Raw genomic sequence first — 226,438 nt, forward strand, 5'->3', positions numbered from 1 at the left:
AGAAAAAACAAAAAGCATAGGCCCTAAAAAATTGATAAATGAACTTAATAAAAATTAAAAATTTCTGTTTACCAAGAAACATACCAAGAAAATAAGTAAGCTAGCCGAAGACTGGGAGGAAATATTCATAACAGATACATCTGACAAAGGACTTGTATCTGCAATAAAGGACTCCTGCACCTAAACAATAGTAATAACCAAAATAAGGAGCAAAAGATGTGAACACGTATCTCCCAAAAGAAGATAAGCCTATGAGAAACCGCCCATCCAATATCGTTTGTCATCAGGAAAATGCACGTGACAGCCACAAGCAGGTATCACCGCGCACCTGCCCTGTGATCCAGCAATTCCACTCCTAGGTATTTATCCAGGAGAAATAAAGCCATCTGTCCACAACACCTGTACGAGAATAGTCAATGCATCTTTATTCATAATTGCCCAAACAGAAAACAATCCAGATGTTCATCAACAAGTGAATGGATAAGTAAATGTGGTATGTCTGTACACTGCTACGTTCACTCATCAGCAGAAAGAAACAAACTACTATGAAAGATTGTTCCTCTCGTGCAACCGCATGGATGACTGTCAGGTGCATTACACTGATGAGAGGCAGACACGAAAAATACAGACTGGCCCCAGCTGGTGTGGCTCAGTGGATTGAGTGCGGGCCTGCGAACCAAAGGGTCACCAGTTCAATTCCCAGTTGGGGCACATGCCTGGGTTGCAGGCCAGGTCCCGAGTAGGGGGCATGCAAGCGGCAACCACACATTGAATGATGCCTGGGGTGTGTGACCTTGATGCTGTCACTGCACTCACAGACTTGACTCGGCTGGTCCAGAGACGCAATTTAGTATTCTTACACAAATTATTGCAAGTACTCCAGAAGAGACTGACATGAACAGGCTGATCTCAACAGAGTTGTCAAAGAAACACCAGATAGTTCTGCAGGAGAATTCTACCGAATTAAAAGAACAGTTATCTTTCACTCTCCCAGAACAGCAATTTTCAACCAGTGTGCCACAGGAACTTTTCATACATGCGACACTTGACTAGTCAGGGACACTGACCTCTTTTCCCTTAGACTGTCAAATTTCAAAAAATGACAGCAGCCAGTACACTAGTCGTCGGGTATAAATGAATCAAAATTATGCCTGTTTATTTTGGGGGTGGGGCAGATGTGTAAAAAATATTTTTTTGGTGTGCAACAGAATTTTAGTAATTAGTTTACGTGTGCCATGAGATGAAAAAGGTTGAAAATCACCATTCTAGAAATATATGTCTTCAAAATTCTTTTTATAAAGTAAACAGCACTGACACTAAAACCTATCAAAGAAAGCAAAAAACCAATCCTACAAACCAGTGTCACTTAGGAAGAAAAATCCTAAAAATGATTTTAGCTGACAATTTCACCAGAATACCAAAAGAATGGTGTAAACACCATGGTTAAATAGAGTATATTCTAAAAATGGCTTAATAGTTGGAAAATAAATGGTTTAATACTTGGAAATCTATTGCTATAACTCTACATAAGGTGATCTATTATAGGATGAAAAGTAAAAAGTTAATATGATCTCCATAGATGCTTGAAAAGGCATCCATGCATGATTTTTTAAATGTCTTTCAAAAATGAAGGTAAATAAAAGATTAAACATAAAGGTACCATAGAATGTAGCAACTCCACCCCTAAATATATACACAAGAGAAATGAAAAAAGAAACTTTGTACAAAAATATTCAAGTGGTGCACAATTTGTAATGACCAAAAGGTTGGACAAAACTCAAATGTCCATCAACTGATTAGTAGATAAATAAAATAGTGTATAACCATTTAATGACATATTATTTAGCAATAAAAAATGAAGTACTAATACATGACTCAACACAGAAGAACCTCAAGATATTATGCAATGTGAAAAAAATCAGTCGCAAAAGACCACGCATTGTATGATTTCATTAACGTGAAAAACCCAGAATAAGCAAATCTTCAGAGACAGAAGGACCAGTGGTTGCCTAGCCTTGGGGAGCAGAGGCTTCTTTCCAAGGTGATGAACATGTTCTGAGATTAGATTATGGTGACAGTTTTACAACTCTGTGAATATACTAAGAGCCATTGAATTGCGCACTTGGAATGGATGACTTTTATGATGAGTAAGTTGTATCTCAATAAAGTTGTTGTCATAAATAGTAAATGGTCTAAATCCTCCAAATAAAAGACAGAGATTGTCAGGTTGATTCTTTTTTTAAAAAAAGCATAACTTCACTGTGTGCTAGCTACCAGAAATTCACTTTAAGCATGAAGATATAGAGATATGAAAAGAAAAAGAATTTTTAAAAATGTACCATGGAAATACCAATGAACAAAGCTGAAGTGACTACATTAATATAGCACAAAATAGACTTCAAAAGAAGAATTACTGCCAGGGATAAGGGGAGATATTTCATAAAGAAAAAGAATCGGTTGATCAGGAAGACATTTCAAGCTTAAACGTGCATGGATGCAGTAATTAAACCGCGAGGGGCCTCCCCTCACCAGAACCATTTGTCATCGCTCTGGGGGTGTTGTCTGCTGCCAGATGAGAAGAAGTAACAGGCAGAGATACTAGAAGGAGTCAGGTCAGGTGACACATGCTATACCTGGAAATTCAAAAGGATTGACTAAAAACCCAGATGGAAATGATGAGAAAAATTAAATAAGATGGCAGAGTACGCTGATCTAAAAATCCAATGCCTTTCTTATGGACAAAAATAATTCTAAAGTATAATGAAAAAAAATCCAGCCCTGGCTAGTGTAGCTCAGTGGATTGAGCACAGGCTGCGAACCAAAGTGTCGCAGGTTCGATTCCCAGTCAGGCCATATACCTGGGTTGCAGGCCACGGCCCCCAGCAACCGCACATTGATGTTTCTCTCTCTCTCTCTCTCTCTCTTTCTCCCTTTCTTCCCTCTCTAAAAATAAATAAATAAAATCTTTAAAAAAAGTCCAAACTAAAATAGCAACCAAAGAATTAAATGCCAAGTTATAAATTTATAGAAAAAGTGAAGGATCTATTGAAATATTGGGGGAGGAGGAACTTTTAAAATGCTCCCAAAGGACATACACAACAAACTAACTCAGAAAAAAGGGCGGTTCAATACTGTTAATACGTCAATTCATTCTAAAAAAAAAAAACTTCAAACACGATTCAACCCCAATCAAAATATAAAAAGGGTTTTCGAGGGAACTTATTAAGTGCTACTAAAATTCATCAGAAGAATATAAGCATTAACGAATAGCAGGAAAACTCTGAAAAAGATGACCAGGTGGGATGGGGTGAGCTGTAGGAGATATGAAACATGTTTTTATATGAAAACAAGTATTTAAAGGTTGGTGCTGAAGAAACCACCAACAACTAGACAGAACAAGGAAGAAAGTGCAGAAATGGTCTCCCTGTATATGGTAATTAAACTTTTTATAAAGATGACTATAAATATACACATCGTATTTTTCATAGTGTGTGGCTGGATACTTTCTGGACAGGTTGTATACACATATATACATGTAACTGTTGGGGGCAGGATTTACTAAAAAAAAAAATAATGCAGGGACAAGTAGCTATTCTTTATGCAAAAAGGGAAGTACAGGATCCCTATCTCACTCCTCACACCAAAATACTTTCCCAGTGGATTTGAGAAGGCCTTTCTAAGCAAAACCTACACCCAGCTCTATAAAGACACAGAGTGATGTGTGTGACTAAATAAAATGTAGACACTTTTCTTGACAAAAATATCATTAACATGATATGTTAATGATATTTTAACATGATATGCTAGCATATGCAATATGATAAACAATTCAATTCCTTGATTTAATAGTTCACACATGCTTTAAACAAAAGATAAAAAAAAAATAGAAAAATGGTCAGGCCCTGGCTGGTGAAGCTCAGTGGATTGAGTGCAGGCTGTGAACCGAAAGGCTGCCAGTTTGATTCCCAGTCAGGGCACAGGCCTGGGTTGTGGGCCAAGCTCCCTCCCAGTAGGGGGCGTGTGAGAGGCAACCACACACTGATGTTTCGCTCCCTCTCTTTTTCCCTCCCTTCCCCTCTCTCTAAAATATATATATGTATAATAAAATTAAAAATTAAAACGAAACTAAATTAAAATTTAATAAAAATTTTAATTAAAAATTTGATGACCTTTCACTCTCCTGAAATGCAGTCATAAGTAATATGCCTTCTCACACTTACTTTTTAAAAATCACAATATAATGCCTGAGCTGTTGGGGGGGGGGGATAAACTGAAAGGAAAACAACTCATCACCAAATAACACACATTCCCAAGTGTCACGGCGGAGGCCCTATGACACTAGAAAACATGAAAGGGTCCGATGCTTCCCCCTGCTTATAACACAAGTAAGTTAGAATTTAAGATACCTAGGAAGATCAGAAATTACTCTGTGTAAGGACAAGACAGAAATGAAAGAACAGAGATAGACTATCAAGCACTAGAATAAATCGCCTTTTAATCTGTGCTTTTTAAAACCGCAAAAACAGATTGTTTTTCACAGCGGAGACGTGTCATGGGAGTGGGGTCCTGGGGGGGCACCGTCCTTACAGGGGTGTCGCCGTGTGAGCCTCCGTCCCTGCCCCGCAGAGCCCCCAGGCCCTGAAATTACACCTGTCTCCCACACCAGCTGATCACTCACACACTCACACACTCACACACACGCACACACACACGCACACACTCCTCTCCGAGAACCACGGGGCTGTTGCTTCAAATATTAGCCCGCCAAGTGGATATAGTTCCAGCTGTACATACACCAAAATGCAAACAGTGGTTTCCTGAGGAAGAACAATCACAGGAAATGTTCCCATTCTTCTGCTCCCCCTTCCCCTTCCCCTACCCCTTCCCCCCTCCGCCTGCTTCTAGCATTTCTGTACTGCACAAAATTGTGTTTACGACCTGTATGAATTTTGCAATCAAATATATATATACATTTATAAGTGTGTAATAGAGGAATAAATGTGCTCCTTAATGAACACCTTAAATAAGCAGCTCTAGCGGAAAGTCTAATAACTAAAGATTCCTAAGCATCAAGGAGCACACACGATCTTTTGAGCTATCGCTGACAACGTGACGTGCTAATGTCTGTGATTTTTGTGGGTGACAAAGTCACAGGTGCAGCTAACACTCATAATAGAAGGAGTGATAAGACTTAAAGGTTAGGGCAAGTCGGTAGAAATTTCCGCCACCACACCCCCTCCCCAATCCACGGGGTCCCTGACTGGTAGACACAGACCCCCCACCTCGGGTGTCTGCCTGTGGCCAAGGTTAAGACCTCCTGGAGGGAGCATGGGCTGGGGAGAAGTGCTCGCGTGGGGTTTTCAGGCGGGGAGAGGTAAGGAAAGGGAATGGCAGGGGCGTCACCCTGGGCTGGGAGGGCTGGGAGGCCTGGGCGGTCTAGGGATGACCCACAGGGCCCCTCCTCTGCCTTCCTGGTTTTGATCTCCTTCATCTGGAGGAAGCGAAAGCCCCCAGAGGCGCTCCATTCCCGGTGCGTGCGTGCTCCTGCGCGTCCGGCGCCCACCATGAGGCCCCTCGTCCTGCTGTGGGGCTGCCTCGTGCTCCCAGGTGAGAGGGGCGGAGGGAGGAGTGGAGGAATGTGGGGCTCGGGCCCAAGCTCGCTCGTGGGGCTGCAGGAAGAAGGTCTCTCCAGCCTACGAGCCTGCGTTTCCTTTCCTGCCTGCAGCAGCAGGGTAGCCCTGCCTGATCTCCCAGGCTCCGCCCGCCCACCCTCGGTCGTTCTGAGCCTCCTCAGCCCCCGGAGAGGCCGGCACTTGCTGCTTGGGAGCGCAGGGCAGGTGGTGTCCCAGACCTAGGGGTTCCAGCGTCTTCAGGGCAGGGCGGCTTTGAGGGAAGCTTTGCCTCTCTCCTTATGTCCCTGCTCTGCACGGAGCCTGGAGGCAGACAGCGCGTCCCCTGTGCGGTGCCACCCTAGACGCAGCAAATATTTTTTTGACCTTCTGCTATATCACTCACAGCAACCCCGGGAGGTAAAGAATCATTCTGTTTTATCGATTCACAGACTTGCTTTTTTTTTTTAACCTTTTACCATCAAAAATCAGGATGCATCTTATAAATGATTTCCATTCAACTGGCAGTTTTTCAGCAGTATATAAAATTATCGTGTGTCTTACAGAGGATAGCACCTTAAACCCAATGAGAGTGAAATCGTAGCATTTACAACGGCCCGGATGGACCTAGAGGGAGTTACGCTAAGTGAGGTGAGCCAGGCAGAGAGAGACAAACACCGTAGGAGTTCACGTATCGGTGGGATCTGAGGAGCAAAACAAACACGGCCTGTGGGAAAGGTGGAGGGACTGAGAGCTGCACGTTGGTGGCTGCAACGCCGTCCCAGGGCGGTGCAGCACGGCACGGGGAACGCGGTCAATAACGCTGTCAGGACCGCGTGTGGTGTGAGGACTACGCGTGGTGTCGGGTGGGGACTGCCAGCGGCCGAGGCGACACCTCGTAAAGCATATCACTGTCTCGCCATCACGCACCACGCGTGAGCACCTGTGCAAAATCGTGCTGAACATAAGCTGTAATTGAAAAATTTTTTTTAAATAGTGTTTTTTTATTATTTTGAGCAAATGACAAAGTGCTTCTTGCAGAGAAGAAAATGTGTCCCCGACAGAGAGAACCAGTGTTAATAGGTTGGCTGTGGGTGAATAGTAAAGGATTTTTTCTTAAAAACAACAACAAAACAGATAACTCAGTATATATACGCATGTATCCTGCCTCTTCATTTGGTGGTATTTTGGAGGCCCGCATTTAAATCCGAATCTCCAGCTGCTACCACGCCACCAGGTCCCACCTGTTAGACACCAGGACGACTCCGAAAGTCCGAACCAGGGAGGAAGCCACCACGCCGCCCCATCCCATTTTAGTGGGGGTCCGTTACCCCCGAAACGCAGCCGCCCATGACCAGGTTCTCCCTCTGTGCTGCCCTGCGTGCTGGGTGGGGGGCACTTTCCACAGGCGGCATAGCCCCCCGGGTCTCGGCCGCAGCAGTGCCTCTCCCGACTCCAGCTGGAGCAGCAGCTCGTTGTAACAGGCCGGCAGGCTGAGGGTTTCCACAGACTCCACAAACAGAAGGGGTTTGGGTTTTTTAAGATTTTATTTATTTACTTTTAGAGAGAGGGGAAGGGAGGGAGAAAGAGAGGGAGAGAAACACCGATGTGAGGGAGGAGCATCGATCAGTTGCCTCTCGCACATGCCCCCTCCTGGGGACCAATGCCACAACCCAGGCCTGTGCCCTGGCCGGGAATTGAACTGGTGACCCTTTGCTTTGGGGTACGACCCCCAACCAACTGAACCACACCGGTCAGGGAAGACAGGGGATTTTGTGGATAAGCAAATGTGCACTTCTAAGTTATTATGTCTATCACTAAAAATAATTCTTTTCAACGAAAAGCAATGCAATAAGATGTCATCACCCATAGATGAGAAAACTCAGAGGCCCAGAGAAGTCAAGCAACTTCCCCAAGGTCACACAGCTACTAAGTGGCAGTGCTGGGATTCCAACTCCAGGCTGTGTGAAGCTAGAGCTTCCCCGCCCACAGCCTTTAACGTGCCAGGGTTAGGGAAACAATTACTAGAATTATATTCGTATTCGCAGCCCTGTCCCAACGTCGCCTAGTGGGAGTGGGGCGTACCAGCTCTGACAGGGTTGCCCCCGCAAAGAGGGGAGCTGAGAAAAACCCGCTGGCCTTGACCCTGGTGCTTGAAGCCAGGGAAGTCCAACCTGCACTTCTGCTGTGGTCTCAGGCTATGGAGCCCTGACGGGCCCGAAGAAGATCAGAGGGTTCGAAGGCGGCACCGTGTCCCTGCTGTGCGCCTACAAGGAGCAGCTGAGGGGCCACCAGAAGTACTGGTGCAGGAACGTCGGGTTCCTCATCGACCGCTGCTCCGCCACTGTCTACACAAGAGCAGATGGCCGGGAGAGCACAGAGGGCAGGGTGTCCATCCGGGACAAACCGTGGGAGCTCAGGTTCAACGTGACCCTGAGGGCGCTCACCCTGGAGGACTCGGGAGACTACTTGTGCGGCGTGAAGAGACTGGGCTTTGATGTGACGTTCGGGGTCTCTCTGGTCGTCCTTCCAGGTAACAAATGTCCCTCTTTCCTGGAGGGCGGGAGGGGCAGGGGGCAAGAGGGAGGGGTGGGTAGGCAGACAGCGGTGGGCCCAGTTTTCCCAACGCAAAGGGCAGAATGCCTCAGGGAGGAGGAGCGGCTCTAGGACCCAGTGAGGTCACATGGGTCAAACACGCAGCAGCAACAGCAGCAGCGTTTGGGGCACAAGCCTCAGCTGCTCTTTCACTCTCTTGCTGCCCGAGATCACACACCACGAGTAGGTGGCAGAACAGCAGGAAACCCAGACCTGTCCAACACCGGTCTCCGTGCCTTTCCTGTCTGCCCAGGTGTGGGAGAGAGATTGCCAGAGAGCTGGGGACAAAAGGGACCTCCCACAGAATAAAAAAGATGCCCCCCCTCCCGGGAGTGAGAGAGATTCCGGAGGGTTCCACAGGTTGGGCCTTGAATCACTGCATCCCAGGTCCTCCCCACAGTCCTGTGGACAGGCGTGGGTAGTTCCTGGGAACCAGCCGCAGAGGGGCTTGTTCAGCTGGGGGGCAGTAGGGGGCTGGGGATGGAGCACCTCTCCGGGTGCCCCGAGCCCCACCTGGACCTGCTGAGTTTGGAGAAAGAGGCCAGAAGGGTCTCAGGGGAGTGGGCAGCCCCAGTCTGAGGGTCAGCAAGGGTGAGGGAGGCCTTTGTACCCCATTTCACAGATGGGGCGGCTGAGGTTCTGAGAGATGAAGTGACTTGCCCAGGGTGTCACGGCAGGAAGTGGCGGGGCCGGGTTTCAAAAGCAGGTCCCTTCTGGCTTAGCATCTGCTCTTTCCCCTCCTGGCCCCAGCGCTGAGAACCGCCCCGTCCCCAGCCCATCCCCACTGCCAGGTCCCCGGCATCCACGGGACTTCGTTTTAATTCAGAAAAAGCAAAGACACTCTCAGCAAATGACAACAGCAGCATCAAACCCACATCAAGCCTCTTCTCCATTATGTATAAGATTCTCTCACGTCTTCCAGTTCTCAGTATTCAGACCTTGTTTTCACCCGGCGTGACCAGTTTTTCCCCTGTACGTGAGGCTCTCCTGATTTTCGTTTTACCCTCCTTTACATGTATTTGCGTGCAACACAGGCATCGTTATGTTACCCTCCTGTATCAGTGCCTCCGGGCCTCTCTCCGATGACAGGTGAGATTGAAAATAACGAGGGCTTCTGCCAGCAGCGTGCTGGCGGCTGTTTAACGACCGGCTAGCCAATCCCCGGCTGGTAGTGTTTGTTCTTTTCTGTCACGTAAATGCCCCTGCCATGGCCAATTTCTGGCCACCAACAGTGGAACAACTGGCTCACAAACTCCCAAAAGGCTGAAATTAGCTCTCGCGAGCCCGTGGGAGTGTGTCCGCAGCCCACGGCGTACGGGGACGCGTTGGAAGAATTTGTAGGAGGGTCAGAGCAGGACGTGCGTGGCCGCTGGCATCGCCGGCATTCATGACCTGGGGGCGCTAGGCCCTCCAATAGGACACGATGAAGGAGTATAAATACTGGGAAGGAAAAGAAGGAAAAAAAACTCTTCATCTGCAGAAGAGTTCATCATTGACTGAGAAAAACTGGAGACCCGGATTAGCATTTAAAAATGACGGGGAAGGCAGAAAGGAGGCGACTGCGGGGAACTGGGGAGCCCCGAGGGTCCCGGGGCTTTGGCCACACAAGGTGTCCGCCCACGGCGCTGGGCGCCTGGGCGTTTCACCCTGGAGAAGCCTTTGCCTAGTGGGGAGGCCCTGTAAACAGGTTATTGCCACAAACCGTGTGTTAGCGTCACTGGTGACACGCACAGGGTGCTGCGGGCACGCAAAGGACAAAGGACTCGCTCCTTCCAGGGAAGGTGTGGTGGGGGAGCTGACTTCTGAGCCGGCGCTCGCAGGACAGAGAGAAGCGCGCCGGGCAGCGATGGACAGGCAGGGCGCACGGAGGAGCAGCCCGCCAAAGGCGTGGGGGAGGCGGGAGCCTCGCTCCGGTGGGACTGCAGGGCGCCCCCGTAGGGCGGTAGCACTCTGGCGTTGGAACTTCAGAAGTTCCAAGTTTGAACTTCAGCTTAGGGGCAGTGGGGAGTCATCGACTGTTCTTCAGGAAGGGATGGGATCCAGTGTATACTTTAGAGACCAAACTGGCATTGGGCTGAAGCGGAGCATGGAAAGGGGCCAGCGGGCGGGAGGGGCGAGGGAAGCTGACGGTCCTGGCTAAGGGGGAGGCCAAGGGGCCTGCAGGAGGGAAAGGCCAGCGGTCTGCTGGAACCTACCAGCCACGGCTCCCGAGTGGCCGAGGGGAGAAGACAGGATGTTCCGAGAGGAAAGAGGGGTGCAGGGAGAGGGGGGCGCTGCTGGCTGCCCCCAAGACAGGAAATCTGGTTCAGAGCAGTGACCCCTGCCTCCCTGAGACCCGCCTTCCCTTTCCTCTAGGTCCCTGCTGTGCTCCCTCCCCCGCCCCTTTCCTCCAGCCTCTTGCTACCAGCTTCCAGCCCAAGGCCAGAGCTTGGCAAACTCAGCCCCCAGCACGGAGTGAGTGAATGGTTTTCCTGCCCCCCTCCTGCCCCTTTGTAGAGAAACAACCAGCGAGCCCCTGCCCCGTGCAGACACGGTGCTTGATGGACCCCCCCACCCCGCCTGGGCGCTGGGTTGCCCGCTGAGGACTGAGAGGCTCAGCGGCACTAGGTCGCTCGCTCAAGGTCACATAGGAGGCAGCAGAGCCAGGAGGCAGACCCAGCCTGCCGGCAAAGCGTGTGTGCTCAGCCTGGGGTCTGAGGGACGAGCAGAAGAGGCTGGGCCTTTTGCCCTGACCTCTGGGTCTGTGACCCTGCCCTGTCGACCCTGCGGCTAAGGAGGGAGGTTGAGGTCTACTGAGGCGCGCACGGGCGGTAGGAGTGGGCATGCAATGTTGCCATGAGGACTTCCAGGTGAGGCCAGGACTGTGGGGGACGGCAGGAGGCCATCTACCCAGTGGCCCCTGGAATGGGTCTTGGAGGTGGGAGCTGGGCGTGCCCCTCCACCCAGAGAACAGGCTGCAGGCGGGAAAAGGGGCTGAACACTGTGCACAGGTCGCGGGCATGCGTGAGATAGGGCTCGCTCACTCAAAAGGGCTTTATCTGGGCCTCTGTCGGTTTCTTAGGGTGTCCTTTACCTGGGGGTGTTCTGAAAAGCTGGTCCCAGGGAGGGGAGGGTTCAGGGGTCAAGGCTCGGAGGTCTGGGGGAGCTGGGATTCAAGGGTCGGGGAAGGCACTGAGGCATTGCTTTTGGACTTGTAGCTTTTCCTGGTGTCCACCCGAGAGTCACCACGGCCAAGCGGGGGAAGACAAAGGCCGAGGCCTCTCTGCTCACAGGCACATCCCCGTCCGAGCACACAGGAGCGACTCTGTACTCAGGAACCTCTCCGCACACAGGGACCCCTCCGCGTGCAGGGACCCCTCCGTATGAAGAGACCTCTCCGTATAAAGAGACCTCTCCGTATGAAGAGACGTCTCCTCACAAAGCAACCTCTCCTCATGCAGGGACTGCAGGCCCGTCCACTCACCCGGACTTCATCTCGGCAAATGACGCCAGTCTGCACCGTAGCAGCAGCAGCAGCAGCAGCAGCGCCAAGTCCAGGTGAGGCCCGGGTGACCAAGGTCACCTTTCAGGCCATCACACAACCATAAGGGGCCTTGGAGCAAATAAGAACCTAACACTCCTCTCTCCGGGAGAACACAGCTCCTCCTCGTCTTGGCTGTAGCTTGAGGCCCCAGGGCAGATTCAGCCTTGGGCCCCCCCCCCCACCCCCGCCCTCTGCAGAGCCCTTGGGCCAGCAGCCCTGTTGCCCTGGAAACGCAGGCCCACCCAAGGAGAAGAGTCCACCTCTCTCCCTGCCCCAGCTTCAGGGCCAGCCACCCCAGGTCAGGAGCTCTGGCCTGTACACTTTGCTCTGGGCCCTGTGCCAAGCACGAAAACACGCAACAATTTTTTCCTACCCAACTGGAGTCCTCTCCCGAAGGGTGGGTTTCTGGGGGTTCCCACACACCCGCTCTCGGTCACCGGCGCCCAGGTGACTGCCAGCAAGTGCAGACCCGGCTGAAAGCATTGCCTGGGGTCGGCAGTGGGGACTGGGGTCCTGTCCTTTGGGACTGGCTGGATGTTTGGTCCCTGGTGCCCTCTGATGTCCTTGGGAGAGACAAGGGACATGGCTGGGACTCAGAACAAGAATGGCGTGGTGCACGGCGCGCCGCTGGTGTCTAGTGACAGCCACTGGGTGCCTTCCGCAGGGTGTGCCCCGTGACGGTCCGCATGTTGGCGCCGGTCCTGGTGCTGCTGGCCCTTCTGCTGATTTCAGGGCTGTGTGCCCTCGGCAGGTGCATCTTCCAGTGGAGGAAGAAAGGTGAGCAAAGGTTGATGGGAGTGGGTTGCAGACCCTCGGCCGGCCGGGGACCTCGCTGAGACCTGCGGTCCTCCTCCACCACCACCCAGCAGAAGCCGCGTGGCTCGGCGTGTCTGCTCCTCCCTTCTGCGGGAGCCAAAGGGAGAGCGGGGGGCTCTTGGCTGCCCCCCTCCATCTGGGCGCCTCAGTCACTTCTCGCCCTGTGGACTCCAGAGAATCCAGGTTCGGTCTCTGCAAGTCCAGCTCCTCGTGTGAGGACTGACTGTAGGGGGGAAGGCAGGCCTGAGGACTTGAACTTGAGCATGATGTACATCGTGGCCTCGGGGCCTCCAGGCGTGCTCAGCTTCTTTTGCGCCTGGGCTTCAGACTCCAGGTCTACCTAGCTTTGTCACCTGCGCAGCCTCAGGGAAGTCCTCCGACCTCCCTGAGCCCTGGCTCCTCCAGGTTGCAGATACGCGCCAACAGAAATAGAATATAAGCTACATGTGTCACTTAGCATTCTCTAACAGGCACATGGAGAAAAGTCAAAAGAAACCAGTGAAGTTCATTTTTTTTTATAACTTGATGGATGCCTTTTTAAAGGAATTTTTTAAAAGATTTTATTTATTTTTAGAGAGGGAAGGGAGGGAGATAGAGAGAGAGAAACATCAATGTTGCTGGGGGTCATGGCCTGCAACCCAGGCATGTGCCCTGACTGGGAATCGAACCTGTGATGCTTTGATTCGTAGCCTGTGCTCAATCCACTGAGCTACGCCAGCCAGTCTATTTTAATCATAGACTTTAACACGGCATAACCAAAACACGATCGTTTCAACATGGAGACAATATAAAATCGTAATGATATCACATTCTACACTCCTTTTTTTCACACTGAGTCTTGGAAATCGGGGCAATTGGGAACAGTCACATCCCCAGGGCTCACTGACCCAGTGTGGCTCCTGGCCGCTGTGCCCAGCAGCGCCACTGATAAACTAACGGGAGCCACCAAGGGCCGGGCACCCTTGTGTGGCTTATATTGCCTTTTTTTTTTCAAGGTAAGTACACATGATTTATTTTCTTAATAGTGCATTTTCATTGTAGTTTTTCCGTTGTCATTTATCCCCTTATGCCCTCCTCCACCTCCGCCCCTGTATTGCTGTTAGCTCCTCTGACCTCCTCGCTGCGGTGCAGTCAGGAGCTACTTGTGACAAGCACCTCCGTTACCCCAGGGGAGAAACTGAGGCACAGAGGGGTAAGCGGCACGCCCTGTGCGGGAAGCCGCGGAGCCAGGAAGTTGTGTGGGGAAGCACTTTGCAAACTGGCAGTGTTGTCCCTACGCAGGCGGCCTTGGGAACATCCCGGGCCGGCCTCCCGCTCTGGCCCACCCCCACCTCCACCCCCGCCCGACTCAGTGGCTCCAGGAAAAACGTCAGCTTTGTCCAGGTCCCCAAATCCCCACAGGGCAGTCGGGAACATTCCTGGTCTCAGCCTCAGACCCTCTGAGCCTCTGCCTCTCCCATGGTGTCCCCAGCTGGCGGCAGCGACACCCCCTGTTAGCCTGTTAGTGAAGCAGACTCACAGCCCAAGGCCGGCCTGACGCATCGGAGCCTGTACCTCAGTAGCGTTCCCCGGGGCCCCGCACGCACATGGAGGTGTAAGGAGCCACGACGTCAGCACGCAGAGCTTCTCTTGCCCGGTCGGCTTCTGGCCCGCACGAAGGGATTTCCGTGTACTGATCTCAAAAGGCCGGGTCATTGCCAAGGGGCTGGTCTAGCAGGGGCTTTGCTGCCCAAATCGGTCTGCTAACTCCCCTGAGGGAGCCCCTGCTCGAAACTGCAGGGGGGGGCCAGTCCTTCCCTGTGGGAGCAGCTGCAGGCTACTCCCAGCTGCTCCTGGCCTCAAGGTGCTCCTTCTGGTCTCTTTCAGTTCAACTGGCCAAGGAGACTCAGAAGAATGAGAAGGTCCACCACTCACACTCGGTAAGACGGGAGGCGGGCCAAAGCCCAAGCTCGGACCCTCAGACCCCAAAGGCTTGGAAGTTGGGACTCCTGGGCTCCGCCCCTGTGTCTCCCTACCTGGTCCTCCGGGGCTGATCTCAAGGGACCGGGGATTGCTTCCCTTCTCCAGGGAATCCACGAGCCCCGGGACCAGCCCTTCAGGCTGTGAGCTGACAGCCTGCCCCCTGGCTTCCCATCAGGGTCCAGGCAGGGTCCTTCCCCTGGCCCTGCGCCTGCCTCCCATCCGCTTTTATAACCAGAGGAGATCAGAACTGGACCCCGAGTGGGCTTTTGAGATCACCCAGCGCCACCTTCCTCTAAGTTCGGCGTGCAGGCCCTTCCAGAACGCCAGGGGTTGGTGGACAGGGGGTGGTAGAGATACACTCTCCCAAGCAAGCCTCTAGGGATGGGGCCCAGGGACCTGAGCTTTAAACACTGCCCCCTGGGGACCCTGATGGCACACCAGGACAGGACAGCTCCGGGCTCTAGTCTGCTTTTGCAGAAGAGGAAACTGAGGTCCAGAGAGGGTCAGAATCTTGCCCAAGGTCACACAGCACATGATAGCCCAACAGGGGATAGGACCCAGATTTCTCACCTCCCACCTCTTCTCCTCTTTCCAGAACATTCTAATGTGTTCTCTGAGCTTGTCTTGGCTCTGAGGCACAGGCGGAAGGTGGCGCTCTGGGAACCAGGGGACAGGAGGAGTGGGGGACCCTCGCCCATCTTCCTAGGGGAGGAGAACCTGCCCGGAGGCGACCCACTGCCGGGCCCTTCCATGGCCCCTGCAGAGAGAGGCCCTCCCTCCCTTCCCACGTGAGGGGAGGGCTGCAGAATCGTGAGGCCAGGAAACCGAGGCCCCACCTGTCCCCCAGCTCCCCCTCCCTGAGCAGTTTACTGAGATGCCTCCGCTCCAATTCCCTCACACGTGGCGGGAGGAAAGGGACTACTGTTGCCTTCTTTCCCGGCACCAGCGCCAGCGAGGACAAAAGTCACAGGCCTGGTCCCTCCTGGGAGAGGTGGAGGTGGGAACAGTGTCCTGGGCTTGGCGAAGGCAGCCACTATTGTTGTCTCAGGAAGCTCTACAAGGCCAAAGGTGGCTGACAGGAGGGAGGGAAAGGTCAAAGACATGGACAGGGGGCTGTCACTGGCCACTGTAAGAGCTCAGCCCCCTGGCGATTCATGCTGGGACTCACTCGCCCCCAACGCCAGAAGAGGGGCTGGAGTAGGAGGGAGACCCCCCACGCTGCTGTGGGGAGGCCTCAGGGAGGCCGTGAGGGCCAGCACCAGCCACGTCCCCTGCTCTGCTGCCATCCAGCACACACACTGGACGGGCTGCCTGGGTCGCTTGTCCTGCCCCTCCCCTGTGGGAGGGGCACAGGGCCAGAGGGCAGAGGATCTGGGGGAGGGGGCAGCCCCTTGTCAGGAGAAGGATGGAACAGGGTCTGCTGAGGGGGTCACAGGCACGACCCTGTGACCATGACCAGTTCAGAACTTGGGCTTTTCCTCAGCTTCTTGCAGATGTTAGCAGGGCCGGAAGGTGGGATTGAGAGGACAGGGGGGTTTCTTGGCCCACGTTCCGGTCAGAGGGAGGAGTACACTCCACTAACTGTGCCAGCGAGCCCCAGGCTCTGTAAACACTCGGAGGAGAATGTCAGGGGTCAGACCAGCCTTTCCCTTCCCAGGAGAGCTTGCGTCAGGAGTTCTCCTCCCTTCCCTGTTTTTTCCGGCGTACCTACTGTGTGCCGGGGCTTTGTGTCTGTCCCCGAATCTCTGTAACTTACGCACAGCGAGGTGTCCTTTCCCCCTTTCTTACAGAACAAGAAATAGAGGCTCAGAGAGGGTAAGGAACCTGCCCGCAGTGACCCAGCCTGAAAGAGGCGGAACTGGGGCAACTCACTGCAGCCCGGGGGGGCCTGCGGCAACACCCCACGCGCCTCCACCTCCCACAGGGGAGCACGAGGGGCTGAGGGACGGAGTCAGCTCCTCGGCCCACGGCTCTTCCCCCAGACTCAGGAGAAAGAGCCGTCCTTGGTCCATGAACACAGGATGTCCTTGGCCTCCGGCTCCTGGAATACCCCAGCTGGGAGCGCTGGGGCCAGATCGGGACTTGACCGCCACACCTCCAGGCTTCCCTGCGTCTGTGCTCCTGTTTTTCTAGTGCCCAGAGCAGGGGCTCCCATATATATATGTATCTTGTGAATTCAACAACCCAGAGAATGCCCCACGCTTGCTAGAACAGGCCAGTTGTCCACAAGGTGGGTGGCGGGATGGATGATAGACTGAAACCCACGCTGGACGTGGCGTAGGCTCCAGGCCACTGCCTGCACGTGCAGCTTGGTCTCTGCCCCATGAGGTTCTTTCCTGGAATTCAGTCGCCCTTGAGTGGGTGACGCGTCTGTGGCTGCTGGCGGTCAGTGGTCAGCAGTGGCTGGGTGTGAACCAATCACAAAGCCGTAAACAGGGGGTTACAGGGAGATGGACCTCAGTCCCGCTCAGGAGTCCTCTGGTCAGCCGTGTCCTCGCCACAGGCAGAGCTGGAGGGAGGAGGACCCTGAGTGATGGCGTTTGTAAAAGCCCTTCCCCCTTCTGCCTCCCCCCACACTTTGTCCCCTCAAACCTAACCCCGGGGCCAGGGTACTGATGGGAGCCAGAGGCCCGGTGAGTAGGCAAGGGCGCAGAGACCAGAGGGTGCGCTCCGTGCCCTGCCGGAGTGGGGTAAGGAAAAGAGCTCAGGCCTGGGGTCAAAGCATGGCCGGTGGGTACAAGTCCCAGCTTAGCCACTCGCCACTGTGACACCCGCAAGTTACATAACCTCTCTGAGCCTCAGTTTCCCCACCTGACAGGTAAGTGTGAGAGGAGACACCCCGGGTGGAGGTAGGGCTGAAAGCAGTAGCTCCTTTCTTTGGCTTCAGGGCCCATGAAGCCGGGAGACCCAGGGCCGGGGCGCCGCGGGGCAGTGGTGCCCAGGGCCTCAGCCAGCTGCAGCCAGTGCTCTGCCCAGCTGCTAGGACGAGGGGGCAGGAAGAGGAGGGGGCTGGCACCCCAACCTCAGCACCCCCGGGGGCAGGAGGGTCTGAGCGGGGAGATGGGCTTCCCCTCTCCCTCTGGACCACCCACCTCTCTTCCCTGGGCCTCAGTCTCCCCATCGGATCAAGGAGGGGTTGGTCACTCAAACCGACGCTCTCTGAAGAGTCCCTCCCTGTGCTGTTTGTTATTCGGCGAACCTTTGCGGCGTCCGACATAACCATAATGAGAACAGATGCATCATCCCAGGAGCCCCTAGTTGTTGAGTGATAAAACATTTTCATGAATAAGCATTATGACCTTGAGGAAAAAAATTCTTAGCCCCATTTTACAGCTCAGGAAACTGAGCCCGGGGGAGGCTGAGTGGCTTGCCCAAGGTCACAGAGTCTTAGGAAACTGAATCTAAGGACTCTGAGGCTACAGCCCCTGTTCTTCCACTGGCCCCTGCCCCCCACACTTCCCTTCTTGGCCCCGGCTGCCAAGAATGGGCTGTTCTGACTCGAGTCTCTGTCTCAGCCTCTGGGCAAGGGCCAGGTCCCGGAGTACGCCATGGTCAACGCCGTCCAAGCACCCACTGGGCCTGCCGCCAGCCCCCTCATGGAGAGCCGGTGCCTAGACCAGGTGCGGACAGGGGGTCTGGAGCCCCGGGGGTCTGGAGCCACCGAGTCTGGCTCCTCTCTGGCAGCGTGGGATGTTCGGGGGGGGGGGGGTTCTTTCCTCAGCACCCACTCCCCAGACTCTGCTCCCCACATGCACCCTCCTACCCCGTCATAACCACAGGCCTCCACCGACCGGTTGGCTCGGGAGCCAGAGCTTGTGACCTTACATCCTCTTTTTCCTCATCCAGAAAGTTCTTCAATAACTTGTTGGGAATCACAGCTGGAAGGGCTCTGGGCTGGCAGGGTTCCAACAGCTAAAGCCAGAACCTGACCTGAGGTTCCTCCAGGGGATGGATGGCTTGGGGTGGGGCCGAGTCAAAGCCCGGGGAATGGTGGGGAGACGTCATTAGTTCCTGGGTCCCCTCCAGTGGACAGAGGCCTGGAGCTGTGGGAAAGGCTGGGGGTGGACCCAGCCGCTGCTTGGAGACACCCCCGCCCCCCACAACTGGGCTCTGCTTTCAACCCCACCGTTGTCTTTGCAGACCTCAGAGCAAGAGGAAGCTCCGTCCCAGCACCCGGAGGGTGAGGTACGCCCAGGGCCTCCCCTTCACATGTCTGAGGAGCTCAAGCGCTCCGTGTTCGTCTCAGTCTAGCCGCAGGACGCCCTCCAGGCCAGGCCTGCCGTGAATCTGCGTGGCTGGATTTCGGCTCTCTGGAACAAGCTTTCTGCCGTGGCTTCAGAGTCCACCTGCCAGACCCCAAGGCTCTCCCCGCACTCCCCAGGCTCTTCCCCTGCACACCCCAGCCTGACCTGGAAGCCTTTGTCCGCCTGCCCTGGTGGCCTCCCAGCTCCAGCAGAGACTGGGGCCTCGCCTAAATGGTCACATGCCCGGGCAGGCCAGGCAGCCGCTGGGCCCTCACCAGGGCCGGGCAGGGCTCAGGAGACCTGGGCTGAGCTGTGATTGCTGCAGGCAACCCCCTGGGCCTGGGTGCCCAGCAATAAGCTCCCCACCCCTGCCCTCCGGGCCCCAGGTCTCCTCCCCTTCTTCCCTGCTCAGACTCGGGAGGAGGGAGCATGCCAAAGTTAGATTGGAAACCATGCCTGGGGCCAGGCCCAGGACTCTGCATTTCTAACCCATGCCTAGTGATTTGTTTTGAGGTGGGGAACCCCGAGGCCTGATGAACAGGCAGGCCCCTCCAGCTTGGAGTCCGAGTTTGCAGTGTGGAGTCTTGCCCCTGTCCCTACAGGGGCTGCTTTGCCTGAGAAACCATGGCCCAGCTGGAGGAGGTTTTCCTGGGCTGCCTGGGCTCAGACACACTGAAAGGCAGGGAGGACTTGCCCTGCCCATCCGCCCACCCAGCCAGGCGGTCATTCCGGGCTTTGAAAGAGGGGCAGAGAGAAAAGCGTGGCTCCTTCTTTGTCAAGAAAGGGTTCATTGCCCATGGAGCAGCTGGTGCGGCGGGTGAGGGGTAGAAAACCACGGGGGTGGGTGGGTGTCTGTGATGGAGGAGGGCCTGGCTGGTGTGGCGCAGTGGATTGAGCCTTGGCCTGAGAACCGAAAGGGCACTGGTTCGATTCCCAGTCAGGGCACGTGCCTGGGTTGTGGGCCAGGTCCCTGGCTGGGGCCGTGCATGAAACAGCCTATCAATGTTTCTCTGCCTCTCTTTCGCCCTCCATTTCCCTCTCTCTAAAAATAAATACAAATAGCATATCAGCACTTCCGCATGTTTTTACAAACCTTTTTTATTGTATCCGTTCACTTCCACGTGATTGTTCTCCCACACTGGGTCATTATTTCCTATTGCTTTATAAATAGCAGCTGGTGGCGAGTCTTTGCACAAGGCTTTATTTGCATTTGGAGATTAATTTTTTTATTTTTTAAAAGGTTTTATTTATTTACTTTTAGAGAGGGGAAGAGAGGTAGAAAGAGAGGGAGAGAAACAATGATATGTGAGAGATACATCGATGGGTTGCCTCTCACACACCCCCAACTGGGGACCTGGCCCGCAACCCAGGCATGTGCCCTGACTGGGAATCAAACCAGAGACCTTTATGTTCGCCCACTGGCACTCAGTCCATTGAGCCACGCCAGCCAGGGCCACATTTGGAGATTTCTTTCTTTATTTTAATATATCTTATTGATTATGCTATTACAGTTGTCCCATTACCCTCCCTTCATTCCCCTCCACCCTGCACACCCTCTCCCACTCACATTCCCCCCTTTAGTTCATGTGTCATAAGTCCTTTAGCTTCTACATTTCCTACACTATTCTTGCCCTCCCCCTGTCTATTTTCAACCTACAATCTATGCTACTTATTCTCCATACCTTTTCCCCCTCTTTCCTCCTCCCACTCCCCTGTTGCTAACCCTCCATGTGATCTATATTTCTGTGGTTCTGTTCCTGTTCTAGTTGTTTGCTTAGTTTGTTTTTGTTTTTGTTTTAGGTGTGGTTGCTAATCATTGTGAGTTTGCTGTCATTGTACTATACATGTATTTATCATCTTTTCCTTAGATAAGTCCCTTTAACATTTCATATAATAAGGGCTTGGTGATGATGAACTCCTTTAACTTGACCTTACCTGAGAAGCACTTTCTCTGCTCTTCCATTCTAAATGATAGCTTTGCTGGACAGAGCAATCTGGGATGTAGGTCTTTGCCTTTCATGACTTGGAATACTTCTTTCCAGCCCCTTCTTGCCTGCAAGGTCTCTTTTGAGAAATCAGCTGACAGTCTGATGGGAACTCCTTTGTAGGTAACTGTCTCCTTATCTCTTGCTGCTTCTAGGATTCTCTCCTTCATTTTTACCGTGGCTAATGTAATTATGATGTGCCTGGGTGTGTTCTCCTTGGGTCCAACTTCTTTGGGACTCTCTTAGCTTCCTGGACTTCCTAGAAGTCCAAGTCTCTGTGCTTCTTGGACTTTCCTTTGCCAGATTGGGGAAGTTCTCCTTTATTATTTGTTCAAATAAGTTTTCCACTTGTTACTCTTCCTCTTCTCCTCCTCAACTCCTATAATTCAGATGTTGGAATGTTTAAAGATGTCCTAGAGGTTCCTAAGCCTCTCATTTTTTTGAATTCTTGTTTCTTCATTCTTTTCATATTGTATGTTTTTTTCTTCCTTCCGGTCCACTGCATTGATGTGAGACCCAGCTTTCCTTCCACCACTATTGGTTCCCTGTGCACTTTTCTTCATTCCACTTAGTGTAGCCTTCATTTTTTCATCTAATTTGTGACCAAAATCAACCAACTCTGTGAGTATCCTGATCACCAGTGCTTTGAACTGTGCATCTGATAGCTTGGCTATTTCTCAGTGCTTAAAAGTACTGATTGTGGGGCTTTATCTGTTCTTCTGTTTGAGCCATCTTTTTTTTTCCTTTGGTCTGGTTGCACCTGTTACATAGGAGGGGCAGAGCCTTAGGTATTCACCAGGGCAGGGCAGCCCAGTCACTGGGCTGTGACACTGTATGTGGGGGCAGGGTCCGAGAGGGAACAATGGCGCTTGCTCTGCTCTCTGCTGATTTCAGTCCCCTCTGCCACTTCCCCTGAGCAAACTGGACCTTTCTGGTGCCAGTTCCCATGTGGGTGGGCTTGTGTACCCCATGGGTCTTTCCAACGACCTCTCCTGTGAGGCTGGGAGTCTCTCCCTGCTCCTCAACCCCCACAGGTGTTTTCAATCAATGTCCCAAGGCTCTATTTCCCAGCGCTGGGATCCTGGGTTGGGTGCAGTGCCTCGCTTCACAATCGCCACCCCTTGGCCGGGGCCTGCCAGCTGCCACTTGTGCGCTCAGGGTCCGCCTGCTGCGGTCTTGAGCACCCGGGATGCCTTACGTGCCCGGTCCCAACACTCTCTGCTCTCTGTGCTGCGACCCGCACCCGGCTGCCCGGCCCCGCCCCTCCTACCGGTCTGGATGAACGTGTCTATTTTAACTCCCTGGTTGTCTGACTTCTACACAGTTCCATTTTCTGTCAGTTCTGGTTGTTATTCTGCTTCTGAATTGTTGTTGTCCCTATCTTGGTTGTGCGAGGAGGCACAGTGTGTCTACCCATGCCTCCACCTTGGCCGGAAGCTCTGGGGATTTCTCTAAGAAGGATTTGCGTATGTAAAAGTGCCAGGTCATAGGGTGTGAATGTTTTTGAAGTTGCTGATACCCATTGCTAAACGGCTGACAAAAGAACAATTCTGAGATGTTCTAAATTATAGTGGGCTGCAGAGAGAGCAAGAGTGACAGGAATAATTAACCAATTATTACACTGGTTAACTAATTAACCAGTTCATCACCGTGGGCCAGCTGACAAGAGACCGCTGACACTCCTGGACGCCTGTTGGAGCTGTGCGTCCACCTGCGGGCATCCACCAGCCTACTAGGCCTCACCCGTGACACGGGCAGGAGCCTGCAGGCCTGGGGCCTGCGGCCCATCGAAAGGAGCAAATGACTCTTCCTTCCCCAGAATGTGCTCTGGTCACAGACCTGCCCCTGCTTCACCTTATCTGAGCCCCTTTATCTGTAGCCCCTGTAAATTCTTTCCAAACAAATTACATTTCCTCCCTGAGACGTAATATACAAGCGTGCCGTCAACTCCAGGATGGTGTATGCGCTGCCTTCTCCACCCAGCCTCGCTGCTGGAGGTTCAGACTTCACGCTTCAGGACCCAGTCCCTCTCTGGCTAGAAATATGGCCCAAACAAATCCTTTCTTTCTTCCTTCCTTCCCTCCTTCCTTCCTTCCTTTTTCTTTCTTTCTTTCTCTGTCTCTCTTTCTTTCTTCCTTTCTTTCATTTTTTTTAAAGGTATTCAGCTGTGGAAGTTAGGTTTTCTTTGTTGTTGTTTAGCACAGCTGTCTGAAATGCAGAATCAATGTCATTACCAACCAAGGCCTCACCGCCAGCATTTCTGGAAGTTGTCCCCAGCCCTCTGAGACCCATCCCTGGGCGTGTGGCAGGAGAAACTGTAACCTAACCTAACCTACAATATATGTAGCCTAGCAGGTAGGCTAGCATAGATTAACCTTTTTTTTTTTAAACGCTCACCCGAGGACACATGTATTGATTTCAGAGAGAGAGGAAGGGAGACAGACATCTCTCCCTCCTGTTGCCTCCCATACAGGCCCCCACCAGGGATCGAACCCAGGAACTTTTGGTGTGCAGCATGAGGCTCCAACCAGCTGAGCCACCCAGCCAGGGCTAGATGAACCTTTGCTGTAGAGTTTGTAACTTTGCCTTGATGTAATCCTAGAATCTCCCTAGAATGTATAAAGTTTGTATAATGTGTATCTTATAATTTGCTAAAAGTCTCCGCAGAAAGACGAAGAAAGATGTAATTAGCTACAATCCCTTCCATAACAACCGCAGCCGCTGACGCTGAGGATTGCCAGATCGGCTTTTCAGGACCAGGACCCAGATGTGCAGGGCCAGGGGGCGACAGGCTGCAGTAGCTTGAAGGACCCTCCAGGCACCCCCTCATGGACTCTCCTCATTACGCCCTCATCATATAATACTAAAATCTCCACCCACGGGGGAGATTTTCTGCCATTTTTGAACAGGCGATGTAGATACAGCTGTTTACTGACTGCGCATGCGCTGAAACATCCCCCCATACACCTGCAGTGAGGAGACCCACCTTGACGTTTATGCGTGATTCCCCCCAATAAAGATGCATCAAAGCTTTGTTCAGGGGCCCGCATTCCGAGAGCAATCAGTCCCTGGCCTCTCCCTCGCTTGCTGGCTTCCAATTAAAGATCCTTCTCATACAATCGACTCGGACTTGTCTTTTGGCTGGTCACTGAGCATTCGGGCTCAGTGTGGACCAGTAACAAAACCACGCAGGAACGCCCCTGCAGGGAGATCTGAGAGGGCTGGGCCGGGGGGCCGGGTGTGGGGGAGCCGGTCCCGTGAAGCAAGGGGAACGCATCAGAAGGTGCCAGCCAGTGCCTGAGGCCCCAGGGGAAGGCGAGCACCACTCATCTTCTCCAGGTGAACAGGGAGTCCCCTGCCCAGGTACAGGAGTGTCCACATATTGTGGGGAGGTAGGAAGCAGCAGGTTTCCCATGGTCTCAGGGAGACCCCCCAAAATTCACCCAGAGCAGACTTCCCTCTTGAGAAATCCCCAAGCAGGAGGCCAATGAAAACTGGGGTCGGCCAGAAGGGACAGAGCCCTCCTCTCCTCTCCTCCTCCCCTGTCACCTAGGGCAGCCAGGTCATCCCATCCCCACCCCTTGCCCACTCTGAGACCATGTGCCCACTGAACAGATTGTCTGCTGTGGCTGAGCTCTCTCCAAGGAAACCACGGGATTCCAAGTCTCTGTGGATTTACCACTCAAGTTTCCTACGCGCCAACACACGCCCCGAGCTCCCAGCACCGCCACGCAGCTCCCTAGCCCCGCCCTCCCGGCAGGGAAGCAAGACCACGCCCCTACCGGTTGCTCCTCTGCAACCCCCCATGTTCCCACACCTCGGTTTTACTCTGTGCACCGGGATGCTCAGCTCCGCAATCCTTGTAGACATGTAAGCCCGTTCGCTCCCCTTGGGCAAAGTCCCTGCTCACGCGTCCCGAGAGCCAGGGTTTCCGGCCTGGGGACTCGCAGAGAGGTAAAAAACATCAGAAAAACGTGAGGGAAACATCAAAGAGCTGCTAATGGTTAGTTTTGCAAAATTGGGACTTTAACAAAATAATCATCTGTTTCTTAAAACAAAGGATTTTAATACCAAAAGAGAAAAAAGGAATGACCTAAGCTCTCCCTTCCCTACCCTATGCACCGCCCATTGGATTTGATGCCCCTGACCCTCTGAGGGGCACTGAGGAGAGGTTTCCTGGGGTCCTCGGGGGGGGGGGGGGGGCTCTGGCTCAGAGGGGAGGAGAAGACAGAAGCAGAGAAAGTGGAAAGCCCCTAAGAGTTCGAGGGGACGGGGCGTGCTTTGGGGCACCTCCCAAGTATAAGGGAAGGGCTCTTCACCCGCAGCACTTGGAGAATCCGGCAGGCGCCCCCCACTGGCAGCCAGGAGCAGTGCCACCGAGCTCTGAGAGCGCGGCCGGAGTCTGTGCAGAAGCAGCAGGTCTGCACATCTTCACGGGACCACATGGGTTTTCCGATTTATACCAAAAAAAAAAAAAAAGCTCCCCAAGGCCCAGAGAAGCAGAGGCACCTGCTGAAGACCACACAGCAAGTTCCAGGTGAAGCTGAGTGGGTCAGCCATGGAGTCCCCGAGTCTCCCATCCCCACGAATGCTCCCAGACTACTACTGGATACAATCACTGAGGAAAAGCACCCTCTGGGGGTGGACATTTCAGAAGACCCCACAGAACACAAGACGCGTCACTCAGAGCCTGTTCCGGGACCAGCCACGCTGTGCCCCCTGCTCGCACCCTCTGCAGCGTCACCCACTCCACCCCAGCCGAAGACAGACAGCCCAGGAGCCTTTGCTTTCACATTTAATCAAAGGAAAAGGAAGAAAACCAGTCAGAGAGAAAGTTCAGGAACCGGATGGCTGAGGGAGTGGGGAAGGGAAGGGCCACGGGGCTCAGACTGCGTGTGGACAGTGCGGGGCAGGGCCTCATTGTCCTGAGGCCCCTCAAATAGAAGCGTCCACAGTGGGAGGAGGAAGGACAGGGTCAGAGCTCACCTGGTGGGCACACGTGTCTGTTCCCGGAGTGGGGTTCATGCAGGGGGGGTAGCCCGCTGCTCAGAGAGGGGTGGACACAGGAGAGGGGCCCAGGCCTGCCCTCGGGCATCACTAGAGGTGACCGTGACAACAGCATGGACAGTGGAGATTTACCCTAAAGGGCCACATGCCAACTCCCCTGCAAGGTACCCAGGTCCCCTGACCCCCGTCTGTTGGTCAGAGGGCTTTAGAGGTTAACCAAGGTGGGGGGCAGGAGGCTGCAATACCATCCCCTTTGCTACCTCCCCTCCAAAGTCCCCCAAATGAGGTGGGATCTGGCAAAGGCATCCTGACCGCAGGCCCGAGGAACGCCCCATTTTCCTCCGGCTCCCAGAGCCCTCAGGTGAGGGTGAGGGTGAGGTAAGAGCTGAACCAAAGGTGAAAAGAAGGCGGACTAAAGGGAAAAGACGGACATGAAGATGGCTGCCTAGTGGAGGCAGAGCTATGCAAATGAGACCGGAGCAGTCTCGACTTTGACGTCTCATTTGCATATCCCATGCAAACGCAAGGAGATCCCTAATATAATAAATATATTTCTAACTTTGTAATAAATATTCTGTCTCTTCTCCCTCCCTTTCCCTAGGAAGTGGGCACACAGTGGTTCGGGGGCCAGCGTGGGCTGACTCTGCAGCGGACACTGAAGACATTCGGCAGGACGGGGATGCACGGGGGGTGGGGGGCGGCCCCCTGCAAGGAAGGGCTCACCCCAGGAAGGACCACAAGGACGAGAGATGCGATGCCCGGGGAAGCTGAGGACAGCATTCCTTTCTTAAAAGGGATTCCCCTAAAGAGAGTGCCCCTTAGGGTCAGGGGACAATACAACAGCTGGAAGAAGACATGTGGGAGGGCCAGGGCTCTAGAATCTGCAAAGAGGGTCTCATAAGACATGGGGACAGATGGGGAACCCTGAAAAGGGGGCCCCAAAGCTTCTCTCCGAAAGCCAAGGCTGCACACACACGCACCCGTGGCCCAATCCCAGGCAAGGCGTGTCCAGTGTGGGCCATAAACTGCACGGAAACGGTACAGATGGCACCCCCAGGAATCGGGCAACGAGGGGCCTGCCAGAGCACCACACCCCACACCCCGTGCTCACAAGCTCCCCTCCTCACCCTTCCTCAGCCCCCCCCCGCCAGCCCTGATGCTAGTGAACCACACAGACCCAGCCAGCACAAAGACCGAAACGGACAATGGTCATGGACAGGGAGCCCAGACGTGTCCTTGCCCTGGGCCATGGAGAGTCTGGGGCTCTTCGGTCAGTAGCAGCAGGCCCCTGCTTGCGGGGCTCAGCCACCACACACCCTGACCGGGCTGGCCCACTCACCCCGCCGGCCTCGCCCTGCAGAGAGCAGAGCTGCCCTGTCAGGGGCGTGTCGGAGAAGTCTTCGGCAGTGAAAAGCTGTGGATGAGGGACACACAGGGCAGCGTCCACGCGTGGGACCCCACCTCATTCCACGGGGGGCAGAGAGCCATGCTCTTCCCAGGCGGGGATGACTAGCTCGTGCTCTGGCTCCCGCAGCCTTCGGGATGGCACCAGGCTGGCCCCACTGCCCAGGCCTTGTGCTCCCCTGGCCACATAGGAAAAGCCCAAGTCCTGCTCCCAGAACACAGAGGTGAGAGGGGGGAGGGGTCAGGAATGGGGTGGGTGTGGCCAGAGGAGAAGAGGTGACTGGGGAGAGGTGGCAGGGGCAGTGTAACTACTGATCACATCATCCCAAAGCAGCTCTTCTCTGGGCTGAGCCTTTTGGAGGTGACTCTGACACACTCGTGGGCACAGCTTGGCCCTCAGAGAGGAGTATCTGGTGGCCAGTGGGCATCAGGAGGGGGCAGCACCTGGGCACAGAGGTACCCCATGAACACCCACCTCCCTGGCAGTGCTCGCCTCTGTGCCGAAGCCAGACGTGGGGCCGGCTGGGGGCTGCTACCCAGGGCGCCAGAGTGCCAGGAGCTGGAGCTAAGGATCACGGCTGAGGGTCATGGTTGGGGAAGGGGTGGATTCAGTTTCCTGGGTCACAGCCCGGAGGGCACAAGGTCCGGTCGGGCGGGCTCAGTACACCCAGCTGACGGGCACCCACTGGGGCTCCGTCCGCAGCTTCTCCATGGCAGACTGGAGCTCACGGAAGGTCCTCTCCAGGTTGCTGTTGACCAGGCTGAGGTCGAAGTAGTGCCCATAGCCTCTCTGGATGCGGCTGCTCTCCTCCACCGTCCGCCTCAGGTCCGCCTCCTGCCGACACAAGGGGACCTCCCGCCGGTCAGTGTCCCCCGCTGCCCCCCATCTTCGGGGGGGGGGTCTGCAGCCGGCCCCACCTCGCCTCCTCCCCAAAGCCCAGCCATGGTGGGTGCAGGCTCCCTGGCCACATGGCCCAAGGTGGCTCTCCGGCACCCATGGACAGGCAGGCAGGTGAAAGGAAGGAAGGGAATAGCCTGCAGTAAGTGCCAAACAGGGCACTAACCTCCTGACAACCCAGGTAGGCTCCATGAAGCTCTGCAAGGCAGGACTAACTATCCCCATTTAACTGAGGCACAACGGGTCTACACAGCTGGCCAGAGTCTACACAGAGTCTGCCTGACTCCAAAGCCAGTGCTCCCTCCAGTCTGACGAGGCACCCGTACCCAAGCAGCCTGAGAGGCATGTGTCACACCAGGGCAACCCACAAGTGCCCGAGGCAACCCCCGCCCCAGACCCAGCCCAAGCTGGTCAGGCAGGGGTGGGAAGGGGACTTGAACACTGACTTAAATAAGCCCAGGCAGGAGCTCGGGCTGGCCAAGCTGTGTCACAGCAGCACCAGGTGGAGGGGACATGCAGCAGAGGGGAGCCCAGTGCAAACAGCCTCTGCAAGGCCTGAGCAATGCTGCCATCTGGGCCCTGAGAGCTGCAGTACCAGGTATGACCAGCAGAGGGACACCTGAACTCAGAGCTCTGCAAACCTTAAACCGCTTGGGGAAGGCTGCTCCAAGGGGTTCCTAGGAGGAGGGGCAGGGGGGTTCCCTGAAGTCTTGCAACGCCTGACTCGAAGCCTCTCCTCCCAGCGATGCCACCTCCCTAAAGCTAACTCATCCCTCTAGCAGCCCGCCAGCCTCTGTCTTCCTCTCTCCCTTCAGCCTTTCCCCCAGCTGTAAACAGCCCTGACCGCACCTAGCCTGCCTCTGCCCCCGGGTCTCCCACTGGCCCTTTGGGCTTCCTTCGGTCAGCGCTCTGTCCCAGCAGAGTGGACAGGGCAGTGGGCCTGACAGAAGCTCCTGTACCTCTGGCCTGTTGCGTCCCTGACTCTGTGAGAATCTGAGCCCTTTGCTTCCTTGCTCAGACTGCCATTTCAATAGCCATACGGTGAAAACCTCAATACACTGATACCTAGGGTGGGTGCCTCTCCCCTTCCCCGACATCCTCTTCATCAGCTCTGGCCTGGCCCCTCCCACCCCAGGTAGCCCCCAGACCCCTCCCACCACACCCGTTGGTGGGGCACCTCGGAGCCCCTCACCGTGAGCTGCTTGGTGGACACCCCACTCTCCAGTGCAGCCCGGTTCATGGCCCGGAGGGTCTCGAAGTCGGGGGCTTCAATGAACACCACGTAAGGGACAAACTCGGCTGTCCTCAGCACCTTCACCGCCTGCAGACGGAGGGAAGGGTCAAGGAGTATATCCCCACTTACATCTGGGGTGATGGGATGGGGACAGGTACCCGGGGTTCTGGGACTTCAGTCCTGGAGACAAATATTAGAGGAGCAGCTGGCAAGTGTGTGGGGATGGGGTGACTGGGGGAGACTAGAGGCGGAGGGGGTCTGGGAGGCTGAAAAAGAGGGTCCGGAGGGGCTTGGTCCCTAGCAGTAGCTGAGGGGCTACATGGGGGTGCTTGGGAGCCACGTGCCTGGAAACACAGGGAGGAGCACTGAGGGGGTCGGAGCACCCCGAGGGGACACCGGGCAGGCTGGGGAAGAGCGGGCCGGGCGGTACCTGGGGGTTGACATCCAGCACGCACACCTTGCCGGCAGCCACCACACCCCGGATGGAATCGATACGTGTGCCATAGAGGTTGCCCTCGTATTCACCATGTTCCAGGTAGCGCCCCGCTCGGATGTCGGCCTCCATCTCCGCTCGGGACACAAAGCTGTAACCCTGGCCTTCCCGCTCCGAATCCTTGGGCCGCCGGGATGTGTCTGTGGGGAGGGAGGGGCCGAGTGAGCACAGGCAGGCCACTGTGCCTCAGACACACCTGTCTACATGTCACACAGGCCTGGGGGTGCAGCCTGCCCTCGCCCTCACCCCCCACATACCGTGCCCTCGCCCTCACCGCTGGCGCACACACGAGACTTTAGACATCAATATCAGAAGACACTGCAGAGGCCACTGCTCCAACCCAGGGCTCACAGATGGGGTGGCCACGCAGCAAGGCCCAGCTGACCTGGGGTCAGCATTCAGCCTCCTGACTCCAGGAAGCAGGAGCTTCCACCACCCCAACGGGTGCTGTCCCAAGAAGCCCTGTCTTTCCCAGGCCACACACAGCTCATTGACCTGTTTCACACGGATGCCCAGCTGGGCGTGTAGTAAGTAAAACACGAGAGAAGGAAAGGCAGGGCCAGCTTAGCCTGCTGGGCCACAGGCTGAAGGGACAGCTCCCCCAGCCTGCAATTCCCCCACCAACCTTCAGAGGGCGCCTGTCCCACACCTCACACCCAAAAGCGCCACTCGAGGTGGTGCCCCTGCCTACGCCCGTTCAGTGGACCAGAGCTGGCCCCAGGGCATCCCAGATTCCTGCCCCCCCCCCCCCAGCAGGGCCCAGCGCCCACTCACAGGGCACCGTGGTGCCATAGCGGTCTGGATCCCACATGATGAGCTTGTTCTTCAGGCTGCGCCGACCCACACCCTGAGCGCCGATCAGCACCAAGGTTTTCCGGCGGAATGGGGGCATGCGTGCCACCTCCTCATAGATGAGCAGCTCGTGGCGGTCAAACTCTGGACACAGGGAGATGGCACTGATCATCGGGCCGCTCATCAGGTGAAAGGGGTGGGGTGGGGTTCTCACGGGCCAGGGGCAGCAGGAAGGAACTGGGCGGGGCCTAGGGACAAGACCGGCAGCACCAGAACAAGGAGAGCTTACTTACGCCCAGGTGAGGGCAGAGAGGGGATGTGTCATGTTAGGGGGGAGGGGCAGGGGGCCTCCAACGCCCACCTGCATTCTTGGTGGTCAAATACATCATCCGCTTCTTTTTCTTTCCTGAAAGGCTGCCACACAGGGTCCCTGGCCATAGAGAGATGGGTGAGTAAGGCCAGGCTGGGACGCAGTCAGATTCCAGATTGGCGGGGGTGGGGCAGCTTATACCTGAGGTGGGTGTCAGCTCCAGGTCCCGCTTGACAAAGGCTTTCCGCTTCTCCTCCAGAAGCTGGCTGGGGATGAGCCCGGCACTGCCTCCTCCCACGTGGCACGCCTCGAATGGACACGGGCAGAGCTCTGTCTCAGCGAGAGGACCTCTCCCCCTCCCACCACTCCCGGAGAGACTGCGTGGGCACCCAGGGCTCACCTGCCACCAGTTGGCATCATCCTGGTTTACAATCTGGAGCAAGTCCCCGGCGTTGAAGCGCAGGCCCGCCTCCTTGCAGGGGATGAGGCTGTCGCGGACCGGGTCATAGTCAAAGTGGCATTTCACAAATACCTGGCCCGGACATCAGGGAAGGGTCAAGGGAAGGAGCAGGGCAAGGCTAGAGTGGGTGTACCCTCTCCCATCCCCCACCCCACAGCCCCCAGCCACCGTGGGGGGCAGTATCCTACAGTCCACCCTCTGTCCCTTCCCTCACAAAGGTGAGAGAGGCCCAGGCACTGTCCCTTTAAAGGCGTGATGCCCACGGGCCTGCCTGCCCTGCCTCCCCATACCAGCCTCTCTTTGCATCTAGAACGGAAGGACTCAATCAGAGGAACGGGAATCTGCTCAGGCCTGGGGCCCTGGCCCCACCCACCGAGGAGGCGGGATCACTGGGTAAAGTAGGAAACCCTGACAGCTGATGTGGAATCCCTCCATCCACCCACCCTCATCCCTTGGAGGAAGGGGCCCTGGAGAGCCAATAGGAGAAGTGGGCAAAGCAGCCAGACCTCCAAAATCTGACAACCAGGAGGCAGCTGCACAGGACACCCGACAATCTGACCCTGTGCACCCGCAGACACGCAGGCACGCAGACAGCTACACATAATGTACCCAGGTGCCACAGGCCTTGAATGCACACACATCCCTTGCACATGCGCAGGAGCGCCCAAGCCCAGGGCAAATGCGCACGTGCACAACAGCTGAAGCCGTGGGTGGGCTGGGTCACCTGCCACCCCACCCCCAGCTGCAGGCCCCGCCCCCATCTTGCTTTTCAGTGCTGGTAGAAGAAATAGCTCCCAGCCCGAGACCTGTGACCCTGACAGCCGCGAGGCTCAGCTACCCCTTGGGCCTTGTGCTGGATGGGGACCTTGGAGGGGGGACTCACCTGGCGGGGCAGATGGGGCTCCTGGTAGCTGGGCAGGATCTTGAGGATGACGCTGCCGCTGGCACTGCGCAGCAGCTCCTGCAGCGCGCGGGGGTCGCTGCCCACGGGCTGCCCATTCACCTCTTTGATGATGTCACCCACATGCAACAGGCCTTGCTGAGCCACCATGCCCCCGTGCAGAATGCGCGCGATCACCAGTTCGCCACCCTCCACGCGGAAGGTCACTCCCTGGGGGGCGGAGGGGGCGGAAGAGGAGGCCCCAAACGCTCTACGTCAGAATCTTTGAATGGGATCTCCAGCACCCTCCTTTCCACACTACGCTCCCAGCCCGCCCTCACAGACTCCTCCTCTTCCATCTCTGCCCTATTATTCACTTACAGGAGCGCTAAAGGAGGTAAAGCGGGCGGAATGAAGAGGGTTCTGGTACATGCGCGTACGCAGCTCATTTGCATGGCGCCTGCAGACTCCAGGGTCTGCACGGGCTGATCCCTGAGCAAAGCTGAACCCACCTTCGTCTTCAGCCCTCTCCAGACCGGGTTTGACCCCTGCTGGGTACTCTCCCTCCCTCCCCCCACCCCATACCCTACCTCTGGCTCTGCCCGGCGCCCTCACCAGGTGTTCTCCAGCGGTCTTGCGGATGCCCACCATGCGCACGGCGTCCGGAGGCACCGGCTGGTTGCTGAACGTGGGGTCCAAGCCAGGGCTGGGGGGTGGTGTCTCATAGGTCTTTGAGGCCACGGAGTCGTGCGTCTCCAGGAGAGACTAGGGAGGTGGAGGGAAGAGGAGGGACCGTGGAGGAGTGCCCTGCGGCGGGGCCTTCCCATCCCACCTCCAACTTCCTGCCGGCCCCTCGCCCAGGGTCCTGCCCCGGGTGCCACCCCAGCCGGGAGGAGACCTGAAAGTGGGGCTCCTGGAGGATGCGGGCCAGCTCGGCCGCCGTGCTGCTCTGCTCCGCCAGCTGCGCCAGGTCCCGCAGGATCTCCTGCACCAGCTCCAGGTTGTTGTCCCGCACGGCCTCCAGCTTCGTCTCCTCCAGCCGCTCATGGGCCTGGGGCGGGGACGGGAACGACCAGATGCTTCCACAGGGCCGGGGTGCCAAACAGGGCCCCCCTGCCCGGCCATCCCCCAGGCATCCCAGCACCCCCAAATCCTAATGTGAGACCCTTACATAAAAGGTGGAATACTATATGCACTCTTCCATACCTTGGGGACTGTGTGTGTTTAATTGGTTTAATGTATGACTGGGTTTTTAACTCATACCCTGGAAATCACTCTACGCTACCGCGTGGAGATGCTCCTCTGTTATTCCTGTTATTTTTTATTCTAACGACTGCATTTGACTCATTGTACGTCCGGAGTGCCGTCCTTGACTCAGTCAGTCCCGCCAGGCGGACAGGTTGTCCTAACGTCCTAACAGCGTCTCACGGTTGTGAGCAAAGCTGCCGTGAAGGCCACGGGCACAGCTGTCCCGAGCCTGCGGAGAAGGGAGGCTTCTCAGGTAAACACCCAGAATCCTTGCTGGGTCGAGCAGTAAATACGTCCGCGGTTTTGGCAAACGCCCCTCCGCGGAGCTGGGGCTGCTTTGCCCTCCCACGAGCACTGGGGGCGAGAGAGACTTTCCGGAAGCCTTGCCACCCGAGGTGCGACCAGACCCCGAAACGTCTGCGGATCCCATGGGCGAGCAGTGATCTCTCCGCGGGGCTCACTCTGCGTTTTGCTGACTGAGAGGAGCGGAGCATCACTTCATATGTGTAAGGGCCACGTGTGTGTGGTCTCCTGTGAACTGTCTGTTCGTGTCTTCTGCCAGTGTTTCTATCGGGTCTTGGTAAGCTCTCCTTTCCCATTTTTCAAACGCGCTCTGTGCAAAGAAGACGTGCCCTTTCTCTGCGATATCGCTTGCAGATACCGCCCCTAGTGGTCATTTGTCGGTTGACTCTGCTTATGGTTTTTTGTCAATGCAAAAAATATATATATTTTAATACAGTTAAATTTATTAATATAGTTTTAAAGATTTTATATATTTATTCTTAGAGAGAGGAGAAGGGAGGGAGAAAGAGAGAGAGAAACATCGATGTGTGGTTGCCTCTCACGTGTCCCCCACCAGGGATCTGGCCCACAACCCAGGCCTGTGCCCTGACTGGGAATCAAACTGGTGACCCTTTGGTTCGCAATCCACTCTCAATTCACTGAGCTGCACCAGCCAGGGCCGTTTATTAATATTTTATGCATCTGAATTTTGAGGCATAGTTTTTGAAAAAGGCTTTCCCCCACCACCACAGATCCATGTTTTCTTCTAGGACATTAGGGTTTATTGTTTCACGTTCAGATCTCTGATCTGCTTGGAGTTCATTCTGGTACACGGTGGGAGCTATGCATCCACTCCCATGTCTTTCTGGACGACTCTCCAGGTGTCCCACACCATTTGTCAAAAATCCCTAAGGGGGCCCTGGCTGGCATAGCTCAGTGGATTGAGCACAGCGGGCTGCAAACCAAAGTGTCGCAGGTTCGATTCCCAGTAAGGGCACATGCCTGGGTTGCAGGCCATGACCCCCAGCAACCACACATTGATGTTTCTCTCTCTCTTTCTCCCTCCCTTCCCTCTCTAAAAATAAATAAATAAAATCATTTAAAAAAATCCCTAAGGTGGGTTGCAGGGCTGGGTGACAAAGGTAAAGGGATTAAAAAGTACGAATTGGCCTTTACAAAATCGTCATGGGGATGTGAGGTACAGCATAGGGAAGACAATACTAGAGGTACAACTGTATGATGCCAGGGGGGTACTTGAAATATCGGGGGGATCACGCTGTAAAGTACATGATGGTCTAACCACTATGCTGTACACCTGACACTAATACAAAATAATATTGAATGCAAACTGCAATTGCAAATAAAATTTTTTTAAAAGCTTATGAAGCCCTGGCCAGTGCAGCTCAGTTGGTTGGAGCGTCATCCCATAGACCGAAGGGTCACGAGTTCGATTCCCAGTCAGGACACGTGCCTGGGTGGTGGGTTCAGTCCCAGGTTGGGGTGTGGACAAGAGGCAGCCAACTGGTGTTTCTCTCTCACATTGATATTTCTCTCCCTCTCTCTCTCCCTCTCTTCCCCTCACTCTGAAATCAATAAGCATGTCCTCAGGTGAAGATTTAAAAAATGCTTATGAACAAAAAAATCCATAAGAAAATTATTATTTGATTTTCTATGTGTACTCATGGTAGTGTGATTACTTTGTAAGGAATCTTTATGTTTTAGCTATACACACTGACATACAAATAGAATTATATCTGAAATTTGCCTCAGAACAATTCAGGAGAGAGGGAAGTCAGAGGAGATTCAGAGAAAACAAGTTGTTAAATGTCGAAGGGGGACAATGGATGATGGAGGTTCAGGAAACATTTTTTTAAATTTCCATAACGGGCCCTGGCTGGTGTGGCTCAGTACATTGAGCATCGGTCTGTGAACCAAAGGGTCACCAGTTCAATTCCCAGTCAGGACACACGCCTAGGTTGCGGGCCAGGTCCCCAGTAGGGGGCGCACAAGAGGCAACCACACATCGATGTTTCTCTTCCTCTCTTTCTCCTTCCTTTCCCCTCTCTCTAAAAATAAATAAATAAAATCTTTTTAAAAAATTAAAATAAATAAATGTCCCTACTTTTCAAGCCCAAGAGATGGGGAGATTTTAATGACACCTCGTGAGGATACTCGGGATTTGGAGAGAGGGACACAGCGCCCTGCACACAGCAGGTGCTCAGTAAAGGCTAGCTCCTCTCTGTCTTCTCTTCCCCAAACAGGCCAGGGCGCCAGCATCCCACATGGGGAGGCCCATCGGCCCCACGGGCACCCGCACCAGCTCCTCCCAGGCAGGCAGCACTCTGGACTGACCCCCACGGCCTGGCTGTGCAGAGCGCTCCTGCAGGAAAACAGACAGCCGAAGGGGGAAGAAGCAGCCCTCCAAGGCCGCTGTGCCTTGGTGCTCCTCAGAAGGCAGAGGGCGGGGACGTGCCCAGGAAGCTTCCTCCAGACCCGATGGGATCCTCAGTCATCTAGCTCAGCCCAGCCCACAGAGCTTCCAGGTCCACGCTGGGGTCCAGAGCCCCGGAAACTGTGCTTCCAGAGCAAGTACAGGCACACAGGCATGCAACCCTGTCGCCACAGTGGCCTGGGCTGGGCTCTTGCAGGATAAAGGAGCTGACACTGGCCCAGGTGATGGGATGTGAGCACACAGGTCACCGGTTTTAGCTTCGGCATCTTCTGCTCCATTGGTCGGGAGGACACGTTTCCCCAGGAGCCCTCACCTGGCCACACAGGAAGCCCAGGCATCTCCCAAGCCACTTACCTCCCATCTTTGATTTAAGGACCCCTCCCCCAGGCCGATCCATTCCTCCTCCGGAGGCTGCCCATGGGCATCTTACACACAGATACAAACCCTTAGCTCTCCGAGCTCAACCTTCCTGGCCCAGAGGAAACTTTAAACATTTAATCACCCGAATACAAAAGAAACGCTATAGCAGGTTGATGGAAACAGCTGATTGACCAGTGCTGAGAACACCCAATCCGTATCACAATTCGCAACATACTTTTCTGGGACTTTGGAAACTCAGAGTTGGATTCATCATATCCTTGGTTCAAGATATGTTCTCATCATTGGTTCGCACATGACTTCCTTTTAGTTAGTTGGTATTAAATTAGATATTTTTGTAACACTGTAACAAGGACCTAAGAACCCGCCACTCAAGCCATGAATGAGGATCTTGACACTATCCTACACCTAACCACGTGCCCTTCCCCCCCAACCCCCCAGGGAAACCACCGCTTTGGGTCCCGGTGTTCCCCGTGCTCCGGCTTCCCATCTTCCCTGGTCTTAGTGCACCTACGTGTTTCCTACATATTCCTAAAGAGACTACTGCTTGTGGCTATTTTTACCCTTAAAAAGGGGGGATTATGCTATAGATCATCTCTGGGGGTCAGATTTTCTTCACCCAACATTATTTAATAAAATTTCACTTAAGATTAATTTTTTTCACTTCATATATTTTTTCGGTTAATATTAAAATATTTCACTTACTATTTTTCGCCCCCTATTACTTTGCTAAAATGTACTCTTTTTCATATAAAGAGACAACACACAGGGTTGGCAAAAGGAGGCTGGCAGGAATCCACGAGAGTGTGCCTGAGTGTCAGCAAGTAGACTACAAGAAGGTGTGCATAAGGGAGGCTGGGCCCTGGCTGGTGTGGCTCAATGGATTGAACACCAGCCTGCAAACCGAAAGGTCGCCAGTTTGATTCCTTGTCAGGGCACAGGTCCGGTTTCAGGCAGTAGTCGGGCTCCCCGACTGCTGCTGTTGGGGGCTGGGGAAAGGCAACAGATTGATATTCTCTGCCCCACCCCCACCCCACATCAATGTTCCCCTCCCTCTCTTTCTCCCTCCCTTCCCCTCTCTCTGAAAATAAATAATATCTCAAAAACTAAGAATGAAGACCAGCAATTTGAGCACTTACAGGATTGTACCTAAGGGCAGTGTGTCATTGTGACACTCCTCTGAGTTAATGAAGCTACCGTCACCATCGTGACCTGCACGTCTCTCTCCACACAAACCTCGGCACACCTGCCTGTGCCCACCCGTGCACTTCACTCAGTAGTATTTTCACGTGACATCCGTGTGCTGTGATTCCTTCCTTTCTCCCACGTCACATTAGTCCATTCATCGTCACTGGCGTGTCACGCTCCGCTGTGTGGCTACACCACATCCCACGCAGCTCCTCACTCTGGGGGAGGCCTCTGGGTCGTCTCAGGTCTTGCCCTGTGCACGGTGCTGCTACAAACATTCTCGCCTGTGTCTCCTGGTGCGCACGTGAGAGTGTCTTCCAGGAACAGAACCGCTGGGTCATGGGGTGTACACAAGTCTGATGATGAAGCATTGCATTTGCGAAATATGATCCCGTTTAAAAGTCACAGCAACCTTATGAGATTAGTAACACTTAAGGTCATTTTCCCAATGAAGTATCTGGACCTTGGCTGGGTACAATACATTCCTTAACTGCATACAACTCGGCATGGGCACCAGGGACCCCAAAGTCCCCTGACTCTCTGAGCTGCCCCCCAGCCGTGGTGTCGCTCCTGGGCACCTATTTTTAGATGGCATGTTCGTGGTACAGCACATCCTGAGGTGTTAGAGGCACCAGGCTCCACAACCAGCCACGTAGCTTTGAATTTCCATGGTAACCATTTGTTGAATTCTGCTCTGAAAATCATCTTCAGCACAACAGGGGCTCAAGCTCCCTCCAGACCAGAAGCGCAGCCAGGTTCACAGCTAGTTAATGGCAGAGCCTGTACTTGAACTCCGATCTGCCAGCCAGTGACCTAGCACCGTACGTAAGCCAACTGCAAACACAGAAACGCCACACTGCCAGTTCTTTGAAGGCTTTCCCCTCTGCCCTCCCGCTTCGACCTCTCCGATCTTGGCAGAAGATGGGGAGTTCTCACTGAAGCCCAGGCTCGTAATTAAATCGTTCGAAGACAAGGAAGTGCCCGAGACCAGTGTGCCAGGAGGTAACGCCACTCACCCTTCGATCTGTATCTGGCCTTATGACTTGCGCTGGCCAGCGGGACATCGCCCCACGTGACGCCAGCGGAGGCTCGGAGAGTGCTTGGGACTTGAGCGTGTGCTCCTTTGCTGCTGACCCTGCCACGAGAAGAAACCAGGGCCACCCCCCTCCTAAAGGGTGAGAGGCCTCCCCATCCGGGACACTGCAGCCTCCCAGCTGAGACCGCAGACCTGCGAGTGAGGCCGTGCTGGAGCTCCCAGCCCCGACTCAGCAAGCCCAAACCCGAAACCGCCCCCCAACCAACCCACAGAATCGTGAGAAATAAATCATGATGGTGCATTGGGGTGGTTTGTCACACAGCAAAGGCTGAGTGATACCCCGGGGGGTCCCCACCACCGCGGCCTCTGCTTGTCAGTCCACTGTCGGAGCCTCACTGTGACCCACCCCGGGTTCTCCTTCTCCTAAGGCCCTGGCACACTTCGCCACCTCTCGCACCCTGGCCTCCCCACAGGGGCGGCGTCCTCCCTGCGAGCTGCAGTCCAATGGCTGAGACCACGTGGTGACGGCTCTTTGTGGTTTCAAAAGCACCCCCACACCCGTGAGCTCCCCACCGCTCCCCACCTGACTCCGAGCACCTGGCATCATTCCCCCCGCCTCTCAGAAACAGCCGCAGCCCGGAGCTGTCAGGCACACCGCAGTCTCGCAGCCAGCCAGCCAGCGAACCTCCGACTCTCAGCCCCGAGTTCTTGCTTCCTAATCGCTTCACGTGGATGAGTTCATAGGCCTCCCAGCTGGCAGCTGTCCCTGCTGGGAACAGTTCGCCTGATTTCCTCAAGGCCACCTGCCTTGGATTCCTCACCTTGGCCTTGCCTGTTGCTGGAACACCTGCTGCTGGACCTGTGGCAGCAATCCCCAAGGCCAGTCACCTGCCAGCCACCTGCCGTCAACAGCCAAACCCCTGGGTTTACCATCTCTCTGGCAGACCTGTCTTCCCTCCCGAGCCTTCTCGGTTCTCTGGGTCTGTCCCTCTGGCCCCGCCCCTCCCTGGCCCCAGGGCTAACCAGCCTGGGCCCTCCCACACTGCGCTGCATCCCCGGAGAGGAGAGGACAGGCAAGCCCACCTCCCGAAGGGTCAGGGGAGAAGGTTAATGGCTGCCACACGCGGTTCTGCCTCGGCTCTGCCCCTGCAGGTTTCTGGCCCAGGAGAACCACGTTCTCGCAGCTGAATCATGGACTACAGTGCTTTGTCTCTTGGCTTAGACATACACGGCTGTAGACATAACCATTAACACTGGTGACGAGGAGTAAGAAGTAGGTCCCACCATCCAAAGCAAGCCGCGTGGCCAAGCCCAGACTGAAGAGTGGAGATTGCCTTGTGGTGCAAGAAGTGGCGAAGTTACGTTGCAAGGGTCGCGCCTGCGGGGACGGGGACCTGACTGAGCTCAGGCAGGAGGAGGGCGTTTACTCACAGTCTGACACGGCGCCGTGGCGGCCTCTCCATTGGGTGTGCTGCGAGGGGCCGGGGCCAGGACACTGCGGGGCTCAGGGAGGGGAGGACAGGCTTGGGCGTCGTCAGGAGGAGAATGAACTGTCCCGCGGTCCAGCGCGGCAGCCCTAGCTCTGTGCCTGGTGCTCGGCGAGCGCACAGTGGACATTTATTGACCAGAAGACGGATGACAGAGCGACTGAACGCCGGAGTGGATGCAGGGCAATCCACGAAGTGACCCCACGCCTGGGCAGCTGTCACCTAGATCCCACAAAGCCACGGGAGACGGAGGCTACGGAGGGGACCATGCTTTGGAGAGGGCTGGCTACGGGACCTTTGAACCCTGAGATCCCGTCATCTGAGTGACTCGCCTTATTTCATTAGCTCTCTCACTGTCGAAGCAAAAGCTAAAGTGACCCAGAGATGATGTGGTCGGATAAATCCAACTCTGAAATCAGCTCTGGAGGGTTACGGATGTTGAGGTTCAAAATACACATATTCAATTCCATTGCCGAGGGTCCGCCCTGGAGAAACTCTCGCGCGTGCAGAAGCAGGTAGACGTGAGGACGTTCACACCCTCACGCGGCACTGTCCCTAATAGAGGCAAACCAGCAACAACGTACCTGCCCTTGAGTGTGGGAGCCGATAGATAAACACGCCGGGCCCCATCCTCAGAGTGGAGCGCCACGCGGTGATGGAAATGAACCGCTCTGGACCTGGACCTATGCCAACAACGACGCTACTCTCGTGAACTAGAAATCTCAAAAACCCAAGCAGCTGACACTCTCAATCTATTATGTAAAGTTTAAAAACATATAGCAGGGGCATACCATTTACATCTAAACACATATATAGGCAAGATGTGCAATTCAGGGATATATCATCCACTAACATCATCAACTTCTAGTCAGTGGGGGTTACCTGTGGGGAGGGAAAGCAGAGGGAAGAAGGAAGAGGGGAGAGGTGTTACCTGTGTTATACTTTTTATTTCTTTTTTTAATACGCTTTTTAAGATTTTGTTTATTTATTTTTAGAGAGGGAAGGGAGGGAGAAAGAGAGAGAGAGAAACATCAGTGTGTGGTTGCTGGGGGCCGTGGCCTGCAACCCAGGCATGTGCCCTGACTGGGAATCGAACCTGCGATGCTTTGGTTCACAGCCCGTGCTCAATCCACTGAGCTACGCCAGCCAGGGCTACTTTTTATTTCTTAGAAAGAGCAGTAGCTAAAGCAAATGTGGCAGATGGGCACTCAGGGATCTGCTACCTTATTTCCCACACTTTTCTGTATCCAGTCCCTTGACAAAGGTTCAGTGAGCACCTACTACATGCCAGGCACTGTTCCCGGCTCTCGGGGCATAGTAGAGACCCAAAGAGACATCCCTGTCCTGGTGGAGCTCACATTCTCGTTGGAAACACGCATAATTCCATGTTTTCACTTCGAATGCATGAATACAGCCCCTGACGACTAAGTAAAAAGCAACCTGCCTTTCTTCAGCCCCATCCAACCTGCTCCGTGTGCCCTTCCTGGGCCCTCCCACTGCCAACCCTGTCTCTCGCGCCTTTCACGTTCCCCGTGAACAACCTCCCCGAGTCTTCGCCGTTCCACAGATCCTAACGTGTCACCAGGCTATGACCCAGGGACCCAGCCTCCCATGGAGAAGTTCTCCCCTCGAGCGGGGCCCGGTCCCCTTCCACACCCCATGCCCAGGTCTGCCACCCTCCCACCCCACCCCACCCCACCCCACCCCCGTCATGTCACCGTCTCTGTCCCCGCCATTGCCGACTTCCTGGTCACCCTGACCACCATTCACTGAAGACCCTGGGACCACTCCGTCATCTCCTCTCTCTCCACTGTGCCTGCCGGAACCCTAGATTCCAATGCCTGTGCAGACCACCCACTGTCCGCAGCACCCACACCCAGACTTCCAGGGTGTCCCCCAGAACTGGCCTCGTTGGAAATTTCTCACCTGCCCCTCCCTCTCTCTGCCCTGGCCTTCTTCTCTCCCAAGGACCTACTGCCTCTGCCCCTACCCAATTGTTCTGTAACTTTCTCTCTCTCTTTTTAAAAGATTTTATTTATTTTTAGAGAGGGGAAGGGAAGGAGAAAGGGAGAGACACATCAGTGTGTGGTTGCCTCTCATGTACCCCCTACTGGGGACCTGGCCCACAACCCAGGCATGTGGCCCGGACTGGGAATCAAACCAGCGACCCTTTGGTCCACAGGCTGGTGCTCAATCCACTGAGCCACACCAGCCAGGGCTGTTCTCTTTTAATGAGTCTTTTACCCACCTGATGCCTGGCCCCTGAACTTGTAGATACATCTGCACAAAATGCCCAACGACAGAATGATAGGCAGGATGAACTCCGGAGATTCAACACACAGGCATGCTCACTGCCCTGACAGTCACCAAAAGGCATCCACAGAGGCATGTCCCCACGGCCACCAGCCATGCTTGGGACCGTCCCCTCGCCTAGCGTCACTCAGATTCACCATGTGGTCATGGATGTGCATGCATACCCCCCTCCAGGGGTCTCCTGTGCCACCTGCCCCATTCCCAGGGCCCTGTGTGGCTAGCACCCCATCCCCCAGTGAGCCTCCCCAGACACCCTTGTACCCGCCTCCCGAGAGCACCATACCTTGGCCAGGGATCTTACTATGGGACTTTCCATAATGCCCCGAAGGAAGATCAGGTCCAGTTCTGCGGCCCCTGTGGCGTTGGGGAGGGATCCCAAGTTGTCCAAGACTTGCTGCATGGCTGGGGGGAAGGGACAGGCAGTGAGACACACACAGGTGCCAGCTGGGCACAAGAGACCCACACATACCACAAGAGCTCCCCCCCTCCCACCCCAAATCCCACAGAAGACAGCCCGTGCCCAGCAGCGCTTCCCCCCACTGCCAGGCATGGGAATGCCTGGGGCAGAGGCCTTAGCAGGGGACTCCCTTGGCCTGTCCATAGGCCCTAGGTAATGCCAGCCTGGGCAGGGGGCAGGCTCCAGGCAGCAGGAGGCAGACTCTGATGAGCAAGGGAGGCAGGCATCAGGTTCCAGGTTCCTCCCTGAACCCGAGAACCACAGGCTCCTCACGCAACCTCTGGATGGGGCTGAAGTCCCGGGACTCAGCCACCTGCACCTGCCGTGCTCAGGAAGGAGAGAGACAGTGCTGGAGCGAGCCCCTGAGAGCAGGCCTAGAGGCAGGCAGACAGCCAGGTAGGAAGCCAGAGCTCGTACAGCCTCCAGTACAAGCTGTGCCACTAACTCAAGTCACTGTCCCTAACTGGCCTTACCCTTTCCGTCCTGTACAATGGGTGGGTTGGATCAGATGGCATCTACAGGCCCTTCAGTTTTGACAATGATCTCTAATCATCAGGAAACTAATACGGATCATAGGAAACCAAAGCTGATCCCAGGGACCAGCCTGGAGCCTGGGATGGCTGTGGGCGCCCGGCGGCAGAAGTCAGACCGAGTCAGCCTGGGACAGGACATAAGCAAGGACATGAGAACACCTGATGCTTGGGCCCGGGGAAGTGGCTGCCGAGAGAGACCGAGACCCCAGGCGGGTGTTGTAATCACCCCCCAGCAGAGCGGTGAGCTCCAGCGGCGGCAGGTTCTGGGGGAGGAAAGGAGAAGCAGAGTGTGCCCGGCTGGGGGCAGAGATGGGCAGGGGGTATCATTAATCTGCCACACTGCCACCTACTCCAACATCTGCTTAACAGCTCCCAAGCCGTGGAGGAGGAGGGGTGGGTACAGTCGCTGGCACCTCTTAGGGCTCTTGTCAGCGCCCCCCTCCAGGGAGGAATGGGGACGGGGAGGAGGGGGCGCTGAAACTAGAGCTGGCAGACGCGGTTCAAGGGCTCTGGACCCCCCCTCCCCCTCTCCCCCACTCCTTCACCCACTTCTTTTCCAGAAACAACACCCTAGCCTGTCCCCCAGACCCTTCCTGCCCAGGCCTGGGCTTGGCATTGGCCAGAGACCTGCGAGGCCCTTAGAGGGCTCAGAAAGAGGCCAGAGCATGAACCCTTCCCACTCTGCAGGGCATCCGGGGTCCAGCTTCCCCAGCTACCCTCACACACTGACTCCCCAGCCTGCCAGCCGGGAGGAAGGACGGAGCCAGGGGAGTTGGAGCCCTCTGCCTGGGACAGCTCCCCGGACGGGCCATGCTGCCAGGCCCATAGGCTACCCGAAGCCCGTGCCTAGGGCACACTCTCCAGATGCCCCCGAACCCTGCAGGGCCGGCTTTCCCCTCAGCCCCCAGCCCCGCCTTTCCCTACCTTTCCTCCGGAGGTCCGCTTCCTCAGAGGAGACCAGGGATACACCCTCCAAGGAAGCCCCGCTACCTGGGCTGCACGCCATGGCTGCCCCTCATCCCCGGCCGGCGGCTCGAGGAGTAAGAAAGCAACCTTCAATCCGGCTTTGCACCGCCTTCCCAGCCCTGGCGGCGCTGGAGGAGGCGGGACTCGGGCAGCGCCCTCTGCAGGATTAGCCAATAGCAAGGCTCAGCCGCCCTGGCCGCCATCCTGATTGGCCAAAGGCGGGGGCGGTGGGAAAGGGAGAGTCCGAGTCCTACCGCTGGCCGGATCCACTCTCCACCCCTCTGAGTTTAGTACCAGCCAGTGGGAGTGGGGAAGGGGAGGCCGAGAGAGACGCGGGGGTGGTTACGCGTGCAGCCCCTTCAGATCTGGGGCGATGCTCAGAGACCATCCCCTCGCAGTCCAGCAGCAGGAAACCCAAGGGGGTGGGGACTTGGCCCCACCTTGTCCCCGCCCTCTATTCTGAAAGTCAGTCCTCTAATACACGCCCACGCCACCCCCCCACCCCGAGCCCTCCGACCTTTAGTCTACGTCCCATCTCCAGTCCCAGTGTCATTTGCAATGACCCCTTCAGGATAGAAGGGAGCCCCCGAGAACGACTCTCAGTCCTTCACCTGGAACAGTGGCCGGAAAGGGTACCTCAAGCCCTCGGGACCCCGCATCTCAGCTGCAGCTTCTCCCCCTCCCCCATCTCCCATTTTGGCTCCTCCCTTTGGGTGAGAGGTGACCGCGGGGTAGGCAAGTCAGGCATCTCAGAATCAGGGAAGGGAACAGGTAAGGGAGCGTTCTAGCAGCCGGGGCAAACAAGGGGAGGCGGGAGGGAGAGGCGGCGCAGTTACGCCAGCCCAGTGCCTCCATTACTCTCAAACCTTGTACCCTTGAGACCACACCAGGCACCGCTCCTGCCACCAAACAGCAATTCCCTGAGGAGTGGCACCAGGTTGCCATGGCAACAGGAGGGATTACACACCAGGACATTAACCCTGGGATGCAGGAGAGATTTAAAGGGACAGCTCCACCTGAAAGCAACCTACATCCCCCTGGATTCAAAGAAAGGAGCGAGTCAGGTACCTGCAAGAGAGGGCAAGGCTGCACACCTGGAGACGCCGGGGGCAAGTTCTCTCAGCTCTCAGCCCGTGCCATCACCCACATGTCTCCCAGCCCAACCCCAGCCCTCAGGGAAAGGGCCCCTGCACCTTACTAGAAGTACAGTTGGGGTGCCTCTGCAAGAAGAATACACCCATACCACCCCCCAGCCCACCCCCAATGACAAGGATCCTGTTGACTCATGGGCAAGGCTGGGGGAAGGACCATGTAGAGCCCAAGGTTGGGATCCCCCCGGAAGGAAGAGGCAAGAGAGAGGGTGAATCCGGCCTCAGAGGCAGGGGTGAAGAGGTCCCAGGCCTGTAGGAAGTGTAATGGCCCCCAAATGAGAAGGGACAGAACCACCCTGAGATCTTTGAAGCCGGGAGCCAACCCAGCCCCGGGCGAACCCAGAGGGCTGCCTGGAGGAAGGGCTGAGACTCACAGCCTTTCCATATCTCACATCGCCTTTGCACAGAAGAGGAGACGCAAGCTCCAAGAGGTTAAAACACTTGCTCCTGTTCTTCCTTTACTTTTGAGGAGGCAGAAGCAGCCCAGGGAAGCAGGAGCCCCGAGAGTCCTCAGAGGCATTAGGTCCCAGAGCCACACCCCTGGGCTCTACTCCCTGCCCTGTCCCCCACCTCAGCCCCACCTAGGCCCCCATTCAGTGGCCTGCAGCGAGGAAGCCAAATTGCTGGGCCTTTTTCTCTCTCTACACCCCTGCCAGGCACTATTAATGGGTTTACTGGGCAGTCCCAGATTGAGAGGCCTTTAATCACAGGCTCAGGGTTGGGCTTAATTAACCCCTAAGCAGCTTACAGTGGGGCTCAGGCAGGCAGCAGCAGGGGGGCCCCGGGGACCCAGCAGGCTGGACAGGGCTGAGCCCTCCAAGGCTGCAGAAGCTAGGGGACATCAGCACAGTCCCCCCACTGCAGAAAGAAGAGGCATTTCCTGGGGGACGGTGGTGTCACCGTCTAAGCACTGGCCCACTCCCAGCAGCCTTTGCTCTTCTGGTTTAGCTCCCCAGAGAGGAGGAACAGTGAGTTGAACCAAATGTGGAGGCCCCGGGACGTCTTGCGGAAGCAGCAGCAGGGCCTGGGGCAAGGGGCTGCACGGGATGGAGGGAGCTAGGCCGTGGGAAAGGCGGGCAAATCACAGCAAAATCTGGGAGGTTTCCAGTTGGTAGGGCCTCTAGTCTCTAGCACAGGGAACTTCGCCTGCCGGATCCCTAAATGCACTTCAAGGGTCCAGGAACCCCAGAGTAGAATACAGGCTTTGTGCAGAGAAGTGTTGGTCTATGAGGAGCACCCCAGGCCCAACAACGGTCAGGACACCTATCTTGTCCCCTCACCTCGTCTTACAGATGGGGACACCTAGGCCCCAAAAGGGAAGCGATCGGCCCAAGGTCACAGGTTAAGGAGGTAATAACTCAGACCACAGTGTAACAGTTGTGATGGTCCCTACTGGTAACACTCACTGGTCTCCCATCAGCCTCTTTGCAGAAGCGGAGAGAAGGCTCTGGGAGGTCAAGCAGCTTGCTCCTGAGGCTTCCTAGTTGCCTCTGGGTGGCCACTCCCCTGCCATACCCTCTCCTACGCAACCAAGTTGAGGCTTCCTGGCTGGTCTGGCATTCTCCACGCACAGCTTCCTGTGCCCCAGCGCACACCCCCATCTCCAGCATGTGCTGGTCTACTCCACCCGTCTGGTGGGCACCGCATCATGGATTTTTCATCCCCGGGGTGGGCTGCTGTTGCTCCTGCACTCTAGCCACCCTCTGAAGCCCAGCTCGTAGGGGCCACTCTCTCACCAGCCCAGCCAGGCCCCCTGCCACAGTCCTCCAGCAATAATGAGTGTGCATCGTCTCTGGAGCAGGCGTACCCCTGCCTTGCACGGAGGTGAGCTGTGCTGTGTCTCCAGCCCCACCCTACAGCAGGTGCAGCAGGGCCATAGAGGCTTCCTGAACGAATAGCTGAGTGGCTGGGGGCAGTAGCTGTGTGTTTAGCTGGGCGGGAGTGCCGGACTGCTGCTCCCCTTCCTGCCTGTTGCCCTCTGAACCACTGACACCAACGGACAGCCTCTCCCCCTTCTTACCAGTCTCGGAGTTGGTGGCAGCAACCGGCATGGTGAGGCTGGCAAGGACTCTGAAATGTCTCTCCTGGAGGAGGGGAAAAGGAGGATGAGAAGGTGAAAGGGCAAAGCAATGGGAAAGGAACAAGGAAAGGCCCCTCCCTTGGGACCAGCCTGCAAGGCAGGAAAGAAGACATCGCCCGGAAACCAGTGATCCCACAGTGCGGGGGGGGGGGGGGGGGGGGGGGGGGGCAGGAGCAGCAGATATTTCATGCCCGTTTCTTCAAGGAGGAGGAGACAGAGGGTCCGAGAGAGTCACTGATTTGCCCAAGGTCACAAAGCTAATAAACAGAGCTGCTACGAAAATTCAGTTTTATGACTCTTAACAAAAAATTAAGTGCTTCTGCCTGCCACCTGTCCTTTTTTTTTTCTTTTTTAGAGGGGCAGGATAAGAATACAGGATTTGAGTCAAAAGCAAGAAAGACTGGTGTCCCCAGACTGTAAGCCCCGTGAAGTCAAGGACCACCTCTGCTCCACTGGCCGGTGGGCCCAAGGCCCAGCACACGCAGGCAGACGCCCCACAGGTGTTTGTCCGTCTGCCTGACAGAAGTGATGTCATAACTCCCCAAGGCTCCTCTGGGCTCTCTTCCCCCCTTTTCCCTTCTTAACCCAGAGCTGGGATGAGGAGAGCAGGGGGTCTGGGCAGAACCAGGTACGAAGGTTATAGCCCCAGTTCCCACCCCAGGACCCCCCAAGCCAGTGCTGGCTCTCCCACTCATGGGGAAAGGGGGTGGGAGGGGTGGGGGCCACCCCCCCACACATCCTCCCTTTGCCTTCCTGGGCAAATGCTGCAGAAGAAAACCCTAATTCCCAGTTGCCATGACAACAGGAGGCAGTGGCTCGCAGCAGGGGTGGGGGAGTGGAGGGCCACAGCCGCCAGTGTCCACTTTGGGACTGAATGCGTGCTGCACCCCCGCCCCCCGGGCGTAGGGAAGCCGCCACTTCACCTCCCTCCCCCAAAAGGGATTCTGCCCAGAGGGGCTGCTACCTGATTTTAACGAAATCCTCTCCACTCCCATTCCCCCTGCCCCTCCCGGGCCTGAGCCGCTCACCTGAGCTCAGATGACAGAAATGACAAAGATGGCAGGATGACTCCCCTTGCCCCTGAAGGTGTGAAGGAAAGCAGTTCTCAGAAAGAGGAACGGAACGCCTCGGGTGAGGCTGGCACCCAGGCTGGGAGACAGGCCAGCCAGCGGCCCCGGTGCCAACCCCTGCTGTCCCTGTTTCTAGAGAGCAGTGAGGAGGGATCCCTGCCTTCCCCATCCCAGATCCGAACAGCTTGCAACCTGGAGGCCTCTCTCTGGCAACGTTCTCCCTGATGGAGGTACTGACCGAGAGGACTCCAGATGTCCACCTGCCCTAGAGGGTGGAGGGTGGGGAGAGGCAGGGGAACCCTGTCCCCAGAAGTCTTTGCTCCCCGAGGAGTCGGTTCCCAAGGCAGCAGCTGGCTCTGCCCCACCCCCACCCAAGCCTCTGAGAGGGCGGGGTCCGGCGGTGCCCACAGGAGCACAGCAGTGCCAGGCAAGCCCGGCTGGCTCCGGGCCAGGGGCCGGGACCCAGGCATCTGGAAACTCGCGCCGAGGCTTCCAAAGCCTTGGACCCCTCTCGCCCCTACGTCCAGGTTGTCCACATGACTCAGGGTCGGCGGCGATGGGGACCAGGGATGAAAAGGAGAGGTTTTCTCCGACCTCCCATCCACCCCTCCATCAATGCAGATACAAAGAGATGTGGAAGGGAAAGGTCTGACAAAGGCGCTTGGCAAACCGACTGGTCTCAGGGAGGGGAGACAGACTAGGGATGGGGTTCTAGAGGCCGGGTGGGTTGCGCGCAGCGACACTCCGAGCGCCCGGGCCCCAAGAGCCCAGCCCTAACACGCTGGGCGCTAGGACCTGGGGGCAGGGGGGCGTGTTGAGAGCCATCAAAGAAGGCTCTTTGCTCGCGCGCCCGCGGGAGACCGAGGGATGAGGTCACTGACTGGCTGTACCCCTCCCCGGTCTTCACTCTGCCCCCCTTAGTTGACCTAACTTTCTGACCCTGGATCCTTGTTCCTGACAGCGATCCCCTCCCGTGTCTCCAGGCCCTAACCCTGGCCCCTGACCCCGAACCAACCCACCACGGCCTGGGAGGAGGGAGAAGGAACGCGCCCCAGGACCCACTCCCAGGGAAGACGGAGGCGTTAGCCTCCCAAGAGGATCGGGGAGCCATAGGGTCCCATGCAACCTCTGTTTCGCGCCCCCACCCGCCGGAAGTACTAACAGCGCATTTCTTACGTAATGCCGGGCCCCGAAGTACCCCGAATCTGCACAGCCCCCCGACCCCGCACAGCTCACCAGCTCGGCGCCCGCTGTCACTTGGCGCCCTTACCGCAGGGCCGGGGGCCAGCGTCACCGGCAGTGGGCTCCGGTCCTCCCTGGGAGCACCGAGAAGGGTGGGGGCAGGAGGTGCAAGAGGAGGAGGACCTGGGGAAAGGGGCCCGGGGAGATTGGACCCAAAGAATAGGACCCCCAAGTGCCGCGCCTGGACGTAGAGGACACAGGGACCCTGCGGTGGGTGCCGGCCCGGGGGCCCGGGTCGCCTACCTGCGTGCAGGGGAGCCCCAGGCTCCCGCGGCTCCAGCGCAGCCGGCGCTCGGCGTTTACTGCTTGTCAATCGCGTTGGCCGGCTCTTAAAGCGGCGAGGCCTCCTCTGCGCGAGGGGGCGGAGACCTGGGGGGGAGGGGAGGAGGATTTGGGCGCCGCGGGACGAGCCCACCAACAGCAGTCTTAGTGGAGAGGCGGGGAGGTGGCGGTTTGAGAGACAGCTCCCCTGCCCGCTGCCCACTCGGGAAAGCACAAATCGGGACCTGTACCCACTAGTGTCCCTCGTCGCCCAGCGATCCCTTAAAAGGGCGATGGTGAAAGATTACTCCTCCTCTTTCCCTCCTCTTGGACCCGCGTACCAGTACTAGGTGTCCCTCGCTTTTCCTCGTTATCCTGCTTCCCAACGGGGAGAGGGAACCGACGGGGTTTAGGGAGGGCTCCGGAAGAGCAAAGGACCCACCCCACCCCCAACAGGGCTTCGGGCTCAGGGGCAGCGTTTAAGGACTCACAGGGCGCATACCTGGATCCCCGACTCTCTGGGAGAATTTGCAAACGAGTAGGGGTGGGGGAATGTCTTTTCAGAGGGATTCAAGCTTTTATTTTAATCCTGGACCAGGGAGCTAGGAATACGGAAATAAGTCATTTGATATCTTTCTTCAGAAAGATATCAAGAAGGAAACAAAGGGTTAAACCCAGTTGCCCGCCTACGCCCAGCCTCTGGCTCCACCCCAGACCTGCCAGCAAAAGATACTGTAAGGCTTAGAAATACTAGAGGCTCCTGGTTGACCCCCCCATTTGCTCAGTGCTTCAAGCCTTGGGGGCCAACCACGGTACTTAGGATGCTGGCCTGGGTGTCTCCCCACGCCCTTCACGGGTCCCCCAGAATGTGCAAGAATTGTCCCTCTTCCTTGCTTCGTGGGCTCCTAGGGGACTTATTCTGAAAACTTGCTTGGAAGTCTCAGAAATGAGTTTCATTTGGGAATCCATCTCCGGAGCAGGAGACTGGTCCCCGGGTCCCTGGAAACTAGGCTTGCCCTTGAGCTCCGGAAGGCATAGATCTGTAGATAGGTAAAGGCAAAAGCCATAGAACCTGGCCACGCTCTACTAAAAGCTGTCTCTGCCTTGAATGAGCAGAGAGGAGAGAGTTAGTGACCCCAGAGGGCAGGGACTGGATTGCAAGCTTTGGTCTCCCACCCAAGAGGCTTCCTGGAGCACACTGCCTCCCACTCTCCCCTCTGCTTTCAAACCAGAAGATCCCCCTAATCCAACTCAGGAAGAGGTCCCCTTCCCACTATGATGGCCACCGTCCACTCTCCACCTGCTGGTCTCTGGTCAAGGAATCCCTCGGCTGTGTGCATGTGGCTGGGAAGTGGAAGGGTCTTGAATTCCTCCAAAACATGAATTACTTCTCAACCCAATAACTATTACCCCCACAGCAACCCACGGCTTCAGTTCCATTCAGGATCTCCAAGCCAAGGTGGGATCCCGGAACCTGGCCCACTAGGGAGGTGGAGCCCAACTCAATATTCTTACCAGCCGCCGCCTCGTGTCAGGAGGCATTCAACCGCATCTCTCTGCGAAGGGCCTCAAAGCAGGCTAGCCGCTCCCGTCTGGCCAGGACCTTGTAAATTGTTGCTTCTCACGACAGCCCCTGTGAGGTCACCGAGCAGGAGAGACATTTCTGAATGCAGAGTAAGATGCTCCTGTTCTGTCCCAGTCAAGGCGCCGGCTGCCGTGATGCTGAGTCAGGTAGCAGCTTCGGCGACAGTTTCACTGACTCCCGATTCCTTGGAGCTCACAGCCGGGGGTGGATGGAGGTCCGGAGCGGGGTGTCAGACACGGAAAGCACTTTCTAGTTGGCATAATTGAACGTCTTAACAGAGGTGCAGTAAGAACCAGAAGGTTCTAAGCTGGGCCCAAAGGAATGAGGGTGCTGTTGGTGGGAAATAGGGTTATCTGGGAAGTGAAGCCGGTTTGAGGGGTCCGCCATGCAGGGCAGTCAGGGGCTGCCCGTCCTGGGGGGGTGCGGTAGGGTGGGGGTAGGGAAGTGAGGTCATGAGTATGCCCCCTCTGGGGTCTGTAGTTAGCTCTGTCTTCCTTCCGTCCTCCCCCTAGAGGTCACAAATATGAAGGCAGTGTCTCTGCATCCCCTAAAATCAAGATTTTCCTCTGGTGGGTGTTCATCCCAGAGCCTTAGGGTCGGGGGTCAGGGCACAGGGAGAAATAAAACAAGAGTGTGTGTTTCCAGCAGATCCGGTGCTGCATTGAGTAATGTTGCACTTCCAGTAATGGCCAGCAGGGGCCGTCAGCGGCTATCCCGAGTCTATCTTTTCTACCCCCACCCGCTCTGATTCCTCTCCCCAACCCCTGCAACGCCCGGGAGTCCTGTTCTGAAAACGTGCTCAGCTTCATCTTAGCCTCTTAGAAGCGGCGAAAACTTTTTCTATTGGCTGTACCTCTCAGTAAAAAAAAAGTCTGGAACCTTCAATGTATGTATGTTTATTTTATTTATTATTATACCTGTGCTGTTGAACTAATATGTATGCTGAAAAAACATTCACACACAACGTGATAATTTTAAATTGGTTACTTTAAAACTACAAATAGAAGTTCCAATATTTTATTACTTCACCCTAAAGGATTATCTAGGTGCTTCCCCACTTTGGAAATCATTTTTCTAAAGGGAAAGCTGCACCTCCCCCCTGAATCTCAGCCTCAACTCGGTACAGGTAGCTCTGCCTCCCCTCCAGGACCAAGCCGAACCCCCCCACCAGAGGAGCAGGTGTCCTAACCCCTTGCTCCCCTCACAACCCCATGACAGCCTGAAACCCCCTTCACCACCACCGCCACCTCCCGCCAGCCACGCACCAGCCCGCCTTGTCCCCACACTAGATTGCGGACCTAGAGGGTGAAGACTCAACACCTCTCCCAAAAGCAGCCTCCTTGCCCCCCGCCACCCCAACCCTAGCCTCCTTGCTCTACTCCACCACAAAACCATGGGGTGGGAAGTTCTAGAACTAGACAATTTTGTGTCGAGATCCTGGTTTGGCTGCATTGTGTGTGTGCCCTAGGCCAGCTACATAACCTACCCCAGCCTCAATTTCTTTTTTTAAAGATTTCATTTATTTATTTGTAGACAGAGGAGAAGGGAGGAAGAAAGAGAGGGACAGAAACATCAAAGTGTGGTTGCCTCTCACATGCCCCCCACTGGGGACCTGGCCCACAACCCAGGCATGTGCCCTGACTGGGAATCGAACCAGCGACCCTTTGGTACACAGGCCCGCACTCAATCCACCAAGCTACACCAGCTAGTGCCAATTATTCTTTAATTTACAAAAATATAACACAAAAATGGCTGAACTGAAATAGCATTTAAATGTGACTTCATTTAAGAGTATGCATGTAATCATCAGCGTTAAAATATAAACTCCTAGAAACTACTTGTAATCTCACTAATCCTCAGCTGTTACCCAACACAGCTTAATTAATCTCGAATTTATCTAGACTTGATTAAAATGGTTTTACTAATGCACCCTAAATCTTTTATTAACTTGGCATCAGACGCTGAACTGGAGGACAGCCCAGCAGCTGCCGTGAGCCGCTGGCAGGGACGCCTTCACGCAAGAGCCTCTGGCCTTCAGAGACCGCCTGCCTCCTCCAGTGCCGACAACATGGCCATTCGGCCTCGGTTTTCTCATCTGTAAAATGGGAGGTTGGGGCATAGGGACTCGTCTTCTAAATTCCCTTCCACCAATCCATGTACCTAAGGAGACAACTTCCCACTCGGTTCATAAAGATCCCTTCTTTCCAACAGAGATTTACAAGAGGTGGTCTCTTGGTAGTTTTTATTTTTTCTTCTCTAATACTCACCCAAGGATATGTTTTCATTTATTTTAGAGAGAGAGGAAGGGGGCAGCAGAGAGAGAAAGAAACAGCCCTGTCAGAGGAAAACATCGACCATTTGCCTTCCCATACGCGCCCTGGCCCGGGGTTAAACACACAACCCCAGGAATGTGTCCTGACCAAGGATCGAACCCGCAGCCTTTTGGTGTATGGGATGACACGCCAACCAACTGAGCCACCCGGCCAAGGCTTGGTAGATATTTCTTAAAATACTGTTCATTCCACTCAATAAGTACCCACTCCCACTGACGTGAACTTCTGAGCGGACAGTGACCACAGCTCACTGCCACTGTAACTCTGGCACCTGGCGCAGCGCCCACCACCCAGTGAATGCTTGGTCCACACCTGGAGCCAGCTCTGGGGGCAGGGCTGCATAACAGTAGCTTGGGAAGCTTCCAGGTGACGCCAGTGTACAGCCAAAGCGGGAAAAAGGTGCGTGGACGGGATCGTCAGCAGGAGATGTGGCCCGTGGCCCGTGGCCCGTGGCCCATGGGTGTTAGACTGCGTGCACTGCTGAGAGTGCCCGAGGCAGCTGTGGACCTAGAAGGCACTCGGGGCAGCAGAAGGAGCCGAGGGAACCGGAGCAGAGGGAGATGGGTGGGCCCTCGGACCCAGGGAATGGGAAGAGGCCTCCAAGCGCCCTGATGGCCCCATCCATGCCCCTCCGTGCCTGCTCTGAGAAGGGGGCTTCTGTTTAGTGCCCACGGACAGACGTGGAAGCCCTGACCACACCCAGCAGGGGGCTCCAAGGTCTCGCAGTCCCTGGCACAGCATCTGGGAGCAGGGACAGAGCTGATGCCGTCAACGGGAGTTAGCTCTGTCCCCCGACTCTGGGGAGGCTGTGCTGTCCTTGAAAAGGGCCGTATAAGAACAGGTGATCAACATGTGCGTAACAAAAGATGCTTCTTTTCATGAATTTGAAATAGCACAGCCTTGGTCTGTCCTGGAAGCAACGTTAGTGAGGATTCGAACTGAATGGGGCTACAACCAGTTCTGCCCAAGGACACGGATTTGGCAGTCGAGCCAGCCCAGATGATGTGGTCTGTGCACAGCTGTTTTTCCCTAGAGAGCAGTTTCCTAGCAGCGCGAGTAGTTTGGAGCTGGCTTTCCAAACCGCTGCTATTTATGCCTTTGACGATGTCCTCAGCAGCCCCATTCGTGGTACCCTGGTGGCTGCGGTTCGTGTGCAGGGGAGAAGCAGCGGCGTCAGGAAACGGGCTTCTGTTTCTCCTTCCCAGCACCTGGTCACCCTTCTTGGCTTCCCTCAGCTCCCCATCAGCCTCTGTGCGGCAATGCCTCACGTCTATACTCTTTCCCCTCCTTCTTAAACCTGTTAAGGCGGGCAGCTGGGGAATTGGCGTTCTCACTGGTGGGCGTGGTTATGAGAAAACGGGAGGAAGCTGCACAGCGGGCCCAGGCTTCCCGAGGAGACGGCGCTGGGTGCACAGGCTACAGTTAGGAGTCAGCCCGAAGACGGTGTCAAGGCCATGCTCAATTCCGACACCAGTTGCCAGTTCAAGGATTCCTAAGGCTCTGACTGGAGTTGATCATTTTCTAGAAGGACTCACACGACATAGTGCAAGCTGTTATACTAATGGTTATTGTTGATTACAGGTAAAGGGTATAGCTTAAAGTTAAGAAAAGACAGAAGGAAGGAAAGAAGGAAGGAAGGAAGGAAGGAAGGAAGGAAGGAAGGAAGGAAGGAAGGAAGGAAAAGGAAGAAAGAAGAAAGGAAAAAGAAAAAAGAAAAGAAAAGAAGAAAGGGAGGGAGGAAGATAAAAAGGCATAAATGGCAGAATACAGGAAAGCTGTCATCATGAGCCTCCAGTTGTCCCGTCCCTGGAGTTATGGACCGCACTGCCTTCCCGGCAATAATAGGTGACAATACGCATGAACGTGGCCAAGCAGGGAAGCTCACGGGGCAGTGGTGTCCAGAGTTTTTCCTGGGGCTCCATCATGGCTGACTGGGCGGTCACATGGGGCTGGCTGTCTCCATCCAGCCCCTCCAGAGGTTGAGGTGATACCATGTGATCCTCCCCCCATCCCAAGTCTCACTGGTAGACTCCTGGGGTGACCCAAGGTCCCTGGGCAAACAAAACCACTCCTATCAGGTGCGACATTCCACACACTTAGAGATGCTCAGAAGACAAGGGACAAAAGCCAGACCTCTCTCTGGGCAAGGCTAAGTTCTTCACTAAACACATTGCTTTTCAGCTGAATAATGTCCCGGTGTACGGGTAGACCGAGTTTTATGTATTCCTTCAACCGTTGGCAGACATGTGGGTCCTTTCTGCTGTCATGGCTGACGCTGCTGTGACCACCTGTGTACAAGGTATTGTGTGGACACACGTGTTCATTCCCTAGGAGCAGGACTGCTGGGTCTACGAAAACTCTCTGCTGAGGACCTGCCGAAGGAATGGACAGTGTCAAACACTGCAGCTGGCCACGGGGACCAGATCCCGCAAGCTGTGAACCTCGGATTAGTCCCCTCCCTCGCTGGCACTCTCTCCAAGGCGGACTTTAAAACACAGAAGGAAGCCGTGCAGGCTGTGAGCTGCTCTGCTGGAGGTGGAGGAGTTGGAGGAAATGTGGGCCTCGTCCCTTGAGGCATGATAGAACCACCGACGAGCCTCTTCACCAGAATCATTCCGGCGACTCTGGGCGCCATCTCGAACACCTCTCGGGCCGCTGAGAAACCCGGCATGCGCGTTGAACGATGCGGAGGCTTGACAAAACTGAGGTTCTACGAAACCATGAAAACAAGCCTGTGTAGCTCCACTGAACCTGACTGAGAAGCGTTTCTCCGTAGAGGAAGATGAAGATGTTGTGCCAGAAACTGCCTGAGAAGGCCGTGTGCCCCAAGTTCAGGACGGCGCTCCCGGCACCCTTGGCTTTTAGACTGTGCAGCTAAGGCATAACGCTGTTTGTCATGTGCTCTGTTTGGTATTTGCTGTTTCTCTGCTAAGAACTCTTTTTTTTTTTTAAGACTTTATTTATTTATTTATTTTTTAAAGATGGTAAGGGAGGGAGGGAGAAAGAGAGGAAGAGAAACATCAACGTGTGGTTGCCTCTCTCACGCTTCAGACATGTGGCCTAGACTGGGAATCGAACCAGTGACCCTTTGATTCTCAGGCCGGCGCTCAACCACTGCGCTACACCCACCAGGGCTAAGAACTCTGTTTAAATGTGGTTTGTGCGACAGCAGGGATGGACCCGGAGGGTGTTATGCTAAGTGAAATAAGCCACTCAGAGAAGGACAAATACCATATGGGTTCGCTTATAGGTGGAATCTCATGAACAAAATTAACTAACAAACAAAATAGAAACAGGCTCAAAGATACGGAGAACAGACGGACAGCTGTCAGAGGGGGGGAGGTTGGGGCGCTGGGTAAAAAAGGTGAGGGGTTAAGCAAAGGGAAAAAAACCTCACATGCACAGACAACAGTGTGGTGGTTACCAGACAGAAGGGGAGTTGGGGCAGGTAGCAGGGGGTAAAGGAGGGTCCGTGGTGATGGAAGGAGACCTGACCTGGGGTGGTGAGCACACACAAGACAATGTACAGATGATGGACTATAGAATTGTATACCTAAAACTTATATGATTGTATTAACCAATGTCACCCCAGTTAATTCAATTTTAAAAAGATTTTAAAACTTAAATAAATAAATGTGGTTTGTTATTGTATCAATTTTTACAACAAAACTATGTTTAATCGGTTCCCAACTGTACATATTGTATGAAGTTTCTCCTCTCAATGGGTTTCTTATCTCTATGTGGAATTTCGTATCCGGCCATGTCCTGTAAATAAAGATTAAATTCCACTCTTTACATTACTTAAACAAAAAAAGAAGTGAGGATGGGCTTCCGAACTGTCCCTCTAACTTCACAGAATAACATGCTACAACATGCATGAACCTTGCAAGCACGGTAAGCAGAAGAGGCCAGTCACAAGAGACCCCGCGTCCCGTGGCTGCACACACGCGGAATGTCCGGAACAGACAAGTCTACTCGGACACGGCGCTGCCGGTTGGCCAGGGCTGGGGGATGGGAGTCGACCACCAAAGAGTGTGCGACCTGTGTATTTAAATGGTTTTTGTTTGTTTGTTTGTTTGTTTGTTTTAGAGAGGGAAGGGAGGGAGACAGAGAGAGAGAGAGAGAGAGAGAGAGAAACATCAGTGTGCGGTTGCTGGGGGTCATGGCCTGCAACCCAGGAATGTACCCTGGCTGGGAATCGAACCTGGGACACTTTGGTTCCCAGCCTGAGCTCAATCCACTGAGCTACGCCAGCCAGGACTAACTTAAATGTTTTTTAAAGACATTCAGAATGTTCTAAAAGTGATGGTGGCGATGGACGCATGGTCCTGTGTACATCCCAGAAACCACTGAATGGTACACTAAGTGGGTGAATTGTACAGATGTGCATTAGTCTCCAAAAAAATGCTTTTGAAGCTACCACAAGAGGGACTTCATTGCACCCACTGGTGTGTCCCCAGCGCCTGCAATTCCCCTGGGGGGAGGGGCGGGGGGACAGGTGCTCTGTAAACACTGTGTGCCACAAAGATGTCAAGTGACCCCGGGAACTGAAGCAGGCCCCCGAGGACTGCCAGTCCAGAATTTCCCAGGCTACTGCCCTTTGCAAAGACAAGAGCTCTTCCTAGAGTCCCTGCACCCTCCCTCTGCTCCTAGAGGTGAGAGGACAGAGGGCGATGGGCGAGGCCACCAAGAAGATTATTAACACACTGGGTCCCAGGCCTCGGAACAGCCCCTCCGGCTTCCCAAGGGTCCCCCCAAATCATGCAAGGGACCCCTTGAGATTCTCAGACTCAAGGGCAGTGAGGAGGGACCCAGGGCTGTTTCCCTCAGGAGAGTCTGAGTCCTGGGGCACAGGGTACTGGACCGGCTCACCCAGCCCAGGAAGGAAGACCCAGGCCCAAGCGCTGACTTTGTTCTTTCTCTCCGAGGCCCCCTCATTCCTCCCCAGGTGCCTTCGGGCCCAGCTGGGGGAGGGGGGGGTTTGCCCCGCCCTCCCTTAGCCCCCTTCGGAATGAGCAATGAAGTGAAATCCACTCTCCGATTTTACATATTCTGTTTCTCAGGCAAGGTAGGTCCCCTGTGTTCACTCAGCTGACCCCGGGCACCTCTTCCACTCCAGGCGCTGGGCAGTGTCTGCGGGCCCCGGTTCCCCCTGCTCACCGGGGGTTCAGTCTGGCATGGGAGCCAGACGTGGGCGTGGCCTGGCAGGAGACACTGGAAAGGCCATCGCAGCCACCTGAGCAGAACAAGAGCCCCACCCGCCCAGGGCGAGGGGGGGAGGGGCCCGGGGAGGCCTCACGGAAGGGGGATTGCCAGAAATGGGTCCCCAGTGGGATCTCGCCGGGCAAAGGAGTAAACGCAGCTCATCCGACGCACAAGAAATAGCACGAGCCGAGGCTGGCGGTACTCAGGCGTGGGGCTGCTCAGACCCCCGGACCTCACGGCGGAGGGTCGGTGGGACAGGCAGTGAGGCTGGAACAGGGGTGGGAGACGCGGCTCAAGGGAGTGGGGGGACGCCCACTTCCCGAACGGGGGGACGACACACAGACTGTGGTCTGTCCTCCCTAGGGAACGAGAACAAACCGCCCATGCGCCGAGGAGCGCGGAGAAATGTCCGGAACATCGTGGCGCGAGAAGGAAGTCAGGCGGAGAAGGAACACACTGTTCGATGCCATTTAGACAAAGTTCGAAAGCTGGCAAAACTGATGCGCGGCGATCAGACCAGCAGCGGCCGGGGGCCGGGGGGCCGGAGAGGGGCAGGAGGAGGGAGCTCGCTGGGCTGATGGAAATGTCCTGTCCCCACTGTGGGGCGGGTGCCTGTTTGCCCAAACCTACCCAACTGTGTACTTAAAATGGGCAAATTTTATTGTGTGGAAATTATGAAGTTGATTTGAAAGGTTTGCTTTTAAGGCTGAGGTCAAATTGTTAAGGACTTGAAACGCCAAGCTGAGAACTTCGGGTTCTCACAGCCGAAGCTGCAAGAGGGATACATTACTGGAACTCTTTCAGGAATGGGGGCGTCAGCATTGAACTTGGGCCTCAGTGGAATAAACGATAGCCTGTTTGTTGGGATTTGGGGCACTCCGGTCCCTAGATCTCTAATTCTATAGACCTTGTGCTATGGAATAAAAAAAATTTTTTTTTTACTTTTTTGTGAAAACATCAATATGTGGTTGCCTCTCACGTACCCCTACTGGGGACCTGGCCTGCAACCCAGGCATGTGCCCTGACTGGGAATCGAACCAGCGACCCTTTGGTTTGCAGGATGTCACTCAGTCCACTGAGCCACACCAGCCAGGGCTGTCCTGTGGGATTTTATCCTAGAAATCTCATTTCTTTTTGTGGAGGCTCCTGGCTCCAGGGAAATGCAGCCCTGGTCTCCCCTGGCTACCGAGCCACCCTCTTCGCTTCAGCAGCACGGACACGGAGTCCCTCACTCCTTTCCCTGAGACAGAAGTGGGAACGGGGGGTGGGGGGGGAGCGCGCCCAGGAGTGGAAGCGCTCACAGGTGTTAACCACCTGCCCTGTGCCAGGAGCTGGCCAAGGACTTCTGCTGCGTCATCATGCTCATTCCTCACGACCGTCCGAGCTGCAGGTGCAATCAGCTCCGTTTCACAGACGAGAACACAGAGGCTCAGGGGACATAATGTGCCCTCATCAAGGTCACGCAGCCAGGAAGTGGTCAAGTCAGAATTCCTGCCCAGAAGCTCCTGCTCTTCCTCCTGTGCCCCTTCTGGGGGTGGAATGGGCACGAAAAAGCCTCGGCCCACCTTTCATAGCCTTGCCCCAGGAAAGCAGCAATGTCGAGCAGGTAGAGGGGCCCTGACAGGCCACACAGCCAAAGCTCCGGGACCTGAAGCAGCCCAGAGCCCGAGTTGGTCGTCCAGGCAGCCGAGACCCACCACCCCTCAGAAGGCTCTGCAGTCACCCACCCCGCAGGGGCTCCACAGCGGCTGGGTGGACCAAGAAGATCTCCAGGCTGCCCAGTACAGCCTGCACCTGAAGGCGGGAACCTCCACCTCACCCCGCACCCCCCCGCCCCGTGCTGGCAAGCCTAAAGGCCAGGACTAAGGGTACCCAGGCCTCGCAGGTGCTCAGCAGGGAAGGGAGGCACCCTGGACCCTGCAGGATGGGAAGGCCTGGGCTCTCAGCGTAGCCCCCTCCCACCTCTGGGAGCAGCCCCCGGGAAAGCACAGCCCCCTCCCAACACTGGTGGCGGTTCCTCCTCAGGATCTGCAGACTTGAAGGAAAGTTATCCGGCTCCCCAGCGCCTCCCCGCTCCGCCACCCACGCCTCCGGGCCCCTGGCGGGACAGCTGGAAGTCCCTGTGCCTCCACCCCCACCGTCTCCCTGTTCCCAGCTCCCAGGTTATAACACAGGGGCAGGGGCAGGGTGAGGAGGCCAAGCTGGGGGCGGGCCTGCAAGGGGAAGGGGCATAGATCCGAGGGAATATAAAGGCCTTGGAGGTCCCAGCCACAGGCCCTGCCGCTGCACTGCTCTGCACCTGCCCAGCGCCATGGTAATGTCTGGTGGCCCCAGCCAGCTGTCCTCTCCAGGCCCTCGGGGGTGGAGGCTGGCACCAGATGCCCCTCCCCAGGGTGTTAAGGGCATGTAGGATTGAGGTCAGGGCACCCCCCTCTGCCAGTCAGATGGCCAGGACAGCTGCCGGGTTTTCCACTCCCTGCCTTGGGTGGACGGGACGAGGGGGATTTCTGGTCAAGGGCAAGTTGAGTGCCTCAGGGGCTCAGGGGGGGGCGGGGGGGGCGGTCATATCATAGTTACCGGCATCGTGAGATTTGAATTGCTCTGTGTGCCTGGGTGTGCTGGTGCACAGTTCTCCGTGCATGGCTGGGGCTGTGAATGTCGGTGTGTGTCTCTGTGTGAGCAGTCCTTCATCTCACACATGTGTTATTTAGCACCTACTGAGTGCCAGGCACTGTCCTGGGTTCTTGGGACACATCAGTGAACCAGACAGGCACAGAGCCGGCAGTAATGGTGCTCACGTGGGCGGGGCCCTTTAAGAGAGACTAAGGCAACTTAAAGAAGCTTAGGATGTAGGAAGTTAGAAGACGCAATGGGCCGAGGGGGAGGAGCAGAGCAAGATGAAGGAATAGGTTTCGATTTTATCGTATTTGTTTTTAAGGTTTTATTTACTTATTTTTAGAGAGAGGGGAAAGGAGGGAAAAAGAGAGAAGGAGAAACATGGTGAGTGAGAGGCGGATGGGTTGTGATTTTAAGTAGGGGTGTCAGAGTAGGGCCCTCTGGAAGGTGAGCCGGCGCCTGGGGGAGGCGAGGAAGCTGGTTGTGAAGATGAAGCATCTTCAATCAGAAAACAGCATTTTTTGAGGAGCAGCTGGGGGCAGGAGAGGCTGGAGTGGGGCGAGCAGGGTTATGGAAGAGGTCAGTGAGGTTAGGGGCTGACCGACGGCTGTACGCCGCCCCCACGGGCCTCGGGGTCCATCCCAGTCCCGGTTTGCCTGGTGCTTTGTGCGCGTCACTGCGCAAGTCCGGGGATGCACCACTGGGCCGGGGCACCTGGATGTCCCTCACGGCGCTCGTGCACCTGTGCACACCCCAGAGGCAGATACCTCCCTGGGTCTGAGCGGCCAGGGCCCCCAGCTCGCCCACCCTCCGAGCATCCGAGGGGCGGGCCTCACTTGACTGCCCGCGGCTCGCTCTGCTCGGTCCCCTCCAGACGCCGGCTCTGCGCTGCGCGTGCGCACTGGCCCTGCTGTGCCTGGTGATGCTGCTGCAGGGGCCCGAGGGGGCCCTGGGGGAGGAGACGCAACTGCAGCAGCCAGGTGGGCTCCGGGCGGCCTATTGGCTGAGCACCTTCGGCCAGTTCAACAAGTACTTTGGGAAGCTCTTCCACGGCAGGTAGGCGGGCGGGGAGCCGGAGGGAGGGAGAAGGCGGGGCGCGGGGAGGGACGGACGCCACCTGCCCCCTACACCCCGCCGCTGCGCACGCGGCGCCGCCGCACGACCTCTGCTAAGACCTGTTCTCCAGCTCCAAGTCTAAGGACACCAAGAAATCTCAAGACGTTAAAAACCCCAAGAAAACCGCGAACAGCACAAAAATCCCATCGGCGAACGCCACGAACCCCCCTCCATCGAGCCCCGCGAGATTCCCCCCGCGGAATTCCACGACCCCCCCACCGCGGAACACCACGGAACCCGGGCCGCCGATTTCCTCCTAGGGCCCCAGGCCGCACCGGTCAGGGGTCAGGGGCCTTGGGACCGGGGGGGGGGGGGGGGGGGCCGGGGGAGGGGCGGGGAGCAGAGCGGGCGGGAATGAGAGGAAGCCCGGTGCGGGGGAGGGGGGCGAGGAGATACCACAGCCACAGGGTCTTCCTTCTGGCTGGGCTTTGCCTCCAGATGTCCCGCTCAAGTCTCCCCGCCCACCCACCCCCTTTATATTATGAGAGGGGCCCTAACTCCCCCCCCTCCGAGAGAACAATAAAGAGAAATAGAATGGCTATTGCTTTCGTGACTCATGTGGGCCCTGCACAGGAAGGGCCCCACTCATCTGCCCTTCAAGGGAGAGAGGACCCTGGAGCTCCTGCTGAGAAAAAGACCTCAGCTGCGGGGGGGCTTGTGCCTCCTCCCTGCGGCCGGTGCACCCCCCCACACACACACACCACTACTAGGGGCTCCAAGGGAGAGGGAGTACAGGGTGAGAGAATCAGGTTCCAGCCACCTCAAAGGAAGGGGCTTCAGCCAGACGCCCACCCCAAGTTCCTACACGGAGAGGGTGGCTTCTGAGACAGCCTGGGACGTCAGTGCTGGGACAGGAACCAGCGGCGGCAGCACCTTCGCCCGCCCCTGACATGCAGATCCTAAGGGGCTGCCTTTGCCTCCTGGGCCCTCTCAGCCCCACTGGAGGTGAGCAGAGCAGGGGAAGAAGGGGTGGGAGCCCTGCCAGGCCTGTCTCTGCGAAGCTGGATGAGGGGGTGGCGTTCAACTGGGAGCTGGCAGGTGGCCCTGGCGGAAGCAGGTCCAATTCGCACGCAGGTGTGCCCTGAGCGGGGCCCTAATTCCTGACCCTGGGACGTGCCCACACCTCTCCCTACCCAGTACCCATCCCTGGAGCTGCCAGAGGAGATTCTGGGGTGGGACTGCAGGCTCCACCATCCAGACCCAGACTCTGGTCTCCTGCTGCAGCCGGCCCTGCTCCCAGGCAGCCCTTGGACGTAGGAACCAGCCCGGGCCTTGCATTGGCCTGGCGTCTGCGTCCTCTCCGGTGCTGTGCCTGGTAGGGCCTGGGCCCACCTCCAGGTCATTGGCTCGCACCGGACACAGCCAGGACTGGAGGGGAAACACGACGAAGTGGTGTCACTGCCAGGGGGTCAGTGTGAGACGCTGAGCCCAGGAAAGCGGACCCCTCATCCACCAAACCCACAAGCCCCATCTCTGTAGGCGGAGCAAGTGGGGCAGGCAGGCGGGGCCGCTCCAGGAACCAGAGAAGTTCTCATTCTCTCACTTCTTCCTCCCACCCCTTCCCCCGGGGCCATTCCTTACCCACAGGTGCTCCTCCCCAGTCTTACACACACACACACACACACACACACACGCACACACCACCCCCACCTATGCAGGTGCCTGAGGACGGCACGGCTGGCGAAGGCCCCTGGGATCCACGGGGACTCCTCAGTGCAGGCTCCCTGGGGCGGGACCTCTCCGAGCCGGCCCAGCGCTGGAGTGTGGAATCCCCTGATCGGCCTCCCCGCTGGAACCCGAATCCCGGCAAAGCCCCGCCCCCCACAGCCCGCTGTTTGAATAGCTGCTTTGCCCAGGAGTTCACACCCTTTTGGGACAAGTTATTTCCAAGTTCCTGGCTCTTCAGAGGTATGTCCTGTAGTCACCTAAGTTAGCTGCCTTCCAGAGCCCCTCCCCTGGGCCTGTCCCCTGCCCCCCCCCCCCCCACCCCGCACTCCGTGCTTAAAGACAGAGCATGTTCTCTCTCTGCTCGTCTTTCCAGTGTAGTCGAGTAAACCACTGGCTGGCCGGTGGCTGCATCACAAGTCTGCCCCTCGGAAGCTCCCATTCACGGCGCGTTTACCTGGGTCAAGGGCCATGCCAAAATGTCACGTGCATTATATCATGCCGTGCTCACTACAACCCGTTTCACAGACGCGGAATCCGGGGCTCAGAGAGGCCATATCCCTGCCCAAGAGCGCACAGGCGGGGAGTGGCGGGTCCCTGTTTGGGCCTGGGCCCATCTGACCCTCACACCGACGCGGGGGCCCTCTGTCGGACTGCCCTCTGTGACAGGGCCGCGGACAAACTGCTGGGTCTCTGTGAGCCTTGGCTGCATCCTCTAGAGTGAGGGTACCAGTTAGCACCCTCACAGGGCTGCCGACAGGGCTACACCCCCTGGCACACAGTAGGCTCCTTTTCCCAACAGTCTGCACATGGTATCATCTCGAGACCCCTCGCCTGCACTGCCTCCCCTCCCCCTTTCCCTCCTGAACCTTTGGCTATTCCTGCCCCCGCCAGAGGTCCACAGAGAGAGAGGCTGCATCTTTGATTTGCTTTATTTAGCCCGTGTGGGCGCAAGGTGCAGGCTTTGGCCAGAGCCTAGGGTGCGGGGGCAGAGTTGGGCCGGCGCGGCCCTGGGAGAGAGGGAGAGAGAGGAGGCAGGCGGTGGCATCACACGTCCATCTGGGTGAGCTCCCTGTGGGGAGAGGGCAGGACATGGCAACCTGAGCGGTGGTCCTCACGGCCCAGGAGACCTCGGGCCAGCCCTGGGTCCTTGTTCTCCTCCCCCAACCGCTCATGTCACTCACCCCCGCGCCCATGTCAGCCCCAAGGAGCCAGCACATAGGACAGAGAGGATTAAACCCACCTGGGGGCAGCTCTGTGGGGGGACCCCCACTCCGACAAGTTCAGGGTGTCTTCTTTGTCTCTTTTCCCGTACCTAGGAGGGCAGAGGCAGCTGGGGCAACCAAGAAGCACTGCGCCAGGCGCCAGACCACCTGACCCGTTCCTGCCCTCGGGCACCATCCTGCCGGGGGCACGGGGCCGGTGCCTGGTCAGCGGAGAGGTTCTGGTCCCCCAAGAACACGGAAGGGGCTGGGGCCTCCCTCTCGCTCTCTCTCTCTCTCGTACACACCTGGGCCTGGTCAGCATGTTGATGTACCTGCGGAGCTCAGCCGCATACTGGGCCATCTGCTCCGGTGTGGCATTGTCCCCTGGGTACACTGGCTCCAGTGGGGCCCCACAGGCACCCAGTGGCGGCTGCAGCAGCAAAGCCACGCAGGTGGACAGGAGCAGCAGGGAGAGGCAGCGGCGGGCAGAGGCCATCTGAGGAGCAAGGAGTGGAAGGGGGGGTGGAGGTGGGACAGAGCCCACCCGCCCAGCCCTCAACCCATCGGGCATTTCTCTCAGCCCGGGGGACAAGAGGGCAGAGCAAAGAGCCACTGGACCCGGCCACCCACCCCAAGACCCTGCCCCAGAAAGCGCAGACTGCCCCCCGCACGGGCAGCGCAGCAGCCGGAGCTCCTCAGGGCCGCAGCAGAGCAGAAACGTGCAGCAGAGGAAGTGAGGACTCGGGGCAGGAGACGCAGGACGCACAACGCCCAAGGCCTGATGGCTCTGAGGAGGCAGGGGTGGCAGATGGGTCGGGGGAGGGTTGGTGGGAGCAAGGGCACTCCTCACCCTCGGGGCAGGGCCCACAGACGGACCTCGTGGCCTGAAGGACAGAAATCAGCGGCCTGTGGGTCTGCCCCCGACCCCCCCGGGATGCCGTGCGGATACAGTCCCAGGCACACCCCTGGACCCCGATCACTCTCGAGGCTGAAGTCACCCACACCGCTGGCCACACAAATGCGCAGTCTTCTAGTCGACTGCTCTTCCAGGTGACGGATGTGACAGGTATAGAGCCAGACCCACGCAGGAGCTCAGGCCTCCGGGAGCCCCCACTCAGCAAAGCACCAACCCTTCCCCCACCCCCGTCCCAGGCCCCAGCCCCAGGGACTCGGTCCCCCAGAGTCCTCCAGACCTTGGGACGGGCTGTGAGCCCGCTTACCCTGAATCCCGAGCAAGTGGGCCCTGGACCGAGCAGGTGCCTGCCTCAGGTGGGGTGGGTCCCCCGCTCTCAGCCTGGCCCCTTTATAGTCCTCAGCCCCCCAGAGTCCCCGCCTTCTGTCAGCCTCTCCCGCTCCCCAGCCCGCTCGCCCCTCCTCCCACGGTCTCCCTGGTACCTGCAACGACACCAGCCAGCTCCCTGGGGCCAGGGACAGGAGAGGGACAGGTTGTGAGTGCCAGATGCAGCCGTGTGACGGGTAGAAGTGAACTACAGTGAGTCCCCTGTGGGCCCCCCTCTGCCTTTGGGCACCAGCGCAGGCTTGGTCCGAGGGGGTCAGGGCTCTGGGATCTCAGGACAAACAAGAGGTTCTGGCTGCAAGCCCCGGAACAGCCCCCCTCCCGCAAGGACTGACCCAAAGCATCAAAGGGATTTCCTCAGGGCAGAAGATTGATTCCCTGAGACCCCGGCCCTGAGACCCCAGCTCCGAGACCAGGGGTGAGGGGTGGAGACTCGAGGCCTCCTTTCCAGCCTGTGGTTAGAACCAGGAGGAAACGGGGCAGATGCCTCAGGTGACTGGGCAATGCAGCAAGGGGCAGGGGTCCAGGCAAGGAGAAACCCGCTCTCCGGCTGGTGGGTGGGAGGCAAAATGAGAATTGAGGTGCCTGGGTTCAGGGAAAATAGGGGTGCCAATTTCTGGTAGCCACTGCAGAGCCCCCATTCCGGGGGAGCGATACAAGCCGGCATCACCTGTAAAGCCTTGAATTTTCCAGAGGGCCCCCAGGGCCATCACCTCGCCAAGTCCTGACAACAACCCATTGTACAGACTCAGAAACGAAGGCCCGGAGACATAACTAGTCTGACATAGCTAGTCGGTGGCAGATGCAGGGTTTGAAGTAAAGTCTAACTTCAGAATCGGGACTCTGTTTTGCTAAGTGGGGCTGTCAAAGTTTTGCTATAATTCCCCACTTTTTGTCTGAGAAGCATGAGGCTCACAGCAGGGAAGACACTCACAGCTGTCCCGGACTCGAGTTCTGGCCTAGCATCCAGACCCCACTGATCCCGGCAGCCCCCCACCCCCACCCAGGAGCCTCCACACGCCCCCTGCTCTGTGTCCCTGTCCCGCCCGGTTGACACACAGAAGCCTGAGAGGGAGCAAAGGACCCCTGACCCCCGAGGTCCCGTTGCCCCAGATCAAGGCGCCACGAGCGAGCATGTGTTAGGAGAGGAGTCTGGGGAAGGGGTGCGGACCGCACGCAACGCCCCGATAGTGAGGAAACACCCGTGTCCTGCCTATCGCTCTCAGTTCTGACTTCTGCAACACGAACAATAAGTCGCTTCAACCGGCGACTTCTTTTCCACCGAGCAAGTATGCAGGTGATCTGTCTCCGTAAGCCCCTGCATGTGGCCCTGGGTTCCGACTTGGCAAGTCAAGGGAGGTGAATTGGTGATGGGTCCCAGGTGGGGCCTCTAGCGAGGCAGGCCGAGGCTGCAGCGCGCCACCACCAGGGGGCGCGAGGCTCCAACCCCAGTTGGAAGGGTCTGCGTTCCCACTGGACTACGGCCTCGTGGGGACCCGCTCTGGCCGCTGTCCTCATCAGGACAGATGGTGGACCTGGGGACTGACTCAAGTGCTGAGGCCATTTACAGTTTTGTAAACAGCTTTGTCACCGCCTAAGAAATGACAGGTACTTCACAGTGTCAACTGCACCTGTAGCTTTCATTTTTCTTCTTTGCAAACAACAGATTCCCCTTCTGGGTCCTCACACCAGATGTTGTGGCAATCAGGGGGGAGATGTGGGTGCGCTTTCTGAACAGTACGACCACGTCCGGAACAGCAGGGGTTGCCCCTCAAACACGCACCTTCGCTGAGTACTTACTTGCAGATGGACTAGTGAAAATGACAGTGGTCCCCCTCCCCGCCCACTCCCATCTCCTCCAGGACAGGGCGGAGGGCCATTGGACAGTGCTGAGGGTGGAGAGAGGGCTGTGAGGACACTAGGAAAGGAACACCCCAGAAAACCCTGGGGTCGTAAGGTCAAGGTGAATGTACGGCCACCAGGGGAATGGGGCTCCCACATAGGAGACTGAAGGAGTTGGGCCGGCATCGCGTCCTCCATATCCCCTGTCACTAGAGTGTCTCCAAAGCTACCATGTGGGTCCCAGGAACATGGTGCTGCAGAGCCCACACGTAGGTGCTGCCCCAACGACCCCAGCTGAGCTCCCGGCCAGGGGCCAGCAGCACCCGCCAGGGTCGTGAGTGAGCCCTCCCCGACGTCAGCCCAGGGGAGCCTTCAGGCCGCGGCTGCCCGCCCAGCCTCCGCCTGCCACTGCGGGAGAGGCGCCAAGCGGCACCTGCCTGTCAGTCCCTTCCAGGCCTGACCTACAAAGTCATGAGTAAGATTTAGGGTTGCGTTAAGCTAAGTTTTAGGGTGACTTGTTATGCGGTGCAGTGCCCAGCACACCCGCCCTTTCCCCGCTCCTCCCTCGCCTGGGGAGGGAACGCCGGGCGTGGCGCGGGCGGGCCCTCTGCAGTCCGCACGCTTTCCGAGAGCTGCGCACGCGCCCGCCCGCAGCAGAAACCCGAGGAACGCCCCCTGGGGGCTGCTTGCAGACCGGGGGACAGTTCCTGTTGTGCTCGTTTGTTGGCTTTGTTCTTTCGAGTCCTCATAAAAGTGAAATATTATGGAATCTGTGTTGCTCTGACTTACTTGCCTTAACATAACGTGCCCTCGGTCCATCCACGCTGTCCCAAATGGCAAGGTTTCGCTCCTCTTATGGCTGAGTCACAGTCCACTGTGCACACGCACCACTTCCTCTCCGCCCACTCGTCTGCGGGCCGGCCCCTCCTGGGGTCACTTCCATGTCTTGGCTGTTGGGAGCAACGCTGCCGTGAACATGGGGTGCACCTGTCTTTTCAAATCAGTGTTTTGGATTTCTTCAGGTATATACCCAGAAGGGCCTGCCATGCTGTTTTCCACGGTGGCCGCACCAATTTCCAGACCCACCAACAGCGCGCGAGGGTTCCCTTCTCCCCGCACCCTCGCCGACACTTGTCTGATAGGTGCGAGGTGATATCTCATCGTGGCTTTAATTTGCACCTCTCTGAAGACTAGTGACATCGAGCATCTTTCTGTATGTCTTATACTGGCCCTCGGTACCAGACGGGAGGCGTTTGGGAGATGGGGGGAAAGGGGGAAGAGATTAAGAAGTACAAATTGGTAGTTACGGGGCATCATGGGGACTAAAGTCCAGCATAGGGAGCATCGCACACACGAATGTGCCAACACCCACGGGCTCATTCACTCTCACGCCCCCCACGCGCCCACTCCACACTCTCCCACTCCTCACCCCACACCGTCGCCTGCCCACCGTCCTGGGGGTCCTCTGCCACCGGGGAGGTGGGTGGGAAGGCCAGGCCTGAGTCCAGAAGCAGGCGGCTGGTGTTTGCGCAGCTAAGTACTGTGTGCTGAGTGGCTCAGCGGCCCGGCCAGGGCTTATCTCTGTAAACAGGGCGCCCAGGAGCCCGCCCGCAGCATCCATTAGCCTCAGTCGCCGGAACCCTGTCCCACCGCACTTATCTGGCCATCACTGATAAGGACCGGAGGGAGCTGGGGGCCTGCCACTCCCCGGCCTCCTACCCTGCCTGATCGCCCTGCAGATCCGGAGAAATGATGGGGTTAGGGGCCCCCATCCAGGGGAGGCCGGAAGCCTTTGCAGCGCCTTGCCTCTGCTGTTTATGCTGCTCAGCGGGCCCTCTCCCTGCTGCTCCCTGCCGCCCCCTGCTGCCCCCAGGGCGGTACTGCGCCCCCCCAGGTGGCTGCACACCTGTTTGTCCCGGCCTCCCCCTATGCACCCTCGTCTTAACCTGGACTCCCAGCGGGTGGGAGCAGGAGGCTCCTCAGGAATCTGCGAACACTACTACTACCACCCCTTCTACTAATTATAATAATAATATCTACCTTGAATGAGGCTTAGCTGCGGCTCAGGGCTGCCCGAGAAGCATTACTATCATCTGATTTCCCGTGCCCACCAGCTAGTCCCCAACAACTCGTCGAGGCGGGCCCTGGTTCCCGTCGCACAGAGCTGTAAACCTTAGCGCACGGATTTCACCCGGTGCTGTCTGAACCCAGAGCCCCACTGGCCTCCTCCTAGGACACCAGCCGGTTGGCCCAGCCTGCCCGGTTTACTGGGGAGGAAACTGAGGCAGAGCTGGTAGGCAGCAGGGAGCCAGGCCTCTGTGAAGCCACCTCCTTGCCCTGCCCACTGCATCCGGGTGTCCAGGCACCGGCGCACTCCGAGGTTACAGCAGCGGATGGTCTGAAGCGTAGACCAGCGCCCCGTGGGGTCCTTAAACGTCGATTTGCCCCCTCATTAAACCCAGCCTGGCTCCGTGAGGCGGTGGTGCCCAGCAGGACATTTCTGGTTCCTCTTCCAAACTTGCAGAAAAATGGTTACATGACTTTTATCATGAAAAAGAAAAGACCCTTCTAAATGCAAAAACAAATGGAAGAAATATAAAGGATATTTTTATAAATTGAACTACATTGAAATGTAACACTTCTCTAGGCAATGAAAAACTAAGTTAAAAAGCAGGCCTCGAGATTAAGAAAACATATTCACAACATAGACAGCGAAAAAAGCACTAAGGTCTGGGATACAGGCGGAGCACCTGCAAATCCATAAGAAATGACAGGGATCCCCACTTCAAAAAGCAAGTATAAGACACAAATGACTAATAAATGTGTAAAACATTTATTCAATCTTGCTATTAATCAAAAAGTACAAATTAAACAAAGACCTACTTTTTTTTAAAGATTTTGTTTATTGTTAGAAAGAGGGGAAGGGAGGGAGAAAGAGAGGGAGAGAAACATCAATGTGTGGTTGCCTCTCATGCACCCCCTACTGGGGACCTGACCAGAAACCCAGGCATGTGACTTGACTGGGAATCAAACCGGCGACCCGCTGGTTCCCAGGCCAGCACTCAATCCACTGAGCCACACCAGCCAGAGCAAAGACCTACTTTTTCAAATAAAATGTTTGGCAAAGAGTTTTGTGAATGATAGTGCCATTTATCACCCCCATTTGCCGGGGCCATGGCGAGCCCCTTCTAAAACACTGGCAATGAGACTGTGAGAGGCCTTTCGGGGGGGGGGGAGTTTAGAGCAACGCGTGTGCCCTCTTTTCCTGGGGCCCCCATTCCTGGGAGGGAAGCCAGCGGGCACATCCAGAGATAAGCAACAGGACGCCCATCTCAGCAGCGAGCGACAATCACACACACACACACACACACACACACGGAGGGACACAACACAAATCTTCAAAATGCCAACAACAGAGAAACCACAGTATCTATGAAAGATGCCACTGTTTTTGTGGAGTCATTAAAAATCATGTTTTAGAAAAATGTTAAATGGCATGAAATATTTATGACATATGCTTTCAGGGGGGGGAAAGCATAGTATAAAAAAATAGCACATACAGAATGATTCCAAATCTATAAATATATGCAGAAATCCTGTAGGGCCCTGGCTGGATAGCTCAGTTGGTTAGAGCATCATCCTGATACGCCAGGGTTGCGGGTTTGATCCTGGGTCAGAGCACATACAGAAAGCAACCAATGAATGCACCGGTAAGTGGAATAACACAAGAAATCAATGTTTCTCTCTCTCTCTCCCCATCTTCCTCTCTCACTCTAAAAACTCAATAAATAAAAACTTACCCTGGCTGGCGTAGCTCAGTGGATTGAGCACGGGCTGCGAACCAAAGTGTCGCAGGTTTGATTCCCAGCCAGGGCACATGCCTGGGTTGCAGGCCACGGCCCCCAGCAACCACACATTGATGTTTCTCTCTCTCTCTCTTTCTCCCCCCCTTCCCTCTCTAAAAAGAAAAAAAAATTTAAAAAGAAATCCAGTAGGGATATCTTATACACAAAAATATTAAGAGTAGTTATCTCTTGGGACGACATTACAAATTATTTTTTCTTTATATTTCTCTGTAAGTTTAATACTTTACAGTGAAGATTACTTTTATAATCACAAAAGTTTTAATTGAGGAAGTGAAAAATGGACAAGAAAGGAGCCCTGGCTGGTGCGACTCCGTTGGCAGGAGAGCCGACCTCTGACCGAAGGGGTCAGTTGGGTTCCCGGTCCCGGCACACGCCGAGGTGGCCGGTCCCATCCCCGGTCGGTGCACGTGCGGTCCCCAGCCCACTGGGCGCCTACAGGGACAGCCAATCAACGTTTCTCTCTCACATCACTGTTTCCCTCTCTCTTCCTTTCTCTCTAAAAGCAATGGAAAAATAAGTCCTTGGGTGAAAACAAAAATTAAAAAAAAAATGAGAAATTAGTACAAAAAATATGTATAATCTGTAAAGCGTTGTTTTGTCTGTCTTTTGGGCAATCTGGGCCAGGGACCCCTGTTTTTGAAGTTTGCTTGGGGAGAGGAGACCTCACTTGCTCCTCTGCGGGGCCCCCAGGCTCCCCACAAGCTGCCCCCGCGCTGGCCCAGACACAGGAACCTCCGCCGTGGCGTGGGCGTCTCGCCCGAGCTCCACCTGCCGCCGCGGCCTTCTTTCCCGCCTTCGCTCCGCGAGGCCGGGCTCCGTTCTCCTGGGAGGAACAGGTTCCAGATTCTCCAGGACTAGGCAACAGAGTGGGAACACCCCCGCAGCCCACAGAGAGAGGGGAGTGTCCAGGTCTCTCTCCTCTGAAGACAGGCCCCGAACATATGTTCGGGGTGGATGGCATCCGGGGTGTCTGAGGAGGGGCTGGCTGCCCATCGCTCCCGGTGGTTCGCCCGAGGACTGGCTCATGTAGTTTCTGTGCCAGGTGCACCCCCAGTTTCTACGGTCTTGCGGCCTAAAGGAAAGGCTCATTTGGGGACTGTGACATGAGAAAGGCCTGCAACTGGAACCCACTGACTTCCAACAAGCCACTTTGCTCTGAGCCTCGGTTTCCTCATCGGTACATGGGAATAAGAATGACACCTTGCAAGGTCACGGGAAGGACCACAGATAATGGGGAACAGACCCAGAGTAGCTGCCCACTAAACTGTACCCAGGCTGCTGCACCCGCTCCAGGGCTGAGCGCCACGGCTATTCCCAGGGGAGCCCACCTGTTCCTGCCCCCTGCCCAGTTGCCCGCTCGGGAGACTCATGCCCAGCCGCACAGACCGCTTTTTGATTCCCAGCTCTGTATGAACCATGGGGAGGGATCGGTGTGGCCAGTCACACTAAGGATTTCACCTTTAACCTCCACAGCAACCCTATGAGGTCCACGTTACTAGCCCCTTTCTGCTGATAAGCAAACCGAGGCTCAGACAGCAACCTGGCTCCTGGTCCCCCGGTGCCATAGCAGGTAAATGGCAATACCGGGGCCCAAGCTCAGACACGTCTGGCTCTGGCCTGAGCCCCCATATCCCAGGCTGCCTCGTGGGGCCAGATGCCAGCACATTCCTCCCGCCCCTAGGTCCACGCCTCCTCTGAGGTCAGCACAGGTGTGGGTGGCCGTGGCCCGGAAGCTGTGATTCCCGGCATTCCCAGCCTGGGCAGAGCTCTCCCCTCCCCTGCCCTTATTAATTGCACCAGAAGCCTCCTGAGAAAATCAGCCTTCCCTCTCCTCCCGCCCCTCCCGCTCTCTGGCTTAATTACTCCTCCTCCTGGCTGTAATGAACGCCTCTGAGCCCCTGAGGCAGAAACTTCAGCGGGAGGGGAGGAGCGGCACCTCCGTGACTCAGCCCCTTTCCCCAGGCCCTGTCCTTTGAACCTCCTCCGGAGCAGCCTCAGCCTCAGCTGCAGAGGGCATGTGTGGGCGAGAGACTCCCAGCCTTTCAACCTTCTGGCCCCAGATGGAAGGCAGACACAAAGGATCTGCTCTAGATTGGGGGTCCAGCCCCTCAGCCCCTCATCCACCAATCTGCCCACAGGCATCGGAATGCCTCCCAGTTTCTCAGCACCCACAGGGCTGGCATGAGGCTGCTACTCTTTTTTTGTTTTTAAGGATTTTATTTATTTATTTTTAGAGAGAAGGGAAGGGAGGGAGAAAGAGAGGCAGAGAAATAGCAATGTGGTTGCCTCTCACAGGCCCCCTACTGGGGATCTGGCCTGAAACCCAAGCATGCGCCCTGACTGGGAATCAAACCCACGACACTTTGGTTCCTAGGCCAGCACTCAATCTACTGAGCCACACCAGCCAGGGCAGAGGCCAAGCCTTCTTTTTCATTCATTCAATCCAATACTCCCTGAGCACATGCTCTGTGGCAGTCCCTGGGAATGTGACAGGGAGGAAGACAGACAAGGCATGTGCACTCTAGGAGCTTATGATCTAGTGAGAACACAGGCCGAAACAAGTGAATGAAAAGATTAAGCCCTGGCTGGAGTAACTCAGTGGATTGAGCGCGGCCTGCGAACCAAGCATCGCAGGTTCGACTCCCAGTCAGGGCACATGCCTGGGTTGCAGGCCACAGCCCCCAGCAACTGCACATTGATGTTTCTCTCTCTCTCTGTCTCTCTCTCCCTCCCTTCCCTCTCTAAAAGTAAATTTTTAAAAATCTTAAAAAAAAAAAAAAAAAGAAGAGGAGACAAACACAGGGAGGGGAGAGCTATGTGACCCTGGGACCAGAGACTGGAGTGCTCCATCTGCAGGCTAGCTATGCCCAGGACTGCCAGCGAACACCGAAAGCTGGAAGAGACAAGGAAGGATTCTCTCCTATGGATTTCAGAGGTAGGGTGGCCCTGATGACACCTTGATCTTGGACTTCTAGCCTCCAGAACTGTGAGACAATACATTTCTGTTGTTTTAAGCCACCCAGTTTGTGGTAGGGCTGGAGTAATATAAAATGTTTATCCTACCCTGGCCTGGTGGCTCAGCTGGTTGGAGCATCATCCTGTACACCAAAAGGCTGTGGGTTCGATTCCCAGTCAGGGCACACACCTAGGTTGCAGGTTTGATCCCCAGTCAGGGCACATACAGGAGGCAACCGATCTACGTTTCTCTCTCATATGGATGCTTCTCTTTCACCATCTCTCTCTCTCTCTCTCTCTCTCTCCCCCCCCCCTCCCCTCCTCTTCCTCTCTCCCAAATCAGTAAACATGGCCTTGGGTGAGGATTGGTTTCCCCCAGCGTCTATCTTCCTCTTTCCATCCTGGGGCCCGTGGAGGCTGCTGGGACAGGACTTCTAACATGACAGATACATCTGGAAGGCTGTGGTACGCGGCCATTTTTTCAACGTCCCTACAGCCAGAGGGAGCACACAGCTTCTTAAAATAGAAGGTGTTTATGCTTGATTTGAAGCTGAACTCTACCTGGGCAAAAGATGTGCTTATGTGTACAAGGCAAAGAGCAGCACAGCGACTCCTGGTGGCAAAGGAGCAAAGCCAGAGCTGTCTCAGGAAGGCGGCTGGTGCCAAGTTCCGAAGTCACCATCCTGGTGAGGCTGTGGGACACAGAACCCGTGTGATGCTGCAGCCCTCGAACATTTCAACTTATTGAAAAGTAAACAAACAAAATGGATGTGTTCTCTTTAAAAATGTTTATGACATTCTGATAAGTGAAAAATCAGGAAAATTAATTGTATGTACATAATAACACAGCTGTGTTGTTTTAATGTATAAAAAAGAGCTTGGACATAGACCAAATGCAAATAGCTGCAGTATTATTAGTTTAGGTGGGTTTCGTTTCTCTAGTTTCAGTAATTTTCCCAAATTACTTTTATAGTGAAAAAAATTTTACTTATTTTTGTTGGATTTTTAAATTACCATTAAATTCAATAAATCGGTTAATAAAATGTATATGTTTTGCCTAGGCTGGTGTGGCTCAGTGGATTGAGCGCCAGCCTGGGAACCAAAGAGTAGCCAGTTCAATTCCCAGTCAGGGCACATGCCTGGGTTGCGGGCCGGGTCCCCAGTGGTTGGTGCTCAAGAGGCAGCCACACATTGATGTTTCTCTCCCTCTCTTTCTCCCTCCCTTCCCCGCCTCTAAAAATAAGTAAATATTTTTAAAATAGTATGTAAGTTTCGAGTGTGCAGTATTAGAACACACCATCTGTGTATTGCTTTGTGTGCTCATCACCCAAAGTTTAGTCTCTTTCCATCGCTATGTATGTGACCCCCTTTGCCCTCTTCCACCCCTCCCCCTGGTTTTGTGTATTTATTTATTTAAATGCTATCCTAACTGTAACCACCTGGTCCACTTTCCCTTCTCGCTGTCAGGCCCCTGGTCTCTTGACAGAAAGAACATTTTGCAAAAAATGTTTCTGACTCCTGACCTAATGTATTAATACTATCCATTGAGGTTAAATCTGGTCTTTGAGAAGTTCAATGTAAACCACAGCAAAGACATGCCTGGAGGGATAACAGAATTACATATGCAAATGAAATCCACCCTCCCCACCACCACCACTCCCACCTCACCTTCAGTCCATTCCTTATCTTCCAAGAGTCCAGCTAGGATCCGGCCACGCTCCTCAAAGTCCTGCAGTGGCTCCCCAGGTCTCCCTAACGGTCACCCAGGCCCCCACCTACCCTCTGCTTTGCCATACCCCTGCCCTTCCCCCGCCCCACCACACTAAGCGAGGGATCCGACCTTTCTCCCCACTAAGGAGCCGAAACAGGAGGACCACCACAGTGGGAGTGCAAGTCCTCCTCACAGGCAGCCCAGGGCCAGTCTGTGAATGAGGCTTGGACTGGAACCTGCACATTCTGACCCCAGATCAAGGTCAGGGCCACGCCCTACCTAGGGGTACACTCACCCAACACCCTTCCTGCACAGTGTATGCTCCACCAGGTGCCCCGACGGAGGATGCCTGAGGCCCCTCTTCCCGCCTTTGCCCCAAATAAAACCTCCCACTCCCAACACCTTTGCCCTGATTCCCCCCTTAGGCGGCGTCCTCACTCTGCCCCCGCCCCCGGGCTGGATGTTCAAGGCAGAGGGCTGGGGTATCCCGATCCAAGAGAGGTGCGCGAAGGTGGGGTAGCTCTGGGAGGGCGTTGGTTGGGGTGGCCAGAACCCGGGGGAAGGGGTGGTAAGCCGGGGCATGAGGGGACCAGGAGTTGACCCCCACACCAGTCACCCAGAGCACGATCCCACTAGTCCCCCGGGATGAATCTCAGCATTGCCCGCAGACCCCATTCTGCCAGTGGGGATTCACCCGGGCCTGGTACCGTGTGGCCGGATCGACGTCGCCCCCTTGTGGCCATAGTGTGCAACTACAACTTTGCCGGCACCCAGTGGTATCTGTCCTCTACACACTGGGGACGGAACGAATGGGCAGTTTGGGACCTGGACCTGTGCCCTAAGTTCCCCAATTCCAAGAGGCTGATTATTGATCAAACTACGACAGTTTCCTGAGCCCCGATACCCCACCATCCCCTGCCTACACACGACCTCACCTTGGGATGTGCACTAATAACGATTATCCATATGAAATGTCCATGAGTTGACTGTTAACATGTAAACACACAAAAAAACATACAACACACACACATGAACTCTGCCCCACACCTCATACACACGGACGACCAACACCTCCACACACTCCTCTCCGGGAGCCTCCCGCCACGGGGCAGGATTCTACCACCAGCACTAACGACACCCCCTTAACCGCAAGTCCCCCGGAGCACCCCAACCCCGCACGGCCCTGACGTTCACGCACACCACGCCCAGCCCAGCTCCACGGCAGCGTCTTCCGCTCCCCTTTCCACCTCCTCCTCGGCCTCAAGTTCACCGGGACATCCTCATAGGGAACACCACCACCTCTAGGGACCCGCCCACGTCTCTGCTCGCCTATTTTTTGGACTTTATCACACACAGAATCCCCAGGGATCTAGGGAAAATGCAGGTTCTCACTCCGCAGGCCCAGACGGGGCTCCAGACCCCACTTTCTAGCCAGGGCCCAGGTGGTGCCACGGACCGACCACACTCGAGTAACCGGCCTCCGCCTCTTTCTCTGACCACAGTCTCCGGGGGAGTTCCATCCGAGAACTCAGCCGCATCCAAGGCCCCGCCGCCCCCCGCCCCCCCCCCCTCCAGCCGGCTTCCCCAGCCTAGCTCCCCACCACTCCACCGACTCAGAAGGGTCAGTGATGGGGGAAGCCGATGGCCTTTACTCGGGCTTTGAAGTGGCGACATCGTGGGCTGCCCCCTCCTTCCTGAAACATTTCCACCCGTGGATTCCGGGGGATTCCTGGTGGGCCCCCTGCCTCCAAAATCCACCGTGGGCTCCGTGGCGGCTCCTATGCACACGCAGGGCTGCTGGGAAGTGCCACCCGTGTCCGGAAAGCACCGTTATCTTCACTCGTGGGAAACCAGCCTCCTAGGATTTCTGTAATCGTGGCCACACCCACTTCCCGGCATTCCCGCGAGAATTAAATAAGTCGATACAGGTCGCATGCTCGGGACAGTACCTGAGGAAGAGTTTGCTATGACTATCTTTAAGATAGTAGCCTTCGCTGAGTACCCCCAACCCCCAGAGATTGTCACCTGGAAGGAAGGCCCTTCCTGCCTTCGGGTTGTGGACACATTCTTTAACCACCCACCTACCTACCTGTCTCTTTTCTCTTAATCATCTCTGAGGGAAGGTCTCTATTCAGATGCTCACCTGTCTGCAATCTCTCTCTTACACTTCTAATCTCTTCCTTTGAACAACCCCTGGCCCTGGCGCCGCCGCTGCCACCACCAGGGCAAGTAGCCAGAGAGAAGCAGAGAGTAGGGGGCCCTCTGCTGGACAGGAAGCTCATAGCACACTCGGAACTGACTTGAAATCGCAGGGCTCCCTCCGCGACCTCGTGCAGCTAGCGCTCTGTGTGTGTGTGCAGTATCTAGGAATATTGCACAGACTTACACCTTGTAAGAAAACTATGCCTGGAAGAAGCAAACTAACTTTTATTGAGTATTTACCTTATGTCAGACTGAGAACTTGCACATACGGCAATTCTTTGGATTTTTATTTTTTATTTTTATTTTTTAACTGAATTTAATTTTTAAATTTTTACTTACTTATTTTTAGACAGAGGGAAGGGAGGGAGAAAGAGAGGGCGAGAAACACCAATGTGTGGTTGCCTCTTCAGCACCCCCTACTGGGGACCTGGCCAGAAACACAGGCATGTGCCCTGACTGGGAATCAAACTGGCAAACTTTCTGTTCACAGGCCGGTGCTCAATCCACTGAGCCACACTAGCCAGGGCTGGACTGTTTTCATTTTGAAGATGTCCAAACATATGTAAAAGTGAAGGGGCAGTACAATGAATCCCCATAACCCATCCCCCAGCGGGGGGAGAGGCCCTGCTGACACAGTGATCCAGGGTCACCTGCTGGGCCTGGAGTTAATCATCTACTGGGAATACCCCGGTGCCCCATTGGCTGCGAGGACCACAGCCCTCTGGGCTAAAGCCCAAGAGTGGGAAACACCTCCCCAGCCAGGATCTGCCCCCACCCCTTCTGGGGAAATGGGGCTGATACAGAAATGAGTGGGCTCTTGGGGAGCCCCCAGTCCGAGGAGGGAGACACCAGCCCTGCCCTCAAAGAGCCCTAGCGTGGAGGGAGAGACCATGCTTGGCCTCACAGGGGCCCAGAGTTGGGAGGAGGCAGGAGGCAGCCGCAGCTGGAGGGAAGGCCTCGGAAGGGGCGCGCCCTTGGGCGGGAAGGAGTAGAGAAAGACCAGCGCAGGGGCAGGGACCCAGAGAAGCACAGGGGAACCCTGAGTGCAGAGGCACAGGGGGGACACCGGGGTCAGGGGCTGCTACAGTGCGGGGGGGGGGGGGGGCATGCACTGAGGCTGGGGGCTCTGAGGGCGGGGCGGGGCCTAGAACCACCTCTTCTGGTGGATTCTGGGAAGTGTGTGTGTGTGTGTGTGTGTGTGTGTTGGGCGGGGCGGGGGAGGAGCAGCAGTAAGGCGGGAAAGGCCCCCGAGGTGGCCCCACAGGGGAGGGGCCCTAGAGGCCCCTGGGCCATTGCCTCACTGCCTGTTGGGACCCAGGCTTTCTAAGTAGGAAGATTTAAAAAAAGTTAGTGGAGGAGGTCACAAAGGCCAGCTCCCCCCGACCCAGCCAAAAGTCTCCTGTGCACGCATGCGTGCATGTGTGTGTGTTGGTGAGGGGTCCCCAGAAGGGGTCCGTGCAGTCACCCAGCATCCTCTGGGACACTCGGGAAAGAAACAGCCAGGCCCTTGATCTCCACTCTGGCACAGCCCCAGGATGCCTGTCTCCGAGGGGGGCGGGGGGCACAGACCTGCACTTAAGGAAGGCATGAGCAGGGGTGGGTGAGAACGTAGGTCACCGAGGGTCTGGCTGTGACACTAAAGCTGTGCGACCTTGGCCATGACACCGCCCCTCAACAGTGGTTGTGCCCTCCTCCGCAACCACAGCGGGTGGGACTCCATCGGGCAGAGCGTGCCCAGTGTGGGCCATGGACGACTGATGGCCGATGAATCACATCCTGTGACAGTTTGCAAACCCCTTTAAATTCTTGCCTCAGAGCATGGACCTGGAGCAGAACGGCTTTGCTTCCAAGACCAACTCCACTGCTTCTGGGCAGAGTGACCCAGGCCCTCACATGCTTCTGGGCCTCGGGTTCCTCATCCGTAAAATGGGGATACTCATACCCACCCTGTGTTACCAACAGAGCAGGTAACCCTGTCCAGCTGGAATTTAATACTATTGTTTTGTGCTTTATCCCGAAGGCTTTTTTCTGTTTGTGGTCGGTGACCCCGCCCTTCTAGTTGCAGTCCTGATATGGATAAAGTCTAAAGAAAATGTTTAATGTAGCCTCAGCTGATGTAACTCCGTGGATTGAGCATGGGCTGCAAACCAAAGGGTCACGGGTCTGATTCCCAGTGAGGGCACAGGCCTGGGTTGCAGGCCAGGTCCCCAGTGAGGGCCACGTGAGAGGCAACCACACACTGATGTTTCTCTCCCTCTCTTTCTCCCTCCCTTCCCCCCTTCTCTACAAATAAAGTGTTTAACCCCTAATAAGGGGTAATTTAAGGATATGACACCCTTCTTCAGGGTGGTACTCAGGAGCTGGAGCGTTTGAGTCAACCTTGTTTGAGCTTGGACCCCTGGGCAGAGGTGCTCGGCCCTCCTGCAGAGCTGCCATCTTCCCCCCTCCTCCCACTCTCCCCCCTCCCCCCTCCTTTCAGTCCCCTCCCTCAGTCCGCGGTGGGGGTGGGGGTAAATGCCACCTGCTCTCTCCTCTTGCTTCAGTCAGAATCCCCTTTAATTTCCCAAAGTCACCCCTGGGTCCGCGGAGCCCTTCCTGCAGCCCGCCTTGGCAGCAGATTAAAGAAGCTGTCATCCTTTATCTCGGCCATGTGACCCTCGCTAAAGGGAGAGTTCCCTACTCCCCCACCGGGGGCGGGGGATCCTGTGGGCCCCGCCTCCTGAACCACGGTCTGAACCTCTTCAAACGCACCCAGAGCCAACTGGGGAGCCCCCCGCCACAAGCCAGCCCGGTCCTGGGGCAGGTTAAGAGGCCCCCAGAGCTCTGGACAGACGGTCACTCGTGGTGGGGAGAGCTGGTTTGGTTGTCATGGCGATGATGCAGTTGGCCTGGGCCCTCCGGGCCACTCCCGCGGTCGACAGGCTGTGGAGTTCCGGAGGCACCGCGGGCACTCGGAGAAGGCTGAGCGGCAGCGTGCGGCGGTGGGCGGCGAGGGGTGCCAGCCCGGGGCGCCGGCTCAGCACCGCTTGGGCGTCCGCCCAGCCAGAGCTAGAAGAGGCCGTGGGTGTTGAGGACGATGCCCACTCACCTGCAGACAACAAGCCATTGTGGGCGACACCCCCCGCGCCCCCGGTGCCCCCCGAACCTCCCGGGCCCGCGGGCGGCCGCTCGCTGGTGCAGAGGGACATCCAAGCCTTCCTGAACCAGTGCGGCGCCAGCCCCGGGGAGGCGCGCCACTGGCTCATGCAGTTCCAGACCTCGCACCACCCTGCGGACAAGCCCTTCGCTGTTATCGAGGTGAGAGGACCCCCGCGTCCGCTGTGTCGCAGCGAGGGTGTGGGGGTTGTGGGGCGACCTATGGCCACGCAGGCAGGATGGAGAGCAGATGCTGCACAGCGCAACCCGCAAGGGGCGCAAAGGATCCGGGACACCGACAGCGCCCAGGACTGGGCGAGGCTTTGAGCTCTCCCAAAAGTCTAGCGCCGAGCCCGAGCGCGGAGCCTGGGACGCTAACCCGCCAAGTGTGAGGCGCTGCAGAACCGGACATGGGCCCAGTTAGGATGACAACTGAGGAACCTGGACAGGAGCCACTTGCGTCACCCCCTCCCCGCAAAATGTCCTAGAGTCCAAGGTCGCGGGGAGGAGCGGAGGGAGGAACACTGGTGTGAGATAAGGGGATGGCAAGACCCAGCGGGGCAAAGGGCGGAGCAGGTGGGTGCCGGTAGCCAGACATGGGGCCTGACTGCTCCCAGGAGGCGTGGGGACACCTAGCGGGCCCCGAGAGCACAGCAGGCGTCGGGGCCAAAGACTCACCTTCTGAACACGCCCGCTCCTCGGCAGGTGGAGGAGGAGGTGCTCAAGTGCCAACAGGGCGTGTCCAGCCTGGCCTTCGCCCTGGCCTTCCTGCAGCGCATGGACATGAAGCCCTTAGTGGTCCTGGGGCTGCCCACCCCCACGGCGCCCTCAGGCTGCCTTTCCTTCTGGGAGGCCAAGGCTCAGCTCGCCCGGAACTGCAAAGCGCTGGTGGACGAGCTGCGGCACAATGCCGCCGCGGCGGTGCCCTTTTTCGGTGGCGGGTCGGTGCTAAGCGCCGCCGAGCCGGCCCCCCACGCCAGGTTAGTGCCCGCCCAGCCCGCGGCGGAGTACTCGGGCCAGAGGACCCCGCCCGTGCTGCCCGACCCCGGCGGGCCTGGAGGGGCCCTCTTGAACACTGCGTCTGGCCCGCAGCTACGGGGGCGTCGTCTCCGTGGAGACCGACCTGCTGCAGTGGTGCCTGGAGTCGGGCAGCATCCCCATCCTTTGCCCCATTGGGGAAACGGCCGCGCGCCGCTCCGTGCTCCTCGACTCGATGGAGGTGACCGCCGCGCTGGCCAAGGAGCTGCAGCCCACCAAGATCATCTTCCTCAACAACAGGGGCGGCCTGCGCGACAGCAGCCACAAGGTGTGTCCCCCTCCTTTCGGGCCCCGCTCCCCACGACTAGCCGAGCCCCTCTCCAGCCTAGCGGGTCCAGATGGGGTGTCATAGAGAGTGGCACGGCGGGCAGTGCCCAGGTCTGAGGCCTCTCTGGCCGAGGACTCTGGGAGGAGGTAAGGGTCAAGGGCTCGTCCAGGAGAGGTCCCTCGGGTAGGGTGGCCCAAGGCCAGCTGTGGGCCGGAGGCTCATTCCCAGGCCCCCGACGCAGGTCCTCAGTAACGTGAACCTGCCCGCTGATCTGGACCTGGTGACCAGTGCCAAGTGGGTGAGCCCCAAGGAGCAGCAGCAGATTCGGCTCATTGTGGACGTGCTCAGCCGACTGCCGCCCCACTCCTCGGCCGCCATCACCGCGGCCGGCACGCTGCTCACCGAGCTCTTCAGCAACAAAGGTTAAGCACGGCAGGTGGGCGGGGCCGGGTTCCCGGGGTGAGCACTGGCCCACTGGGGTGGGGGTGGGCTAAGCAGGAGAAGCCGGGGGTGGGGGGGCCTCTCCTTCAATAAGACCACAGGGGGACTCCACCTCAAAGGCCTCCAGCTCTTGCTGAACCTGGCGGAGGTGAGCACAGTGCACGAGGCCGGTCGGCCACTTGGACGGAACTAGGCAGATGGGCGTGGCTTGGGGGCATAGAGGGCGGAGCTTGGGGGGGCTGGAACCGAGTGGAACCGACTAGACTGGGAGACAAGGGTAAGTGGTGGGGGGTCGGACCAGGGGAAGTAGGTGGGCGTGCGGGCGGTGGGCTGACCTTCAGGGACAAACTGCCCGGGACACGCATCTCCCTGAGTGCCGGTCACACTCCAGATCTACGCAGACCACAGAGAGCATTTCACCGGGGAGATATCCCAACGAGCCCGCGTCCTGTCTTGAGCCCCCACCGGGCCACCCAAACGAGGAGAGGATGCGACCTGGCTCTCCAACGAAACTCACCCCTCCCTTCTGCCGCACCCCCAGGGTCCGGGACCCTGTTCAAGAACGGCGAGCGGATGCTGCGGGTGAGCAGCCTGGACAGCCTGGACCAGGGCCGCCTGGTGGACCTGGTCAACACCAGCTTCGGCAAGAAGCTCCGAGACGACTACCTGGACTCGCTGCGCCCGCGGCTACGCTCTGTCTACTTCTCGGAAAGGTGAGCCTGGGGGCCTCACGGGGCCGGGACCAAAGGACAGAGCGGGGCACTAAGACCAAGGAGACGTCCCAGCCTGACTCTTCCCGCGGCACCAGGTACAACGCCGCCGCCATCCTGACCACAGAGCCGGTCCTGGGGGGCACCCCGTATCTGGACAAGTTCGTGGTGAGCTCCAGCCGCCAGGGACAGGGCTCCGGCCAGATGCTGTGGGAGTGCCTGCGGCGGGACCTGCGGACGCTTTTCTGGCGCTCCCGAGTGACGAACCCCATCAACCCCTGGTAGGTCCCGCCCCTCCCTGCTCCGGGCTGGGCACCGCCCCCACCCCCACCCCCAGCCTTCGCCAGCCCCGCCCCGGGGATCCACCCGCCAGGAAGGCTGCGCGTCCCCTTCCCTCACTAGCTGTCCTTCCCCACGGAAAGGCCCTGCCCTCGGCAGCCCCACGTCTCCCAGGACCACACACACAGCCTGAGATTTCCTCAGAGGCAGACCACCCAGAACACACTCCGCCGCCCGCGCCCTGCGGCCCTGCATTCCTCGAAGCACCCCCTCCCCACCGCCGCGTCTTTCGGGGTCCCAGAAACCTGAAGGTTCGGGCTCTGTGCCAGGCCCAACTGCCCGCTCTGACCTCAGGCTCACTGCATCTCCAGCAGAACCCCCTGCCCTCTCTTTCCGTCAGCAACTATGCCCTCTCCCCCCATTGCCCTGCTAGTGGGCACCGAGCGTTGAACGAGAACCCCTCCGCTGGCTGCAGAGCCAGGGCCGTGTATGGAGCACAAGGGGCGCCCCCATTCTAACCACAGCTCTGTGACTCCTGCAAGCTGCCTCACTTCTCTGGGCTTTCTCAGCTGCTTCTCTGTGAAAGCTCCCACCACCACCACCAGGCTCCCAAGGCACTGCTGGGAGGATAAAACCCGACAGCAGACCGCAGCTCCCAGCAGCGAGTCTAGCAGTAGGCGGCCCTCAGTGAAGGCCCAGGGGGGGATGGACACTGGCCCTGCACTGAGAGCCGCCACCCCCCCCCCCCCCCCCCCACTAGGTACTTCAAGCACAGCGATGGCAGCTTCTCCAACAAGCAGTGGATCTTCTTCTGGTTCGGCCTAGCCGACATTCGAGACTCCTACGAGCTGGTCAACCACGCCAAGGGGCTGCCGGACTCCTTCTGCAAGCCGGTTTCTGACCCTGGCAGCTGACCCTGGCCACCAGTCCCGCAGGCCCTGGGACAGCCGGGGTGGACCAAAAGCCACGTCCGCTGGAAGGGAGCCCGGGCAGCCACGAGCTGGACCTGGTCTGTTGGCTGAGTGCTCCGCGAGGAGGAAGCGGCCCCTACTCTCCTCTGCCCAGAGGCAGAGGGCGAAGTGGAACCAGCTCGGGAAGGAGGAGGGTCCACCCAAGACCCCCGCTTGCTCCAAAGCCACAACCACTCGGCCTTCACCTTTCAGTCTAGGGATCTGGGGTAGGGGGCAGGGGCGGGCTCGCCTTCAAGGGTTCTTCTGCTCAGGGCTCGCCTGAAGAACAAGTCCGTTTCTGTGGCCTCTGTGCTGTGTTTTGAGGCGTGCTTGACCCAACTATGACCCCTATCCACCTGACATTCCACCACTCGTTTTAATCCCTTTAGGTCTTCCAACTTCTCAGGAGGCTTTGATTAAAGTGCAAACTGTGTCTGAGAGTTAGCTCACCCTTGAAAGGAGACGAGCAGCAGCCCTCTGGGAGCAAGCTCTCTCTCCAGGGCCGGAGAACCAGGGGACTCCCAGAAGGGACAGAAGGGGCCAAACCATGGCCGCTGCAGCCTCATTCATCCCTCAGTGCAGCCCCCAGAGGGCTCCCCTGCTCCCGAGTGGGGAAACATTCTCCATTCCACAGGCCAGACCAATTTCAGCAGCCCGGCTCCCTTTCAGGCAGGGCTCAGAACCAAGCCCAGACTTGGCCCAGGTCCCCTTGGGCCCCTGGAGGTTGTGTCTCCATCTCCGTGGGGGCGGAGAGGCCTCGACCCAAAGCTGGAGGTTTCACTGAACACTTCTGACCCTGTCACGTGCTGGGCCCCACACTGGCTGTCGGGGCTACTGTCTGCCAGGAGGTGCAGGGACCAGTGGGGAGAGGTTCAATTAATAAGCGGCCGCCACAACGCACCAGGGGCTGGGAAGGAACCAAACCCCAGGAGCACCTCTGTCTTCCCTCAGGAGAGGGGTGGTGTTCAGCACACACCGGGCAGGGGCATCGGGCAGACCTGACCTGGAATCCAGCCCTCCGGCCGGCTCTGCCCTGCGGCTCAAGGCAAGCTGCTACCTTGCCCGAGTCTCCGTTTTCTCATCTGTAAAATGTGAAATTCTTGGACACTCAACGTTAGTTCTCTCCCTCTAGTTGCCCTCTCCAAGGATGTCATCAAAAACAACTGATACCAAATGGGGAGGGGAAATAAGCTCCAAGAGGGAGTGAGGTGAGAGATCAAATGAACGTACTCCGGGGAAGATGAGGCGACCCTTGGAGAGAGAGCCGGAGGACTGTGGGAGCTCTCGGAGCAGGGGAGAGACCACAGGCGGGCCTCGGTGGGGGTTAACCGGATACGGGCTTCCTAGAAACACAAGAGCAACCCCAGCCAATGGCAGAGTGCCCTGTGAGGAGGAGAAGAACAGAGAAGCAAAGCCAAATGTCTGTATAAAATGTTTATTTTTGGAAGAGTGTGTGGTCTGGTATTTGGGAGGGCACTCGCTCCCACCAGGCCAACCGAGGAACTGGCGGTAGAAGGCCGGAAGCCGGCCGCTGCCCACCCCACCCCCCACACCTGAGTCGTCTGGGGCCTGCTCTGCTCTCAAGGTGGGTGGCAGCTAGTGCCATGTCTGCCCCTGGCCCATCCTGAGGACCCGTGTGACCTCTGTGGAGCCCAGTCGCTCCGCTCCTCCTGGGCCTGATCCATGTGTCAACACGCATGCTCAGTCTCGGTCTCCAAAAAAGCACTGCAAAGCCCGGCTGCATCGGCCAGGTTCGGTAGGAAGTTTCCCCTTTTGCTCACCTCTGATTCTCAGTCTCCCTTCCTCTGCCTCCCACTCTCAGTACCCCCACCCTCGCCCAGCTTACTCTGCTTTCTGAGGCATGAGGCCCAGGGGAGCAGCTGGCCTCCGCTCTCCTCCTAACAAACAGGAAAAAACAAAAAACAGCCACCACCACCCCCTTGTAAGGCATTATCGTCAGGGCTCCCCTCATCCAGGGCTGAGCCCAGGAGCTGGGGGACAGACCGGCCTGTTGCCAACACATATACATGTACACAGAGCAAAGGATCGAACAAACAAACCAAAGAGCATAAATAAATGTAACAGGGCCAGCCCAAAGGCAGGGCGGCCCTCGGTGGCTCCCCGCGCCCATTTCAGCCTCTCCCTGTGGGACTCAGCCGTCGGTGGCCAGGATGACCGCCGTCCCAAAGATGCCCACACTCTCCCCAAGCAGCTTCATCTGGTTCCAGAACTCGACGCGCCGCGTGTTGTGCCAGTAGGCAACGTTGCCGTCGATGAGCAGCGTGACCGGGGGCAGCAGGATGGCCAGGATCTGGGCAGCCAAGGTCACGTAGTAGCCGGACAGGAAGGCCAGGGCCAGGACGCCGTACAGCACGAAGAACAGCTGGATCGTGAGCTCCCCTCCTGGGAGGTGGTTCAGGTACGCCAGCCGGTCCTCCTTGCTGTACTGCAGCGAGTAGGCCTAGAGACACAGCGTCTTGTAAGCCTGACCGACGGGCTGAGGAGCCTGTCGGGAGCCTGGAGCTTAGCCTCTGCGAGGTGGGCTTCTGACTCCCCTCTCAGAGTTGGGGCTCTCTGAAAGTAAGGCCTGCACCTTCCCCTCAGACTAGGGTGGTCCATGAAATTAGGGCCTATGTCTCTCCTCTCCCTGGGAGCTCAGAACGTAGGAGGTGCATCTCCACAGCCAGACTGAGGGTCTCACCTCTGATTCCAGAGCTCTGCATGCAATATGGTTACCTAGTAACTAAGAGCAGGCCAAGTAGCCTGATCACGAGTCCCTGCACGCTGGCCTTCCCTAGGGGCATTAGGGAGGACCATAATTGGCTACCCCTAGGCAGCCCCCATCAGCTCTGATTGGTGGAGTTGCAGCTGGGGCCTGAACCCCACCAAGCCTCTCCTCTGTCTCCTCTCCCTCTGGGAGCCAGAGCCATGAGAGGAACGATCCATCCTGTTCTGGCTCCCACACTTGGGACTGAGTGGCAAGTCCAAACTTTTCTCCCGCTGGTGGCAATAGTATTGGAAGAATGCTGGCCAGGACTCAGGTATTTCCAGGGCCTCTGAGGCCCGGGGCTGGCAGGGGCGAGTCCCAGAGTCAGGCATCAGGACCCACACGCAATGCCTTCTTCTGCCCACCTCCCTGGGTCCTGCTGAGCACGGGCTCACATTCCACTCCCAGTCAAGCACCTTCTGTCTACAGTCCCCCGACCTACCACGCAGATGAGGTAGATGCCCAGGAAGACCTGGCCAGTGGACTGGAGGGAACGGCTGCGGGGTTTCCGACGGTAGAGCTCCCCAGCGCCGCTGGCCAGCACAAGAAAGCCACCGATGATGGCAACTGTGCGTGAGTACATGCGGACCTGGGCCAAGACAAGGAGGACCCCCGTCAGGAACTGAGACTGCCACGGATCTCCTGACTACCCAGAGCACGGAAGTGTCCTCTCTACACATCCCTTTCCATCTGATGAACCCTCTTACCTTTTCCAGGTGTGGTGGGCAGGTACAGCAGAAACAGACAAGTCTTTTTATCAGAAGTGGCCCAGAGGGGTTAATAAAATTGTCCAAGATCCTACAGAAAGTGGCAGAACCCGGATGCCAAGCACTGGCTCCTTCCCGCCCCCAGACCTGCAGGCTGGAATTCCAACGTTCTGTCTGCTCTATGACGTAGTCTGTTCCATAAAAAAACCCACTGATCTCACTGCCCTGTAGCTGCTCACACCTCTGCCACCCCTACTGGACAGATGGCCCATTCCTCCAAGGGCAGTGCATTTGTCCAGGCCTGTCTCCAAGCCCATGACGCCCGGCACAGGCTCTGTCACATGCAGACTTAAATGCTACACTGGGATTACTTAAACTTCATAAAATCAGATCGTTAGATCAGGCACTCGCCGAGGTTCCTTTTGCCCTGAGCCTGAGATTACTAAACTAATGGTTGAAAGGATTCTGGAAACCAGGTGACCTGGGTGCTGGTCCCACCTGTAATGCTGTGGTGTGACTTTAGATAAGTCTGTTTCCCATCTCTGGACCTGTTTCCACAGTCTGAAAGGAAGACTTGTGTGGTCTCTAAGGTCCTTCCATTCGTGCAGTCTGTAAGAATCTCCACACGCCTCGGGCTCCCCAACACCCTAGACAAGTGTCCTGCCCAGGGCCGAGGCGCTCACCTTCAGCCAGTCCCCGTAGTGTACGTAGCCCCCGATGTAGGCGGCGTAGGTGCTAATGGCCAGCTGGAGTGCGGCTCCCAGCGCGAACCAGCGCCGCTTCACTCCGAAGGACATGAAGCTAGCGCACAGCACGGCCGCCCCCATGTCGAAGTACAGGTAGGGCACTGGGATGTCGGGCTTCCTGCACACCGGGAAGGAGTAAGCAACAGGGACAGAATGAAGTGGAAAGAAGAGCGCTGAGATCCCCCCCCTGAGTTCCCGCCAGCTCCACTGCTCCCCCAAACCAAGACCCCGTCTCACGGCCAGGTCCCCCGGCTCTATGCTCTAAGCTCACCTTGCTCTCGACCAGACACCCTAACAACTCCGAGATCCCAATTCCTCCCAGACCAAGGGACACAACTTCTGAGCCCCATCACCTTCCCCACCTCACCGCACCCCCGTTCCCGGGACGCGCCGTACTGCCTCCCACCGCCAGGGCCGGCTTACCGGCGCGCCTCGGCCCTCTCGGCGTACAGCATGAGTTGGCTGAAGCAGCCCCAGAAGGGGCAGCGAGTGAGCAACACCGAGCCCAACTGCATAAGCAGCTGCAGTGCCCACCGTCGCGATCCCACCTTCGATGCCATTTTGGAGAAGGGCAGTCCGCCGCAGCCTCAACCCGGGCGGAGAAGGCGGCGCGGGGTTGCTATACGCAACTTCCGGCCTTGGGGAGTTTGCCTCTTGCCCGCTCCGCCCGGAAACAGCGCTCTCGTTCTTCAGTTCCGGACTTTAGGTGAACTTGATGTAACGAAACAAACTAGTCTTTGAATGAGGCTAGACCAGAGCCCCAACCCTAACTCCAACGTTACTTTGAGCATACTGCCTACAGTTTCCAAAATTTATCTGTGAAACGCAAATGACATTCACCTGAGGGTTGTTGTGAGATTTAAATGTGACAATGTTGGTTCTAGCACCTAGTGGGTGCCTACACACTCAAGCCAGAGGAAATCCTGTTTCTGTTTAAGTTCAAAGAGGGTTCTCCTGAGAGTTACCTTAGAGAAGCCTGGTCTTGACCTCCCTTTGCTAAGTCCGCTAAAACGGAGATCTGGTGTGGACATGTGGGGCATCTCAACTCAGCCCGTTTTCTTCAGCTCCCATATTCCCACTCTGGCACCAACTACCATCTTTTGTGGGTTTAACTGCAGCGGGTTTCCAACTGGCCCCCCTCACTTCTCCTTTGGCCTCCTCATTTGTGCTCAGCTCCCCTATTTTTTTATCGTTGTTATATTTCAGTTATCTGAATTCTCCCCTACCCCGCCCCAGTCAATCCCCACCCTGTCGTCCATGTCCATGAGTTACTCACACTTGTTCTTTAGCTAGGCCATCCCCTTCCTTTCCTCTCATCCTCCGCCCCTTCCCGCTGGTTCCTGACAGTCTGTGCCTGTTTCCATGCCTCTGGTTCTATTTTGCTCACCTGTTTTGTTCACTAGGTTCCACTTACAGGTGAGATCATATGGTATTTGTCTTTCACCACCGGGCTTATTTCACTTAGCATGTCTCCAGTTCCATCCATGCTGCTGCAAAGGGTAGGAGTTCCTTCCTTCTTTCTGCTGTGTCGCATTCCATTGTGTAGACAAACCTCAGCTCCCTTTTTTTGTTTTCACAACTATCAGGCACCTTTCCTTTGAATCCCTAATCACATTGGCACATTTATATATTTGTGATTCTTCTGCTAATGACTAGATTAACACTAGACTGAGCTCCAGGTCAAGGAGTGTCTGGTTTCTGTTTACAACTGTATCCCCAGGGCCTGGTACACACAATGTGGTCAGGAGACATGCGCTGGATACCGCAAACAAAAGGCGTTGCCACTGTGTCTCATTCATTGTAGTACTTAGTAACTGTTCATTGAATTAAAAAAATGGGTAAAAGTTCTGGGTGTTCTGGGATTGCCACTGCAAAGCTGCTCCCACCCATCTTCCTGCACCCCATCCACCATCCTACAACACAAATTCATCTTCCAATACTGACGTTAAGACTCTATGAGCACCTGAGGGGTGAACACAGCCATTTGTCCCTCCCGCCACCACGATTCCTCCCACCCCTGAATGGGCAGACAATTGAGTCCCTAAGACTTGTGAGGAACATCCATTTTCCTCTCCCACCGCTCCATCTGCTCTCCCTAATCCGGCTGCATCAGCTTCCCTCTGCAACACTCCCTACCTCTCCAGAGGGCTCCCCAGCTCCCCTGGGGACACTGCTTGCACTTTTACTCGGGCCATGACCACAGCTACAGTCACGGTGACCAGCAGGGTGCCCATGACACCCACCACAGTGGCTGTGTTGGCCAGAGCCTGGCCCCATGCTGCTCAGCACTGCTCCCACCAGCCTTCCAGGTTGAACACAAGTCAAGTTGCCCAGGGTGGCTACATGAAAATGCCAGCCAGCTTCCCAAAGGCCCGCTGCAGGTCACAGTCACCTACCCAGAGGTTATTGGCCAGCAGGACCAGTGTGCCCACTACCTGGATGCCTACCATCACCATGAACTCAAGGGTGCTGCAGCCTGTTGCCTACAAGAGAGTAGGCCCAGCACCTGCAGCACTGCAAAGGTTTGGGCTTCCAGTTTGCCAGGCTTGGCAGAGTGGCCAGGCCCACATGCCCAACTTGCTACAGCTGGTTCCCAGCCAGCGAGAGCCAGTGCAGGCAGAAGAGGCCCCTGAGCCGAGCTGTGCCCGGCTGAGCCAGCTGGTTGTGGCTCAGGTCAAGCTGTTCCAGGTTTCCCAGGCCCCACAGGCTGCAGGGGCTCAGGGGGCAAGCAGGTTGAGAGGTCTAGGTGGAGCAAGAGGCCAGGGTGGCTGACAAGTCTGGGGGCAGGCAGGCCATCTGGTTGTCCAGCCACTACAGGAGACCCAGACGCCCCAGTGCTCCATCAGCCAGGTCCCACAGGACATGGCGAGAAAGCAGCATCACCCGCAGTCCCCACAGGCCCTGGAAGGAGCTACCTAACAGGTGGCTCAGCTCCAAGAGCCAGACTCTTGTCAGGAGGCCTGGGGGGCAGGCTAGGCAGGTGGAGGCCCCCACAGTCCACCACATTGCCCACGGCTAGGCAGATACATGGCACTGGGCATGCTGACCCCCAGGTCCCCAAGCAAGGCTGATGCCACCACTGTGACCATGGCCATTGCGAGGAAGGAGCGGCCATACCTGCCCCATCCTTGCCCCATGATGGGCTGGGGTGAGGGTGGCATCAGGCACTCGTGGGTGCTGAGACCTTGTGCTTCCCTCCTCCACCCAGAACTCTGGGCAAGCACGGCAGCTGGGAGAGAGCAAAAAGACATCGTCCAGGGATCTTATCACTTTCCAAGCCCCCCAGCGTGGTCTCAAGGAATCCCTTCCCCCTCCATCCTCCATGATTTTATTTGCTACCCAGGTCTCTGGCAAAAGCCAGCTCAGCTGGAGACCCCCACATTCCCCAGCCCCAGCCACCTTTCGTACCCTTCTTCCTACTAGGATGAAAAGCAATCAGGGAAGATGGTCTGTTTAACCCTCCAGTCCTTTTTACTCCAACTTTCCACCCCGCCTCACGTATTTCCCACATGAGCCCGGCAGAAATGCTGCCGTTCTACCTGCAGAATAGAGACCCAGCTACATCCTGACATTATCTAGCCATGGAGGTCAAGGCCCCAGGCCTCAGCAGCCCAGTGCACTCACCTGTATTTCTGGCACCACCTACTGAACACAGCAGCCCCAGCCCAAGAAGGGCAGTGGAAAGAATGTCAGCTCTAGTTACCTGCCCTCCTGACCTCTGGCCAGAGCCCCACCCCCAAAAGCAGGAGCGGCAGATCAGCTGTCAGCGGAGGAAGCCACAGTCACGAGGGTGGGGGAAAGACACGGGATGAGGAACTCTCCAAGGCCCTGTGGTCTCATACCCGGAAAGCAGGACCCTGCCCTGTTTTTCTAAGAACAGGCCCCTTTCCCCCTTCTGGAGCCCCACACCCTGCTCTGTTTCTCATCAGGACGGCAGCTCCCTTCGGAGCCCACCCTCACGTCAGGACGGACCCACGCGTCTGCCCTCCCATTCTACGCCGCCCAGTAAATCTGCCGTCAACTGCAATTCACCTCGGTCCTGTCTAGACACAAAGGGAGGGAACGCTCTCTCTTGTCCCCACTAGTTCAAAGGTCAAAACACTCCACTCCAGCTTTCAAAGAATGCCCAGCTTCTCCTTTTGGAACAGAGGAGGGTCTGGGGCCAGGTGTCTGTGCCCAGGGCTTCTGCCTGGCCCTAGGAGGCCAAACTAGTTCCTTTCTAGGTTCCCTACTGTGCTCAGTAGCTCCGCCCAGCAAATCCCTTAAAAAAATAATGGCATTCGGAAGAGATTACTAAGGACAAAGCATCTCATTAAAGGCTTCATTTAATCCTCAGCCGAGACCCTCATTTCACAGAGGAGGAAACTGACGCTTGGCAAAGGCAGGGAAGTCGTGAAGTCGTACTGCTAGTCAGTGACAGAGGCGGAACTGTCACACCTCAGGCCCGTCTGAATCCAGCCGTGCTCCTAACCACGGAGCACGCTCCAGTGCCCCAGACAGGGCCGCCGCTCCCGACACCAGCCAGACACCCGCCTAGGAAGGCACAGTCTACGGACTGTCCCCAGAATGGAAAGAGGAGCTGAACCACCACCAACCCAGGACATGAATCCGAGCCCCTCTGAGTTAACTCAAGTGATCCGGTTCCAGCAAACTACACGGGAAAACCTTAAGGAATCACCGCCAATGATCTTCGAGAAAACACTGCAAGCAGAAGGTTGTCAGAGACTTGAGCTCAGCAGAAGTTCCCATTTTCAAGTCAGATGAATAAGTGTAACAATTTAAAAAACTCAAAAAGGGCTCATCGAGCATGCTGTCTGACTAGTTACCTAAAACGATGACCACTAACTAGGTGCCCACGTGACTTCACTAGAAATAAGTTGGTTTCCTTAACAAAAAAAATTTTTTTTTAATCCTCACCTGAGCATACGGTCATTGATTTTAGAGAGGGAGGAGGGGGAAAACACGGATGTGAGAGAGAAACATCCATCAGCTGCCTCCCACACTCGTGCCCCAACCGGGGATCAAACCCACCGCCTTTTGGTGTAGGGCACGGCGCTCCAACCAAGCCACCCAGCCAAGGCGTGATTTTCTTTTTTAATAGGGTTACTGGATGGCTGTTGTAGACAAACATCTGGATCTTATTAAAGTCTCTCATGATACCCCTTTGGAAGACAGTTTATAAAAACTGGAGCTAATGCAACTGTGAGAAGGATAACTAGCACATTACAGAACCAAGACTTTTAAAAAGCCCTGAATAGACTTGCGTTGCTGGCTAGAAAGTTATTTAACAGAAGACAAGGCAGCTCCCAGTCACGCCTGACAGTTTAGCTGCTCCTGCGCCCCTAGCCCAAGGCCTGCCGGGAGACGGAAAGGTCCCGAAGGGCGAGGACTAGCGTGCAGGAGACCTGAGCCCGCTGAGCCTCCGTTCCAGAAACCAGCAGCTGCTTGGAGACCGGAAGGGCACAATGCAGCTATCACGTGCTGCTTCTCAAAGCATAAGCTCCTCGTCAGCCAGAGTGCTCCAGCAGGGGCAGTCTGCGGCTGAGGCTACGGAGACATGTAAACTGGGAGACTGGACTATATTCCACACGAGCTCTAAGATCCGTCGTTTCTCAGCGCTGGGGTACCCGCGCTGAGCTTCCGGCAGCACACCTGGGAGGGCCCCGGCACCGGAGGCACACAGTTCACATACTGACCCCGGATATCCTTCCCAGGGCCAGTGCGTGGGGGATGACAGCAAGACACTTTCAGAAAAGGCTAATCGGAACCAGAACTGAAGCGTACTTGATGCCAGCATCTATCTGTGGCGGTGAAGGGTCCATCACTGTAATTACTCCCTCGCAAGTATCCTCAGCTGAAACCCCTGCTCCCTCCATAGACACCTGATGGACACCCTGGGTGTACCCAGCGATCCCTTTCTGCGCCTGTACCCAGGTCACGCAACACAAGTAACACCAAGTCACACAATGGGCACCTGGCCGGCTACACCCTAAATGCACGAGCACACACCTCTGGAGGGAAATCTCGGTGTTTTCTCTGACATGTTTACCGAGCCACAGGACACACCCTCGCTCACCCTCACCTCCCTGCCAAACCTACAGACTTGACTGAAAACCTGTTCTCCTTCCTTCCTCTTTTTTTTTTTGTTAAGACTTTATTATTTTTAGAGGTGGGAAGAGAGGGAGAAAGAGAAGGAAACATCTATGTGTGGTTGCCCCTTGAGCACTCCCCACCGGGGCACCTGGCCCACAACCCAGGCATGTGTCCTGACTGGGAATCGAACTGACGACCCTTCGGTTTGCAGGCCAGCACTCAGTCCTCTGAGCCACACCTTCCTTCCTCTTTACAATGAAGGAAGGGCTCCCTCCTACCAGAGGCCAAAACATCTACTGAGGCCGTGGATCACATACCCCATCTTCATGGCGTTGGTGCCAAGGTAACGACTAAACGTGGAGCCCCGGCCCAGTCCTCCGCGAACCCAGGCTCCCGCTCCAGGCCCCAGCCGCCGTCTCCTCTCCAGCCTTCCCTGAGCAGGAAGACAGTGTGGCCAAACAGAACTCATGGGTTTTCCACAAACCTCCTCCCTTCCTGTGGCTCGTCATCCACCAGTAGGTCATTCTTAGTTTCTCTTTGCCCGCCACCTCACCCTCACATCCAGTCCCCCAGCAGGCCCACCAGCCCCGAACCCCCCGCTGCCACCACCGTCCCTTGCCCAGGCTACCGCTACAGCCTCTTAATGCAAGTCCTTCCACTTGCACTGTAGCCGCCCAACATCAGGTCGAATCCCTGCGCAGCCTAAACCCCTAACGGCTCTCCATGGTGCAGGAACAGACCCGGGTCCCTACAGTGGCCACAAGGCCCACAGCCTGTGGCTCCTGCCTCCTCCTCCAACCGAGGACCAGGCCCCAGCCGCCTATCTTCCGGCAGTTCCTGAACACCCCACGCTCTCGTCCACCACCACTTGAGCACTTGCTGTTCCTTCTGGGAACTCTTTGCTGGCACCTTGTTCTCCGAATTTCACCTTCAACCACATCTCAGAGGCCATCCCAGAATATCCCCCTTAAAGTAGTACACGCACCTTCCTGCAGTAAAGCGTAAGAACTACTTCAAGGCAAAGAGCAGAACACAGGGGCCGGATGAGAAAAGGAGACCACCCGTGTGCCCCTCCACGGAAGACTCCCCGCCAGAGTCGGCCCCGGAACGATTACCCGGGGGAACGGGAGGGGAGGGGAGGTTGGCAGGAAGTCACCAGAAATATGCCGTCCCCTCAGCCCGTTGGTTCGGGAAGAATCTGTTCCACTTTAGACTTTTCAACCAAACTGAAAACTAAAAGCATATGGGGAAGGGAGGCTGCAGTCTAACCAGCCTCGGTCCCAGCAGCCAGCGTCTGTCCTGGAGAAGCCGAGGGGCCAGCCCCGCTGCTCCCCAGGCTGGGACAAGGTGCTCCTTCCTCCCACCCCTCCTGTGTCCTTTACTGACCCCTTGTCCCATCCCCAGACTCCACGTCAAGCTTTCTTCTCCACCCAGTCAATACCAGATCGCTTTTCTCTGGGCTCAGGCGACGCAGTCATCGAACTGCCGCCTTCCAAAGCTCTGCCTCCGGTCTCGTCTCCACGGCGGGGCGCTTGGGAGTAACGCAGACACGGGTAAGACATGCGTAAGTCGAGATCCTCGCCCTGGAGCCTCACAGCTCCCCACTGGGCCGCCAGAGATAGACCCAAACAAGAAACTGTCGTGCGAGCCAGACATGCCACGTGACATACAATATAAACAAATTAGAGGAATCCCTTTCCCTTGCTGTCCAGGATGACTTCAGAGGCGCCTCTGAAGCAACAGACGGTAGAAGACAGAGAAGACAGAACTGATTACTGAGGTTGGAAGTAAACTAAGAAACCACCCGGCCTCGGACCCTTTCTGTACAAGCCCACCGTGCTCACGGACTACAGAGCACACTTTGGGGGCCCGGGACTGGGGGCTGAGCTGGTGAGTTTCTCTTGACACCGTGAAGGGCACTGCAGTTTCAGAAAGGCAGGGGCAGGAAGGAGCGTCTTAGAATCCAGAGAACGTGCGAGACGGTAACCATGCCTTAGGTGGCAGATGGAAAACGCCTGCCTTATTCTTCAGTTTCCCCGTAATAAGCCCTGTAAGAACGTTAGAAAACCTCGCTGAGACTCGATGATCCCGCAGCAGCCCACCACCAGGGGCTGGCAGCCAGCTGCACCCCTTTTCGCCTGTAAGGCACTTCGTGGTATCACGTCAGACCCCTCCAGTTTGGGCCCTGCAGGCGGATGATGTCGAGTTTCTTCGAAGGGGACCCTCCGGCACCCAGTCCGCAGCAGCGACGGGAAAACAGACCTGGCACGGAAACACCGCACCGCCTTCCAACTGAGAGGACCAGTCCCCGCACCCAAACGCGGGCCCAACCACTGTCCCCACCCCCCACCTTGTACACTGTAGCTTCCAGCATTACACGTGCCCACCGTGGTATCCTCCCTGCCCTCTGACAGACTCTGTTTCCGTGTGTGGCTGAAAGCCCTCCACTCCCTCCTTAACCAGCATGCCTTATGGGGGAAGAGGCTTGGACACGCACATTCTGAAGCTTCAGAACTGCCAAGGAGCCTTTACCCTGCATTCGTGGTTCCCAGGCTGGAATCCCTGAACTACCAGTGAATACCTGAGCAATTTTCCGAACACTCAACAGAATTCAGTAACGAGCTCCTCAGACTTAACAGCAGATTCAGTATCAACTCAGTACGGTGAGGCTGTTCATACCACATGAACCGGATGCTCGAAACAGCCGGCATGGAGAGGTCATGGGGCGCTGGGGCAGAGAGGGGGGTGTGTGTCGCCAGGGACGCGAACGTCTCGAGGCCGAGGAGGTGGTGCGTAGCTACCCGGGCGCCGCATCTTCGGTGGGGGCCACCGCACCACGCTCCTCAACAGTTCACCGCCCTTTCAGTCCCGGGGCGGTTTCCGCCACTCACCTGTCTCCCGGCGTTCCGTCCTAAACCTGGCAAACACACGTGAGCGGCACACACGCCGACGGTGTGGAAAGCCACGCAGCAGGACCAGAGCCCGGGAGTGCACAGAGCTGGGGTGTTGTTCCAGCTCTGCCTCCACGGGCAGCAGTGCCGCCCTTGACAGGTCACTCACCCTGGCGGCACGCACTCCCCTTCTTTCTGAAAGGGGGTGGTTTTCAAAGCATAATCAAAGACATTCCTCAGGGACTCCAGGGAAGGGGCAGGGGCGAGGGCTGTGACAGAGGCGAGGGCATCAGCCTCACTTAAAATGCCAGCTAAACGGAGACTTGTAAAACACAGCTGGAGCCTCGGGAAACCATCTAATCCAATTCCATGTCCACACTGAACCATCTCAGGACCAGGCTCACGTTTATATTAACACTGGCAGAGCACCTTGTAAGTATTGGGCATTTAAAATATCTTATTTAGCCCTGGCTGGCATAGCTCAGTGGATTGAGCATGGGCTGCAAGCCAAAACATCGCAGGTTCGATTCCTAGTCAGGCCACATACCTGGGTTGCAGGCCACGGCCCCCAGCAACTGCACATTGAAGTTTCTCTTTCCCTCCCTTCCCTCTCTAAAAATAAATAAAATCTTAAAAAAAGTAACAATTACCTTTAAAAAAGTCTCATTTAACTCTTCACACCAATTCCAGGAGATGGGTACTAGTTCAGGATTTACAGTCGGGGAAACTAAGGCTGAGACAGGTCAAATGACTTATCTAGTCACAGAGTGACAGAGTGAGGAAACAGAGGTGTAAGGACTTGAACCCGAGCATTTACCTCGGGGGCCTTTGCTCTCCTGCACCTCTCGGCCTGTCTTCCCCATCGCACTCTCTGCAACTGCTCCCAGTTTCCCCGAGGCACACAGACGGAAACCAGAGGGTCGAAGCGCTTCCCATCAGAAGGTTACACCCAGTGCCTCCCATTCACAGACCCAGAGACCAACAGGCAGGCAGGGACAACACAGGACATGAGACAGAGCGTCCCCCTGACCGCCGTCACTGTTTTAATCATACCTCTTAGGTCTCCTAGATCTTGCAAGGCCTCTTCTCTTTTCCCTCTCTTCCCTTCTCCAGAAGTCTACACTCCCACGCAGACTAAATCAAAGGCATGGTACTTTAAACTATGCTCTGGCCAGTGGCAGGTGAGTATGCAAGTCTGTCAGTCTTCTCTCATTTCTCCTCTAACCAGTCTTGTTACAAATGGTCTTCTGCCCTGGCTGGTGTGGCTCAGTGGACTGAGTGCCAGCCTGCAAATGAAAGGGTCACCAGTTTGATTCCCGGTCAGGGAACAGGCCTGGGTTGTGGGCCAGCTCCCCAGTAGGGGGCGTGCGAGAGGCAACCACACACTGATGTTTCTCTCCCTTTCTCCCTCCCTTCCCCTTCTCTAAAAATAAATCCTTTAAAAAAAATTGGTGCTCTGCATGTACCCAGCCCCTTTATCCTCCTAACTCCACTCACAACCCCCAGCCCTGGACGCCCCTCTTGAGTCACGCTTTGACCACACTTCCGGATGACGCTCTCAGGGAGCAGAGGATCGAGGACACAGAGTAGGAAGCGAGGACTCCAAAGGGGAAAGTCAGACCACACACACACACACCCTCAGACCCCCTCCCCGCGGGGCCTCCAAAGCACGCACAAACCCGAGACATGAGTGATGGTTAAAAAAATTTGGGTTTTTATTGTTTTTGCTAAACAATACTAAAAAAAAAATTTCATTTTGAAGGCAGGGCTTGAATTATTTAATTTTGATCCATTTATTTAATTAAAAAAAAGGGGGGAAAGAGATCATGGCCAAAAAAATAGTAGTTAGCCCCCACCCCACCCCCAAGCTCTAGCCAGTCACAGGAGCATCGCCCACACCCCACGCAGCGCCTGCCGCCGAGGGCGGCGCACTCCGCCCCAGCGGGCTGCCCCGGAGGCACGGGGCACCGGGTGCCGATTTTAGCTCTCAGCAGGTTACTCGAACCAGACAAACTGGTGGGCTAAAGTCCAGAATCCTTTCCAGGTTTTCTGCCCACTGGCTGAGCACATACAAACTGTCATAAGCTTGTAAAATCTAAAGGGAGTGGGGACGGGCATCCGAGTGGGAGGCTGGCAGAAGAGAAACTATAGGTGACCCAGCCTTTTTCTGGGCTAGTGACTCTGGGTGCGTACTTAAGGAGAGGTTGGGACAGGTGGACTCCAGGTTTCCGATGAAAGAGTATCATCCCTCAAGGAGGAGTGGAGGTGTGCCGCGCAAAACAGTTTTGCGGCGGAGACTGGAGAAAGGTCAGCTGACTCCCCCTCACCCGTCGAGGAGACTGGGGAGTGCTGAAGAGGTTCTTCTAGTACCATGAAGACAGATAAAAGGCAGAGGGAGAATCCTGAGCTTTCGGCCAAATGTGAGACTGGCGCACACATGAAAACTGAAAACGAAGAGCCATCAGGAACCCTCAGAGCCAACTCTCATCTGAATACACTGGCTTACAAAGTGCTGCCAGATTCTTGCTGTGAACTAAGTCCAGTTAGTTGCCTGACTATGGGTGGTGGGGAGGGCAATACATTTTTGTTTTCAGAGGGATGAGGTGGGAAGGGTGGCCATGATCTAGTAAAAAGAGACCTGCAAGAAGCAGAAAATATTTAGAGAACATTTTAATATATATTTTCATATATATATTTAAAGTTAAGAAAAATAAAACTAATTCAAGCCATGCCCTGTGCAAAAAAAGAAAAAGAAAAAAAAGAAAAATTTAAAGTGAGACCTGTCTGTTGTTCTAGTCTCAACTGAAGTATCACAGTCAGCTTGTTACTTTTATTTTGGAAAAGATGTAGAAGTTTCTTTCAGAAGTTTCTTGTAGAGGTTTCATTCAGAAGGCAAATGTAGCCACTTATAAAAACAGAATGGCAGGGACAGACTAGGAAAGGAAAGTCAGAGGTGAAAGGGCAGAGCCAGAAAGAAATTTTCAAAAATGAAACTAACAAGGTGACCGTTCCAGAGGGGGCTGTGAAAAGGACATGGTGGACCGAAGTCTGTTAGTCAAGTAATGGTTCAACTTTTAAATTATTCTCTTGTTCTTTTTTGTTGGGTGTTTTGTTTGTTCAAGTCTAAGATTTGGAAATGCCGACCCTTTGTTAACAAGAGCCAATGGGAAATACAGGATCCCTTCCCTCCCCCGGCCTGCTTCCGCTGGAGCCACCACCACCGCCTCCTTGGCTGGATGCTGGAAGAGCCCTCCGTGTGTGTGGACTCAGGATGACAGGGCAGCCTCCTTCTGTGGTTGCTGGGCTTGTGAACGCTGCAGTATCTTTTGGCTTTCCACATCTCTAAAATGTTTTTCAACCTGAAAGAGACCAGCCAGCCAAGGTCAGAACAGGAGCCAGGCACGGAAGGGCCTCTCAAACAGTCTGTTCCAGGTTTCAATAGCCCCAGCCTGGCGGACCAGCCCCGGGTTACTGGGGTGCCTCTGCCCTGCTGTCTGTGGGCCCTTCCTACAAGGCAGGTGGGGGTCTCCTGTTTCAGTCACATCTTTTGCAGCCTCAGCTAAGACTGGATAAAAGAAGGTGAATCTAAAAACTAAAACAGAAACTGAAGAGAGATTATTATGATTCGAAAATCCCTCTCCCCTCTTCACACAAGTACGGAACACAAAGCTGGTGGGGGATTGTAGTCTTAAACTTTTTATATCCACAATGTTGGTCTTTCAATGTTTTTTTTTTTTTATAAATGCTACAACTCAATCTAAAAAGGCAGATGCCATATGCAGAGTGGGGGACGCCAGTGGCAACTGATTTATTCCGACCAGCCCTTCCTGAGAAGAATCCAGCCTGAGGCGAGGGGAATTCCAAAAAGCCGCACACAGAGGGTCACACTGCAAACGACCGCTCACTTTATTCCACACTACCCAGTGGCTCCACCCCTGCAGGAGTGTCCAAGCCACAGCTGCAGAGCAGCACCCTGCAGGGAGGCAGGGAGGCAGGGAGGCAGGGACGCCAAGCAGGGCCTGCAGCACGCTGCCCTGCCCTGAGGCTGGAGGGCGAAGGCCAAGGAATCACCCTCTACCTAAAGTCTCACGGCTCCTTTACTTACTATTTTGCGTACATGGCTCAGTGCACTCCCCTCTTTGCCTTTACAGTTTTCCACTTGATATGGGGGTGTAATAACAACTTCTTCCATGACTATGATGTTTTTTTCTTGCCATTTACAGTCTTTAATGCTGGAAGGAAAAAAAAGAGCAGACGAAAGTTACCTCTTGCGGGCATCCCGTACCTCCTGCTGACCCCAAGCTCCCGGCTCACCACTCAGCCAACACTAGTGGCCGGCAGCCCGCAGGGACGGTGGCCAAGAAACGTTTCCTGGGCACCACTGGCCGGAACAGCAGTGAACCTGGTGCACGCTCACTCTGAGGAAGGCCCGGAAGTGTTGCTCTGAAGCATCAGGGGCCTTGGGGAAGGGAGATATATGGGGACTAAATGATAACGGGAAAATGTAGCAAAGATTATATATATTTTTAAAAAAAAAAAAGCATCAAGGGCCTGGAAAACAATAGCCAACTTGCTAGCAGCCCTAGAAGTCCAAACCCAATTGAGTTCCAGACAAAGAGCCAGGCTCAGGCCACTAGAGTCAACTGAAGTAGCAGCCCAGGGCAGGGGTTGGTAAGCTTTTTATGTAAAATAGGCCAGACAGCAAATATTTTGAGCTTTGAAGGTCATACAATCTCTGCCTCAACTACTAAACTACGCCACTGTCCCTGAAAAGCAGCCACAGAGAACATATAAACAAATAAGCAGATCTAGCCTGCTGGCTACATTTGCCAACCTTCGCCCTAGGGGGAATTGGCACTTTTAGGGAAAAACAGGAGAACAAATTCCCCATCAGTCTCCATCATACTGTGATCTGTGTGCTACCCGAACGGGAAGCCGCTCCCCAAACCGGTCCCTCTGAATTATCAGACAGCTGGACCCTCGCCAGACTGGGAAAACCCACTCCAGTTCGCACTCGGGAGCCCAGGACAGCTGACACTACGGAGGGAGTTCCCTCACATACCTGTAAACGTTCAGATACTCACGCCATGGCCACAAACGACTCTAATGCCAGCTGCCATCTGTGCACCAGACCCAGGTGGTTAAATAGGGTAACAGAAGGCAGCAGGGGGGAGGGGGGTGTCAAATGTTTCAGTTTTTCAGCAACTAGGAAAGCTAGTGGAGAGTCAAATGACTTCCGCTGTGACAAAATGCCTTTTAGGAGGCGGTAATAGGTGGCCTTCTGCTCTCCCTAACTCCTTGTGTTTACCCCGGTGTACCACTGAGAAGAGTAAAACATGTAACTTTTCCTAATAAAATTGCATAAGCTTTTAGAGAAAGGTACAAGATGAAAATAATAAAAGACAAAGAAATCACTAATTCTAAATTAAGGAATACGAGGTCTGGAAGGGACCCTTGGGGTAATCTAATCCAAACTAAGTCTTACAGAAGAAATGCGAAACGGACGCGCACAGAGGACAACTTGCCCACGATTACGCCACTCCTCTGTATGGAATGGCGGCGAGCACCCACACCCCTGGGTGCCGCGGCACTACCAACGCACTGCCCAGCTTCCCTGGTGACTTTCAGGAACACGGCTACCTGAAAGCCCGCCCCCAGAGAGCACGGCCGGGCAGCAGCACCCCAGGACGAGGGGCCCCTGTGATCCCCCAACTCACGTCTTGTGAATGGTTTGGAAGAGCTGCTGGCCCTCCAGGGAGACGCCAGCACTGATTGCATAGGCCTGGCTCAGTTTCTCCTCTTTCTCTGTCCGTGCTTTGCTGGCAAGCTAGAGTGGGGGAGAGAACAGAGACTTAGAAAATCATTCACCTTCATTCTTCCCAACAGACAGGACCCACGTTGAAGAAAGGAGGCCAGAAAACACAGGTCTGGGGTAGATTCAGTTTTCTCGGCGATCAAAAGTGAAACAAATACACAAAATATCCCTGAACAGTTACTGCTTTTCCTGGCAAAGATTCCTTCCTTCCGATATTTTAATGCCTACCACGTGCCAGACCCTCACTGTGCTGAGCCGGAGATACAGCTCAGAAGGGCACAGGGGAAACAGACTCTAAACAAAAACACCAACGAGGCAACTTTCCACAGGGGTGAGGGCCGGAGAGAACACAGAGCAGAGCAACGCGGTAAGGGTGTAACTGGGGAGCTACCCGATGGGAAGGGACGGTCAGAGGTAAAAGGTCATACAAACATTTCCGGGAAAGAAGAGGATTAAGACTACTTGTCAGCCACTGTGCTGGAGCCTCGTGTTTAGAAACCGACGCCTGCTGCACCTTCCCGAAGCAGGCCCTGAGGCTCTGAAGACTCTGCCTTCCCAGCACCATGACCTGCGCTCCCACAGGAGCCAACACTCAAGCGAACCGAACCACGGACACTGTCCACCTCCAATCTGAGCAGCATGGCACCCCTGCTCTTCGGAAAAGGGCCGCGCTCTACCCCACGTCTGTTCTTGAACTGCCCTCTAGTGGAACGACTACAGGCTGATGGAAAGAAACTTAAAACCGGCAACCCCTCCCCACAGGGCTGGGACCCTGTCAAGCCTTTGCTCCTCTAAAACGTTTATTTTTTATTTTTTTATTTGTAGACAAAGGAGAAGGGAGGGAGAAAAACATCAATGTGTGGTTGCCTCTGGTGAGCCCCCAACTGGGGACCTGGCTCACAATCCAGGCTTGTGAATCAAACTGGGAATCGAACCAGCGACACTTTGGTTTGCAGGCCGGCGCTCAATCCACTGAGCCATACCAGCCAGGGCTTCTCTAATACGTTTCTGATCCCCACCCCACACTGCTGGTTACTAGAGATGTGAAGTACAAGTTTGTTTTGAGTGTGAGACAAAATAGGCTGGACAAGATGGTCAAAACGAGAGAGAGAGAGAGAGCGAGAATGCATCCGAAAGTCAAGTGATGTGGAGACTTCCAGACACACGAACAGCTCAGTGTGCCGATGCCGCAGCACACTAGGGACATGTGCACAAACACACAACCCGTCGTGAAACACCAGCTCCTTCAATACAAAGAGAGGTAATCATACCTCCAGCACACCCCCAAGTACCTAGATACTTGGAATTCTTAAACATCTGTATTCTGCTTTAACAATGACCTTTCAAACCAGGAACCAAACGCCGTTCTACACGGGAAAAGTAAGCCAAGTGTCTTAACTGCCTGCCGGTAAAATGAAGCACTTTACTGAGGCGTGGGTTTGACTACGAAGAGAGAAAAAGAAGGCCCTCCGTCAGGTTCTCAGGGACCGGGGAGTCTCGTCCCTGCCTGTGAACTTCAGAGGACTGCCTGAGGGAGGGGGTCTGAGCGCGGAAGAGCCAGCCCAGGCACACTGCCGTCTCGGCCTCCCCAGGCCAGAGAGGGAAGGAAGGCCAAGACCCCGCGGGCGGGCGACCTGAAGCCAGAGCTCCGCGTTCACAAGGTCCCCGGGACGTGCAAACAGACAGAGCGCAGCAGTAAATAATCTTTCAAGCCCGGCCCTGCCATTTGGCCCCACCAGGCTACAGCTTCACAGAGAAATAAAAACACAGCCGACAGCATTCCTCTGAGCACCGGCGATCCCAACTGCAGCGAGAAGGCCTTGCAGCTTGAAAGCACTCGCTCTCTACGGAAAAAGAACGGCTGCTGGTGTGTTTTGAGAGGAGACCAGCAAAGCTTCCTCGGTCATCAAGAAAACCCCAGTGACAAGGCGCTTCCCCGAGTCTCCCTTTCCCACCAACCGTGCAGAAAATCTGAAGCGTCCAGGGAATGAGGGGAAACTGGAGGACAGCAGAGCTCGCCCAGATGAACCAAGCTCCTACAGAGCTCCCCGAAGCGCCTGGCGGTCAGGCAGACGTTTACTCGGTGGGCATGCAGAAGGGTCTCACTCTGAGGTCTTTTTAAAAATGTTTATCCCTGAAAACCAAAAACATCTCCCAATGTTGGGTCAGACAAAGTTCCTCCAGTGCAGCTTGTGTTAACTACATAACCTGGTTACTCAGAGTAAAATATCCTCGTCACCTACACAGTAGGTTAAAAACGTAACATCACCCATTCAGTAAGACAGAAGAGTCAGCTCAGGGAAACCAGGCATTTATGCAGAATGTTTAAGAATGGAACTCACAAATTAAGCCAAAAGAGGGCGGTGAGGGGAGGAGGCTGACAGAGGAGTCACTTTTGAATTTTTGCGAAAGGCAGAATAAAATGGATATAAATCTCAGCCAGAAGTGATTATTTTGGACAGCCTGAATAATAGCAACACAATAGTTACAGAACAATTATTTTCAAATACAGCCCTACCCCCCACCCCGATACCAGATGCCCAATCTCTCCTAAAGGCTCTGAAAACAAGACAGAACAGGTTATTTTCCGTGTCAATTCATAGTGCAAACAGATCCCCAAGCTAACTGACACAAAGGAGAGCCTTGGAAAACCCACGGAAATGAGTGTGAGCTCACAGCAGTTCCGTCTACTCCAACAGCTTCAACGCCCCTCCCTGGACCTGCAACCGTGTGCTTTGGGAGGGCCAGGTCTCCCGCAAACCCTGGAACCTCCAGCTGTCAGTTTCCACACTGTATTTTCACGGCAATCTGAAAAATGCTAACATCTTATATTCAACACATCTGCTTTCACTGGGAAGTTGTACAGGGTACATTTCTTCCACAGAGAATCCCATCAACTAGGCGTGGGGAAAATTACCCTCACAAAAAGAATAGAAAAGTGTTTCTTCTCAAAACTGGGAGGTGAGAGAGGACAGGGAGATTATCCTGTTCTTTTTAGACATGGTCCCAAAAAACGGATGAAAACGGGGGTAAGTGCATGGCCGATGTGGCTCAAGGTTGGAGTGTCCTTCTGCAAACCGAAGGGTCGAAGGTTAGATTTCCGGCCAGGGCACAAGCCTAGGGTGCGGGTTCGTCCGCAGCTGGTGTGTGCGCTAGAGGAAACTGATGGACGTTTCTTCTCCCCACTTCTCTCCCTCCTTTCCCCTCTCTCTAAAATCAGTAAGCATGCACTTGAATGAGGATAAAAAAAAAAAAAACACGTGGATAAGCCTCCTTTTGTAAAGCTCAAGTTAGCTGTTACACAGACCTAAATTTCCCCACATTATATTTTAGTAAACAAACGCATATCTATAAATGGTCTTTATTCCAAGTTAGCAAGTTTACAGTATTGTCAAACTACCAGAAGGAACCGATAAGCAGCCCTGAGAGAAGAAGGTGGGAAGGGCATCGGGACTGCGATCATTAAGTTCAGTGACTGCCACCACACTACATCCGTGCTTCAATGCGAACACGTAGGCTGCTGGCCTCTCCTAGTCAAAACTGAAGTACCAACTGCTTAGAATCTCAAAGAATATGAAAGGCACCAACTTCAAGAGGACGACTGGCTCAGGCAAACCAAAAGGCACAAACCTACAAATACTTGTTACGAACGTGCAAGTGAACCAACCGAAAGGACTGCACAAGACGACCTGTGCGCACCTGCCTCTTCCTTCACTCCGCGCGTTTCCCAGTGGAAACAGTTACTCCCAGCCTACTGACCCGTGCTTCCTCCTGGGGCCATTTTATACGTAGTGCTGGATGTGGGCAAGAGAGAAATGTGCATGAACTTGACACCAAAGCACATCAATATTAAAGGACTCCTAGTCATGCCTGCTGCTGGCCACCCCTTGAGTCAATGAATTAATAAACACCAATGGCACACATCTCTTGCTGTACTAAGCGTCGCGGAGTAGAAGCGGCCACAACAAAATCCAAACAATACACACTTCGTCTTGTTAATCAGTCACCAGCTGGGCCATCTTATTTCCACACGCCCAGTCCGGGGAAGTCCAGGTGCTGTGGGAAGCCCAGAGGGACTCTTCCTGCAAGTATTTAGCAGGCCGTGACAGCTGATACAACAAGGGAAGCGGAGCCTGGGGAGGAACCCACTGGACGTGACCTACTGACTCCAATGAGCCACTCACAGTTTGTCTTCTCTCCGTGCTCGGGCCTTCCAACCAGCTGCCCTCCCCGAGGGGTTAGCGAGCACGGCAGCTGCTGCCCTGGAGCTGCCAGCGCTGCCTGCAAGGCCTGGTGGGGCTCAGGCGTGGCAGCCCAGCACGGCCCGGGACAGCTGCCACGCTAAGGGCCCATGCGTGCTCCGGCTATTTCAATTCTGCGGTGCACTTTGGAAAGCTCTCATCTTTGCAACAAAACAATCTCTTAAAAAGTGTTTCTTTCAACTACCAATACCCGCAAGTCTCCTAGTTTCCCTAGCTGAAAGCTCTTATATGAAAGTTTCTAAGAAAATACCATTCTTTACAAACTTAGATAGTGGGGAACTCAAAAACCATAGTATCCCACTTGAAGTTGTGCCCTAGAATACATAAAAATAAATGAAAACATTGAATCTAGCACTGAGCGGTACAGCCAAAAAGGCCTGGCAATGAACACTAAAATTCTAGGGGCTAGACTTGTTGAGCGAGAGTTACCCCACACTAGGCACAAAGCTACACTTCACATGTGTTAAACGTTTTACCAGCCCTGGCTGGTGTGGCTCAGGGGACTGAGAGTCGGCCTGCCAACCCAAAGGTCACCAATTCAATTCTCAGTCAGGGGACACGCCTGGGCTGTGGGCCAGGTCCCCAGTTGGGGGCACAAGAGACAACCAATGTATGTTTCACACATTGATGTTTCCTTTTTTCCCTCCCTTTCCCCTCTCTGAAAATAAATAAATAAAACTTTAAAAGACAAAACATCTCTGTACAACAATTCTATGAAATGGGGACTAAAATTACTACTATGTAATAAACGCAGAAACCAGGCACAGCCGTGAAGAACTCGCCCAAGTTTACGGAGCTATGCAAGCAGGAGAGCGGGTCTGAACCCGGTCTGATTCCAGAGGCTGTGTCCTCAACCCTGCACGCTACTCGAACAGTTCCATCAAAGAGGAATACGCCTAAATTATTGTTAAAAATAGTTATCAATTTGAATGCAAAAGAAAAAAATTGTTTTACTCCTCAACCGAGGATATGTTTATTGATTTTAAAGAGAGGGAGGGAGGAAGGGAAAAAGGGAGAAAAACATTGACTGGTGGCCTCCTGTACGTGCCCTGCCCGGGAGTCAAACCTGCAACTTCTGGTGCATGGGATGATGCTCCAGCCAACTGGCCAGGGGGGAAACATTTTTTAAAAAGGAAAATATCTTTTCTTTTTTTTTCCCCTCGTCATACCACCAATGGAAGCGAAACAACTCGACATGCTGCCACTTCACCCGAAAGCGGCGTTTTTACTTTGCCCCTTCTTGACGGTTCAGTAGGAAAATATCTTAAGACGCAGCTTCCACCTTCTTTATGTCAGTAAATTCTAGCATTTCCATTAATGTCCCCCCAGAACACAACTGTCTACCTTTCAGTGAAGAATCTCTTCTGAAAAGGGCCCCAGTCTCACCCTAAATGTCAAGAACATTATTTCTTTAGTTAAAGGTAATTCACAGCACCCTGGCTGGTGTGGCTCAGTGGATTGAGAGCCCGCCCAGGAACCAAAGGGTCGCTGGCTCACTTCCTGGTCAGGGCACATGCCTGGGTTGCGGGTCAGGTCCCCAGATGGGGGTGCGCTGGAGGCAGCTGCACCTTGATGTTTCTCTCCCTCTCTTTCTTTCTCCCTCCCTTCCTCTTTCTAAAAATAAAATAAACAAAACCTTTATTTTAAAAATTAAAAAGGTAATTCAGAGGAGTGTTTTCAAAAGAACACACCCTGTGAGAGAAAGCATTCCGGGTCCAGACTGACAGGCAGGCCCCAGACCCACCGTTTTCCGGCGCACAAGACTAGAGGGGGTAAGTCAAGCATCGCTCCTGCACGGGGATGTTGAGCGCGGAGCCCCGGCCGGGTGGCTCAGGCGGCTGGAGTGTCATCTCACACACCAAAAGGCTGCGTGCGGGTGGGATCCCCAGCAGGGACACACACGGAGGCAACCAACCGGTGCTTCTCTCTCACACCATTCCCCCCCCCCCCAGTTCCTTTCTCTCTAAAATCAAAAAATATACATCCCCAGGTGAGGATTTTTTTTTAAAAAAGGTAAAAGAAGATACGCCGAGGGCTTTGAGCTACGATGGACAGCTCGAGCCCAGTGGCCAGAGCACCGGCCGGTCTCCAGACTCCAACCACACGAGCCCCGTCGATCATCCCAACATCGCCATCAGGCCCAGACCAGCACGCAGTCAGTCAGTGCCGCAAGCACAGTCTCTCTTCCACTCGGTTTGAAACAAAAACTAGCTGTCAGCAAAGTCAATAGCTTTTGCTACCTTATTTGCAGTGACATCACCAAATGTATTTGTAGCTATAACCGACCTCCTGGGCACCAACAGGGCAATTTCCTAGCCCTGGGACCCTGAACCCAGTACTGGCTCTGTCACTGAGAAAACTGGCTGGGAAGTAAGCTGCAATGTGACTGTAACAATCTACCTCTGAAGTGTTCGCTCAAACCACACAGGGCTCCGAGGACAAAGGGAGGGAACGTGGCGAAAGCGCTAGGAAAGCTGTGAAGCACTACACACATACTAGCTGTTGACATCATTCCTGTAACAGCAGCAGCAGCAGCAGCAGCAGCAAAGAAAGCAGCCTGTGGGTCCTTTCAGAAAAGCACATATAATCCAACCTTCCTTCAGCCAATGAGGGTCGAGTTCTTCCTTCTGGCTTCTGTAAGAGCTGCTAAAGCGGCGGTGAGCCCTACACGGAGCACCTTCTGAAACCCAAATGAAGCACGCACACTGAAAGACGCCTTGCCTTTGTGCGACAAAACGGGGGCCCCGCTCTCGGAGTGAAGTGTTGATTGTGTTCCCTGACAGTAAAGGAGCCACAGCTACTGCTCTCGGGGCTCTGAAGAGAGCAGGGAAAGCGAAGTAAAACAGAACAGCACCCCCAACCCCCCAAAAAGAGACTACAGCTCAAATCCCTGCCTACCACTCACTAGCTGTATGAGCGAGCCTGAGCCTTAGTCCATCTGGGGCCCATCCTGAAGGGTTATTTTTTTTTTAATTTTTATTAATTTTTAGAGAGAGAGAAAAGGGGGAAGGGAGGGAGGGAGACAGAAACACTGATTTGTTGTTCCACTTATTTATGCATTCATTGGTTGATTCTCGTATGTGCCCTGACTGGGGACTGAACCCACAACCCTGGCATGTCAGGACGATGCTCTAACCAGCTGAGCTACCTGGCCAAGGCCTGAAAGGTTATTGTTGGGAGTCCAGTGAGGCATACGGCCAACCCTTGAACAACACGAGTTTCAGTTATACGCAGGTTTTGTTCAACTGACCCACGCACGCACGGACGCACGCACATGGTTCTGCATATGTGGACGGCCTCTGTGGTTACACCGCATCTTCAACTGCAGGGGAGGCTGCCGCCCCTAGCCCCTTGTCGTTTCAGGGTCAGCTATAAAGCACCTGACGCCAACAGTGGCACCTTGCTAGTCCTTTCCTCCCTTTTTACAGCAACCTCCAGTTTGGCTCAATGACAGAAAATCAAGTTTCTAAGATGCAGAGATGAACACGTTGGGCACCTCCCCAATCAGCTCGATTATATTTAACTCCCCTCCCTTCATCTAATAAATTACCATTTATTCTTCAGGACCCTCCCCTGTCGCTGCGCCTGAGAAGCCTTCCCTAAAATGCCCACTACTCGATGCCAAGAGCGCGCAAACAGCAGCCCGTGAGTCAAGTTCAGCCAACCGCTCGCTTCAGTTAAGTTTTACGGGAATGACCGTGACCATCTGTTTACATCTTGTCTGTGGCTACTTTCGCTACAGAGGGAAAGCTGGGTAGTCATGACGGAGAGGTAATGTAGAGCCCACAAAGCCTGAAATATTTACCAAAGGGACCTTCACAGACGAAGTCCGCCGCCCCTGCTCTACGCTGCTCTACGCTGCCACAGCACCTCGCCCCCTTCTCCACCAACACCGCACTGCCAGTGTCACCACCAAGATAAATGCTGCCGTCCCTCACCAGTCCCTACAGGCCTGAGGTTCTTAAGGGCAAAGGCAGTGTCTTAATCGCCCTGACGTTCCCAGCACCTGGAAGGGAGGGAGCGCGACAGGGAAGGTGGGTGAAAGGAAGAAAACCTGACTGTCAGCGATTCACGGAACTAACAGTTCCCAGGGGTTAAGTGACTAACACGAGGTCTCACGATTCATCAGCAGCCCCAGCTATAAAAAGACCCCAGTTCTTCAAACTCCCCACAGTCTACCACACCACACTGTTAGCTCTCGGTGTAGCGTGTAGATCCTTCACATTCCCTAGTTGAGGTAAAATCTGCTTCACTCTCTAGGACAGTTTCCGGTACTCACCTAAGCTAGTCCCCAAATTCCAGTGCTAGGACACTGCACCATTTGCCCTGTGCCTGTTCTCTGCCAGGAAAATGAAACCAGCTAAATATCCCTTTCTCAACACCGAAGAGATGCCACCGCTGACCCGACAGCACAGTCCTTGTCTTGAACTGTCTCCGTGTCGGAGACACAGAGGGCAGAAGTGGCTGCCCTGTGCGTGACGACGCACCACGGCACAGCTCTGCCCGAGCACCTGGGCTCAGCGATTGGTCTTTTCAGGAGGACAGCAGCGCTGATGCCACGGTATCCAGACCCCCAGGCCCCATAATACCAAGAAAGCCCTTTTCAGCCCTGACTGGCATGGCTCAGTTGGTTAGGTGTCGTCCCGCAAAGCAAAAGGTCACCAGTTCAATTCCCAGTCAGGGCACGGACCCAGGTTGAGGGTTTGGTCCCTGTCAGGGTGGGTAAAAGAGGCGACAAATAGATGTTTCTCTCCCTCTTTTTCCCTTACCTTCTCTTTAAAAAGATAAATAAAAAAATATAAAAAAAGAAAGAAAGCAAGCCCTTGCCCTGGCTGGTGGAGCTCAGTGGATTGAGCACTGGCCTGCAAACCCGAAGGTTACAGGTTCGATTCCCAGTCAGGGCACATGCCTGGGTTGTGGGCCAGGTCCCCAGGTGGGGGCATGAGAGGCAACTGATTGATATGTCTCGCACACATCAATGTTTCTCTCCTTCTCTTTCTCCTTTCCTTCCCTTTTCTCTAAAAATAAATAATATCTTTTAAAAAAATAAAGAAAAGAAAACAAGCCCTCCTCAGAACCAAATTCTTGACCAAATGAAGGAGATGCCCGTCAGGACCTGCAGTACTGGGTTAGCTGGCTGCCATGCACTCCAGCCTGTTTCCAAAGGCTAGTGATTTAAAAAATGGCAGCCACCCTACCTCTCGGACTGCACCTGACACCACCACTCCTGAGCAGTGCTGGGCTCAGCCTCTTCACCCCCACCGTGTCTCCCTCACACCCCTGCAGGGAACAGCCGCCTGCTCAGAGCCAGGTGCAGACCTCAGCGGTGGACTCTAACCTGGGAGTGTAGCCTTTATCAAGTGAGATAACAGGTTAATAATGGTTACATGTAACTACGTAAGTGGTATACACTATAGTTTCTAGAAACCAGAAAAATTTTAACAAATAAGTCTTGCTTTCACCCTGGCTGGTATGGCTCAGTGGTTGAGTGCACGCCTGCGAATCAAAGGGTCGCTGGTTCGATTCCCAGTCAGGGCTCATGCCTGGGTTGCGGGCCAGGTCCCCGATGGGGGAGCATGCAGGAGGCAACCATGCACTGATGTTTCTGTCCCTCTCTTTCCCTCTATAAAAAATGAATAAATAAAATCCTTAAAAACAAATCTTGCTTTCACTAGACAAGTAATTATTTCCCTTCCTACATTTACACATAACATGAATACCTCCTACCAGTATACACACACCTAAACATAAACATACGGTGGCTGGGTTATCTGATTAGCCTCGGTGACAGCTCCATACCTTAGCACAGTCGGGTCAAAACATCCGGTCAAGGGCCTAGCTAACAGGGTAAGTCCATGAACACAGGCCACGATGCAGTGTCTATCAGCTCCCCCAGGAATCTACTCATACTTGAGGATTAATCCTCAAATAACCAGAATCACAGGCTATGCTAAATCTTAGCTTTGAAAGTGGTGGGACTTCCTACAGTGTGACGTCATACCTAACAGTGAGGTACGGACGTCCATTTCTTTCAAAAGTGAACTCTGTGCCTCTTCCACTTTCTCAGCCTTACCAGGCCCCTCCACGCACTGACCCATCTCCAAATACCCTGTTTATCCAAAGGCAGCCAACTCATTCTCCGTGACCAGGGTCTGCAGATAAGATCGAGTCTCTCCCTGGTTCTATCTGATCATTCACTGTATGCTTGTAAGGTTTAAACAAGTAATAAAACAAGAGGCTGACAGCTCATCCATGTATTTCAATTTTCTACGTTTTGTCCTTTTCCTGCCTCCCCAACACAAACGTCTCCTCCAGAAAGTGCTCTCCAGCTCGGCCAAGTAGTGAGGCTCCCATCTCATACAACGCACTGGGTGTGTTTATCTGCACAAACGAACGCATACACTTGTCCTGGCTGCGCCCGAGAGCTCCTCCCTCGGAGTCTCAGCGGCGGGAAGCACAGCCTCCCAGGTTCTGTGACCGCTCCCTCTCACCTCCAGCACTCAGGCAAGTGTGCAGCCGCGGCGTACCACTGCCCTGGAAATTCAGGTTCATTCTGGACACCAACAAGAAGTCTCTTATTAAAAACATCTTTTAATTGTAAGATGTTACATATTAATGGTATCCAATACAACTTTGATTTCCCCCAGTCCTGGGCTGGCAAGTTCCAGTATCCGAATGAATGAATGCGGATCCAGTGCCGGGAAAGGCTGACACAGTAACAGCACCAACGCGCTCAGCTGCGTTCCCTTCGCCGTACTGCCACCCCTCCCCCTCTCACCCCTTATTCCATAATTCCAGGAACGCCAGTTGGCTACGCACAGCCGACGCGGGAGCAGAGAACTAACACCTGCTAGGTCTAGTCAACTGGACCAATCCTCGTAACAACTCTATGAGACAGGTACTAACATTATCTCACTTTTCCAGGGAGGAAACTGATGCTGGGCAAGGTTCAATGGCAGAGAAGTGACTTTAAAGACTTGTCTGAGCTGGCTGGTGTGGCTCAGGGGATTGAATGCAGGTCTGCGAACCCAAAGGTTTGTGGTTCGATTCCCACTCAGGGCACATGCCTGGGCTGCAGGCCAGGTCCCCACTTGGGGGAGTGCGAGAGGCAACCAACCGATGTATTTCTCACACATCAAATGTTTTTTCTCCCTCTCTTTCTCGCTTCCTACCCTCTCTAAATAACTAAAATCTTTTTTCTTTAAATTGGAAAAAAAAAGACTTATATGCTTGGTTCCAATGTTCTTTCCATGCTGGCCCTGACCACACAACAGGTGTGTCTCTCAGAAACATTACTCCGGATCACAGGTATTTAGGTGCTCGTTTCATGTCATGGAACTACTGTGTAAGCTTCCTGGGCTAAAAACACAGAAACAGGAAACACACAGGACCTTGCCGTCAAATTACCAGACCCGAGTTCAAATCCCAGCTCTGTTACTGCCGGTTGTAGACCTCGAGCTAGTGACTCATCCTGCCTGAGCCTCCGTTTACTCTTCTCTAGGATGGCGACGCACCCGCCCCGTAAGAACCACCGCTGGGGTTGAAGGAGATGTCTCCAAAGGCTAGCTCAGGGCGTGGCATGTGTAAGCATCAGCTCCCGCACCACTGGCCACATAATCTCGCACGAGTCACGTAAATGGGACGACGACATTTGCCATCTGTTACACTAAAAGGAAAAGAACACACTCTAAAGACCACAGCGTTGCTGTGAGGATGAAATGAGATGTGTCAAAGGTCTTTGTAAACTATGAAGCATTAGAAAAATGTCAGGTATGGTCCCCAGCTTAGCACAGTGCCTTGCCCAAAAACAGATTGCAGTAAATGTTTGATAAATGCTACGTTAAAGAGAATTTTGTTAATGTGGACATGTCCCAAATCATCATATTTTTTTAATTTAAAGAGAGAGGGGAAGGAGGAAGGAAGAAAGAGAGGAAGAGAAACATCGATGTGAGAGAGAAACGTGGATCGGTTGCCTCTCACACGCGCCCCAGCCAGGGACCAAGCCCGCAAGCTAGGCATGGGCCCTGACCGAGAATCAAACCAGTGACCTTTCCCTTTGTGAGACCGTGCCCCGTCCACCAAGCCACACCGGTCAAGGCCCAAACCATCTTTCCAGAGCCCTGCTAACACGTGCACATTCTTCATCCCCAGAAAACAAGGGGCGAAGTCAGCTCACAGGACCTTGTTAAGAATCCCCTTAATTCACCCTACCATGAGGACCCTGGGGCTCTCACCCTCAAGCAGTATTTCGGCTTTCCTCATGACAGAGCAAACTAATAAGCCACGTGGCAAATAAACTGAACCTCACTTATGTTTGGCTTTGGTGCACTTTTATACTTTTATGCAAACGCTTTTGTCTAACAGTCGGGAAATTTGGAACATTTTAAGAGGTACAATGTTACTGTGGAGAAAATGATATTCAAAACTTCCACCTTATGCAACTCCACTGTCCTCTTCCAAGCTTCCTCTTACATCCCACTGCTGTGGACAGACATAGGACTTCTCAGCCCGCAGTGAACTGCCAACAGAAAGCAAAACAGGCTCATCTCCAACTGCTAGTGCATACCTTCTCTAGCTGGGCTGGAATTTAGTATTTCCTTTAAAAGGCCTTCTCTTCCATTTCCTGCTGGGTCGGAGCAAACAAATACACAGTTTATATCAACAGGTTCAATGAAACAGAGCAATTTACTACGTCAGCAAGATGAGCCAGTGTGTGATGGCATCTCCCACCGGAGGTGGAGGTCGCAGGCAGCGCTCCCCTCGACTGTGAGCACCAGCAGTTCTCTCTCGGGGATCTCGGGGTGCCTCAGGTCTTTCTAACATGCTTAAACAGTCCTCCCTCTTCAAAAACCCCAAGTCCATGCTCTTAAATAAGATGATCTTTTCATGTCATTTAAGCAACATGTTAACAGCTGCGCAGATTAGCCGTTTCCAGTGACAGCCCAGCAGGCTCTTCCGACCCTAAGTGAGGGCCAGGAGGGATCACAAAGCGGCCCCGAAGGTGGGCTTCTGGGGAAAACCAACACGGCTTCCTCACAAACAACTCTACAGATGGAAGAACTGGAAGGAAATCCACAGACGGCCCTCCAACCTAACTTCAGTTTTCAGTGTCTGACGACTCTTCCCCGTGTGCCTTTTTCAAGACTTGGCACGCAGGCCACAATGTTAAGAAAAGTAAAGATTTCCGGCATTCCTCAACCTATTACTTCCCATTGCTTTCTTGAACAAGGGGATAAACTACTAGCTTACAACAATGCTAGCAAACAAATAAAACTGACAAGCAGAAAGCACAATCATAAAAGCAAAGATAAACTACAAACTAAATAACCACAAACTACAGGGTGGGGCAAAGCAGGTTTCCAGTTCTGAGTACATGAAACAGAGATTATTTTTGTAATATTTACTCATTCTTGTATTATTTTCCATACAAAGAACTGTTAACCCTACTTTGCCCCACCCTGTATTCATACGTGAGGTCAAAGGTAAGAGGACATCTTGACGACCCCAGCCGCCCACTCTGAGCCCCCTGGGATGACCGCACACTTGTGGGTCACAGCGCAGACATCAGCATCTTTCAAATTTGGGGGAATCATTTCTCAGGTCACCTTTCCTCTACTAATCACTGAAGGTCATTGATTTAGTGACGGACTTCATATACCACATAAACACCTCGAATAACTTCAAATGTACTTCTCTCAACATACTAGGAATGAACTATTTCACTTGAATCTTTTTAAATCTCTTCAGATACTAAAAGACAACCTAAAGAGTTCCTATACTCTAGAAGGAGGTACCTGACTAAGCCAGGGCTTCAAAAATATTTGTTTCTAAGAATGGGATGTTCTGTCCACAACAGCCTTTAATGTGAAACCCCAGATGCTTCCGAACCTGTCCACAGCCATCACTAAAACATGTGGTACTTCCCTGGAATCTGGAAAGAAGGGAGTTCTGTATCTGAGGTAACCACATTCTGCTAGCCTCAGTTACCATCCATTGTTTCGGCTGCCCTTGCTCCGCTCAATTCTTAGCAAACACACCACTTTCCCAAGACAGGCAAGAGAATATATGTTATGCCCTGGCTGGTGTGGCTCAGGGGATCGAGCACCCGCCTGCAAACTGAAAGGTCGCTGGTTCAACTCCCGGTCAAGGCACATGCCCGGGCTGCAGGTCAGGTCCCCAGTTGGGGGCCTGCAAGAGGCAGCTGATCGATATTTCTCTCCCTCTTTCTCCCTCCCTTCCCCTCTCTCTAAAAAATAAATAAATACATAAATAAAATCTTTTTTAAAAAGAGAGAGAGAGAATACACATTATTAAAAGACTCCTCTGGAGGGAAAAACTTCCACCACACCAATTCAAGAGACTTACGGAAGGGCAGGCGCTACTAAAATTGAAAGCCTAACTTACTCGCTCAACAAATATCTATTGAACACCTACTCTGTGCAACGCTCTGTATATTCAGTGATGAACAAAACTGGTATAGTTCCCATCCTGACAAAAAAAAATTGATGATAGAAAAAAGTAAACAAATGATAACACAATTATAATTACCAAAAGGCTATGACTAGGGCAACCTTAGGACCCAATGTGCCCAGGACACACTGATCTATACTTGTCTCCGTGTAACCCAGAGAATGTCCCAGGTTGGACTATAAGTGATAGGTCAAAGGATAAGCTAGTATAAGAGAAAATAACAGAGGCAAATTACTTTAGCCTGGGTAAGCAAAGCCTCCTTGGAAGAGGTGCCATTCCCCTAAGTCCTGATGGGTGCGGCTCCAGTCATTTTGGAAGGAAGGTTCCAAGTACAGGAGACAGCAAAGGCTACAAGAAGGCCTGGAGTATTATGATGATTATTATTCAACATGATCTTTGGCTGATAGAACTGAAGAGTCAAAAAGTGATTTGGGGGTTCCCAGAGATCAATTTGTACATCAGAGATTAAAATATCCTAAATCTCCAATTCTGTTAGACCTCAAAATTCAAACGTAAAGAAGCTCCAAGCGTAATGAGGCTCCAAGGCAGTGGTTTTGAGATTTTTTGTAGGTCATGAATCCCTGAGAATCTGACAAATACTCTTTACCTCCCTCCCTTCCTACAGACAGGACAAATATATAATCACGTGTACATGCACACACAATCTCAGGAGTTTCACAGGCAACTGCCCTGCCCGACCCCGCCAACTCCAAAAGTTCACTAATAGACTCCAGCTTAAAAGAAAAAAAAAGTCCCCTTTCACAAAGGACAAAAAGCAAGCTCTCAACTCTATTTCTCTGTTTGGGCATTAATAGGGGTATGGGAATCAACCAATGAATGCATGAATGGATAAACAACAAAAATTGATGTTTCTCTCCCCCCATAACCAATAAAAAAATAAGAAAAAAATTCCTTTAAAAAAAGAGATCAGAAGAAACAATTTTAAGTCAATGAAAAAAATAACAATGAATAATGTATGTATTACCAAGAGTCAATAAGACTCAATTTTCCCACCATTTCAGAGAGCCAGACTACCGTCAAGTCCTTACCTTACTAACATTGAGTGAAGCTAGGGGAGGAGGGGTTTCTGTTCGGTCATTAATTATTTCCACTTCTGAAACATACTGTAAGTTTATGAGCAAGATGTCTGCGTGGTTGGGCTTTCCACTGGAAGAGGGACATTCTGGTGAAAAAACAAAGTTAAGGAAAACACGGGCAAGCAGAGCGCTGACACACCCCAAAAGGGACACAGAAAACACAATTCACACAAGGCTTGTGGACAGGTGTACCGTGAGCAAGAGCGGGGAGCCTTACACGAATCACACGCTCCCCATGAAATCTCTGCCTGTCACCCTCCTTCTGTTTAACCTCATAATCAAAAGATCTCAAGCTTTTCAAAGCCACGTACAATTAAAATTAGAAGCCTCAAAAGGATTTCTGTCACCTTCTCAACCGGTTTTATGGAGAGGCATAATGTGGTTTTAATGCCTTGTGCATACTCTTTGTCTTGAACCTAAAGAACCACACAGAAGAGGCAGTGCTTCCTGCTCTTGGTGCAATACTCCCTTTATCTTCACAGTGCTCATCGCTTTTTCAGATTTGAGAATTCCCATTTTGCAGAGGAGAAAAATATAGAACTATAGCACTACAAAAGAAACTGACTCAGGTGACCCAGCTAGTTAACCCATTCATTCATTCATTCATTCACTCAATCTCCAACCATGTATTAAGAGCATACTGTATGCCAATTAAAAGCAGACTCATTCCTCATTCCCAAACCCTTCCATCTAAACCATTAATTTAAAAGGTCCTATCTGGTACAGGTATAAATTCTTGTATTTAAAAAAAAAGCAATTGTTCTTGCTGTATAAGTTTCAGAGGCCATCTCCTAAGCTAGAAATCTACAACTAGTGGTTAAATGAATTAAAATACTTGCCACTCAAATGCAGCAAACTCAGTAGGAAACTTCCTTTTGAAAGATGCTATAAAGGATTACTCCTCAAAAAAAAAAATCTAAATAAACCCACTTGTGGCTCAAATAAAAGGGGAAGGGGTGGCCCATTTATTACAACCAGGAAATATTTTGTTTCCAAGACTGAGTTTCCTGGAGTAACTCAGAAATCATTTCCATCCCAAGGAAGCAGGCCACCTTTTCCATTCTGTGTATCACTGCTACTTTCAAAAGGGGAGGCTACTTCTACGGAAGAGTCACGACTCCATGTGTGCTCGGCTGAGCAAGAGAACGTAACTTAACTCTTTCACCTGTAACCCACACATCAACATAAGCCCCTGAAAAACGTGGTCCTCTATCTGGACCAGTTTTCCAATGTAAACATCCCCCAAACAGCAATTTCCAAATGACTGAGAAACCTAAAATTCAGCACTCCTCGACCCCCATGGCACCACGCATACACACACGAACCAGCAAATCGAGCCCTTATCCCCAGTTCAGATACGAACTCTGCCCTTCAGTTACTCACCCCTCCAAACAGGCAAGGCCCATTTGGTCACCACCCCATCGCCTTTCTTGGACCAAATCCCATCAGTAGACACCCCGATCCTAAACTGCATATTCTTCCCTTGCCCTATTAGCAGTTCCTTACTCTACACACCCCATCCCCACTTGATTTTATCCGCCCCCCTTCCATCCAGGTTCCAACCCCCCAACCCCCTCCCACGACCAGCCCCTCTCCAGATCACTGTGTCCCCTCTCATATCGTTCCCCCTCGAAAAGCCATCGCGTGTCAAGTCCCCCTCCACCCACCGACCCTCGCACCGGGCCCAGCTCCTACAAGGGGGAGGAGGAGACAGGGTCCCCAAAGCGGATCGAGGGACCCACGAGAGGGGGAGGGGAGCTCAGGGCCGTGCGCATGCGCTCCGGGCGCCGCGGTGGCCGGTCGCCCCTAGGCCCGGAGAGGGCCCCAGCCGCTGCCGTCGTCCCCCACCCTTCCACCGCCGCACATACACGCCGGCCCGGCCTCGGGCTCCGCGCACGGAAGGATACTTAAAGCCAGCATTTTGGACTGGTAGTCGAAGGCTACCACCTCGCCCTGCAGCCGCTGCTCCTGGCACGTCCGGCACGACACCTGGCTCCCAACGCTGAAGTACTCGCCCGGAGGAGCCGCCATCTTGGGAGAGCAGCCGCGGCCGGCGGCGGCGGCGGCGGCAGCAGCGGGCGAAAGCCGGGCGCCCAGTGAGCGCCGCGCCGCGACGCACGGCGCGATGACGTCACGCGCCGGGGCGTGGCCTGGCGCTGGGTGGGGCGAGAGCCTAGGTGGAATAGGAAGGAAGAGAAAATAAAGGGGACGCTGAATAATTAGCGTCCACTGTACGCTACTGTACCCGCTTGATAAAGTACTTGTAGGGTCCGTTTTAGAAGTTAAATAACCTACGTGGAATGAAAAGGTAAAGAAGGAAGGAACTGTGGCCTCCATCATATACACGCCTTGACACAGAGTTTGCTGAATGAACTGTATTTCACATGTGAGGAATCTAAGGTCCAGAACACTTAACACGAAACTTGCCCAAAATGATTATACTTCGTTACAAAATGGTAGAGGGAACTTTTCATTCTGGGTTTGTTTTTCGTATCCTATTTCTTTATTCCTTCTGTATTAACACTTACTGAGCATCCTCATTTTACAGGTGAAGAAACCAAGTCTTACAGAGACTAAGCTTATCCAGGGCCTCACAACTAGCAAGGATTTGGTCTCCCTGTTTCCAAAGACGGCGCAGTTTACACTAGACTATATTAGATAATACCTCCTAGAGTAGTTAGGAGGTTAAATGAGGTGAAGTGTATAAATGCATGGCATGTCGTAGGTAGATAAATGACAGGTATTCTATGATCACTCATCACCCTTAGAATTCAGGATGCTTCTCCATCTCAGTTCTGTCTCGCCATCTTCTCTAGAAAGCCAGGTAAAGAGCAGGAGTAAGAGGCAGTGGTAGTGACAGGGTGCCTTGGGGCAAGAGTGTGGCCCACCCATAGTATATGTAAGTACTATGTAAATTAATTTTTAAGCCCTGTATCACCAATTGCCATCCCTAACCTACCTGTCCTCCACCCCCCATATAGAAATTCTGAAGCGTCACGGATGAGTAACAAAAGGTTGACCTTTCTCTAGACCAGAGGGAGGCAAAGAGCCAAACCCTGGAACCACTTAACCTGAACAAAGTTCAGAAGTGCCTGCTTGCCCTGCAAGAGACATCAGCTTCCTAATATTGAGTGTATGTTGTTAGCACAATCATTTAGCAGGAATAAACATACTGATCTTTCATACTTGTGTTTACTCAGAGATCTTTCATGTCTGGCCCCCATAACAAGTCATGTGTGACTGCCACTCCACTTTTTATATGGCATTGTGATTATAGGTTTTCACATATAACTGCCAGGCATGGTTCAGAAAGGCTTCCTGCAGGGAATGAAAAATCCAAGACCTGAAGGAAAAGTAGGGAAAGAGAGTGTTCTATGCAAGAGAAACAGTGTGTGCCAGGACACCTAAGATGAGAGTCTGATGATTTCAAGGAATATAGAGTAGCTCCAAAATACTATGAAATGGAGTTTAAAGGTAGTCTGTCAAAGGTGGTCTGGCTAGAACCCAGAGCTAGCTTTCAAGGACAGAAAATTTAGGTTTTAACCCTGACCGGCGTGGCTCAGTTGGTTGAGCGCTGTTCCATAAACCGAAGGGTCGTTGGTTTGATTCCTGGTCACAGCACATGCCTGGGTTGTGGGCTGGGCCCTCGGCCTGGGTGATTGATGTTTCTGTCCCTCTTTCTCCCTTCCTTCCTCTCTCTCTAAAAATAAATAAATAAAATCCTGAAGAAAAAAAAAAGAAAGAAAATTTAGGCCTTCTCCATTGGGCAATTGAAAAACATTTATCAAGTGCATGAAATGAGATTTACATCCAGCTTGCGTTTCCCACAACTTTTGGATTCATGAAGTTCATCTCTTCCCAAGAAGAATCCAGATTTACATTTATATTTTCATACATCCATCAGAAAACTCTCCAAGAACAAAGTTGCTTGAGGGAAGGAACTGAGTAGTCGCTTCAGCAGTCTCCTGCCACATGCCCCTCTGCCTCCGTGCAGGGCCTCGCCCAGAATAGCTGAGGTTTCTATTTTCTGGGTGTGTTCGTCCGTAAGATTATTCCAAATTTTGTTGGGGTGTGTGCCCTTTTTCTTCCAACACACCTATTATCTCCTGGTTTATCTGCTCCACGGGATTTGGGAAGACAAGAGGATGCAAGGAACGGGACGAGGCAAGCCTAGAACTGGTGGTATGACTTAGGCCGTCCTGTGGGTAAGAATGTGCAAGGCTTTAGGAAGGATTCCTCACAATCAAAAGGCTTGTCTGTGAGCCTCAAAATCAGTAGTGGATGAATTCGGGCGGGAGAGTTTCGGGCTTGAGGAGGAAGGCACGGGCTGTTCAGTGGTGTGTGTAAATTTAGAATCCCATTTCAACAACGTGGAATGCCCGGCTCCCCGGTGGAGGAGGTGTCCATAGCCCCCTCTCCAAGAGATCTCAGGATATATTTGGAGGGTAGCAGTACTGAAGAGGGGGGTTCCGATCTGCAAGGGATCCCGGCCCTGGAAATTACACATCCATCTTCGCTGAGCGTGCTGCAGACCCTGAGGTTACTCCACCTCTTCACCCAGAACAGCGCCAGTAGCCACTTCTACGCCTGAAGCCCACGTGCCAGCAACAGCGGCCACGTGGAGATTTGCGGAAACGCCTTCGCAAAAATTTGTCCCCTGCGCTGCCCGGTAGAGAGAAAAGCCGAAGAAGGGAACGGGAGGAAACGGTTCGGTAAGGACCAGGCTCGCGGGAGTCTGAGACTGCCGGGGGCGGGGTGGGGCGGGGCGGGGTGAAGGGGGTGGGGCTTGAGCTGGTTGCTGGAGGGAAAGGTGGGGCCTGGGTCTCGCCTGGGTGGGCTTCGGTGGGCAGTGAGTAGTCACATCCTTGTCGCCCGGACTCCTCGGCTTCTATCCTAGAGCAAACCCCTGGGTCGCCATGGAGTCCACGCTGGGCGCGGGCATCGCGATGGCAGAGGCGCTACAGAACCAGCTGCCCTGGCTGGAGAAAGTGTGGCTCTGGGTCACCTTTCTGGGCGATCCCAAGAGCCTCTTTCTATTCTACTTCCCCGCGGCCTACTATGCCTCTCGCCGCGTGGGCATCGCAGTGCTCTGGATCACGCTCATCACGGAGTGGCTCAACCTCGTCTTCAAGTGGTGAGATAGCGAAGCCCTCCTGCATCCTGCTCCCCCACCCTCAAGGGCCCTGAGTCCTGTACAAGCCCCGATCTTCCAGCAGGTGCCTCAAAGGCCTGGATGTCCCTCACCTTCCACCCCCACCCGCCCAGCAGTGAACCCCATGGCCTTAAGACTTCCCATTTTAGATTCAAACGTCAGACTCCCTATCTAGTCATTAGACTGGTGTTTCTCAAAAGGCCCTTATCAGAAATCACTTAAGGGGCATGTTTAAAATGCAAACTCCACATCCCACCTAAAACATTGATTTACAAACTCCAGCAGAGGGGCTGGGGATCTAAATTTTCACAAGTACCTGTGGTGACTTAAGTAGCCTGTAGTCCTGCTTCTCAGCTGTTTTCATTCATCTGTTCACTCATTTGACACTGTTTTTAAGAAGCATGCTTTGTGCCAGGCTTCATGCTTTCTGCTACAGTCAGAGAAGGCTTACAAGTTCCAGTGTGCGCCCCAGAACATGACCAGCAGCATAGGGAGCACTTGAAAACTTGCTAGAAATGTAGCATCTCAGGCCCAGGGCCAGAACTACTATATCAGAATCTGCATTTTAACCAGAACCCTGGGTATTCGAGCGTAAAGTCTGAAAAGCCTGGGGCTCAAGCATTGCCTTCCCCGGAGAATACTTCCTCTTTTTCCCCTTCATTCACTAGTAGGGTCTTCACACAGACTTAGAAGCCAGCAATGCCAGGCAAGCTGGTGGGGCCCCCGGGGCTTATCTCTCTGCCACCGTGGGTGCACCTCAGCCCCTGTGGCCAGATCCCCAGCCTGGCGGAGGGAAGGGAGGCTCACAGGTGACAGACACATGGGCTGGAATGACTTGCAGAGTTAACCTTCCCGGCTACACTTCTCTGCAAGACTTGCACCCCTAGTGTAAACAGAACAACAGTTGTCTAAGAATTTGTTTCCAATTGTCCTTTCCTTTGTGTTCTCCCTCCAAGTCTGCATAAGCTTCCTTCTCTAGGGAGCTTCTCTGTTCCCCTAAGAGTCAGTGCCTTAGGTAGACACTCTTAATGCCCCCCACTTGACAAAACCCCCATTCATTGGCAAAGTCTGTATGGAGCACCTGGTTGGGGTGAGACCGGGGCTCAGTTTTTGGTAGAGAGAAGCCGTTCCTTCCGTATTTCCTCCCCGGCACTTAAACTCCTGCCAGCCTCTCTTCTGCTCTGCCACCTCTTCTCTTCCTGGCCAGAGCAGCCTCTTCATTGTGGTCTCCCAGGGTCCAGCTACGCACCTCCTAGGCCAGGAGATTTTGAATTTTTTTTGTCCTCCTCAGTCCATTCCCCACTCCCGTTTTCAGACGTAAGCAGCTTACCTAAGTAGTAATTCAGGTGTAAATCATTCAGGCTGGAATTCGGGACATGGAGAGGGGGAGAAGCAGGGGGCTCCGGGAGGAGCCCAGGGAGAGGTCCCGGTCTCTCTGTGGATTAGAGGGGCAGAGCTGGTCCTGCAGTGGGAGGGGTAAGAGGAGGACTTGTGAGCATCTCAGAGCGTGCATGCACACACTCACACACACCCCAACACCAGCCACGATCTCTTACCTCTTGATCGCTTTCTAAAAGACACGTGTGCTTTCTCCTATTCCGGGGTAAGCATCCACGGCAGTGTGACGGCACAGAATGGGACTGCCCTTCCGACTCCGCCTTGCAGGCCCTCCAGGGCACGCCCGGTGTTCTTCTGCCCCTCTCCTGTACCCTTGGCCCTGTGTGCGCATAATATCGTCTTGCTTCTGTTCTCTTCTAGGTTTCTCTTTGGGGACAGGCCTTTCTGGTGGGTCCATGAGTCTGGGTACTACAGCCAGGCCCCAGCCCAGGTTCACCAGTTCCCCTCTTCTTGTGAAACTGGTCCAGGTGAGAAGCCTCAAACCTCCCCTTCCCAGTACAGTTAGGATTTGGGTGAGTGTTTCAGAGTACTTTTCAGCCAGGGTGGCCCAGCCTCACAGTTCCCAAAAACAGAGGACAAAGAAACCCCAGGAAGAACGAGTTGAATTCTGGGAGGAGAGCATCCGCACACACCAGTGTGCCAGCGGCCCAGCCGGTTGAGAGTGGAGCCGAGAGACACGGGTCAAAGGAGAGGCCTGAGAGCAGTGGCCTCAGGGAGAGGGAGCTACAGCCCAGTGCCGTGGGAAGGCTCCCTTCCAGCCGGGGCCGGGTGGCTGTGTTGAGCTGCCACCTGGGGCATCTGGGTCCTGCCGCCATCCTCTCACCAGAAGCTTCTCTGTCCCCTACAGGCAGCCCTTCTGGACACTGCATGATCACAGGAGCAGCCCTCTGGCCTATAATGACAGCCATCTCTTCCCAGGTGGCTACTCGCACCCACAGGTACACCTGGGCCCAATGGGCCCCACGTATGGGGGGCAGGGGCAGTGGTACCCTGGACCTGAAAGACCCGGCAACAGGGCAGCTTGGGAGCTGGAATTCTGGGGACCGCAGGCACTTGTGCTGTGGGAAGCCAAGCTGTGTCTGGACATCCCCTGGGCCATTTGCCTCTGTTCTTTGTAGCCGCTGGGTGAGGATGATACCAAGCCTGACCTACTGCACCTTCCTACTGGCTGTTGGTCTGTCCCGGATCTTCCTCTTAGCACATTTCCCTCACCAGGTGTTGGCTGGCCTGATAACTGGTGAGCAACTGGGACAACAGGATGGGCCCAGAGGGTGCTATTGGCAGTGAACCAGTCTAGGATTTTCCCATAGTGCACGCAACCCCAAGGCTTCCCTTACGTCTGTGTTCTGCCAAGTTGCATTGTCGCTCTGAGGGGGTCATGTCCCCAAACTCCTTGAAGCTGCTGTCACCCCACTTCCCCAGGTGCTGTCCTGGGCTGGCTGATGGCCCCCCGGGTGCCCATGGAACGGGAGCTAAGCTTCTACGGGCTAACCTCACTGGCCCTCTTGCTGGGTGCCAGCCTCATCTACTGGACCCTCTTTACACTGGGCCTGGATCTTTCATGGTAAGTCCTGCCTTGAAGTTTGGGCAGGCTGGGCCTCTCCTGCCTTGCTTTACCTAGCCTGGGGTGGGGGGGTCTCTGGTTCATTGCAGCTAAAAAAAGGACACACTATGTGTTCACAAACACAGACTGTCCTGGGGTCTCAGCAGAACACAGGGGTAGACCCCGAAGGAGGTGAGACCTCTCCCGGCAAAGACTCTTCTCCCCACAGGTCCATCAACCTAGCTTCCAAGTGGTGTGAGCGACCAGAGTGGGTGCACATGGACAGCCGGCCCTTCGCCTCCCTGAGCCGGGACTCGGGGACCGCCCTGGGTCTGGGCATCGCCCTGCACTCTCCCTGCTACGCCCAAGTCCGGCGAGCATACATGGGGAAGGGCCAGAAGATAGCCTGCCTCGTGCTGGCCATGGGCCTGCTGGGCCCCCTGGATTGGCTGGGCCACCCGCATCAGATCAGCCTTTTCTACATCTTCCATTTCCTCAAATACACCTTCTGGCCGTGCCTGGTCCTGGCCCTCGTGCCCTGGGTGGTGCTCACGTTCAGCGCCCAAGAAGCCCCACCCGTCCGCTCTTCCTGACTTCGGGTGCCTCCTCCAAAGCCACCGCTCCGGGAGGCAGCCCCAACCCCTCCCAGACCCCCAAAAGGCCCTGCTCATCTTGAACTTCCCACCTTCCCCACCACCTGGCTTGGCCCCTAAGAAGGGCCTTCTCTGTGCCAGAAAGGTTGGTCCCCCCTTCCCTTCCAAGTCCCCACAAGCAAAGACAGCAGCCAGCCCAGTGGGTTCCTACAACACTGTGAGGGGCTGCGTGGCCCCAATAAAGCCCTTGAACACTCCTGGACCTTCTTGCCTGTGCGTGTATCTCCAGTGAACGTGGGTGTGCAGGTAGAATCCTGGTTGGCTGCCTGTTCTCCATCCCTGCGGCCCTGTTTCCGCAGAGGCAGTGTCAAAGCAAAGGGGAGGTACAGACTCAAGACCTTCAGCCCTGGGTACCATGACGCCTGGGCCGTAGGACCGGCCCCACCCCCATGGTGCTGTGGCTACGTGCGGTGCAACCTTGTCTTTAACCTGCTGGACAGATACTCATGCCCTCCCACCCCCGAATCCTGTTTCCTTAGTTGGTTAGTTCAGGGGCCAGAGAGGACTTTTGTGGGGGTTGTATTTGGTTTTTGTTTTTTTGTGTTTTTTTGGCCAAGAGGGTCAATAAGAATCTCTACTCCACTTGGGAGCCCAGAGAACAGAGACACTGGCCCCAGGAGGCACTGCCAGAAACACATTTATTTATGCAAGGACACACAATGGAATGGGTTACAAAATGCTTAACTGAAAACCGTATCCAGGGGGACAAAGCAAGGAGCGGGTTTACACGGGAACCAGACTGGCCACGGGAAGATGGAGGGTAATAAGGGGTCCGGAGCTGGGGCTCAGCACAGGAGGCCCGACACACCGAGCCCCCACCCCGGCCCCCAGGGGGAGCTAGCACACACTAACAACACACAGGACACAAGCGCACGATGAACTGATGATGGCGGGACTCTTGCCCCTCCCCTGGCTCCCTCAACCCTGCTCAGGCCCCCATTAGGGTAATAAACATGTAAACAGATTTGCGGGGCCCTAGGGATGGGGCAAAAAAGTGTGTGTGGTGTTGGAAGGAGGAGGAAGACTCAGCCCCCTAGGAACCATGCCCCGTCTTTGGTTTCCTACAGGCTGGACGGCACTCCCTAGAAGCCTGCGGGCCCCCAGCCCCGGAAACAGGGCTAGGCTAGGCTCCTGGGGAAGAGCAAGGATGGAACCCCCTCCTGGTCTCAGCTCCCTCGGGCTGGTGGCCGACTAAGGAAGTCCAGGAACGGAAGCTCCAGCTGAAGGCAGACTCCCAGGTCTCTGGGTTCTGGCCCTGCCCCTTCCACAGCCCCCAGTCTCCCCAGCCCTAGGCTTCAAAGCAAAAGGTCCCAGGAGGGAAGGGGCGGGCCACTGACCCTCCTTGCAGCGTGCTGGGTGACTGGGGAAACCTGCTCCCAAACAGCAGGGGCGCTCTCACCGGCCTGAGGCACCCCCTTGCAGGGACCACTTCCCTGCTCCCGCACCTCCTCAGTCTGTGCCTGCAGAGGGGCAGGGAGGCCAACAGACTAAGGTAGAAAGCGGGCCTGGATCTGTGGCTCCCCTAGGCCTCTCTGAATCCAGAAGTCCAGCCCCACCCGCCCCACCCTCTGCAGCCCCCGGGAGGGGAAATAGGCCCTGAGGAGTGTACAGCAAGACAGCCGTGCCCACAGACCTCAGGCCCACATCCCGGGGCACAGGCCTTCCCTCTGGGGCTGAGGCCGGGAGGGAGGAGGAGAAGTCTGTGCAGAGATGGTGAAGACGACAGAGGGAAAAAATGGTGGGGGATCATCAGGCAGGAGCCCACCTCCCCTCCACTCAAGATCCTAGACCGCAGGGGGACCCTCCAGAACCTCCCAAGGCTAGAGAGGGGAGGAGGGCGAAATTAAGGCAATTCCCCCCAAGTCGGCTGAATCCAAGGCACCGAACTTCCTGTTCCCTCCTCACTCAGGCCAACTCCAGAACCGGAAGGTACTCTCTGGGCACCCCCATGCCCACCTTGAGCTGGCCCAGGCTCCAGGGGGGAAAAGGACGGAATTCAGGAAACTGAGTGTGAGATACAACGTGGGGGAGGGGCTGCGAAGGGCACCCCCACCCCGTACAGAGGGAGCCAACTTCCAGAGCTGAGGCGTGGGCCGCGGGGGGAGGGGGCCTGAGACAGCTTCGAGGAGCAGGAGGGGCGAGGCTGAGAGACCCACACGGCACACGTTCGTTGAATGTGTGACTTTTTGTTTTTAATAGAAAAAATAAACAAAATCACAATGATGAAGCCCAGAGGGATGGGGGCCAGGGTATCACAGGGCAGGCTCCTGCTCCATAGGCTCCTCTGCTGGCCTGTGGGGACAAGCACAGGGACGGGCGTTGAGTGGGTTCCCCAGCTCGGACTAGGGTAGAGAGGCGGGGGGGGGGGGGACCTCACCTGGGGCTGTGCTCCCTGGCTGCAGCAGCCTGGGCCTGCTCGGCCCCCACCGACAGCAAGGCCATGGCGCTCACAGTCTCGGCCTCCTCCGCCTCACCCGCCTGGGCCTCCCGCAGGGAACGACCCAGGCCGGCGGCAAACCTCTGCACGCAACTCCAGTGTTTGCCTGTGGGCGTGAAAGGCGCAGGGGGTCAGAGAGGACAGGAGCCCCTGGGTGTACGTGCCCACCGGCCCCGGTGCACCTTGAAGGCCCGCCCCCTCGGCAAGGTCTGAGCCCCTCCACCTGTCCCCACACACTCTGGATCTCGATGACTTTCTCTAGCGTGGCCACCGCGTTGACGTTGGGCTTCTGCTGTAAGACGGTCTCGTCCAAGGGCTGGAGCTGGCAAGGGAAAGAGGAGAAAAGGCTTCGGGTGGGGAACGGGTGGTGCCTGCCGCTCTGCCCACCTCATTCGGCCTCGGACACCTCACGACGGGAGGGACCCAACTCAGAGAGCCCTCCCTGCCCCCCAGCTACCCTCAGGACTCAGGACGACCTTCCCAGGGACCCTCGGTGCCGCCCGACCCCCGCAGCCCATGGCCTACTGGCCCACACCCCCCCGCCTCTCCCTGCACCCCTCACCTCCACGCTGAGCAGAGCTGAGACACAGGCCTCAGAGGCATCACAGATGGCGGTCAAGTCGTGGCCTCCCTCCAGGGCCAGCACCACCCGGCCCCCCGCCAACGTCATCAGCTGCCTGGTCAGGTGGCCAAAACCTTTAGGGATGAGCGAGGGGAGGTTAAATGGTTAAAAAAAATCAATTAGAGAAGATAAGGGAAAAAACGGAAACAAGAAGTAGGACAAACAGCACAAAATAAGGTGACAGATTTAAACTCAAATGTGTATATATATTCATAATAAATTTAAGGTCAATGAACTAAATGCTCCATCAAAGACAGAACATAACACACTAACTAAAAAAAAAAAAATCTAGCTAAAAAAAAGCAATTACGTGTTTTATAAGGAACACCACCAAAACAGGAGGAGCCACAAGCTCCATCCATCCGTGAGACTCCAGGAGGAGACACAGCCTCCGCTACCCCCGGCACCCTTTCCTCACTAGCCCCTCAAGGCCAAGGTTGGCAGAGGGAGCGGGGGGCGGGGGGTGCTGCCAGGGTGACTCCAAGTCTAGGGCCTGCCCCGGCTGTGCTTCTACCTGTGCAGGGTCCGTCTGCGACCGCTCCACGCCCCCACTCAACCCCATCCTTCCTGTCCCACAGCCTCCCTTAATCCCTCAGCAGGCTCACATCTGGCGGTGACAGAGTAGCCACCCAGCGGAGACAGGTGTCCCTCAACAGCATCAAACCCGGCGGAGACTAGGACCATGTCAGGTGAGAACTCGTGGGCAATGGGCATCACCACTGTCCTGCAAAGGGAGGGGCCCGAGCTGACCCTGGCAGGAGGCTGAGCCAGGCCGAGCCCCACTGCGTCCCGCCCCGAGACAACCCCCTCCACCTACACCAAACTGAATGGCTCTACCCTTCCCGAGGCAGGGCCCGGGGGCTCCCCCCTCCCCGGCCCCTCTCGGTCCCCACCTGAAGGCTGTTAGGTATTCCACGTCTCCGATGGGGGGGTCCACACCTCCCGTCCATGCCACGTTCACATTGTACCCCACGCCCGGCCCTCCGCCAACCTGGCAGCGTGGTGGGGGAGGGGTTACTCTCACTGCCCGGGGGGGATCCCAGACGTCACCCCGCCCTCAGCCCTGCCTCCAGCCCTCACTCCACTGACCTCTGCTCTGCGTGGAGGGGCAGCTGCCGGCACGCTCCTCCCACCAGGAGCCCAGACTCCCCGGGGCCCAGCACCACGAAGGGCCTGCAGAACCTCCTGCCACGTCTCACTCTGCCACCTCCCCGCGGGGCCCCATACTGCAGCCTAGCAGCGGTACCTCTTCGGGAGCCCCCGAGCCTGGAAAGAAGTTCCCGTTGTCGTAGCGGTGCAGGGAGATGTAGAGCACGGAGGGGTCGTTGTAGAACGCCTGCTGGGTGCCGTTGCCGTGGTGGATGTCCTGGCGGGGCGGAGTGACAGCATCGGGAAACGGCCCAGGCTCTGGCCCAAAGGCCAAAACTCCACGTGTCTCCCACCCCCGCCCCACCGTGGGCTCTGGGGGTGCAGCGCACCACTAGCTGCGGGGCACCTGTGTTCTGCCCACAACAGCACCGCCCCATGCTTCTCTAACCAGGGTCTGCGCAAGGAAGACACAGCCATGGCACGAAGGCGGCAGCCCGCCCCAGAGCCCGTCCCACGACAGGAGGGAGGGCAGCGTTCAGGCCGGTGAAGGAACCGAAAACAGGTACGTTCGGAAGGAAAATCCGAACACCAACGCGAGCTTTTAAGCCGAAGTTGGGCTTCAACGAGATTTCATCCTTGAGGAGGATGAGGACTGCTCCTGGCACACCCCCGGCTCCCGGGGAGGGGCGGAGGAGTGGGTCCTGCCCCCTCTGCCAGGGGAGGCAGGCCTGGGAAGTGCCACGCAGGAGCAAGAGCAGGAGCAAGAGCAGACGAGCCAGGGCCAAGAGGCCTGATCTGAAGCCCAGTGCGAACAGCCCGAGCTGAGAGACCTCGGTCTGGAAAGCCACCCAACCCCTCAGTGTCTCCATTTACAGAAACGGACGTCCTGATTCTTGCTACGCAAGGTGGCTGTGAGCAGCGCCGTACGTGCGAACACGCACTCGGCCCCCAGTGGAACGTGGCCCTAGCAATGGTGGTACTGGCCTCTACCGTTCAAGGGAGGAAGTCCCCTCAGCGGCTTGAGGCCGCAAGGTGGGCGCCAAGGTGGACCGGGGCTAAAACGGCTTTTGAGCCTCCTAGAGAGGAGGGAGCCCCGTGGAAGTGGAGGGCGGGGCTAACGCTCCGGGAGGAGGGTGTAAGGTAAGCAATCAGGCCCGGCCTCCGTGAGGGCACCCGAGGAAGAGGGCGCCAGGCTGGGTGGGGGCTTCCCGAAGGCTGACCCTGGCCCCGGCAGCCCCCGCTTACCCAGTCCACGATGAGAACCTTGCCCACATTCAGCTTCTGCTGCAAGAGTTTGGTTGTGATGGCTACAGAGTTGAAGAAGCAGAATCCCCTGGGGGGAGGGAGGAGAAGAGGGCAGGGAGGTGAGCCTCGGCGGCGGTTTGCTCAGTGAGCAAGACACACGCAGCACCTGGCCGAGCGGGAGGAGGGGGAGCCAGGGGGTGGGGGAGTGGCGGGTCTGGTGCGGGGCCGGGTGGCACTCACATGGCTGTGGATTCCTCAGCGTGGTGTCCTGGGGGCCGGATGATGGCAAACCCATTCTGAAGAGGCACAGACAGAGGGACAGAGATGTAAGACAGGCAGGCAAGGCAGTCACAGAAGGGTGGACGCCAAAGGAGAGAAGCGGAAGCCAGGCGGGAAAGAGAACATAGATCAGAAAAGCACGTATCACACACACGCCTACAGAAGTGCCAGCCGTGGGCCCCATGGGCACACGGGCCGACCCGTCCCTGAGACACCCACGAGAGCCCCAGGCATTATGGAACTTTGTCAGTCCCTCTTTACCCCTCGTCCCCCAGCTGCCCGGAACTGTCACCTCCTCCTGCCTCTGGCACCTGAGAGCCGAGGTGGCAAAGGCCTGTGCCTCACTGAGGGGAAAGCTAAGGCTGCCCCACCCTCCCCTCCTCGGGGTGCAGGACCAGCCCAAGCGGTGCCGAGGCCCCTTGCACACGCTCACCTTGAGCTCTCCTGCCGCCACCTTGAAAGCCAGCTCCACCAGGCAGCCCACCGCCATGCGCACGGCACTGGAGGAGTGCATCTCATTCCATACAGTGTCACTGTCCACCTGCAGGGGCAGGAGAGCAGGCTTCAGAGTGCCCCCTGGCGGGGGGAGGGCGTGCATGGGGGCAGGCACCTGGACAGCCAGCCAGCCAGCGGCTGTGCTGGGCAGGAGACCAGGAGCCAGCACTGGGACGGCCATCTACCCACCCCCACGGGGGGGCGCCCTGCTCACCCCGATGCCCCCACAAGGCAGCATGGCGTACATCTTCTGGCTGATGGGGCCTGCGGGGAAGAGAAACAGAGCAGTTCTGGAAGCTGCCTCCACCACCGGGGCTGCAGGTTGGATCTGCAGAGGGCAGTGAGCTCAGTCGCAGAAGAAGACGACCAGCCCAAGCACAGGACAGGTTTCTGCAGCCCACGGAAGTTGGGAGGTGTCTGTCCCCTGTTCTGGGCAGGCGGCAGGGAGGAGGGGTCAGGACTGGTGGGGGAGAAGAGCAGACCACACCCCAACACCAAGCCTGACTCATCCCCTTCCATCCTGCAATGCACCCCGGCAGCACGCTCTGGTCGTGTCACAGTCTATGCGGAGGGCGCCCCCTGGAGGTGCGTAACGTGACACCGTGCCAACTCTGCCCCGGGACGACCTGCGCTCATGGGGACGGCTCTGCCCGCCTGGCCAGGCAGTCGTCTTGACGGCCTCCGATCCCACCCCGGCAGCGGATAGGGACCGCCTGCACCCCGCCCGCCAGCCTGCCGACTCACCGAGCAGCTTCTTGCTGTCCAGCTTCTGTCGGTTGAGGGGGCTGGTCCCGTAGAGCAGGGTGTGGTACTCGGAGTGCACCGTCTGAATCTCATCCAGCGTGGCTTTGCGCCCCCGGATCCGCTGGCAGGGGAGATCAGGAGAAGGGTGACCCTGGAGGGCCAGCTCTCCCTGACACAAAGACCCTCTCTCGGCACCCCAGCTGTGGCACGCAGAACCACTTCCGGCCTCAGGAGAGCCAAAGGTTTCGGAGAAAGCGTGCCCTGGCCGCCCGGGGACCCCAGTGCAGGACCCCTCCCCCATTCTGCTGGGCACCGTGGTGGACACGGGCTGCAAAGGACGGGCCTCGGAGGTGGCTGGGGGGACGGGCCCTGAGGTCAGGGGTTGACCAGAGACACAGGGAGAGGCCTCACCGACAGGGAGGCACAGAGGCCTTCTCAGGGTCTGAGTCAGGGGCTGGAGGAAGGAGGAGCTCCCTTACCTCACACTTGCTGAGCAGGCCAGTCTCCTGCAGCCGCGACCAGATGCTCTGGATCCGGCCGGCGTGCTCGGGGTGCACGTGCGTGTTCCCACACATGCACTGGTGCTTCAACATGAACGTGTCGTAGACCACGCCTGAGCCGGAGACATGCCCGTCAGCCAGCTCTGCTCTGGGCCGCCACAGCCCGGCCACCACGACCCCCACCCCTCGGAGTTCCCTGAGCTCTTCTCCCAGGCCGCCCGGGCCCCGCACCTTCTCATGCCCGCCCCAGCCACCCTCCACACACCTGCCCCTCTTCTCTCCGGAAATTTCTTCCCACGTTACTGCCTGTCCCAACCTCCCCGGCTTCTCAAGACTCGACCAGGCTGCCGGGGACACCCCCGCTGGTCTTGATGTCTGCCCCCCCGAGCCCCCACACTGCACCCTCGCAGCACATCCCCCTTTCCTCGCTCTTGCCACAGCCACGGTGCACCGCGCCCCCACACCCGCTCCCCCTGGTGAGATGAAACCATTGTCAGGCATCTGCGGCCCCCCGAGAGCCCAGCACGGGGCAGCTTTACATGCGAGAGCTTTCTGGAGTGGACAGAGGCCTCACTCTTGACCTCCCAGGGAGGAAGGGGAAGCTAGAAGGGCAGGACCCAACGGAGACAGCGAGCTTCCCCACCCACTGGAGGCTCAGGGGGTGATGGTACAAAACCAGGTGGTCCCTCAGCAGTGCTGGACGAGGGCTCTAAGAAGGATGCCGCCCGCACCACGACAGGTGGCTGCGGGGCACAGAGAGAAGACGAAGGCCTGTTCTCCCTCCCCTCTGGGCGCTCTGAGGGGCCCTGGCCATCCCTTAAGGGCAGGAACCCTATCCCTTCACGACTCCCACCAGACTCCATGCCATGCACAGGCCCCTGGCACACGGTGGAGGCACAGCCAGAAGTGGTGGGGCTTACCTGTGGTGAAGAGGTGCTTGGTGAGTTGGTCTGGGGGGCTTTTCACGCCCCCAGGAGCAGCAGGTGAGGACTGGGTTCGGCCCAGGGCCTGGTGGGGCACAGTGGACAGGCTGAGGGGCGCCTGGTACACCTGTAGGGGCTGCAGCTGCTGGGCGTCTGAGAACACCTGCGGGGGGGCGGAGAGTGCGAGGGGGCCTGGGTGAGGCTTCGCCTGAGACGGAGGGAGGGCAGGTGTCCTGGGGCCTCGGGAGGGAGGCCAATCCAGCCCTTCCAGGCCTCCTCTTCCCCCCCTCCCCGCTCCAGAAACAGAAGCCATTCCAGCCTTTGATGTCTCCACCCCGAGGAGACGGGGAGGGATGGGGGGACAGCTCTGAGTCATGCCAGAGTAGCACTGAGGTAAGAGGGACGGGGGTGTGGGAGGGGGTGGGATGAGTCAGGCCCGGAGGGCTCAGCTGTGTCCGCAATGAATGGAGTGCGTGCTAGGCTCAGGGCAGACTGTAGTAACAGTGGGGTGGGGGGTGTGCGCACACACGCACACATGCACGCACCGGGACCAACGCACAACCCACCCTACGCAGGCAGAAACGCAGACACAGCCACACACACACACACACACACACACACACACACACACACGGTGCGCGCATGCGAGCAGACAGGCGGGGGCAGTCACAGACGCAGGGAGGGGTGGCAGACTGGTGCTGACAGACAGCTCCGGGACCAGCAGCGGCGGCAGCGCCCTCCCTTTCACAGCCCCTGGTCTCTCTCCCACTCCCCTTTTGCTCTCTTCAGAGAGCTGCCCCAGCACACCCGGGCAGTGCAGACTGGGGAGAGGGAAAGGCGGGAAGGGGCGGAGGACAGAGGGGTAGGGATCGAGGGCTGGGGGAGGGGGCACCTTTTTGTAACCAGCACTGGTCTCCTCCAAGTCGGGTCCCTCCTCGGCACCACTCTCGCCCTCCTCATTCTTGACCTGGATGCAGTCCTCCTCCTCCTCCTCCTCTTCCTCCTCCCCTTCCTCCTCCTCCTCCAGGTCTTCCTGCGTGCTCTCGCTCTCCGTGGAGCCTTCCCGGGGTATGGCGAGGGCTCCCTCCGCCAGCAAGGCCTCCTGCTGCTCCGTCAGCTCCTCCTCTATCTCCTCGGGGTGCGTGGTGGGCTGTCGTGGCAGCTCCCCAGTCTTTGTGAGGATCTGAGAGCAGAGCAGAGGGGGGCGCATCAGCTGGGAGGGGCAGCAGCCATGCAGCCTGTGGCCCAGGAAAGTCAAACCTTCCCTCCCCTCCCCCTGCAGCCACCCAGCCCCTACAGAGTTATGCAAATTAGAAGAAGGCAAGGTGGCTCCTCTGGGCAGATGCACACACATGGGGGAATGGCCTGGGGGTCAGCCCCATCTCCCCTCCCGCCAGCCTAGTCCTGCCCCCAGCACAGCCCCGTACATTTATCTGCTTCTCCCAGCGCACCTTGCCCAGCTGCAGCTGCTGCTGCTTCTGCTTCTCCAGGAACTGCTGGTGCTGCTGCTGCATGACCAGCTGCTGCAGGGCCTGGGGGCTCTGGGGCAGCGGCGAGGACTGAGTGCGGCTCAGGGGCCGGTGCCTCGGGAGTTTGCCCACCGTCCGCATGCTGGTAGCCACTCGTTCGCCCGTCACCAGTGGGGACTGCCCGTGGAGCGGCACTGTGGGGTGCAGGAAGGGGAGGAGCAGCCATCATTATCGAGCTCCCTGCATCCCGCCCCAAGACTCTGTTCCTCCTAAAACACTACCACCTACCCACGAAAAACCGTGGAGGGACCTGGAGCACCCTGTCCCCAAACTTCAGCCCCCTTCTTCCTCCACCCCATAAGCAGACAGTCTCACAACCCAGAGCCACCGCCTTCAGGAAGCCTTCCTGGATTGTCCATTCTTTCCCTTCAATTCACTTCTATTTGCACATACAGTCTTAGGCCCTCCATGTGAGTGAAGAGGGACTAATTCTCTCCAATTACGACCAGACCTCCCTGATCACGGACACGGGCCCCACTAGGCTGGGGAGCCTGGGAGCCAGGATCACGTGTCTTTCAAGCAGAACCTCTCCTGATGCCACCGGCTACTTAAGGGTGGCTGTCCACAGCGGTGCTGTCCCATCCCACAGCCGCCAGCCACACGTGACTACAGAGCCCTGGCACCATGGCCAGTCCAAACTGAGATGTCCTCAGTGGGAAACACACACCAATTTCACGACAGAGCAAGTCACTAAGTTGAATATCTCACTGATAACTCTTTATATACTGATCATACATTGAAATGGTAATATTCTACCTGGCTGGCGTAGCTCAGTGGATTGAGCGCGGGCTGGGAACCAAAGTGTCTCAGGTTCGATTCCCAGCCAGGGTACATGCCTGGGTTGCAGGCCATAACCCCCAGCAACCGCACATTGATGTTTCTCTCTCTCTCTCTCTCTATCTCCCTCCCTTCCCTCTCTAAAAATAAGTAAATAAAAAACCTTAAAAAAAAAAAAGCATATCCTCAGTGAGGATTAAAAAATAATTAATAAAACAAGTAAATTTCTAAATAAAAAAAAATATTCCAGATACAGAATTAAATGTTATTCAATTTAATTTCACTTATTCCTTTTTACATGTTTCAACATGGCTACTAGAAAGCTTTAAATTATACGTGTGGCTCGGACAGCACTGCCCCGGAACGTGAGCCCCGTCCCGGCAGCAGATGCGGCGGGGAGCAGTGCTTGGCAAGCTGCAGGCGCTCACTGCATCTCCCTGACGGGCCTGCCTTGAGCCCCAGGGGGGGGGGGGGCGCCTCGCCGCCCTCCCCTGCTCCGCGCCTGCCCACTCACCAGCGATGAGCGTGCTCTGCTGCCGGGCCTGCTCCAGCAGCAGCACGTGCTGCAGCAGGGAGGCGTGCCCGTGGGGGCTCGTGTCGCCCTCCAGGGCCACGCCCAGCAGGCAGCCAGGGATAGAGGATGTGCTCATGAACTTGCCAGTCAGTGCGCCGCCCTGCCGCAGGGACTGGAGGGCCTGCCTCTCGGCCTCCTGCTGTGTCGACAGTTTGGGGGAGGCCTGGGAGAGAGAGGGGAGACAGGTGAGGGAGGGGCCCACATTGCCCCCAATCCTCCCAACCTTGGACCGGCATCCCTCAATGACCCTCTGGCCACCTCCCAGCTCTGGGGTGGGCCACCTGATCTCTCTCGGGGCCTTGGGGGGACAAAAGCTCCAGCCGGGGATGGCCAGGACCACGGGACCCAACACCAGAGAGAAGACAGGGCATGTGCCCATACTCACAGTGAGGTGCGAGTTGGTGACAGTGACCGTGGCCTGCAGCCCTAGGGAGATGTTGGGCAGAGAGGGAGACGTGTAGAGGCTGAACTGGTTGGGGGAGCTCTCCAGAGGGAGGGCCCGGTGCTGGGGGAGCATCTGGGGAGCAGTCAGGAGAGACAGGCGTGAGCACAGGCAAAGGGGGGCCACCCGGGGCCGAGACTGAGGGCTCGGAAAGGTGCCCTGCTCCCCATTCCCAGCCCTGCCTGGGGGGATGGGCTACGCGTCACAGCCCATCAGGGGCCCCGTGGGGCACACCCCACTCCAGGGCGACGGGCCCCCCAGGCTGCCTGTGTGGGAACAGGCGGCCCTGCTGGGCACTCTCAGCAAGACACGACAAGAAGGAGCCTCGGTCCTCCTCCCCAGGGAAAGGGAACAGCCCTGGCCCTCCCCCGTGCCCCGGCAGCCCTGTACCTCGGTGGGGATGTTGGGGACTGAGCCAGTAAAGCCGTTCTCAGCGATGGTGCTGTGGGAGCTGTTGGGAGAGCTGGGGCCGGAGCCGGGCGCGCTGTTGCACACCGCGGACACTACGGGAGAAGCGGCTGTCAGCCGGGCCCGCCTCCAGCAGCCTCTGCCCCTCCCCCCGGGGCCCCCAGAACAGGGGCACCAGAGGAGTCCTTACCCCCAGGCCCGGCGCCTGTGATCTCAACAGCTCTCTTTTTAAAGGTGCTGATGACAGTCCCATCCTTGCGGCGCAGGAGGGGACTGCTTCTCCGCTCAGCCACCTTCTGCTTTAGCCTCGAACGCACCTTCAAGTTGGGTTCAGAGGCTAGGGAGAAGGTGGCCAGGGCTCAGACACATCCACGCAAGCGGGCACGCCGCATCCCGGCCCCTCCACACACCCACCTCCGCCTCCCGGGAGCCGTGCCCGGGGAGGCCGGGCTGGGCACGCACTCACCTGTTTTGCGGAGGGGGAAGTCGTCACGGCTGTCGTAGGGCCCAAGCAAAGGCAGTTTGTAGGAGGGAGGCGTCCCAGGGGGGCCACTCTGGGGAGGGGAACTCTGGTCCAAAGAAGCGTGGTGGGCTCCCCTGGGGGGGTGGGGACAGAGGCAAAGACAAGTCTAAGTTATCTCGCAGCCGGCTAGACCTGCCACCCAGCAGTCTACACTTATGAAATATCCAGTACATGGGGGAATTAAAAAATGGGTCCGGAGGAGAGAAGGGAGGCGAGAAACCAGGAGTGGGATTTCCTGGGAGACTGCAGGGCCCACGTATGGTGTCAGGCCGGGAGCCCCTGTCCAGCCTACGGGCAGGAAACCCCTGGGCAGGGCACCTCTGTGACCCGCGCCCGCCAAGGGCCGTTACCAGCATTTGGGATGCTGCGGGAGGGAATGGTTGAGGCCGCCTGGCGTGGGCTCCTTTGACTTCGACAGGAGGAACTCCTGGAGCCTCAGCTTCACCTCAGTGCTGGCGATGGCACCTGCGATACAGGACGTAGTGACCTGGGTGCCTGCGGCCACAGCCCAACTGGGGGATTGGGGAGGAGTCCTGGCCGGCCCCAGGCGACCCCAGGCCTTACTCTCTTTGCTCTTCTCCTTGTTCCGCAGAATGAGCAGCTGCTGCTCTAGCCGCTGCTTCTCCAGCTCCTCCTGCCGCTGCTGCTCCCGCTGCCGCTGCTGCTCCAGCTCCTGCTGCCTTTTGGCTGCCAACATCTGCTGCTGCTGCAGAGGCAAGGGTGGGGGGGAAGGACGGGGAGACAGGGTGAGCAGGTCCGGGCGGGGGTCAAAGGTCTGGGTGGCCCCCCCACGCCCCCCTTGCTCACCTTGAGGTGCTTCTGCAGCTGGACCTCATGCTGCCGTGTCAGGTGGTCATGCTGTTTCTGAAACTCAGCGAATAGGAGCTGCTTCTGCAGCTGCTGCTGCTGCTTGAGCGCCAGGAGCTCCTGCTGCAGCTGCTGCTCCCGCAGCGCAGGGTCCACGGGACCTGCCAGAGCGCCCCGCAGCTCCACGGGGCTGGGGCTGCCTCCGCCCCCGCCCCCCATTGAGCTGGGCATGGCTCCTGGCAACACCGGCTTCACCTCCACTGTGGGGGGAAGAGACAGAAACGGGTCAGGAGGCCCCAGCCAGCTAGCTCCGTTGGTTAGGGCATCATCCCGATACGCCAAGGTTGTGGGCACGGTCCCCGGTCAGGGCACATACAGGGAACCACCAGTACATGCATAAATAGGTGGAACAACAAAGTGGTCTCTCTCATTCACCCCTTTCCTCTCTTTCTCTCTCTCTCTCTCTTAAATCAATAAATATTTTCTTTTTACTTTATTTATTTTTTTAGAGAAAGGGGAAGGGAAGGAGAGGGAAAGGAACATCAACGTGTGGTTACCCCTCACATGCCCCCAACTGGGGACCTGGCCCACAATCCAGGCATGTGCCCTGATGGGGAATCGAACCTGCAACCCTTTGGTTTACAGGCCTGTGTTCAATCCACTGAGCTACACCAGCCAGAGCAATACATTTTTGTAATGTTTTGGGTTTTTTTTTAAAGGGATCAGGAGGCCTGATCCCAGGCCTCACTAGGTCTTGGCAGCCATGTGGCGTGCACAGAGCTACCGGGCAGAACTGTCGGACCACAGGGGAGCAGAGACGTAGGAAATGAAATCCCTCACTCTGGGTGTACCGCCCTCTGCCTTAATTAAAGGAGGTCAAAGCCATGAACTTCAATAGGAAAAGATGCATAAGTGTGAAGCACAGTACCTGAGAGACCGTAAGTGCTCACCACACGACATTGCCGTGGACAGTTAACGCCGCTGGGCGTTTACATGGATTACTTTACTGATGGGGGAAACTGAGGTTTCTCGAGGTTGAAGTAACATGACCAACGACGAACAGGCGGTGACTGCTGAACCAGGGTGCGAATCCCAACCTTGTGCTCTCAGCCACTGTCCCTGCCGGGCCCCCCTCCTCCCCCCACCACACACTCCCTGCCAAGAAGCCTGTACTGGAGGAGAAAATGAGGCACGGAAGTTGGTTCTAGAACTGATGGGGCTGGCAGCCGTGGCCCTCAGTAAACTCTGGAGATGCCTTTGGGGACCCTCCAGACATCCCCACCCCCTCCCATTTTCTCTTCCCCACACCCAACAAGGGCAGAGCCGAACGGAGGCTGTGGAAATGGGGGGGGGGGGGAGCAGGAGGCCTCAGGGAAAGGGGGTGCAGGGCTGCACCAAACCAGGGACAGGAGGGGGCTGGGAGTCAGACTCGCTTCCTTTGCTGGATTATCTCCTTTCAACAGTTTTATTGTAATTACCCTGCAAATGCCGCTATATATAGAGTGAGCCAAACAGCAGCTGTGCTTGAGGGGAGGAGGGAATGAGAGAATGGGAGGATAGGAGGGCACGCACGGAGAGGAGGTGGGAGGAGGAGACAGGAAAGGAAAGGGAATCAGACAGGAAGACGGGTAACAGCAAGGGGGGGCCGGAGCCGAGGCTGATTGCTCCAAACTCCAGGCCCAGGGGCAACCCACTGGGAAGAGGAGAGGGGTCAAGGGGCCTACTGGGCCCCAAGGCCTTAGGTCCAGACCCCCACATGGACAATGGGCTGACAGGCCCTAGTGAGTGGCACAAGATCCCAACGGGAGGGATAGGTCTCGACCTCCTGATCCCGGCGCTCTGTCCTCTGATCATGGAACGTCACTTCCCACCACGGCTCTGTGGTCGCCAGGGCAAACACCACACGGGCGAGGAGCCCCAAGCCCAGCCCACACCGCACAAAGCCTCCTGACGCCAGCAGGAAGGGGAAGGCCGGCTACCCGCTGCCTGGGAAGGAGGAAGTGAGAGAGGCAAGGCCAGCCCGTTTGTTTCTTTCCCAGTTCTTTTTCCAGAGAAAGCCCTTGCTCTCCTCACGCCAGCCCAGGGAGGCCGCGGGGAGCTAGGAACACTCCAGTGGCAAGGGCCCACGCCAGGGCCCACCCCAGCGCAGGCCTGGAGAAGAAAGGGCCCCAGCACCCTGAGGGTCTCCTGCCCTCGCGAGCAGCAGGCCTTGGTCCAGGTCGCCACCCCCCTCAGGAGCCCACAGAGAGCAGGGCGGGGGCGAAGGGCCGAGCTAAGAGAGGCTCCCACACCCTGTGCAATCTCCGGGCCTAGATCTCTCCAGGGAGCCCGCACTGAAAAAGCGCCACTGGGCAGGGGCTAGGTGTGCAAAAGGCCAAGGCCGTGCTACCCTCCTGCCTGAATGTGGCCTCGAGGACCCGCCGGGGGCAGGGTGGTAAAGACGGAGCAGAATGTCTGTCTCAGTTCCCACCAGCCCCCTCTCCCCGCAGCCCTGCTGGGCACATTCCTCTGTGGTTCGCCCGCCAGCCACACTGACGACTCTGCGGCCAGGAGGCCGGAGCCACATCTGCAGGAGTGGCCAGATGTGGCCGAGAGGGTGGAGCCACACACGCACACAATCTCGCTCTCTCTTCCCCCTCCCCTTGTCTTCCCCCTACTCTCTCTCTCATCCGCTTTTGCTCCTGACCCATGCTCTATCCCGGCACCAGGAAACTGCAAAGGGCCTTTCCGGAGCTGATCAGCACCATCCAGGGTGCAAAGCAGGGTGGCGGCAAAGAACCAGCAGCCAGTCTTGGGTCTCCCCAGCCCTGGAAATGCTCATCAAGGCCCCAAGCTGGCTGGACAGTTGTCTGTTCCTAGGAAAGCCCGGCTGGGCCCGAGGCACTGCCATCGCCCAGCCAAGAGGTGGACAGGCTTCAGCCTGCTGCTCCCAGCAACGCCAGGGCTGCGGGAGCCGGTGCCAGCCAGCCTGCCCACCCAGGGAAGAAGGGCAGGGGCCCGAGCACTCCCGGCTCCCAGCAGGTAATCCTGCTCAGGACGGAGCTGCCCCCAGCAGAGCTGGCTTCCCTCGCAGGAACGCCGCAGAGAGGGCACGGGTTCAGGAGAGGGGACTCTCCCACCAGGGCTCCCTCACAGCTGCCACCACCACCGAGATGCCGGGCTCTGCGCAGCGGTGAGGACCGCAGCCCAATGGGGTGCAGGTGGTGGGGCAGCCAGTGGGCTCCACCACACAGCGCTGTTCCCGCATAACCTCGAAGCTCAGGCGACTGGACAGTATTACCCTGCAGGCCCTTGTGGGGCCTGGACAGGAGTCCGCCAGGGCTCTCCCAGGTAGTAACCTGGCTCCAGCCAAGACAGAAGGGGCTGCAGCTGAGCAGCTGGAGTCAGAGAAAGGGTGGGGGGAAAGCACCGAGCCCTGAACGTAGCCTGCTGGGCATGAAACCTAGAGCCTGGCTGGCCTCGAACCCCGCTCCCCAAGGATCTGCCCCTTCTACCAGCTTGGCACGAGCAGCGTGCGTGGAAGCGGCTGCCACCAGAACCAGCACCTGGAGGGGGACATGGGTGTGTCATGAGAAGAGGTCCTTGGTCGATCACCTCCTGGCGGACCAAGAAAGGTGGGAGAACCTCTGGAGAGGGAAGAGAGTGGACAGAAGGACACTGTTCCTTAGGAGGACAGGCCGGGAATCTGCTAGCAAGGAGACCCCTGAAAGGCCAGGGGAGGGGTCACGGGGAAGGGCAAGGCCCCGGGTCCTCCCTTGACCCCTGTACCTCCTCCTGGCGGAGAGCGTGAGGAACAGTAGAGAGTACGCCGGACAGCCACCACCGCAGCCTCCTACGGGGCCAGAGGGCAGCATCGCCTGCCCTGCCCCAGACTCTGCTCCTTCCCGGGGACTCTGACCCTCCCTCCTGGGAGTGGTGGCCTTAAGGACAAGCAGCAACACTATCTTGTCCTCCGGCCTTCTGCAGGTGTGACCGACACCGCCCCCCTGGAGAGGCCCAGCCCACGTGGCTGATGGGCAGAGCTGGGTACACTTCCAGTCGTCAGCGACCCCTCACACACCAGGCTCTGCCTCAGAAGGAGCCTCCCCGTCCAGCTTACAGGCACCGCCGGGCAGCGACGACACCTGTCTCCCCTTCCAGCGGGGCCTCCCACCCCTGCGCAAACCCCTTTCGTCAGCGGGGGCTCCCCCAGCAGTTTCTTCAGGCAGCACAACCGGGGATGGCCCAGATCCTTGGGGGGGAGAGGAAGATAATGCAGACACTTACGGGGTGATTGTTGGGACAACTGTCACACAGCCCTAGGCTGCAGAGCATCCAGACAGAGGGACACGGTCCCCAGGCACACAAGTGGCTCTGGGACATGACACATGGGTTTCGGCAGCACCTTTCTGGGAATAATGGTTCAGGGCTCAGCCTTCCTCCTGCTCTGAATACACCACGTTCCAGCTCCAAGCTCTCTCCTGGAGAAGTCACCGCCTCTGGGGTCCCTGTGACCCCAACACCGGCAGCAGGGAAACGGCATCTCCAGTCCCCCCAGAAGAAGCCCAGGCGGGAACGGGCTGCACAGCGTGCGGGCCTCCCAGCAGACCTCAACAGCTTAACAGGCGGCTCCAAAAGGCTCTGCTCCCAGGAGCCACGGGCCACAGGAGCCTAGGGAGGAAAGGGACCGAGGGTGCGGAGGCGTGAGGGAGGTGTGCATCGGGCCATCTGAAATGCCCACAGAGGACGAGAATGAGGCCTTTGCTGAGAAGCCCTGGGTCTGAGGAGCCACCCCGACAAAACTGGGGAGAGGTCTGTACAAGGGGCTCTGAGAGGGCCTGTGTAACCCCCTCGTTACGCAGACAAGGAAAGCCAGCCCCTTAGGCTCCTGTGCAGGAGATCCCCCCCAGCTACGTAGCAGGGACTCGAACCCAGGCGTCCCGGCTCCCAGCTAGGCAGGCTGCCTGTACACACTGGCCTGTGCAGCGAGGCACCAGCGCCCCAGGCGTGCGGCACCCACCAGACCCGGGGAACTGGCCCCTCAGGGGAGCAACAGGCGGGCAGCCCACCGTGGCGTGCAGCCTCTTCTCCCGGCACCGATGCCCTCTGGAGCAGGCCGGGGAGTCAGCGGCTTCCTTAAATGACCTCCTTCTGTCCCTCTGGAGAATGGGAAAGGGCTCTTGTCCCTTCCCCGGTCTTGAGGGACTTTGGAAGGAGGCAGGGAGCAGCAGTTCAGGCCGCTCCCCATGACGCCGATCACCCCTCCCCTCCGAGGCCGGGTTCCCAGGGTCTATTTCTGTGCTGCCGCACGCCGAGCGAGGCCGGCCCGGGCTCGACAGGTGCCGCCTCAACCCGGGCAGCGTTTCCGCACGTGCGAGCTGGGCACGGCCCTCACCTAGCGGCGCTCACGCTGTCTCGCGTGTTGCACACATCACATCACACATTGGATGACAGCGAGGGCTCTGGAGCACGAGAGAACCAGGGTTCGGGCCACCGCCTGGGGACAAGGGACCGAGCACCTCCCTGAGCTCCGCGCAGGCACCTGTGAAACGGGAGTGAGAAGGGCACCTACCTCCCAGAGCTGTCCAGCTCAGGAGAGCACGTGCGCGCGGAGCAGCTCGGCACGGGGCCTGGGGGAATCTCAAGAGGTGCTAGTCAGGGCCAGCGTTAATGGCTCCTGACGTTTCCTGGACCCCTTTGGCAGTCCAGTGAGGCCTGTGGACCACTTCTCAGACTGTTTCTAAAGTGAATGAAATAAAACACTTAGAATTACGTGGCGCCAAGTTCACAGACCGCCTGAATCCCAAGGAAGTCAGGCTCAGACCTCTGCCAGAGTGAGGCCTCAGCTCTCGGATTTCGGACTGTCCCCAGGTCGCGCTACGGACCCGTCCCCATCAAAGCCTTTCCTGCGGGCCCCGCACGGCAGAAGTGGGAGTGGCCAGCAGCTGGATCCCGAGGCTGCAGAAAGAATCTCTGGGAACAGACCCCTCCCGAAGGCGGCTCTTCCAGGCTTTCTCTCCTGCCTCGCTACCTCCAAGAAAGGCCGCTCTGTCCTCCGCAGCTCGGCCCACGGGGGTGGAATCCCTCCCGGCCCTCAGAGGCATCACCCAGCACAGAGGAGCACAAGCGCTGAGCCCTGCTCTCAGGGCCCCCGTTCCAAGCAGCCGAAAAGTGTCCCCCATTATCCAGCCTTCCTGGGCCCACTGCAGGCCACACCTCCCTCCCCGGTTCTATTCCACATCTTCCTGGACCCCTCTCCTTGCCAGGCAGAAGCCACGTGCAACGGACTTCAGAAACTCTTAGACCGTTAGTGTGGGAAGCGCCTGCAAACCAGCAACTTAACCTCTCCAGTTGACAGAGGAGGCCCATATGGCTGGAGACAGAAAAGGTGTGTCCGAAGTCACCTGGAAAGAAGACGCAGGAGCCAGCCGAGGCTTAACACCAGCTCTCTGGCACGCTCTCTCTCTACCTCCCACTAACAAACAGGAGAAGCCTCGTGGGCCACTCCTGAGTTTAAAGAGCGATGGAGCGAGGAGCCGAACTCAGTACTAAAGATCCAGGGATCTCAGGGTCCCCCAAACACCACAACCCAGGGGCACAGGGGAGAAGGGAGCCATGTGGGCAGACTCCCAGAAGCTGCGAAGCAGGCTGTGTCTCTGAACGACCTTAAGCCTCAGGGGTACAGAGCCCAAGCGGAAGGCACACAGTCTCCCGCTGGTGAGGACAGAGTTCGGCGGCGATCCTGGGCTGCTATGTGGAGGAGAAACAGACTCCCGGCCTTTTCCAGGAAACACTTGGGCACCAAGCTCGAGGCCATTAAAAGGCACACTAACCATTCGAAGCCTGCAGCTGTTGCTGGGACTGTTCGCTCCACACCTGGGGTGGACAACAGGGGCCTCAGGGCATAACCCAGCCGTGAACGTCCAGCAGGGCAGCCTGCCCACCTGCCCACCTGGCCGCTTGCCACAATCCCCCGCGCTGGCAAGGGTTTAGCCACCTGCTCCCCGGCGTCTCAGGACAACATCCTTCCTCTCTAGACTGCCAGGCTAGAAGCTGCGTTCGACTCTGCCAGGGGTAACAACCTCCCTCCCTTTCCGTTAGGCCCTTCTCCCAAGACTCCTAAAGCCCACCGAGGTCTCCCAGGGATGCTGGTGACATCCACTGGCAGGCTGGTAGGCCCCACGACCACTGTCCGCACGGCCTTTGCTCAAGCACATTCTGAGCCTGCCGCCATCAGAATCACCTGAGATGGGCCGCAAGGCTGCTTTCTGGGCTGCCCGACGGCACCCGAACCTGATGGTGGGGGGCAAGGCTTGGAAACCTGCATGTTACTATGCTGCTTTGGTCATTCTGATGCAACTGAGAGTTGGAGAACGACTTTCTCGCAGAGTCCCAGGCCCGGCTACACTCAATTTGGCTGCCAACCTGACAGCCGTTACAGCTGTGTGTGGACACGGCTAATCTGATTTCCTGTCTGGCAGCTGTGCAGCGGGGAAGGGACAGCTGAGGGTCTCAGAAACACGAGGAGGGGAGGAGGGAGGAGGTAGCAGGGGAGGGGGCAGGGGAGGCTGTCTGAACGGGACAGGGTGTGCGGCTCTGTTCCTGAGCCCCCTTCTCCCACCAGCCGACATCCCTGCAGGAAGGGAAGCAGCTGACCAAGTGGTCCCCAGTATTTATAGAAAACAGTCTCCTCTCGGAAACCTCAGGAGCCTCGCCAAGGCCGGATCGGTCTCTGTTCTCTAGGAGCACGAACTTGGGCCGTGCGACGACAGGCCCACCGCATAAAGTTGTGCGGGCTGCGCACCGGCAAGGGCACCTGACTGCAAGGGCAGACTGGGGACCCGGGGCTAAGCCATGCACTCTGGCACGAGAATGGATCCACCTGAAAGAAGGGCCACATTTTAAAACTTGCACGAAGGAGCTCTGGTGCATGTCAGCAGCGGCCCTACACAGAGACCCGAGTCCGAATCCCAGCCGTCACTTGCTCTGTGACTGTCGACAAATTCCTTCACCTCTCTGGTCCCTCTCAATTATAAAAACATGGCTATTAATATCTTCCTAGAAGAGATAAGGGAAGCACCTGACACCCTGTCACTTAATACACTGTAATATTAGTTCCCTTCCCGCCAGAGTCTCACCCAGGCTGCCCACCCCACACCTCCACGCCTCCACACCCACACACCCACACACCCGGCCAAGCCCGGAATGGTCTGAAGAACGTGAACGAGGACATCCAGGGGAAACCCCAACACCAAACCCACGCCCTGTGGCACTTCTGAATGTCCCAACACCCGCAGGACCCCTTCCTGGCACCGGCGGGTGCACGCCCTCCCTCGCTGGGGAAGGGGAATTCTCTTCGTGCCTGCTCACGCGTCCTGCGTGTTGCCCAAGGATCGGCTCTGCCCCGTCCAGGCCGGAAGGGACTCCGGGGCCCACAGATGGTTGGCAGGGGATCTCCCAGCACTGTGTCCTGGGGAATTTCACCCCGGAGTTCAAGTTCCCAGGCTCCCCAAGCTGGGACCAGGCCTAGATGAGCGGGTGCCCACTGTGTACTAGACCAGTACAGAGGAGCCCTTAAGGAAGACCTGGGATGTCACTAGACCTAGGAACCTAAGCTGTCATCTGTCCCCCTCCTCAAACAGGAACAGCAGAGAGCACCCCACATCCCTCAGGGGCTCCGCCTGCCACGGCTCCGGCTCACCCACTAGAGCAACTCACCAATCTGTCTGTTCTCCCGGAGGGCCAAGCCCCAGAGCAGGGCCGAGGAACCCCACCATCAGCCCTGGGTCCCAGCCCCGCGGCATCACCCACTCACCCCTGTGCCGGGCACTGTGCTAACACAGGGAAACGGCCAAGAATGAGACAGCCCGGAGCCCAAAGGACTCCCTTCAAATGGGACTCCGCACTTGTTGCTGGAGAAGGCAGAGTCCAGCCCAGAAAGGCCCTATTCCCCAAGCTCCCGCGCTGCAGAGGACTGGGACATGCACTGCCCAAACAGCGTCCCTGGACACCTGCTTTTTTAGCCACAGGCTCTTGCATCCTGTCTGGAAACCGATCAAGAGATTTTAGGGGCGGGGGGAGGGGGGGACCAAGCTGCCAGGGCCCTCATGGCCATGTTTATCCGGGGTGGATTTTTTTTTAACCCAAAGGTTAAAGTGTTTCTATTTGAAACATCTATTTACATTCCAGAGTCAAAAAAAAAAAAAAAAAAAAAAAAAAAAAACACACAAGGCAGCCCAGCTCCCGGCCTATATCTGTCCCCAGCCGCGTCACAGACACAGCATCAGAGCTGCGCGGGGGGACATTCTTAGCCCTCTCCCCGAGCCGCTGAGGTGACTCATGTCTCCCTCCTGCCAGCATGGACCACGCCACCGCTCAGAAGGCTAGGCAGTGTGCGTGCTGGGCGCGCGTGGGGACGCAGGGATCTGCAGAGAGAGACTGGCTGGGGGGCTCCACGCAGGCACAGGTAGCCTTAGGGAGATGGGGACGGTGAGGTTCCCTCCTGTAAGGATCCCGGGGTTCAACTTGAAACAGGGTGAGAGAACACGCTGAGGAGGCCGGGGACAGCAGGGACAGGGCGGGACGGGTGGACCAATGCCCCAACGGGTGGACGGGTGCCCCAACGGGGCAGAGCTGCCCCCAAGCGGATGTCCTGCAGACTCAGAGAGACCCCTGCTTCCCGAGAGACCACCTTGACTCCTAGAGACTGGGGGGTAAGGGTCAGTGGACAGGGTCTTGAGCTGGAAAGCTGCGGACTCCACTAGACCAGGGCTGGACCAAGCCCCGGTGCTTGCACTCCCTCCCAGGGGAGGCGGCGGGCTCTGCCCCTACCCTAGAAGCCGGCACGGGCATCCCTGCCCGGGCAGATGGCAGGCTTTCTTCCAAGGGTTTTCCAAATCTACCAGAAACATTTATTTACCCTCTGACACATCCCGGTTCGGCTGCAACCTTATCCCCGGGTGGTTGAAAGCCAAATCACAGCTCCCACCTTCCAGCTCAAAGCTTGGGACCCACACCCACGAACCCAGAGGCAAAGGCTCCCCGTACACACACTCTGCCGCCCACACCCAAGTGCCAAGCCACTGCCAGGAGGGGCCAAGCGGGCACGGGGCCAGCAGGCCCCTCCCTCGAGGAAGCATCCTGTGGTGCCGGCCTGGTGGGAAGGCTGTGCCAGGAAGGCCTGATGCTGCCAACAGGTTCCTGGGAGGGAGGGAGGGAGTGGCCCAGCTCTGGGGGACCCCACCTCCAGCCGAGAGCCAAAACAGTCCCTGCTTAGAAGGTGGCGGGGCTGGGGGGCTCCAGCCTGTACAAAGACCCCTCTTCGCCCCCGTGAGATGGGAGCACACCAAGGCCTAGGGGCAGGAGAGACACGGGGGAGCAAAGACCTAAGGCAGCAAAGGCCCCCCGACATCCCGGCTGCCCGCCTCGGCCTAACTCTGCCACGGATGCACGGGCCCCTCCCCAGGTGCCTTATTCCCAGGGGACTCCTGACTGGGGACTCGCAGAAATCACAGCACTGGACCCTCTACTCCTCAGACACCAGCCAGAGGAGCTAAGGCAGCTTTGATTCAAATAAACACTCAGCTGCGGCTTCTTCCCCTGCCCAGACCTCGGGGGGGGGGGGGGCAGCCTGGAGGCAAGTCCCTGACCCACTTCCCCCTCTCTGACCATGGTGCCAGCTGGGCCGGGATCCTCTAGCAATCAGCCCCCAGCAGCAATGCCCACCCTGCCGGAGGGGCTTGAAGAGACGTAGCACAGTGCAGCTGAAGGGAGGGCAGGAAAACCCACCTCGGTGAGCGTGGCTCCCTGACTGCCCATGTTCTCAACACAAAGCCCCCCGAGAGGTCTAAGCGAGACCCCATCTGGGTGAGTCTCAGAGCCAGCCGCTCAGCCCCTGGGAGAGGGCGCCCCACGGCAGAGGGCAGGCGGGGACACGGAGGCACTTACCTGCCACAGGGATGCCGTGCAGAGTGGTCCGAGGCAGGATTTCCAGGGGTGGGTCCCGGCCTGACATCCCATCTGCTGAGAAACAGGATTCCGTCTCATAGATGGTCTGCAGCATCTCCACGAGCCCCTGCGCCTTGGGCACCAGCAGCATGCCAGGGAGGGGGCCGCCCGAGGCGGGAGCCGGCCAGAGGGAAGGAAGGTGGTCGGGCTGGCCCTCACTGCTCAGGGACTCCCGCGGGCCGCTGCCGCTGCCGCCGGGACCCACACTCGGGGAGGTGCCTCATCCGGCCTGGGCACTCCTGGCGGCAGGAAGAGCCAGGAGGCCCCAGAGCTACGGGCCCAGCTCAGCCCCACAGGGGCACTGGACAAGCGGCCTGTGCCCTGCTCTCAGGAGCTGGAGTATGGCTGAGCACTCGGGGACAGGAAGGGAAGCTCAGCAGGCAGGCGGGCTCTCTGTGTTCCCTCCCAGCCCTGGGTGACAGCTATGGAACCGGCTCCCTGCTCCTCCTTCCCGAATGAGCCGCCGGCAGCTGGCAGGAGACTGAAATAGCAGTTGGGGGAGGGCCCTGTCTATAAATAGGTGGAGCATGCTCAGGGAGCCGCCGGCTGGCTGCCAGGAGCCCAGGCCTGGCGGAGGCCCCATGGGGGGAGGCGCGTTCCACCCCAGGAGGAAGCGCCAGGCAGGGGGATGGGAACAGGGGAGGGCTTGCACTCAAGGCCAAGGCCACGGAGCCCGGTGGCCAGAGGCTGGGCTGGGGAAGGGTACCACCGGAGCGCCCGCCCGTCTGAGAGCGGCTCTGGCCCCGCTCTTGGCAGGTGAGGGGCTGGAGGCCAAAGAGCAATTCCACCCTCTACCTTCCCTTTTGCATCCAGGGCAGGTACGGAACAGGAAGGGCCCTGTAAGAGGATGGCAGACAGGGCCACCTGGCCTAACCCTGCATCTTCCTTGGAGTCCTTCTAAGGGCCGGAAGGGCGTTTATTTCACTTGTGCTCTCCCTCAGAGCTGCGCGGTGCCTCTCCGCCGCCTCGGCCAGCAGAGACACAGCAGGGCAGCAGCTAAATGACAACCTACTGGGGCATCACCTCCAGGGGCTGCTCAGCTTCCTTCCAGGGGACAAGCAGGCCCTTCCTGGACAGGATGCAGGCCAGCCCCGGGAAGGGGACCTGGCAGCACCTGCCCACTCTCAGGGCGCAGGTAGTTCTTCCCCGGCGGTGTGCCAGGTGTAACGCTAACAGCAGCGCACGCAGCAACTCATTCATTCCGCACGATGACCTCAGAGGGTAGACGCGGGCCGGGAAACTGAGAGACGAAGTCACTCACCCTTGGTCACAGCACTGCTCGCGTGGTAGGGCTGGGATGTCTCAGCTCCAACCACCACGGACCACTGCCTCCTGAACGAGGGAGCGCGGGAAGCGGCCCCAGGGTCCCCGGGGACACCCGCACAGGAATGGTCTTGAGGTTGGAGCCCCTCTGAGAAGAATCAAGGGGCTGCCAGCATCCCGTTCTTCCTGACCAGCCCCAGACCTGGGAGGACGGCTCCTGTTCTGGGGTGCTCCTGGGACGCAGGGCTGGTGCCCCAGGAGAACTGGTGACACCCACTTACCCTGCCCACCGCTGCCCCGTCCCTTTCCTCGGGTTGTGCCTCCCACTGGTACCAAGATCCCACTTGGCCCCCTGACCTTACTGGAGCCTTTTAATAGCTTGGTTATTCCTGGGTCTGCGTCCCCCTCCCCCTTCCTGATGTCACAGTTGCTATTTTGGAGCCCCCTCCTGGCCCCTTCTTGCCCCCAACTCCAGGCATGGAGCCAGGGACACCTGTCCTCTCCCTGGACTGGATGACCTCACCCTCTTGTCGGGAGTCGCAGGAGCTGGCCAACCAAGGACACAGCGGCGACGGCTCCTGAAGCCCATCGCCCCAGTCGGCATCTGGCAGCCCGGGATGGCAGGGGCGCCTCCCGCCCTCAGGTGGAGGAGCAGGTGGACAGGGGAGGCGGCAGAGGTGGGCATTCCCAGGCCACAGACTGGCTGCAAGATGTCCATTTGGGGGCAAGGGGCGAACAGGACCTAAACAAGTATCCGGGGCGCCTCAGCTCCTTAGCCAAGGCTGACTCTAGAAAACACGGTGATGGGGTGGGGCCCTCCCAGGAGTCTGAAGCTGGTGGGCACCTCAGGGTGGGTCTGGGGATCTCGTTCACCACCCCTGACCCCTACCTCATCCCGGCCAAGCAGGCTCTCTCCAAAGGAGGGCAAGTGAAGGGCAAGGTCCCCTCGGTGGGGTGATGGGCAGCAGACTCAGGGAGCCCAGAAAGCCAGGGGGAGCAGCCCCTCCCAGCCCAGGACTCCACCCACCCACGCTGGGAGCAACCGGAAGGGCTGGCTGGCCCTGTCCGGGCTCTCTCCGCCTGCCCCGGGCACAGGAGAGCGCGGCAGAGAGCCCTGCTCTGGGAGAGAGGAAGTCACCAGCTACAATGACTCAAAGCAGGGCCCCCAGAACCCTGAGTGGCCAGGCACCTAAGCGAAGCGCTCTCTGCTCGGGGAAGATAAAAGCACCCAGGAGACTGGGCACCCAGAAGCGGCCAGAGCCCCGGGCGTGGGACAATTCTCAGCACTGTTGTGGTTTCTAGTAACAGCAAGAAGTGGGAAACGAAGCAGCAGACACAGCCAGACAATCCTCAGCGCGGTTCCTGAATCCTCTGGGGCACTAAGACAGGCAGCCCGGGATGGGGACAAGTGTTTTTTTTTTTTTTTACTTCTGAGATTCGACTGATGCAACAAGATCCTCCTAATGCCTCACCTCATCCTTCCTGCTCTACAGCCCCATCCTCACGGCTCCTGTCCCCCTCCCCCGAACCCCCACCCAACCCGCAGCCCCGAGTGCCACCCTACGAACCCCACGGGGCACCAGCCAAGCATGGGGTGCAGGACCCTCATTCGGAGCCAGCACCATCCCCTCAGAACCATGATGACCTTGCTCTGTCCCTTGGAGGCTGGGGTCAGGCCTCCTGACCCCTTACACCTGCTGGAGGGGAACCCACACCTGGCTCCCTGGGCTCCTCTGGGCCCCCCTTCCCGAGCCCCAGTGGCTGGGGTGGCGCTAACCAGAAGGAAGGAAGCAACGTCTGCTCTGTGCACAGTACAACGAAAGCCAAGGGCTGGCCCAGGGCACCCCAGACGGAGTGTGGGGTACCGGCTTCCCTGGGGTCCCGGAGACATTGGGCCTGCCCGCCCTCCACCAGGCCTCTCCTGTCCTCTGACCCAGTCACACTGGGGCCTGCTGGCATCGCCTCGGTGCTGCCGTCTGCCTGGCCCCACACTAGGTGCTGGCTGAACCCTCTCATTTGGAACCAAGTCCAGCAAAAACACGAACACCTACTTTGGCATCTTCCACATCCCCTCGGGGTTGACCCTGCCTCCTCCTGCCATCCCATTCTAAGCCTGCAACCCCTTGGCAACGATGGAGCAGGGAAGAGGAAGTGGAGCGGACCCCAGCGCACAGTGAGCGCAGAGGTGAGCCGGAGGCACCTACGGGGAGAAGGGACACGAGGCGTCCCCTTCCCGAAGCCCCCACCCCACACCGGCCCTGACCCACTTTCTCCTCCCCGGGGCCGGCTGCCCGCCCTCCCCAGGGGCGCCGAGGCAGAGCCTGAGCTGGAGACTGGGAGGCAGGACGCCGAGGTTCCTGGCTCCACCCCACGCCCGTGCCCCAGTTTCTCTGGTCACCCAGAAAGGAGGGGGCAGCTGCCCTCCTTCCCTCCCCCCTGGGAAAGGGAAGGAGAGAAAGTGCGGAGTGCGCTGGGAGGTGCTGGGCAGGCAGGTGTTGTCATGAAGCTTGTCTCCCTCCCACGCTGGGAACGAGGAAGCTGGCCGCCTCCTCCCGGAGCCCCGCCGCCATCCAGACCGGCCTGCACAGCGGGCCTCGCTCCTGCCCTCTCCTCTGGGCAGCGGCACAGGGGACAGGGCAGTGGCCAGAGCCGGCCGAGGAGGTCCCAGGGTTCGGGGCAGCTCCTCTGACCAAGTCGGGCCAAACCCAGGCAGGGGGCCGATTCTGCCGGTCCTTCGACACCACGGAGGGAAGCAGAAGTGATCGGTTCCAGGAAAATAAAGAAAGCCTCACTCCTCGAGCCCCCTTTTGCCCGAAGAGACGCCAGACGCCGGGCAGTGCCCCCCCACAGGGAAGCAGGCAGCCCCCCCCCCCCACGGGCTCTGCCTGCACCCAGGACCAGAAAAGAGGCAAATCAGGTCAAACGCTGGCACTGGGCCCAGCCTGGGGGTAAGTCGATCAGCTCCCACGCCCCAGGAGGAGGGGTCAGCCCCAGAAGCAAGCTGCCCCGAGGCCCTGCCTGCGGCCCCTCACCCAGAACTCTCTCGCTAACCTGTCTGCTCTGAGGATGGGGATGAGGCACCTCCTACTTTTCGCCGCAGGCCAAGCTCCTGGCCTGAGAGAAATTTGGGGAAACCCAAGAACAGTGCTAGCCCACGGCCGAAGGAAAGAGGAACGTGTCTTCGGGGATTCGGGAGGGGGCGGGAGCACCCGGGGCCAGGCCACCCGGGCCCTGCAGACCAACCGTGCCCACCTCTCCCCCCGGCCTCGTGGTCCCTGGCTCTCCCCGGGCCTCTCTGCACCGTGTCCACAGGGGAAGTAGACACCTACATGCTTTAGCTGCAATTCGTGGTTTCGTTTGACTTCCGTGGAGTCCAAAGGCTCGTGGTATCCAAGCTTCTGCCTGGCACGGGGCACCCCCGGCCCCAGCCCCAATGCCGCCCTGAGCTCTGGGAATGGCAGATGCCGGGCCCCTTGACAAGGATGAGCGCTGTGGAGGTGGCCGTCCCCAAGAGCAGCTCTCACTCCACAGGTGGGACAGCCAGTTCCGGAGCCCCAGGAAAACTCGGGGGGAAAGGGCCTCAGCGGGATGCCCTCAAGCACTGACCCCAGCTGAGGCCTCTCCACAGCCCTAGAATGAGGTCCTGGGTCTCTGGCCCCCTCCTCAGCCCTCCCTCCCGAACACTGGAGGGCAGCATCTCCCCCTACTGGGGGGAGTGGGAAAGCCGGCTAGGCGGGCGCAGCCAAGCCTACAGACCCCACTCAGGAGGGCCCTCCCGGCAAGGCTCAGCAGCGCTCCCAGCTCCCAGGCCGCCCGTCTCCCACGCTGGTGGGCGCCTTCAGCTCCGGCCACCCTCCTGCTAACCCTTGCAGATGTGACTGCACAGGGAACCGGGACCAACAGCATCTGGAAAGGCCACCCGGTGACCTCACCAACCCAAGGCTGATTATTTTAGCCTTTTTTTTTAAAAAAGAGAATAAAACCCCAAAACTTGAAAATGTCCTTCCAAAGCCACCAACCAATGCCCCTGGGCAGCTTCTGCCCCCTCGGCCCTGGCTCAGACGGCAGCCCCGGCGTGACTGGAGGTGGCTCTGGGACAGGTGAGCACGGCGGCTCAGAGGAAAGGGGCAGCTGGCACTACTGTGGGGACGCCGATCCTGCTGGGGGGCGGCACCCTGCTGAGATGGGCGAGGGAGTGATGAGAACCCCCCCAGGCCTCTCCTCTCAGAGGAGGAAGCAGGAAGTCAGAGCCCCACAGCCCACCTTCCAGACCTCTCCATGTCTGACACCTGGCACGGCCCCCACAGGTTGAGTGAAGGGGAGGGCAGAGGTGGGGGGAACCAGGAGGGAAACACAACCCCCGCAGGAGGGGGCTCATCGGGTTTCGGGAACCCAGCCTTCTCCAGCTGGCCCTCCGCTCTGTCCGCAGCCTGTGCCCTGGTCACGTGATGCTGGACGGGAAGGGGGAGGGGCGCGGCCTTGACCAACACCGATGGCACCAAGCCAAACAATCCCACCAGCTTCCAGAGCCCCCGAGTCTGCTGCACCCCCAGGACCCTGCCGAGGGCCTCTCCCGCATGTGGCCAGCACCAGGTCCAGCACACCGACAAAGGGGAAGGAGGCGAGAAGGGGCCGCACTGCCCACCCGATGCCGCCTGTCTCTCCTGCAAATGGGTTTGCATCTCCAGGCCCTGGTTTCCCCTAACTCTGCAAGAAGGAAAAACACCCTCCACCCCTACGGAGAGAGATGTGGGAGCTCGGACAGGCTGTTGAGCAAGAGGGACTCTGACCCTTTAAGGCTGCACAGAAAGACACAGCCAAGGCAGTTATTACTGTGACCACAGTGACCCGTGACCCTTCTGGGAAACTCCTGAGGGTCCAGCTCAGGCCACTTGGACACATCCTCATGGGCATACACCCAGACGCACCCACACACGGAGCGGCCTGGAGTCCCACCCAGGGGCTATTTCTGGCAGCCTGAGGCAGGCTCCGAAGAGCAGAGAAGGATGGGAAATCTCAGAGGCCAAGACCCCAAACCAGGAATCCACCACGTGCAGGGCCCCGCAAGAGAAGGGGCAGTGGACCTGACTCAAAGGAGAAAGCCGAGACCCCTCCACCCTCACGTCACTGCACCCCCACCCCTACAGCGCATGCCCCCAACACAGACCAAGGCCAAAGACGCTGCAAACCTCTGCTAGAGACAAGTACGGGGCACAGAGCAACACGCCGCCAGGAAGAGAGGCAGCACCACAAAAAGGAAGCTCGGCACTCAGCTATTGTCGAGAACTTCTTCCAGTATCACTGCCACCCCCCTGCCCCCTGCCTGGGCCGCCCAGAGACTCAGGCACCCACATGCCCTCTCAGGGCTGGCATGGGAACAGAGTTGGACCCACGCCCCCAAGGGCCAGTCCAGACTATTGCTGACCCATCAGTTCTCGGGTGCCCCCTGCGGTCAGTAACTCCAGGCTCACGTCTGTCCTCCTCTCACGAGGCTTCTCCACTCCTGACGCCCCGGTCCCCTCGAAGCTCAGACCGGCCGGGCTCTCAGCCCGCACGCGCGGGCCGCTGCGGCCAAAGCCACCCCAGGGTGCCCTTCCCCAGCCCCCCGGCTCTTACCCGACTCGGTGGGAGAGTTCATGCCGGCTCTGGGCCTGCAGGGAGCTGGCGCTGGGGGCCGGGACGGGAGGGGACGGAGCTGCGATGATGTCGAGACAGACAGACGATAACAGACAGACGGACGGGACGGGAGCCCGGGGCCGCTGTGCCTCTAACGCCCATCCGAGGCCATGCTTCCGGGCGAGGCAGTCAGGCACTCAGCACGGCATCCCTGCGGAGAGGGGGAGCAGGGTTAGCGCCCGGACTCAGGGATCTCGGAGCTTGTTCGCTTCCACCTGGTGAAGGGGGGAGGGGTGAGTGCCTAGGGGCACTGAGGGGATCCCGAATGGGACCGAACCCCGGTTTCTTCTCTTCCTAACCTGTAAGGCCACCAGCCCTCAAGGGACAGGAAATAGCTACAGCAGTGACACCCCCACAAACTCCTTTTCAGGTGACAGTGCCTACTGCCAGGTGGGGAGACCTTACAGACTCCCAAAGGTGCCCACGTGGGGCTGAAGGCACACAAAGAAGAGATGCAAGGAGGCTTCCAAACTCTGCCCATGGTGGTGGGGAGACGCAGGGCTGACCCGGGGTCCCTGGCCGAAAGGAAGAGAGAGACTGGGACCCCAGGCCCAGCAGCCTGAGTTGGGACTCGCAGGTTGAGTGACATCTCCCTACTCTTTGGTCCTGGTGCCATCTGACTCTCAAATGTGACGTGCTTCTCTACCTCGGTCTCCCCCTTTTCCCAGTCGGCCAGGGAAAAGAGGGCAACGCTCTCTGACCCATGACCCAGGCTGTCCCCAGGAATCTGGAAAGGCAGAGACATTCACCCCACGTCCAGCACCCCCAGACTTGGGTCCAGGGGCCCAAGCCCAGGGCTTCCTGGGGGTTGTACAGGTTCTGTCCTCTGTGAGGTCTGAAATCTGGCCAGGGCTCTGCCTGCCAGATTACGGGTCCAAGCAGAAAAAGGCAACCAGACCAAAGGCCCAGAGGCAGGCCTGCCAAGGCCAGCGTAGTAACAGAGGATGTTCCAGTATTAAAAGACCATTAAAAGCCACCCCTATCAGGGTGGCTTGACGGATCGGAGCACTGTTTCATACACCAAAAGGTTATGGGTTCTATTCCCCGTCAGGGCACACACCTAGGTTGCAGGTCAGGGCACAGACGGGAAACAACCCTACTGATGTTTCTCTCTCTCTCTGTCTTTCTCTCCCCCTGCCCCGCCTCCGCCTCCCCCTCTTTCTTTCTCTCCCCCCCACCCCCCTCCCCGGCCCACCTTTCTCTAAAATCAAGGTACATATCCTTGGGCGAGGATTAAAAACAAAAGACCGTGAGTTTGCCAACCTATCCCCACCCCTCCCAGAGCTGGTCCTCAAGCCTCACACTACGCATGCACCCACCTGGGCCCATCCCTAAACAGCCCACGAGCCACCCCAGACATGATCTCATTCATTTTCTTGCAAATGAAAGGAAGCCCAACACTCGGTGAAAGTGAGGCAGCAGAAAGCAATCAGATGAGGCTGAGAGAGACGCTGGATGTTTAAGCCCGAACTGCGCTCCCCCAGCGAGGAACAGGCAAGGAGCTCTGTCCCCGGATAGCCCCACCTCCTGGCAAGAAAACTTCTCAGTAAGCCTTGAATTCTCATCACGGATTCCCAGGGGTGAGGTCCGTATGGAGCCGAGTAGCCTGGGAGTCGGCCATGGCAGGGACACAAGGACACACGCACGTACGCACACACTAGGGAAGCCTCGAGGCTTCAAAGGCCTACTGTGCTCCGTGCCCTTGCCCACAGGGTCTGGACTCCACAGCTGCAGAAAGGTGCCCTCCGACTGGGGAGGTGGGAGGGAGCCGAGCGAAGGGGCCGGACGGCTGCGAAAGACACAGGCGTGGGGCAAGGACAAAAGAGGCTGTGCAGGGCTGGGGCCAGGCTCAGGAATGCGGCAGGTGGGGCTGCTGGTGCCCTGGCAGGGCCAGCGTGGGCAGGCAGCTCTGCCCGTGCCCACCCGGGGCTGGCGCCCAGTCCCGCTCACACCCTTTCCCGTGGGCTGGGGAACACAGCTTCAGAAATTCCCACGATTCCCAGCAGCCCAAGTGGCCCAACCCATCTGCCTCGTAAAAGACACCTCCACAGCAGGATGCTCAGAAGGGGCAGAGCCTCCGAGGCGTACGCACACCGCGTCAGTATCAGGTCCCAAGCCCCCACGGTCCTCGCCCCTGGGGAGAACAGGCAAGGAAGGGTTTCTAGAACTCCCGAGGGCTCGGGTCTCTTCCCCGCCCTGAAGGACGCAGCAGAGCCCTGCGCCCGGTCCACCTGCAGAGCGTCTGCCAGTCCCCGCGCCGAGCCTCCCCGGTGAACAGGGGCCTCCAACAGGAACAAAGCGGCATTCACTACCTGGCCAGGGCAGGCACCGATTCTTGTCTGGGGCGGAGCGTGAAGTGGGGACGGGGCAGCGTGATGGTCAACACCAGAGCTCTTTGGTCCCCGCTCTGCTAGAGAAAAATCACTGCTGGCCACTGTTGTAGGAGGGTCTCGTCGGGCAGCCTGGGGACCAGGAGCTGTGTGGCTCTGGGATCACAGACCAGTGAGTGGCCCAGTTTCCTTGACATCATAGGCAGGCAGGTGCCACGACCCTGTCGCCACGCTGTCAACTCTCTCAGTCAGACCCCTGTCCCACCCCAGAATCCAAACCCATCTACGACCTCCAGCCAGGATGGCAGGACAAGGCACGAGGGAAGCATCTGCCCCTACAAGCTCATGGCTAAGCCAGGGGAGTTAGGGCAAAAACCCTAGGGGGGACCCCTCCCGCCCCATTCACGGGTAACAAGGCTCTGGCGGAGGGTGGGAGGAGCAGGGTGGGCAAGTGAGGGAGACAGGGAGCAGTGAAATGCCCCAGAGACCACGAGTTTACAGTGCTGCCCTGCAGGGATCTTGTCCCCCAAAGAGCCCCCTCGGGACTCCTGGGGAGTCAGGTGTCCCCCTGAGGGTTTCTCTGGTCCCTGGACTCCAGCATCACCTGCCAGCCTTCTCCTGACACACCAGCTCTGGCCCTGCTAGAGGCAGGCCCAAGTTCTGAGCACTGTGGCCAGGGTCCCCTCCCCGGGTCCCAGGCGGCCAAGCCAACTGTCTGCACCGAATCCTGTGAACCTGAGATTGCCCCCAGGCTGAGATCGGCACCCAAAGGTCGCCCCAGAAAGCTGTGAGCCCAGACACCCCATCCCGAGGCACAAAGGCCCTCTCCTCTGGACTCCTCCTGCCTGCAGCCACGGGAGACCATTTTCCCGAGCCTCCCAGAGCTCCCGTCGCCTCGGACCTTCCCCGAGCTGGGCCACCCGGAGCCTGGGATGACCAGAGCCACGAGGGGTGGCTGACTCGGGTGCCTAGGCCCCACGCTAAGAGGAGGGGGAGGGCAAGAGAGGAGGGAAAAAGGCACCAGGCTAACAAATTCATTTTTGCAATCGGCCCGTTTCTGTTTGTCTGCTCAGACGCAGCTCCAGGCATCTGCACAAACCAGATGGAGGAGGCTGCTATTTCTAGAAAAAAAAAAAAAAAAAGCAGGGGGGGGGTTGAGAGGGAAAGGAGGGAGGAGGCAGAGGCAGAGGGCAGAAGACCCGGTCTGTTTGCCCTAAAACCTCAGGCAGAAGGACACCCCCTCCCCAGCACTACCACACAGGGTCCCCATTCAAGAGAGGGCTGAGGCCAGGACTGGGGTGAGGTGGGGTGGGGAAGAAGAAAGGCAGAGAAAGTTTAATTAGCCAAAGTCAGCTACAGGCTACAATAGGCCCCCTCACAGGCTGCATCAGGTTTTCATTCATGAGCAAGCGACAGTGCTCCAAAAATGCCAAGAACCGCCCCCCCTTGCAGTCTCTCCCCAACCCCCCCCACCAACAGGAGTGCGTCCTCTAGCAGGCTGGCTGAGCCTGATGCCGTGTTCCAGACATCCCTCCTCAAAGGGATGTGAGTAGGAAGAATTAATTATTAAAGAGCAGCTGGTACTTCGGCACCGACTGTACTCCCCCCCAGCTCCCAGAGCTGGTCCCCCGCCCCCCTCGTGCAGAAACACAAACTACCTCCCCATCCCCAGGCCCCATTTCTAAACACACAGCTAGGATGCCACCCCTAGAGAAGGGAAAAGCAAACCTTTGTTTCTGCAGCTACTTGGAGGGGGTGGGGCATGTGATACTGCTGCACCCCCCCCCCCCAGCAACTCCCTCCAAATTACGGGATCCAGCCACAGAGGAGGAAATGTTGGGGGGGGGGGACCAGCACAGAACTGACATGCCGTTCATCCTTGCCCCCAAGTAACTTGCACCTGGTATCTGTGTCTCTGGTCCCTGGCAAGCATACGTTTCCAGGACAGAGTGGAGACGCTGGGGGCCCCTCCTCTAACCCAGAGACACCCCTGCCTGGCTTGTCAGGACATAGCTCAGATCCAAGTCCAAGGGCGACAGAGCAAAGAGAGGCTTCAAGAGGAGGGGCTGGAGAAAACCAAGATCTCCCCAAGCTGTGTTTAGGAGGCATAGGAAGGGGGGAGGGCTGGGATGGAGAAGCAGGCAGCCCCCAACAGGGCTCACCCACCATCCCCAGCCCAGCATCTCAACAGCTGGCACAGGCTGGGGGGTGGGGGGACCTGGTGCCTGGAACACAGACTGAGGACCCTGCCTGCCTATCTCCTGTGAACCTGAACAGGCCCAGGGCAAGACCCAGCCCCCAGCTCAAGTCCTGCAAGGCAGTCTGGTGAGGAGTCCCTCTGGCCCAGACTCCCGGATCCCCCATCCACTGCCTCCTTTTGTTCCTGTGATCTGGCTCCATCCTCCCCTCCCAGCTGGTCCTTCAACCCAATCACCACCATCACCAACCCCAACCGCCAAACGTAAAGCCAAGCCCCAGAAGAAGAGTGGGCACTGTCAGAGTCTCTCGAGCACTGCCCCCCAAAGGCCACTGCAACTGCTACCCATCACACCATCTCCAAAGGCCAACAGTGGGGGTAGATGGTCACCTCTTCTCCGAAACGGGGCACCCCCACCTTCCCTTCTCTCCCCTCACCAACCACACTCCCAGATTAATTACTTATCATCTAGCCAGTTCTCATTTCCCCAGGGCCCCAGAGAAGGGTGGGGTAGGGAAGCAGCCTACCCCCCAGTTAAAAGACACAGGCAGCATTACCGCCTCCATGAGATACAGACCCAGGATGAAAAATGGGGGGCATCTACCCGAGACAAGAAGCGGGGAGCTTGCATCTCCTAGCTCGCTCGCTTTCTCGCTTTCTCTTTCTCTCTCCCTCTCTCTCTCTCCCTCTCTCTCTCTGGCTCCAGGGTGTCAGACGGAAGAAGAGGGTGGGAACAAACGCAATAACGCCTCACGGGGGAGGGGGTGAGAATAATGGGAGAAGAAGTAAGGTGAGCCCGCAGGCCCCCTCCTCATGCACGAAACTCTTAGGACAGAATGAAAAACGGGTCCTTGGGTACGGGTAGAAGCGCTGTGGAGCGGGCAGCGCCCCTCATCTCCGAGTACCAAGAAAGGGCTGTCCTGAGAAGAGGAGTCTGCATAGAATCCGGGTGCAGGGTTCAAATCGCTCTGCAACGCAATATGCGCCACTCGGGAGGGAACAAATCAGACAGCCCCGGCTGTGTCCCAGCCGTTTGGGAGTGCGGGTCCCGGGAAAGCGGGCCCCTCCCTTACCTGCAGGAAAGTGCCCCTGCAAAGGAGGAGTGGGGAGGGGCGCGCGCAGTAACCCCGAGGCCCGGCTCCCGAGCTGGCGATGCTCCCGGGGGGGCACAGGCCGGCACCGGGAGCCTGGAGGAAGGAAGGGGGGCGCGGGGCGCAGGGCGCGGAGCGCGCGCTGGGCGCCCGCAGGCAGCGATGGCAGGAGGGTGCGCCGCCTCGCGCCCCGGGGGCCCGAGGGAGGTGGGATACGGGGTGGTGGGGTGTGCTCACCCCCTGTGGCTGGAGCTTCGGCTTCGCGGGGGGCGGCGACAGCAGCGGCGGCGGCAGCAGCGGCAGCGCCTCCCCGACGGCTCCTCCATCTTTGCGGCGGCTCCTCCGGCTCCGCTCGCCGCCGCCACCAACAACAACATTCGGAGACGTCACTCCCGTCACGTGACCCGACCCGGAGCTAAAAATAGACCCAGAACCCCCCCCCCCCCTCCGCTTCTGCCGCCACCAACCCCTCCTCTCCCTCGAGGCCCTCCCCGAGGGGCGGGGCCAGCAGCGCCACCCTGACAGCTTCTTAAAGGGCTGGTACCCAGCAAAGCGCTGGGCTGGGGAGGGGGTGAAAAGCAAGGGATACGAGCCCAGCGAATAGTCCTGGAAGGAGTGCTGTAGGCGGTTTGGTCTGACTGCCCGGGCTCAGCCTTTGGGACGCTCGATTTTCCTCCCCGCGCTTCCTCGACTTCCTTTTCAAACCGTAGATGGTGCAATCCTCGCCTGCCTGAGCGTCTTCCTAACACGCCCTGCCGCGGTGGGGGAGGGGAACAGGGGGACGGATTCCTAAGGGCTGGGAGGGCTGCAGAGGCCCCAGCCTAGATGCCAGGCTGGGGGTGGATAGCTGGGACAGGTCTTGAGCTCGGAGCGCACATACCACCTCCGTGCCAGGGAATGAAAAGTCTGGGAAAAGCCAGGGTATGGTTGTAACAATCCAAGGCCTTCAAAAGGAGCACTTTCCGGTCTTCGACTTTGGTGTCCTCTTCCTACACAGTTCCCCTAAGAACACAGTGTATGTGTGATGACACCTAAACAATTTGTCAATGACCCAGTAATCCCGCTAACAAGGATTTATTCTAAGGAAATAAACATTGACGTGTTCAAAAATAAGTATGGGCCCTGGCTGGTGTGGCTCAGTGGGTTGAGCACCAGCCTGCGAACCAAAGGATCGCAGGTTCAATTCCCAGTCAGGGCGCATGCCTGGGTTGCGGCGGGTCCGGTGGAGGGGGAGGGTGTGAGAGGCAACCACACGGCCATGTTTCTCCCCCTCTCTTTCTCCCTCCCTTCCCCTCTGTCTAAAAATAAATAAATTTTTTGAAAAAAAATGAGTATGGAAGGAAAGAGATTGTTTATAATGATGTGAAAAGTTGGAAACAACTTAAGTATCCATCAGCAGGATATTGGCAGATAAACAGGCACACTTACTCAGTGGAATGCCATCCAGATATTTAAAATGATACCGTCTATATTCACCTGAAAAGATGTTTATGATATAATGCTTTCTTGAAAATCAGGAATCAAACAAGTACTACAGAATTGCTCCACTGAAGTAAACAACAAACTAGATCCATCTGTCTGACTATGCGTGTATAGAAAAAGCCAGAAAAATACATACCAAAATATTTACGTTTGTTTTTCTTCTTTATCTTTTCCTGTATGTCTGAAGTTTTGCAACTATCTGTATTACTTATCTAATCAGAGAAAGTGAATGACATACATAAATGTTTCTGGTATAAATGATACAGGTTCTTTCTACAAAGTATCTCATGAATCAGTTCCCACTGACAAGTCTCCAGCCGCACCCCTTGCACTAAGCCAAATTATCCTTCACTATCTGCCTCCCCAATTAGTCCCCTCCCTGCACCCATCCCAGCCTTCTCCCCAAACTAGAGTGGCCTTTTTTAGAACACAGAGCTAATCAAGAAAGAGTTTAAAACCTTTCCCATTTTCTCACTGAAATCTGCATCTGGCCCAGAAAAGTGGTTTTCAAACTTTCAGTTTCTTACAAATGACCTCAGGAGTTGGTTCAAAATGTTAATCCCTGAACCTTATCTCCAGAGATTACTTTATATATGCTTTTATTGATCCTGATAACAATTTGTAAATGTACAAATTTACATTTACTATTTATGGTTCAGTGTCCATCTCTGTTAAGTTTCTTTTTAACAAATAAGAAACTCTGTTAAGTTTCTTATTTTATTTATTTATTATATTTTTTTAGAGAGGGAAAGGGAGGGAGAAAGAGAAGCAACTATCAATGTGTGATTGCCTCTCCAGCACCCTCCACTGGGAACCAGGCCCACAACCCAGGCATGTGCCCTCACTGGGAATTGAACTAACGACCCTTTGGTTCACAGGCTAGTGCTCAATCCACTAGGCCACACCAGCCAGGGCCCTGCAAGCTTCTTGAGTGCAGAACCCACACATTTCCACCCAACACAATACCTGGGGGGAAAAAGACAATGAATATTTATTAAATTAAACAAATGTGTGTTAAAATACTATGCCAGAATAAGCACTTTTTGACTGGACAATGAATTCTGAGCAGAAAGCCTGCCCCCACAAAGTTATCCCGTGCCACCCCAAGACAAGGGTCCCCCTGCCTCTTTCCTATAGCAAGGTATCACACATTTGCTGCGACTTTTATAGAACCTATGTTGTCTCTCGTTGTTGGTTGGGTTGGGTTGGGATTTTGCTGTCTCAGTGCTTATGTTTCGCCTCCTCAAGCAGAGTACGAGCCACCTGAGAAAAGAGATAAGATCACATTTCTTGTTGCCTTTCCAGCTCCCAGCGCATCACTTCACACAGAGCAGGTACTCAGTGAAGGCTTGCGGACGCTGAAGACTGGAATTTCTTCTCTCCAGATCTCAGAACGTGAGTAAAGAATGTCTCCATCTGGTATGACAACATGCCAAAAACTGTCTCACGGAACACCTCCGCGAGGCGCGTCCCATCCCCTAGATGAGGGGACAGAATAACTTGCCCGAAGTCACTGAGTTCGTGTAAGCAAAAACGGGATTCAAACCCAGGTCTCTCTGTCCCCCAAACGCAAGGAACAGGGCCTGGCGGAGATGGGCCCCCAAGCCCAGCACTCTAGCCCCGCTTCTCTGGAGGTCCCTGAGATTATCACCTTGGGCCCCAGCGGTCAAATGTCTTAGAAGTTAATAAAATTCTCCATATGAGGCCCTGACGAGCCCTCAGATTTCCCCTTCTCAGGTACATGGGGGTTAGATAATTCCTCATTTATTCTGCATCTTTCTTGAGTATCTGTAGTAGGTGCTGGGAATATAGAAATGAATCTGGCTTTCAGGAACTTGAAAGTTCCTCGCAGAGAATAAAACGTCTTCTGTTATGAGTCCACAGGGTAAGCCCTTAGTAGAACCATTCACCACGGAAACAGGGGTCATGGGACTGTCTGGTTAACCGCTGCCTCAGTTTCCCCATGTAGAACTTCTGCCCCTGGGATCCAGTGGTGAATTTGGGTTCTTGGTCAAAGAAAATCAATGGTGGAAGAGAGCCAGGCATTGAACCTGGCAGGTTGGCAGCGCTGTTGGACGATGAGAAGGAGGCATCAAGGCTGGTGAGGACCATGAGGAGTGGTGAGCAATGCTGCTGGGGGGGGGCTCTGGGAGCTGCCACTCCTGCGTGGAACCGTGAGAAGTGTCCTGGTCGGTACTTGGAGTGGGAGGGAGAGCCACATTCCTCTTTGCTTCATGGACACGGCCGTCCTGACAGTTAATCCGTCTCCTCCACACCCACTCTCACTGACCCCGGGGCTTTGCCCTCAAAAGTGAGCATCACCTGGGGAACAGACAGGGTCCCCAGTTCCAACGAGTCCTCCCTCACCTTCAGACTCTCACCCCGAGTTTCTCCTGGGGTGGAAACCCTCAGATCCACGGGCAGGATTCCAGAAGCTCTGGGATGCTCTGGCCAGAGTGGTGCGGCCCACATTTCTGGTCTCGGGTGGGCCAATACTTAAGTGGCCCTGCCGGCCTCCCAAGAGTGCCTGGGATGGAAACCATCCAGTTCTGCCTAAATACAGCCTCGGGCAGAAAATAATGCAGAACAAGGAAGAACTGAGCTGATAAACCCAAGTAATAAGCGTTCACTAGATATCTATGAAAGGAAATAAACATTCGTGAAAGCTTTTACAGTTACCAAGGGCAACTTGTACATAAGGCACCTTGTTCCTGTTCCATGCGGCAAGAATTTATTGGGCAAACCGAAAAGTTATGCAGCCAGCTGGGGGCTGCGGCTTGGTGTAGCGACGCCACTGTTGAAGACGCACCTGTGAGCCCCGAGGAGGGGTCAGAGGTCTCGGTCTGGAGGTGTCCTGATGTCTGCATCAGCTCGGGTGCAGGGTTGGTGGGCCAAAGGGATGGTGGCACTTACGGGGAGAACTCTGGGCTCTGAGAGTCTCGGTTTAGGGTGGGTGAAGCGTGGTACTGTACGTGGGAGTCTGCTGGTGCCGCTTCTTACCTGTGCGGCTTTGTTAAATTGCATAATCTCGGGCATCTCATTTTGCATACCTGGAGAATAGGGATGATAGTACTTCCCTTATAAGTCTGTGGTGAGAGCTGTATGACAAAGCACAAAAAACCCCACAGCACTTAGCACAAAACCAGGCACAGCAATAAATGGTCGTTAATGCTGCTACAAAAAAGAAAGAGAGAAAAGTTATGAGGCCAGTACAACACTAGGTACTGTGGGGGCTGCGATGAATGAATGAATGAGTGAATGAATGAATGAATGAAGAAAACAGGGCAGGAGAAAAGCTGGGTCTTAGGATCAGCTACATCCCTGTGTCTCGTCTGATGAGTCATTTCCTCTCTGGAACTTGGTGTCTTTATCTGGGAAACAGATAAAGGACTCGGACTTCCAGCCTCTGAGGTCCCTTTCCGTTCTGACACCCATGAATTCCCAATCAATGTGAGGGCAGAGGTGACCACATCCAGCATAATACTAGGATTCAAAGTCTAAGCTGGGTCTTGATTTCTTCAAGATGCGTTAAGGTCTGGTCCTGCCCTTAGGCTTCTCACAACGTGCTCAGGAGCGGGAGAAGAGTTTATTTCAAGGAAAACAGCTCGTGTGCCCAAGGCCCAAAGCAAAGGCATGTCTTGGAGAACTGAGTTACCCAGAGTGTATAACTCAGGGTGCCCGAATCTGGCCCAGGCATCCCTGTGTGACCTTGGACAAGTGCCCTCCTTTCTCTGGGCCCGTTGTGCACCTGTAGAATGAGAGGGTTGGGTGGGATTTCCTTCCTCCCGGCTGGAGACAGTTCCGGATGGTCCCGCAGGCGAAGATGGGAAGGAGGGGTGGCAAAACCGTCCCTCCTCCCCTCCCTCCCCCCTTCCTCCTTGCCCCCTTGTCCTCTGTGCTTAGGGCAGAAGGAAACTGGTTCCGGGCCACCGTCCAGCAGGGTCACCGCTGACTGACCGAGACGTTTGGGAGAAGACACCAGGCAGGCTCCTAGGCAAGCCTCCGCCCCGCGGAGTGCCCTTCATCTTCCTCATCTGTAAAGTGGTGAGATTGGATGGACGGCTTCTGGAGATTTTCCTAGCTCTGACAACGAACAATTCGAGAGTTGTCGCCCAATACATTAATCAATAATCAATCAATAACAAAAGCCAGAAGGCCTGCCTGGAGAGGGGGGCCTCAGCCAACCCTCACTTGACAGCCTCCCCTGCCCCCCACCCCCGGGGCCCTTCCGTGCCTTCCCAGGCCCCCGAGCTCCTGCGTTCTGGCTCAGAGACTGAGAGCGGGCTACTGTCTCTACCCTCAGCAACGGCCGACCTTTGGGGAACACCAGCGTCATAGCTTCTAGAACCATCTGTGAATTTCCTTAAAAATGAAGACGGTTCTGTCCCTGGCCAGCGTGGCTCACTTGGTTGGAACATCGTCCCGTAAACCGAAAGGGCAGGGGTTCAATCCCAGTCAGGGCACGCGCCTGGGTTGCAGGTTCAGTGCCCAGTTGAGGCGCATGGGAGAGGCAACCGATTTCACACCAATGTGTCTCTGCCGGTCTGCTTCTCTTCCCCTCTCTCTTAAAAAGAAAATCATGAAAGAAGACCTTTTCTGGGTGCAGCTACCACTGTTTTTCTTGGTGCCTAAAAAGGGACAGAGAGAGAGAGAGAGAAGAAAGCTGCCTGTCCCCTGGTCTATAGTCCCACATCAACCAAGAGCCCCTCATAGCAGCCAGCAACTTCCTAAAGGACAGCAGGTGGCCAGGCCAGGGACAGAGGTGGGACCCCAGAACAAAGCTTCTCAGCTCAGCTCCCCTCGAGGACATGGAGTGGGCCCCCTGCAGCCCTCTCGCCCCTCTGGCAGCAAGAAGAGCGGGGGTCCAGAGGGGATCACAGAAGAGGGAGCCTCTTCTCTTCCCTCGCCTCCCTGCCGGGACCTGGCACTGAGGCGCAGGACTTCCTGGGCCGGAGGGGGCTCCTGCCCGCCTGCCTGCCGGGGAGCCCAGGCCACGGGAACACGGCAGTGCAGGCCAGCACAGCTATGGCCAGTCCCATCCCACTTGTCCGCAGGTTCCTTCAGGGTGGCTTTTCTGAGCAGAACATGCATGCGGGGAGGGGACAGGGGGTGCAAACAACGCGCCTGCCCTCTGGGAGATCGCACCCCTATAGACCCGGCAGAGCCCCAGGAAGCAGGGTGGAGCAGCGGGGAAGGAGGGAGCCTGGGAGACGCAGGCCAACTCTACCCACAGACGCTCAGGCAAGTCACTTCCCTTCTCTGAGCCTCAGTGTCCCCACTTCCCCTCCGTCACTGGAGGGCTGTACCGTGTGGTTCTGGAAGGCCGCCCTGGCCCTGAAGTCACGAGTCCACAGAGAACAAGGTGCAGGGTGATCACAGGGAGGGGCCTGGACTAGAGCCACCCGAAAATCGGCCCGACTGCGTTTCTTCCAGCAGCAGCCCTCGGCTGACATTTTGCTCGCCTTTCTTCAGAGACATTCACGAAGCACCTTCTTTCTGAAAGGCCCTGTCACCTATAGTGTTGTTCACACAGTTCTACTAAGAACATATCACGTGCTCCGATGTATAAGGAGGCGGAGGTCCAGGAAGGTTAACCAGTGAGTAAGTGGCCAGGCCACGGCGGAACCCAGGCTGGCTCCCTGGGTGCGGTGCCAGGGGAGGTCTCCCCAAGTGTGAGGGGTCTCCCCCAAACAGACAGAGGCAACCATGTCACCATGTCCTGCTCTTTGTTCCGGGAACTCTCTGAGGGCCCAGGGCCCCCAGACAGGAAGTCCTCCGTTCCCGGGTCTAGAAAGTACATCCCATCACTCTTAGGCAGCAGGGTCTGTGGCACCTCCATGGGGAAATTTCCAGAGTTCATGACTTTTTAAGCTTCTATTATTTATTTTATACTCATGTTAAAAATTACCCCTTACCTGCAAATCAGAGTCGAGTGTGTATCTGTATCTTGTCTGCCATCCCTACCATCAGACCTTGAGGTCAGGCTGGAAGACGGACTCAGTGGCAGGCAGCCCAGCAAATAGCTTTTGCTAAGAGTTTTTATACAACTTTAGCTAGAATTTACATAACATAAACTTTACCCATTTTGAGTGTACAATTCAACATTCTTTTTTTTTTTAAGATTTTATTTATTTATTTTTAGAGAGGGAAGGGAGGGAGGGAGGGAGAGAGAGAGAAACATCAATGTGCGGTTGCTGGGGGCCATGGCCTGCAACCCAGGCATGTGCCCTGACTGGGAATCGAACCTGCGACACTTTGGTTCGCAGCCCACGCATCCACTGAGCTATGCCAGCCAGGGCAATTCAACATTCTTCATTAAATTTACCAAGTCATACAACCATCACACAATCCAGTTTTAAAACATTTTGTGATGCCAGTATAATGCCTATTTACAGTTAATTCTCATTATCATCTCTACAAATGGCTTTTTAAAACATTTGATAAACTATTTTCTCCCACTGTAAAAAGTCACAAATTCTTAATGTAGAAATTCTGAGCCCTGGCTGGTGTAGCTCATTGGATTGAATTTGGGCTGCAAACCAAAGTATTGCAGGTTCGACTCCCAGTCAGGGCACATGCCTGGGTTGCAGGCCACGGCCCCCAGCAACCACACATTGATGTTTCTCTCTCTCTCTCCCTCCCTCCCTTCCCTCTCTAAAAATAAATAAATAAAATCTTTTTAAAAAAGTGAAAAAAAAGAAATTCTGGAAGCGGGGGTGGTGGTGGGGAATCTGAGAACTACAAAGAAAAAAATAAAATCACTTCTAAATCTATAATCCAATAAGAACAATTATTAATAATTAGGTAAATACTTTTCTAATTTTTTTCCATGCTCATATTTTTTTCAAGAAAAACTGTATTAACCCTGGCTGCTGTGGCTCAGTGGGTTGAGCACCAGCCTGCAAACCAAAGGGTCACTAGTTTGATGCCCAGTCAGGGCACAGGCCTGGGTTGCAGGCCAGGTCCCCAGGGAGGGGGTGTGGGAGAGGCAACCACACATTGATGTTTCTCTCCCTCCCTTTCTGTTTCCCTTCCTCTCTCTCTAAAAATAAATAATAAAATAAAATTTTAAAAAAGAAAAACTGTTATTACACTGTACACAGTATCTTAAAATCTAATTTTTCGTGAAAGTATTCTCATGTCATCAAATCGCCTTCCACATGATTTTCAGGGGTTGCCTGGTATTCCATTGTGCTGTTTTACTACAATTTCTTTATTCAGTCCCCTTTTGATGGGCATTTGGGCTGTTTCCAATTTTTCACCATGTTATTTTATTTATTTATTTGTAAAGATTTTATTTCTTTTTAAAAATTTTTTTAAAAGATTTTATTTATTTATTTTCAGAGAGGGAAGGGAGGGAGATAGAGAGAGAGAAACATCAATGTGCGGTTGCTGGGGGTCATGGCCTGCAACCCAGGCATGTACCCTGACTGGGCATCCAACTGGTGACCCTTTGGTTCGCAGGCTGGTGCTCAACCCACTGAGCTACACCAGCCAGGTTTATTTATTTCTTTTCAGAGAGAGGGGAACGGAGGAAGAAAGAGAGGGAAAGAAACATCAATGTGTGGTTGCCTCTTGTACGCCCCCAAATGGGGACCTGGCCTCAACCCAGGCATGTGCCCTGACTGGGAATCGAACCAACAACCCCTTGGTTTGCAGGCTGGTGCTCAATCCACTGAGCCACACTAGCCAAGGCCAATTTTTCACCATTTTAAATAATGCTGTGACGCACATTATTGTAACTAAATTTTTGCCCACATCAATAATTATTTTCTGAGGATAAATCCTTAGGGGGGTCCACGCGTTTTTAAGGTTTTTGTGATGTTTTCTGACCCAGTAAGGGACATCACCATGGGGCCCAGTGGTCCAAGTCAGAATCCTCCCCTAAAGTTCGGCCCAAAAGAAGGCTGACGGATAGGGAGCAGGGGTCCAGGGGACGGAGGGCAGAGGGGAGGAGCTACGGGGTCCTGAAGGCGGTCAGATACCGGAGACGCTGCGTGGGACCTCCGCGGAAAACACGGGGATATTTGAGCCCCTCCAAACCCGCTCCTCGCCACCAGCCACAGGGGCTCCAGGCAGCAGTTTCGGCAACTCCTTCCCTGCTGCCCCCATGTTTGTCTTTTTTTTTTTTTTTTTAAACTTAGAGAGAGGGGGGAGGGAGAGAGGGAGGGAGGGAAACTTCGATGTGTGAGAGAAGCATTGATTGGTTGCCTCTCACACGCCCCCAGCTGGGGACCTGCCCGCAATCCCCGGCTTGTGCACTGACTGGGAATGAACCAGCAACCGTTTGGTTGGCAGGCCCGCTCTCAATCCACGGAGCCCCGGCGGCCAGGGCCCCGTGTTTGTCTTGATGCTCCTCCAAGCAAGCTGGATGCCAGCTCTGGAGATCTAGCCTCTTCCAAAGGCAGTCGGTGGCACCCCACCAGGGGTCGAGCCTCCCTGCCCCCACATCCCAGCCTTGGGGGAAGACCAACTCCGGGATGCTTGGGACCCGGGGGGGGGGGGGGGGGGGCGGTTGTTTGCATTGGGGGTGTAGCTCTTGAGATGACTCACATGCCACCCGAGGGGAGAAATGGACTGGGGGATGAATGGATTGCAAACCAGAGGGAGGGGTTGAGGAGAGGAGCTTTGATGCCTTGATTCGCTCGCGTCAGTTCTTCTTCAACATCTGCAGTGCGTGGGGTTGAGCGATCCCACTGGGGGGTTGGAGGGGAGGGCTGGGTGGCTGGCTGACGCTTGCTTCCCGCCTGCTGGGTCGGCCCAAGCGATTCATGAATGACTCACCTCATTGTCAGGCTGATTCACTGTTCGCCTGGGGACTTGGGGAGGAAGGAGGCGGATGGCCCCCTCTGTACATCTCACACGTGCGCTCACACGCGCACACATGCGTGGGCGGGGCTCCAGCGGGCCCATTTATCTGCTGAGGTCAGGACACCTTAGCTGTGTTTCCCTATTAAGAGGGAGGGGGATGTACACCACTGGTCTGTAGAGAACAAATGTGAGGTTTCTCTGTCGTTGACTGTGGCTATTTCCATTCAAGTTAATTAAAATTAAATACAATGAACACTCCGTTCTTCAGTCGCTCTCACCGGACACATTTCCAGGGCTCAGGAGCCACTTGTGACTACTGGCTGCTCTGTTGGACAGTGAAGACAGAAAGTATGTTCACCGACGCAGAAAGTTCCGTCCCACTGTGCTGATCTACCCAGCCTTCGCGCACACACAAAGCCACACAAAGAGACAAGCCTTTCCCCACCCACGTACACTCAGACCCCCACCCTGGTATGCAGCACACAACACACATTTCATTCCACACACATTTCACACACTCACTCAACATGCAACGTCCACCCACCAGCAAAACCCCGTAAGGTTCTCAGTGTGTGTGCAGCCACGGCAGGGTACGCCGCTTTCTAAACCAAGGCGAATGTCAAGGGAAATGCATAAACACATCCATCAGCACACTGACTCCTCGCACACAACTACTCGTGTGATAAAAATACAAATCGGGGCAAAATGCATTTGCAGATATGCTGAAATAGATACAAGCTCAAGCCACGTGGCTCCCATAACAAATCTAAGCACACGTTTGCAAACTCAAGCGGGGGGGACAGGAAGCCCCATTGTTGAGCCCCTGCCCACATGCCCCGGAGGTGGCCACTTCCATGCATTAATCCATTTCATCTCATGGCAGTCCTGTGAGGAAGGTGTATTATTCCATTTTCATAGATGAGACAACCAAGGTTCAGAGAGGTAAAGTAACTTACCCAAGGTCACACAACCAGTTAGCAGCGGGGTCAAACATGGACCCAGATTTGTCTAACTCCACAGCCAATGGAGAACGCTGTTTACACACACACACACACACACACACACACGCCAGGCGCACTCTCCTTTGTACTTAAGAAGTTGAGTCTCCTCAGCCAGCCACTGCAGGTGTTTGCAGAAGGGGGCATGGAGTTGCCAAGACTCATTTGCACTCCCTCCTGACAAATGACATTAAGTCATTCAACAAATGCTTGCTGAGCGGGGTGCCTTCCATGCTCCAGGTCCGGTGCCGAGTGCTCATGCACGAAAGTGAAGAGCCACAGTTGCTGCCCTGAAGGGGTTCAAAGCCCAGCAAGGAGGTGTGAAGGAAACCTGAAGACAGTACAGGGCACATTAGAAACCCAAGCTATGCCTCAACTGCAGGAAACCAAGGAGAAGGAAACCCGAGTCTGCCCAGGGCAGTTAAGGCTTCTTAGAAGAGACAGCCTGGGAACTAGGGCTTGACAAATGGGTGAGGTGGAGAGAGGCTGTTGTTGACTGGGAGGCTGGTCGAGGCTGAGATACGGCGGCGAAGCAGATGCGTGTTAGAAAGAATGGACAGAAGGGAAGAGAGCCTTGGGATTAGGGTGACCATGCAGGAGGCCACTGCACCCGTCCAGGCAGAGAGAGTAAGGCATCTACACGAAATGAGGGATGAAAGGGTCTGGTGTCTTCTGGTCCCGAAACAAAGCAGGGCGACGGACTCCTGATCCATGAACATGTAACGAGATCCATACATTCTCTCTCAGAACGAGGCACACGCTGTTTTGCACTGAATTACAGGGAACTTACACTTCTTGAATCCCCAGGTTAAGAACCCAGTTCCTTGGAATTATAAGACGCAAAATGACATAGTGGTTAAGCCTGTGGATGCTGGAGCCAGACTGCCTGGTTAATCGTCTCGGCTCTACCACCTGTTAGTTACGGGCGCTCGGGCAAGACAGGGATGCTTCCCTCCTCTGCGAGGCAGACGTGACCTAGCGCCTCCTAGCGCCTTCGAAGCTTGTTGCAATGATCCAGTAAGTGGGCACCTGTAAAGTACTCGGAATCCGGCCTGGAACACAGGAAGAGCTCAGGAATAGTGGCTGCTATTATTCTAGGTTACACCACAGGACTGTTGAGACCCTCTCATTACACTCTCTCCCCTCTGTGCCCCCCGTCACAGCGGACGATCTAGTGTCTTCTGGCCTGCGTCCTCCTGCCCAGGCCCCGGCACCCACCTCTCCCTTTCCCTGAACTCACCCCTTCCTTTGTATTTGTTTTTTTTATTTGTTAGATTTAAAACAAAATTATTTATTCTTAGAGAGAGGGGAAGGGAGGGAGAAAGAGCGGTAGAGAAACACTGATGTGTGTGCCCTGACCCACATCGAATTGGCGACCTTTTTGCTTTGTGGGCCAATGCCCAACCAACTGAGCCACACCGGTCAGGGCTCCTTTTTATTCAATTTTTTGTCCTCGCCTGAGGACATTGTAAACGGGGGTGGGGTGTTGGGATTCTATCCCCCAATTTAGAAGCACACACAGAGGCCTTGAGGGGGTTCCTACCTCAGATGAGAGTTAGGAGTCCAGGTTCCCTTTCCCACCACCATTCGGGCCTCCATTCTGACACATGACAAGTAAACTGGTCTACATGGAGCTATGACAGAAGTCATAGGCTGCCCGAGGTAAAACCAGGCTGGGCCGCCCTGGGGAAGATTCAGGGCTGGCTCTGATTGGATGGTTAAGAACTGGAATCAGTGACCTTCCTCTTGCCTCTTGAGCCCTCAAAACGATGCAGCCCTAGCTGTCATCCTGACTAGCCCTGTGGTGACAAGCAGAAAGAGAAACCGAGGTTAGACGGAGGGTTATTAACCACAGCTGGCTTCAGTGACAAAAGCTGGCCTTCCCAGCTCACTAGGCCCCTGCCCAGCTCTCTGCACGACTCTCCTGGACTCTGTCTTTTTTTTTTTTTTAAGATTTTATTTATTTATTTTTAGAGAGGGAAGGGAGGGAGGAAGAGAAAGAGAAACATCAATGTGTGGTTGCTGGGGGCTGTGGCCTGCAACCCAGGCATATACCCTTACTGGGAATCGAACCTTCAACACTTTGGTTGGCAGCTCGCGCTCAATCCACTGAGCTACGCCAGCCAGGGCTGGACTCTGTCTTTTGATCTGTGCCTCCCTGACTTGTGAACTTCAGGGCACAAGTAGTCATTCACTTCTCTATCCTCAGCGTCAAGTGCTGTGCCCAATACATATCAGCCACTGTGCTGTTCAATAACTCTATAGTGCATTTTTGTGCTAAATGCTGGGGATACAAACTTGAATGAGCCAGGTAAGGTCCCTTCCTTCAGGGAGCTCATGTTCTAGTGAGAAAGACACACGGTAAAGTGCTGAAAAAGAAATAGTGTTGGGGGAGGGTGTTAATTGAGAGAATGGATGACAGGGAAGATCCGAGATCTAAACAGAAACAGGAAGGCTGAAAGAGTCGGACTATGGACGCTTTTGCTTAATAAATGTGTTGCAAAATAGAGGGATGGACTGATGGATGAATGAATGAGAGATGAACACACAAACCAACGGAATGGATTCTGGTGTGAATGAGAGCCCCGCTCAAGCCCACAGTGCCTAGTGTGCTTAACAGAAGAGGGGAGGGTGGGCAGAATTGGGCGTAGAGGGCCCAAATCATCAAACTTGCGCTCATTGGACCGCAGGTAGAATCAGCCGCCCGGTCCGAGCGGCCGCTAGGGGGCGACCGGGAGCTCACCAGTTTCCCTTTAAGGCCGGGGCGGAAGACTGGCGGATGAAGAGCTTTTGTGTCGGCCGGATAAAAATAGAGCCGCCCCTTTAAGAGGGCGGAGACGCCGGAGTGGCGGCGGCTTCGAAAGCGGCCTACCGCCCCCGCCGTCAGCTTAACTACGACCCTGTTGCTACCCGCCTGGGTCGCGGGGACCTCTCCGACCTCGCCTCGGCGCCCGGCCAAGTCTGAGTCCCTGGCGAGCACTCGAGTTGGGGCCTGTCCGACTAACCCTCTAACCGAAGCCCACCCGCCGTCACCATGGTAATGCCGCGCCCGGGGCGGCCGGGCCTCTGGGTCTCCGGGCCCGGGAACTGCCTTCTAGGTTCCAGCCCCTCACCCGGGCGAGCAGCAGGGCGGGTGTAGGGTTTGGGTGCGAGTTCAGCGAGGTCGGGAGACCTGGGCTCGAGTCACGGCCTTGGCAAGGGACGCCTCTTAGACCCTAGGAAGCCTCTCCCCGCCCACCTCCCTCTGGGTCTCCGTTTCTTTCCCGATCTCCGGTTCCGGTGCAGTCACACGTCATTCCGCCTGAGCCCGACCCTCTCCCCCAACCCGTCCATCTGAGCCTTGGACTTTGGGGGTTAGGTACCCCTAAATGCATCTCTTGCTCTGGGGTTAGGCACAACCCTTGGCTTTGAGTTTGACACACACCTCTCAGGGCTGGCCACCGCAGCCTTGCTGCCTCCGAAAGAAGGAACTGGGGACGTGCGCATCCCACCTTCCTGGGGCCCTAGCCTTTGGGCATGGGGTTAGATAGAAGGAAGCTCCTGGCTTGGCTCTCAGGAACAAGGCCACTGTGCCAGCTAGGCTTGCTTGGATTATATTTGATAAAGGTCCCTTAGGCCAGACCTTTGTTGCAAAACCTTTACGCCCATTGGCGCAGCGCTGAGAGTAAAGAATGACCCATGCTTCCCTCGGCAGCCTTTCCTTTGCCCCTTCCCTCCCCTTCCAAGATTAGTGCAGATGGACCTGACTGGATTATTTTAGGGAGAAAGGATTTGAAATCCTCTAAGTCTCTAAGTGAATCCCATCTCTTCGCACCCCTTACTCCTCCCCCAACACTAGCAAAACAAACAAACAAACAAACCCCGAACAGTACACTCGTTGGCCTCCTTAGAACTGGGAAGCAGAGTGAGGACAGAATGTACTTGCAAACTGCGTTTCTCCTCCTCCAACCTCAATGGCTTTGTTTACCTTCCAGGCATGCAGTTTGCAGAAGCTGTTTGCTGTGGAAGAGGAGTTTGAGGATGAGGTAAGGAAGTGTTGGTGAACCCAGGAGGTCTTAAGATGTAAATGCCCGGGCCTGGAACATTTTGAAGCAATTTCCCCATTTCCTTTTTGACTTGATGTGCGCATTGTTTTTGGTCTGTGAGAGGCTGAGGAATGATGAGAAATGTAAACCTATTGAACTGTCTTCCAAACCAGTAAAAAGCCACAGAGGTGAGCTGCCTGATTGTCATACCTTTAAACGATAAGGGCCATCACCTGGAAGCTGTGTCTGTGGGTGACCGGATTCACCTTCTCGATGACGCACGTGAGGGAGGGAGAGGGGAGAGCCAGGGACCACACAACTGCGGGAGGGCAGGAGGCCTGGGGTCAGTCACCAAGGGCAAATGACTTCATTCTCTGGTCTTCCATGTTCTCTCCTGCCATATGCGGGGCATTCTTCTGCCTCAGATGTTCTTTCCTGCCATGTCTCTCCTCAGACAACGAGGGGTTAGAGTAGATCTGAAGCTGGCACGTGAGAACCACACCTGCTGAGGCCCTGCCACATGCCAGTGAACTCGTCGTTTCTGGGGAGGGACCCCGGCAGGGATATTTCTGACCTCTGGGTGCAGCCAGAGACTAGTGAGCCCTGAACTAGTGATCACCATGGCTCTCTTCCCACGTAGACCCAAAGGATATAGTTTCTTTTGGGGGGCCAGAAATAGCCACCTCAAATCCTTTTCACAAAGTAAGATTTCAGTGAGTAAAGCCTAGAAAGGTAAATTAACCTGCTTAAAGAATAAAGCAAGGGGGAGGCATAAAAAGGGACTAAAAAAATTTAAAAAGAAAGCACCAACAGCCAGGGTGGGGTCTCGGTCCCCTGACTGGGCCCCCCCTAACACACATGGAAACTACTGAACTGCATTTACAGAACAAAGTTGCTCTGTGTTATTGATGACAAGCCATTCAAACGTACTTTTCGTCTCTTGGCTCTTTGCTTTTCAAAAACCACATTCAGAATTTGTCCAGATGCCTAACTTGTGCCGAGTATGATGGTGAATGCTGCATCGGGGGCCCTTCTGGCGGCCCCAGCACCCTCCCCTCTTCCTCAGAGGCTTTGGGAACATGAGGCTTGAAGGGGGAAACAGCCTTCGTCAGACCCCTTGAAAAGACCAGCCCATTCGTGGAGGTCCTAAGACATAGTGACCAGGGCACATGGAGCTTCTGGTGCCGGTTCTGTGGAAGTGACTTAACCTGTCCGAGTCTTCGTTTCTGTATCCAAACAACAGGAATAATAACAGTGCCTATTCATAGGGCAAGTGTAAGAATTCATCGAGAGAATTCTGGTAAAATGTTTACATGGTACCTGCCATCCAGTGAGATTTCAGACATTAGATGTTTTTGTTGTCCCTTAGGGGCGCGACTGTTATTTTTACAAATAACACAAAACTGCCAGCTTTGTCGAGGAGCCGTGTCCTTGACTTTGCCCTTCAGCTTTCAAGATGTGTGACGGTTACGGGCTGAAAAGCGGCTATTAAAGGGACCCTCTTGGATCTCACTGTGGGGTGGTAGCGCTGCCAGGCTCATCGTGAGACGAAGAGAGAAGGACTCTGACAGCTCAAGTTTCTGTTCCATACCCAGTCCCTCCCCCGGCCCCTGCCCAGGTCAGGTGGCATCGTGTCTGAAAGTGCGCTCGCTCTTCCCGAGAAAAGGGATTCGTCAGCCCCCAGGGTCATCAGGATTTGATTGTTGCAGTAATTCTGACACTATTATTATTATTATTATTATTGCTGCTAACGCCTAAGGTAGTGCTGGAGTTTGCTACCCTCCTGATGACACGCAAAGCCGGAAGAAAGCTTTCCTTAGCGCAGACAATGCAGCGCGGCGGCGGGGCGTGGGGGCCCCGGGGACCTTCCTGTCAGTTAAATCAGCAGTTCTGAGTCAAAAACACCCTCGGAGCAGGTCTGTTGCTCTTGAAGGTGTCAATCTCACCTTGCTTCCCAACTGGAATCCATACTTAATTTAACTTGCCTGAAAAGCTATATTTAACTTCTGCCTACTAGGCCTTTCTGTCTTACTGAGGGTGTGTGTGTCTGTCTGCATGCACGTGCATGTGCTGGGGGTGAGGAGTGGGCTGAGGACAAGCAGCATGACCAGCTAGACACCGAAAAGGTAGTCGTCTTGTGACCGTGGGTGATTGGTTTGACCCCTCGGTGCCCTGGCACATTTGCTTCTCCTGCTGCTCCCCCGACTAGCCCCACTCCCACCCCCCCACCTCCCAGCCCCCACTCGAGATTGAATAAAGACAGAGAAGCTACTTGAAGACTTGGCCTAGGAGTGTTTCTGGTAGGAACCTGCTGGTGGGCTCATGGGCAAGGTCAAAGGAGGTGAGACTCCACCATTGCTTCTCATGTCTTGGTTTCTTGCTTGTGTATATCCGCACATGGGCACACACCACATGCCTGAAATAGTAAAAGCAGGGCTTAACTTCCCACTGTCTCTGCTTCTTTGCAGGATTTCTTGTCCGCTGTGGAGGATGCAGAGAACCAGTTTGCTGGCTCAGGACCTGTGAATGCTGGATGCCTCAGACCCGTCCCTTCCCGGGCACCAGAGACGGCGCAGACACAGTCTTCTGGGCCGCTGCCGTCACGTCCCGCTGCGTCTTCAGAGGCTTGGGGCCTGCCAAGCGGGGGACTCTGTCTTCCACCCTCCAGCATGCTCAGGGCCACCAGGGGTCCGCCTTCCACAGCAACAGACCCGCTGAGGCCCGTCTCAGCTGCCGGCAGCTGGACTGGCAGTCGGAGGAAAGCGACACTGACGGAAGCGCTCAAAGAGCCAGCGAGACCCCCGTCCTCAGCCTCTCGCTCCCTGCTTCCCTCTGAGAGCAAACAGCAGGTGGCTGGTAGCTTCGAGGGACCGGAACAGGATGAATTTGACGAGGTCCTGGCCAGCATGGAGCTGGAAGGGCCTGGCATGGAGCTGGACCTTGGAGCTAACAGTGAGGCCACTGGAGTTCTACCCACTGGGCAGCGGGAAGGCTTCACATTGGCTAAAAAGGCTCGCGTAGCTGGTCCGAGCAGATCTTGCCAAAAGGGGCCCACACCTGCTGCCCACGTGACGGGTATCACGGCAGCCCAGGAGCAGTCTCCAGATCCTCTTGTCTACTGCAGGTCCCCGCAGCCCCACGTGAGACCTGGGGCCGTGGGGAACCTTCCTGTCCCCGCTGCTTCGACAGCTCCTGCTCAGCAGCCCCGCTGGGAAGCCTGTTCCCCACTTCGAGGAGCCCCGCCTCTTCCAGCTGCTGGAAGGCCTCTTCAGAGTAGCCCTCAGAACCGTGCCCCCTGTCAGTCATTCCAGTCTCCAAAGGCCCACTTAAGTGGCCACCCCAGTTTCCCACGAACTCCCAACTCAAACTATTCTACTCCCTCCAGGGCTGTCTCTGGGTTTTTCCCTCGGGGGCCCTTACAGCCCCGAGCTCCAGTGTCTTCTGTTGAGTCTCCTGTCAGCACTCCCAGGGGCCCTCACTCCCCCCTGGCTCCCCAAGCAGCTCTGCAGACGCCCATAGTCACCAACCACCTGGTACAGCTGGTCACTGCCGCCAGCCGCACACCCCAGCAGCCGCCGCGCACCGCCACCCGCGCCAAAGCACGCCGCTTCCCGGGCCCAGCAGGGATCCTGCCTCACCAAGTGAGTGGCAGCTTCTCCCTGGCGGAAGCCAGGGCCATCCAGGATGTTGGGGGGGGGGGGGCGCAAAGGGAAGAAGCAGAGTTCCAGCACTGCCCGGTCCCCGAATGTCTGCACTCCTTGGGGAAGTGAAGGGAGGAAGTGCAGAGGGGGAGGGTCTTCAAACCTGTGGAAGAATCCAAAGAAGGGGGGAGGAAGAATTGAATGCCTGAGAAACCGCACAGGAGAGGGGTGCTCAACTTCACAGTCGTTATACGTTTGTTGCACGCCTACTGTCCGCTAGCACCGAGGCAGGGATGCTCGCTCGTATCCGCTAAGGTGGGCCATTTACTTGGAACTGAGAATACAGATTAGAATAGCAGTGGTTCCTGTCTTGAGGAGCTTCTAGTAGAAGAAGCAAACAAACGATCGTATATGGAATGCACAGTGGGAGAGAGGTCATTCCCTGGGCGCTGAGAGGCCCTGGGCTCCTTGGGCTTGCCGAGCAGGCTTTGGACGGACACGTGGGAGGTTAATAGGCGCGGGTGTCGCAAGGCTGGACTCGGTGGGAAGACAGGGGAGAGCACGTGCAGAGGCACAGGGGCCTAAGAGCAGGGCGCTCTCAGAGCCATAGAACCGTTCACCGTAACTGCCGTGTAGAGTCCTCATGGGAAGCTGGGGCCGTGCTGGGAGCTTGGATCCCAGCAGACCGTGGCAGGTGCACCCCTTTCCTAGCATTTTCAAGGTGTTTGAAACAGTTTCTCCCTGTTAGTTGCTATTCCCTGGCTCTTTGAGAGAAATCCGAGGAGGCCACTTACACTGGTCCTGGGCTGGGTCTCTGTAGGGGAGGGCTAGGTCCCTGAGCAGGGGCCTGGCAGAAGCTGCCCTTCTGCGTGTCTATTCGGGTCACTGTCCACTTCAGGAGGCTCTGGGTTTTGCTCCCGGGCTAGCTCCAGCTTCCTCACATTCCCAAAAACGATCCCCAAAGCATCTTTTTTTAAGCCGCCAACAAGCTCCTGAGACTTTGTTAGGAGAGATGTAATATGTGTTAATTGTCCCTGATAGTTTCCTGAGCTCATTATGTAACCCAGACAAGAGGCTGCGCCTGTAAATAACAGCCGCCGCGCCCCCTCTCACCTTCTCCTCTCGCCCCCTGCAGCGCAGTGCGAGAAACCTGGAGGAGATCATGGTTTCCACGCCCCACACGCCGACTCACGGGGCTCTGGCTAAATTCCAGGCGGAGGTAACTAGTTCTGTGCAAGCGTTAACGTCCCGGGCGTTGCTGAAGAGCGAGGGGCATGCCTGCATGTTGGAGGAGCTAAGACTCCGAGTGGGTGCTGCACTAGGCCTGTTCCCTGAGGTCACGCACCAACCAGATGGCACGTGGGGAAGGCGACTTGGGGAGGTGGCGATTTTGCTGGCATGAAGTGAAGCCTGTCCTGATGCCAGCCAGGCGATGATGACCGGTCCATGAGCCGGCCTTCTGTCCCATCGGAGGAAGGCCCAGCTCCCTCCTCCTTTCCTTGGGAGAAGAGTGTATTTGGTGTTAGGGCCTTGTATCTCAGGCGCCCTTCTCAGGTTCCTGGGAATCAAGCTGAGAGGGATCTGCCTTCAGCTGACCTGCAGCGGGTTTGTTTTCAGCGGGTGAGACGCAGCCTCCCCGTCCCCCGCTGCCCCCCGTCCTGGGGGGGCCCCCATCCCTCCCCCCATTCTGGCTGACCCTCTCCGCCCTCAGGCCCACTGCTGCTTCTAACTCCCTCTAGCAGTTTCTCTCTGTGCTGCAGCTCCGCCCACCCACCTTCCGCTTCAGGTCCAAAGCGGTAAATACCCAACTGAATCAAAGCACTTTTTGATAATTTGAAGGTTAACAATGAGAGCCGGGGGCATCCCCAATAGAATACGACTGGCTGCACGATGCAGGGCACTGCGCAAGCCTGTTAGTGTGTGTGGGGGCCCCCCAGCGCTGAGGCTGTCCAAGTCTCATGCAGGAAAGGAGCACGGCTAGCTTTTTGCTGCTGTGATGTAATTACAGTCAGGACCTGACTTAAAATAAAAGAAAACGAAGGGTACCTTTGCTATCGCTGCCAAGTGCGACGTGATGCGATACACGGCAAGACCTCACTCGCCATTTTCTGGCCTTGGAGACAAACGAGAGGAAAGGGCGGCCGCCCCGCCGCCGCGCATGCGCCCTTTCCCCTGCACGCCTCCAGCCCGGCGCGGCAGGGGTCTGTAGCAGGGCGCACCCGGTCATGAAGGCTCCCCTCTGCCCTGTGGTGCCAGACTGGCACCGGTTCCCAGGCGTCGGTGGAGGACGATTTCGGGCGAGGGCCCTGGCTGACCATGAAGTCCGCCCTGGGCCTGGACGAGAGAGACCCCGCCTGCTTCCTCTGCACCTACAGCGTCGTCATGGTGCTGCGCAAGGTAAGGGTGCTGGGTGCTGAGACTCGGAAGGAAGCCCGTGTTTGCCCTTTTCACCAACCCTCTGCCCTCCTGCACCTTAGGAGTGGGGCTTCCGTTTGCCCTCTGACCGCAGGCCTTTTTCTGAAAGGCGGCGTGAAGTCCCTGCGGGGTATCTTCCCCTTGCCCACCTGTCCACTGCTATCCGCAGTGCTGGGCACAGGCCGAAGGAGTGGCTGTGTTGTGGGCACGTCTCTGCACATCTGGGCCCTGGGTGGGGGAGGGGGGAGTGAGCACACTGCTACCCTTAGAGTTCCGCAGGGGTCAGGGGTCATGTGCAGACACATGTCAGTACACGTGCTAACACATCCTTGCCCGTGGCCTGCTGTTCAGGGCTCTATTTATGTAGCGTGCTCCGTATAAACACAGACACAGAAGGAAGGAGGCAGGGGGGAGAGCTGGAGGTCCGCCTGAAGATCAGACGAACCCCTGAAACTGCCTCTTTGCCCTCCACAAAGGACAGGTGTCGTCGCACCTGTACTCTGCCCCCGCCCCCCCCCCCCCACTGTCCCCCTACCTCCCAGTTTGCCCTGGAACACGCGGGACACTTGCAGCTGGGACACGGCTGGCTCAGCAAACGCCTCTCCTTGCACCCAGGCAGCCCTGAAGCAGCTTCCGGGGAACAAGGTCCCCAGCATGGCGGTGATGATCAAGTCCCTGACTCGGAGCACGAGGGACGCCAGCGCGGTCTTCAAGGACCCCACGGGTGAGGGGTTAGGTCCTGGGAGTATCTGATGAGGGGCCTTCGCCGCAGGCAGAAGATGAGGGGTCACCCTCTCTGTTGGTGGTTGGGAAAATTGAACCAGTGAGCAGCCCACTTCCCAGCCAGGGCCCTAACCCGTCACTGTGCTGCCCTTGACCCTGAGACTGATGGACCGTGTGGTATTTGCAGGAGAGATGCAGGGCACGGTGCATAGGTCGCTGCTTGAGATGCACCAGAATGAGTTGAAGCCTGGCTCAGTGCTGCTGCTGAAGCAGGTATGGGGAGCTGCTCTCCGCCCCTGGTGACCCGGAGGAGGCCCCCCGAGCTGTGTGTGTGGCTTCTTCCCTCCCAGTGCCCAGGCTGAGAGCCGCTAGGCTGGTGCTGGGCCCTGGCTTCCTGGAGCCGAGTAGAGACCTGAACCCGTCCTGGGGGGCGGGGGGGGAGGTTTGCACTGGGCAGGTAGGAGGGGGTGTGTGGTGAGTGGGCCTACTCTGACTCCAGGGCTGAGGCAGGAGCGGTTTGTGTGGCCCTGGTGCAGAGGCACCAAGGGAGAAACAGGTGGGGACAGGTGGCCGTGGAGCAGTACCCGGTGCTTCACCAGGACACTGATTCTCCCCTTCCTTGAGTCCAGATTGGGGTGTTTTCTCCTTCGCTCCGAAACCACTACCTCAACGTCACGCCCAACAACCTGGTGCGCGTTTACAGCCCGGATTCTGGGGAGGGGAGCTCCCTCAGGCCACCTCAGCCCCTCCCCAAGGTAAGAGGGGCAGGTGGAATGGGGGCTGGTAGTGCCCCTTTCTGCCTGGGTCTCCCGACTCCTTCCCCTCCTCCACCCTGATCGGAGGAGATACCTTCGGAGGCAGGGCCGCCTCCTCCTGTCCCCAGTCCAGCTGCCTGCCAGATGGCGCGGTAATAGGACCTAGAGGAACAGCCGGCTTCCGGGCGATCCCTGAGCGTCTGATGGCAGGCTCGAACATTGGAGAGGATGGGAGTCATTTGAGAACTAACCAAGTGAGGATCTATGGGGGGGTCAGTAAGTGACTGAGGGTCAGAGCTACCACAGGCAGCAGGGCAGAGAGCGGTGAGCTACGAATGGCCTGGGCCAGCACTTGCTCTCCGTCCTTGCTAAGCGAGGGGATCCCCACACAGAACCCAGGTGGGGACACCCCCGTGGGAAATGAGGGAACCTGGGCTTCCAGGCAGCTCCGCTCCAGGGCGCAGGTGCAGAGCTTCGGCTGGGCTTGGCAGACGGCATCTCCCCTGTGGCCGCCACCCCCGCCCGTCCCGGGATCCTGGGCTGGGCTCGTGGCCTGGCCTGGGGGTCAGGAGACCTGGGTCATATTCTCCCTCTGCCGGTACTTTGTAAGGTGACCTTGGCAAGTCCAGTCCCCTCCCCAGCTGTCGCTTCGTCTAGAAAACGAGTGGGGTAGAGCCGACGTCAAGTCTGGCTACACGCTTAGCTGTGACTTGCTGCTTCCATTTCCTGCATCTTTCTGCTTACGCTTCCACGTTCTCCCACAAGCACGCCGCTTCAAAAAAGTCATCTTGATTAATTTCAAGTCATTCATACTCACGGGAAAAAATGGAAATGGTACAGAATAAAGGGGAACGTGAAACTTAACCCCTCCACTCCTATTTCCCAGAGCTAAACATGGTTAATGGTTTAGTTACTTATTTTAATTACCTGTCTGTATGTTAGCTAGTTTGGGGATTATTGATGCTAAATCTTTTTCAAACAATTTATTGCCCTGGCTGGTGTAGTTCAGTGGATTGAGTGCCGGCCTGAGAACCAAAGGGTTACCGGTTTCATTCCCAGTCAGGGCACATGCCTGGGTTGTGGGCTAGGTCCCCAGTAGGGGGCGCTCGAGAGGCAACCACACATTGATGTTTCTCTCCCTCCCTCTCCCTCCATTCCCCTTTCTGAAAATAAATAAAATATTTTAAAAATTATCTATTGATTTAGAGAGAGGAAGGTGGGGAGAGAGAGACAGAAAAAGAAACATCAATTTGTTTTTCATTGATGCATTCATTCGTTGATTCTTGTATCTGTCCTGACTGGAGTTTGAACCCGCAACCTTGGCATTATCAGGATGAAGCTCTAACCAACTGAGCTACCCAGCCTGGGCAACAGCTAATTTTCAATCCCAGGCTAACTCCTCAACATATTTCTGAATGGCCCCTTTACTCTTTCTTCCAGTTAGATTCCCTAAAATACCAGATAAAAGTAGAATTAGGGAAAAAAAAACAGCCAAAAGATTTTGTGTTTGTAATTATCTGCTGTTTTGGCTGTCTAGTGTTTCAGCTCCCTGCCTGCAGCATGGGCCTAGGTAGCTGGGCCCTGCACACCCTCCGTCCTGTCTTTGCTGAGCCCCCGCCTATTCCTTTGAGGTTGTCTGGTGAGCAGGGGCCGTACTGTCCAGAGGGCCTTGGGGGCACAGGCATCGGTAACCAGATCCTCTGTCCCCAGGACCCAGGTGGCTTCCACGGCAGCCTCCAGCCTGACACTGCGGGGCCCGGGAAAGACCTCGGAACAGCACCGAACCCAGAGGCAGGGACATCCCCCAGAGAACTCCCAGAAGCAGGTAAGGCAGTCAGACCTCTCAGGAGCAAAAGACATTCTCCTTCTGTCCTGGCTGGTGTGGCTCAGTGGATTGAGTGCCGGCCTGTGAACCTAAAGGTCGCCGGTTCGATTCCCAGTCAGGGCACATGCCTGGGTTGTGGGCCAGGTCCCCATTTGGGGGCTCACGAGAAGTAACCAATCAGCGTCTCTCTCGCACATTGATGTTTCTCTCCCTCACTTCCCCTTTCTCTAAAAATGAGCTAAATGTTTTAAAAATCAAAAAAGTAAAGGCAATTCTCTTTCTATTTCCTCTTGACTTTCTCAGCCAGATTCTTCTGGCTGCATCTCGTTCCCCCCATGAACCTTGGATCTCATGGAGTCTTACAGAAATCAGGCGTGGGCTCTCCTCTGGTGGAGCTGCAGGCCGCACGCTGATTAACAGTGTCATTGGGGCTGCACCAGCATGTGCCCCACTGGCCTCCCCTCCCCCACATCCAGGCCCTGCGCCGTGAGCCACAGGAGGAGGCCGACCAGCCCCGTCCTCAGGCCACGCCTGGGTCTTCTGTGGGCTGGTGGCTGGGGCACAGAGGCAGGTGTTCCCGTCCCGACTGAGCTCCGAGGCCCCCCAGGCAGTGCTGAGGGTCGGACGTCCACGTGGTTGGGGCGGCACCAGGGTGCAGATCTGAGAGGCCCGAGCTCGGAGGTCCTGAGGGAGGACCAGCTGGTGCCTGAGGAGGCAGCACCGCCAAGGTGAAGCTGGCACAATCCAGGTCTTGTCCTGCGCCTTTTGGTTCCGTAAATTCGACCCTGTCTGGCCCCAGAGTTCCTGGGATTGTGGGTAGGCATCTCCACGTTGCGCATATTCACAGTAGACCAGGTGATAAACCACAAAGCCCTTTTATTTGTATCCTGTGGAAAAGTGTCCCTTGTGCCGGAGTCTTCTCCGGAAGCTTGCACTCTCTCCTTGTCAGTGAGCTTGACGACAAGCGAAGCCATGGTCACGTGGCTGCCAGGGGGGGTCACGGACCAGGCGGGAGGAGAGTTGCCTGCAGCTGGTGTCACATCTCCACCCCAGGGACAGGCCTGCTACGCAGACGCTGCTGGTGGCAGCAGGACGAGGCTCGGAGACCCAAACACTCATTCTCATTGTCCCAGGTTCCGGACGCTCATTTCCCTTCATTTAATGTAGTGTTTCTCCAAACAGTCACAATGTAGCTAGTGAGGGGCAACTGTTTTCGTTCCGATCCTTATTGAATTTCAGTCCTCCCTCCTGAGAACAGTTGCTGGTCGCCCTCATTAAGTTTCGAGGGCCCCCAGGCTGACCCTGTCCGAGCAGCACGGTTGGTTTGTCGAGGGCGCCGTGCAGACTGGGAGCTCGGCCCTGCAGGTGTCGCTCAGTCTGACTGACCCCTGTGCGGCCTGATCCCACCCACAGGGCAAGAGGTCCTGTTAGAAGCTGTGGCTGTGGTGTCAGATGGAGCCTAAGGGTGCTCACCCAAGCGAGAGGTCCAACCCCGTGAAACCCTGTTCTTTCCGGTGGAGTGGGGTTGCGACAGGAACTGCCACGAGCAGCCCTGTGAGGGGTGCCGTGAGACACAAACCAAGCGGCGAGTGTAACGTGTGTGGCGGCCCTGCGCCCGGCACAGAGCAGGCGCCCAGTGAGTGTTAGCTGCAGCTGTTAACAACAAATGACAGGAGCACGGGGATTCCTGAGCTCAGCTCGGCTTCCAAATTCTCAAACATAAGACCCTGCCCAAAGACCAGCCAGGAACAGTTACTTTTATTCCCTACGCCCACAAGGGCACTCTGGGGAGGGGATGATGTCTCCCACTCCGGGTGGGAAGCCGGACTCACGCACTGTGGGATTCTGAATGCTCCTCACGGCTTCCCCAGCCTCGTTTCTCCTGCCGCCCGGGGAGAGGGTTGCACCACGGGCCTCTGCAGGCTGGGTGCCTGCGGATGGAGAGATAGGAACCACTGAGGTCCAAGGGGAGGCTCTTAGCAGAACGGCCCTGGCGTTTTGCCCCTGCCTCCTGTCGCGTGTGCGTCTGCGGGGAGCAGAGGGAAGATGGGGGTCAGGCCAGCGGCAGGCCTATCGGCCCGGGCACTGCTCCCTGAGAGAGCCACCTCCTGCCCTGCTGCCGGCCCAGGCCCCCCTCAGAGGCAGGAGCCTTAGACTGGAGTCCCGCGCAGCCCTGGCGTTGTCACTCAGTCTGTCCACCCCCCCATCCCCCCTGCAGATGACCTGGACGGGCTCCTGAGTGAGCTCCCCGAGGACTTCTTCTGTGGGAGCAGCAGCTGGGACCGCCCCCAGGCGGGGCACCCGCCCTGAGCAGGCGGGGCTCTGGTCATGTCCGGTCACGCCCACGCGGGAGGAAGACAGCGCGATTGGAGAACAAGCAACGCTCGGGGCTTCTGAGACTGCCCCCACCCTGGATGCTGCCCCCACCCTGGATGCTGGCCCCCACCCCGAGAACACCCTCGTCCCTTGGAATCCGCACCACTGTCACGGGGGTCTCCTTGGGCATTCCGGAGCTCAGCCCAAGGCTGTGCCCCAGGCCCTGGGGTGCGGTGTCCTTCTCCTGTCAACCGCGGGGGGGCGCTGCTGTCCCGCCTCATCTTGACTTCAGAGGACACTGGGCCTGGTCCCCCTGCACAGCTGGGGGCCGGAGGACCCACACCACAGCAGTGGCGATCTGTCCCTGTGGACGGGGAGGGACGCACTCACACTGCCCTCCGCTTTGTCTCTTGAGGCCTACAGCTGCCCAGCGTGCCTGTGTCCGAGGTCCACGGGTGTGGGGCAGGGGCATGGTGAGGCCACCTTGCTCTGAAATAAAGCGGCTGCCCACTTCACCTGCTCCCTTCTCCGTCCTTGCTCCTCGTCCTGTCCGCCCTGCCCGTGGCGCCTTGACCACACAGAGCCAGGCCACTCCTCTCTCTCTCTCTCTCTTTTTAATAATTTTTTTCTTTTAGACAGTTTTATATTTATAGAACTGTTACAAAGGTATCACAGGGAGTTCCCGTGATACCCCACACCCAGTCTCCCACCTTACCACCATCTCATGTCAGGATGGGAGCCTGGTCACAATGCGAGAACCAGCGTTGCTCTATGACTATTAACCGAACCCCAGACAGTGTTCAGATGTTCCCAGTCCTCTCCAGCTGCCCCGCCTCTGTCCCAGGACCCCACGTCACATGTGGTCATTGTGTGTCTCTGGGCTCTTCTTGGCTGTCGCTTTGTCCCGGACTGTCCTCGTCCAGGGACCTGACAGCTTTGAAGAGTGCGGCTCACGCACATGATCGGGGCCCCTCTACTGCAGTTTATCTGCTGGTTTCTTCATGCTTAGCCTGGGGTTGAATGTTTCGGGAGGAAGACCACGGAAGGAAGGTGTTGTTCTCGTCACACCGTGTCCAGGGCTGACGTTGGCTGTGATCGCCTGGCTGAGACAGGGTCGTCAGGGCTCCCCACTGTGACTGTGAAGCTGTCCTCCTCCCTCCCCACACCGTCCTCTTTGGGGGAGTCACTGTGTGCAGTCCACATGTAAGACGGGGGGGTACGTTCCCCCTCCTTAATGGAAGAACATTCACATAGGCTATTTGGGGTTCTTTGCACAGGACATTGGCCTATTCCCCAATTTTTAATTTTTTTAAAGATTTTACTTATTTATTTTTAGAGAGGGAAGGGAGGGAGAAAGAGAGAGAGAGAGAAACATCAATGTGCGGTTGCCTACAACCCAGGCATGTACCCTGACTGGGAATCGAACCTGCGACACTTTGGTTGGCAGCCCGCACTCAATCCACTGAGCTACGCCAGCCAGGGCCTCCATTTTTTTAATTTTAAAAAATGCTTTTAAAATTTACTTTTAGAGAAAGAGAAGAAGAGGAACATCAATGTGTGGTTGCCTCTTGTGTGCCCCCTACTGGGGACCTGGCCACAACCCAGACATGTGCCCTGACTGGGAATTGAACCAGCGACCCTTTGGTTCACAGGGTAGTGCTCAATCCACTCCGCCACAGCAGCCAAGACTCCTTCATTTTTTATTTATTCATTTATATCAGTATGGATTCGTGGGTATTTATGCTTTGAGTTATAATCTAATACTTTATTTATTTTATTGCCAAGCGACTCTTGGTCGCTGTCGCTCCTCTTAACCACCTTTCAGACCAGAGTTGGACAAGGGGCCTGGGTGGGGTGTAACAGGTCTGATGATACCAAGCGGCAACGTTGTCTTCCTTTTCTGGAAGGAAGGGTAGAAAGGGAGATCCTCTCAGCCCGTGGACGAGGGGGTGTGGGTTAAGACCCTCGTCTGATCACCAGCCATCCCTGCTTCTTCCTGTCTTCACCGAGCAGCTGTGGGTCGGGGCCTCTCCCGGGCTTGGCACTGTTCCGGACGAAGGCGCTGACCTCCCTCTTCCCAGAGAGACGACCCCGTGGGTCCATCTCCAGGCTGAAGTGAAGAAGCTACAGGAGCCCCGTGCTCCGCCCGCTGCAGGTTGCAGCAGGGCCCTGTTCTAGAAGACTCTTGGGTTCTAAGCTCGGGAGCAAGAAAGGGGCTAGTTCACCAGCACCCCCACCCTCCGTGTCCCATTTGGCCTTCCGACATGAGCAGACCGTGCACTCCTTTCTTTTCTACCTGCCGCGAACTCCCTGGCTCTGCCTTTGTAGCGTAGATCGGGGCCATGTGGTCCCCTGCAGCTAACCCACCCCATTCCCCTGGCCTGCAGTGCCCTTTCCCATCAACCCCCTTGATCCCCATCTCCACTGCTCTCCCACCCACGGACTAACCAGGCCCGACCCTGCTTAGCGTCGGAGATCAGAGGAGACCAGGCGCGTCCGGGGCGGTGTGGCCGTGGACTGGTCTCTACCGCTCCCAGTCCTGACGGACGCCATGGTCTCTCTCTGGCCGTGTACTACTGCATGGCCCCACGGGCCCCGGGCTCCGGGAAGCCAGGCTGGGTGTCCAATCACCTGGCGCCGCTGCCAGTAGAACTGGGCTCCCTGTGGGCTCGCGTGGGGGCTGGGGTCAAGGCCTCAGGAAGTTAACACTAAGGACAGCTTTTCTGCCCTCAGGAAGTTAAGGCCAAGGACAGAAGACAGAACACAAGGTCTCTCTGGGGACTGAGCTGTTGTAGTCAGAGCCCCCTCAGGCCTGGGGGACAAAAGGTGACACACAGGACGGGCAGAGGAGCACAGTCTCGGCCCCCACACGCCGTGCCCATTGTGTGTCTCAGGAGGGAGGGGACGCCCACCCCAGCTCGCCAGCTCCCAGCCCTGGGAACCTGGCTGTGGGTGCTCAGCCAGGCCGTTGGCGGGGCAATTAAAACACCGAACGGGTTCCAACAGGGTTAATCACTGCTGCGTGCATAGAGGCGCCTTTCTCTGAGGATCCTTGGCTGCGCATGACCTCATCCCTCCTCTGGGATCCCCCACCCTGCAACACCACGGGAGAAGAGCTGCCACACAGCAGGGTGAGGGCAGTGCCGGAAACAGCCCGGGCAGCTGCCACCCACTTGGGCAGGCAGATGAGTGTTTGCCTTGGCAGAGACCCAAGGCCCTGGGTCAATGCACTGCACCTAAGAGGTGAGGCTGCTCTGTGCCCAGTGCCCCTAAATGCCACGTGCCCTCAAGACCTACTGTGCGCCAGGCCATACTGGGGCCAGAGACTTAACTGAATAAATACAGAGCCCCACACCCCACACAGTGGACTGTCACCTGCAGGACCCTGGGACAGGTGCTTTACAAAGTACATGCGCTGGGAGTGGCTGGGACCCCGAGAGTGGGGGGCCTGGGGCTGCTGCAGGGTGTCTTCCAGAGCTGGTGACTTTTGAAGGGGACTTTGAGGAACGAGTCTGAAGCAAATTCCAAACAGAGGGAACGGCAGGGCAGGGCAGGGCGAGGAGCCGCGGTGAGAATGCTGTGTGACAGGAGGCCGAACCAGGGACCCGGGGCTGCGTTGGAGAGGGGAGGTGTCTGGCGTCAGAAGTGTCCAAGCTGGGAATTCAGCATTTCAGTTAGATCATTCCATTTAGGCAGTGACGTGGAGGTGGGGTGGGGGGAGGGCAGAGGAAGGAACACCAGGTAGGAGGCTGGGCTGGTCCCAGTGGAAACTGTCGAGACGGTGACGGAGAATGCGGGCATGGGAGCTGGAGCCGGCTTGTGTGTGGGGCCAGGGGGAGGGAGAAGTCGGGGATCCCCGGGCAGGGGCTGCTGCAGAGCGGGGAGGGGAGGGCGTGCAGGGGCAGAGGAGCCGGGCAGAGCCTCCACGGCTGAGGGACGCAGACCAGCCACTGCAGCCAGGGCACGATGGGGCTGGGCCCGTCCCGTGGGGCCACCCACCCGCACGCTGAGTGAGCTCCCAGGCTGGGAGAGCCGGCATCCCTCCAGCCTCCCCTTCCCTGGCTGGGCAGCCAGCCACTCCAGCTCATGTTATTTCACGGCCTCATTCCTCCCCCTAGAGGCTCCTGGGAGCACAGCAGCTTTCTCCTGAGTGCACCCGCGCCTGGCTTCAAGGTCTCCTTGGTGGAAGACCCCAGAGTTGCAAGGTCAAGCCCTTGGTCCTCAGGCAGGCCCGAGAGCCCTTTTAAGGGAGCTGGGCTCAGGTGGAGGTGGGGCACTCCCCGGAAGTGGTATCTAGGGACCGTGTTGCCTTGCTCGGAGCGGGAGAAGAGGCTCACAACCGTCTTCGCCCTCAGGTGGCCACAGCGGCTAGAGCCCAAGGGCACCACCGTCTGCGGAGCCAGGCCAGAGGGGGCCCAGTCCTGGCTCCGCCCCTCACAAGCTGTGACCTTGAGCTGGCAGTTTTACCTTGTTAAGCTTTAGTTCCTCATCGGTAAACAGACATAAAGCCACCCATCTTAGAGGCATTCAAGTGTGATTCTATACTTTATTGTCAACACCAAGCTTACTGTTGACCTGGGTGAGCCAGGAAGTGTGGCGAACAAGTAAGGATGGATACAAAAGTGATTTAAGCCCCGGCTGGTGTGTCTCAGTGGATTGAGCACTGGCCTGTGAAACAAAGGGTCTTGGGTTCGATTCCCAGTCAGGGCACATGCCTGGGTTGCTGGCCAGGTCCCCAGTGGGGGACCCGTGAGAGGCAACCACACATTAATGTTTCTCTGCCTCTTTCTCCCTTCCCCTCTGTCTAAAAATAAAATAAACAAATAAAAAAGTTTTTCAAAGCGAGTTAAATATTGTTAAACCCTGTGTGCACGTGTGCGGAGCTCTTGCTATTACGGCAGATGCTGGGAAGAGCTGTTTGAACTGTCTCTACCTGCCCTTCTCTCCTGGGCTGGAGCCCGCCCTCCAGCCAACATCGGAGAGCCTGGGGACTCCGGCTCTTCCCGTCTGCCCTGTCCATCTTCCTGACTGACAGCTTCACTCACCTCAGACCTGCCAACCAGGGTGCTCACTCCTGAGAAGTGGGAGGACAGGGACCCTGCGGTGCAGGGATGGCCTCAGCTGAGGGCCTGCTGCCCAATTGGACCGCATCAGCAGGGGCCGGGGCTGGCCCTACCCCTGGGTGGGTGGGGGGTGGGCCCAACACCTTCTCTGCACCAGGATCAGGGCTCCGGGCAAACGTGTTTACCAGAGAGCGAGGAGCCTATTTATAGCCTCAGCTGCCGCTCTCCCTGGATCACGGGCAAGGGGGCAGGGTGGCTCCTCAGAACAAGGGTGGTAGTCACCCGGCTCTGCCCAGCTGCCACTGGCCGGGTCCCTGCACCTCTTCCCATGGCCAGAGAGCCCTTCCCCTCTACCTCTTCCACACTGCGCTCTCTCCGCCTGCAGCGCGAGTGGCTGGAGTGGGAGGAGCGGCGCCGGGCAGCAGCAGCCCAGCAGTGGTGCCGGGGTCCGAGGTGTCCCCCGAGTTCCAGGGCCCGGCTCACTAGGCCCCGCCACTCTTGCCGAGACCCGGCGGTCCACAGCGCCCTGTTCTCTGGCGACCTGCAACAGGTCCAAGCCTTGTTCCAAGATGAAGATGCCGCCAACATGATTGTGGAGACCGTGAGCGACCAGCTGGCCTGGTCGCCGGAACAGGGTAGGGAGCGGCAGGTGGGGGCGGAGGAGGAGGAGGAGGAGGGAGAGGGCAGAGGCGAGGGTGGGTGGGAAGAGGGGGAACATCTCAGCCCCGTCCCCTCCCTCCGGAACACGAACCACACCATTTCTTCCCACCGCCCACGCCGGCTCCCTCCTGAACGGAGAGGAGGCATGGGCAGCGGCTCGTACGTTTCATCAGCATTCAAGTTACATTAACGTGCTATATTAACTACATAGGAACACGATTATATTCTAATGCAACTTTTCTATGAACATATATCCACACATGAATATTTTTTCTTCCACAGAAATATTATAATCAATATGCTATTTTATAACCTGATTTTCTTTTCATGTAACATATGTCAATAACCATGAGTAGGCATACTATTTTATATAAGGGCCATAAATTCTGCTGTATGGGGCATGCCATGATTTATATAACTAGGCCCCCAAGCAGATTGGGGGCCTAGGTTGGGCTCCTTTTTCCAAGACTATTTTAAGTCGCAATACGACGAACGTCTCTGAGTACTCGCCAGCTGATTTCCTTAGGGTCTGTTCTGACCAGAGGATCTGTCCAGGTAAACCAAAGACCTCAATTCGCCTTGCCCCATTCAGTTGGCCAGAGACTGCCTCCAACCCTGCCCCTGGGCTTGGGGGTTCGACATCCTTGGAGAGCGTTATGTTTTTACCGTCACCACAAGCTCCGAATTCCTGCTTGTCTTCAACTATTAGAGGTGTGACCCTGCCCGCCCGAGACATCCTGGTCTCGTCCTGCAGCACGTCCATCATCTCTCAAACGGCCCTTGGCCTTATTTCCATTCTAATAATAAATAAAACGTGCTCTACCCAAGAGTTAGGAACCCCAGGACTTGGCCATGATGCGAACAACGCACAGTCGGATACTAGGCATCCACGCCCTTTCAAAGGGTCCTCCGCTGTGTCCACAATTTGGGTCAGCTCCAGGACCCCCTGTTCGTAACTCTCCCCATCCCCAATGGAACGGGAAGAGGCAAGAGCTCCATCAGCAGCTCAAAGACCGGAGGTTTCCTGAACGGGATTCCCCTTCCTCAGTCGCCCTTACAGTTTTAAAGAGCACCTCATTTTGTTTCTGTGACTCACATGGTGTGTTTTGTTCCAGATGGACAAACCGTTCTAAAAGTCTGTTCTGATTCCCACTCCCGAATCAGGGTTTGGATGAGCCCCTTCCACAGGCACAGCCTGGCACAGAGTCTGTGCTCAGCCAGGGGTGCAGAGGGAAAGCCAGCATCAGCCGGTCCTGCGGCCGGCCCTGCCCGTGGGCCTCACCGCCCCGCACGCTGTCTGCTCTCTGCAGGGTTCTGGGTGCTGACCCCCAAGACCAAGCAGACCGTGCCCCTCACTATTGCTGCGGCCCGAGGTTATACCGCCTGCGCCCGCCACCTCATCCAGCAGGGAGCTGAGCTGGATGCCCGGGTCGGGGGCCGGGCAGCCCTGCACGAGGCGTGTGCCCAGGCCCAGTCTGACTGCGTGCGGCTGCTGCTGACCTTTGGCGCCAAGGCCAATGTGTTGTCGGAGGAAGGCACAACTCCCTTGCACCTCTGCACAGCCCCCGGGTCCTTGCAGTAAGTGCCCGGGGCACAGAGGGGTGTGTGTGTGTGTGTGTGTGTGTGTGTGTGTCCGCAGCTCACATGGCCAGGAGAAGGGAGAAGCACCCCTCATTCTCATGTCCTCACTACAACCTGGGCGACAAAAACCGAGGCTCAGCAAGGTTTAGTGGTTCGTCCAAGGCCACATCAGCTAAGCCCAGAATGCAGAAGCCCTGTTGCTTTTTGGGAAAACCCTGTTCCAACTACAGTCTCTTATCCCCTGTGAGCGCTTCATAGGCAAACTCCTAGCTGTTTTGACGTAGGCGTCAAGAAATGTCTAGCCCTGGTTGTTATGGCTCAGTGGACTGAGCGCTGGCCTGCGAACTGGAAGGTCATGGGTTCGATTCCCAGTCAGGGCGCATGCCTGGGCTGCGGGCCAGGTCCCCAGTTGGGGGCCTCTGAGAGGCAACTGATCAATGTTTCTCTCTCCTTCTCCCTCCCTTCCCTTCTTTCTAAAAAAATTAATAAAATCTTACTTATGGACAGATATCCTCGCTGAGCACCAATTTTCTAAAAAGAGAGATGTAGCCCGGTGTTTCCCGGCCTGAGTGTGAAGCCCCACACAACTCTCATTCCCAGCCTTTTCTCTTTCTCCTCCCACCTTCTTAAGGTCAGCGCTTTCTCAGGCCCCCTACGGGGGTTGGGGGGGCAGTCCTCGCGCTTTCGTAAATCAGGCCCACAGACTGGGCTGCCCCCGGTAAGGATCCATTCACTCCTGGGGGATCCCCCAGAGCCCCCCCCCCCATGCTGGGAGCCTCGCCCTGCTTTAATCTAGATTAGGGATGAAACGGAGCCATCCAAGTTTTCCGGCCCTTTCTTGTTCGCTTGTTGTTTCTTTCTTCTGTTATTTTTTTTCTCTCTCCGCCCACCCCACCACTCCCAGCCCTGTCTTGAATTCTTAGGGCCACATGGTACACTTTGCAGAATTTACCCCCTCCTTTTTTTTTTTTTTAAGAATGTACCTTTTTAAGTGACGTGAAACTAGTTGCACTTACTGAAATCCTATTGCATCATTTTAAATTTAGTCCTTGGCAACAAAAATGAGCTCGCGATGAGACCTGCCCGAGGGAATGCATTCAGGAGCTATGGGGGCCTGGCCGCTGCCCAGGGCTTGGTCCCTGAGCAAAGTGCCTCCTGGGCGCGTGCACTGCAGGACAGCAGAGGTCCGGGCCCCGCGGGGGCAGGACACGGGTCGTCGGGGGTTGCTGGGCCCGCGTCTGAGTCCCAGTGACTGGCATTCTGGCTTCTGAACTCTCCACTCCTCTCGGTTCAGTGTCATCATTAATTCAGTTGGTTACGTTCGGCCTCCCCCACGGTGGTTAAGGACGAGTATTTGCTTCTGCCGCGTTCTGGCCTAGAGCTTTTCCAGGGACTTGAAGCCTGTGGAAAGCACGTGCTTCCTAAAATCTCCTTTTTGTCGCTTGGTTTTGTTTGTTCTCTTTAGTGGAGAGTGGAGTAGGGGGGTCCCCAAGTGCCTTCTTTTGTTGGAGTGGGTGTGGCTTGTCTGAAAGGTGGTCTTCGGGTGCAGAGGCAGGAAGAAGATATTAGGACTTCTTTCAGTTTTCTGTTTCCCAGTGTACACGCCAGTGGGTTTTCAGTTGTGTGTGTGTGTGTGCGCTATCAAAATGTTAGGAGGCAGCCCTGACGGGTGTGGCTCAGCTGGCTGGGTATCTCCCACAGATCAAAAGGTCGCCTGTCTGATTCCCGGGCAGAGCCCGTCCCAGGGTCAGGGGGTCGGTCTCAGTCGGGGCATTTAGGAGAGGCCGCCCTTGACTGAGGTTTCTCGCATGCGTGTTCCTCACCCTCTCCCTCCCTCCCTCTCTCTCTCTCTCTAAAAATAAATAAATACATAAAACCTTTTAAAAAATGTTAAGACAAATGATTCGGGACCAGACCCTGGGGTCCCAGTGGGACTGGGGCGTCAGGCTAGACTCTGGGAAGGACTGTCTGAGGCAGTGAGTACTGATTCCGGTGCAGCCACTAACTGGCTGTGTGTCCTTGGCTGCACTGTGACCTTTCTGGGTGGAAGTTTTTCAAGTGAAACCTGAAGATGCTGCTGGTGACTTTTACGGGCCTTTCCGCTCTTCTGCCTGTCCCGGGGCTTCTGTGAGTCTGACGCGGCCACCGGGCTCGCCCCCAGGTGCAGGGGAGGGGCAGAACGGGGCTCAGGGATGGCTTCAGGCTGCGGGGCGCCCGGGCCAGGCCTTGGTTTCTCAGGCTTTGGCACGGCCCCTTGTGCCCTGCCCCCAGGTGTGCCAAGCTGCTGTTGGAGGCGGGGGCTACCGTGAACGCCGCTGCGAGGGACAGCGAGGTGACACCCCTGCACGTGGCGGCCGCACGCGGCCTGGAGGAGCACGTGGCTCTCTACTTGGAGCACGGGGCCGACGTGGGCCTGCGCACCAGCCAGGGTGAGACGGCTCTGAACGCGGCGTGTGCTGGGGCCGAGGGCCCGGGCAGTGGCCGGAAGTACCAGGCTGCGGCGCGCCGGCTCCTGGAGGCCGGGGCCGATGCCCGGGTGGCCGGGCACAAGCGCCACACACCGCTGCACAACGCCTGCGCCAACGGCTGCGGGGCCTTGGCCGAGCTGCTGCTGCGCCACGGGGCCTGCGCGGGGGTGCCCAACGCGGCAGGCCACACGCCCATGGACTGCGCGCTGCAGGCTGTCCAGGACGTTCCTAGCTGGGAGCCCGAGGTCCTCTTCTCGGCACTGCTGGACTACGGGGCCCAGCCAGCGCAGCCGGAGGTGCGTAGGGAGAGCCTGTAAAAGGAGGCCCCAGCTGGGTAGGGGGAGTCTGCCTATGGAATTGGCCCACCCTGGGTGAAGGGGGAGGGGTCAAGAGTCTCAGGGCCCACCCTATGTGGCCAGAAGTCTAGCCCCACCTTGGGAAGGGCCAGTGAGGGCTATGGGTGAAGGCATCCAAGGGCAAAAAGAGGTCCCAAGGAAACTAGCCGGGCCCAGGAGGTTGTGGAGCACCCTGGGAGATGGGGTAAACTGAGGGATGGAAAATAGGAGGGACTCATGCCCCCAGCTGGGAGAGGATGGTGCTGTGAGCCCCTCTTCTGATTCCCAGATGCTGAAGCACTGTGCCAACTTTCCTCGGGCCCTGGAAGTCCTGCTTAATGCCTACCCTTGTGTGCCGTCCGGTGACACGTGGGTGGAGGCCGTGCTCCCTGAGCTGTGGCAGGTATGTCCGCCCCCGGGGCACAGACCTGTGCCAGGCGCTGGGGGAGATGGAAAGGAAGGCCGGGCCTGGGCCTATCCCTCGGGATGGGCTCCCTGGAGGGCGCAGCAGGAGGGCCCCTGGGCGGGAGGAGGACGGCAGAGCGAAACCCCTGGGTCCTAGGCTCCCCGCATCCCCTAGCAGCTCAGAACCACCTCCCGTCCCACACACCTCTCCGGCCCGCCTCAGCACATTTCTCGGGCACCTCCGACTCGGCGGGCACTTGGACTCTTTGGAGTGGGGTGGGTGCGGACACGGCAGAGATGGGGCTTCGCAGTGCGGCCCCAGCTCTCTGGCTCGGACTCTGAGTCCAAATTTTACATGTTGCAAAATGCTAGGGCCCTACCACTAGGTGGCCCCCAGTTGGAAGGGCAGACTCAAGGGTATTGGGCCATCTGACCCTGTTCCACTCCTGCCTAGGAGCACGAAGCCTTCTACAGCTCGGCCCTGAGCATGGCGAACCAGCCAAGGCGCCTGCAGCACCTGGCCCGGCTGGCTGTGCGCGCTCAGCTGGGGAACCGCTGCCGCCAGGCTGCCGCCTGCCTCCCCCTGCCGCAGCTCCTCAGGGACTACCTGCTGCTTCGTGTGGAGGGGCACATCCAGTGAGCGCCACGCCAGGCTGCTCCCACAGCTGGTCCTGCTGTCTTCATCCGTCGCATCCCTCAACCCTAGAGAACCCGTCGCTGGCCCTCTGGGCCGCACTCTGCATTCCCTCCCGGGCCAGCTCCTCCCTCCGCTGGCTGCCTGAGCCGACTGCTGACCTCTAGCCTGACCTAAGCTTCAGCCCCACTCCGACGGGAAGGTCTGCAGACTCAGCCTTCACCCATCTCTTCTTTGCCTAAGTGGGTGATGGCCCCTCCAGCCACCCGGGCCCCAGGCCAGGGGGTGGTGATCCGTGTTGCACCCCCATCCTCTGCCACCTGTATATCTGCTCAGCTTCCTGAAGGGTGACAGACTCTGCCTCTAGCTGAACTGCTGTTGCCATTGCATTGCCATTGTCATTTGAAGGGAGGACCTCATGGAATGATCTTGAAACCCATGCTCCCCCCGCCAAGATTTTATTTATTTATATTTAGAGAGAGGAAAAGGGAGAAAGAGAGGGAGAGAAACATCGATCGGTTGGTCCAACCAGGGACCTGGCCCACAACCCAGGAATGTGCCCTAACTGGTGGTTGAACTGGTGACCTTCCGGTCCGTAGGCTGGCACTCAGCCCTCTGGGCCACACCAGTGTGAAATCCATGCTCTTACAACCCTCTGTTTCTAGGTGTTCCCCCTCCTTGGTATACCCCTCATTTTTTTTTTTAAATCCTGGCTGGAGCTGATTTTATCCCTAAGACAGCTCACTAGCACGATCTGCCCAACCTAGCAGGCAACCTTCGCTGGTGTCAGACCTAATGAAGAGCCTGTGTCTGCCTCAGGTAGGCTGAGCCTGGCACCGCATTCCTTGCACGAGCATTTCAGTCAATGGCGGTGGAGGGAGGAATAAATGCAGGACGCCCGGACCGTTTCCGGCTGTGCTGCCCCTCCCCCACCCCAACGCGTGGTGTCTTCAACAGTGGTCACCGCACGTGTGAGCTCTGAGGGCCTGTGACAGGAGGACCAGCCACCAGCTGTCCCCTCTTTCTCTCTCGCTTCCTCCTCTGGGTTCCAGAGTCAAATGCACTGCCATTCATCTTTTTTAAAGATTTTATTTATTTATTTTTAGAGAGAGAGGAAAAGAGAGGGAGAGAACCATCGATGTATGAGAGATATGTCAATCCACTGCCTCTCACACGCCCCCTACTGGGGACCTGGCCTGCAATCCAGGCATGTGCCCTGACTGGGAACTGAACCAGCAACCTTTCAGTTCGCAGGCCAACGCTCAATCCACTGAGCCACACCAGCCAGGGTCACCATTCATCTTTAAGAGGAAGCTTTTCAAGCCAAGCTAGTTTTTATGATCGCAAATAAATGATTGATGCACAGTACCAATGTGTGGATATTGTTGGGCTGACACATGACTGAGATGCCCATCACTCCTTGTTTATTTTCCCCACGTTGTCCTCTTCTACGGTCCCCAAGTTTTCTTCTGCATGGAGCAACTGTTCTTGTGAGAGCGGAACGGGGGTAAGAACAGCACGAGGCCCCTCCCAGCCCCTGAACCTGTAATGCCCACCTCAGGAGGGAAGTGAGGAGGGGCTCCCAACAGCCTGCACTTGTGTCCTTTTGCTGAGGGACCCTGGGACCCCCGTGCCATGACCATGCGGAGCCCTGGGGTGGCCTCCTGCCGCTGTGGCCGGCCGCCCCTCCCGCACCCCGCGGAGCCGCATCTGCAGAGATGCGCTTTGACCAACACGGAGACAGGCTTTTACCTCCTTAGGCAGAGCAGCAACCTCTCCAGTCCTGGGCCCAACCAAGCTGGGGGCCTCCCTCGCAGGGAGGACGCTGAGTGGTCTGCCCCCTCTCTGCAGGCTCACCCCCGCTGAGCTCGGCCTCTTCTGCCGTAGTTACAACCACAACAAAATATCCGTTTAAAGAAAACAAAAGACACACGTGATTATGTACATTATTGGGCGCTAGGAGAAGATTTTCCAGTGGAAACGCATAAAAGAAAAGATTGGATCTGGACACAGAAGAAGTTTAGATTTGGTGTTAGAGAAACACCGAATCATTAACACATGTACAAGGCAAAAAATACTGAAAAATGTGGTACAGCTAAAAGATGTTATTCCCTTGATCTGTGGGGGCAGGATTGGTAGCTGCTTGTTTATTTGACTCCTCCCCTGAGGATGTTTTCATTGATCTTAGAGAGAGAGGAAGGGGGGGGCAGAGAATCAGGGATTGGCTGCCTCCCATACCCGCCCAGACCGGCGACCGAACCTGTAAACCAGGTATGTGCCCTAACTAGGATCGAACCCACAGACTTTTGGTGCACAGGACAACGCTCCAACCAACTGAGCCACCAGGCCAGGGCAGGAATGACCTCTGTTTCATCGCCATTGTTGACTCGGTGCCTCTACAGTGGCGACACGCAGAGAACAGACACTCCAACATCTAAGTGAGTGATGGTCAATGCCACCGGCAATCGGGGAAGTACAAATGAAAACAGCACCATGATATTCCACTAGATTAAAGGAAATTTTAAAGATTGATCATATGCAAGGCCCGTGAGGATATGGAGAAATACGTTCTTGCACATCCTATCGGTGGGAAAGGAAGCGGCTTCTTTAGTGGGCAATTCAACAGCACCCTTAAGCACTGCTCCCCACTTACACAAAAGGCTGGTGCATATGGGAATCTCATCCCAGCACTGCTTGCAACCACTCGGTGAGTGGGAGCGGGTACACGAGTCCAGGCTATGAAACACGATTCAGCCCTTGCACAGGGTAGTGCCCTCGGCGGGAAAGAACTGGGCAGGGATTCCAAGGGAATCGCGTGCCTATTGCTTTGGAAAAATTTTCAAGACTATTGCTAAGGAGGAAAACACCAGGCCGGAATCCAATACGTACAGCAACCACAAAAGAAAACACGACACAACAAACCCCATCGTTGTCGAGGAACAGGAAACGACCAGGAAGGCGGGTGCGCACCCAAAAGTTCTCCCTCTGGGCAGGGGCGGGGACTGTGCCAGTGGGGCTTGTAATGCTCTGCATTTGAATTTTTTACTGAAGGGTACCCGTGGACTCCTGTGAAATTTAAAAAAAAAATAAAAGAAGAAAAGGCAAAAGGCCGAAAGAGTTAATTCACAAATTAGTTGGTGAAATATGAAAAATGTTCAAACTCACTGGTAGTCCAATGAATGCAAATTAAAGGAGCAAACACTTGTTGCCTATTGCAACAATTTCCAACCTTTTTCATCTCCTGGCACACATAAACTAATTGCTAAAATTCTGTAGCACACCACAAAATATATTTTTTGCCAATCTGACAAAAAATATAGTTATAATTTTCATTCATTCACACCAGATGGCTATTGTTGTGTTGGCTGCTGTCGTTTTTTTATTTGACAGTCTAAGGGAAAAGGGGACAGTGTCCCTGACTACACAGTCAGGTGCTGAACGTTTTATGAATTCTTGCAGCACATGGGTTGAAAATCTCTGGCCTGTTGGTTCGGCAAACATGAAACAACAAGTAGTGGTTAGGAAAGGAGCACTTTCTGTGTCTTAAATTTTCTTTAAATATTTTTAATTTATTTTTAGAGAGAGGGGAAGGGAGGGAGAGAAACATCGATGTGTGGTTGCCTCTTGCGTGCCCCCTACTGGGACCTGGCCCGCAACCCAGGCTTGTGCCCTGACTGGGAATCAAACGAGTGACCCTTTGATTCACAGTCTGGTGCTCAGTCCACTGAACCACACTAGCCAGGCTTCAAATTTTTATATTTGACAAATTTGACATATCGCAATTTGTAAATTTGAGATGTGCAGTGTGTTACTTTGATGCATTTATATATAGTAACGTGATTGCCACTGAAGGAATATATTTATCATATTGCATCATTGCAGTACAATAGTATAGACTATATTCATTACACTGTGCGTTAGAGTAGCTTCTTCGTCACACATTACAAGTTTGTCTCCTAAACACCACCCCCTCAAGTACTTTTAGTTTTCTAAGAAAACAGACTTACTGTGGACATATTTAGTGAAGGCAGCATCCCAGAATTTCTAAGTACACTCTATTCTGTAGCTGTCTTGACTGCACACAAAGGTGTAACAACACCTAGGTTCAACAGTTTAAGAAAAAGAATCTCATAAGCTACATTATGAATAATGTCCTATGGAGTTAAGAACCATTAAAATACTCGGGTAATTATGATTATATTTAAAAGAACCAGTTTTGCCCTGGCTGGTGTGACTCAGTGGATTGACTGCCGGCTTGAGAACCAAAGGGTCGAGGTTGGTCCAGTTCCCAGTCAGGGCACACGCCTGGTTGCAGCCAAGGTCCCCAGTAGGGGGCGTGTGAGAGGCAACCACACATTGATGTTTCCCTCTCTGTCTCACCTTCCCCTCTCTCTAAAAATAAATAAATAAAATTGGGGTATTTTTAAGATAAAAAAAGTAGAAGAACCAGTTTGGGGCAGTAATATAGTCCCAGCTGTAAAATTATTTCCTCTTGAGAAAAACACCCAACCTCAAACCGAAGCCTGAAAGTCCCACTTTCAAAATACCATTAACTGCATCTTGTCCTTTGTTGTACAAACTCACAAAAACATCTCTTGTCAGACTCAACTTCCACTGTTTCCAACCCTTCATCCCAGCGGCTGAGCATTCCAAGACTATCTCATCCCTAGCCAATCCTCCTTCTTCCGTCCATTTTCCTCCCTCTTAAGACTACGGCTGACTGGCAAGTGAGAGAATTCTCTCAAATTCCCAGCCTCTTCCCCCAACTTCTGAGTCCATTCATCATTCATTTAATAAATCTTTAACAAGTACCTGATGCATGCAGGCATTGGAATACATTTGGGGAATATTGGAATAATAAAAGAAAAAACAAGAAAAAAAGAGACTTCCGGCCCTGGCTGGGGTAGTAGATCAGTGGAGTGAGCTCGGGCCTGTGAACCAAAGGGTCACCTGTTTGATTCCCAGTCAGGGCACAAGCCTGGGTTTCGGGCCAGGTCCCCGGTAGGGGGCACAAGAGAAGCAACCACACATTGATGTTTTCCTCTTTTTCCTTCCCTTCCCCTCCCTAAAAATAATAAAATCTTTAAAAATATCATATAAATATATAGCACATTTTCTAGCATATAATAAACTCAAAAGGATTAACAGTGGTTCAACTTATTGATTTATTCATTTCCTCAAATATCTGAGAGGCCTTGAACCTACTACTCTCTCTCTCTGTGGAACTCTGCTTGGTAAATCTCCACTCATTCTTCAAAATTCTGTTTACTGTGCTACGATGTGCCCCATCCTATATCATTCTAAATAAAAACACTAAGCTTTAAACCCCAAAAGTACATATATGCAGAAATTAAAACAATACCTTCAATCTCAAAAACATATTGTTGATCAAAAGAAACCACACAAAAAAATTGAAAAGAGCGACTCAAACAGATACTTGCACATCAGTGTTCATAGCCACGTTATTCACAATAACCCAAAGGTGGAAAGAACACAAATGTCTATTAACAGGTGAATGGATAAAGAAAATGTGGTATATACATGTAATGGAATACTAATCAGCCTTAAAAAGGAATAAAATTGGATATGGGCTACGACATGAGTGACCCTTGAAAATATATGCTCAGTGAAAGGAGCCAGACACAAAAAGACAAACATCGTGTGATTTCACTTGCATGAGAACCTAGAACAGAGGTGGGAGGAGGAATGGGTACAGGAAATGGACAGTGTGATGGGTGCACAACGTTGCGAATGTACCTCATGCCACTGAATTAGCCACTTAAAATGGTTCAAGGAATTATGTATATTTTACCATAATAAAACGACTTAAAAAGAAAAAAGCCAGACACCAAAGAGTACATACTCTTTGATTCCATTTATACAAAGTACAGCAACAGAGATTTCTAATATATGGTGACAGACTTCAGAATAGTGACTATTAGCTTTGGTCGGGTAGCTCAGTTGGCTAGGGCATCGTCCGGATAGGCCAAGGCTGTGGGTTTGATCCCCCATCGGCACATGCAAGAATCAACCAATGAATGCATAAATAAGTAGAACAACAAATCAATGTTTCTCTGTCTCAAATCAGTAAAAAAAAAATTTTAAATAATGACCATTCTGTAAATTAGTGACTGAAAGAGGACAAGAAGGGGAGTAGTTATGGGTCATTTACTATTCCTTGATTCTACTGCTGGTTCTACCAGTGTGTTCCTTTGGCGAAAACCACCGAGCTCTTCGCTTACGAGTTTGCCCGTCTGCATCATTCCCATTTCAATCAACAGTTCACCAGAAAACAATGAAACCCCAGCACATCTTTAGAAAAGAATTAAATGCAAAAATGTGGATAAGTTCTCGGAAGCTGAGCCTTCTGGGGGAGGCTCCTGCTTTTCTCGTGCTCTAAACCCGCGCTGAATCTGTACCCTCTTTGAAATGCTTTCTTGCATAATTTACCCCAGTACCACACCAACTGGGGCTGCATTCCCGGAGCAGCGCATAGTGACTAAATTGTCTCCCTGTTTGTCTCCCGACTGTCCTTGAATTCTTGGAAGTCGGAGAGACGAGTCCTTACTGGCCCAACTAACCTGGAGCAGTAATAATCCTATCACACCAGGCGGTTGGAGCGAGGCCGGAAGCACAAGGCTGGAAAGATGGAAGTGCTGCTGGAGTTCTGCCCAGCCGTACTCAGCCGTTCGATCTTCTAGACCCGATGCCACGCCCCCTTTCAAGCACCGCCCCCAACTCCCTTCTGGCCCTGCCCCTCAACCCTGAGCTCCTCGGGCCCCGCCCACTAGGCGTGGCCCTGCCCGGGAGACCCAGGATCCCGCCAACAGCGACTCCGCCCCTCCTTCCGCTGACTAACCTGTCCCTTTTAAAGAATACGTTTACGTCAGCTCGCCTTACGTAGCTTTGCATCATCAGTGCAAGGCGCGGAGGCGGGACTTCCTGTCTCTGGCTCTAACAGCTTCCTGGAGAAGCCGGAAGAGACTGGACCCTGGGCAGAATCGGGGGTAGCCAGCCCCTTCTTCGGCCCCTACGGAAAGGTGAGTCCATGGGCCGTCCTGGCGAAGTCAAAACACTTAGTCTGGCCGTTTCAGGTGAGGACCTCTTTCCCTATTGAGACGTAGTACCGATCAAGCCCCTCTTAATTTCCCATGACTCCTCGCGTACTCAAGCACCGCCCACAGGCTCCTGGCCCCGCCCCGAAGTTTGAGGGGTGTGGATGGTTTGTGACCCCCCTCACCCGATTCTACCCCTCACCGACTGGGAGAAGTGGGCTTGTGCACGGCGGCTGGCACCGGGCAACGTTTCGGCTCGGGTGGGCCCACGGACCCCTTCTGCAGAGCCGCGAGAATAGGACCGCCCCAGAGCGGAGCCTTCGTCTCAGAAAAGGCAGGGGACACCCCCTCACCGCGCGGTCTGGGTCGCTCAGAGGCCGAGGGGAGAGCGAAGGCCTCTGAGGCGGGAGACCTGAGGTCCGGCCCGGCCCCCGGCCCACGAAAGTTCCCTGTGTCTGTGTCTCTGCTTTTCTCCTCTGCTCGCCGCAGTTTCCTTTTCTGTAAATCGGGGTTAATGACATTAACCTCCTTACCATCCGGGGTTAGTTGTGGGAGTGATAAGTAATTGCTACCACTTATTTATCGAGCAATTGCAATGTGCCAGGCACTCTGCTAAGTATTTCGCTTCGATGATTTCCCGGCATCTTCAAAACAACCTTATGAGGTAGGTACCGTTTTTCTCCCCATTTTATTGATGAGAAAGCTGAGGCTCCAAGGCAAAGCTGTCCGAGGTTACAGAGCTAGAAAGAGGCAAGACGGGGATTACAAGGGTTTTTTTTTTTCTCCTGACTCCAAGACCCATGTACTACATAAGGATGTGGAAACTAGGCAGATTTTGATAGGTTCCACAAACATTCTCTGAGCAGCTAACTCCAGCATCATGCTGGGCACTACAGTACATAGAGAAATACACGTGATCCTTGTCTCACAGGAGTCTAGGAGAGGCAGAAGGACAGGTAGATGAATATAATGAAGTTTTATAGTTGCTGTGAGAATAGTCTGGTAATGATAATCATTAGACTGGATTTGCCCAGGGACAGCAGTGAAAGCAGCAAATTCTCCAAGGGACAGGGTAGGTACTCCAAGGAGCACGCCGAGATCCTTGCCTTTCTAAGAAACTGCTGCGGGAGAACCTGCACAGTACAAAAGGAGAGACAGAGCTATGTACTGTGACAGCTATTTTGGGAGCCTTCCAAATCCGTTCCACTCAGGTGGTAGTTTTTTAGTTGGGAACCTATACTGACCCAGGAGGGTGGCATGCCTGGTGCCTGGTGCCTGGCCTACTTTGCTCCCCAGAGCTTGCCAGGAGGGCTTGAGAGGAGGCAGACACAGTGTCTGCTGCGAAGTGTCTGCTGCTGACCTCTACCGGGTATCTGGGGTGTTCGGACTCTTGGCCCTGTGGGGAGATCTGACTCTGCTTTGGATGATAAATTAATTTTCTTTTGCTCTTGACATCTGGATCTAGATAGGTGACCATGAGTGAGACCGAGTTTTCAATGAGACGGTCTGGCAAGAGTGCTTGCACTCTACCTCCAAAAGTGCCCCAGAATAAACTACTACGGGCTTTTTGATCTCTCTGAGGCCACCTTGGGGGCTCCTCCAAGGGGTGTAGCTGCTTCACCGAGTGATAGAAGTCCAGGCGAAACTCAGGGCTCAAAGGAGCAGATGTTTTCCCCCACCTACCGAAAAAGCAACAAACAGTTGCACCAGCAACACAACTGTAAGGTTTTCCTAATAGCCCATGCTCACCGGGGGGCTGGAATGTGAGAGGGCAAGGGTGTGGAGCCTGGAAGAGTTTCACCATAGAGGCAGAGGGCAAGTCATCAGCTTTAGGTTGGGGGTTCAGGGTTAGAATGGTTTATTTCCCCTTCTGCAGGACAGTGGACTCCGTTTCCTTTCAGGGCTGGGTCAGTTAGAGCCTAAACAAACTTGAAATCAGGTTGCAACCCCAGAGGCCCTATTGATGTTCTCCCCCTTTGTTCCTGCAGTGTGGACCCGGTCAACAGCCAGGCCATGGAACTCTCTGATGTCACCCTTATTGAGGGTGTGGGTAATGAGGTGACTGTGGTGGCAGGTGTGGTGGTGCTGATTCTAGCCTTGGTCCTAGCTTGGCTCTCTACCTATGTAGCAGACAGCAGTAGCAACCAGCTCCTGGGCGCTATTGTGTCAGCTGGCGACACATCCGTCCTCCACCTGGGGCATGTGGACCATCTGGTGGCGGGCCAAGGCACCCCAGAGCCAACTGAACTCCCGCATCCATCAGAGGGTAATGATGAGAAGGCTGAAGAGGCTGGAGAAGGTGGAGACCCGACAGCGGAGCCTGGAGCTGGGGGTGGTGTTGAGCCCAGCCTTGAGCATCTGCTTGACATCCAAGGCCTGCCCAAGAGACACGTGGGCCCAGAGAGCAGCGGTCCACAAGCTCCGCTGAGATCTGAGGATAGTGCCTCCCTGCCTCCCAGCCCCGGCCTCATCAATGTACGGCTCAAATTCCTCAATGACACCGAGGAGCTGGCTGTGGCCAGGCCAGAAGATACTGTGGGTACCCTAAAGAGGTGAGTGAGCTGGAAGGAGGGAGGCTGGTCATACTCCATGTCCCCGGCTTTTGGTTGCCTCAGAGGAGGCTGGTATAGATGGGGGGGGGCAACTCGGAACTGTGAGGTCCCGCCCTATTAGGAGTGGGTGAGATTTCCTTGAAACCACCCAATTTTTTTGCCCCATTGCCCCGCTTTGTTGGTTCAGGCTTGTCTTTCCTTCCCTTTCATACTTACAGCAAGTACTTCCCTGGACAAGAGAGCCAGATGAAACTGATCTACCAGGGCCGCCTGCTGCAGGACCCAGCCCGAACGCTGCGTTCCCTGAACATTACCAACAACTGTGTGATCCACTGCCACCGCTCACCCCCGGGGTCAGCTGTTGCAGGCCCCTCGGCCTCCCTGGCCCCCTCGTCAGCCACCGAGTCCCCCAGCCTTGGTGTCAGTGTGGGCAGCCTCATGGTGCCTGTGTTTGTGGTGCTGTTGGGTGTGGTCTGGTACTTCCGTATCAATTACCGCCAGTTCTTCACAGCACCTGCCACTGTCTCCCTGGTGGGGGTCACCGTCTTCTTCAGCTTCCTAGTATTTGGGATGTATGGACGATAAGGACATAGGGAGAAAATGAAAGGCATGGTCTTCCTCCTTTATGGCCTCCCCTGTTTCCTGGCCAGACCAGGGCCCAAGGGCCTGGGAGGGAAGGGTGGAAAGGATACAGTGGGTCCTCTTCAGCCCCTTCACGTCCACAAGAGTACAGACATCTCTTCTGCGCAAGCACAACTCAGGTAGAGACGAGGATGTCATCTTTCTTCACATTTAGGGTCCTGAGGTTCAGAGCCACACCGGTGGCCAAGCGCAGTGGGGTGGGGAGCCTGGGCTCTGAGGATTTCCTCCTGCCTGTGACCCTAGCTCTTCCCATTGTCCTGCATGTCTGCTCCTGGGCGCCCAGGGCCACCTGCTAGGGCAGCTCAGTGTGGCCCCCGCGTATTTCTGCAGGGAACCTGGAGTAGCTCTCAATTCCTTAGTGGAATATCCATCTTTTGAGACTAGAATCGCATGGACAGGAACGAAGGTGGTGCCAGCTTGCTCTGTGGGTACCTCGCTGCCTCTCCCTCTACCCCTTTAGCAGGAATAGGGTGTCCTCCATGTTCTGGACAGTTTCCAGTGTTCCCCTTTTTCAAAGCACTTTTTTTTTCCCTTAATAGTCCTTTAGAGAACGCCGTCAGGAAGGGGATTGGGGCACAAAGCCAAGCCCCCAGCATTGGGAGAGGCCAGGCCACAGCTGCTGCTACCCTAGGCCTAAGGCTGTGTGCAAGAAATGGCTCTGGCCCTCGGCCAGTGGCCTGTCCTGCCCAGCTCCGAGGAGGAGTGTGGAGTATGGAGCACTGTGCCCCTGGCCCTTGCCTCTGGGGGGGGTCTTGGGTGGGGGGTGGGGCAGTGCCTATGACTGAATAAAATTCCATTTTGTGGCTGTGGAGCCTCCTGTGATATTAAGAGAGTGGCTTTGCCCCCAGCAACATGGTAATGAGGGTGGGTAGGCCCCGCTACCAATGGGAGATGCAATTTATTTACACCAGCAGCCATGGGGGCAGGGAAAATACACAGCGTTTACAAAGTTAGCTACCTGTACAAGATGGATTACATATGCAAAAATAAAAATCTCAAGACCACAGGACAGCGTGAGCCCCACCCCCCCTCCCCCAATGACCCCAGCATGCGGTAATGCCAGGCGGGTGGCCCCTGGGCATGCGGGGGGGAGTGATGCATGGAAGGAAAAGCCACCGGCCATGGAAATTAGTACAGAACCCCCCACACACACTCAGACACATGATAGGATACAGGGTGGACGACACCTAGCCAGGTTGGGAAGGATGGGAATTGAAACCCACACAGCCTGCTGTTAGAGGGAGGGGAGTGGGGGAGCTCCTAGCCCCTGTTAAACTACATGGTAGGGGGGCATACTCTCCCAGGAAGGAAAGGGATTTGTTCCCTCAGGGTCCCTGCTGGACCAAGCCCACCTCTTACCCAGCCTGGGCAGGGGGCTCTGCCCTGAGGGCGGGCCGAGGAACAATGGGGAAGTGGATGTGGACAAACCAGTTCCCAAACTACTTCCCACTTCTCCCTCCTCCAACCAGAAGGGGGAAAGGGAGAGGCCAGAAGGGAAAGGGTATATTAGGGCCTGAACTGCAGCTGCCACTCAGAAGGAAGAATGGCCCCTGGCCTTCCTCCCTTCACCTTCAACCTACTTCCAAGAGGTCTTCTGGAAGCAGGCTGGAGACGGGCTGAGATCCTCCTCTCCCTCTGGCTTCCCCTCAGAGGGAGAAGACTATGGAGGTTCAAGAACAGAGGAGCCCAGGCCCCAGGATTTATTCTAACTCCTGCCAAAATCTGTTTGGCTTTTTAAAAAATAATCACAATTCTTGGGTTAAAAACCAATTTGCAACCAGACTTCAGCCACAAGCAGAACCACCCCAGGGGGAGGTCGGGGTTCCAGACAGGGCGCTACAACCCCATCCCCGTTGTTCCCTTAACCCTCTAGGACCCCTAACCCAAATGGGTCCGACCAGTCCTGGGTACTCGCTACCCAATGTGGGGTAACTCCTCCTGAGAGGAGGGCAGGGGACACATCCAGCAAACGCCAGAGAACTTGGCTCAGGGTCAGCTCCACCCATGACAGTCAGCTCTGCTCCCAGCCCCGACTGCACTCCTCCCGCTCGGCTCCTGGGAGTGACGGTGCCCACGTGGAGGTGGGACGGTACATCTCTTCGGGATGTAGGCCAGGCAGGTGGGCGCACTGGCACGACAGTCCAGAGGGGCGACGCCTAGACGCGCCACCCCTTCCCCTCCACCGGTAACCCAGAGCACGGAGAGCGCCCTCTCTTCCCACCCTACTCCTAGCAAAGGGGAAGAGGTAAAAGATCAGGATTTTCCTCTGAGCCCCAAACCACAAGTACAGAATAAATAACTTAAAAGCGGCTAAGGAAGGGGAAACAGGGCAGGCTTCGGAGGCAGGAGCATCGAGAGAGGAACTGAAGCTGGTCAAGGTGAAAGAGGGGGGGGTGGCAAGCAGCAGTTGGGAACGTGGGCCGCCCTGGAAGGGCAGTGGGGCAGGGTAGGCAGGAGGAACATGGGGCCACCCCAGGAGGGTGAGGCTGAGCCCCTTCCTGGGGCAGGGAATGAGGTAAGAAAACATTTCAAATAAAGCAGCACCGTTCCCTCTCACCTTGGGGCCCCACTCCTCGCCAGCCCTGGGTCAGGGAGAAAAGGTAGGGGGAGTCACTATTTGATACACAGCTCCCTCTTCCTACCCTCCCCTAACCCGTTCTTTGAAGCTGTAGAGGCTGGAGGCCCTTTCCTGGCACCCACCAAAAGGACAGCTCCTGCTGCCGACGAGGCCCATGGGGACTGAGGGGAAAGGGCTGCCCCTGTGAGGGGCAGGGAAGGCGGCGGCAGTTCTGGATGCCTACCTCAGCAGACAGCTTGCTGTGCCTGCCCGCCCCTGGGACTTGGGGGCGTTCGATAGGGTTCTGCACACAGACAGGACACGCCCAGCCCTGCCCCTCAGCTCCAAGCACCTGACCCATTCACATTGCTGAGGGCGGCTGGGGGAGGCCCCCTCCAGGCTCAGCTTCGAACCCACAGCCTCCCGGGTAGCCATAATGCTCCTCGGCAGGGCTTAGTCCAGTTCCTGGGGTGGGGGGCAGGCAGTGCCCTGGCAGAGTGCCCAGGTCAGGCCCCTGGCCTAGCTGGACATCCAGTAACTCAGAATAAATATGAAAACCGCCTCCCCACCAAACTTATGTCCAAGGCATAGTATGTCCAGGTCTGAGTCCTGCATGCCGAGGGGTCGTACTCCGTCGCAGAGGACCCTGACACCCCCCAGGGGCGCATAATTGGATCCTCTGCCTGCCTGGCCCACCAAGCTTCTCAAGCCCAGACCCCCAGCAGCCGTCCATTTGCCAGGTTATGCCACCTGGGTGGGGGTCGGGAGAGAGGGCTCTGCTCAGCCAAAGGCTTTCCCTTGCACCCGAGTCAGTTGATGTCATCGTAGATGCTGGGCGTCGGGGGTGCCGGGGGCTTTGGCTTTTTCTTCTTGTTGGAGCCTAGGCCGGAGGCAGTCCCTACCAGGCTCAGATGGGATTTCTTTTTCTTCGTTTTCCGTGACTCAGAGCTGTTGGTACCTGGAGAGAAAGAGGCACAAGGGGTGAGGGAAGGGGTGAGGACAGGGCGGTGGCCGGAGAACGCAAGGCGCCCCCGCTCCTTCGCTTCGGGCCCAGCGGGGTCACCTACCTAGACCCCATCCCTGATTCTCGCTCGTCTTGGAGGAGCCTGAATCGGAGGGCGAGAGATCAGAGGAGCCGTCCCACTGCAGCCGGCTGATCAGGGCCTGGCTGTCAGCCATGTCGAAGCTGTCGTTATCCAGGGAACTCTCCACCTCTGGAAGGACGCTAGAAAGGGGAGGGACCAGACAAGGGCTTTACAGATGCCGATCATCCTCCTAACCTTTCACAACCCACCACCCTCCTTGCAGGTCCCTTACGCTGAGGGTCCCAGGAAGTAAATCCGCACAGCTCGCCGCTGCTCATCTGTGTGCTGGGGGCAGCGCAGGGACCTGGAAGGGAGAGAAGGATCGGACCCTGACAAGGCAGAAGGGTCTGAGGAACTCAAGTGAAGCCCCTCCCCTCGGCAGAGATGGAAGGGGTAGACAAGAGGGAAGGGGTGAATGGAGAGTCCCTAGGTTAAAGGGGAGTCCCACTGCTCAAGTCTGGGGTACTCCTGACCCTTGCCCCCTTTCTAGATTCTGAACTCACCTTGTGCACATCTTCTTGGTGTGTTCAGAAATCACCCCACATTGCTGGAAGAGGAATATAAGCTGAAAGGGGGGATGGAAGGGAACCTACTCTAGACACTAAATGTTTCCTTCTGTAAAATTCAAGATTGCACAAGCACAAATGGTTCCAACGTGTCCAGAGCAGAAAGTCCCAGACCACCCCTGGCCAGGAACCCTAGTTCCAGAGAGAGAACTACACGGCCCTGACTGCTACGGCACCAGCCTCCTCTCCTCCAGGGCCTTGCCCACTGCCGGTGGCTCCACCCCACTCCCAGAGGCCTCCCTTTCCCTGGTCCCTCACCGTGGTGAGCAGGCTACGAAGCTCCTCAGGTCCCAGGGTCTCATAGCTGATCCCAGTTGAGTTGTTATACTGGGGGAGAACCAGAGTCAGGGGTTAGAGCAGCCCCAGCCAAAGAAAGGAACGTAGGGACGGGATGGAGAACCAGTCCCTCCCAGTCCAGTAAGTGAGGATGCCTTAAGACTTCCCAGCAGACCCTAGCAGGTGTGGCTCAGTGGATTGGGCGCCAGCCTGTGAACCAAAAGGGGGCTGGTTCGATTCCTAGTCAGGGCACATGTCTGGGTTGTGGGCTGGGTCCCACTTGGGGGTGTGCGAGAGGCAACAGATTGATGTGTCTTTCGCACATCGATGTTTTTCTCACTCTTTCTCCCTCCCTCCCCTTCTCTCTAAAAATAAATAAAATCTTAAAAAACAAAAAACAACAAAAAAACCCCCCACAAAAACCTCCTAGCAGTTTTCCAATGTAAGACCTAAACACCCCATCAAGTGCTTCTGGCTGTCTGTATTCTGACCCCCCGCCCCCTTTTCTCAATCCCACCCAACCCACCACAAGGAAAATGAGGCAGGACCTAGGAGGGGCAGCCCCTACTCACTCACCTTAAAAGGATCCGAATTGCTAAGTTCCCCTGAAGAAGAAAAAAGAAGGGGAAGGGTGTTTGATGCAGAGGTACAGACAGAGAACCCTGAAAATAACCAGAGAGGAAGTGGGGGTGACAGAAGGATCACAGGCCCTCCCTCGATGCCCCTGTCCCCCAAGCCTCCCCCCTCCCCCCTCCAGCAACGAGTCCCAGAAAACACAGGTAGAATCACTCCCGTTATTCCAGCCCCACTTACCATTTTTGTGTTTTAAAGACTTGGATCTTCGAGGGGAATTGGGGTTCTGGAATGGGAGATACCATAGCTTTGGAGAAAGGGTAACGATAAGGGGGAGCCGAGAACCCAGGGAAGGAAAAAAGATTTGACAAAGAAACATCCTCAAATTCCTCCTCTTTTTACCCACATCCACCTCCCCCAACCCCCCCCGCCAGGCCTCTGCTGCCCTCCTGCCCACCACAGACACCCTCATCCCAAAACCCAGAGGCACCCAATGACCTCAGACTTCAGTCAAGGTACTCGAGGACTCCCTGCCCAAAGGGGCGGGTGTCTGTCCTTCGCCCAAATTTCCCTCATGCTTGCCCCGGCTCTCACCTTGTCTGATTTTCTCTTCTTGGCTGTGTAGGACAAAAGGATAAAGGGCAGGGTCACTTTAAGTTCCCAATCTGATCTAAGAGCACCGAAAGAAAAGCACAAAGCTACATCTCCCCCCCACCACCCGCCTTCAAGATAACTTGTGCTCGTTAACATACCCAATTCCTGCTGGCCCACCTCCCCCCAGTGCCCCCCAGGATTCCCCAGGTCCCCAAACACCTTTCTTCTCTGAGCCATAGGACCAGTCATTGTCATTGATGTCATCATTATCCTCTTGGTCACTCTCAGACTTGTTCATACTGTTGCTGTTGGCAATCCTGACAAGAGGAGGGGAGGAAAAAGGCCCCGGCTGCCACCTCTCTCCTGCCCCCACACAGGGGAACATCTGGGGCCAAGCACGACCCACCCCGCGTGTCCTGCACATGCCCCCAGGGGACCACACCCCGGTACAAACAGCAAAAGACAAGCAGCTCTGGCTCTAGTGGGGGCGAAGCCCTCACCGGCGGTTGGCAATCCGGCTGCTGTTCCGACCCATTCCTAGGCACTTCTCCAGGTGGGGAGCAAAGCGGGAAGCGGCAATGCTGCGGCTGCAATTGGGGCAAACACACTCCTTGCTCTTCCACTGGTTGAAAACCTGTCCAAAGATGTCCAACCCCGGCTGGTCCACGATCTCTGGGGACAGGAGAGGTGTGGCGATCAGGGTGAGCGGGGGACCCTCACTCCGTCCCCAACTGCACCCCACGGCCTCTTCCAACTCCCGGCCTAAGCTCTCGGGAGCTCCAGGCTCTACATCTGGAGGCGTTTCCCGAGGAGGAGCCTCCAAGCGCGACCAGGGCAGGGCCAGACTGCCCTCCTTCAGCCCTGAAGCTCACCAAAGTCCTTCATGCTATCAGGATCCGTGTCGTCCAGGAAGAAGTAGCCACACTTGACAGCCCGGTGTACCTCAAAGCAGAATCCCAAACAGGAATCCTCAACCAGGTCGGCGTATATCTCCTGAGCGATGGCCTGGGTGCGGGGGAGAATGTCCACGGTCACCAGGGTCACAGCCGCCCGGGACGGAAAGCAGCTCTCACCAGCCAGATCTCCAGCTAACTGGCCCTGGCCAAACATAATGCCTCCTTTGCCATTTCCCCCATCTTGACTTTGCCTTCTTTCTTCTTCTTGATCCTTGGGCCTTTTCATCTGGTCCTATTCCCTTTAAGGAATCAGGCTGACTACCCAAATTCCTCTTTGGTGTGGATGCCAGATTTAGCGACGTAGAGACATCAAGAGAAAGAACTGGAGGCACACGTGGGGGAGCCCTCACCTCTAGTTTGCTGTTATCCAGGCCAGACAAAGACATTTCCTCCATTTTCATTTGTAAACTCTTGTGGAGACGGCGCTCTGACTGCTCATAGCACAGCGGGCGGCAACACGGCTGCACACAGGGGGGTGGGGGTGTTGGGATGAGTCCAAGGCACCTCTAAACCCTGCCACCTCCCCTCCGTACCTCACTGCCCAGAGCTTCTCCTGGCATCGGGATATACTCCTCCCTCAGGCCTAGGCTCACTAGGTCTGGATGGTCCTTCAGGGCCTGAAACCCAAAGATGGCCTAGTCCTCCCCAGGCCTTAAGCCGGGCCCTGGACTCTACTGCCAACCAGAGCCTGGGTTTATAGGAGGCAGCAGCTCACCCCAGGTCCCCAAAACTCAAACCCCTCTTTGATACCCATGGTGCAATGCAGCAGGGGGAGGAGAAGGAACTCTAAGGCCCCACAGGGTGTGGCAAAGAACTGCACAGACTCCTAAATACAGCCCCCCCCCCTTCCTAGGCTCTCCTCAGAGTCACCTCTGCTTTCAGCCAGGATGTCCACTTGGGGGGGTACTGCTACCAGAAGTAGGAATGGCCCTAGGACCCTACAACCTTCACCCCACTGTCCTCCCTTGAAATAAGCCTACCACTCCAGGAGGGGAGTCCACAGAACCCTAAAGGGGCATTTCCAGTCACCGTGAGCAAGAGGGGGCAGAGCCCGGTAGGGTGGCATGCCAGGAGTGGGCACTCCCCTTACCTGTTCTTCTCTTAGATAACCACCCTCCCTCCCTCAGGACCTGCCCGGAAGTCTCTCCAAGAGCCCCAAAGTCCAGGAATCCCCACCAAAGGATTCAAAAACAGCGCCCACAGTCCGGGGCCCCTCTGAACGGTGGGTACGAGTTTAAGGAGCAGCCGGCCTAGAGTGGGGTGGGGACTGACAAATGAGCCAGGGGCACTGGGGAAGGTAGGAGGCCGGGCCTCGGCTCTTCCCCCGTCCCTGCGGCACTGCTGCTGCATCATACCGACTGGGGGGAGGAGAGCCGAGCCGCCGGAGGCCGGCGCCGGTCCGGGACAGACCGACCCTTAGAGAGTGGGCAGAGTGGGACGCGTCCCGGTCCCTCTCGTTCCCCACCCGCCGCCAGCCCCGGCCGGCCGGGGAGAGGAGTCCGGGAGGGTGTCTCTATTGTCCCGGGGGCTGGGGCCTGGCTCCCTAACAAAGGCCCCGCGCCCCCTCCCCGGTCGGCCCTGCCCCGCCCAGGGGGGGAACCCAGACAGGGGGAGAGCGGGGGCCCCCGGCCGGGCCGGGAAGCCGGGGGAAGCCGGGCGTTTCCGCGTCGGCCCGGGGGGAGGGGAAGGGGCGCTGACCCAGACCTGGGGGGAGGGGGCCCAAGCCCCGCCTCGGGCCCCGCCCCCCGCCCCCCGCAGGCCCCTCCCCCGTCCGTCTCCGTCCCGTACTCACCCCGCCCGGGGGGCCGCGCCGGGGCCCGGCGGCCTCTCAGGGCCGCGTCCTCCGGCGGCGGCGGCGGCGGCGGCTGCTCCGGAGCCCCATGTCCGTCGGTCCGTCCTCGCCTCTCCCCAGGGCCCGGGGCCCGGGGCCGGGGGGTCGGGGCGCCCCCCCGCCTCGCCGCTTCACCGGGCGGCCATGGCCCCTTCCCCTCCCTTCTCGTCCCGTCGCCGCCTCCTCCTCCTCACCTCACCCCGCCCGCGCGCAGTCCGCGCGCCGTCCGCGCGTCCCTCCCCCCGCCCCCCACTCCAGCCCGCCTCTCCCGGGCGGGGGGTGCGGCGCGAGCCCGGAGCGCGCGCGCGTGCCGCGAGCGAAGGATGGATGGATGGAGCTAGCGAGAGCGCGAGCGTGCGCGCGCGCGCCCCTCTCCCCCTCCCTCCGCGCGGGCTCGAGGCCAAGCGCGAGCGCGCTCCAACCTCCTCCTCTTCCTCCTCCCGCCCCTCTTCAACACCCCGCCCCCGCCCTCCCTTCCTCTTCCTTCTTTCGCTTTCGCGCGCCCAGCGACGGCTCGCGCCTGCTAGAAGGGCCCGAGCGCGTGCATCTGCCCCGCGGCCGCAGCTCGGCAGCATTTGCTCCAGGGGGCGGGGACCGAGCGGGGAGGAGGGGCGCCACGCCACGCCGCCCGCCAAAGTACCGGCGGATGGGGACGGGGGCGGGGATATGGGCGGGGTCTTCGGGAGCCATCTCAACCAATCCTCGCCTCGCCTCGGTCCGGCGGACCCAATAGAATAGTGGTGGGTGTGGCGGCGTTCAAGGTGAGGTGCGCGGTGCGTTGAGGGGCGGAGACATTGAGCCGTCCCGGCCGGCTCCGGGGCGGGGGCAGCGGGTGGCGTCTAAAGAGAGCGCCGGCTCCTAGCCGAGCCTGGGACGTCTTCCGGCCCAGGCTCCCCCGCCCTTCCCTCGGGGCTCCCGGCTCTCCCCCCTCCCCAACCCCTCCACCGCGACGTTTATCCTGAAGCGTGCAGCCACTTCTGGAAGAGGCTAGAGTTAAAGTGGGGCGCAGTTAGCACCTCACGGCAAAAGAATCTGTGGAGCTCAAGGGGCTCGTCTGAACCTCGGTTCCCCATTTCTGGACGGGTGTTAGCCCGCTCCAGGCCTGCGAACCCACACACGCCCGAGATGAGGGTCCTCCGCCGAGGGCGGATGCCGAGCTGTGCCCTTCTGAGCTGAGCGTCCTCCCCGCCCTCATCCTAATTTAGATCCCACACCTGCTCGCCTTTCCTGCTTCCGGAACCCACGCTGGACCGCCCCCCGCCCCCACCTCCTAGAGAGACTGCCTGGCACTGGCCAGACCCTTCCCCCGACTTAGTGACTCTCCTGAGTGTGCCCATATCCGCCCGTTCTCACAGTCCCCCTTTACATTTTGGAGGAAAGGGCCTCCCAGCCGCAATAGATGCCTAGACTGGGACTTCCATCTCGGTTGGTTTGTGCCTGGAGTCCTGGAATGGGTGTATGACAGCCCTCTCCCTTCAGAAGATAAGATTAAACGAGGAGGAAAGTCTTGAGTCATATACTTCGGGACCATTATTGGCTCTTTAATCTTTGGCAAACATTTCTAGAGTACATAGTACTATGTGGTTAAGACCAGGAATCAGATCTGAATTTAAATCTGTGGACTTGACAAATGAACTTGGGCAAATGGGCTCTGTCGCCTCAGTTTCCTCTATTGCCCCTGGGTAAAATGATCATACCTATGTCATTAGGTTGTTTCGAGGACTGATAAGTCAGTGCATGTGCAACTCAGCTCAGTCCGCATGCCTGGGAAATCTTAGCTGTCGTTCTTATGGAGCTCTGTAAGAATTCTTATCGGTGCTGGAATGCAAACATGAAATACGACAATTGTACTTCCCCAAGTTCACAATTTATGGTGTAGACAGACTTGTAGGAAAGTAATTGCCAAACCCGGTGATAAAAACAGGAGAGATATACATAGGAGACAGGTGGCTAGGATAAGAGAGTTGGTTGGGAAAGACTTCTTATAATGGGAGATGAACCAGGTCAGGGTAAGCTAAGAAGGCACTCGACATCCCAAACAGCCAGCTTCAGAACATGGATCAGTCTGGGGATTGCCTGGAACATACAAATGGGTGGGGAAGCAGCAGGAGGTGAGTAGGTCAGACTACACAGGACTAAGGGTATGCTGAGGAATTTGTGGACTTTAAACCTATACGCCATGAGCAGTCTTCAAGGTAATCATTTGAACAGACGCATTTCAAGTAGATCACTCAGGAATGTGGAGTCTGGGTACAACCTTAGGAGCAGTAGGTTTTTATTTTTTATTTATTTTTAAATCCTCACCTGA

The 226,438-nt window shown here is 56.1% G+C and overlaps 12 protein-coding genes across 36 annotated transcripts; 6 read left to right on the top strand and 6 right to left on the bottom strand.

Moving 5' to 3' along the window:
• Positions 1-5,476: 5,476 nt before the first annotated feature.
• CD300LG (CD300 molecule like family member g) lies at positions 5,477-19,629 on the top strand. 5 transcript variants are annotated; one of them, XM_028521455.2, is made up of 8 exons: positions 5,477-5,607; positions 7,807-8,142; positions 10,560-10,658; positions 11,402-11,741; positions 12,392-12,504; positions 14,410-14,462; positions 18,021-18,125; positions 18,646-19,629. In XM_028521455.2, the coding sequence occupies exons 1-8, from the start codon at positions 5,565-5,567 to the stop codon at positions 18,754-18,756; spliced, it is 1,200 nt and encodes a 399-aa protein (XP_028377256.1). In that variant the 5' UTR covers positions 5,477-5,564; the 3' UTR covers positions 18,757-19,629. The 5 variants fall into 5 exon arrangements, with proteins under 5 accessions (XP_028377256.1, XP_035889874.1, XP_035889873.1 ...); XM_036033981.1 differs by lacking the exon at positions 18,021-18,125 and having other exon boundaries at positions 5,478-5,607; XM_036033980.1 differs by lacking the exon at positions 10,560-10,658 and having other exon boundaries at positions 5,478-5,607.
• Positions 19,630-25,512: 5,883 nt separating this feature from the next.
• MPP2 (membrane palmitoylated protein 2) lies at positions 25,513-48,863 on the bottom strand. 4 transcript variants are annotated; one of them, XM_028521845.2, is made up of 13 exons: positions 48,812-48,863; positions 47,724-47,787; positions 42,880-42,998; positions 33,111-33,263; positions 32,828-32,977; positions 32,216-32,443; positions 31,273-31,404; positions 31,074-31,179; positions 30,924-30,992; positions 30,545-30,706; positions 29,708-29,910; positions 29,236-29,364; positions 27,749-27,980 (listed from the first exon to the last, which is right to left on the bottom strand). In XM_028521845.2, exons 2-13 carry the CDS (start codon positions 47,752-47,754, stop codon positions 27,804-27,806), a joined length of 1,659 nt encoding a protein of 552 aa, XP_028377646.1. In that variant the 5' UTR covers positions 47,755-47,787; positions 48,812-48,863; the 3' UTR covers positions 27,749-27,803. The 4 variants fall into 4 exon arrangements, with proteins under 4 accessions (XP_028377645.1, XP_028377646.1, XP_035889877.1 ...); XM_028521844.2 differs by lacking the exons at positions 47,724-47,787; positions 48,812-48,863 and adding an exon at positions 44,511-44,671 and having other exon boundaries at positions 25,513-27,980; XM_036033984.1 differs by lacking the exons at positions 47,724-47,787; positions 48,812-48,863 and adding an exon at positions 44,511-44,611 and having other exon boundaries at positions 29,735-29,910.
• Positions 48,864-65,923: 17,060 nt separating this feature from the next.
• PPY (pancreatic polypeptide) lies at positions 65,924-66,579 on the bottom strand. Its single transcript, XM_028519066.2, has 3 exons — positions 66,387-66,579; positions 66,120-66,191; positions 65,924-65,948 (listed from the first exon to the last, which is right to left on the bottom strand). Exons 1-3 carry the CDS (start codon positions 66,575-66,577, stop codon positions 65,924-65,926), a joined length of 288 nt encoding a protein of 95 aa, XP_028374867.1. The 5' UTR covers positions 66,578-66,579.
• Positions 66,580-82,409: 15,830 nt separating this feature from the next.
• Positions 82,410-87,215, top strand: NAGS (N-acetylglutamate synthase). The gene is made up of 7 exons (XM_028521551.2): positions 82,410-83,251; positions 83,795-84,069; positions 84,182-84,395; positions 84,637-84,817; positions 85,378-85,549; positions 85,645-85,827; positions 86,586-87,215. The coding sequence occupies exons 1-7, from the start codon at positions 82,823-82,825 to the stop codon at positions 86,737-86,739; spliced, it is 1,608 nt and encodes a 535-aa protein (XP_028377352.1). The 5' UTR covers positions 82,410-82,822; the 3' UTR covers positions 86,740-87,215.
• Positions 87,216-88,194: 979 nt separating this feature from the next.
• Positions 88,195-91,609, bottom strand: TMEM101 (transmembrane protein 101). 2 transcript variants are annotated; one of them, XM_036033986.1, is made up of 4 exons: positions 91,544-91,609; positions 90,933-91,113; positions 89,985-90,131; positions 88,195-89,236 (listed from the first exon to the last, which is right to left on the bottom strand). In XM_036033986.1, the coding sequence occupies exons 2-4, from the start codon at positions 91,074-91,076 to the stop codon at positions 88,928-88,930; spliced, it is 600 nt and encodes a 199-aa protein (XP_035889879.1). In that variant the 5' UTR covers positions 91,077-91,113; positions 91,544-91,609; the 3' UTR covers positions 88,195-88,927. The 2 variants fall into 2 exon arrangements, with proteins under 2 accessions (XP_035889879.1, XP_028375753.1); XM_028519952.1 differs by having other exon boundaries at positions 91,419-91,576.
• A 10,957-nt stretch (positions 91,610-102,566) lies between these two features.
• LSM12 (LSM12 homolog) lies at positions 102,567-123,729 on the bottom strand. The gene is made up of 5 exons (XM_028520608.2): positions 123,531-123,729; positions 121,576-121,709; positions 105,697-105,806; positions 104,085-104,211; positions 102,567-103,338 (listed from the first exon to the last, which is right to left on the bottom strand). The coding sequence occupies exons 1-5, from the start codon at positions 123,652-123,654 to the stop codon at positions 103,246-103,248; spliced, it is 588 nt and encodes a 195-aa protein (XP_028376409.1). The 5' UTR covers positions 123,655-123,729; the 3' UTR covers positions 102,567-103,245.
• Positions 123,730-126,303: 2,574 nt separating this feature from the next.
• Positions 126,304-130,571, top strand: G6PC3 (glucose-6-phosphatase catalytic subunit 3). Of its 3 annotated transcripts, none has more exons than XM_028520606.2 (7): positions 126,304-126,335; positions 126,521-126,757; positions 128,534-128,640; positions 129,021-129,111; positions 129,292-129,410; positions 129,596-129,737; positions 129,946-130,571. In XM_028520606.2, exons 2-7 carry the CDS (start codon positions 126,540-126,542, stop codon positions 130,307-130,309), a joined length of 1,041 nt encoding a protein of 346 aa, XP_028376407.1. In that variant the 5' UTR covers positions 126,304-126,335; positions 126,521-126,539; the 3' UTR covers positions 130,310-130,571. The 3 variants fall into 3 exon arrangements, with proteins under 3 accessions (XP_028376407.1, XP_035889881.1, XP_028376408.1); XM_036033988.1 differs by having other exon boundaries at positions 126,307-126,330; XM_028520607.2 differs by lacking the exons at positions 126,304-126,335; positions 129,292-129,410 and having other exon boundaries at positions 126,440-126,757; positions 129,946-130,122.
• A 1,968-nt stretch (positions 130,572-132,539) lies between these two features.
• Positions 132,540-167,782, bottom strand: HDAC5 (histone deacetylase 5). Of its 8 annotated transcripts, none has more exons than XM_036033987.1 (28): positions 167,544-167,696; positions 161,629-161,839; positions 154,690-154,761; positions 149,315-149,482; positions 143,764-144,023; positions 143,521-143,662; positions 143,307-143,421; positions 142,900-143,030; positions 142,624-142,770; positions 142,416-142,528; positions 141,969-142,100; positions 141,524-141,746; positions 140,155-140,366; positions 139,596-139,886; positions 138,701-138,866; positions 137,760-137,893; positions 137,281-137,401; positions 136,751-136,800; positions 136,475-136,582; positions 136,003-136,058; positions 135,763-135,850; positions 134,675-134,794; positions 134,322-134,419; positions 134,034-134,152; positions 133,369-133,502; positions 133,044-133,128; positions 132,747-132,912; positions 132,540-132,661 (listed from the first exon to the last, which is right to left on the bottom strand). In XM_036033987.1, exons 5-28 carry the CDS (start codon positions 143,992-143,994, stop codon positions 132,622-132,624), a joined length of 3,222 nt encoding a protein of 1,073 aa, XP_035889880.1. In that variant the 5' UTR covers positions 143,995-144,023; positions 149,315-149,482; positions 154,690-154,761; positions 161,629-161,839; positions 167,544-167,696; the 3' UTR covers positions 132,540-132,621. The 8 variants fall into 8 exon arrangements, 6 of the variants coding, with proteins under 6 accessions (XP_035889880.1, XP_028376406.1, XP_028376404.1 ...); XM_028520605.2 differs by having other exon boundaries at positions 154,690-154,764; XM_028520603.2 differs by lacking the exon at positions 149,315-149,482 and having other exon boundaries at positions 167,544-167,782.
• A 13,118-nt stretch (positions 167,783-180,900) lies between these two features.
• Positions 180,901-194,809, top strand: HROB (homologous recombination factor with OB-fold). Its single transcript, XM_028521523.2, has 10 exons — positions 180,901-181,634; positions 182,572-182,622; positions 185,091-186,263; positions 187,399-187,482; positions 188,520-188,660; positions 189,294-189,402; positions 189,589-189,674; positions 190,031-190,156; positions 191,867-191,981; positions 194,200-194,809. Exons 1-10 carry the CDS (start codon positions 181,632-181,634, stop codon positions 194,289-194,291), a joined length of 1,980 nt encoding a protein of 659 aa, XP_028377324.1. The 5' UTR covers positions 180,901-181,631; the 3' UTR covers positions 194,292-194,809.
• Positions 194,810-199,480: 4,671 nt separating this feature from the next.
• On the top strand, positions 199,481-205,959 carry ASB16 (ankyrin repeat and SOCS box containing 16). Its single transcript, XM_028521570.2, has 5 exons — positions 199,481-199,995; positions 201,331-201,598; positions 203,873-204,365; positions 204,694-204,807; positions 205,264-205,959. The coding sequence occupies exons 1-5, from the start codon at positions 199,689-199,691 to the stop codon at positions 205,447-205,449; spliced, it is 1,368 nt and encodes a 455-aa protein (XP_028377371.1). The 5' UTR covers positions 199,481-199,688; the 3' UTR covers positions 205,450-205,959.
• A 6,417-nt stretch (positions 205,960-212,376) lies between these two features.
• Positions 212,377-216,497, top strand: TMUB2 (transmembrane and ubiquitin like domain containing 2). 3 transcript variants are annotated; one of them, XM_028519439.2, is made up of 3 exons: positions 212,377-212,483; positions 214,487-215,050; positions 215,269-216,497. In XM_028519439.2, exons 2-3 carry the CDS (start codon positions 214,512-214,514, stop codon positions 215,633-215,635), a joined length of 906 nt encoding a protein of 301 aa, XP_028375240.1. In that variant the 5' UTR covers positions 212,377-212,483; positions 214,487-214,511; the 3' UTR covers positions 215,636-216,497. The 3 variants fall into 3 exon arrangements, with proteins under 3 accessions (XP_028375240.1, XP_035889888.1, XP_028375239.1); XM_036033995.1 differs by having other exon boundaries at positions 212,434-212,537; XM_028519438.2 differs by lacking the exon at positions 212,377-212,483 and adding an exon at positions 212,550-213,162.
• Positions 216,225-224,315, bottom strand: ATXN7L3 (ataxin 7 like 3). 6 transcript variants are annotated; one of them, XM_036033993.1, is made up of 13 exons: positions 224,092-224,315; positions 222,650-222,760; positions 222,216-222,348; positions 221,844-222,015; positions 221,563-221,660; positions 221,344-221,366; positions 220,990-221,035; positions 220,753-220,838; positions 220,159-220,227; positions 219,838-219,881; positions 219,567-219,638; positions 219,317-219,474; positions 216,225-219,207 (listed from the first exon to the last, which is right to left on the bottom strand). In XM_036033993.1, the coding sequence occupies exons 2-13, from the start codon at positions 222,698-222,700 to the stop codon at positions 219,059-219,061; spliced, it is 1,101 nt and encodes a 366-aa protein (XP_035889886.1). In that variant the 5' UTR covers positions 222,701-222,760; positions 224,092-224,315; the 3' UTR covers positions 216,225-219,058. The 6 variants fall into 6 exon arrangements, with proteins under 6 accessions (XP_035889886.1, XP_035889882.1, XP_028375210.1 ...); XM_036033989.1 differs by having other exon boundaries at positions 220,990-221,056; XM_028519409.2 differs by having other exon boundaries at positions 220,753-220,781; positions 220,990-221,056; positions 224,092-224,313.
• Positions 224,316-226,438: the final 2,123 nt, after the last annotated feature.

The sequence above is a fragment of the Phyllostomus discolor genome, chromosome 8, assembly GCF_004126475.2.
Source record: "Phyllostomus discolor isolate MPI-MPIP mPhyDis1 chromosome 8, mPhyDis1.pri.v3, whole genome shotgun sequence".
In the NCBI taxonomy this organism is placed as follows: domain Eukaryota; kingdom Metazoa; phylum Chordata; class Mammalia; order Chiroptera; family Phyllostomidae; genus Phyllostomus; species Phyllostomus discolor.

Excerpts from the sequence above, each read along its gene's own strand:
- CD300LG (XM_028521455.2), top strand. The coding sequence starts at position 5,565 with ATGAGGCCCCTCGTCCTGCTGTGGGGCTGCCTCGTGCTCCCAG. Across the intron at positions 12,505-14,409 it reads CTTCCAGTGGAGGAAGAAAG|TTCAACTGGCCAAGGAGACT; the intron begins GTGAGCAAAGGT and ends GGTCTCTTTCAG. Across the intron at positions 18,126-18,645 it reads AGAGCCGGTGCCTAGACCAG|ACCTCAGAGCAAGAGGAAGC; the intron begins GTGCGGACAGGG and ends TTGTCTTTGCAG.
- MPP2 (XM_028521844.2), bottom strand. The coding sequence starts at position 44,592 with ATGGCGTGCAGCCCAGGTAGCGGGGCTTCCTTGGAGGGTGTATCCCTG. Across the intron at positions 30,993-31,073 it reads GGAGCTGACACCCACCTCAG|GGACCCTGTGTGGCAGCCTT; the intron begins GTATAAGCTGCC and ends CTCTATGGCCAG. Across the intron at positions 27,981-29,235 it reads TGTCCACCAAGCAGCTCACG|GAGGCGGACCTGAGGCGGAC; the intron begins GTGAGGGGCTCC and ends TTGTGTCGGCAG.
- PPY (XM_028519066.2), bottom strand. The coding sequence starts at position 66,577 with ATGGCCTCTGCCCGCCGCTGCCTCTCCCTGCTGCTCCTGTCCACCTGC. Across the intron at positions 66,192-66,386 it reads AACATGCTGACCAGGCCCAG|GTACGGGAAAAGAGACAAAG; the intron begins GTGTGTACGAGA and ends CTGCCCTCCTAG. Across the intron at positions 65,949-66,119 it reads CCCCACAGAGCTGCCCCCAG|GGAGCTCACCCAGATGGACG; the intron begins GTGGGTTTAATC and ends CTCTCCCCACAG.
- NAGS (XM_028521551.2), top strand. The coding sequence starts at position 82,823 with ATGGCGATGATGCAGTTGGCCTGGGCCCTCCGGGCCACTCCCGCGGTC. Across the intron at positions 84,070-84,181 it reads GAGCCGGCCCCCCACGCCAG|CTACGGGGGCGTCGTCTCCG; the intron begins GTTAGTGCCCGC and ends TCTGGCCCGCAG. Across the intron at positions 85,828-86,585 it reads ACGAACCCCATCAACCCCTG|GTACTTCAAGCACAGCGATG; the intron begins GTAGGTCCCGCC and ends CCCCCCCACTAG.
- TMEM101 (XM_028519952.1), bottom strand. The coding sequence starts at position 91,555 with ATGGCATCGAAGGTGGGATCGCGACGGTGGGCACTGCAGCTGCTTATG. Across the intron at positions 91,114-91,418 it reads GAGAGGGCCGAGGCGCGCCG|GAAGCCCGACATCCCAGTGC; the intron begins GTAAGCCGGCCC and ends CCCGGTGTGCAG. Across the intron at positions 89,237-89,984 it reads GCATCTACCTCATCTGCGTG|GCCTACTCGCTGCAGTACAG; the intron begins GTAGGTCGGGGG and ends CTGTGTCTCTAG.
- LSM12 (XM_028520608.2), bottom strand. The coding sequence starts at position 123,654 with ATGGCGGCTCCTCCGGGCGAGTACTTCAGCGTTGGGAGCCAGGTGTCG. Across the intron at positions 105,807-121,575 it reads CTTCACTCAATGTTAGTAAG|CTTGCCAGCAAAGCACGGAC; the intron begins GTAAGGACTTGA and ends CCCCCACTCTAG. Across the intron at positions 104,212-105,696 it reads TTCCAAACCATTCACAAGAC|CATTAAAGACTGTAAATGGC; the intron begins GTGAGTTGGGGG and ends TTTTCCTTCCAG.
- G6PC3 (XM_028520606.2), top strand. The coding sequence starts at position 126,540 with ATGGAGTCCACGCTGGGCGCGGGCATCGCGATGGCAGAGGCGCTACAG. Across the intron at positions 126,758-128,533 it reads CTCAACCTCGTCTTCAAGTG|GTTTCTCTTTGGGGACAGGC; the intron begins GTGAGATAGCGA and ends GTTCTCTTCTAG. Across the intron at positions 129,738-129,945 it reads CTGGGCCTGGATCTTTCATG|GTCCATCAACCTAGCTTCCA; the intron begins GTAAGTCCTGCC and ends TTCTCCCCACAG.
- HDAC5 (XM_028520599.2), bottom strand. The coding sequence starts at position 154,840 with ATGCTGCTGGTGCCCAAGGCGCAGGGGCTCGTGGAGATGCTGCAGACC. Across the intron at positions 134,420-134,674 it reads GCTCGGGGGCTCCCGAAGAG|GTTGGCGGAGGGCCGGGCGT; the intron begins GTACCGCTGCTA and ends CCACGCTGCCAG. Across the intron at positions 132,913-133,043 it reads GAAAGTCATCGAGATCCAGA|GCAAACACTGGAGTTGCGTG; the intron begins GTGTGTGGGGAC and ends TCACGCCCACAG.
- HROB (XM_028521523.2), top strand. Across the intron at positions 186,264-187,398 it reads CAGGGATCCTGCCTCACCAA|CGCAGTGCGAGAAACCTGGA; the intron begins GTGAGTGGCAGC and ends CGCCCCCTGCAG. Across the intron at positions 188,661-189,293 it reads TCGTCATGGTGCTGCGCAAG|GCAGCCCTGAAGCAGCTTCC; the intron begins GTAAGGGTGCTG and ends CCTTGCACCCAG.
- ASB16 (XM_028521570.2), top strand. The coding sequence starts at position 199,689 with ATGGCCAGAGAGCCCTTCCCCTCTACCTCTTCCACACTGCGCTCTCTC. Across the intron at positions 199,996-201,330 it reads GGCCTGGTCGCCGGAACAGG|GGTTCTGGGTGCTGACCCCC; the intron begins GTAGGGAGCGGC and ends TGCTCTCTGCAG. Across the intron at positions 204,366-204,693 it reads CCCAGCCAGCGCAGCCGGAG|ATGCTGAAGCACTGTGCCAA; the intron begins GTGCGTAGGGAG and ends TCTGATTCCCAG.
- TMUB2 (XM_028519438.2), top strand. The coding sequence starts at position 213,128 with ATGATTTCCCGGCATCTTCAAAACAACCTTATGAG. Across the intron at positions 213,163-214,486 it reads CTTCAAAACAACCTTATGAG|TGTGGACCCGGTCAACAGCC; the intron begins GTAGGTACCGTT and ends TTGTTCCTGCAG. Across the intron at positions 215,051-215,268 it reads ACTGTGGGTACCCTAAAGAG|CAAGTACTTCCCTGGACAAG; the intron begins GTGAGTGAGCTG and ends TCATACTTACAG.
- ATXN7L3 (XM_036033989.1), bottom strand. The coding sequence starts at position 222,700 with ATGAAAATGGAGGAAATGTCTTTGTCTGGCCTGGATAACAGCAAACTA. Across the intron at positions 221,661-221,843 it reads AGCCGGATTGCCAACCGCCG|GATTGCCAACAGCAACAGTA; the intron begins GTGAGGGCTTCG and ends TCCTCTTGTCAG. Across the intron at positions 219,475-219,566 it reads TACTTCCTGGGACCCTCAGC|CGTCCTTCCAGAGGTGGAGA; the intron begins GTAAGGGACCTG and ends TCCCCTTTCTAG.